Source organism: Dromiciops gliroides, chromosome 2, assembly GCF_019393635.1.
Source record: "Dromiciops gliroides isolate mDroGli1 chromosome 2, mDroGli1.pri, whole genome shotgun sequence".
NCBI classification, from domain to species: domain Eukaryota; kingdom Metazoa; phylum Chordata; class Mammalia; order Microbiotheria; family Microbiotheriidae; genus Dromiciops; species Dromiciops gliroides.
Window position 1 is genome coordinate 307,881,671 of NC_057862.1, and position 251,225 is coordinate 308,132,895.

General features: G+C 41.0%; 9 protein-coding genes and 2 long non-coding RNA genes across 29 annotated transcripts; 4 read left to right on the top strand and 7 right to left on the bottom strand.

The window, feature by feature from the left end:
• Positions 1-244: 244 nt before the first annotated feature.
• MATR3 (matrin 3) lies at positions 245-33,078 on the top strand. 14 transcript variants are annotated; one of them, XM_043984587.1, is made up of 16 exons: positions 245-446; positions 9,249-9,325; positions 13,639-14,724; positions 19,284-19,345; positions 19,941-19,982; positions 20,295-20,407; positions 20,635-20,687; positions 23,691-23,816; positions 24,780-24,905; positions 26,920-27,090; positions 27,648-27,779; positions 28,182-28,225; positions 28,312-28,690; positions 29,440-29,809; positions 30,303-30,424; positions 31,965-33,078. In XM_043984587.1, exons 3-16 carry the CDS (start codon positions 13,816-13,818, stop codon positions 32,013-32,015), a joined length of 2,700 nt encoding a protein of 899 aa, XP_043840522.1. In that variant the 5' UTR covers positions 245-446; positions 9,249-9,325; positions 13,639-13,815; the 3' UTR covers positions 32,016-33,078. The 14 variants fall into 14 exon arrangements, with proteins under 14 accessions (XP_043840522.1, XP_043840523.1, XP_043840520.1 ...); XM_043984588.1 differs by having other exon boundaries at positions 245-435; XM_043984595.1 differs by having other exon boundaries at positions 250-446; positions 14,556-14,724.
• A 4,687-nt stretch (positions 33,079-37,765) lies between these two features.
• Positions 37,766-45,643, top strand: LOC122740865. Its single transcript, XR_006354778.1, has 3 exons — positions 37,766-37,906; positions 44,222-44,387; positions 45,583-45,643. It is a non-coding gene; the product is annotated as an uncharacterized LOC122740865 (long non-coding RNA).
• On the bottom strand, positions 43,829-80,251 carry SLC23A1 (solute carrier family 23 member 1). 3 transcript variants are annotated; one of them, XM_043983669.1, is made up of 15 exons: positions 80,121-80,251; positions 76,666-76,779; positions 75,722-75,879; positions 74,915-75,003; positions 74,683-74,750; positions 74,236-74,417; positions 73,512-73,632; positions 73,064-73,220; positions 72,500-72,647; positions 71,499-71,604; positions 71,202-71,331; positions 70,311-70,454; positions 69,181-69,276; positions 62,327-62,579; positions 43,829-44,001 (listed from the first exon to the last, which is right to left on the bottom strand). In XM_043983669.1, the coding sequence occupies exons 1-14, from the start codon at positions 80,154-80,156 to the stop codon at positions 62,332-62,334; spliced, it is 1,797 nt and encodes a 598-aa protein (XP_043839604.1). In that variant the 5' UTR covers positions 80,157-80,251; the 3' UTR covers positions 43,829-44,001; positions 62,327-62,331. The 3 variants fall into 3 exon arrangements, with proteins under 3 accessions (XP_043839604.1, XP_043839603.1, XP_043839605.1); XM_043983668.1 differs by having other exon boundaries at positions 43,829-45,211; XM_043983670.1 differs by lacking the exon at positions 43,829-44,001 and adding an exon at positions 46,675-47,443.
• LOC122740866 lies at positions 45,647-49,374 on the top strand. Its single transcript, XR_006354779.1, has 2 exons — positions 45,647-45,769; positions 48,307-49,374. It is a non-coding gene; the product is annotated as an uncharacterized LOC122740866 (long non-coding RNA).
• A 4,549-nt stretch (positions 80,252-84,800) lies between the features above and the next one.
• Positions 84,801-90,339, bottom strand: MZB1 (marginal zone B and B1 cell specific protein). The gene is made up of 4 exons (XM_043988422.1): positions 90,118-90,339; positions 87,657-87,778; positions 86,881-86,985; positions 84,801-85,404 (listed from the first exon to the last, which is right to left on the bottom strand). The coding sequence occupies exons 1-4, from the start codon at positions 90,301-90,303 to the stop codon at positions 85,239-85,241; spliced, it is 579 nt and encodes a 192-aa protein (XP_043844357.1). The 5' UTR covers positions 90,304-90,339; the 3' UTR covers positions 84,801-85,238.
• Positions 90,340-92,338: 1,999 nt separating this feature from the next.
• Positions 92,339-96,706, bottom strand: PROB1 (proline rich basic protein 1). The gene has a single exon (XM_043981023.1). It carries the CDS (start codon positions 96,548-96,550, stop codon positions 93,425-93,427), a length of 3,126 nt encoding a protein of 1,041 aa, XP_043836958.1. The 5' UTR covers positions 96,551-96,706; the 3' UTR covers positions 92,339-93,424.
• Positions 96,707-99,032: 2,326 nt separating this feature from the next.
• On the bottom strand, positions 99,033-112,911 carry SPATA24 (spermatogenesis associated 24). The gene is made up of 6 exons (XM_043988508.1): positions 112,718-112,911; positions 107,423-107,488; positions 106,956-107,086; positions 106,761-106,831; positions 99,328-99,430; positions 99,033-99,172 (listed from the first exon to the last, which is right to left on the bottom strand). Exons 1-6 carry the CDS (start codon positions 112,832-112,834, stop codon positions 99,043-99,045), a joined length of 618 nt encoding a protein of 205 aa, XP_043844443.1. The 5' UTR covers positions 112,835-112,911; the 3' UTR covers positions 99,033-99,042.
• A 14,539-nt stretch (positions 112,912-127,450) lies between these two features.
• Positions 127,451-164,432, bottom strand: DNAJC18 (DnaJ heat shock protein family (Hsp40) member C18). Of its 3 annotated transcripts, none has more exons than XM_043983058.1 (8): positions 164,295-164,432; positions 163,091-163,277; positions 157,599-157,744; positions 149,313-149,498; positions 148,356-148,468; positions 141,760-141,869; positions 135,448-135,620; positions 127,451-130,884 (listed from the first exon to the last, which is right to left on the bottom strand). In XM_043983058.1, the coding sequence occupies exons 1-8, from the start codon at positions 164,332-164,334 to the stop codon at positions 130,760-130,762; spliced, it is 1,080 nt and encodes a 359-aa protein (XP_043838993.1). In that variant the 5' UTR covers positions 164,335-164,432; the 3' UTR covers positions 127,451-130,759. The 3 variants fall into 3 exon arrangements, with proteins under 3 accessions (XP_043838993.1, XP_043838995.1, XP_043838994.1); XM_043983060.1 differs by having other exon boundaries at positions 163,091-163,473; positions 164,295-164,422; XM_043983059.1 differs by lacking the exon at positions 127,451-130,884 and adding an exon at positions 134,682-134,703.
• An 11,223-nt stretch (positions 164,433-175,655) lies between these two features.
• On the bottom strand, positions 175,656-196,611 carry ECSCR (endothelial cell surface expressed chemotaxis and apoptosis regulator). 2 transcript variants are annotated; one of them, XM_043988268.1, is made up of 10 exons: positions 196,502-196,611; positions 189,035-189,082; positions 187,236-187,295; positions 186,793-186,936; positions 186,322-186,378; positions 180,787-180,897; positions 179,342-179,440; positions 178,195-178,231; positions 177,475-177,571; positions 175,656-176,003 (listed from the first exon to the last, which is right to left on the bottom strand). In XM_043988268.1, the coding sequence occupies exons 1-10, from the start codon at positions 196,557-196,559 to the stop codon at positions 175,995-175,997; spliced, it is 720 nt and encodes a 239-aa protein (XP_043844203.1). In that variant the 5' UTR covers positions 196,560-196,611; the 3' UTR covers positions 175,656-175,994. The 2 variants fall into 2 exon arrangements, with proteins under 2 accessions (XP_043844203.1, XP_043844204.1); XM_043988269.1 differs by lacking the exon at positions 189,035-189,082 and having other exon boundaries at positions 196,502-196,573.
• Positions 196,612-203,521: 6,910 nt separating this feature from the next.
• SMIM33 (small integral membrane protein 33) lies at positions 203,522-203,881 on the top strand. The gene has a single exon (XM_043980695.1). The coding sequence runs from the start codon at positions 203,522-203,524 to the stop codon at positions 203,879-203,881; it is 360 nt and encodes a 119-aa protein (XP_043836630.1).
• Positions 203,882-205,334: 1,453 nt separating this feature from the next.
• STING1 (stimulator of interferon response cGAMP interactor 1) lies at positions 205,335-214,381 on the bottom strand. The gene is made up of 9 exons (XM_043986652.1): positions 214,362-214,381; positions 213,794-213,825; positions 212,523-212,596; positions 211,658-211,884; positions 210,753-210,936; positions 210,318-210,426; positions 208,540-208,778; positions 208,205-208,391; positions 205,335-207,253 (listed from the first exon to the last, which is right to left on the bottom strand). The coding sequence occupies exons 4-9, from the start codon at positions 211,882-211,884 to the stop codon at positions 207,060-207,062; spliced, it is 1,140 nt and encodes a 379-aa protein (XP_043842587.1). The 5' UTR covers positions 212,523-212,596; positions 213,794-213,825; positions 214,362-214,381; the 3' UTR covers positions 205,335-207,059.
• Positions 214,382-251,225: the final 36,844 nt, after the last annotated feature.

Genomic DNA, 251,225 nt, shown 5'->3' on the forward strand with positions numbered 1-251,225 from the left:
TAGGCCGCAATTAGGCCTCTATTCCCCTCCCCCACCTCCACCGCCATTTTGGTGGGGGAGGGTCAGTGAGGGGGAAAGGCGGAGGTGAGCTGAGCGGAAGGAAGAACCGCGCACGCGCGTTCCTTGGCTAGGCGGAGGCGCGGCTCTGCTGAAAGCAGCTCCGGTGTACGAGCTCAGGCTTTAGAGTATAGGCTTGAAGAGGTAGGGAGGGAACTGGCGCGCGCTGGGGTGTAGAGGCGGAGGTGGGGCTAGATCGGGTACGCGCTTGGGGGCCGGTTCTCGCGAGAGTGGAATCGCTCTTTTGCTACTCCTGCTGTCCGCTCGTCGCCACACCGCCGTTGCTGCGGGGGATTGTGGGAGCCTTCGCGTCCCGCTCGAAGAGAGGTGTCGTCGTTCTTCCTCCTCCTCCCCTTCCCTGAGGTAGCAGTGAAACGGGTGAGGACCGGGTGAGTGGGTGCTCTGCGCCTCCCGTGACAGGGACCTGGAATGAGGGAGAATCGGGGCTAGGGGCGGGCGGGGGCGGAGGTGGGGGGGGGCGGCGCAGACTGCCGCGCGCTTTCCCTCCCTTCCTCCGCTCTGCGTATGTGAGCCGCCCGCTTGCCCGCCGCCATGTTGGGAACGCAGTGGCAGCGGGGCTAGTTTCTTCAGGCTGCTGAGGTGAGGGCGGGCCGGAATAGGGCCCGGGTACGAAGGATGGCTTTTTCAGCCTTCCCCTATGAGGTTCATCAGAAGGGGGAATGGCGGCTAGCCGAATCATCTCATTCCTTCTTTTCTTGGTTGTGGGCGGGTACGGGAAGCTAAACCCGTTACTTACACGCGGGGCGCCACGGAGGGGAGGGGCAGGTGGACTCACGGGGCCCCCGGGCTGTGTTTTGGCGGGTAGGAGGGGAGAGAATTGCGCATGATGTATGTATGTGTGTGTATATATATGTGTATATACATGTGTGTTTGCGCGCGCAAGCAAGCGAGTGTGAGAACACTGCTTCGATCAGTGCTGCTTCGTTTTTGGCTTCCCTTTCCCCAGCCTAATTAGCCCTCCGTGTCGGCAAAGGGTGTGTTTCCCCCTCTCCTTTTGCAAAAAAAAGAAAAGAAAAAATGGCAGCCAAAAAAGAAAAGATTTTCTAGTATCTGAGTGATTTAAGGCAGGCTTCTTCCCCACTCCTCCCTCCCGGCTCCCGCTCCCGCTCCGGCTCCCGCTCTCTCTCCCCTCCCCTCCCGGCTCTCGCTCTCGCTCCCTCTCCCGCTCCCCCTCCCCTCCCGGCTCCCGCTCCCCCTCCCCTCCCGGCTCCCGCTCCCCCTCCCCTCCCGGCTCCCGCTCCCCCTCCCCTCCCGGCTCCCGCTCCCCCTCCCCTCCCGGCTCCCGCTCCCCCTCCCCTCCCGGCTCTCGCTCCCCCTCCCCTCCCGGCTCCCGCTCCCGCTCCCCCTCCCCTCCCGGCTCCCGCTCCCCCTCCCTCCAGGTGGCTCTCACTCCCCTTTCTGCGGTTCACAGCGCCCCCTTTGACTGCTGGCCGCCTTCCTTCTCTGCATCTCACTAAATGGTTTTTGTGACCCTAATCTCTTGTGATTGAAATGGCCGCGAAGTGAAAAGCTGATTGGATTTTTATTGTCGCGTTGTGGAGGGAGCTCTTAATTTAACTCATAGAGCGATCTTGTTGGGTAATGAGTAAAAAAACATAAATCTTAACGTAGATGCTTTTAATCCAGATTAGTTATTAAAAGGATGATATGATAAGGCTTTTTGGTTTCCAGACAAAGGCTGGGCCTACGACCTGCTGATAGTGTGTGCTGCCAGTGTTAATGATGTGGGACATTTTCTTAGAGGCAATTTTTAATCTGGGTGGTAAGAAGACAATAAATATTTATTAAATGCCTACTGTGTTTGAGGCACTCTGCTGAGACACCTAGGAGATGGTTTTGTTGTATGGGTCTGAGGCAGATTGTTCCTATTGGACAAGTTAATTTCCAGTTTTACTTGGGATATTTAAAAATTATAATGAGATTAAGAAATATCTCGTGGTTTAAATTGATTAGGATAGTGTGAAACATCCCACAGCTCAGGTTACTGTTTTATGTTATATTAAAGGTTTTATTTTGGTATTTACAATATTCGGATGACTCTAGGTTTATGATAAACAAATTGCACATTTCAGGTGGCACATGTCCTGGTGAACATAGTCAAATTTTAGGTAGTTATTACTATTAAATACCTTTTACTTGGTATGTTGTGCTTCTTGCTAATGGCTATTAGTAATTTAGTCTGGGTATAAATTCAGGGGGGAGTAGACCTTGGAGTAGTGGGAAGAATGGAAATAGAAATGTCGAAAGAAAAGGCATGGTACAATTACCTTTATTCCCATTTTACAGATGAAGAAATTGAGATTAAGAAAATTAGCCAAGATGTAATCCACACAGAACTGAGTGAGAGCAGAGCCTTGAACCATGGTTTCCTGGGTTCCAGGTATAGGTGCTCTTTCACTGTACTAGCATACCTCTTATAATTACTACTGTGATGTTACAAAATCATGGGTTTGAATTTTTGTAATGCTTTTATTTATATATAGATGCCCATGGCTATAAAAATGTGATTCACAAAAGGATTACAGTTCTACCTTTAAATGTCTAGTGGTCAATGAAAATTTGTTAGACGTCTTCTAAATTTACATTACAAGACAGTGACTTTTCCATCTTTACTTATCCACCCATCAGCACTACTGACATTCCTAAAGATGTAATTACATTTGATTTCATAATTTTAATTTAAATAAAAAAGACCCCACTAATCAGAGTAACCAGTACAAGACCACCAGGTCTTCTGACTCTCCAGTGCTTTTTCTATACACTTACCTCAAAATAGTTATCTTAAGAAATGAAAGAATTTAAGGTAGATAATTCAGAAATTACCAGTGCATCCTTTAAAAATGGGAATATATCCAAAGTATTCATTAATATTATTTCTGCAATGTATAGGCAGACATCTTAGAAAATTTGAAAAGGTGTTTTCCATTTTGAATGTAGAATATTAAATTGATTACTGTCCCCAAATTGCTTTTTATGTTTCCAAATAAAGTATATCAATGTTTCAAAACAATTTTGCACTTTAATTGGACTGCAGTAGAATCTTAGTTAAGTGTGTGATTGGTTACCAATTATTATTGTTAACGTATTACCTGTTAAGTTATTGCTACATAGTGTATGATTACATCATATTAAATGCCTGAACTTGTGCCATTGAATTTTAAGAGTATGGTCCAAAAAAGCTTTGAGATCATTGTTAGATTTTCATCTTTTAATTAGATTGATTTTTCTAATTGTTGCCACCTTGGGATTCCACATTCAAAATACTCTTTATTGGGGCAGTTAGGTGGTGCAGTGGATTTTTCCCCCATAACTGGGGACAGATTAGAACCTACATTTAGAAATTTAACTTACACAGGTCAGGAGGACCTGAGTTCAAATCCGGCCTTGGACACTTAACACTCACTAGTTATGTGACCCTGGGCAAGTCACTTAAACCCCAATTGCCTCACCAAAAAAAAATTTAAATACTCTTTATTATAAAACCATAGCAATAGATAAAATCCATACTTGAACAAGCAAGGAATTGTGTGGGGGGGGGGCGGGGGGTGTCAGATGTTGTGGTTTCGTGATGATTAAGGGCTTCTAACTAGAGTGCTTAACATTGACTGGTAAAGATTTGCCCCAATGACTTTAATATTAATTCACATTTAATTAGAGGGACCACTTCAGTTGACCCCAAAAGTACAAACAAGTTTGAAATTCTTGGCTGAAAGCTTTCTTAAGCTAAGCTTTGTGGCTTATTGAGGAAGAGGAGATTTTGGTTAAAATTATTTAAGCATTTTATTCAAATTTTATTCTGGCTGCTGTGTACCATTTCTCACCTCATATTTCTTTGACTTGTCTACAGTCAAAATTTACACATTCACTCATTTAGATTGAACATATTCTAACAGGGACAGTGCAGATTACTTACATGCCTGACATAATATCATAACCTCACAATAGCTTACCTAGTGAACTAGGTAGTATAAAATCACCTACATACTTGTCTCCACATTACAAATTCCTGTATTACAGATGACTTGTCAGAAGGTGTCACACAAATAGTTTTGTCTGGAACTTGGGCCAAGGTCTTCTGACTTTAACATTTTACAGCAACTGACATGTGAAATTTGTATACCCATGGGGTCAAGGTAGTTGTAGAGCTCTTAGCAGTTGAACTGATTCTTTCAGAAGCTTTGGAATTCAGGAAAATTGATCAAATAAGTTGTGTTAAAATCAATGTTTTTGTTTAAAAATTGTCAAGATGATAGATTTCAGGGCCATATTATATATATCCTGACCAAAAGCTTAACCATATGAAACCCTAAGTCGTGAAAATTACTTCCAGAAAGGACACTTTGGTGAGAGAAGAAGGGATTTCTTTAGAGATGTCCAGCCTCTCCATATTGCATATGTAAAACTAAGGCTCCTGAGAGCCTGAGTGATAGAGCTTGGGGAAGGTGGAAGGAAGGATTGAGAAGTTCACCCCACTTCGTTGAACAAACAGGTGGGTTGAAGATGAAAAAATGGGGGAATATAATATAGTGCTAGTCACCTGTGAGCTATGGGAGACTTGAATGGTTGAAACAGTGGTATGGTTTGCCTTTCCCACGAGAAACTATCTTTCACAACCCTTTCACGGGGTCTTGAATATCCAATTTAAAATGTACTAGGTGCGATATTAAAAGTAGCTTTTCTGTGTTTTACTATCAAACAAATTAGATGTTAGATATTAGATATTATTATTAGATATTCCTAGGAGAGGAAGTGAGCTGCTCGTGCCTGGTTTTATGGGGGTAGATAATGAAGTCTTAAGAATGACTTAGATAATTTAAGGACAAGGGACAATTTATTTTTATTGTAATATATAAATTTAGACAGCTACGTTATTATTACTACTGTCCTCCCTATTCACAGTGACATTCCATCTCTTTGATTCTTATTCCTGGAATGCACCCCCTGAAGGATAACCCCCTCCCCCCTTTAGTATTCAAAGTTTAGCTTAAATGCTACAAGTGGCCTTTTCTCATTCTGCCCTCCCTTTCCTTTGTTCATTTTTATTTACTTTAATGGGTACTTGGTTTCTTCATTAAATATAAGCACCTTGAGGGTGCCTTGACTTTTTATTAAATCAGATCTGTTTAAATCAGTGCACAGTCTAGTGCTGGGCTATGTCTGTTGTAGCTGCTTGTTTGAATATTTTATTGCAACTTTTCTAGAAAATAATATTAGTTACTTTTAAAATAGTCTATAAAACTACCATCAATATCTGTGAATGTGACCTAAGGCAAAAAGAAGGAAAAGGGAGTGAGGAAATAGAAAAGGAAGAAATGGGTAGAGGTTCGAGTATAGGATCACTGGTCTTTGGATGATACCTAGTTTTTTACTATTCAGAAAAAATACAGAAAAAGGGAATTATTGTTGGAAAGGAAATAATCTGTTGGATATGAAGGATCATCTCCTAAGGTTGTTATAGTTTACTGGGTTGCTTGTTTAGTCAAGATGTGATTAACAGTTTGAGGATTATACTAATTTTGCAATATACTTGCATAAATATTTTTTCCTCTTTTGAGTGCATGCTGTGAGGAGGTGGTATTTGGAACTTGGCAATGATCACTTTTAAAAATTCAATTACTTAAGGATTACAAAAGAATTTTACCTGAGAGAGACTCTTATTTGTGGTCTTGTTTTTTGAATGTGCATATTTATTTAGCAAAATTAATCCTTTTGGCTTCCATGTCACCCTCTGAATATTTATTTTGAAGTTTTTTGATGTGATTTTAGGCATCATGTATTCTCTTTATTTTCTTCTCATTATATCATCTTTCCTTACAGCTTTTGGATTTTTTACCTTTTAAAAATCAAAAACATGCTTTTTTTCCTCATTCTGTTCAATTCTTTATTCTGCGTGCATTTTGTTGTTGTTGCAAGGAATCATTTCAAATAGCAAATCGGTCTATAATGTCTTTGAGAAAATTTTCTTCCTTTCAACTCCATTTTTTTAATCATTTAGAAATGTATTTAGATAATCCATTTGGAATTTATTTCATATATAGCATAAAGACCTAATCTCATTGTTTTCCCCATATTGCTTTCTATTTGCTTTGGAAAACCTTTAGTGGCATCCCTTTGCCTATAGATTAAATACAAAATCATTTGCCTGATATTTGAGTCTCTTCATAGTCTAGCCTACCACCTGCCTTTCTAGACTTTTTTCTTAGTACTCCTTGTCATGATCTGTATTCTAGCCAAACTGAATTAATTATTCCATCACAGGCTTCCATTCATTCACACAGACTAGTAACTGTTTCCCATGCCTTTGGAGTACTTTCCCTTTCCACCTCCCTTCCTGTTAGTATTCTCTCCCTTCTCAATTTTCTTAGTAGATTGCTTTATCTCTCTTTATCAGCTATACTAGCACAGTTCCTTGCACATGGTAGGCACTTTATTAAATATTTAATTATGCACGGAAGGATTATATATAATATGTGTGTACATATATCCATATATGTGTATATATGGATATAGTCCCACTTTTTATTTAAAGGTTTATTACCTCATTAGAAGAAGCTTTGTAAATGCTAAATTTTTGGTATTTGGTTGTGCTACCTGCTATGGAAAAAAACATAAAGGATTATGAGACAGATATAGTTCCTTAGAATTTGAGTCTGAACAAGAATAATTTTGTAGACCTAAGGCAACATAAACATTTTTATAAAGGGGAATGAGATCATTGTGTGTGCTCAAAGTTTGCAAGGAACATTTTGGGGTGATTAGGTTCGAGTCTTTAAAGATAAGAATTAGAGAATGAATATGGGGGGCAGCTAGGTGGTGCAGTGGCTAAAGTACTGGCCCTGGATTCAGGAAGACCTGAGTTCAAATGCGGCCTCAGATACTTGACACTTAGTAGCTGTGAGATCCTGGGCAAGTCCCTTAACCCTCATGGGGGGGGGGAGGATATGGGATATGAATATAGTTTAGGAAAAGGTTGGGGAGAACAGGAAGATGTTGGTTTTACAGATTAGATGGGCCTGATTAGAAGAGCTGATAAAACCTTAAAGGCCATACAAACAAAAATTTGATGTAAGAAAGGAAACATTTTTATATGCTTAAGAGATGTCTGAATTGAGTTTTAAATTCGGGTAAGTGTAATCAAGAGGCAGCTAGGTGGAGCAGGAGATAGTGCTATGCATGGAAAACTCATTTTCCCGAGTTTCAAATCTGGCCTCAGACCCTCACTAGATGTGTGTAACCCTGGACAAGTCACTTAACACCATTTGCCTCAGTTTCCTCATCTGTAAAATGAGCTGGAGAAGAAAGTGGCCAACCACTATCTTTGTCAAGAAAGCCCCAAATGGGGTCACATCAAGATAGCTAGCTTTATTTTAGGAGAAGAGCCTGGAGTTCAGAGACTGTCTTGCAAGGAAAGAAGTTAACCAAAATAGGTGTTTTTGTTTTTTGTTTTAATATAATTTAATTTTAATTTTAAAATTTTAATTTAATTTTCTGAATTCTTTCCCTTCCCATACCCTTTGAGAAGGCAAGAAAAACAAAAGCCATTACAAATATGCATAATCTTTTTTTTTTTTTTAAGTGAGGCAATTGGGGTTAAGTGACTTGCCCAGGGTCACACAGCTAGTAAGTGTTAAGTGTGTGAGGCCAGATTTGAACTCAGGTACTCCTGACTCCAGGGCCTGTGCTCTATCCACTGTTCCGCCTAGCTGCCCCCAATATGTATAATCTTGTAAAACAAATTCCTCTATTAGCCAAGTTGAAAGAAAAGGAAGAATGCTTCAGTTACAGAGTCCATCAGCTTTCTATATATGGATGGGGATAGCATGTTTCATCATGAATCCTTTGTTTGGAATTGTGAATGGTCATGTTGATCAGTTCCTAGTCTTTAAACAGCTGATTATTTTTACACTACTGTTATTGCACAAATGGCTTTGTTTCCTTTGCATCGTTTCATACAAGTCTTCTCAGGTTTTTCTGAACCATGTAGCATCCTGTCCCTATCTCCTACTCCTTTTCTCATGCCACACAAGAGATGTTTTTGAAGATATCAATGGGACTTTGTCTCATCTAGGACAGGAAGAGACTTCATAGTCTATCTAGTCTAACATCAAATTACTTTACAAATGAGGAAACTGAAATGCAGAGAGGAGGGTATAACTCGCTTGAAATGGCATTTTTGTTGTTCAGTTGTGTCTGACTCTTGGTGATCCCCATTTGAAGTTTTCTGGGCAAATCATTTAACAGATGAGTAGCTGAGGCAAACGGTTAAAAGTGACATGCCCAGGATCACACAACTAGTGTGTGTCCGAGGCTAGATTTGAACTCATGAAGATGAGTTCTTGATTCCAGGCTCAGTACTCTATCTACTGTGCCACATTAATTGTAGAGGTGTCAATAGGTGGTCAAAGGCAGGATTTGAAAGTAGATTCTCAGACTACTATGATAGTTCGTCTCTCTGTCCATCATGATGGACATATACATACATGGATAAAGGAAAAGGCAATGGTAATTTCCCCCAGTTTTTCAGCTTGGCAGGATAGAAAAAGGTAATACCATAGTAGGGAAAAGGCTCAGTTTTGGGCGAAAGGGGAGAGAATTTTTTTTTTTTTGATACAATATAGCGCGGTGTATTAGGAAGGACATTTTGGAGTCTAGAGGTCCTGTAGCTATTTAGCAATCAGAGTTCTGGTAATGTCTGGAGTTTTGAGTTGTGAGATTTTTTTTTTTTTTGAGTTGTGAATTTAAAAGTCACTTGCATAGAAATGACCCCAGATGCCTGGGGAGATGTTGTAAAGATAGAACGAACAAAAGACCTTTGTGGGGAGGGTATTCAGTGAGCTGTGGCACTTGAACATAAAGTAAGGTTTGGGGTGACTGCAAAGGAGTTTGATGGAAATTGGTCAGAAAAATGGAATCAGGAAATTGGAGTGTCATGGTAGGAAAGGGTAGTTGAGTATTTTGTTACAGGTCAGATGGAAAAAAAAATTTGTTATGGATTCTTTGCCATCATTCTTTCCCATTAATCTGATTCATTTGGTGCCTGATGTGAAAGTCATTAGCTTTATTAAATGGTTTTCTGAGGTCTGGACATTTTTTGTAAAAGAATAAAAGTTATTCCAAATTTGAACAGAAATACTTTCAACTGATTAACATGAAGCTTTTTATCTTCTCAGCAGCTGAATGCACTCTGCAACAGTCTTTATATATCACTGGCCTAAGGATCAAGAAGTGGGCTAGAAGTTGAATCCAGGTCTGTCAGATGGATGTGCAGAGCGATAGTCTTGCATATTTTTAAATTTTAGGTAGCTTTTCAGTCTGCCTGATGTTTTAAACTACAAATTTTGTTATTGTAAAATGCCATAAATGTATATGTATTGCTACTATACATAACTGTAAAATGTTCTAAACAAAGCTTTAGGACTTTATCCCCAAGGAATTTCCAATTTGAATTAATTTGGTCTTCATTTTTAAAAAAAATTTAATACCCCATTAAAATTCACTCAAAGGTATATGGCATTATTGGTTCCAATGTGGTTCAAACTGAGAGCTGAGTTGCATCCAAAAATTGGGAAAATTCAGGGAAAAAAGTCAAAATTGTAAACTATTTAGCAATAGAAAAACTACTTAAAAGCTGCATTACTAAAATTAAAATACGTACTATGAGTTTCTGATTTGAATATCTGATGGTTAATTAGAGGTTTGGGCCTTTGAATAAATTTTCCAAAAAATACAGAAAGATAATAGTTTAAATGAATTAGAACAATTTAACCCTTTAAATGAACTGAAAAATAGCCAGATATTGTAGATTTGAATTAGTAACCAGAGAGGGAAAGCAGTTGAGTACTCCATATATCAAGCCGCAACCTTTTCAAAGGATTTGTTAAATTGCTTGTTTCTAATTCTTGCAGTGGAAGACTACAGTTAATTTATTTAGGCATCCATAACTTGTAACATAGTAAGCACATTAATACTCTGCTAATCAGATTGGCATTCATGCCATCAGCTAGACTATATCTTCAAAATTTGTTTTGATCTGTTTAAAATCAACATCTCAGGGGTTTCAAGAACATTGATAATTTGAACTGCCTATAAATTTTTAATTCAATTAGAAAACAGTTCAGTATTAGAAAATAAAATTACTTTTGTTTAGTAACTATGGTTTAATCTATTTTCTTAGCATACATAATATGGTAAGGGGTAGATTTAAGTAATCAAGGAAGCCCTCCAAAATGCTCTAAGCAAGGTTTTCTAGAAATTGAAATTACCACTTTATGTTTAGAATATGCCAGTCATTTCCACACATCTGATATGGTAGCATGTAAATAAACATTAATAAAACTAACACTAGCCCTTAAAATAATGATTTATTTTGACTCTCCTTTTTTATTATTATGTCTAAGGAATCAAAGCTGGTTTAGATTCATTTTCAGTAATCCTTAATTTGAATGATTAATATATCTTTATGCTCTGTATGAAGAATTAAGGAGGTACTCCCCTGCATTTTCTTAGCAGATTCAACTACTAGGGAAAACTTGTAATATTCTCTATTAGATTTCTGTAAATGCAAATTTTTTAATGTGAAAAATTATACTTTCTGAAAATGTATGAGATTTCAGAAGTGTCTCCTTTTTAAAAGGATGTATATAAAGTACATAAATGTAATTGATAACCAGATTTAAATTTTTTTATGTATAAGGTAGCATTTTTATCAGTTCGGAAATAATGTATATCATAGCTATTTTTTTCTAGTAGAGAAAAAAGTTCATGAGAAAATTTGTATCATTAAAATATCGATTTCAGTTATTTCTCTTAAATGTCTTTTTCTCTAGCATTGTTACTCCAAATATGGGAATGGTTTTTAAATACTGTGTTGGCAGGACATTAGATATTTCATTTTGGCAGATATTGAAAAGCACAATTAAGTTGCCTTGAAAAATTGTAAAATTTTAATGAACAATATATATGTATATACATATATATGGTGATGGCTTTTAATAGAGCTGAAAAATTGATGTTTGTAGTATTAGTCAATTTGAAAATAGGAGTGTTTTAACAAAACACAAGTTGGTTAGATTTCTATTCGTTTTCACCATAATTTAATTTTTAAAATATCTTAATGTCCAGTCAAGAAAAAATTATTAAAAATGCTTTCATTAATGTACTTTTCAATAAAATGTATTATGTGACTGGATTACTTCAGTTATTTGATGTAACTTAGAAGTTTGGCTCAATTTTTGATAGAAGTTTGTCCTATGTATGGCAGGACTCATAGACTGGTATTGCACTTTGAATTGCTATCTTTTTGAATAGATTATAAATAATGTAAGGCTATATATAACCTTTATGGGAGCACAAGTTCTCATGGAACTTCAATATTGTTTCCGTGTCTTGTTCTTTTTCTCAGTTATTTCAGCATCCATTTTCTGTTTGTCATCTTTTGCTTCTCCAACACTTAACTTTCTTTTTGCAGATCCATAGCTCCTATGCAACTCTGTGCAGAAATATATTTTTTAAATGAATATTAGATAGCTGTTGGTTTTTATTTTTTAGAAAATGTGGCAGGCTCCTGTAAGTGGTCAAGCCGCATGATTTCCTTGAGGGGAAATGTAGTTATTTAACACAGTTGTTAAACTGAACTACCAATAAATTTAACGTTAGAATTAAAGCACATGGCTATAACTTAATATTGCTCTTAATATTTTGAAATTTTGATTATGAAAACCCCTTTTAATTGTGCTCTGTTACACATGTATAAATGAATGGTGTAAAGGTTCTGCCTGTGATTACACATACAAATTAGTTCAGCTACCATTCTGGCATTTTGAAAAAAAATCACACACAACTATCTGCATACTTTAAACAGACTAAGGAAATTATCTTACCCCTTTCATCTCAACGTCTACTGACGCTTTTTAAGCAATTGTCTCTTGTTTTAAACTTAATCCATATATCAAGTGGATCTCATCTAGCATTGGTTTCTTCAATGTCTTTTTCTCAAATTCATCTCTTTTGATGTGAGAACATTCTCTGTAACTCAAGCCACCTCTGATAGCCTTTCTGTGTCTCTTCTTTACCTTTGCTACATCTTTTTTTTTTATCTAGTCTTAAAATCTCTTCTTTCTATACCATTTTTTCTTCCTCTGCTACTGTATTCATACAGTATATATCTAGCTTTGATCTAACTTTGAAAGTAGCCAAAGTAGATTGTCCTGTAATAATAGATAGTAACTAGTTAACACTACTGCTTGATTTTTAACTGTAATGAAGTTTTTAATTTATAAAACTTTTGAGATATATATATATATATAGGTATGTGATTGATAAAGTGTTCATGTATCTACTTGAGCAGTAGTACCTTATGTAAGGAAGAAATGTCGACTTTGACATGGAATTTCAGGCTTTATTTTATATGTGTGTATATATATATAAAATTACTGTGATGTATAAAGCCATCAATATTTAGTTAAAAGTTATTTGTGATGTGTTTCTTTGAACTGTGAAATTGTTTTAAGTGAATCACACCAAAGCGCTTTACAAATTCTTGTGTTACTGAAATCGCTTCTGAGATGGAAGATGACATCACTTTAGGGAAAGAAATGACAACATCATCATTCATGTTTGAAGAAGAACTCTTGGGAAGAGATAGTATTCATAATTTAGTTTTTCCAGGAAAAATATTCTTTTGGAAGAAAATTATGGAATTTCTAAGTATTCAAGATCTCCTTTTCATTTCCTCTATTTTGAAGCTCCTAGAGGTGCTGTAATCCCCAAGCATCATATGAGCTTTGTTTAATACTAACTTGGGAAAAGTGCCCCTTCCTGGATCTCCTGTATACTTCCTGCACTGGGTTTTTTTCTTGGGAATCTCCCTTTCCTCCTTACTTTTATAAGACTAAGAACAGCCTAAGGTAGAATTGGCAGCAAGAAGGCACAAATAGCAATATGACTTAAATGTGGGGAGAAATCTTTAAAATAGGAAATAACTTATTTTTCTTGTTCATCTGTCTTCACCTCGGTAAATTAATTTTGCTGCATTAAACTCTCCTATTGTATTTGGTCTTAGCTCTTGTAATAGATACTTGTTAGCCAAGCTTCAATTACTTTTGGTTACTTGGTCTGGTCCTTTCCTGTAGTGTTAGAGGTTTCATTTTCAGAGCAGTATACAACAGATTCATCTTTGACTTTCTGACTTTTTTTTGGTAGTCTTTCTCCTGAAACTTAAGCATCATATAGGGTGCCTATTCTTCTAAAAGAAGAGACCCATCTTAGATTTTACTAAAATTTAGATAACATGCAGAGATCCAGCACTTCATTTAAATTCAGTATGAAATTCACTTTTAATAGTTAAAAGCTTAGTTTGACAGATGACTTTTTTTTTCCCAAAAAAAAAATAGGTTCTGGGTACATCTTGAATCTGTTTTAAGATATGTAATGAAAGCCTTGTAAGTTTGAGATCTTAAATGTTTTTCTTTTTTTTTTAAATCAACATGATGCATGTTTTTTTAAAAAAAAACTGCATCTGCTTAAAGGGATTTATTACTAAAATTGCTTATTTTTCTACAGAGTTGTCTGCTGGTTCTCAGCTTGAAGAAGAATCTACAGTCCTTATTGATCCTTTTTTCTTGGCGTTACCATTTTTGAAGCAAAGTTAACTAGCTTTCTAGTCTGACCTTTCTTTTTGGCCGTCTTTTAAAAACATTTTTTTTTTGATCCATAAGGTAGACAAGAGATAGTTCTACAATGTCCAAGTCATTCCAGCAGTCATCTCTCAGTAGGGACTCACAAGGTCATGGGCGTGACCTATCTGCAGGAATAGGCCTTCTTGCTGCTGCTACCCAGTCTTTAAGTATGCCAGCATCTCTTGGAAGGATGAACCAGGGTACTGCACGCCTTGCTAGTTTAATGAATCTTGGAATGAGTTCTTCATTGAATCAACAAGGATCTCATAGTGCACTGTCTTCTGCTAGTACTTCTTCCCATAATTTGCAATCTATATTTAACATTGGAAGTAGAGGTCCACTCCCTTTGTCTTCTCAACACCGTGGAGATGCGGACCAGGCCAGTAACATTTTGGCCAGTTTTGGTCTGTCTGCTAGAGACTTAGATGAACTGAGTCGTTATCCAGAGGACAAGATTACTCCTGAGAATTTGCCCCAGATCCTTCTACAACTTAAAAGGAGGAGAACTGAAGAAGGCCCTTCATTGAGTTATGGTAGAGATGGCAGATCTGCTACACGGGAGCCACCATACAGAGTACCTAGGGATGATTGGGAAGAAAAAAGGCACTTTAGAAGAGATAGTTTTGATGATCGTGGTCCTAGTCTCAACCCAGTGCTTGATTATGACCATGGAAGTCGTTCTCAAGAATCTGGTTATTATGACAGAATGGATTATGAAGATGACAGATTAAGAGATGGAGAAAGGTGTAGGGATGAATCTTTTTATGGTGAGCCCTCACATAACTATCATAAATTTGACAGTGAGTATGAGAGAATGGGTCGTGGTCCTGGTCCTTTACAAGAGAGATCTCTCTTTGAGAAAAAGAGAGGCGCTCCTCCAAGTAGCAATATTGAAGACTTCCATGGATTCTTACCGAAGGGTTATCCCCATCTGTGCTCTATATGTGATATGCCAGTTCATTCTAATAAGGTGAGTTAATGCAACAGATACTTCTAATTTCCTTTACATTGTAGTACCTATCTGTTTTTACCTATATCTTACTCTTTCGATAGTCTGATTACATTGAGTTGATCTAAAAAGTTTTATATACTTTTGAGAGCACTTGCTTTATTTGGAAGATAATTGTTATTGAGCATTTTAAACCAGGGCTTTACATTAATATATTCTGTTTGCCTAGATTACTTCTGGCCACTGAGCTGTCATCCACTGGGATATCTTGTTGGCATTTTGCATCTATATGTTCCTCTTAACCATACATTTAAGCAGGTTTTTTTTATCTGCTTTGTTGAGTTGTTTTGAATATTTTTTTGCAGTCTGTGTCCTGTGCTATTCAGGAAGCTTGATTTCAGCTCTCCACATCTGTCTTGATTGCTGAATTTACATAGTAAAGATGTGTTCTTGCACAGTTCTCTTTTTTTCCTTATCCGTGGCTAAGGGAAAGCGTTAATGTAGAGCCCTGGAGTTTGCTTCAGTATGTTTCATATTTTAGATTAGTTCATTCTTAACTTTTTAATTTCCTTTAACACAAACTCTCATACTATGGCTGAAATTTGTCATCATTTTTTTTCTCCTTTTCCACACTTTTCTTAAGCACTTCAAAATTCACCTTTTATTATCCCATGTTGCATCTATCCCTTTAGAAACTTGGAAATTTCAATCAGCTACTGCAGTATCCTGCTCTATGTTCCTAGTAAGCATATTCTTTACCTGGTTTAGTTGTAGATTTCTATTATATCCATTTTAAACAAACAAAAAAATCTAATTCTCCTCTGCTTAATTATCATTCACATCTGGCAAAATGGCAACTTATTCAAAATGCCTTTTTTGAACACATTGCCTTTCTCTTTTCAACTTTTTCAATTTTATCCATTCTCGCTATTTTCAAAATATAATACAATTGGATTTTAAGGGCACTCCTACCTTGATGTGCAATTTCTGACCATCAATTTTTCCTGGTCTGCTATAAGATCATTCCACTTTCAGGGAACGTGCTGCTGTTAAGAATTGAATTTAGAATAACATTTAAAAGTGTCATTTCCTATCCACATCTATTCCACTAAAACATTTAAAAGGAATATTAATTTTTAAATAATCAAAATTACCCAGTCAAATTATTTCTATTAAAAAACAAACTTAAAAAGCTACTTATCCTCACCCATATTTTCCCTTTCTGTTTGAATCTCTGAATTTTGGCTTACCCAGATATGGGGGGGGTGCTTTACAACTCTTAAAAGATTGAGATTTTGATCTGAAATATTTGAATTTACAGAGCACTTTGGAAATTTAAACTTTAAAATTAACCAGCTGATTGTGTTTATTCTAATGATATGAAGGTTTTTAAAAACTACTAACTAGGTAAAATACCCCAAAAGTCTTCACTAATCCTAGTATATCTCAAAATACCAAATTATTTTGTAGCAGTATTAAAATTTTTGTTGAGATGTTGTGGTTTACCCTTCAGAATGCTAATTCTAAAAGCTTAAATCAGCATTTTTCTATTCTACACTAAGTGCCCCCCCCTCCCCATTGTTAAATATTCCTTGTATATTCTTAATGAAACTTTTAAATTTAGGATCAATGATCCCAACTAGACCTTGAGTTTTATTGTGAGTTGATATAATGATGGAAAAGCTTCTTAGGTTTATTCCTATGGGTGAATGCTAAAGGTGAAAATCAATAAAAGATCTCTAAACCCTAAGGATAATTGCCAATTACACTTAGGGCCTGCTTCATCATTTTTTGTTAATACTGTTACTGAGGGCAATTGATAGAGACCTACAAATACATAAAGTTGCTTGTATTTGGAAGCTTCATTTTACCCTTGTGTTGCACATAAAGCAGTAAATGGAAATTTGCTGCTGGTACATAGAACAGGACAATGCAGTAAAGGAATATGTGAGGAAACTTAGATTAAAGAAGTGTATATTTTACATGTTGCATTTTACCCAAATAATTAGCACCTTTTAGTTCTTTAAGTACTTATCTTAAGTGAATCTAAATTAAGGATTACAAATTACAAGAAAAGGAATTCTTTTTTAAAATAAACAGTATACAAAGGGATATAGCTTTATCAGTCATTGCTAAAAATCACAAGTCATGTGTCCAGTCTGCTTTTGTAATGTCAAAATGTGTGAATTTGAAAAAAAAATCAAAAGTTAAATTGTTGACTTAGAATTTTCCCCCAAGTTTGTTGAAATTTTTATGTTTTCTTAAAAGCATTTATTCCCTTATGCTTCTAGTTTGTATTAACATGACTGTTGCATTGAGGCATGTTGTAACATATCTTTGTATCAAAATAAGTTTTTGGTAATATAGCTGAAGCATAAAGGGGATCATGCTTTAAAAGTTTAATCCTGCCCTTTTATATGCACTGCATATTCTGGAAATTTTGTCATAGCTTGGTGGTGGCATTGAATAATAGGCAGGATCAATCACAGTTTGAATGAATTAGAGGACAAATTTTGAGTAGAAAAGTTTTTTGTCACTATAAGGTTTCCTTTGTAATGTTTTAAAATGACTTTGTTCTTAGTTCCTTCAAGGAGAAGGTATTCCAGAACTTCAGTTTTGAATGTCATTTCCTTTCTTGACTGCATACTATTTTCTTTTTCTTAGCCATGGCAATACAATTTTCATATCCCTCTGATATTTTCTGGGTAACTTTTCCTACTTCAGTCTTAACCACCATTCATTTTCTTTTTCTTTTTATTTTCTCAGAATTCTTTTTAAGTCTTCCCATTTGTCTTTGGTATAGGTGAGCATTCAGACTTAATAGTCTTTTTATCCTAGGTCACATCTCAACCTTAAAACAGTATCCTTATATAAACTCCATTAATCGGACACACCAGGGTACCTTTATCTTTCCTCGGGATTAATTTTGACTTTTGATGAAGAATCAAAAAAAAGTTAAATCCAAAATTCAGTTAGAGATTCTTCCCAGTCCTCAGCATTTGGATAGAATCTAATATACTAACATATAGGGATAGTTTGTAGGATTCTCCTGAAACTTAGAACTAGATTTTGTAGATCATAGTTAAAGAAGATTGTGTTCTTGGGTTTAAAATTTGTCTAGGTCAGGAACAGTCATATTTCCACCAGATTAGAAGTTGGTACTTTTACTGGAAGTTTGTCCCTATGTTAGTTGTTGAGTGGGGAAGTTGAATAAAAAAAAAAAGTTGGCATTCTGTATGTTTGTTCCAGCTATGTAGGTTGTGTGAATAAAATGCCTGGTTGGTGAATCCTCCCCCTGATCTCGCTTACTCCTACTTAGTTCTCCTACTTAGCACTGCTTTAATTTACAGATAGTCATATTCTATAAGTAAATAAGACATAAAAATTTACTATTAAGATTTATGCCTGTTCTGCCAGTGGCAATATTTTTTATCATTAGTGGTCTGATGTCAGACAAACTCATAATAACCTGGGTGTTGTTCAAAGTTCCTTTGCATGCTGCTGAACTTGCTTTTAAAGAAGATACAACTTTGAGGTATACAAATGGATTATTTATAGTGACCATAGGGACTATAGTCCCTAGAAGGATTAATAAAATTCCATAGGCCCCATTTTTCAGTCCCTTTAACAAAACTTGGTCAGTTGAAGTTTTTAGATAAATGAAGAATTTAGTATAGATTACAGATTTAGAGTTGGAGAGGACATTAAGAGGTCATTTGGTCCAACTCTTATTTTATAGTTTAGTAAACTGAGTAAAATGCTCATGTTTTTACAGCTCCTGATTCAGAATTCATCGTTTTCCCTCTTGTGCCATATTGTTTTTTTCCCTTTTTGTTTCTATGGAAATATTTTCCAGGTTTTGAAAATGTTTGTGAAAAACTAGGATTTTAAGTTGTAAAGTTTAGTTTTCTATGTGTTCTTTTGAGGAAAACATGCTTTGTAATTAAAGGGGTAAATAGCCTTAACTACTTTTCAACTCCAAATGACAGTCCATTAGTATTTCATAGTAAGACAAGGATTTGATTTTGACCCCAAATGTGGGGAAAAGGGTTTGTTTGTATGTTGAACTAACAAAGAAATTAGGCAGAATGTAAAAAAAGTGGTAGACATATCCTTTTTAGCTTATCATAAAAAGGCAGTCTTTAACAGGTTTTCTAAAAATTCCCTCCATCTATGTTCCCTTGTATATAGGATTTTCTAAATATCTTATGTATCAAGGAAATTTTTTTTAGCCTTAAACTAGGCTAATTAAATTATAAAAAAAACATGGTGAATTCTTTTTCTGTCATCTACAATTAACTACTAGGAAGAGCAGTTTTTCCAGAGGCCACCTGTTTTGTTGACCAAGCTACAATTTTTTTCCTTCGTGAATATGCATAAGCTATTTGAGGGCAGGATCAAGCTCTAGGAAGAACTCAGGAAAGTTGTCAAGTTCATGTCATGGTAGGTCACATGCCAAAAGACAGTGGGTTTTATTGTGTGACCATTAATGTTAGACGTTTAATGCTCCAAATTTTGGTTCACTTGAAAATATATTTTAACTTTATTTTTGTTAATTCTACAAATTTACTTTGCTGCAGGAGTGGAATCAACACATCAATGGAGCAACACACAGTCGACGCTGCCAGCTTCTTCTTGAAATGTAGGAGTTTGAAATATCTCTTAAGCATCCTTATTTATGACAAGAACAGCAGTTAATCAAATTTTTGTCGTTTAAAGTACATTCTATTATAGCTATACAAAATTTTGTGTTGTTGATTACTGAAATAGATAACTACAGATGAGACAAGATTTACAATTTAGATGCTTGGTTGAGTCGTATTAAATAATGTTGAAATTTCTAGTATAGAAAAACTATTACTAAGCCATCTTCTTCCTGAGGGGAAATTTTATGGAAAAGGCTTCTTCTAAGTATTCTTTTAAATATGTGGAATAGATTCATGCCAAGTTTACAGTAAATCCTAACAGTGAAGAGCATGGGAAGGCCTCCTCCAAGGTTATACTATAGGGGAAATGTTTATTACTTTAAGTTTTCCCTAAATTAGAGTTCTTGGGTAGCATAGGCCAAGTTTGTTCCTTTAATCATTTTGGTAAGTTTGAAATTCTTTTAGTGTCTCTTCCCTAGTGGGATACATTTTATAGGTATCCTGTAACCACAATATATAATTTCTACTAATCTGAAGTAAAAGCAGAACCAGTGTTTTTACTTTGAAGGTAATTTTTTGTTCTTTTTTAAGCTATCCAGAATGGAATCCTGACAATGATTCTGGACATGGAATGTAAGTGCAAATCAGTACTTTAAAGTTTTCAACATAATAATATAATTACAAGTAGTTTAGGTCTATAGTTTATATATTTCATAAGACACTGAAAGGTCTACTAGAAATATTCAAGAATGGCTTCATTGCTAAATACTTGTCCATTTTTTTGTTTAGATCATTTGTTGATGTATTACTATACCATTCCCAGTTAGTATGGTTTAGATTTTCCTCTATTTGATTGGCCATATAGATATAGCATTCCTGATGACTATTAAAATCACTCCAGGATTATTTTGTCGTGTTTAATATTTGATGTGTTCACATTTCTAGGGGTGATCCATTCATGTTGCAGCAATCTACAAACCCAGCACCAGGAATTTTGGGGCCCCCTCCTCCCTCATTCCATCTTGGGGGACCACCTGTTGGACCAAGAGGAAATATGGGTATGTTTTCAAATCATTAGCTGAAAGAAACAGTAAGTAAAGTAATAGAATATCATTTCAATGAAAGGACAATTAAAATGCCACTTAAGACTGATACAATGATAAAATAAAAATTGACTACTATTTTAAAAATTATTTCTGGATCATCTTTCCCTTTTAGTCAAGGTGCATATGTTATGCTTTATGTGAACGTAATAACATTAAAAATCACTTTCCCCTTCTTACAGGTGCCGGAAATGGAAATATGCAAGGACCAAGACACATGCAGAAAGGCAGAATGGTCAGTATTAAATCTCAGACGTGGTACAATATGAAAACATGGATCTGGGATTATTTAAAATGTTCAAGCCAACTTAATCTCTTAAGTAATGAATCTTTCTTGTGCTTTTAAATCTCAGTTAATTGTATGGAAAAATACTTAGTGGGGCAGCTAGGTGGCACAGTGGATAGAGCACCAGCCCTGGAGTCAGGAGGACCTGAGTTCAAATCCAGCCTCAGACACTTGACACTTACTAGCTGTGTGACCCTGGGCAAGTCACTTAACCCCAATTGCCTCACTAAAAAAAAAAAAAGAAGAAGAAAAATACTTAGAAGCCAGAAGAGGTAGTAACTATGGTCTAGAGTGTTTGAATTTATAGTAATATATCTACTGTCTATCTAGCTATCTATTTTAGGTGCCCATTGTCCTCAGCTCCTAAAATCAAAACCTGAAGTTTGCTACAATAATTGAGAATTAAAGATAATATGATGGAAGGCAACTAGGTGGTACATTGGATAAAGCACTGGCCCTGGATTCAGAAGGACCTGAGTTCAAATGTGGCCTCAGATACTTGACACTTAGTAGCTGTGAGATCCTGGGCAAGTCACTTAACCCTCATTGCCCTACAAAAATATATATTAAAAAAAAGATACGATGGCTCAGTTCTTTGACTAATTAACATGTTCTCATGGGATAGCATTGACTGTCAAAACCAAGACATAAGACAAATTGCAAGAAAATGGGATTAAAGAGACAGAAACATTTTCTCAAGAGAAGGAAAGAGAAAAAAGAGAAGGGAGTGGACAGAAACAAATTTAAAGTAGGTGTTGAGTCTCAATGGTTGTATGAGAACAAATAGCCATAACAACATGGGGGGTGGAGGGGACAAAGCACCAGGACATATTGTGGAGACAATCTGTTTTACATACTTACTCTTCAATACTAATGATGGTGCCACTGGATTACATGTTACAATTATATTCATAGAGATTACCCTGAACCAGGGTAAAATAAAATATTCATTCCATAAAGTTAGAACTATGTCATTTTTTATTAAAGTTAATGTCGGGGGCAGCTAGGTGGCACAGTGGATAAAGCACTGGCCCTGGATTCAGGGGGACCTGAGTTCAAATTTGACCTCAGACACTTGCTACTTACTAGCTGTGTGACCCTGGGCAAGTCACTTAACCCTCATTGCCCCACCAAAAAATAAAAAATAAAATAAAAAAGTTATTGTCAAGGGGCAGCTAGGTGACACAGTGGATAAAGCACTGCCCCTGGATTCAGGAGGACCAGAGTTCAAATCTGGGCTCAGAGACTTGATACTTATTAGCTATGTGACCCTGGGCAAGTCACTTAACCCCAATTGCCTCACCAGAAAAAAAGTTAATGTCAAGATATTTAACAGCTGTAAAGTTAAAGCATATAAAAAGGTTGCTGAGATGTCATTAGAATGAAAAGACTGTTTTGGTTTGGGTTTTTTGGGGTGAGGCAATTGGGGTTAAGTGACTTGCCCAGAGTCACACAGCTAGTGTCAAGTGTCTGGGGTCGGATTTGAACTCAGGAAAAGACTGTTGAAATTTAATATGGTCAATAAAATGACTATGACCAGGTGGGATATTTAGATCGACATCAGTTAACCATGCTTCCCTTTAATATAGATAATACCAAGATCTGTCTCTGAGTTAATAGGAAATTTTTATAAAAACATAATCACAATTTAAGTTAATATAACTAAAGCAATTACTTCATCTGTCCCTAAGATGCTTTCAGTTTACATAATTTGAGCATTTTCACTTTAAAGGTATTAATAACAAATTTTGTCCTAGAAGTAGTAGTAGTGATGGTGCTTGCTAGAGTCCAAATATTTTTCTGGACTAAATTTTCTTTTTTCTTTTAAAAAAATCAATTTTTTTAAATGATAAAAGTATTTTATTTTCCAATTACATGTAAAGATAGTTTTCAACATTTGTTTTCAAGAGATTTTTAGTTCTAGATTTTTCTCCTTCCCTCCCCCCAAGACAGAAAGCAATCTGATATAGGTTATACATGTACAATCACATTAAACATATTTCTGCATTAGTTTGTTGTGAAAGAAGAATCAGAACAAAAGGGAAAATCCTCAAAGAAGTAAAAACAAAAGTAGAAACAGCATGGTTCATTCTGCATTCAGAATCTACAATTGTTCTTTCTGGACGCGGAGAACATTTACCATCATGAGTTCTTTGGAATTGTCTTGGATTATTGCTCTGCTGAAAAGAGCTAAGTCTATTACAGTTGATCATCACACAGTGTTGCTGTTACTGTGTATAATGTTCTCCTGGTTCTGCTCATTTCACTCAGCTTCGGTCCTCATAAGTCTTTCCAGGTTTTTCTGAAATCTGCCTGCTTGTCATTTCTTACAGCACAGTAGTATGCCATTACATTCATATTCTACAACTTGTTCAGCCATTCCCCAGTTGATGGGCATTCCCTCAATTTCTAATTCTTTGTTACCACAAAGAGAGCTGCTATAAATATTTTTATACATGTGGGTCCTTTTCCCCGTTTCTGTGATCTCTTTGGGATACAGATCTAGTAGTGGTATTACTGGGTTAAAGGATATGCACGGTCTCATAGCCCTTTGGGCATAGTTCCAAATTTATTTAAAATATTGTTGAATATACAAAAAATCATAGATTATGTTATACAGTGGCCAAGTAAAAACTTATATAGTATCATATCTTTAGCGAATGCCATTAATACTCACCATTACACTTGCATATACTTCTATTGTACTTGAGAGATAATTTTAGATACAGGGAGAAGGCACTGACCTAGACTGATAGATAACAAGTCCTTTCTTCATGGTTTACTGTACCTTTTCTAGGCACAATTTTGTAACTATCTTGGGCATAATGTTCTAGAATTATGTGAATTTTAAGTACATTAAAATATTGCATATTGGTTGTTATTTGAATTACTTGATTCTGGTATTGTGCTATGTACTTAAGTTGATCTGCACATTTTCTTTTTTATTAATAGGAAACTAGCAGGGTTGTTCACATCATGGATTTTCAGCGGGGGAAAAACTTGAGATACCAACTTTTGCAGCTGGTTGAACCATTTGGAGTAATTTCAAATCATCTGATCTTAAATAAAATCAATGAGGTAAGAGTGCAACCATTTTTTAACCTCTTAGCTATTTTGTATTACAAAGTACATTTACTCCCCTATTAAATTTGTAAGCCCCATTAGATTAAGGACTGTGTTCCTCAGATAGTAGTAAATAGATGCTTATTAGTGAATCTAAAAAGGATTCTAGATTTATATTCAGAAGAAAATGGTTTGAGTCCTAATAGCTTTGTGGGCATGGACAAGTCACATTCACTTCATACCTTATATTTCCCAACCCTAAAATGGAAACAAAACTATTTAAATGGCATATGTTTTTTGCAGGGCAGTTGTTAGGAAACCCCTTTCTATACACTACTAATGCTCTCATGTAAATAAACTGATTTAATTAAAAATTCTTAATTCTATTTTAGTCATTTAAATTCATGTATATTAAAAAATGGTTCATTATAATACTGCATTAGGATTTTTACAAATCATTACACCTAAGCAAGAATTGTCATTGTATTTCCACAAGAAGGTCATGAAAAACAGCTTTTTAATCATGTAAAGTGTCAGGGAAGCCTGGTTTCCCCTTTCAGTAGAGTTAGAGTTGTTTTCCCTTTTCATTGGGATCTTGTTTGAGAAGAAGCATAGTATCATTACAAAGGACCCTTGCATTTAGAGCTATACAAACTGTGCCTAAATCCTGACTGCAATTCTTGCCAGTTATATGGTATTGGGCAAATAATTTAATCTCTGAGCCTCAGTTTCCTACTAAAGTGAAGATAATATTTGCACTATCTTCACGGGAGCATTATAAGTGAGGTACTTTACAAATATGAAGTATGTTATTTCTATAATTAGAATTTAACTTCCTAAAATTACTACAGAAGTGTTGCTATACTGTTCAGGCATGCAATGTACTTAAACAATAACCTTTGAGCAATATTGGAAGATAAATTTTGCACATTTGTACATCTGGGATATTTAGAAATGATGTGTTCCCTTTAATTTCAGGCATTCATTGAAATGTCTACCACAGAAGATGCTCAGGCTGCAGTGGACTATTACACAACCACACCAGCACTAGTATTTGGCAAACCAGTAAGAGTTCATTTATCCCAGAAGTATAAAAGAATAAAGGTATGTTTTTCTTCTCAGAAGTTATTAGTTGAAGTTACTTCACAAAAATTAATGAGTAGAATGTATTATGCATACTTTACTTTAAAAAAAAAAAGGTGCCATTTGCCACAACATCATTTCTTCCCTCTGTAACTCCAAAACCTTAATTCTCTAATCTCTCTTCCTTTTACTTTTAGTCTTAGAAAAGGTGGCTCTTTTCACCAGCACCCCCTCCCTGATCTCCCTATCTATTGACTAATACGATGATGCTTACAAATAATGCTCATATTTTCTCTATAAAAAACCCTCACTTGATATTCTTGATACTATCATCTTATCCCTTTCCTTTTTACAGCCAAAGCTTTTTAGATTTGTTTTACTACCTTCACTTTCTTCCCCTTTTCCTCATTTCTCAATCCTTTACAGTCTAGCTTCTGATCTTTTCAGCAATTAAAAATCTTCTATTCAAAGTTTTTGATCAGCCTGGTCTTTTTGTGAGCCTCTTGTCTTTCTTGACAATATGCAGCATTTGACATTGATTGTTCTCTCCTCAATATTCTCCTTTCTAGGTTTTCTCTTCTGGTTCTCTTACTTTGACTTAATCCTTCGACTTCTTTCTGGGGTCATCATCCATTTTACAGGCCCTAATTGTGGATGTTTTTAGACCTCTGTTATGTTCTTTTAATGACCTCATCAGCCCCAACAGGTTCAGTTACCATTGTATAGTAGTTATCATTGCTCATAATAGTCTCCTACTTCTTAGTGACACTTTCTATACCTGTTTATTGGATATTTCACTTACTATGTCCAAAATGTTCCTTATCTTTACATTAGTCAGCTGCTTCCCCCCCCCCCCATGGTACCCCTCCCCCAAAATCCTTCTGAACTTCCTTATCTGGTTAGTAGCTAAGGTCTATAATTTGGGGGTTATCCTCAACTCTTGACACTTTTCCATGTTCAGTCATTTGCTTAATTTAGTCATTGCTGATTAGCTCTATAATCTCCACTATCCTTCCCCAACTCTCACTTCACACAGCCACCACTCTAGTTCAAGCCCTCATCACCTTTTGAGCCTAGATTTTTGGGAGTGGGGGGTGGGGCAATGAGGGTTAAGTGACTTGCTCAGACACAGCTAATAAGTGTCAAGTGTCTGAGGCCCAATTTGAACTTGGGTCCTCCTGAATTTAGGGCCATTGTGCCACCTAGCTGCCCCATGTTTGGAATTCTTATTGCCATAGCATTCTAATTGTTCTTACTGCCTGGAATTATTCCATTATCCAATCCATTCTTTGTATAGTTGTCAGAATGGTATTCTTAAAGGAAAAGCATGTATCTTGGCCATATATGTCACACTTCTCCTCCCCAGTAACCTTCAGTGGCTTCCTATTGAAATACCTATGTTTGACATTTAAAGCATTTTTTCTGAAGTGTTTTTTATAAATCCCCTTGAGGCAACTAGGTGTCCCAATAGATAAGAACACTGGACTTGGAGTCCAGAAGACCTGAACTCAAACACAAAACTCTACTAGTCTGTGTTACCCTGAGTGAGCCAAGCTACTAAGTTTTGTTTGCCAGTATCAACTGTAAAATGAATGTAATAAAGTGCTTACTTAGTATGGTGCATGGATCAGAGTAGATACTTAATGTTTATTTCTTTTCTTCAAATACTGTGTTCTAGCTACACTGGCTTATTTGCTGTTCTTTGTTTTGTATCTTTTCTTCATAAACTGTCATCCCTGGAATGTACTCCTCCCTTACTTCTAACACTTAGAATGCCTGTTAGAATCTCAAAGGTCATCCCTGGGGCATTTCCTGATCCCTCCCTCCCCTAACCACCTCCATCTTTGTTTATATTTTAAATAGCATTTATATATGTATGTTGTCTTCCCTGGTAGGACTGTGTTGTTAAGACCTCAGCAACCTAGCTTACTGTTTGGCATAAAAATTGTTTATTAAATGCTGCTGGATTGACTTAATTTGCAAAAAGTTAACCTTATGGGCAACATAGTTGACTTTTTTTCTTATTTCTTTAAAGAAACCTGAAGGTGGGAAACCGGATCAGAAATTTGAGCAAAAGCCTGAGCTTGGACGGGTGATCCATCTCAGCAACTTGCCCCATTCTGGCTATTCTGACAGTGCCGTCATCAAACTTGCTGAGCCCTATGGAAAGATAAAGAATTACATATTGATGAGGATGAAGAGCCAGGTATGATCCTTAATGATGAATGATATTTTAATTATTGAACTTTACTCAATCTTTAATCAAGAGACAGTGCAGTATTGGGGGGGAGGGTGACTTGAACTGGTTGTGAGGAGAAATCTGATTTTTGAGTCCTTGCTCTGATACTATGTAATTTTCCCAAAGGCAAATCTCCTCAACCGTAGTTTCTTTATTGGGGAATAAATAGTATTTGTGTAACATGCCTCAATGTTGTACTGAAAGAAATTTCTTGGAAGCTTTGAAGCACTATAGAAATGTTAATATAGAAAATGCCTTGTATGTTTAAAATACTTTTTTATATTTTCACATAACTCATCTTACAGAGGGAAAACCTATTGCACACAGTTTAAGGAAATTAACTAATGGCTAAGTTGAGACTGGGGACTAGGTACTCATGACTCCTAGACTGTCATTTAAAGCAAAAAAAATGTAAACATTTAAAGATGAAATTGTTTTACTTTAAAAGAATTAATTAAAAATAGATGCAAAAGGGTATTTTTGTGGAATTACTAGGCCTTCATTTCTTTTCAAAATTTCTTTAGGCTTTCATAGAAATGGAGACCCGAGAGGATGCTATGGCTATGGTTGAGCACTGTGCAAAGAAGGCACTTTGGTTCCAGGGTCGATATGTGAAGGTTGACTTATCTGAGAAATATAAAAAACTGGTATTGCGGGTATGTTTTGTTTGGTTTTTTTTTTTACTAATAAATTTTCTTCCCCAGCTTAGAATCCTAAAAATGTGGTCCCTACCTTTTTATTTATGAGCTTTCTTGTCTCCTTATTTCTCAAATCTCCTTTCCCCATTATCTTTACCCTTGAAATGAACATTGACCACTGAAATACTTGAATAGATTTGGATTTAAAAATAAAGAGACCTTACATTCTGAAATAATAACCAAAAGGGTTTAAATGACCTTGTTGGCATCAGTAGTACTAGGGACAGCAAATTTAAATGAAGTAGTATGAATTTGATTAATCCTTACAGATTTAAATAAATCACTTGAAATTCAGGTATTGAAAGAGATTACTAATCCTTGGTAATACATGAATTAATTGTATTAACATTTTTCAAATAGATTCCCAACAGAGGAATTGATCTGTTGAAGAAAGATAAATCTCGGTAAGTTCATTTAAAAATAGTATGTAGAATGTATTTTCGTGTGTTGAACATTTGACCAGAAAGTAATTAAGTATTTTTCATTGCAGAAAGAGATCTTACTCTCCAGATGGCAAAGACTCTCCAAGTGACAAAAAGTCTAAGACTGATGGCAGCCAGAAGAGTGATAGTGGAGCTGAAGGAAAAGAACAAGAAGAGAAACAAAGTGAAGATGCTGATAAAGATATAAAAGATGAACAGGCAGAGCAAGAACCTGGTTTACTTCTTGAATCTGAAGATGAGCTACTTGTAGATGAAGAAGAGGCAGCTGCACTGCTAGAAAGTGGCAGCTCAGTGGGAGATGAGACTGACCTTGCCAATTTAGGTGATGTGGCTGCTGATATTAAAAAAGAACCTTCAGAAAAAGCTTTGAAAAAAATGGAAATGAGTCTTGGTTCTTCAGCAGCAGCAAAGAAAAAACTCAAAAAGGTAAAAACATTAGAGAAAATTTCTCTGCCATTTTAATTTTCTATAGGATAATTAATTTTAAAACTTCACGGTAAAAATTTAGACAATTTGCCATGCCCACTATTTTTCAAATTATACTAAATACACTTTAGGAAACAATAGCATACCTATTCTAGTTTGCATTATCAAGAGTGGCATTCTTCAAATCAGTGGTAGTTTATAACTTATAATAAAAGGGTGTTGTTTCAAGTTGACTATTCCAAGCAACTGTTTTAGCTTACATTTAAGGCTAGTTAGGAAATCATCTACGTGGAGCACTTGAAGTATTCTTGGTAATTCAAATTATAATCCAGATCCATTTTTTTCCCCACCTAAGGTGTGTAACAATAATTGCACACTGATCTATAGTGTATGTATTTTGATAACTTACATTTAGTTCTAGTTTAGGTTGGGTGTGTTAATAATAGGTTTGAGAAATACAAAGCATTGGAAAGTCTGAGGGACTGAGTCAAACAAAATTTTACCCAATATTCTTAGTCCTAAGTACCATCTGTGTGTTACAGCTTATTTACTTGATTGTAACATACCATTTGAATTGAGCTTTTAGCTTAGATTTTTGAGTGGAAAAGGAAAGTTGTCCAACTTTTTTCCAGAGGACAAGGAAGGAAAGAAAAAGACGCTTTTCCCTTCCTTTTTTTAAGTAAAAGCAAATGGAAGGGATGCTGCAGGATAACTAACTGTTGCAGAGTAAACTTTGTCTCTCTTAACAGCGTCGCTTTCCAGGGAGTATGGAAGGTTTTGTCACTCTAGATGAGGTTGGTGATGAGGAAGATTCGGAACTTCAGAAACTTCGTAAATCGGGAATGGCAATTAAATCTGGTGACAAAAATGACGATAGTTTGGTTGAAATTAAGGTGGACAAGATGGAGGAACTTGATCAGGAGAATGATGGATCGTTGGAAAATGGAATTAAAAATGAAGACAGTACAGAGCCTGGAGGTGCCGAATCTGCCGAGAACCTTGAGGGAATGGATCCGAACCAAGAGACAAGTGAAAATACAGATGGGGAAAACGAAATTAAAAGGGAGGATATCCCAGATGAGTATAGAATTGGACCATATCAACCCAATGTTCCTGTTGGTGAGAATTGAATTTTCTTAATTGTTATTAATTAGCTCAGTAAAAGTAATTTTAAATAATGGATATAAGGAATGTTTTAGAGAAGAGGCTTATTTCTGTTGTTGTGGTCTACTTTTCCTTGTGATGTCTTAACATGTGCACACACTATTGTTATAAACTTGCTTTCCTTGATCAAGATGTTTCAAAACTTACTCTGTATCATACTGCTGTTTTAGTAGCATTAATCCTGTCTCCTTTTAGTTGAGATGTTAAAAGCTCTGTTGGACTTCATGCTATATATGTCTTTTTTTTAGACATCTTCTTGATGCTGTTTTACAGCTTACTGTTTACTTACCAATTTATTCATAAGAAATAATTGTAATGCATAAAAAAGAAATAATTCTAAGTGTGATTTTTGAATATTACATAATAAAATGGTGGGTTTTTTGTTTGTTTCAAATTTAATACTGTTTAATATCTGTTGATGAGATTCTTTGGTATTTTTTCTCTCTAGGCGTGGACTATGTGATACCCAAGACAGGATTTTATTGTAAACTCTGTTCTCTCTTCTACACAAATGAGGAAGTTGCAAAAAATACTCACTGCAGCAGCTTGCCTCATTATCAGAAATTGAAGGTAAAACAAATTGCTAGAGGTTAAGGAAAATTGGGAATGAGGGACTGGCAAACTTGAAATCCTAGTTATAGATACAAGCAGACTTTATTTGGGGTAGAATGATATTTAATATACAGATACTAAATCTCTAATAAGACCTTAGTTCTAAAACATGTACAATGAAAGGATTTTATTTTTATTATTTCACAAAAAAATCAAATTGTTACACTAGGAAAACAAATGAAGGCAAACCAAAGTGTGATACTGTTCCTTTTAACAAAATCAAAGAAGCATTATCTAAAGTCAAAATAGGTAAATAAAAGGTTTTGGAGTTGGGTTTTGTGTGTTTCATTTTTAAACAGTATTTTATATAGTCCAATTACATGTAAAGACAATTTTTAACATTCATTAAAAAAATTTTTTTGAGTTCCACATTTTTCCCCTCCCCCATCCCACAACTGGTAAGTAATTTTATATAGATTCTATATGTGCAGTCATGTAGAACATATTTCCATATCAGTGATATGAAAGAAGAAACAGACTAAAAGGAAAAAACCATGGGGAGAAAATACAAAGATGGTTCTTCTAAAATTGGAGTTGGTATTAAGGAAAACCTGATACATAAACTTTAAATTGTTAATTTCACTGGAAATTCAATTTTCTTTAAAATGGATAAATTCTTCTCACAACTTTACCAAAAGAGTTATATTAATATCTGTTGAATACTGCTATTTGCAAAGTTTTCCTCAGTGTTTGGCAGTTTAAACTAAAGTTAGGATTGAAAGTTTTTTGCTAAAATAAAGAATTTTAGAAACAAGCCCAAATTTCATCTTTGTTCCAATTTTGTGGAATCTCATTAACTACTTTATAAATTATTCTCGACTACCTTATATTAGAACGTCAGCCTAATGAGAATGAAAATTGATTTTCAGTATTGAGCTCAAAAAAGGGAATTTCATTGATTTATAAGTACACTGAAACATACCAGATATTAAGTTCACACTTAGCTTTTATTGTATAAGCTAGACTTCAAGGTAAGGTTTGGCATATATTTGAAACAATACTACTATATGTTGAATTTTTGTAGTGGAGGGAAAATTGACATTTTATATGATAAATTATTCTAAGTGTGTAGTCTCAGTTTTGTTACTATCTATATTAGCAAATGTTAGCTACCGAATTCAGCTGATGTATATGTATACATATATATATAATATATATATCCTGTGAAGTAATCAAGTATTTAGTTTATTGCTTAGTCCAGTGGATAAATTATTGGTCTAGAAATTTTAAAATAATTTTAATTTGCTTACCTCATCATTTTTTTTGTGCCTTGTTCTTCAGACTTATAAATTGAGGGTATGATCAATTGAAATGTATTAAATTTATACTTTCCACTTGTGGTCATTGTAATACTTGAATAAAACTGTCCTGGTCCATTTGCTCAATATTTATATGGTTACATTAAAAGTCCAAAAATTCATTATAGTATTTACAGTTTTTTTTAATCTTGCTAATTTAGATTATATGTTCTTGAATTGGTTTCCTTTTCTTCCCCCAGAAATTTCTGAATAAATTGGCAGAAGATCGCAGGCAAAAGAAAGAAGCTTAAGATGTGCAAGACGCTTAAGGGTTTCCAAGGAAAAGTGGTTCTTTGTTTTTTAACGTTAACCTTTTTTAAATGCAGTACAGATAGTTAGTAGAAGGAAATATTGTACTCTTTTGTTTTAGTGGAAAATAGTCTGTTCATGTGTTAAGTGTTACAATAAAAATGCATATACAGTTAAGTTAATGCAGAATAACTTTTGTTTTATAAGAATGGCAACAGACAGAAGTGCTTTGTAGAGATTGGCCCTTCAAGCCATTTAAGAACTTTTGCACCGTTATGAAAAAAATGGATGTGCGAAGAAAAGTAACCTTCAAAGAAATGAAATTTTATTAGTTTCCAGCTTCAAAGAATTGTCAACAAATTTTTTGATTCCATTCAATAAAGAACAAAAACCTTACATTGTATTTTTGTTAATTTTATCTGAAACATTCCACATTCTAATCTGAGCCTAGCAGATTTTTCATTTGGAGTGTGAAGCTATTTAGTTGTATTTCATTTCTGGAAACGTCCTTAAGTGTAAAGTTGGCAAATTAAAAATGCAGGTGCAGCTTCTTTTAATGTCATTGCTGTTACTTAGATGTTATAGAAAACTATTAAGTAATTGGCTTTAAATTTTGTAATTTGTTTTTTAAGTTCCTACTAGATTTTTTCTTTATTCATGTAGTCAATGTATTTTCAGTGAAATGTAAAACAAAACAAAAAAACAAGACAAAACAAAAAAAAATCCCGTTCTCTTTGACCAGTATTAATTTCTTGAGCTCTTATTGCTTGTTACTTGAATCCTGTAGCTGTCATACATTTCTGGTATAAGCAAAATTTGATTTTTGAAGTGTGTTAGATCATCTCTTCATATTCTTTAAATGTAATTTTACATAGCTGCATTTTAAACAGTTTGGTCATAATCCCAGAAGCACGCTTCTAATTAATGTACCTGCACTTGTGACCTTTGTGAACAGAAATTTGCATGTATAATCTGTGTTTACTTGTAATTTTCTGATTATATACTGCTTATATCTGTGGATTCAAGTTACCGAAGTGATTACCAATAAACAAACCTAGGCAACAACAATTGGTTATATATGTTTGAAATATTAACCAATGTATGTCGGTTGTGGCTTATTCATAGACTTTCTCTTCCTTTGCATGCTTTTAGTTGAATTACTACTCTTAAAACTGGGTGTGTCCGCTACTAAAATGTTCATTTCTTTGGTGCCTGTTGAATTTATGGTCCCAGTTTCATAGCTGGATCTGTTGTTTTTCCCTAATGTTAAAATTTTTTTTGAGCTTAAAAACCCAATGGTGAAAACATAATGAAAAGTTATTATTTGGATGTCATGCTTCAGTTCTTACAGTTGAAAATGTCATTATGCTAATAGCTAGAACATAATGAACCCTAAATAAGTGTTCATTACAATGTGGTTAAGGGAGTAGAGGGGACCATTGGATGAAAATTCTTTTACATATTTAATGATTGGGGGGAAATTTTTTGCCAATAAACCATTAATGTCCAAAATAGAGATGGCACCTTCAGTTATACAAACAGTTCCACCTTTGTTTTGGCTCTTGATCATGTCACTTTTCCATTAGACCTCAGTTTTTCTTTTCTGCAGAATGAAGCAATTTGCAGTTATCATGAACCTGTGTCTATGATTTATATAGGTTAGAAGGAATCTTGAGTCATAAGTTAAATTTTTTAAGTTTGTACTGGTAGTGGTTAGGGTAAAAAGATAAATGGCAATTTTCTTTTTATTATACCATAGAGGGCAATATGCTATAATTAAAATAGCTGATTTTGACTTCAGAAGAATTTGCTGTTTTTCCTGAATTGCCTCTTTATTGAAGCCATTGATTTCCTCAAGCCTTTTTTTTTTTTCCCTCCACCATTTCTAGTTGAGATAATTAGAAAACCTAAGATCAGATACATCATTTAGTAGGAAGAGTACAAGTAGATAGTTTGCCATTTAAATTATTTTGAAAGAGCAAGTAAACATTTTCCCTCATGGGAGAGTTGGATAGCCACACAAGATGGGAGGTTACTTAATGCTAGACAAATCACTAAATGTGGTAAAGTGACATCCAAATAGAAGAGGTCCTTCATATATATTGAATGAAGTGGAGAGGGTGGAATAGATGGAAATGAACTCTCTTGTGATTCTTATTTGAAAGCAAAATGGTAAACATGCACTAATGGTTGTCAAGTATTTTAAGTGGTTGCCATTTTTGTTTAGAATTTAATTTAGTTTAGAATTTAATGTTCATGCATTTGACTTTATTCAAATTGGTTTAAAAGGCTGTCAAGAAATCTAAACCTAGGCTAAGGATTGTTTGCTATTGCTTTGGATTTCTCATTTTGGAGATGAGCCTATGTTACAAGACCCTTCTAGAATCAGAACTCCCTTTTTTGCTTTGTGCAGTGAACAAGTCCAGCAGTGCTTTAATAAATTATTATTTCTACATAAATTACTAGCTCTTTTTAGATCGATTAGTGTTCCAGAGAACTATGTAATCATTTGAGGTTTCTCATTTGAATATAAAGCCCATTATTAGAAGTTATTAGTCCACTTAGTTTAAAGGCTTGCAGATGAATGATAATCTGGAAACTGACTGATTATGCTTTGTGACCCAGGTATGAATTATTATTTTCCTTTTCATTCCTGGTTTAGACTTGCTTAGGTAGGATTCTCAGCCTGTGGGTTTGGATAGAAGTCAACAACCCTGTGAATACTGAAATGATTAAATTGAGAATTTGAAAATAATGTAGCACCAAACTTGCTGCAATAGTTGTACAGAGATGACTTTTTAGGTTCTTTTTACAAATGGTGAACATAATTACCATTTCTGTCATGCATAATCGTATTAGGCAATGCTTTGAGACGTTTAGAAAGAAAAGACATTGATTAAAGGTCAAATTAAAAATCTAAAGAGTTTTTAAAATTTTAAGTATTTACTTGGTTGCCTGTTATTATTCAGGGTCCTGTTTTTGTTCCTCAGAATTAAAAGTTTTTCCACACAAAGAGCTTAGTGTAGTAGATATAGCTGACTTGCATTTATTAATTCAAGAGAATATTTGAGTCCTGTGCTCGATAAGTAGAATAATCAAGTATTCATGTTTTCTGTGTGGGTACTACAGAAAGAGAATAATTGTCCATTATTTTTCCATAAGTCATTTAAAATTTGTCCACTTTAATTACAGGCTAATCTGGCACTATCTGGCTATTTGTACTTGCTTTGGACTTAGATGTGTCTAGATTATCCTCTTCCCTTTATCTAGCTAGAGCTGAATCTGGCAAGCCTGCTATACTTTTTGGACTGCCTCAGGCTACAAAGAAAACCAACTGCTGCCATTTAAGGAACTACACAAGCTTGCTTATAACATTGATATGGTTTGGGAAGAGAAGGACCAATTTCATATAACTTCGATATTTAGTCCCATGGGACGATGCTGTTGGGTCACAGTGGGGTGGCATGAGTCAGAAATGGGCTTAGTTTTATAAGTTTGGTTATTATTTGACAACCAAATAGGAGCAGGACTCCTCAAGCCTTCCCCTGTCCCCCAATCTTTTTTTTTTTTTTTAATCCTTACCTAAATTCTTCAGCCCTGACTAAAACTTGCAACATACTGGCAACTGAACTGTTCTGTCCATGGGAAGTGTGAAACTGGCCCCTATTGTGACAGTGTTTTGAGATTTTAGTTTTTGCTGGTTCTTGGTCATGGCATTGCCAAAATACATTGTTTTTTTTTAGTGAGGCAATTGGGGTTAAGTGACTTGCCCAGGGTCACACAGCTAGTAAGTGTTAAGTGTCTGAGGCCAGATTTGAACTCAGGTCCTCCTGACTCCAGGGCCGGCGCTCTATCCACTGCGCCATCTAGCTGCACCCCAAAATACATTGTTAAAGAGATGGTCTTATGCAGTAGCATGCAAATGAAGTCACTGAAAAGACATCTCCAAATGCTACTACCATCCAGCCTTTCCCCTCCCCTCCCCCTCAGTTCCAGATTATATATGCGCCTTAGCCCTAGACCCCTAAAATTCCACAGGTTTCTTTCCCTGCTTAGCAATTAAGTGTAGATACAAGGGGGCAGCTAGGTGGCGCAGTGGATAAAGCGCTGGCCCCGGATTCAGGAGTACCTGAGTTCAAATCCGGACTCAGACACTTGACAGGTACTAGCAGTGTGACCTCGGCAAAGTCACTTACATCTCATTGCCCAGCCCCCCCTCCCCCCCAAAAAAGAGGATACCTGGATTGTTTCTTAACATTGCAAAGGGAGTGCACTTTAATGTTTCATGTTCTGAAGTCAGATCTCCCTGAATGCAGGATGTAGGAAGAAAACTCATTGAGCAAACATTTTATCAAGGACGTTTGTCAAGCGTTTACCTGAAGGTCGGGGGATACAAAGCCAAAAATTAAACCTTTGTCCAAATAGCTTGTTATTCCCCCTTTTGCAGATAGACAAAATCAGTTTATTGTAATAAAGAACCAACTGGGTCCCAAACTTTACAACTGTACAATGGACAAGGCAAAGGTTTTAAGCTACTTGGATGAAAGGAAACAAAGTAACATTTCAGTACTTAAAACTTCCCCTCCTTTAAGACTTGAATGTAGTTTGGGCTTTGAGAATTATTATGGCTAAGTGACTCATTAACACCAAGTTATTTCAGATACTTTATTTCATCTCCTGTCAAGTCTTGAGCAGAAACTAAGCTACTATTTCCGCCCAGCCCTCTCCCTCCCCTATGTTTGTCGGTTCCAGCTGTCCTCCCTTAGCTTTTTCATACCTGATCCTTTGCTACTTCCAAAACTGGGGCTGTCCCCCCGTTTCAGCTGTTCTCCGGTGACTCATTCGAGACTGATAGGATGGGGCCCCACCTCATTTCTCCTCCAGGCTCTTCCAGGTTGAAGAGGCCAAACTTTTTCCCTACATTATGGGGTCATACTTTACTCAAGATACTGGGTTTTCAGAGAACTATTAAAATCCCGCTGCTGTAGAAAATGGACTCAAGCTCTATCACTACGATAGGATGAGAAAAAGCCCTGTTTGGACTGGTCAGCTTCCGCCGAGGCAAAATGATTAGACAATAAAGGGGCGACCCGCACTGGAGTTTCCTTTGGGGGAGGGAGAACGGCCCTCCCATCTTCGGGGCTGAGAAAGGAATCCAGCGCACCTTCCCGCAGAGTTCTGCCAGTCCTTACCCGGTTGCATCCCATCTATCGTTTAGGCCTCGGATCAGGCTTTCTGGAAGCCTTTTAAAGCCCCTTCACTGTCTCTGTGTTTAAGTCCTACAACTGTCCAGGAGGGCTATGAGCGTCAGTGTGTATCTGAAACAGTACGGACACGCTGACCATTGTGTGCACCTGTCAGTCATCTATCACCTGTCAATCCTCCCCGAGCTACCTCCCTCTAAGAAGGTTGAGCTTTGTCTCCCAACCCAGTAGATGACCTCCGCCCAATCCTCTTCGGATCCTTAGTCTTCGCTTCTGTAGAATGGGCATGGGGGCTTTCTGACATATGGATCCTTATTGCCTTACCCTAAGCGAAGCCAGAAGTCCTGACTCCCCTGGTACTACCCGACCTAGGGGACTAGCGTTGAAGCAGTCCGTTGCAGGCAGATCTTGTAGCCGCCTTGCGGCCGAAGATTGGCGGGGGAGGGAGGAGCTAAGTAAGAGAAGGGTAGGCGCGCGCTTTAGGTCTAGTGGAAGCCGAGGGAGGGAGGAGAGAATGGGGGGCGGGGCCGACAGCGGAAGTGAGGTCACTTCCGGGCTGGGTGTTTGTTGGACTGGGGAAGGGAGGCGGCGGGTGAAGCGCACGTAGAGCGGGGGGAGCGGCGCTGCCTGTGGAGATCCGCTGAGGCCGACAGGACTCGCTGGCTGCCGTCCCCGCTGCCGTGCACTGGGTGAGGGGGGCCCCCTCCGGGCGGAACGGCGGGAGGAGGGGGCGGCGCAGCAGCTGAGAGGGGACTCCATGACGGCTGAGGGAGCCTGAGAGGCCTTGCGGGCTGCGGGAGCCTTGGTCCCTCCTGGTCTTAGCGGGTGTGAGGGGAGGAGGGCTCTGTCTTCTCCCCCATGAAATGGCGGTGACTTTTTTATTGTCATGATTATTATTTGGGTTCTCGCGGCTTTCCATCCGGGTCTTTGGTGGCGCGCGGGGGCTGCCGGGATACCAACCTTTCCCTCCGTCCGCTCCCCCCTCTCCGCACACACCTCTCTTCCCTACTCCCTCCGCCCCCCGCCGCGGCCCGGGCAACAAAGCTCATTGTTTGTTCCTGTCTGCGCCTGCGCGTCACCACGCGCAACGTTTTCCCCCCTTCCCCCTCCACCCTTGCCGCGCCTGCGCCAGTCTTTGCTAATCCGAAGAGGGGTGGGTTGTCTTGGTGGGAACCCCTCAAAGTATTCCAGGCGGGGAGGGGTGGGGAGCTGTTCGTAGCCCTTTGGAATCTTTACTGTTCTCTCTAAGTCCATTCTTGGTCCACCCACCTCCCCTCCAAGCTTTGGTTATTGTAGCACATGCTTGGGGCACATATGCAGGTGCTACACATATCAAAGGTACCCCTCGTTCCCCAAGCTGCTTCTGTGTTTCTCTATCCCTCACCTGGGTCAGGTTTTCGGGACACAGTGGACCGCAGCAACTATAGCCTGGGCATTTTCTAGAGCATTAAAGCATTCTGCTGGCTTCTAGTCCTTCACTGACTTTTGCAAATAACTAAGAATGCTCACCAAACCTCTGAGCTCTTTCTGTGAGAGAGGCGGACACAATAGCTTGTGGAAAAGGTTGGCTTTGTCAATAACTTTTCCAAGTTTATTTTTGTTAAGCCGGCCATTACAAAAAATCTTGTGGGTTTGTTTTTAGTGTAATTGCTGTTCTCCCTATTCTTGTCACCTTATGTGGAATTAAGGATTGTATTTATGAACAAGCATTTTTGTGGAGACTTTGAAATTCTTTCCCATCACTCTGAAAATTCCCGACTTAAATTTGAGTACACCTTAGAGTTAGGAGAAGACATATGATATTGTATAAGGAGGATGTGTTTCAAGTTAATATGACAGTGATTTTGGTTAAGCTCCATCACTTATTAGGTAGTCTCATGATAATCTTGCCCTATGCACATGCACAAAAAGTGATGGCTGAGGTGAATAATGTAGATCAAGAAAGATTATATTTCTATGGGGGGGCAGTAGTTGGAAGCATGCATAGAATGTGCAAAGCTAAACACTGAGAAGCTAATAAAACTTCATTGGACTAGGTGAAGAGTGTAAGTTACTGCAGAGTTCTTAGTCTAAGCCGACTGATTCAGACACAATGTAATTCTCTAGAACCAGACACTACATCTGATACAAAGTATCCACTCCTGAGTATTTCCTAGATACTGGAGAATTAAGGAAAATGGATCTAGCTCTTGTCCTCAAGGAACGAACTTAGGCTCTTCATTGAACTTTTCATATAAATAAATATATGCATCCCAGAATTGAAATTTGAATGCACTTGTTTACAATGTTTTGGAGTTCCTATACTACATCCTCACACACAAACGTTTGGATTTACACTTTCTTTCATCTCTTTAACTCATCCTTTTAAAAGTCTTCTCCATTACCATTACAGTCCAATAGGTCCAGTGCGTGATAATTGTGATTTGTTTATTAATTTGTTTATTAATTAATTTATTATTAGCATGATGTGTCCTTTGAGTTTTATCTACAGTTCCAGGGCATCTGTATATTTATGGTCCCCCTTATTAAACTGCTGGCTAAGATTAGGGGTACAAATTTGTTACTACAGAATGGAAGGTTTTTTGTAGACCCATAACTTCATGTTCATTAAAATAATGTTTTAAAGGTCTAAGATAATGGACCCCAAACATTCAAACACAGAACTAAGATCTTTTAATTTATAAAATGTTAGTTACTACTTCTATCATTGTTTTCAGACAGAATTATGTAACAATTTGCATGTTTTTACATTAATGCCAATAAATTTTATCCCAGGTGATTGCACTATGGCTCTTGTCTTGACAATGTCCTGACATGATGTTAATCTGATCTCATTTAGCAATATTACTTAGACTTTCAGCGGTCATTTGGGAACCTTTTTATTTCTTGCAGGAACTAGCAGAGGGGTTATTTAACTACTTTTTTGAGTCAGTACATCCTGTCAAAATTATAATTTTCCTGAAATAAACAAAGGAAAAAAGTCTCATTTTATTCTCTAACAATTGAAGATTTAAAAAATCATACCATTTAACACTTTGAGATTTCTTCTAAGAATCTTCCTGCAGATTTAAAAGTGGTCTTATTAAGATACTATGAAAAGATAACATCAATGTTTGAAAATAAGGTTTTTACTACTAAACATGGTATCATCTGCAAGTGACCCTAGATTTTAGTGTGGTTTTAATGTGTTTGTTTTTTCCTCTAACCTGGTAATATATATGAATTAAGTTTTGGAGGAAATTTTCTGCATGCAGAAGCCGCCCCTGGATAAAATTATAATGCAGACACACTATAAAGTTTTGATAATAGCTTTATATCTCCTTTATTCTGTTTTAGTTGTGTACTTATTCAGCACATACCCATTTTTGAATTAAACTAAAATTGTTGAGTTAGAAATAAAAATAAAAGTTCTCCCTAATTGAAATTGGAAGAAATTGTGTAATGGATAGGGCCTGAACTTGGAGTCAGGAAGAGACCTGCATTCATATCCTGTCTCTGATATCTACTACTTAAGCTGTGTGACCTTGGCAGTCTCAATTTCCCAATTTCCTCAACTATAAAATGAGAGGTTTGGAGTAAATGGCCTCTGGGGAGTTTTTGTTTTATTTTTGGTTAGAATTTGTTACTTCTAGCACCTATTTTCCTCCAATTCTAAAAGCTTTTAGTTTGTATTCAGTCTGGCCATTCAGAGCTGAGCTTAATTTAGGTAATTAGTCTCCTGTAACTCTCAGCAGCCCTACAATAGTACTAATATTATTAATTTAATTATCTAGTTGGGTAGGTCCATTAGTCACTCTTACTTTTGGAGTAGAAGATAAAATTATTGAGTCCCAGTTACTTCATTGTGTTTCTACCTCCCTTCCACAACAGGACAGACGTCAAGATCAGATGTTTGTAAAGTGCATTGGAGATGTCAGCTAATAATAGTAATGGTCAATTTCTGACAAAGCTGAGAAAGTGAAGCTAAAGATTGATGAGGTTCAAATGAAGTAACCTTGAAAGATACCTATGGTACCAGGAGGGTAAAGGATTTGATTGTAGGGGGAAGGAATAAAACATGTTCAATCTCACCATACATTAAGCCCTTTAAACAGATATATAACCTATTCTGGGAGTAGGGGACACTCACCCCTCTTGCTCCCACTTGTGACTAGAGACCCAAATCTAGTCAGCAATTGTTTCCTCTTGTGGGTAAGATGATGTAGTAGTAGTAGTCATCGTTATCATTGTCAATTCTTGTTAATTCTTGCTTGTTGCAGTTTTTAATTACTTGAACAGCCCTACTTGACTAAAAGTGATCCTGGTCAGCTACTTGTCTTTTATGGCCTTCAAAGCAGAGGTGGTTTGATGAGTGATAATGGGCAAAAAGCTGACCTAGCTCCTGTCTGACTGCATTGTTTAAAGCTTAAGACCTATTTCCTAATCCTTTCCTTGCTCAGCATCTTTTAGTAGTTGCCATCAAGAAAGGAGAGGAGTCCCTGATGTTTACTAGGCTCCAGAACTTGCCTAGGCAGGTTTCATCATTGTATTGGCACAACTTTTGCCCATAACACTTTTGAAAAGGCTTTAATTCAGGACTTTTGCTAGATCTGATTCTGTATGATACTCAAGTGGTTGCTAAAGCATATTTGAAATCAAATTAGTATTTCAGTACATATGGATATTTCTCGTGCATCATGTATTTAGTTTCTGGCAAGTTAAATTTGACTGGTACAAATCCAGTTCTTGGATAGCCTTGTTTTTAGTGCCCTAAGCTTTTGAATTTTGTGGTTGCATTCTTTAAAGAGATGTTATCTTTGTACTTTAATATGGAAGTTTTTGGAAAAGTGGGATTCGTTTCCTATGAAATTTTAAGTAGTAGAACAAAAAGGCACTGTTAAAGTTGTTAGAAGGTACCTTTGAATATAGCTTGGTTATAGAAGATATTTTGAATACCCATTTAGACTTAGCTCTGGCCAATTGTAAAGGCAGGACAGATCTGGTTGTTAGTGATATTTTTGAGTCAGGTCGAAAATGTAACTCAGTTACTTTCATGAACATATTGGGTATTTGACAAGACGTAGGCAATTCTCTTTGAATTTCTTTTCTAGAGGGTTTTATTAAACTCAACCTGCAAATACAGCAGTTGAAATTATCTTTGCTTCCTTTGACTTAAATTACAAATATAACAGCAAAATATTTCCACCATAAAAATTAATTTTCTGAATCCTTGTCTTATCTGCTTTCAGAGTGCCATGCTTCCCACCCCAGCTGATACTGAAATTTCTTTTTCTGTAGTTGTCATCTATTGTGGACTAAAGAATCCTGAACTTGGAAGGAAAAATTGAATAGATTTCTACTGCATGGTTTGGGTTTTATCATAGTGAAAGAGGCAAAACTTACTGCATCTTAGTGTATCAACAATACTTTACAGGTGTTCTATCACTATTCAACACTCTCTCCCACCCCAGCTGAAACTAACTAGGATTAAGGGGCTCTAAGGTGGTGGGGAAGGACCTGCATGGCTACTTTGTGAGTAGTAACCCACAAGAAGCCTAGGGGATAGTGATTGGGGAAAAGGTCATCATTTAAATCCCTGGCTGTGCCTCAATCCCAAAATAAAACTACATAAAACAAAAGATTGAAGTCATAAGGTAAACATTTGTTTATTATTAACTTTCAGGCTTATTTGGGAATGTTAATACTTAGGAATACAGACAAAACTCTAGACTGAATTTAAGGGTCCAGGTGTCACACATGCCAAATCAACTTCTATGAATTTTATCTAAGGTAGCCATGTTTCTGGTAGGAAATCTTAAGTTTTAGTATAGTGTAGCCTCAGGAAAGGCAGGGCTAAATAGTGCTAAATGATAGAGTGCTAAACTGCACTCTATCATTTTCCCCTTTGTCATGAATTCATTACAATTACTGTTTGGATCATTAATAAACTTCCTTTAAACATCTTATAAAATTTCTTAAAATGTTAAAATATAAAAATTTAAACTTGCATTTTCTGCCTGTATTATACCTAGCCTCTAACACTACCTCTGTGACACTTAACCTCTCTGATGACCAGTTCCCTTTTCTATAAAATGAAGGGGATAGAAGGCCTAGCCTCTGAGGACCCTTCCATCTGTAAGTCTATGAGCCTCCATCTATGTTAGATGATAGTATATATTAGCAGATTGTGATACATCCCAGCTTTACTAGAAATCAAACATCTGAAGGAAGGTGTTCATTTGCTAGAATCCTTAAATGGGAAGTATGTAAGTTCCCAGGTCCTGAGAAAGAGGGTGTTAGGAGAAGGGGAGTTGACAATAGGGGAGAGATTCTAGAATGGTACTTCATGGCATTCTTCAGAGAATATGTAGCACTACAAGTATACTACTGCTAGAACCTGAATTTAATGGGACTGAACACAAACTCAGTTTTATTTGGGGTTTAGAGTTTTTGTACTTTTTCCAATCGAGGGGAAAAAAGGTCTGGTTTATAAAATGGGAATCAACCTAAAAATAAAATTGGTTTTGTAGAAATTAATTGACCACTAGCTTTTCCAGAATGAGCCTAGTTCTGTAAAGCAAAGGGATGGATGGGTAAAATGAATAAATAAATGAATAAAAAATTCATAGAGCTCTGAGGGACCTTAGAGATTAAAGTAGTTTACTTCTTCTATTTCACACTTATTGCAGCTGAAACATAGAGAGTGGGCTTGTCCAGAGTCACAGAACGTGGTGTTAGTGCCAGTGCATGGACTAGAACCTAGGTCTCTGTATTCCCATTCCAGTGCAGTCTGTGTTGAGATCTCCTTTTAAAAAACAAACAACAACAAAGCTTTGAAGCAGCTTTTGACATTGTTGCTCATTATTTATCTGGATTATTTTAGGTAGATTTCAGTAATTTCTAGATATTTCTTGTCATTTAACAAAGCATTTTGAAGTGCTTTCTTGGCTTACATGACCTCAATAATTTGCATGGTAGTGTGTTTTCTTGACATTCTCAACTAACATTAAACTTCTTCTTGTAAGGTTACAAAAACAACTAACATACAACCATGAAAGATCCAAGTCGCAGCAGTACTAGCCCAAGCATCATCAATGAAGATGTGATTATTAATGGTCCATTCTCATGAAGATGATAATCCATTTGCTGAGATACATGTGGATGGAAAATGAAGAGGAATTCAACAGACAGGTTAGTAGTAGTATTTTGTGTAAAGATTTTTTCCCCAGTCCTCGTGCTCTTCTAGGCTTGGAGTAAATAGACTTATATTTTGCCTGGGGGAGTGTGTTCCTTACCTCATATTTTGCAACTAAGACAAATAAGACTCTGGGCTCCTTAGTACAGGGATTGCCGAGGTGAGGGAATTCTTTGTACCAGTGTAGGTCAGCTCCTTCTGTGCAACTTATAGTGTTTGAGCCTATCTAAAAGCATTAAGAGGCTTAATGACTTGCCCAGCATCACACCAGGCTCTATATTAGAGGAAAGACTTGAAACACAGGTCTTTCTGCAATGCAGGCTCTCATGACTGTACTTACTCTCTAAATTTGGACTCTCTCTTCGCCTAAGACACCAGTCTAATTATACCAGGATCACTGTATCATGGTTAAACATGTAGGTAGGAGCCTAAGCCAACTCCTCAAAAGCCTTATTTTCTTCAAGTTCAGATTTTAGTTATCATAGCTGTTTGTCTTTCCGAAAATGGTGAGTGTCTTGGTTTACTCAGACACATTTTTATCAGTTCATCATATGTCCTGACTCAAACATTGGCAGTGAACTTCAAGTTTAGTCAGCACAATGGTATGTCAGATTATGCCTTTTCAAATTGCATTTGACTGCCACTTCTTCAGCATTATCATAAAAAACAATGTAAACTTGGTAGTGTTCCTCTTAGGGCTTGATCTTCTTCAAGTGAGTACTCTTAAGTAATGATATTGTCAACCTGTAGCCAATATGGCTTCCTCATACCAGATGAACACATTCAAAAGTAATGCCCTCTGCTTTGTCTTGTTGCTTCTCTGTCAAACACAAACAGTGGAGGAAAAGAAAAATATTCTGTTAATATTAGTAACTCTATGGTAACCTATTACTAACTCTAAAGTAACCTTAGCATATGCTTCATTATTTTTTTTGTTGTTGTTGGGGCAGTGGGGGGTTAAGTGACTCGCCCAGGGTCACATAGCTAGTAAGTGTCAAGTGTCTGAGGTTGAATGTGAACTCAGTAGGATTTGAACTGAATTCAAGGCAGGTGCTTTATCCACTGCACCACCTAGCTGCCCCAGATGCTTCAATTTTAAAAGTGAATCCTCATTAGAACAGAGGCAAAGGGGGAATATTGTTATTTGTTTTTTAATGTTTTAAATTGAAATTTCATTTAGACACTGCCCAGATTGAAGAGGAGTTGTGGGTAAGAAGAATTCATTGAAAGCTGTTTCCAAGAAATGCTGGAAAGAAAGAAGAAGAAACATGAATGGTTCATTCCAGCTCTGAGACCTCCCACAAACTATGGACCAAATTCCGGACCAGTTTAATGACCCTTGTCATCAGTGACAGTTTCTTCTCTGGAGGATCTTGTGGTAAAATATATATAATTATTTTCATCTTTTAAAAAACTAGTTTCCGCTTTGCTATTTGTGGGGAAAGCTTGTCTATACTCTTAAAGAAAGTGTACTGAACAGGTAGATCTCAGAAAACCCAGGTTCAAATCCTTGCCGGTGTACCACTTACTAGTTGTATGCCCTTACACCAGCATCTTATCTTTCTAAGCCTCTTTATTCATCCTGTACTATAAGGGCATTGGACTAGATGATCTCTAAAGTTTCCCCAGCTCTAAAATCCTCTATCCTACTAATTCATTTTTCTGTCAGAAGTAGTTCTGTTGGCTAAAATTGTTGTGATGCTCCTCCAAAGCTTGGGATTCTGTGATGGGGTTACACTGATATGAATTGCTTCAGCCCCAATATGGAATAACGTTCAGAGTATCCTTGGTTTTAGTCTCATATTGAGCATTTATTTATTCCTGGTCTTAATCACTTAATCTCCATTCCTCAATTCCTTTTCTAGGATATTTAAAGAATTGCTTTATTTATATTACTTTAAAAGAGGGGCCATGATGATTATTAGTTGGTTGAGAAACAGGTTTATGTAAATTTGAGAAATTAAATTCTGGTTCTAAATATTTGCACAGCCATTGAGTCATTTTAGTAGCAATGATCTTTTATAACCTCTAAAGCTTTGATACAAATACTTTACTCATCACTTATGATCTTATATTTGAATAAATTACACAAATGGTGTGTTTTTAAATTTTCCTTCCTTTTTCATTGTTGACAGCTATTGATATACAGGACTCATATTTGCAATAAGGAAAAAAAAAAACCCAGAATTCTGATATAAGCTAAATATGAGCATTTAGCATGGGGCCCATCATCTTTATTTGATAAAATTCGTTTCAGATTAAAATAACCTAATAAGGCTAAAATCAAACTAGGAACCTAGTGAGGACTGATGCCAGCATTTTCTATCCTATTTACAACCCCTAGCCACTCAGGAATTCACTCCCAGTTTCGGAAACGATCATTTGCAGCTGTTGCTTGGTCACTGAGCTTGGTACTATTCAGAAGGGCTACTAGAGAACACTGAAATTTACAGTGTGTGTCCTTTGTTATAATAAACACAGAGCTATTGCTGGAACAAGTACTTTTATTCTGAGTATCTGCCTTTTTAGAACTACATTATTAATTCAGTCAATAAGTAAGTATTTATGTAAGGAAGTGCCTAGGTATAAAGAATACAAACTTTGGATGTCCTACTCCTTATGACTACAGTACAGTGCCTGGATTGTTTGACTTGAATGCCTATGGGTATTGCTGAAAATATGAATGATGTTTTTCTCTGTAGTTGCCAAAAAGACATATACATTTCAGACCTAATATGACATGGGTGGGGTTTTTTGGTGTTTTTTGTATTATTTACTTGGGCAGGGGGATACATCCTGACCAAGGAAGTACTTATTATGTGCAAATATGTGGCTCTTGACACAGGATCATCATCATGCCTGTAATAATGTTCAGCTTCTAGCTGGTGACCTAAAAGCAGGTTGCATATAGCAGGCCCAGGTATCCCAGCCCTGGAGTGCATCCTCTTCATCGGTTGCCAAATCAAGAGGTGGAAGAAGAATTTGTGAATTCAGAAGCATCCCTTTTCTCCCTTATGCTTTGTCCTCTGCACTTTGCAGGCCTGAGGAAAGCCTAAAAAATAATAGAATTTTAGAGCTATAAAAGGACCTTCGAGATCATCTAGCCCAACTAACCACCATTTTAGAGAAACTAAGGCATAATTTTTAAAAGGAATCACTTGCCCAAGGGTCACACAACTAGTCCAGCGATCTAGAACTAGAGAAGGACTAAGAACCTAGGTCCTCTTGGCTCCCAGTATGAGTGTCTGTGCCTTACAACATTGCCTGCAGATTTTCGAAAGCTTTTGTTTTCCACATACTAAAAGAAAAGACAGGATTAATATTTTGATATTTTTCCTCATCCCTAATGCTAACAAGTAGTAGAATGACTAATTTTGAATTTTACATCTTTCAGCTTCCTAAAGGTAGTCAGTGACAGGGAGAGCAAAGAGAAACTAGGTTCTAGGTCATCTTGCAGACTTGATCACTCATAATTACTTACTTGACTGGCCAACTAAGTGTTACAGTAAAAGTATTTCCATATCAGGAAATTTTTGTTCTTAATATATAAAGAACCCTGTTACAATACCTGTAACTTTCAGTGGCCTAAGTTTTTTGGTGTTCAAAGAAAAGCAGGTATCATGATTAGATCACCAGAACCCTTTGAGCAAAGCCATGCCATCAGTTAATACAGAATGTGTATTCCTGGTTAAAATAAAACTTCCCTGACTTCAAGCTTCCATAACTTTAATGTCGGAAAGATATTACATTTGGTTCTCAGTTTCACTAGAGATGTGGGGTTAATGACTGAAGGAATTGAACCTTGAGTTGTTGCTTTGTCTTGACCATAACACTACTTTTGCATGTGGGGAAATAATGAATACTAATGAGCTTTTAGGAGCAGTCTCTTAGTAAACTTGCTTTCTTACTTTCCAGGTCAAGAGTAATCTGAATCAAATGCAAAGGAGTTTGTTCCTGGGGTGAAGTACTAAATATTTGAGTAGACGGGGCCCTCTTTGGTGGATGTAGCACAATTTCCACACTGTGAAGGCAGTATTAGAAGACTTAATTGTAAAAGCTTCTCCCTTCTTGTCACTGTGTTACACTTATGCATTGCCCAAAGTTTTGTTAGTCTTGCATGCTTAATAAAAGTGCCTGAGACTGTTATTAAGTAAAAAGCTGTCAAACGTTTACTGAAAATAATTGGACCCTTGGCTTGATGTGAAGGACAGTGAGGAAAGAAGCACCAGTCAAGTTGTGACAAATCAGACAACCTCTGAAAGAGATTTAGAAATTTGACTAAATGATTTGTTTTAATTGAGGACTAAACTGGTCACTTGGTTGTTAACCAACACCTGTTAATGCCCTAACTTAAAAAAAAAGTCACATTTTGGAAGTAAAGTTCTAATTGTTACACAAAATTACTTCGTTCAGACTTCAGTATTGTTACTTATCGTATTTGTCCCCGTGGAGAGGAACTTGTATTTCAAGATTAGACGTGGTAATGAAAGAGCTCCACACAAGCAGCTGGTCTCGAGTGGCTCCTGAAGTTACAAAGTAACAAACAGATGAAAACTACCCCCTGATTTTTACATTATGTTATCATGTTAGAAATGTTGAAACCCACTCCTACTACTTATACATCCAAGGAGGAGTGTAATTTAAAAATTACGTCATCTTCCAAGTTCCCCAGTACTTCATAGCTGTGTCTATGTAAATTCTAGCATATAACACTTAGTCAAATTGAACCAAGGAAGTCTTAGCATTCTGATTTGAGTGGTGCTTTTCTCCCTTGCTTTGTTAATCATCACTACACAGTAGTCTATCAGCACAACAAACTTTTCTTTTAACAAAGCTAGAACAGTTTTGGCTTCTTAAACTTCCATATTTGGGTAGGTTAAGCTGCCATACGTGTTCAGTGTGAATAGTGTTTAAGTTGAAAATATTGTAAAAAAATTATATTTTTTCAAAAATATTTAAAAAAATAAATAATAGTAGAACTGAGCTAATGGTTGTGTTTATTGGATGCAAGAATTCTCCCCTATGGAGAAAACCACTTTCATTTATTTATTTATTTATTTTAGTGAGGCAATTGGAGTTAAGTGACTTGTCCAGGGTCACCACAGCTAGTAAGTGTTAAGTGTCTGAGGCTGGATTTGAATTCAGGTATTCCTCCCCTGACTCAGGGCCAGTGCTCTATCCACTGTGCCACCTAGCTGCCCCGAAAACCACTTTTTATCTGTGGGCTCAGTAACCTTGCCAGCAGGGTTCTCACATGGTAAAGGAACAAATAGGTAGGCTTTGTTGGATTTCAAATTGTTGTGGTACATGCATACAGATTACCGAACTAGATATGCCTCTCTTTTGAAATAAACATGTAAAGCAAACTGCAAGGCCCATCACTACTCTTTTGTCATCCTAGGGGTCCTTATGCTATAACTGGATGCAGCACCCTGTATTTCTGGCCTCAAAATAAAATGAAGAGCTTTCCCTATTTCTTCCCTAATTTCGGGCCCTTCTAACTTCCTCCCTTTGCTCACATGTGTCTGTGGACTGCTGGGAGTCTTTCCCCCATTCCATTTTCTTATGTAACGTGTTGGTAGCTGATATAGTTGGGCTCACTACCTTTCACCTGGATCCCCAAAGGATACTCGGTAAGATCTTTGGTTGGACTATCTATCAGTATCCTACTTGCTTCCTTCTTCCACACAATGGTGTCCCTCTGTTCATGCTCTTTATAAAGTAATACCCTGTATATTTGTTTTACCCTGTTTAGATTCTCTTGAGTCCAACATTGCTAATAAATCCATTACTTGCCCACTGTCCCCTAGGACAAAATCGGATTTTTCCAGCATTCACAAGAAGGAAATGATCTAGAGGCTTATTTAGCATTTCTTCAAGAGGAGAAACCTTGTGAGGGTTTGGTCAAGAGTAGGATCTGCCCCCAAATTTCCCATGTTATCAGGATCCCAAACCCCTGATCAGTGGTATCAGGGATAAGCTCCTCAAATACTTTGTTCCTTGGTAGCCAGGTTTAATATGTGGATTTTTTTTTTTTTTTGGTGAGGCAATTGGGGTTAAGCTGACTTGCCCAGGGTCACACAGCTAGTGTTAAATGTCTGAGGCTGATTCGAACTCAGGTATTCCTGAATCCAGGCCGGTGCTCTATCCATTGCGCCCATCTAGCTGTCCCTAATATGTGGATTTTTTATTGTTTTGTTTTTTGTTTTTTTTGTGAGGCAATTGGGGTTAAGTGACTTGCCCAGTGTCACACAGCTAGTAAGTGTTAAGTGTCTGAGGCTGGATTTGAACTCAGGTCCTCCTAAATCCAGGGCCAATGCTCTAATCCACTGAGCCACCTAGCTGCCCCCTAATATGTGGATTTTTAAAAAGAAGTCTCAGATTATGGAACAGGGAAGTTATGTTTGACTCATTCTTCAGCAGCAGTATGACTGTGTCTCTATTTTATATATATATATATATACTATATATATATATATATATGTAAAATTTGGGGGGGAGTGAGGCAATTGGGGTTAAGTGACTTGCCCAGGGTCACACAGCTAATAAGTGTCAAGTGTCTGAGGCTGGATTTGAATTTTGGTCCCTCTGAATCCAGGGCCCCATTCTCTATCCACTGCGCCACCTAGCTGCCCCTCTATTGTATTGTAACAGTTTAGCATTCTAACTGGCCCCAGCCATCTGCTGTGGATCTTTTACTTACAAAGAGATCTTTCCTCAAGGAAGTTTCAGATACAAGTGGATTCATTATCTATCATGAGCCATAGTGACCACATATCAGTGAAATAGATAGAACACTATTTTAAGAGACCATGTAGGAAATAAAAGAAGAGATTTATACCAGAACTCTTGACTATATAATGCCTTAATATGTCATCCAGGGGTGTTGAAACAAAAAGATTAAAAATTACTTAATACTCAGCTGAAACCAAACTCCAACTTGGAAAGCGCCAGTATGGTTGTCATGGAAAGATTGCTAGGCTTGGAATCAGGCATGGTCTAGTTGTGAATCTTGCCTTTGACTGTACTAACAATATGATATCAAATGGGCAAGTCCTTAAACCGCAAATGAACTTTTTTTCTTCATCCAGAATATGAAGATAATCATCTCATAGGGCTCTTATAATTGATGATTGAAAAGAATTATATAAAACACTTGCAAACCTTAAAATAGTATATAGATATAAGCTGCTATTGTTATTATACAAGTTGGAATTGTAGAAATTATATCCAGTCCCAAGAATACATTACCGAGGGAAGAACTCCATATATTGAAATAAAAGCAAAATGGATATATCACTTGAATACAAAAGGACCCAGCATTAAAAAAAATTAGGTCTGGTGCTGTTCACGGCCATGGCTAGAAAAATTCTTGATAAGGGATGAGGAAGATTATAAAAGAAGATGATTCTGATCACACAAAGTTTTTACATGAATTAAATAAATGAAAAAGGAAAAGGAAAAGTAGAAAAAACATTTGTATCAAATATCACCAATAAAAGTTTGCTGTCAGAAATATAGAGAATCGGCAAAAATATAAAACACGAGAATTAGTACAAACAACACTAGGATATATCCCCAATGGATAAGTGGTTAAAGAATGTGAACAATTTTCAAAAGAATAATTGCAACTACAATTGACCACATGAAAACATATTCCAGAAGATGTGCTAGGTGAAATATACACTAGGGAGGTAGAGCCACCCAGGCTGAACTCTCCTAATATTCTTCTCCAAACAATTTTAATGCATCAAATCAAAATTTTGGAGTGGCAGAGCCAACAAAAGGTCAAATTGAAACATTTTTTCAACTTAAGAAACCAGAGAAGTCTGTATCACTGAGGTGGAGGCTTTTCTGCAGCTGCTGCAGCAGTAGTGAGTAGCAGCAGCTTCAGAAGCATTTCAGGCCAGATGTGGTACTGGGGCAGGGGGTCAGACAGCTGGCCAGAAAGATAACAAGACCCACCACTGGCACTGAGTACAGCAGATGCTGATTGGCAACTATTGCCCATTCACATTTCTGGGTCGAAGTTCCAAGGCCAGAGAGGAGCATTGGTGGTTACAGAGTAACGGGTCCTGGTCATAATACCAAAGAGGAGCAATAGCACTTGAAGTTTTAGGGAACAAGAACCCTTCTTGGATAAAGACCAGGGTGCAGACTAGGAAGCAGTGGCCATACTCTCCCAGGATCACACCATCTTAGAAGTGCTAAAAAATTTGCAGACCCCTAGAACTAGCTCTGGAAAACAGTAGCATAATAAAGCCTGAAACTTCAGATAATGCCTCCCTGTCCCTGGGTGGGCAGACCCCAAATTTATGGTTAAGAAATAGGGCTGGGAAAATAAGTAACAAACAAAAAAAGAATTTTAACTATTAAAAGCTACCATGGTGGCAGGGAAGACTAAGACATAAACTCAGAAGATGACACAGTGCGAAAAGGAGCTGCCCAAAAAAGCCTCAAGAAAAGTGGGAATTGGACCCCACCCCAACAACAATTCCTGAAGAATTAAAGAATATAAAAATGTTTAGGGGGGGCAACTAGGTGGCGCAGTGGATTAAAAGCACCGACCCTGGAGTCAGGAGTACCTGAGTTCAAAATCCGGCCTCAGACACTTGACACTTACTAGCTGTGTGACCCCTGGGAAAGTCACTTAACCCCCCTTGCCCCACCAAAAAAAAAAAAAAAAGTGTTAGAGGGAAATTGTGAAAAGAAATGAGTGATTCAAGAAAATTATGAAAAAAGAATTAACAAGCCTATATTACAAACAAAAAGAAATTGAACAAGCCATTAATGAACTCCCTAAGAAAAAATCTCCAGGGCCAGATGAGTTTACAAGTGACTTCTACCAAACATTTAAAGAACAATTAATTCCAATATTATACAAATTATTTGGGACAATAGGTGAAGGAGTTCTACAAATTCCTTTATTGACACAATATGGTAGCGATACCAAAACCAGGGCAGAGCCAAACAAAGAAAATTATAGACCAATTTCCTAATGAATATTGATGTCAAAAATCTTAAATAAGATATTAGGAAGGAGATTACAGAAAGTGATCACCGGGATAATTCACTATGACCAGGTGGGATTTATACAGGAACTGCAGGGCTGGTTCAACATTAGGAAAACTATCAACATAATCAACCACATCAAAAAGAAAACTAACCAAAATCATATGATTATCTCAATAGATGCCAGGGAAACAGCTTTTGACAAAACAGCACCCATTCCTAATAAACACTAGAGACCATAGGAATAGATGGAGCTTTCCTAAAATAATAAGCAGTATCTACCTAAAACCATCAGCAAGCTTATTATCTATTAGGATCAGGTTAAAACAGGGGTGTCCGTTATCACCTCTGTTATTTAAATATTGTACTAGAAATATTAGCTTTAGCAATAAGAGAAAAAGGAATCTAAAGGAATTGGAAACAGGTAAGGAGGAAACAAAACTATCACTCTTTTCAGATGATGGCATAATCTTAGAGAATCTAGAGAAATCGACCTAAAAAATTACTTGAACGATTAACAACTTTAGCAAAGTTGCAGGATAGAAAATAAATCCACATAAATCATCAGATTTCTATACATGACCCAACAAAGTCCAGCATCAAGAGATAGAGAAATTCCATTTAAATTAAACAGTAGAGGACTCAGCTAGGTGGAGCAAAGGATACATCACTGGCCCTGGAGTCAGGAGGACCTGAGTTCAAATCCAGCTTCAGACACTTGACACTTATTAGCTGTGTGACCCTGGGCAAGTCACTTAACCCAATTGCCTCACCAAAATAAAAACAAAACAATAAAGTAACAGTAGACAATATAAGAACTTGGGAGTTCTACTTGCCAAGACCAAAACCCAGGAACTCTATAAACACAATTACAAAATACTTTTCACACAAATCAAATCAAATCTAAATAATTGGAAAAAATATCAGTTGCTCATGGATAGGCAGAAATAATATAAAAATGACATTCTACCAAAATAATTTAATTATTCAGTGTCATACCAATCCAGACTACCTAAAAATTATTTTTTTATGAGCTAGAAAAAAAAAAGTTCATCTGGAAAAAAAGGTCAAGAATATCAAGGGAAATAATGAAAAAAAAAAATGCACAGGAAAGTGGGCTAGCTGTACCAAATCTGAAGCTTTACTATAAAGCAGCAGTCATCAAAATTATTTGGTACTGGCTAAGAAATAGAGTGGTGGATCAATGGAATAGGTTAGATACAGGAGACACAGTAGTAAATGACTTTATAATGTACTGTTTGATAAACCCAAAGACTCCAGCTTCTGGGATAGGAACTCAGTATTTGACAAAAACTGCTGGGAAAACTGGAAGATAGTGTGGCAGAAACTACACATAGACCAACATTTTACACCTTATACTAAAATAAGGTCAAAATGGGTACATGATTTAGATATAAAAGGTGATGCCATAGGTAAATTAGGAGAGGAAGGAATAGTTTACCTCTCAGATTATGGAAAGGAGAACAGTTTATGACCAAACAAGAGATAGAGAAATAATATGAAATGCAAAATGAGTGATTTTGATTACATTAAATTTAAAGTTTTGTACAAACAGAAGCAATGCATCCAAAATTAGAAGGGAGGCAGGAAACTGGGAAACAAATTTTATAGCCAGTACTTCTGATAAAGGTCTCATTTCTAAAATATATCGGAAACTAAATTGAATTTATAAGAATCCAAGTCATTCCCCAATTGAGAAATAGTCAAAGGCTATGACCAGTTTTCAGATGAAGAAATCAAAGCTATCTATTGCTGTATGAAAAAATACTCTAAATCACTATTGATTAGAGAGATGCAAATTAAAGCAACTTTGAGGTACCACCTGACATCTATCAGATTAGCTAATAGGACAAAAAAAGGAAAATAATAAATGTTGGAAAAGCTGTGGAAAAAATTGTGAACTGATCCAACCATTCTGGAGAGTAATTAGGAACTATGCCCAAAGGGCTATAAAGCTGTGCATACCCTTTGAACTCAGTCAATATCACTATTAGGTCTTTTTCCCAAAGAGATCTTAAACAAGGGAAAAGGACCCACATGTAACTAAAATATTTATAGCTTGCTCTTTTTGTGTGGCAAGGAATTGGAAATGAGGGGATGCTCATTAATTGGGGAATGGGCTGAAACGAGTTGTGGTATATGAATGTAATGGAATACTATTGTGCTGTAAGAAATGAGCAGATGGATTTCAGAGAAACCTGGAAGGACTTGCATGAACTGATGCTGAGTGAGATGAGCAGAACCAGGAGGACATTGTACATGGTACTCAACAACATTGTGTGTTCATCAACTATGATAGACCTGACATTTCTCAGCAATACAATGGTCAGATAGTTCCAAAGAAGTCATGATGGAAAATGCTCTCCAAATCCAGATGCAGATTGAACCATACTATTTCTATTTTTTTTTTTGTTTTTGTTTTTGAGGTTTTTTCCTTTTTGCTCTGATTCTTCTTTCACAGCATAACTAATGCAGAAATATGTTTAAGTGATGTGTTACATATAACCTATATCAGATTGCTTGCTGTCTTGGGGAGGGGGGAGGGAATGGAAGAGAGGGAGAAAAATTTGAAACTAGAAATATTTATAAAAACCAAATGTTGAAAACTATCTCTACATGTAACTGGAAAATAATACAAATACTTTTATGGGGAAAAAAAAGAATTAACAACTGGTAAAAGAGGCAACAAAAATACTAAAGAAAATATCACCTTAAAACCCAGAATTGTCCCAATGGTTAAAGAGATACAGAAATTCACTGAAGAAAAAAAAAAACCCTTATAAATTAGAAACAGCCAAATGGAAAAAGAGGTAAAACTCACTGAAAAAATTCCTTAAATGTTAGAATTGGGGCAAATGGACAAAAGACTTCAAGAAACAACAAAGTCGGGCAGCTAGGTGGATCATTGGATAAAGCACCAATCCTGGATTCAGGAGTACCTGAGTTCAGATCTCACCTCAGACACTTGACATTTACTAGATGTGTGACCCTGGGGCAAGTCACTTAACCCTCATTACCCCATTAAAAAAATAGTACATATAGCAACTCTTGTTGGAGGCTAAGAACTGAGAATCAAGGGAATGTCCATCAAATTGAGGAATGATGGAAAAAGCTGTGCTATGTGATTATAGTGGAATGGTCTTGTGCTACAGGAAATGACAACAGGATGATCCCCGAAAAACCTGGAAAGACTAATGAACATCAATGTATAGTGAAGTGAGCAGAGCTGGGAGGACATTGTGCATAGTGAACAGCAGTATTGTTCAATGAGCAATTGTGGGTGACTTAACTACTCTCAGCAATGCAATGATCCAGACAATCCCAAGGAACTAATGAGGAAGCTTACTATACACCCCTATAGAAAGAACTGATATAAAGAACACTTGTGAATTGTACATATATAACCTGGTTGCAATCTTGTGGAGGGGGGAGGGAGGAAGAAAAATTTGAACTCTAAATCTTATGAAAATGAGATGTTGAAAAGTACCCTTACATGTAACTGGAAAATAAAATAAATAAAGAGCAAAAAAAAAAATAGTACATAAAAGCATTCTAATTTTTTTTTTAAAGAGTCATTTAAGAAAAAACAAAGTCAAAAAGCTAAATAAAGTAGAAGAAAATTAAATATTTCATCAGAAAAACAACTGACCTGGAAAATAGATTGAGGAGAGATAATTTAAGATTAGGCTACTCGAAAGCCATTATCAAAGAAAGACTTCATATTTAAAGAAATTGTAGGGGGCAGCTCAGTGGCACAGTGAATAAAGCACAGGCCCTGGAGTCGGGAGGACCTGAGTTCAAATCTGGCCTCAGACACTTGACACTAGCTGTGTGACCTTGGGCAAATCACTTAACCCTCATTGCCCAAACAAAACAAAACAAAAGAAATTGTAAAGGAAAACTGCCCCAATATCTTAGATCCAGAGAGTAAAATAGAAATTGAAAAAATTCACTGATCACCTTCTGAAAGAGATCCCATCATGAAAACCCCTAGGAATATTGTAGCCAAATTTCAGAGCTCCTAGTTCAGAGCTTCAAGCAGCCAGAAAGAAACAATTAAAATATTGTGGATCCACAGTGAGGATCACACAAGATTTAGTGGCTTCCATGTTCAAGAAATCTAGGGCTTGGAAGATATTCCACAAAGCAAAGAAGCTAGGATTACAATCAAGAATAACCTACCCAGCAAAACTGAATATAATCATGCAGGAGGAGAAATGAATATTTAATGAAATAGAGGGCTTTCAAGCATTTCTTCTTCTTTTTTTTTTTTTCAGGGCAATGGGGGTTAAGTGACTTGCCCAGGGTCCACACAGCTAGTAAGTGTCAAGGGTCTGAGACCGGATTTGAACTCAGGTACTTCCTGAATCCAGGGCCAGTGCTTTATCCACTGTGCCATCTAGCCGCACCCCCCCCCACCCAAGCATTTCTGATGAAATGATGAGAACTAAATAGAAAATCTGACATTTAGTGCAGAAGACTCAAGAGAAGCATAAAAAGGTAAACATGAAAGAATAATCATAAAGAACTAAGTAAAGTTAAACTGTTTACATTCAGATGTGGGAAGATAACACATGTAACTCCTAAGAATGTTGTAATTATTAAGGTAGTTAAAAGGAGTTTAAATAGAAGGCATGGGTATGAGTCATATTGAAATGATCTCCAAAAAAAAAGAGGATGACAAAGAGGGATGCACTGGAGAAGGGAAGGTTGAAGTAGAATGTAAGGTGTGTAAATAAGAGCTTTTACAATGGGTGAGGAAAATTGTGGAGGGTGGCAGGCAATGCTTGAACCTCACTCTCACTGGAATTGGTTCAAAGAGGGAAGAGTATATACACTTGGTTATGTATAGAAATGAAACAACTGTGAATATGAATGGAATTAGCTCATTCATAAAATGGAAGCAAATAGCAGAATGGATTAGAAACCAGAATCCGAAAATGTTTACAGAGACACACTTAAAACAGAAAGACCCAGAGTTAAGGGGCTGGAGCAGAATCCATTATGCCTTCAGCTAAAGTAAAAAAGACAGGGGAAAGCAATCGTGATCTCAGACAAAGCAAAACCAAAACAGACCTATTTTTTAAAAACCCTTTTGCAAATAGCCGATCACATTTAATTTTATTTTTAATAACAATAAACATTTTTATTTAAAGTTTTGAGGTCCAAATTCTATCCCTCCTTCCCTTTCTCTCCTCCCATCTCCATGAGTCAGATATAGGTTATACATGTGCATACATTACCATATTAGTCATTTTGCCTAAGAAAACTTGAATAAAAGAAAAAAATGAAAGTGAAAAATAGCCTGTTTCAGTCTGTGTTCAGTCAATATCAGTTCTTTCTTTGGCAGTAGAGAATATGCCTTGTATCATTAGTCCTTTGGGATTGAAAACAGACCTAATTAAAAGGGAAACTACATTATGCTAAAAGATACCATAGACAATGAAGTAATATCAACATTTTTTTGTTTTTGTTTGTTTGTTTAGTGAGGCAGTTGGGGTTAAGTGACTTGCCCAGGGTCACACAGCTAGTAAGTGTTAGTGTCTGAGACCGGATTTGAACTCAGATACTCCTAACTGCAGGGCCGGTGCTCTATCCACTGCTCCATCTAGCTGCCCATATCAACATTTTTTATGGCAAGTTTGTCTGATGAAGGCTTCATTTCTCAAATATGTATCAAGTATAAAAACTGAGTCAAATGTCTAAAAATAAAAGTCATTCCCCAATTGGTTTTGTTTTTAAATTTTTTTGTGTGGGGCAGTGGGGGTTAAGTGACTTGCCCAGGGTCACACAGCCAGAAGGTGTCAAGTGTCTGAGGCCGGATTCGAACTCAGGTACTCCTGACTCCAGGACCAGTGCTCTATCCACTGCTCCATCTAGCTGCGCCACCCCCCCCCCCCTTCCCCCATTGGTAAATGGTCAAGACAAGGTGTAAACCACGCAGTTTTCAGAAGAAGAAATCAGTTATTTTAGTCATATAAAAATGCTTTAAATACCTACTGGTTAGAGAAACTCTAACTCTGAGGTACCATCTCACACCTATCAGAAATAACAAATACTGGAGGGGATGAGGGAAAAACAGGTACACTAATGAACTACTGGTGGAGTAGTGAACTGGTCAAAACATTCTGGAGAACCATCAGGAGCTATGACCAAAAGGCTATAAAACTGTGCCTACCCTTTGACCCAGCAATACCACTACTAGGTCTGTATCCCAAAGACGGCATAAAAAAGGGGAAAGGAGGGGCAGCTAGGTGGTGCAGTGGATAGAGCACTGGCCCTGGAGTCAGCAGTACCTGAGTTCAAATCCGGCCTCAGACACTAAACACTTACTAGCTGTGTGACCCTGGGCAAGTCACTTAACCCCAATTGCCTCACTGAAAAAAAGGGGGTGTGGAGAAAGGACCTATTTGTATAAAAATACTTATAGCAGATTTTTTTTTTGTGTGGTGGCAAAAAATTAGAAATTGAAAAGATGCTCATCAATTAGGGAATGACTGAACAAGTTGTGACTTATAATTGTGATGGAATGCTATTTTGCTCTAAGAAATAACAAGGAGGAGGGGGTTTCAGAAAAACATGGCAAAACCTATTTGAACTGATGCAAAGTAAAGTGAGATGAACCTAGGAGATTACTGTGCACAGTAACATCAATCTTGTAACAATGATTGACTGGGAAAGACTTGGCTACTCTGATCAAGACAATTCCAAAGGACTCATAATGAAAAAAATGCTACCCACCTCAAGAGAACTGATGAACTCTGAGTGCAAATTGAAATATAATTGTCTCTATTTTTCTTACTTTAAAAAATATGGCTCATATAGAAATATGTTTTGCATGATTTCACATGTATAGTTGATATACTATTGCTTGCCTTCTCATTGAGTTGGAGGAGAGGATGGAAACAATTTGGAACTCAAAATTAAAAAGAAAAAGTTAAAAATAATAAATTAAAATGTTAAAAAATATATGCACTAAGAAATGTGCTAATTTTTAAAAGTACTGGGGGCAGCTAGGTGGCTCAGTGGATAGAGCACTGGCCCTGGATTCAGGAGGACCTGAGTTCAAATCAGGTCTGAGACACTTGACACTTACTAGCTGTGTGACCCTGGGCAAGTCACTTAACCTGAATTGCTTCACACCCCCCCCCAAAAAAAGAGTACTGAAGTTTTATCTTACATTATGCAAATTAGAAAGCATGACAAAAAATAGCAACAGCCAGTGTGGAAGGGTCCACTCATGCATTGTTGATGGAGCTGTCAAGTCCAATCCCCACTTCAATAGCAATTTGTAGTTATGCAAGAAAAATAATTTGATTGTCCATACTCTGACCCAGAAATCCACTATTGAGCACATTACCTCTAGAAAGTAAAATACAGAAACGAAGTTTTGATATATACCAAAATATTCATAGCAGCAGCCTTTGTGATAGCAAAGCAGTGGAAACAAAGTCATTTCCCCTCAGTTGGAGAATGATTGAAAAACTGATGGCATAAGGATGTAAGGGCAGGATGAGTAGGCAGTAAGAAATGACAAATAGGAAGAATTCAGGGAAACATAGTTAAGATTTGTATGAAGTGCTACAGAATCAAGACAAACACGATACACAATAACCACAGCTATGTAAATGAACAGTCACTAAAAGCAAGTTGAACTCTGAGTAATGAAACATGGAAAAGAGAGTGTGAAACCTTCCTCTCTATCAGTCTAGGTTCAGTCTAGAATCCTGTTAAAATGATTAATGTAAAAATAAAAGACATATAAAGTAATATAAAAAATTTTTTTTTGTGGGGCAATAAGGGTTAAGTAACTTGCCCAAGGTCACACAGCTAGTAAGTGTCAAGTGTCTGAGGTCGGATTTGAACTCAGGACCTCCTGAATCCAGGGCCAGTGCTTTATCCACTGTGCCACTTAGCTGCCCAATATAAATTTTTTAAAAATGTAAATGTGCCCTCGAAGTTTTTTTTTAACTCTTTTGTTGGCAGAACTTCGTCCCTGAGGTGCTACTATCTTAACTGCCTTCTCAGCCATGCTTCACTTCACTTCCTATTTCACCTTCATCTTCTCAACCTCAATGGTCTTCACATTCCTACCCTTTCCTCTCTTCCAGTTCTGGAACCATGATCTAATAAATTCTATCATTGTTCTGGAAGAGGTCTGTCTGGAAGAGAGTCTACTCCCCTATGGTCTCACCATCCCAATAACTTTGAGACCAAAATGTCAAGCCCTGGGCCACCATTGCCCTATATTTTGTTCTCCCCCTATTAGGACATAAACTTCTTTAAGCAGGGGGTTGGCTTTGGTTTTGTGTTTGTGTCACAAGCACATGGTAAACATTTCAATGCTCTTTTCATCCATTTGTTAACACCCAACTCAATGCATTTTTTTTTAAAGTTGATTGGGGGGGGGGGGCAAGGCAATGAGGGTTAAGTGACTTGCCCAGGATCACACAGCTAGTAAGTTTCAAGTGTCTGAGGTCGGATTTGAACTCAGGTCCTCCTGAATCCAGGGTCGGTGCTTTATCCACTGTGCCACCTAGCTGCCCCACAATTCACTGCATTTTGAATGATGAGCTCCCATTGTTGCTTACTATGACCACATGATCTCAAGACAACAGGGACTTTTAATTATACATTTAGCACTATGAAAAGATGGCAGCCAATGTTAGACTATTCCCCGCCCCTCAATGTTGTATCTGACCTGAAAGTACACAAATTTAAAATATCCACACATTTCCTTTCAGTGAAAATCATTCTCCCTAATACATCCCCCTACTTCCTCTCCCAGGCTGTTACAGGCAAGTAAGTCACTTAGATGAGATTTCAGCATTCCCTTAAATACAGATGTTTGGATCTTGAGGTTATTCTAGTGGAGCTTCAGAATGTATACATGCATCCCTACCTTTCTCAGACCTTGGTGCTTAGAGATGGGATGTCTCTGTTTTCTGGAGTGTCCTCTGGAGTGGGAGGCTGTTCTCGTGGCTTTGTGGAAAAGCCCTTGAAGACGGGACAGATGGGGATGTACTTCAAGAAGGCCATCTTTTGGATTGTGTTCATGCCAATAGGAAAGTCATAACTCTTCAGGCTTGCAGAGGTCTCACTGTTGGCATGGGCTCCAGCTTTCCATTGTACCAGTCCCCTTTCCTCCGGGCTCCCTGGAAAAGGACAATATCCCATCTTTTACTTGGGTACCACACTGTGTATTAGATTAGCCAGGACATATCTACTCCTACGTTTTAGGTAAGAGTAGCCCTGCCAGGGGTGAACCAAGGATACCCATGATCACCTCTGTTATTCAATATTGTACTAGAAATGCTAGCTATAGCAATAAGATAAGAAAAAAGAAATAGAAGGAATTGGAATAGGCAATGAGGAAATAAAACTATCACTCTTTGCAGATGATATGATGGTATTCTTAGAGAAAATACCTAGAAAATCAACTAAAACACTAGTGGAAATAATTAACAACTGGATACAAAATAAACCTATGCAAATCATCAACATTTCTATATATAAACTATAAACTCCAGCAGCAAAAGACAGAAAGAGAATTCCATTAAAATAACTGTAGACAATAGAAAATATGTAGGACTCTACCTGTCAAGACAAACCAGGAACTATATGAATACAATTATAAAACACTTTTCATGTGAAAAAGTCAGATCTAAAAAACTGGAAAATATTAATTGCTCATGGGTAGCCTGAGCCAATAGAATAAAATGACAATTCTACCTAAATTCATCTATTCAGTGCCATACCAAATTACCAACAAATCATTTTTTAGGCTAAAAAATAAAAATAAAACTCATCTGGAAAAACAAAAGGTCAAGGATATTAAGGGAATCAATGAAAAAATGTGAGGGAAGATGGTCTAGCCATGTCAGATCTTAAACTAATATAAAGCAGTAATTATCAAAATAATTTGGTACTAAGAAACAGAGAAGCTTAGGGACACAATACATTATACTAAATGACCATAGTAATATAGTATATGATAAACCAAAAGATCCAAGCTTTTGGAACAAAAAACTCATTATTTGAAAAAATAGTATGGCAGAAACAAACTATAAGACAGCATCTCACATTGTCTACCAAGATAAGGTCAAAATGAATATGTGATTTACACATAAAGGGTAATACTAAAAACAAATTAGGAGATCATGGAATAGTTTATCTGTCAGATCTATGGGTAAAGGAAGAATTTAGGACCAAACAATATATAAAGACCATTACAAAGTATAAAATAGATCATTTTGATTATATGAAATTGAAGAGTTTTTGCACTTACAAAATCCATGCAACTGAAATTAAAAAGAAAGCAGAAAACCAGGGGGGAAATTTTGCAACAAGTGTCTCTGATAAAGGCCTAGTTTCTCAAATATATAGAGAACTGAGTCAGATTTATAAGAATATAAGTCATTCCCTAATTGATAAATGGTCAAAAGGTATAAGCAGGGGGGCAGCTAGGTGGCCCAGGAGATAAAGCATTAGCACTGGATTCAGGAGGACCTGAGTTCAAATTTGGCCTCAGACACTTAACATGTACTAGCTGTGTGACTTTGGGCAAGTCACTTAACCCTCATCATCCCAAAAAACAAAACAAAACAAAGAAAAAAGAATTTTGAAAACTCCAAAAGAATAGCCCTGCCAGAAGCAATTTCCTCAGCAAGAAAGTAGTAGATTTGAAATAGACACTTTCTAATTGTTTAACCTGATTCATCTGAGTAACAAGGAACAGAAAAAAGTTAATAAATCTTTTAAAAAGAATGTTTTTATTTTATTTTTCTCAGTTACATGTAAAAACAGTTTTTAACGTTCATTTTGGGGGGGGGGGCAGGGCAGTGGGGTTAAGTGACTTGGCCAGGGTCACACAGTAAGTGTCAAGTTTCTGAGGCCATATTTGAACTCAGGTCCTCCTGAATCCAAGGGCTGGTGCTCTATCCACTGTGCCACCTAGCCGCCCCCTTAACATTCATTTTGGTTTTGTTTGTTTGTTTGTTTTGTTTTGGTTTTTTCGGGGCAATGGGGGTTAAGTGACTTGCCCAGGGTCATACAGCTAGTAAGTGTCAAGTGTCTGAGGCCGAATTTGAACTCAGGAACTCCTGAATCCAGGGCCGGTGCTTTATCCACTGCGCCACCTAGCTGCCCCTTTAACATTCATTTTAAAAAATAATTTTTGAGTTTTAAATTCCCTCCCTCCCTTCCCTTTCCTCTCCTTAAGAAGGCAAGCACTTGTTATAGATTATATATATAAATATATATATAGTCATGCAAAATATCAATGTTGATGATGTTGAAACATTCTTTATCATCATCACCCACAAATGTTCATTTAGCATCTACTTCATAACAATGTACTGGGGGATATCTGGAAAGATAAATTATACAGAATCCCTAGCTTTCAAGAAGTTTGAAGTCTAGATGAAAAGAATTATATATCTAAAAAGATGAATAAAAATACACAGTAGAATTTGCCAAGTAATAGAAAGTAACTTTCATTGAAGGTCAGAGGAAGGAAAGACATTTCATAAAGGAGGTAAATCCTTTTTTTGTGGGGGAGGCAATCTGGGTTAAGTGATTTGCCCAGGGTCATACAGCTAGTAAATGTCTAAGGCAAGATTTGAACTCAGGTCCTCCTGATTCCAGGGCTAGTGCTCTATCCACTGTACACCCAGCTGCTCCAAGGATGTGAATCTTTTTAAAAAATTTATAAACATTTTTATTTACATTTTTGAGTTCCACATTCTATCTCTTCTTCGCTCCCTTCCTTCCCCCACCCCTGAGGTAGTAAGCAATCAGATAAAGGTTATACATGTGCAATTATGTAAAACATTACCATATTAGTCATTTTGTATAAGAAAACTTGGATAAAAGAAAAAATGAAAGTGAAAAATGCATGTTTCAGTCTGTGTTCAAGCAATATAGGTTCTTTCTTTGGAGGTTGATAGTATGCCTCATCATTAGTCCTTTGGGATTGTCTTAGATCATTGTATTGCTGAGAATAGTTGTCATTCACAGTTCTTTATCAAACAATATTGCTGTCACGGTATACAATATTCTCCTGGTTCTTCTCACTTCACTATACATCAGTTCATACAAGTCTTTCCAGGACTTTCTGAAATTATCCTACTTGTCATTTCTTATAGCACAATAATATTCCATCACAATGACATGCCACAGTTTGTTTAGCCATTCCCCAGCTGATGGGCATTCCTTTGATTTCTAATTCTTTGCTACCACAAAAAGAGCTGCTATAAATATTTTTGTACAAATAAGTCTTTTTCTCTTTTTTTTGGATGTCTTTGGGATATAAACCTAGCAGAGTTACTGCTGGATCAAAGGGTATACAGTTTTATAGCCCTTTGAGAATAGTTCCAGAATGTTTGGATCAGTTCACAACTCTACCAACAGTGGATTAGTGCCCCAGTTTTCCCATATCCTCTCCAAAATCCAATATTTTCCTTTTTGGTTGTATTTGCCACTCTGAAGGGGGAAGCTAGGTGGTGCAGTGGATAAAGCACCAGTCCTAGATTCAGGAGGACCTGAGTTCAAATCTGGCCTCAGGACACTTGACACTTACTAGCTATGTGATCCTGGCAAGTCACTTAACCCTCATTGCCCTGGGGGGGAAATAATTATATTTGTCACTTTGATAGGTGTGAGGTTATGTCTCAGTTTTTAAATTTGCATTTCACTGATCAATAGTGATTTAGAGCATTTTTTTCATATGACTATAGACAGCTTTGATTTCTTTGTCTGAAAACTGCCTGTTCATATCCTTTAAGGATGTGGCTTTTGAAAGAAGAGTGGGATGGGTACCAAGAGAGGAGGAACAGCAGACTAGGTAGGAGGAAGCTGCCTCTACTATGGTGAATTTGTGAGGATTCAGATTCCTCTGCAATCTGTGTCTTCCCTGCCCAAGCTGTCCACCATATTCCTGCATCCAGTCTCTTACTTCTGCCATCCCTGCACGTAATATCCTCCCTGTTCCTCTCTACCTCAACATCTCACATATCCTTCAAAGCCTGCTTCTTGTATGAAGTCTTTCCTGACAACTTCAGCCCATCCTCACTGATGCCTTTCCTTTCACTCAATTCCTTTGGCACTTACTATGTAATAATAATTTTATATTGCACCTTAGACAATACAGAGTACTAGGGCTTTCTTCCTCCACCCTCCCTAAGGTTAACTTGTAACTGCTTGTATAAACCCATATATGTGCTCATTGTCTCCCATGTTAGAACACAAGCTTTTGTCTTCGAACCTCTAGCAGCCAGCACAGTGCCTGGCTCACAATAGGCATTGAATAAACATTACTTGCTGATCGATTGCTTTCCTTGCCTTGTGAAATAGATAGAAAATTTAGGTATTATTATCCCCATGCTACAGATAAAGAGACTGAGCAAAGAGCGGGGAAATGAGTCTTGCTTGTAGTCATATAGTTCATAAGTGTCAGAACTGGGATTCAAATTCAGGGGACCAAGTGTTTTTTCACTATATACCTTGGGGTCGGCCATTCTCTGTCTTCTACTGTTTCAAGTATATCTTGACTTTGGCACCGGACTGTAAAATCCTTTAAAACAGGGATTATCTTTTCCTTTCTATCACACACAGCACCCAGCACAAGGCCAAAACACAACGCATGCTGAATCGAGATTTGTTGACTTGATTGCATCAGTATGAAACAACTGGCCTATAGATAGGCAGATACAAATTCAAAAGGGAATGGTAGAATTCAGGGCGAGGAATTTCAGTGTGAGGTAAGTGTCGACTGATGTGAAGGAACAGGGGCACCTGAAGGCACATTTTATTGGATGACATGACAATTATTGGCCATTCTGTTTGAATAGCTGACTAAAGATTCTGATGCAGATTGGGTATTTCACCCTGCTCCCTTTTTCTCATCTTCCTTGGTGTCTCATAAATCCTGCTGCAGCCAAGACTCAGCTACTGCTTACTTCCTGCTCTACCCCAGGGACATTATACAGACAGAGGCTGTTGCGCTCTCTCTCTCTCTCTCTCTCTCTCTCTCTCTCTCTCTCTCTCTCTCTCTCTCTCTCGTTCTCCTCTCTCCTCATTCTCTCTACCCCTCCCTCCCTCCTCTCCCTCCCTCCAATTTTGTCTCCTCTGGTCTCTATGGCTGATTGGGTACCATGGCAACAAGCCTGCCGGAGCAACAGATAATTATACAGAACAGGTTCATCCCACCAGATCCTTCCATATCTGGCAGTATTGAAAGGAGCCTGCTGTGAATCCTGCCATTCACTGATGATAATCACACAATCAGTGGCAAGCCCAGCAGCAGTGGCAGCCTGAGTAAGGACCCGAGCAGCGTTACAGAGAAATCCAACAAAATCATTTGATCTGAACCTGTAGTATCTAGCCTACATTCCCACAAATCTTCCAAAGAAGCCATGCAGACTCTGGGCCTAATTGGAGGCTTCTGTTGGTTGTCAATAAGGGTGGACTCCCGGGTTGTATTTTTCCCTTCCCTTTACCACACCCTGTCTGCTCCTGGCAGTTCTTTGGAGCACTCAACAGCATGAATGTGGTTCTGTCATTCAAGGTTCAGCTGAAGGACTATTTCCTCCAGGAAGCCTTCCCTGACCACTCCAGCCTCCCCCCAAGAGGCAGTGTGATACAGTGGAAAGATCAGGGCACTAAAATTTATAGGACCTGACTTTGAATTCCAGTTTCTTCAATTATAAAGTGTGTTGGGGGATGGGGGAGGATTGGACTAGATCTTTCTAGATCTGTGCTCTCCTATAGAGGAGATTAGATGGCACAATGTCCGGGTGCTGGATGTGGACTCAGGAAGACCTAGTTTTAAATTCTGCCTCAGATACATACTAGCTACATGGACCTAGGCAAGTCATTTAACCTCTGTTTTTAACTTCAGTTTTCTCATCTGTAAAGTAGAAATAATATGAGAGCATCCACATCAAAGAGTTGTGGTTAAAGCACTTTGCAAACCTTAAAGTGCTATATATAAGCTATTATTATGATATATAATTTAATATCTAATTATTATTTTTTATTATTGTTATATCATTTATGTATACTTTGGATTACCTTTTTTTTTTTTTTTGGTGAGGCAATTGGGGTTAAGTGACTTGCCCAGGGTCACACAGCTAGTAAGTATCAAGTGTCTGAGGGCTGTTGCTTTATCCACTGCACCATCTAGCTGCCCCATGTATAGTTTGAAAGCATCTAAGTATTTTATTCTATCTCATCTCTTAGTTTCCTATTGTTCCACATGTGAATTTTATCTCCTTAACCATGCTTTAAGCTTTCCCAAAACTAGGGCCATCACGCTTTCTCTTCTTAGGTGTCTCTCCAACTACCCTCCAAGAAACTGGGCATGAATATGCTTCTTTTGTGTGTGTGTGTGTGTGTGTGGCAATTGGAGTTGTGACTTGCCCAGGGTCACACAGCTAGTAAGTGTTAAGTGTCTGAGGCGGAATTTGAACTCAGGTCCTCCTGACTCCAGGGCCGGTGCTGTATCCACTGCGCCACCTAGCTGCCCCATGAATATGCTTTTAATAACTGTTTGTAGAATCATGGAAGAGGCTTTCAAGAACCATCTCATTCAGTCTCTTCTCTTACAGAGGAAGGTATAGAAAGGTGTTGCATGAGAAACCTTGGGAATACACTCTAAAAATAAGAGAATCCAACTCCAAGATTCCAGGACTTCTATCCTTCCCTCCTCCATCCCCCTCCTTCATTATCCCTTGGGGGCCAATGGGTGAGTCATACCTGGGACAGTGTTATCCAAGATAAAGGCCAGACAGCCACCTACAAACATCTCCGTAGTTAGCAGCACAGTCAAGATCTGGTCCACTTCAGGAATACCTACAGAAGGGGACACAGAATTTAAATTCTGTGCACTTTGATATACTGGGACTCTTAAGGTCAGCTTAGCCAGCCCACCCTCCAAGGCTGTGATTACCCCTAACCCAGCTGTCCAGGGAAGGACTCTTCTTTTTCCCTTTTAAAAAGTTCCAAGTGGATATCAAGCACTGACTCTGGATTCAGGAGCTGAGTTCAAATCCGGCCTCAGACACTTGACACTTACTAGCTGTGTGACCCTGAGCAAGTCACTTAACCCTCATTGCCCCACAAAAAAAGAAAGTTCCAGCCTCCCAACAATTGCCAACTACACCCTATCCTTTTGTTGTTATTCAGTTGTTTCAGTTGTGTCCAACTCTCTGTGATCCCATTTGGGGTTTTCTTGGCAAGGATACTAGAGTAGTTTGCCATTTCCTTCTTTTACTCATTTTGCAGATGAGGAAACTGAGGCAAAGTTAAGTGACTTGCCCAGGGTCACACAGCTAGTAAGTATCTGAGGCCATATTTGAACTCAGAAAGATGAGGCCCAGCACTCTATCCACTTGGACACCTAGCTGCCCACCCTTCCATTAGTAAGACAATATACTCAAGCAGTACTTGGGTTTCATAGAATCCTAGTATTTAGAGGAAGAAAGGACAGTAGTGATTACCTACACCTTTGATTTACAAATGAGGAAATCAAGGCCCAGAGAAGGTGACTACTTTGCCCAAAGTCACATAAGAAAGCACACTGTCTGCAGCTGAATCCAGGTCCTGTGATCCAAAGTCCACCACTTTTTCTACCACAACACCCAGTACTCCCTTTCTCCTCTCTTTGCACCTTGGGAGGGTCAGGGAGTGGAGGAACGGAGAGGAATAACTATCTGGTCCAAGATTTTCATAGCCTGAGAGTTCAATACTTTGTTAGGCCCTGTTTCCCTGACCTCACCTCATTCCTCATCCCTAGGTACACCTGACAGACATATAAAGAAATAGATGGTGAACAGACTAAGACAGACAGAGACGGGGGAGGAGGTAAGGAGTTGAAAATGAGGCACCTGTGTTGATGGCACTGGGGTTGGAATCCAGGTAGTTAGGCAGTGTCAGGCCAAAGAACATGGAAAATCCCAGGACAAAGAGGTTTCGGGAAGAATTCATATCAATAAACTGAAGATTGGACAGGCCCACTGCTGTGATCATCCCTGAGAAGAAACAACTATTCAGTCAAAGAGACACAAATCTGGGTGGAGATAGGGAAGGAGTGCCTCAGAGCCCAGAAGTTTCCTTCCAGGGATAGGAGTGCTCACCCCCTTTCTGCCTGCTCTCCTATACTCTTCCCTCTGAATCCCAATTTCCCCCCTCCAATTACTTAGTCACAACTCAAAAAAGACACTCTTTAAGAAGTCTCCAGTTGACTGTGACCATTCTTAGACTAAACCAGTAATTATCGACTTGTTGGGCCACCCCCTCCCCACCCCTTCACCTTCTCATGAACTTGGAGAATTATTATATTTGGCATATCCTGGTCTCTTCTTTTAGACTGGGAGTTCCCTAAGGGCAGGGACTCGACCTATTCTCTCTCACTACTCAAAGGGCAACAGACAGGGTCCTGCCTTTTCTTATCCTAGACTCTAACCTTACCCCTGCCACTCCCTTCCCCAAATTCTAACCATTTACATGTTCTAAATTAGGAGGTGCTACTTTTTGTGTGTGGAGGCAATCAGGGTTAAGTGATTTGCCCAGCGTTACACAGATAGTAAGTGTTTTAAGTTCATATTTGAACTCAGGTCCTCCTGACTCCTGGGCCGGTGCTATATCCACAGTGCCACCTTGGGGCCTCAAGAGGTACTGCTTTCAAGTTAAAGAGAAAGCATTAGGAGATAGAGAGGGGTGGGCATCAGTGAGGAAGGAAAGAACAGATATAAAATAATCTCTACTTTAGGACTCACCAAAAAGAGTGCAGAACATGCCACCCAGGATAGGGTCAGGGAGGGAAGCAAAGAGAGCTGTGAACTTGCCAATGGTTCCCAGAATCAGCATGATACCTGCCCCATACTGGACCACCCTTCGGCTCCCCACCTATGGAAGAGAGGATCGGGTGGAATCAGCCACAAACTGAGAGAGCCAGGACCGAGCAACGCCTGGAAGGGGATGGTTTTGGGGACAAGAGCCCGAAACTGGGTTGGGAGAGAGAAGTAAAATGGGAAATGAAAGAACACAGAAGAACCGGTCTTGGCTCTTGGTACCTTGGTGATGCCCAGGACACCGATGTTGGGGCTAGAGGAAGTGGAGCCATTACCAGTCCCTAGCAGCCCAGCAATGATGCAGCAGATGCCCTCAGTAAAGATTCCCCTAGAAAATGTACCAAGGGAGAAATGAGCAATATAATAATTTCTTAATTCATGCAGTATTTTATTTATTCTTTTGCTTGCACTATAGTCCTCTCCCAATGTTTCCTCATGGCGGGGAGGTGACCTTGGCCTATGCTGCTGAAACCCAAGACATGGCAGGATCCTACCGAGCTCTGGGTACAGGTCTGGTGTTAGTCTGTCTGCCCGTCCTCCTGTCCTCTGAAGACCAGCCTAGCTAAGTAATTCTGGAGAGGCTTGACACCAGACTGACCACAAGGATGGGGATCTTTTTGGCAATAGTAAATGAAGATTCTCTGCTAAGGCCATTCTGGGACCGGGTGCCCTTCTGATCTATACCAGTGGATCCCGCATTGTTCCAAGCAAAGATCCTTCAAGTATTTGTACTTTTTTTGTGAGGGGGGTGTATGAGGCAATTTGGGGTTAAGTGACTTTCCCAGGGTCATACAGCTAGTAAGTGTCAAGTGTCTCAGGTCGGATTTGAACTTAGGTCCTCCTGATTCCAGGGCCAGTGCTCTATCCACTGTGCCACCTAGCTGCCCCAATATTTGTACTTTTTAAAGTGCTTTTTATGTCAATCCTACGGGATTCATCCTGCAACACTATGAGGAAGGGCATGGCAAGACAGGTATTTCCCCTTTGATAGATAAGGAAACAGACTCTGAAAGGCGAAGTTAATCAAATGAGGTTTCTGGTGAGTGAGGGGCCAAACTGGAACCAGAACTCAGGCCTCCGAGGCCAGGTCATTTTCTGCTACCATACTGTCATGAGCCCCATTCCATACCAATCAAAGCTTAACTCTTTGAGGTGGGGGAGGAGGGCAGAGCCTGACCGAGAGTAGATTGGTCACCTACTTGGCACACATGATGAAATCATACCTGTTGATGGCATGAACAGGGGGTGGAGGGGCCCCAGCCAGTCGGGCACAAGCATAGTAATCGCCAATAGACTCGATGATGCCTGCCAATGTGGCACTGAACATGCCCAAAACAGCAGCTGCAGTCACAGTGGGGAGGCCCCATTGACCTGTGAGGGACCAGTTGTGGGGGATGGACACATGAAGAAAAACTCAACAACTGCCCCTGTCCCAAGGGACACCCATCTTGGAAATCCCAAGGTTATCCCAGCATCAGAAAGGATGGATTTGGCTGAAAAATGTGCATTTTCTAAACCCTTCTGTAGCCCTCACCCTGCCCCAAGATGCTCCCTTCTCCCCATGCCTTAGAACCCTTTCTACTCTGCTCTTAGCCAACATTCAAGGGCTTCCTAGGCCCCCCAGATATGGGATCAGAGAGAATATTCCAACACTTTCACAGCCACCAACTGGTTTCTTAGGCCTTGAGCCTGATTTCTTTTTTTCCAAGGCCCCGCCTGGCTTCTGACATGGAGGAAGGACCCAAAACCAGGTCTGCTGGCTCGGTCCTGCTACACGGTTTACTCACAGGGGTAGGGTAGGCGGAGCCAGGGTGAAATGGACATGATCTCCCCTCGGGCATCTGTCCGAGCCCGGAAGCCGTAGGTATCCGGGTCAACGGGAAACACGTTAGTCAGTGTCAGGATGTAGCAGAGGAGCCAAACAGTCATGATGGCTAGGACGATCTTTCGGAGGAGAGGACAAGAGGGCCACAGGAGTGAGCAGACCCCGGAGGAAGGGGCAAGGGGAGGCCTTGCCCCTCAGCTCCCGAGTCTAGAGTCTCTCCTTCCACCTTCCTGAGGCGGAGGCCTGAGCACTTCAGCCCTTGAAGGAATTCCCTCTGAGCCTCCAAACTTCCTGGAAAGGACTCTCCCAACCCCAGGGAGGGATTCTCCTCACCCTTCTTTCGGCCAGTCCCAGGCCCCCTTCTAGCCCAGGGCCCCATGCCACCCCTTGCCCAGCTCTGGCATCCTCACAGGAAACATTTTGAAGATCTGGATCCGGAAGAGAGTGAAGCCTTTGCCCCATTTGTAGCCAGGCAGGCGGAAGGTGACATTTCGGAGATATTGGGAGAAGAGGATGATCAGAAGAATGCAGCTGGAGGCAGAGGGCCACGTAGACCATAGGATTATAGACTGCTAAAGTACCTTAGAGATCAACCAGTCCAGCTTCCTCATTTTCCAAATGAGGAAATGGAGACACAGAGAGATGACTTGTCTAAGGTAACACAAGTGGTAAGTGGCACCAGTGGGATTCGAACGCAGTACCTCCCACTCCGAATCCAATGGCCCAGGATGGAGAGAGGCTGGGGGAGGAGGGAGGGGCAGTTCTGAGGTAGGGGCAGAGAAGTGCATCATGGTTCAGTGAAAAGAACCCCACAGTGGAAGTCAAGAGAGGCTCTGACGCTGCCTCTTCTGGTAACTAGCCTTGTCCCCTTAGTCACATGACTTCTCCAATGGGCCTCTGTTTACCTATGAAGTGATGGGGTGGGACTACATAACTCCTAAGACTCTTCCTGGCTTGAACATTATATGAGTCTCTGAGTCTACTCTGAGAAGAGAGAGTGGTAGAGGTTTCTTGGTTTTTTTGCGGGGTGTGGGGCAAGAGGAAGTGACTGAGGCTCAGGGAGATAGGGAGGAGAAAGACTTGGGAGGGGGGATGTTAGAAAGGAAAGAAGGCATTGGGGTCCAGGACACTCACAAGGTTGATATGCCCCAGTGTGATCCAGCCCGATCTCCAGCAGCTTGGAAGACGGAGAGACCAATGAGGGAGACAGTGGGGGTGACTGTGAGGGGCCCGATGTAGCTGAGCAAGGCTCCTGGCAGCCCCAGAAGCCCAATCATCACCTCTATTGTGCTGGACACCATGATTGCCCCCTGGATCTGTGGGCAGGATTGGGTTGTGGCAGAAAATTGTTGGATCAACTCAAGGGGAAGAGTTGGAAGTTTTCTTCTGCTCCTCCTTGCCTTCCCTGGCCAGACCTTGCTGAGATATTAGCTGTCCCTCCCCTCACCCCCACCTCTGCTTTTCCTACTTCTGATTCCTAAGAAATTTCCCTGAAACTGGGCTTCATTTTCATTGTTCTAATCAGTTCCCCTTTGTGCCTTGAGTGTGACACACATTTACCCCTCACCCTATGACACTCACCTCTCTCATTCGTGGGTACCAAATATGTGATGTGTTCAGGGGTAAACTCCAGTTACCATAGATCTCCTCTGAGGAACAGAAACAGAGAAAGGGAAACAGAGGGAGAGGAAATTCTGACAAAGGCTTGACTCGTGTCCCCTCTGCTAGAATGGAGCGGCTTGCAAGCAGTCGCCCTTGCCCCTCTCCTTCCCCTCTCCCTCCCCAGCCCCTCTCACTCCTCGGTGGTCCCCACCTTCTGGGGGACATTTCCATTTGTCCAAGGACAGGATAGCTTTGGCTGGGACCAAGAAGGCAAAGGCACTTGCTTGAAACAGGGGTAGCCTGTGAGGGAGAAACAGATAGAAAGAGACCAGAGACACAGGCAGACAGAGACAGATGCAAGCAGAGAGAGAGGAGGGGAAGGTGGAGGAGACAGACAGACAGAGACAGAGACACAGGTAGACAGAGACACAGATGTGAGCAGAGAGAGAGGAAGGGAAGGTGGAGGAGACAGACAGACAGACAGACAGAGAGACAAAGACAGACAGAGATAGAAACAGAGAGACACAGGGAGGAAGAGAGAGAAACATTCAGGTAAAAGAGAGATTGAGAGTCAGAAGGGGAGAGACAAATAGAGCAGAAGAGAGAGACTGAGTATATGTCAATATGGGACCTTCCTGGTGTCTGGGCCCTCAGCATGAGGAGGGACTGGGGACAGACATATATATAATGGGAAGAATTTGCCAACTAGAAGGGCAGCTTAATGGATGTCCAAAGGAGGCCATAGCATCTTCTTCCTAGAATCTCTCAGAACAGAGAACCCTGGGTAGAATACTCAGTTGGAAAGTAAACTCCTTGGGAGCTTGTACTTGTATTCCCAGTGCCTACCACAGGGTCTGGCACACAGTAGACACCTAATAAATGTGTGTTGATCGATCGATTGACCCTCACCCCTACACCCTCTTCCCCCTGATTAGTATCCCTTGTCCTACTTGGGCCAATCCTTGGAGTGAGCGTGTGTGGGGGTGGGGGGGGACTGGAAGCTGGGGGAGACTCTCACCGGATGCCCAGAGTAGTCTGGATGAGGGTGGTGATGCCCACACAGGTGAAGATGGTGCCAATCAGCTGACTGACCATGTACTGATCCCTGCCCACACACAGAGCATCAGCAAGGAGAAAGGGAACAGCAATGGTGCCACTGAAACAGGTCAGGTAGTGCTGGGGGGAGAGTAGAGACCATGAAGCCAGCCCATCCACTCCACTCCCCAACCTCCTCAGAGCAAGCCTCAGGGCAGCCATGGTGTAGGGGCAAAAAGCACCACTGTATATGGACTCAGAGCACCTCAGGTCTGAATCCCAACTCTGCTACTTATTCCCTGTGTGACCTTGGGCAAGTCACTTAACCTCGGTGGGTCTCAGTTTCCTCATCTGTAAAATGAGAGAATTGAACTATATTCAAGGGTCCTTCTAGCTCTAAATTCTATGGCCCTTGTTTTTGCAAACCAGGGAGGGTCTGGATACCATTCTGCCCATAGTACAGATGAAGAAACAGTACAACAGAGGATTTATAAGATTTATAGGAGGTAATCTTCACCTGAGGTGGCAGAGAGCAGAATAGTTACTGGATCAAAATACCCATACTAACAGAGACTATTCTCAGGCTCTTTATTTACCATTATTGCCTGTAGATATGGGCAGAGATTGAGGACCCCAAGTGCTCACCTATGTATCGGTACTCCCCACACTTACATACAAAACATTCATTTAGTGGAGTAGTAAGTGTTCCTGCAGAGTACTAATACACCTTCTGCCCCTGTAACCTCTCCTTGAGAACCAATAACCCCATCTTTAATTTTCTACTTCCTGAGGTCTCTTTTAGCTCAAAAACGATGATCCTGTGACCTTTAGTAGTGCCTTACACACAGTAGGTGCTTAATAAATTTCCTTCAAATCATATTACACCCTTGGAATTGGTAGCGGAGACAAGAGAGCTAGAGGGGTTACCTGGAATCCCAGGAGAGTGCACAGGTACCAGGGGGGCACATCCTCGATTGTGTAGAGCATGTCTATCTTGGGGTCCTCTGGGGGTGCCCTGGAGTGGGTGGGGCCCTCAGTCTCCTGTTGGCAAGTGGGGGTGGGGAGTGAGATTTCCACTAGGGCTGGGTGGGGTTGGATTGGGGACGTAGGGTGAGCCAGGCAAAGTCTATCACTTCCTCCCTCCCAAAGCCCAGTGGTCTCTCTCATCCATGAACTTGTGCTCCCAACCAGCTTTCCAACTCAATCTTCACCACCACACCCTGGTCCCTCTTTCTCTGGGATGTTCCCTCCCATCATTCCTGGAATTTTGCCAGTAATCTTGTCCTTTGTCGACCTGTGATCAGTCTCCTATCAGTTTCTTGCTGATGCATCAGATTGTCCTGCTCTCTGGAGACGGTTAGCTCCTTACCACAGCCAAATCCCCCCATGCCCCAAGCAGCCAGGCCTAGTAGGGCCACTAGACTATCTCCCAGCCCTCCACTAGGGATCCAAATTGGGAAGCAAGTTTGCAGGTCTCTCACCTTGCTCCCTCTCCCAGATCCTCTCTGTGGGTGTGGGAATAGTACTGATAGGGTCTTGGGGGTGGGATGAGGGGGGGTGAGGGGTAACATATCTCCATTCCACCAAAGAGGGGATTTCAGCTTCTAAACTAGGGGCAAGACAGAGGAAGGGAGGAGCTTGGCATGGAGGAGTTGGAACAAGAGACAGTATCACAGGGTCAGAGATTTAGAGTTCAAAAGGTCCTTTGAGGTCATCAAATCCAACCCCTCCATTTTACCACTGAGGAAACTGAGGCCGGGAGAAATCAAGTGATTTCCCCACAGTCATAGTAATTGTCCAATTCGAATCCAGGTCTTTCTGGCTCTCAGCACAGTACTACACCACCTCTCATTCCTAAGTTCTGCTCCCTTCTCCAGATAACTCCTGTGACCTTGGACAAGGGTATTCACTTAACTGGGACTCAATTTCTCTTTATGTAAACTGAAAGAACAATCCATGCCCTATATCTCAAAAGAGCCTTGTACTCATTAAAAGGGATGCAGAATGGGGCAGCTAGGTGGCGCAGTGGATAAAGCACCGGCCCTGGATTCAGGAGTACCTGAGTTCAAATCTGGCCTCAGACACTTGACACTTACTAGCTGTGTGACCCTGGGCAAGTCACTTAACCCCCATTGCCCCACAAAAAAAAAAAAGGGATGCAGAAACACATTAGGAAGTTTAAAATACAATTATAATGATCATGAGAGAGGAGTAAGGTCTTTGGATTCTCTCCTTGTGCCTACATTTGCCCCAGAAACCTAGGAAGCAGAGAGTGGAAATAAGGATGACTGGGGGTCTTTTCCCTGAGCTCTAGTCCCTCTTCACCAGCTGCTGGCTGGACATTGCAAATTGGACTTCCCGTAGATATTTCAAATTCAGGATGTCCAACACTGAATTCATCTTTCCCCTCAAACCTACATGTCTGAAAACATTTCTCCTTTTCCATTGAGGACTTCAGTGTCCTCTCAGTCACCCAGCTTTCTTCCCTCAGCCTTATCTTCAGCTCCTCATCCTCATTCGTCCCACGGGGCCTATCAGCTGCCAAGGTTTGTCATTTCTGCCTCTGTGGCATCTTTCCCATCTGCTCCCTTCTCTGTACTCACATAGAGACCAGCCCAGCCTGGTCCTTCTTGACATCTTTCCTGTACTATTCAAATGTCTCTTAACTGGTCTTACCGAACCACTCCACTCTCCTCACAGTTGCCAAAGTGATTTTTCTAAAGCACAAGCCTGACCACATTACCCAGTAAGCTCCACTGTCTCCTTGATACCTCAGAAACAAATAAACAAACAAACAACAAGCTTCTGTCTAGAAATTAATACCATTCTTGGTCCCATCCCACCTTTCCACTTTTATTATATATTCCTGCACTGATACTATCATCTTGTCAAACTGGTCTTTTTACTGTTCCTAATCTATCTCCCACCTCCAATATCTTTGCACTGGTTGTCCCCCATACCTGGAAAGCCCTTTCCTCTCTCCTCCGGCTTTCTCCCTGGTTTCTTTCAAGTTTCAGCTCCTATACTTTCCACCTGAGGTCTTTCCTAATTTCCCCAAATGCTAGTAGTGCCCTCCAAAAATCACCTTGTTTTTATTTCATCTCTCTCTCTGTCTCTCTCTGTCTTTGTATCTCTGTCTCTGTCTCTCTTTCTCTGTTTCTGTGTCTCTTTGTCTCTGTCTCTCTCTGTCTCTGTTTCTCTCTCTGTGTGTCTCTGTATCTGTCTGTCTCTGTCTCTTTCTGTCTTTGTCTCTCTGTTTCTGTCTCTCTGTGTCTGTCTCTCTGTCTCTGTTTCTCTCTGTGTCTCTGTTTCTCTGTTTCTGTCTGTCTCTCTGTCTCTGTTTCTCTGTCTCTGTCTCTTTGTCTCTGTCTCTGTCTGTCTCTCTGTCTCTGTTTCTCTGTCTCTGTCTCTTTGTCTCTGTCTCTCTCTGTCTCTGTTTCTGTCTCTGTCTCTCTCTCTTTGTCTCTGTTTCTCTGTTTCTGTCTCTGTCTGTCTCTCTGTTTCTCTCTCTGTCTCTGTCTCTCTCTGTATCTCCCCTAACTAGACTATAAGTTCCTCCAGGGCATGGGCTACTTCACCCCAGGACCTGGAACAGTGTCTGGAACTCAGTAGGCACAGCAGAACCTAAATACTTATTGATTGTTCAGCTGGGTCCACTAGGGGTTTGTTCTCTGCCCAGAAAGAGCAGTCCCCAGGCATTCCATTTCTTCCTCCAAAGTTCAGGAAACAATGACAAGGCCAAGTTATCTAAATCTCCAAATGCCTAAGGTTGCCCAGGCAGCCCACAGAGAAAAGGCCTGTGTCCAGGGCCCTATCAACACCCTGTGTCAACCTGGTCGGGGCAGGAGAGGAGAGCGCAGCCAAGTTCAGTGAGAGGAGGCCAAAGGGGAAGCGGAGGCAGAGCCTTTGCTGAGGATAGGGTGCAGCCTCTGGATTCAGGACTCACTCTCCCAGTGTAGCCCTGCACTCCCGCTGTACCTGAGACTCTTCCATTGGTTTTAAGGAATCTTCATGTAGGAGCAGATTTAAGGTGGGGGGTAGGAGGTGGTTAGGATCTGCTGCAGCCCTCCCCCCATCTCCCCTTTTCTCCCATTTCCCTCTCAGTGTCTACCTTCCCAAGAGGCCTTTCTAACCCTCCCCCAGCAATACCGGGGCTTCTTCATAAGTGGCAGGGACACCCCTCTTTCCCCTGCCCCCCACACCCCTTGCCTCCCCTGAAAATTGATGTCCTTCCCAGCCTCCCAAGTGCAGTCAGTACTGTGTCCTCCCTAGCTAGGGAGGAGAAAGTAGGTGAGGAGACAATAACAATTATTCCCTTCTCCTGTACTACCCCTCCCCCCACCCCAGTCCCCCTATCCTGTCTCTCTCTGGCCCCCTGGTACCTGGCCTTGAGCTGTGTGGTCCACCTGGGTCCCCATCCTTTGGATGCAGGGCTGGGAGGTGCCTGGGGACAGGAAAGAGAAAGCATAGGAACACCTGTATAGCTAGGAGGACTTTAGTCCAAACATCAGAGACATTGTTCAGGAGTAAATCTGTAACTAGAGCCCCAAGTCCAGAGATTGCGAAAGTGGAGCCCAGGGGGAGGTAACGTATTAACTCCCCTGCTGGGTGTACCCTGGCAAAGGTCATGTCCCTTGGTCCCACCTGCCCAGGTCAAAGCTCCAGGTCCCGTTAGGCAGGAAGAGGGGGCAGGGTGGGAACCTCTGGACTCATTCATTCAGTCACCAAACATTTATGGAATACTTTCTGTGTGAAAGATGCCGACGGAGACAGGAAGGTAAATAAATAAACCTGTTCCCTGTCCCTGAAGGAACTCAGGATAGTCTCTTAACCACATAAGGCCTTGGCAAGCTGTGCTACGCAGAAAGGGGGACCCGGGGAGAGGAAACTTGGAAGGGGAGGATGGGATTCCTAGCCCCCCAAGAATTGTTTCTCCTCTGTTTTCTTTTTTTATTCTGAATAGAATTTTATTTTCCAAAATATATGCAAAAACAAAATTTTAACATCGATTTTAAAAAAAACCTTTGTGTTCCAACTTCTTTTCCCCCCTCCATTCCCACTCCCCACCCACAAGAACTCAAACAATTCAAAATAAGTTATACATGAGTAGTCATGGAAGAATTCCCATATCAGCTAGTTGTGAGAGAAAACAATAAAAAAAACCCCAAACTTCAGATTAAGGAATTGTCAAAGAGGAAATGAAAAAAAAAATTTTATGTGCCTTAGGAGAGACAGTGATGGACAGACAACTTGATCACAGGTCAGTAGACCTGGGTTCTAGTAAAATTAGTGTTAAGAGCACTTGTCAGGAGAACTTTTGACTCAAGCTTTGTCTTGGCCACTTATCCGTGTGACCTTGGGTCAGTCACTTCCCTTTCTTTAGGCCTCAGTTTCCTCATTTGTAAAATGAGGGGGTTGAACAAAATAGTATTTCAGGTCCTTTCTGGGGCTAACATTAGCTAGATATGGCACTTTAAATCATATATCACTTTAAGTTTTGCTAAAAGTTTCTCACAGGTAGGATCTCATTTAATACTCACAATGTACCTGGTGGATGAGAACTATTAGTATCCCCATTCTGCAGATGAAGAAAGTGAGGCAAAGATTGGTTAAGTGATTTGCCCCAGGGTCATATAACTAGGAAGTGTCTGAGGCTGGATTTGAATCCCGGTCTTCCTAGCTTTTGTAATGAGCATAGGCTGCTCTTCATAAACTTAGAGGATTTAGACATGGAGTGGGATTCAGAGATCCAGTCTTGTCTGGCAGTGTGACCTTAAGCCATTCACTGTATGAGATTCCTGATTTAGCAAGGGGAGATTCTAAGCTCCTCCCTGCCCCCTCCACAGGGCTCTTGGGGAAGGTCAGATGAGATAAATAACCAACAGTGATGATGGTTCTTCTTGTCCATAGAGGTCAGGGGGACTCACTTCCCCTTTCTTCCCTTTCCAGCTTTTCCCCAAGGGAAACCTAGAGGTCACTGAGTGAACAAGAGGGACCAGCGCTTCTTCAGCTCCAAATATGCCTTGTCCTGGGTTGGGGGTCGGGGAAGGAGAGGGTGTCAGATATTTTGTCTCCCATGAAGCCAGGGGCCATGAAAGCAGAAGGAGACAGAAAAGGCAAGTTGGCAGGGGCTGGGTTAGGGTAGATGGAGATTGATGAAGCTCTTTGGGGGAAAGGTTTAGGGAATCCCAAGCACAAGAAATTAGATAGTTGGGGTCACCTAGATCTACCTCTCTAATTCTCTTCTTGACAATCTAGCCCACTGAGGCAGGGGGACAGGAAGGAAACGACCATGGGAATGTTTCCTCCATGCTGATTCCCCAGTTTAGGGAGGCATGACCCTGCAACCTCCCCTCCCCTTCCCCTGCTCAACTGAACCCCCAAAGCCCAGAGGAATGACCCAAGTCTGTTTCGCCACCCCCAGGGCCAGGGCCTCCATAAAGGGGTCAGAGGGAAGGCAGCTCCCCAGTCAAGTAGCAGCTTCATTCATCTGTCTGCTGGCTGATCCCCCTGTCAAAGCTGGCTCCCTCCACCAGATTTGCTTCAGCTGCCCCAAAGCAGTCGGACCAGTTCTCCAAGCGTGTAGGACTGTAGAGATGTATGTTTGTATATGCCACATTATACTTCCCCTTCCACCCCCACCTCCCCATCCTGCCCCCACCCTTTACTAACCTCCACTGCCTCCTCATAGACCAGATCTCTCTCTCTCTCTCTCTCATGACCTCATTGTGATCTTTAACAGCTTCTTGACCCCCAGAATGCTTCTCACATTTTTCTAAGTTTTGATTGCTGACTTTTGATTAGGCTTGTGGGGGGTAGGGGGGAAGGAGGGGGAGGTAAATATTCTCTTTTGGGGTGTCAACCAGGAAAGGAAGGGCCCAGGGCAGGCTCAGGAACAGGATGTGTCTGTGTGTCTGTGTCTGTGCACACACGCGCACAATCCATAATCATGAGTGTGAGTGCTAGCCAGAGGGAATTTAAGCAGGTACTAGGAAAGCCCCCAGCTGACTCACCTCTGTGACTGGGAGGGATAGTAGCTAGGGTGATGGAATCGGCTTGACTAGCAGTTCTGGTATCTGCCCCTAGGAGGAGGCTCACCCAAGAAAGTGCACCTTAAAACTTGAAAAGTTCCCTCGACTCTAGCCCTGTCACTAGCAAAGTTATCAGCTCTACTTCCTACCTCTGTGACCTTGGCCAAGTCATTTTACCTCTGTGGGCTTTAGTTTCCTCAACTGTAAAATGAGAGGGTCAGACTAAGATCGATCATCTCTAGTGTTTCTTCCTGCTCTAAATCATATGACATGGTGACTGCACAGCCCTAGTGATGTGCTTACCCCATGCACAGTTAGCCGCTCATGGTTAGATGACCTTTACACTCCTGCCCTCCACTTCCCTAAACCCCTGGGTTAGGAGCAATTCCCCCATAAGCTGGAGCTGTGGGTGGTCTTCTCAGGTATATATGGGCCAGATTCTGTGTGATCTCTTCTCCTTCCCTAACCCCCTTCCCTGCTATCTCCCTTCCTTAACTGGCTGAAGGATCAAATATAGATGAAGCCCCTAACCTGCTCCTGGAAAAAGTCTCACTGACACCCTCAGGGGCCAGTAGAATAAATGTCCGGGAAGTGCATCTTGGTGTGACAACTATCCTAAGCACCCTTTCCTCAAGGAGAGAAACAGCAACGGCTGTAACCCCTGGGCACAGGTTGGCTGGTTTGTGGCAGAAATCTCTGCCTACCTGCCCCAGTCTAGGAGTTCCCTTTGGGCTGCTCAGGGTTAGGAAGGTGTGGGTGACAACTAGCCCAAGACTTCGCCATCCCCAAGGGGCATCATGTCTGCCCCCTAGGTAAGGGAGGCTTGGGGTGGGGAGAGTCTATGGAGAAGTTCTGAGGCTGGTTATGTGGTCTGACAGATCTCAGTGATGAGTGGGAGAGTGTTTCAAGATCATGGAATACCAGGGGTAATTCGGAATGAATCTGTCCCAGACCAATGCTCCTCTTTCAGCCCCCTCCCCCCACCACACACACACACACACACACACACACACACACACACACACAGAGAGGAAACCACCAATGTTACCCTCCCCAGCTGGAATGTCCTCCCATCCCCACTCTGCCTGTTCAAATCCCACCTGTTTTTCAAGGGCCACCTTCTCCAGGGAAGCTTTTCTTTAACTGTTCACACTTTTAATTCTGGTCCCACTCACAATGGCTCCATGACAGAATTCTGTTTTACAAGATCAGCTTCTTTCTTTGGCATAGGGGGAAAGACCCTGGGAATCAGAGCCACAGAGACTGGGTAGCCTTAATTTCTTTTCCACGGCGAAGGGAACTCCAGCCGTCTATATGAGAAGCCCAAAGGATCATTGAAGGGCAACGCTGAGATGCCGAGAACGTGGCATTTGGCACAAGCCCTCCCCTGGCACATCCCAACTCCTGTGCCCAGGCATCTGAGCCATAATCTTTCCACCCCATCCCAGTGTACTCTCCAGGGAAAGATCAGGTTGGCGCAGATTTTGAAAACTGGCCAGTTCTAGGTTCTGTGGAATCCATTCATATCTCTTGCCCACTTCTGAAAAGCATTGGGTAGGAGGGTACTCTAAATCTCAGCATCAATAAGGAAATGTGGATGAAAGTTTGAGTCCTTCTGTTTTTGTTTTGTTTTTTTGGTGAGGCAATTGGGGTTAAGTGACTTGCCCAGGGTCACACAGCTAGTAAGTGTCAAGTGTCTGAGGCCAAATTTGAACTCAGGTACTCCTGATTCCAGGGCCGGCGCTCTATTCACTGTGCCACCTAGCTGCCCTTGAGTCCTCCTGAGTGCTTTTTTTTTTTTTAATTTCTTTTTTTTTTTTCTGGGCAATGGGGGTTAAGTGACTTGCCCAGGGTCACACAGCTAATAAGTGTTAAGTGTCTGAGGCCAGATTTGAACTCAGGTCCTCCTGAATCCAGGGCCAGTGCTCTATCCACTGCACCACCTAACTGCCTCTTTCTGAGTACTTTTACAATTCTTGGACAATCATGGAAGAAAATGGAAAGAGGACATTCTATTTTATTGACCCCTGGTGGGCCAGATGATAATAGCACAGTATAGCTCCAAGACCCCAAAACATCCTCCCCCGCCTGCCCCTCCCCCATTAGGGACTGGAGTCAGGATACTTTTAAGGAGAGAAGAGAAGGAGGAAGAAGGGGATGAAGAAGGGGGAAGGGGAGGGAAGGAGGACAAGGGGGAGAGATATGATCTCTCATTCACAGATCAGGAAAGAAGTCTAAGATACAGTTCTGACTTCTCTGATCCTCCAACAGGGACTCAGGAGAGATTGCTCCCTGACCCCTCACTTTGTAGGGCCTTCATTCCAGGCAGAGCCAAGGATGGAGTTGGCTCCCAGAAACGAGGCTTCTGTGGATTTTGCAAATTGAAGGTATTCCCAGGGGTCAGCTGGACCAGAAGCCTATCTGGCACATCCTAGGTCCACAAAGACCTCTCTCCTGAATGAGGAAAGGCTAAAGTTCCTTCTGGAGGAAGCCCCCCTGGCCAGGTGCTTCCTCTTCGGGACAGGTCCCTCGGCACAACAGCCGCTCCAAGGCCCCTCGGCCCCCTTGCCTGTATTCTCTATACAGCTGATCTTCGCCAAGCTCTCCCAGGTAGTTGTGGCACATCTTGAAGAGCCTGCAAGGTAGGGGGAGCAGGGACGGTGGGTGGAAGGGCCCTACACCATAACCCTTCCTCCACGTCCTTCCCATCTGCTAGGTCCCAAATAACTCCCTTGGCCTTTTGTCCTCGTTCTGCAGGGGAGCAAACAAAAGGGATCGTGTGGCACAGGGAGGGCTCTGAACTGAAGGGAAAGATGTCTGGGTCCTAGCTCTGGCTTTTCCAAAGGCGGCGTGTAACCAGTGCTGCCCTTCCCTTGGCCTCAACTTCTCCATCTGTAAGTTTCTGTGAGATTCCTCCTAGCTCTGACAATTTGAGGAATCTGCTTCTGTGAGGGAGGAATACTTAAGCTTCCATAGAAAAAGCCCTCTGGTGTGCTTGAGTCCTTCCTCATTTACCCCGACCTCCCACCCCTTGCTTCTCCTACCACCTATTGGAACTTCCCTCAGAGAAGGCTGCATGATCCTGACTAAGTTACTTAGCCACTCAGTGTTCTAGGCAATTCTCTAAGACTATGAGTTACAAGGAAGATGCTAATCTATATTGTTTTTCTCTCTCTCTTTTTTTTTTTTTTGGTGAGGCAATTGGGGTTAAGTGACTTGCCCAGGGTCACACAGCTAGTAAGTGTCAATGTTCTGAGGTTGGATTTGAACTCAGGTACTCCTGACTCCAGGGCCGGTGCTCTATCCACTGCGCCACCTAGCTGCCTCAAACCTATTGTTACAGACCATTTCCTCATCTGAGAGTTCTCTATGTTGATGAAATCACAGGTCCAAGCTCCTCTCCCTCTAGAACTGGTCGTCTCATTCCTGCTCAGTCTCTCCAGAGTGGGGTTCAAATTCCTTTGCCTGGCATTCAAGGCCCTGCACAATCTAGTGCCACCCTCTTTTCTTATCTCATTCCCCTCCACAAAGTCAGCCTGGACCATTCTTCATTGCCCAACAGAACCTGTGTTCTCAGGTCTGGAACGTCCTCTTTGCCTGATGAATCTATTCCATCCTATCCTTTAAATCAGGGCTTCTTAAACTTTTCCCACTCTTGACCCCTTTTTGCCTGAGAAATTTTTATGTGACCCCAGGGTATACAGGTACCTAAAACAGGCATACATAACCTTTTACTGTTGCCAAATTTTTCACAACCCCCACATTCAGTTACACAACCCCATTTGGGGTTGCGACCCACATTTAAGAAGCTAGGCTTTGAAGCACAATCCAAATTCCAACCTCTCCAGGAATCTTTCCCCTAGTGCTCTTCCTTTTCAGATGTCCCATAGTACTTTGTTTTGTGCCTTCCTAGCAAACTAGTTGTGGAATATTCTGGAATCTAGCTACCTGGCTTGGTGTCTTTTTCCTCTCATTGAGCTCGGGGATCCTGACTTATCTAAGCTTTCGAACTCCCTAGAACCCACATTATAAATGCTTGAAAAACAGTTTGTCTTGTTTAGTAAATAGACCTATTTGCTGCTTTTCCCTGCCCCCTAATTGGGGTCATTACCTGCCTGGCCATGGGCCTCCAGTCATCATCACACTGATGCCCACCGAGTTTTCCAGCCCCGGGCCAACAAAGCGTTTCACCTTGTTTACTTCGTGCACCCCGTAACTGGTGTCAGAGGTTATCATGAGGAGGGAGAGAACAAGTGTTAGAAGGGGGTAGGATGAGGAGTGCTGTAAGAAGGGGGTGCATCCTGGGGGTCCATATCCCCCAAACAGCTTGTTAACTCCCCTGGAGCTGCTTTTTTTCTTGTGTTTCAGTATGGCAGTGCTCAAGACTAGCCACATCCGTTTAGGGGATTGAGTTAATACCACAAGTACCTCTGCATAAGGGAAGTCAGGTTATAGACTACAGAGCTGGCAGAAGTCAGTGTGTGTGTGTGTGTGTGTGTGTGTGTGTGTGTGTGTGTGTGTGTTGGTGGGCATCATTAAGAAGGGAGATCTGACAATCCTTTTTTTTTTTTTTGCAGGGCAATGAGGGTTAAGTGACTTGCCCAGGGTCACACAGCTAGTGTCATGTGTCTGATGTTGGATTTGAACTCAGGTCCTCCTGAATCCAGGGCCGGTTCTCTATCCACTGCACCACCTAGCTGCCCCTTGACAATCCATTTTTAGGAACTCTACCCCCCCACCCCCCCCCACCCCTACTCCTACCATCCTAGCATCTCACCCTCATTCCCTTGCGGCAATGTCTTCCCTTTCTTCCCCCTTCTGGAAAGGTTCGAGGATTCCAAGAGGGATAGGGAAAGTATGACTTTGGATGGCTCAAGGGTAACTCACTTCTTCCAGCTCTGAGAACAAGCTTTCTCCAGGACATCGGTGTACTCAGACTCACTCAGAGAAGCCCCCTTGGCCCTATGACTCTGCTGCTTGGTCTCCACTTCGCTAAGATGCTTCCACATCTGAAACAGGGGAGACAATTACTAACTTTGGAGTCAGCATCTGAAAGCTGGGAAAGGGAGGAGGAAGGACTCGGAACCCAGAGAGCGGTGAAGGCAATTAGTGTTTACAAGAGAAGGTTCCTAGTTCCCCCAACAGCTGGCCCCTTGGGACGGTTTTGGGCTAAGTATAGCTCTGGGGTGGGGTGGGGTGGGGCCGATCTATGTCTCAGAAAGCACCTGTAAAGGATGTGTTCCTGGCCTCGCCTACCCCTTGGTCCCCAGCTTTTAGGCCCTGGAGTGGTATTGGCAGTAAACAGGTGTATGATATGATTATGGATTTGAGTCAGATTAAACTCTGAGGATGGGGTCTGGAAGGTACCCAGCCCTGCCCCAGTATAGTTTAGACGTTTATTGCTTGTCAAATTCTCACTGTCTCCTTTAAGTTTTATTGCCAATTAACAGTATTTTTACTTCTGCTCAGTCTCCCCACTTGTCAGCTACATATTAGTTTTGTCTGCAATCCATCATGTGTCAGAACCCCCCAGTCAGTGGGTCAGGGAGTTAGCCCACCAATTCAATACTCGGGACTCAAGAAGAAAGGACGGGGCTTGGCACAGGATGCAGCAATTGAGTTGAGACCAGATGTTAAGTGACATGTCTCTTTTTCTCAGAGCAGAATCGCCTTGACCCTAGGGTCCCAACAATGTGTTATTCTTTTATTCTTTATTCTATTTCTTTGACTTCCCAACATAGCTGAAGATAAATTTTAACCCTGTCATCCTTAACAATGCTGAAGCACCTGAGTGACTCTTCCTGTTATTCAGGTTGAATATCTTTAGAGACAGGGGCCGGGAGAGGGGAGTCAGTGGGAACTGTGAGATCTGAAACATCTGACTGTCACTCCCCTGTTTCCTCTTCCTTTGGTTTGACCTTGTTCCCCCTCCCCTTTTTCCCCTTGCTCCTGGAACACGTATGCATGTCTCCATACATTGATCATGAGCTGAATACACACCCTGGGTGAGACAGGATTGGATGTTAGATTGTGAGCTCGACCTAGTGTGCGTGGGGACTTCCCCTCTGACCAACATTCCTATATAAGGTAAAGGCATGTATTAGCTGGCGAGGTTCAGGTATTGAACTTGTCCATTCCTATGGGAATGTAATAAATCTGTTTCTGCTTGACTTGGTGGTCTCCTCGAGTTATTTGGGTAAACTGAGGCAGTTTGCTCCATACACAGGGAAGAAGGGAACAGAGAGGGAGTCTGGCCCCTGGCCAGAAGGGCAGTGGGGGAGAAGTGATTAGGGAAGAGGAGGATGGACTCCCTCTCTCCCCAGGAGCTGCTCAGTTGAAGATGCAGAGACCCTAGTTTTGGTTGCAGGGGTTTTCCCCAAGGGCCGAGATTCTGACTGGTAGGATATGGGAGGGAGGGTGAGAGGCACTAGGCTTTAACTCAGTCACCAAATGCTGGGGGTGACCTAGGCTCTAGGGGATCATTCCTCACTTTCCCCAAGGCCATCTGCCCTGTGCTCTGAAACACCGGCTAATTTGCATGGGGCATTCTAAACCCCGGAGGGATCGTAACAGGAAAAGGCCCAGATGCGGGAGGAGGAAAATGCCAGGTGCTGGTAGGGCCCCCAAGGCAAGGGACAAGCTCTTAGTGACACGTATCACACATATAAGCACGTGGCCCTTCCCCCTCCCCCTAGGCCTGTACAGCTCAAAAAAAAAAATCTAAGAATTGCCCTCATCCAAAAACAAAACACCACCTCCCAAAAGCCAAAAATCTCAAAAGAGAAAACCCATCTGAACTATCTCAGCCACCCTCCTCCTTTAGAGTTTACTTGAGACTCTAAAACCCTTTTGCATTTATGTTACATGCATCTACTCCTAGGTCCGGAAGAAGAATAAACTGAGGCATGTAACTATGTTTTTTCTTTTTTTGTTTGTTTTGTTTTGTTTTTGTTTTTAGTGAGGCAATTGGGGTTAAGTGACTTGCCTAGGGTTACACAGCTAGTAAGTGTTAAGTGTCTGAGGCCAGATTTGAACTCAAGTTACTCCTGACTCCAGGGCCAGTGCTCTATCCACTGCGCTACCTAGCTGCCCCAGCACGTAACTATGAGACTATGGGGAGGGAACAATTCAAACAACTTAAGCCAACAGGGTACCAGGACACATGACAGCATCTTGGCCTATGGAAGGGGACATATCTAACCTTGTGCCTTTCTGGAGCCCTATTCTCCAGGGCATACCCTGAAATGTGTACCCACATAGCTGTGCTCCCCAAACTTTGGTCTTTAGTGTGGGATTCAGGGGAACCTCTGGGTGAGGGTCTGGAGATGGGGCTGGGAGGCCTTCTTACCTGGTAAGAAATGATCTGGCAGGCATCACAGCGAAGATGTTGGGGCATATGGGTTGAGTATTTCTCTTCTTCATCAAAATGAGGGGATGTGGCTGAGAGTGGAATGGTTTCTTGGGGGATCCCCTCTCCAAGGCTCCCTGGGGGCCCCCAGCCAGTCAGTGACAGCAACAACAGCAGAAGCCTCATTGCCTCTCAGTGGTGGGTCAGGGCTCTGTAGAGACTGGGTTGTGGGCACATTTGGGGGGAGGAAACCAGGTGGAAATAAGAGCCAGCTTAAACCAATGGGGGCATGCCACCTGTTTGTATCAGTACACCCTGCATCCTATCAGTTGACTCAATCCCTCCCACTCCTCCCTCAGATTGTGGTGGGCCTTGAAAGCCAATTTTTCTTTCTTTCTTCCTTTTTTTTTTTTTGTGGGACCATGAGGGTTAAGTGACTTGCCCAGGGTCACACAGCTAGGAAGTGTCAAGTGTCTGAGGTCAGATTTGAACTCAGGTCCTCCCGAATCCAGGGCCAGTGCTTTATCCACTGTGCCACCTAGGTGCCCCTTGAAAGTCAATTTTCCACTCTTTTTCCTTAAAGGTCCTCCAACCCCATCCCCTCAATATGAGGCCCATGTAATTTATCTCCATTTTGTGGAGGAAGAAAACTGAGAGGGATAAGGCCTCAGCCAAGTTTCCAAGGTCATGTAAAGGTTGAATGGCTCTTTGAACTTAGAGGTCCCAGTTTCAGACCACTCCATGGGTAGGAGTGAGTGGAGATGTCTCTTCCTTCTTTCCTCCTTCAGAATCTGCCTTTTGTATAAGATTATATCCCTGGGGAGCACCCTCTCTTTAGTAGCCAGGATGACAACCTCAGGGGCACAGGAGTTGATGAAATGTACCAAAAAAAAAAGATGACTGAATGCAATATTTTGGTTTACTGATCACAGTTCCATTGGTGGACACTTTATTTCAAACACATGAAACAGATGCAAAGATTGCCTGATCTAGGAACCTCTGATATCTAATTTGGGTTGTCCTTGCCTAGGAACTCTCCCCAAGGGGCTTCTCTCCCTGGGCAGGGGCCCTAAGGAGTCAGGGGGAAAGTATCAGGCTTAATTTTGCAACAAAAAAAGCAGCAGCCAGCTGTTTCAGGGGAGGGGAACTCCCCTGTCTAAAGACATCTCTTACCAGGAAAAGCAGTAGGTATACAAGCCACATATGTCGCATTAACACCCCCAAAACACACACATACACACACACACACACACACACACTATGCTCCTCTTTGCCCTGTCCACAGCCTGCCCCAACCCATGGCCAGTCCTGGCCCTTTGTTCACATATATGCTCCAGACTAAACTTCTACATCCCTTTTTGATGTTCCTGGGGCTCACGTGGTTGCAATTCTCATTGGAGTGGCACAGATCTGGAGTCGAGAGAGGGAGGGGATACTTTTTAAAATGCCCAGAAACCTGTCCCTTCATCCTACTCCCCAGTCACAACCCCCAGCTGGTCTCTAAAGGTTTCTAGCACAGCCTCGGAGCCCCTCTGGGAAGGACCTGTAGAAGAGGTCATCTCATCTTTCCCATCTCCTTGCAACACTTAATGGGTACAACCTTGGGAGGCCTTTCGGCAATGATGCTCATTCACTTCTGCCTAATAACTCTCACTTTTGGAGGCCTGAACTAAGATCCTGGAATCGCAGGCCTGGCTCTGCAGAACTTGCTTAATAACTTTGGGCAAGTCACTTGCCCTCATTAGAACTCCAGTTTCCTCATCTAAACGGAGAGTGCTGGACTAAATGATCACTGAGGTATGCCAATCACTGTTTTACTCTCACAAAAGTTCAGCCATTTCTAAAGAAGAAAAGGTTCCAAGTTAGGGTGTTAGGTTCTTTTGTGTTTTGTTTTTGTGGTGGAGGAAAGTAACATTGGAGAGGGAGTCAGCTGCTGATATCTTGGCTGTACCCCTCCTCTTCATCCTCGACACCACGGACCCCCTCATTATCCTTCTCCCACCCCCAGTTCCTCTCTCTTAATTTGTAGGGATGGGGCAGCTAAGTGGTTAGAATACTGGCCCTGAAGTTGGGAGGACCTGAGTTCAAATGTGACCTCAGACACTTACTAGCTGTGTGACCTTGGGCAAGTCACTTAACCCCAAATTGTCTGAAAACATTTGGGGCATCTCCAGTCATCTTGATGTATATGTTGCTACTGGACCCAGATGGCTCTGGAGGAGAGAGTGAGGTTGGTGACCTTGCACAGCCCTCCCTCACTTCAATCCAATTCAGTGCAAGCCATGACATCACCCTGATTGTCATGGTCCTCTTGGAGAATGAATGACAAACAACAACAATTTGTATGGATTATTTCAATCTTGGTACCAGTGCTATGATAAGTGCTTAATTAATGCTTGTTGATTGATTGATCTGTTGAGTATTTTCCAACAGCCCCCTGTCATGGAGGGGCTATATTAGATACAGACCCCAGGCTCTCCTAAACATCCTCCCCTGCCCTGAAACAAGATTCAGAGCCCTCTGTCACTAACCAGTACTCCACACACTCTTCTGGAAGACACAGCCAGATCCATCTTCTTATGAACTTAATGTCTCCCATTTCTTTCCTAGACCTTCAAAATGGGCACAAATCTTGCCCCCAACCCCCCACATACACACTACTTCCCTTACTCTCTGACTCCAGGGAGGGACCTGTATCTTGAGTTCAGGGCTCAGGATAACTCCCAAACCCACTCTCACAGCTGGAATCACCCACACCTCTTGATGGGTCACACCTCCCCCCTCCTTTTTTGGGTTGTCACTGGTGACAGGGAACATGTCAGACAAACAATCATATATAACTGATGTCAGTGCCTCCACTTGCCTAAGACCATGGGTTGATGCACAGGAAAAGAACTGGATAGATTGGGAGGAAAGGATGACAGTTTCTCCCTGAGTTCCCCCTTCCATCCCCAGCAGTGCCCTGGGGAATGGGGTTGGAGGCAGAGTCAGGATCATATCCTGTGGGAGCTAGGGTCTGAGGAGCCTTGGGCAGGGGAGTGTGTGGGGAAGAAGTAGTAGTTGTGGTAGATGTGGATGTGGGAAATTGAAATAAAAAAAGGCAAAGAAAGAAGAGCAAGTCACAGGGGTGGGTTGGGGGTAGGATTGGGATCTAGAGTGGGTATGTACCAGAAAGGTGCCAGGGTTAAAGGAACTGGGGGGAAGGTTAGGGCTAGGTTGGGTTCAAAGGCTCTGCTGGAATAACAGCCCCTTTAGGTGGGGCCTATGGAGGCAATGGGGTGTGGGCAGGGCCTGGGGGTCTTCACACTCAAAATGGCAAGCCTTTGGTAGCAGTAGAAGGCCCAGAATTGGGAGGCCCAGAGTAGAGAAGTAGAGGAAGACTCGGTAATGGGCTAGGGGAATTTCCTGTGGGCAGGTAATAGAGACCATCCACAGTGCCACCCTCAGGAGCCCAGGGGAGTTTGGTTCCTGGGGCCAGCAGGTCAGGGGGACCAAGGGGCAAGGGTCCAGGGGAAGGAGGTAGTGAGAGCCCAGGGTAGGACCCATATGGAGAAGGATAGAGGCTGTGCCCTAGTGGCAAGGAAGGGTAGAACCGAAGGGGTGCCCCTGCTGGGGAGGGGGGAACAAGAACTTCTAGGTACTGACCACTCTCTGGGTCAAAGAGCAACTTTAACCTAGGAGATTTGGGAGCCTCCACATAATAGTAGCGACCACTCTCTGGATCTACCAGAACCTTTCCTGATGGGGTAGTTCCAGAGCCCCGAGGGCCCCTACCCTGGCCCCGGGAGGGGCTATCAAGGACCTGGGCCATAGGAGGTGCTGAAGCTGCCCTGGGCTGGGACAGGGAAGCAGGTTTGGCTGTAATCTGGTTCCCAGGAGGATGGGTCCCAGCAAGGCCTGGTTGGGGTTTGGCTCTGGGCTCTGGGCTCTGGGCCTGCAGAGCCAGGGAACTGGCCTGGTCAGAGTGTGAGGACCCCAGGTGGAGGGAGCCCCTGAGGTTTGGATGTGGGGACCCTGTCAAGGAGCTAGGCGTCTGCCCAGTCCCTGGCCACTGATGTGGGCAGTGCCTCTCCACCTCTGGCCTTTCTCTTGGTTCTTTGGAGATGGGGGGAGGCCCCAGGGTAACCCCTGGGGAATTGGCCTGGACCTCTCCTTCAGGAAGGAGGCGTTGGGCCTGAGGACTGTACCCTGGGGAAGCACGGCTGATCTCTGTGCTGGACTCAGGCTGGGCCCTGGCCCCTGGCTTCCTGGACAAAGCCAGGGCTCCCGGGAGGCGAATCTCGCTTCGAGCAAAGGGCTTGGCCGTATTATTCTCTGCTTTCCTCCGAGGAGTCGGATCTCCTCCTTCGTAGCCCTTTGGCTGGGGCTGAGGGTGGGGAGGTTGGTGGCCCTGTGGGGCCCCGCAGGAGCTAAGGGGAGCAGGGTCACTTACTCCCACTCCCCCAGGGGCCGGCGGCTCCGGGACTTCGTAGGGATGGGTCACTACGGGCAGGAAGTCCTTCTGGAAAGTCGAGGTGTAGTGAACAGTGGCAAGGGGCTCTGGAGCTCCGGGCGGAGTCTCACTCTCCTCGCTGGGGCCCTCGGGAGCGAAAAGGGGCTCAGGCAGTGCCAGGCTGGAACTGGCGGCAGCTGGGAAGCTCAGAGAGTAGGTGTTCTTCACCAGCTTCCGGACGTCCCGAGGTCGCGGAATTGTCACTCGTGATCTGCTGGAGGAAGTGGGGGCGTCTCTGGGCTCCCAAGTATCAGGGACTGTAGTCTCCCCCGTGGGTGAAATGTGCTGTCCCTGCACAGTTAGCTCCGGAGTGGACTGCGTAGATGTAGTCTCCGGGAGTGCTTCGGTCGGAGTGTCCTGCATAGACGAAATCAGCGACTCCTGAACAGCGGGATCCCAAGTTTCCTGGGGAGACAGACTGGGAGTTTCCTGGGCCACCCGATCCTCTGGCGTCCTCCTCGGAGACAGGGATTTCGGCTGCTGGCTCCATTCATTGCGGGGCCGATCCTCTGGCGTCCTCCTCGGGGACAAGGATTTCGGCTGCTGGCTCCATTCATTGCGGGGCCGAGACTCAGAAGCTTCCTGGGACTTCTCTCCCGACAGCAAGAAGATGCTGGAGCTCACGGGACCGAGTGGTTCCGTCCCGGGGGCTGGTTTGTCCCGACGAATAGCTCGCTCTCGAAGACTGGGCCAGGGCCTCGGCACTCTAATAGAAACTACCCCGTCCGGGGCCCGCGAACCCGCAGACTTGCCAGGGGGTAGGGGTGCCTCTTTCGCCGGCTCTCTTGGGGGAAGCCTGGCCTGAGAGGTCCCTTTGGGCTTGAGTTCCTTTGAGTCTCTTCGAGGGCTTCGTACAGTCCGTCTAGTTGGGGCCTCGCTCTCCCGAGCCTCTGGCCAAGCTCGGGGCCAATCCGCCGGCTTCTGGGTATCGCAGGCCGGCCGGAGCTGCGAACCTGGCGGGGTCTGGATGGGCCGAGCTCCGCCCCCTGGGCTTAGCTGCTCTGGGCGCAGGGGCTGCTCGGCCTGCAGCTTCCTGGCCAGTGCTGTCTGCACGAGGTTGGAGGCGGCCTGCAGGCGGGTCAGAGACTCGTCCAGCGAGCCTGTCCGCAGGAACAGCTTGCGCCTGGGGACCCCATTGGCCCCAGCTGAATCCAGCTCCGGAGGGCTCGGCTTAAGCCTCAGCTCTATCTGCCGCTTGGGGACAGTTCTCTGCTTAGTCGAGGATGCCTGGTCTTCAAGTGCCACCTCCACGCATTCGAACTGGCTTCTCCGGGACGTGTCAGGGAGTTCTGGTAGCCTGGAGGCAGAAGATTCCGCCTCCTGACGCAGGTCCAGGTAAGTGGCCCAGCGGTCAGCTTGGTTGCTGCAGTCGGAGACAGCTGGGGATGGGCTGGAGGAGGCCTGCGCGCTGGGGCTATGCACGTCGAGGTAAGGGCCCTGAGGGCGGGATAGATTCTGCAGACTGAGCTCGGTGAGCTGCTGCACCTCGCTGTCCGCCTCGTCCGAGTCGCTGGGGGACTGCACGGGAGTCCCACCTAGGGGCCCGGTTGTGAAGATCACTTCCATCTCCCCCGACGGCAGGGTGCGGAGCTGGAAAGGGCTCGGGCGCTGTCCCGGCCTCTTGGGGAAACCGGATCCAGGCTCCTGGCGGCTATTCTGGGCGCTGATGGACAAGCGAAGCTGCGAGCCCCCGCTCGCGGCTGGGCCCGCCCCTCGGCCAGGGACCCTGGCGTTCTGGCCCGCAAACTTTGCCGGTTGCCCCCGCCCAGGAACTCCGCTGCCCCCGTCATCGTCCGCCCCGTCCAGGACGGGGCGCGGCCCCTGGGGCTCCGGCGAGCCTGGCGCGGTGTGGTAAGAACCGGAGGAGCCCGAGGAGTCCTGGCGCAGCGCAAGGGCCGAGGGGAAGCCGCCCGCGGCCGGCGGGACTAGGATGGAGAGCATGGTGCGGGCGGGCTGCGGAGGGGGCCCGGGCTCGGGACGCGCACAAGTACGCCGCCGCCTCCGCCGCCTCCGCCGCCGCCGGCCGCTCTGTCCCCTGCCCGCACTCCCCGCCCCGGGGTCCCGGCGCGGCCGGGTCACAACGCCTTAAAGAGGCCGCATCTGAACCCGAGCCAGCGGCAGCCGCGGCCGGCTACGGCCAGTAGCGCCTTCCTCCACCCTCCCCTCCCCTCCCGGCCCACTCCTCCCTGCTTTGGCCGGCCTGGAGGGGCCGAGACCAGACCCGGGATAATGATGCGGCCTGGGGGGCGAACTGTGCCAGGAGCCCCAGCGGGAGGCTAAGACAGGGGGCCACCCCCAAGGAACCAAGGTCAGAAAGCCAAGGGGTCCCTGCAGTTGTTTCTTGGGCACACCTGGCGGGCACAGGGCACTTCCAATTCTCAATTCTGAGTTTCGGGCTTGGACTTTTGTGTGTCTGGCATCTCTACCCCAGTGGTTACCAACAGCACAGTCCGTTTTATTAGATTAAGTAGCCGAGGGTCCTTAATTTCTCCAAAACCGAGCGGGGAGTGAGACCTCTCCTTTTCATGTTGCCGTTGGTGAAATGGCTTTTATGGAAGGGTAGGCTTCCACAATCACTCAGGCCCAAGTGCCCAAAGCTGGGCTGGATTCCCGGGCCGGGTTGGAATAGGGCTGGAGGGAGGGGAGTAGGGGGCGGGGGAGTGGGGTCAAGAAGAAAGAGAAGAAAAAGTTTAGCCTCTTCGCATAGAACTCCGGGCTGGAGGCATCGGGGAAGGGGAGCTAGAGGGCATTTCGGGTTGGTTTGGTACCCGGGAACATGAATCGGACGTTGTATAGTCCCATATTTCTTCCACACAGCCTCTTCGTTATCCGAAGAAGCTCCCAAACTTCTGAGTGTGTTATTTGGAAGGGACCTTGGAGGTCAATTAGTGCGACCCTTTTATAGATGAGGACTCTTAGGAAACCCCTCAGACATATGACCCAAGTTTAAAACCAGCACATTCTTGGAAGTAAAATTGATGTGAAATTGTCGTTGTCCCCCACCCCACCCCCACAGTGAATAAAGGCTTGCCCTTTCTTCTTCCTAATGCTACCTGCTCTTTTGTCCTAAAACTCTGAAAAGTCCTCTCAGCAGGCCCTTTTATGGTCACTACTAGGATGATACTGAGTGTTGGGGCTCTGATTACTCTCACCAGCTCCCGTCTAGAAGCTGGGGAAGCTTTAGACTTTGACAAAGATTGTGCAGGCATGAGGATTAAGGCTGGAGCATTCAGAACCAGAAGTCTGGAATCCACTACACAAGTTGGAATCTGCATTTATCAGAGTAACATACGTCGTTACTTTCCGGGTTGGCTTAATTGAAAAGCAGGGGCTCTAACGATTTTAAACTTTTTTCTCTTGACATAAATTTACCATTTCCAATGCACCTTAAGCACCTGGAAAAGGACAGATTCACAGATAGATATCAGAAAGATGTCTATCACAGATAAAAGTTGGTGGAAATTACATGCCTTCAATTTATTTTTATTTTTTGATTCATCCCAGGCTTGACCTAAGGGTCAGGAAAATTTTGCAACTAATGGTATTACTTTGAGGAAGGCAATTCTCCCCTTCTGTTTTCTCATATGTAAAATAAACACAATGCTTAATCTTCTAAAGGGATGAGGATCATGTGATAATGTTTGCACAAATACTTTGAAAATATATTAAAACATATAAAAGAGATGATTAATGGAAGAAGTTAATTTTGAAATCCAGATAAAGATCCATTTCAGGGTTTGGAGGTCTTGCATTGGGAAGTTCCCAATTAGTGCTTCCCCATCCCCCATCACCTTCCAGCCTAGAAGCTTCCCCAGCTCTGGAAGCTAAATTAAGCAAGTTAACTTAACCCTGAGGAGGGGGAGGGGGTGTTACCAGGGTAACTAGGAGTGTTTATGTAGGGAGGAGCCAAACAAGGGTGGGGCAGCCATTGGACGAGAGAATTCCCCCTCCCACCTCCCTCCCACTCCCTCCCCTCCCCACCCCTCACCCCGAATCCAAGGAACTCAACACTTCTGCTTAGGCTACAATTCAGCCCCGAACTGTCCCACCAACCATGGGAAAGAAAGTAGAGTGGGAGAGTGTTTAATCTGAGTATCCCCTCCCTGGCCAGTTGCGTTTGAGCTCTGAGTGCTGGGTCCAGTGTGGCAGGTGCAGGGGCTGATGCCAGAATCAGGTCATGTCCTATGCTTCATCCCCTAGCCCACGCATGCTCCCTAGGCCTGGTCAGGCAGAAGGGCCTGCCATTCATGTATTACCCCCTTCCCAAGAGGAACCAGGGCCAGGGGAGGAGGCTAAGGTGGGGTTCCTAGCAGGGGCTGATTGAGCTCAAGTGAAGTGGGCAAATCCAGTAAGAGGGGAAGGTGGAGGGATATAAGAGGACTAGGAGAGGGCCCTTAAATCAGGACACAGAAAAGAGGTAAGTGGAAGCAGATTTATTTGTCTCCAAGTCCCTTGAAACCCCTGGTGGAGAGCAGCCCACCTGCCTTCTTTTGCTTCCTGTCCAGCACTTGGGCCATGTAATTCTCTTGCTGCTTTTGAATCCGGAAGTCCGATATCTGATGCCTGCAACAGAGACCCATGAGATAGGCCTGAGACAGCTGTTGGGGCAGGAACCCATCAAGGAGTTTGGAGAGTCAGTGCCACACTCCTTCAACACCCAGCTTCCTTGCTTCTAAACATCCAAACTCTTTACCTGAAGGAGGATCCAAACTCTTTACCTGAAGATCTGTTTCTGGTGGCTGATGACATTCTGCAGTTCCTTAATTTCATTTTCTTTCCCATTAAGAATATCTTCTTGCTTTATAATGTGAGACTCAATTTCTGAAGTGAAGGAGAGAGGTTGTCAAACACTTAGACTAGGGGAGAAGGGGAGGACCCTTGCCCTGGGAGCAGAGGAGTGAATGTTTGAAATATCAGAATTAGGGTAATTTCTTTGGAATTAAGGACTACCCTCAACCAGGGTCTTCTTTCAAAATGCAGACACTCCTCCAACTCCCTGTGAATGAGTTTTCCTAGAGGTAACTCAGCTTCAAAGAGTGGGTCTAACTGAATAAGAGACAACCCCTCTCCAGGATAACCCCTTTACAATCAAAAAGCTCTGCTATGCTGCTTGCACAGTAAGTCAAGTCATTGGTTTAACAAGGAATGATAATCAGGAGATTCCAAGGAAAACTATAGACCTCTAGGTGCCATGAAGGCCTAATTAGGGTCAGGAAACATAGGGCCTTACTAGGGGAGCATGTACAAAGAAAAGCCTGGGACCATGGCAGGCAGCAGCCTGGACCCTTTATGGGGCCTTCTGGTACCTGCAAAGAGGAGCTAGTAGATCATGGAATTTATTTATCTATTCATTCATTCATTTATTTATCTATTGATTGGTTGATTGATTTTGGTGAGGCAAAAGTGACTTGCCCAGGGTCACACAGCCAGTAAGTGTTAAGTGTCTGAGGCCAGATTTGAACGCAGGTCCTCCTGACTCCAGGGCTGGTGCTTTATCCACTGTGCCACCTAGCTGCCCCTAGATCATAGAATTTAAAGATGGGAGGGGGCCTTAAATAAACCAGCTCACTCAGAAATTGGATCATATAGAGGAGGAAACAGAAGCTCCTTGAAGGGAAGTAATTTGCCCAAAGTCACAAAAATAGTTATTGGGATTGAGATTTGAACTCAGGCCTTCTGAATCATAAAATTCTACCTTTGTGATGTTTCCTTAAAAAATTTTTTTTTTGGTATTATTTTGAAGCCAAAATGTTGGCAAGTTGGGGGGCTTGCCTAGGAGCTTGGGTTAAACAGAATTACAAAATCTCAGAGCTGTAGGGGATGTCAGAGGCCCTTTTGTCCATACTTGAAAAACATAACACAGGGGACAGGAAGGTGATGCAGTGGATAAAGTGCTGGCCCTGGATTCAGGAGGACCTGAGTTCAAATCTAACTTCAGACACTTGACACTTACTAGCTGTGTGACCCTGGGCAAGTCACTTAACCCTCATTGCCCCACATAAAAAAAACAAAGAACATAACATCCCTGGACCTCCAGGCCTCCCCTGGAACCCACTTTCTCCAGGCAGCCCATTCCACTTTTGGAAAGATCTAATTGTTAGAAAGGTTTCCCTTCCCCTACAAAGAAAGGTTTCCCCTCTATTGAGTTTAAATCCCTCTCCATACCCCCTTCCACCCACTGCTTCTAGTTTTGTTTTCTGAGGCCAACCATAGGTTCTCATCCTATTCAGTCTCTATATGACAGCAGCCAAAATATTTGAAGACAGTGATTCCTTCCCTCTCATAAAGGCTTCTTTCCTCCAGGTTTAACATCTGGAATCTTCATATTGCTTTATCTCCAGGGCCCTCATTATCCTCACTGTCTTTGCCTCTGGAATCACTCCAACTTGTTGGATGGAACTCTAGATTTGGACTGATCAGGGCAGAATACAGTCAGACTCTCACCTTTGTAATTCTGGACCTTATATGCAAATTAATTAGGCCTGATATCACAACCCCTCTTTTAGTGACAGGGTCAAACTGTTGACTCATAACATACTTCCTGAGCCTGAAGTCTCCTAGCCCTCACCACAGGAACATTTTTATTGGCATTCTTATCTAACTGTGCCTCTTCTACCCTATTCTTATAAAATCAAGTCTTTTAAACTCAAGTAAAATATTTTTTACATTTATCCCTATTAGATTTCAAACTCAATTTATATTAAGCCCATTATTATACATGGTTTGATGAGTTCTTTTCTGAATCATGACTGTCATCCAGCATGCTCACTGTCCCTCATCGTAGCTTTGTGTCATCTGCTGATCCGATCAATGTGCCGTCTACACCTTCATCCAAGTCACTGATTCAAAAAATGTTAACTACCACAGTCTCCAAGACAAATAAGATTCCTTAGTCACTTCAAGAGACTTCCAACATCAGCCCACTAATGTTGCCTCTATGGAGTCTGGTGAATCAGCCAACTAGCCCATGGTTCTCCTCCTTGTTAACAAGCAAAGCACATGATGATGAGGAGGTTGAATAGAAAGACATTTCCTAAATGCAGGTAAACTCCCAGTCTGGCATAGCTACTGTGTGCTGTGAGGCACTGCTTTGGGAAGTAGTCACGTGACTGCATCTGTTCCAGTCAGTCAATAAGCATTTCTGAAGCTCCTTCTCCTATGTGCCAGCAGGCACTGTGCCAATAAACAGTCAGTGACGTGCTAAATGACTATTGGTTTTTTTTGTTGTTGTTGTTGTTTTTTGGGCAGGGCAATGAGGGTTAAGTGACTTGCCCAGGGTCACACAGCTAGTGTCAAGTGTCTGAAGCCGGATTTGAACTCAAGTCCTCCTGAATCCAGGGCCGGTGTTCTATCCACTGTGCCACCTAGCTGCCCCAAAGAATGAAAGCCTAATGAATATAATCTCTCTCTCTCTCTCTCTCTCTCTCTCTCTCTCTCTCTCTCTCTCTCTCTCTCTCTTTTTGGCGAGGCTATGAGGGTTAATTGACTTGCCCAAAGTCACACAGCTAGTAAGTGTTAAGTGTCTGAGGCCATATTTGAACTCAGATCCTCCTGAATCCAGGGCTGGTGCTTTATCCACACTGTGCCACCTAGTTGCTCTTGGGAATAGTACTTTGAAATAGGGTACGGCCAGATTACAGAGGACTTTAAATGGTTTATATTTTATTCTAGAGACAAGTCACTGAAAGTTTATGAACAGAGCAGCAATACAGTAATCCAAGGCAATTTCAAAAGATTCATGATGGAAAATGCTTTCCACATCCAGAGAAAGAACTGATGGAGTCTGAATGCAGATCAGAGCAGACTATTTTCACTTTGTTTTTTTCTTTTCTTATTTTTTCTTTTATGTTTCTTCTTTCATAACATGACTAATGTGGAAATATGATTAACTTGATTGAACATGCATAACTTGCTTGCCGTCTTGGGGAGAGGGGAGGGCAAGGGAGGGAGAAAAATTTGGAACTCAAAATCTTATTTAAAAAAATGAATGTTGAAAACTATCTTTACATGTAGTTGGAAAAATTGCTATTTACATAAAAACTCTATGCGTAGAGACTTTAGGAAAATTATTTTGACAGCTGTTGTGTGAAAGATTAGAAAAAAGATAGAAAAGCAGATATAAGAAATGACAAACAGGATGATATCAGAAAGGCCTGGAAAGACTTGTATGAACTGATGTATAATGAAGTAAGTAGAACCAGGAGAATGTTGTGCACAGTGACAGCAATATTGCCCAGTGAAGAACTGTGAACAATACAATACAATGATCCAAGACAATCCCAAAAGACTAATGATGAAACATACTATCCACCTCCAAAGAAAGAACTAATACTGATGCAACACAGACTGAAGCATGCTATTTTTCATTTTCTTTCATTTCTTTCTTTTATTCAGGTTTTCTTGGACAAGATGACTAATATGGTAATGTTTACATAGTTGCATATGTATAACCCTTACCTGATTACTTACCACCTCTGGGAGGGGAGAGGGAAAGGAGGGAAGGAGGGAAGGGGGGGATAAAATTTGGAACTCAAACCTATAAATAAAAATGTTTATTATTTTAAAAAAAGATTGGAAAGCAGGGGGACTGATTGTGAGGTTATTTTAGTAGTCTTGGTGAAAGTTGGTAAAGGTCTATGCTAGGTTCTTGGTGGAGCTAAGTCAGTGGAGAGAAGGGAATGAATGAAAGAGATGTTGTGGAGAGTTGATAGGATTCAACAACTGAATCTAGGAGGTTCATGAAGATAAAGGAAGAGGCAAGACTGACTCTGAGGTGATGAACCTGGATGACTGGGAGGATTACAGCACCCTTGAAAGAAATACACAAGTTTGGAAGAGGGGTGGGTTTTTTAAAGAGAAATAATAAGGTATTATTAAATAATTGGCATTGATATTGCACTTTAGAGTATACAGAGTTGTTATAAACATGATCTCATTTAGGTCTCTCAGCAACTCTGTGAGGTAGGGGCTATTATTATCCTTACTTTATAGGTAAATAACTAGTTCAGGTTGACACAGCTAGTATGTAACAGACACAGGATTTGAACCCAGGTCTTGCTATCTCACATTTTTGTCTATTATAAAGTTGGAAGGGAATTCAGAGGTCACCCATTCCAATCCATATTTGATTCCTAAATGACATCTACAGCAGGGCTTCCCAGCATAGGGCATAGATGCCTCCCACCCTTGTGGAATAGAAGAAAGCCTGTTAAGGTTGAGGGAATGGGGAAATTTTATTAAAGAACTATATTATTCAAATGGAATATTCCAGAAACCCCAAACTTGTTCATTCCATCAAGTTCATTCCAATCAATGAAGTTACAAAATTTTTGGTGTACCCATTGGAGAATTAATCTTCTATTTTAATTTCTTATGTACATATGCCTGGTCAACTCTAGAGTTTATTTCCTTTCATATTGAATAGAGGGGCACAGGAAAACAGAGGATCAAGAAAGGTTGGGAAGCACTGAGCACAGCATACCCCCAGCAACTGGGTTTCCAGCATTCACGTGAAGATCTCTTACAACTGCTTAAGTCATCCCATTCTTTTGGAGAGCTCTAATTGCTCAAGTTTTTTCTTACATGCAGATGAAATCTGCCTCTGCAACTTACACCAATGGTGTTTAGTTCTGTCTCTGGGGCCAAAAGAATTTCTTTTTTTTTGGTGAGGCAATTGGGGTTAAGTGACTTACCCAGGGTCACACAGCTAGTAAGTGTCAAGTGTCTGAGGCCAAATTTGAACTCAGGTCCTCCTGAATCCAGGGCCAGTGCTGTATCCACTGCGCCACCTAGCTGCCCCAAGAATTTCTTTACTTATTGACAGCCCTTCAAGGCAGCTATCACACCCCATCCCCCTAAGTCTTCTTTTCTCAAGACTAACTATATCTAGTTCTTTCAACTATTTGTCCTGTGTTCTAGTCATAGGAAAGCAGCATGCCAGAAGGGATACAGCACTGGACAAAGAGTTGGGAAGACATAGGCTCCAAGCCTGGAGGCAATTAGGTCTCAGTGGAGAGAAAGTCCTTGATAAGGCCTGGAGACAAATAGACCAGAGTTCAAATCCTGCCTCAGACACTAGGTTTTGTGATCCTGGACAAGTCACTTAACCTTTTTTGCTTTAATTCACTGAAGAAGGAAATGGCAAACGACTATAGTATCTTTGCCAAGAAAACCCCATGTACGGTATCGGCATGTTAATGTCCATAGGGTCACAATGAGCTGTACACAACTGACCGAACAACAGGCTCCAATCCCGTTTTCGTAGCTGTTTGACCCTCAAACTCTCTGAGCTCCAATATTCTCATTTGTAAAGTGGAGTAAATAATAGCTCCTACTTTACTGAGTTGTGCCTAGATATGAGATCATCAAAAAGTGCTTCAGAAATATTAAAGCATCAAATAAATGTCAGACGTTGTTTTATGGTTTTCAAATCCCCACATGACCCTGGTCTCTCTCACTCTCCTCTGGATGCTGTCCAGGTCAGTAGCCTTCCTCAGACCATTATCTGCAAACAAGGATGCCCCTACACTCTCTCCTATCTTGAAGGGCTCCCTCCTGTTCTGTGTGGACCTCACCTTGTACAGGGAGCCTGACTTTGATCTGGACTCTTGTGCAAAATATTCTTCATGGTAGTGGCCAACAAGAAGTGTCAGCTTTATGCTTCACTTGATATTAATACTCGGCGGGGTGGGGGTGGGGGGTCAAGGAACCAAGTTATCACTCTTGTTACAACATCTTTCAAGGAATCTCGTGAGATTTTGACTTAGGCATGGGAGTGGAAATCCTTTTAAGGTGGCATTTTGCTCTAATGAGTCAAATATTTGTTTATACCCCCAAAAGAATAATCACAGTGGGATCTTGTATTCATTCCCTGGACCTTTCAGTTAATTGTATGATGCTAAAGACATGGGTTGTTGTAGGATGTCATTTCTTTCTCACACCTTCACTAAGGATGCCCTCGGGGCAGCTAGATGGCACAGTGGATAGAGCACCGGCCCTGGATCCAGGAGGACCTGAGTTCAAATCCGGCCTCAGACACTTAACAATTACTAGCTGTGTGACCCTAGGCAAGTCACTTAACCCCAATTGCCACACACACACATACACACAGAGGATGCCCTCAATGCAGGTGTAGATTATTCTCATCAAGACCTAGTAGAGTTAATAAAGTAGCCTCCATGATTCAGTTTGTTGATAGATAACAATATTCTGGGCACTATTTCTGTTCTTAATGGAACCTAAGGTCAAATCAGCTTTTTAAAATAATATTTTGTTTCCCCCGAATTACCTTTAAAAACAATTTTTAACATTCATTGTGGGTTTTTTTTTAAAGTTTTGAGTTCTAAATTCTATCCCTCCCTGAGACAGTAAACAATCTGATATAGGTTATACATGTGAAATCATGTAAAACATTTACATATTAGTCATTTTGTGGAAGAAAACTCAAAACTCAAACTAAAAAAAAAGAGAGAAAGTGAAAACTAGTATGCTTCCATCTACATTCAGACTATCAGTTCTTTTTCTGGAGGTGGATATCATTTTTTATCATGAGTCCTTTGGGATTATCTCAGATCATTGTATTATGGAGAACAGGTAAATCATTCACAGTTGTTCATCATACAGTACTGCTGTTACTGTGTGCGATCCTGTTAGCTTTTTCTAACAACTTAATTCTCAATCTAAATACCACTTAATCACATATACTTTTCTTTATATATACATAGATATACATACATATATATATATTTTTAATGTGGGGCAGTGAGGGTTAAGTGATTTGCCACAGCTAGTGTCAAGTGTCTGGGGTAGGATTTGAACTCAGGTCCTCTTGAATCCAGGGCTGGTGCTTTATCTATTGCGCCACCTAGCTGCCCCCAATATATATATTTCTATAGCACCAGCCCTGGATTCAGGAGGACCTGAGTTCAAATCCGGATTCAGATACTTGACACTTACTAGCTGTGTGACCCTGGGCAAATCACTTAACCCTCATAGCCCCGCAAAAAACAAACAAACAATCTACTTGCCTTATCTTTTCTGGTCTCTAGTTTTTCTTCAGTCCCCTTGTTCACTCCCCATGACCCAACTGAGATTGGGTTTATCCTCATCTTTAGGGAAAAGGGTTGGGACTTCCCCTTACCAGCCCTCTTACCATTGCACTTGGTGATAAGCTTGTCCTTCTTGGTGGACTCTGTCAGAACTTTGTTCTTGACACTGGATAGCCTAAATTGGAAACGACAAGATGTCTGGGTGACTGGGGGAGGGCAGCTCATCTCTGGATACTCCCCTCTACTCCATGCTTCTCTTTCCCACAGAACCCACTAATGCCTTTTTTTTTTAAACTTACGCCTTTTCAAAAGCCTGCTTTTCTCTCTCCAGTTGCTTGGACAGCACCTCCACCTCTCCAAGAGCAAATTGCAGTTTCTCTGTCTCTTTAGCCAACAGGCCCTTGGTCTGGGCATGGGCTGCCTTCTCCTCCTATAATCAGATTTCTCCATTAGCATACCCCCCATGCCAGATGAGATTCCCCTGTTTTTAGCATCACACAATTAACTGAAAGGTCCAGGGAATAAATACAAGATCTCACTGTGCTTATTCTTTGGGGACATAAACAACTAACTCGGGTTGCCTGGAGCCCTGGAGAGACCAGAGCATCACCTGCCTGGGGGAGGACTCTGGCTGCCCTACCCCCATGGGGATATGGGCAAAAGATCTCAAAGATCCCAATCCTCTTTTATTCCCACTACTCCTCTATTCTAGTGTTCCTTTGCCATGGGGGGGAGGGTCCCTGCCCACAGGGAAGGACCCTTTTACCTCCAACTTCTTTACTACAGCTTCGTATTCTTCTTTACTCACAAATTTCTCTTCCTGGATGGCCATCTGCAATGCAACCACAGGGTTGGTAGATAATTAAAAGGGGGACCTGGGGACCAAAAATGCCTGGAGGCCAGGGAGTTTGGGAAGAAGAGAAAAAGGAATAAAGGAATGTGGGGTGAGCAAGTTGTGAATGGTTTGGGAATGATAACAGTAGTCCCATACACACACACACACACACACACACACACACACACACACACATATATATACATATACATATATGCTACTTTACAATTGATCCCCCCATCCTTTTTTTTTTTTTTTGGTAAGGCAATTGGGGTTAAGTGACTTGCCTAGGTCACACAGCTAGTAAGTATTAAGTGTCTGAGGCCGGATTTGAACTCAGGTCCTCCTGAATCCAGGGCTGGTGCTCTATTCACTGCTCCACCTAGCTGCTCCCCCATCTTTTTTAGGTCATAGCATGGATTGGTTGAAAAGCTTGGCATTGCAATGGCAGAACATTATAAAGTTGGAGACCATAGTTTTTAGTTTGTAGAAGTATATATTTGATATGTACTTATGTATGTAAGTATATATGTGTATATGGTTGCATATATCTGTATGCAGACAGATAGACCAGGGCTTCTTAAACTTTTTCCATTTATGACCCAACTCATTTTTTGTTTTGTTTTGTTTTTGCAGGGGAAATGAGGGTTAAATGACTTGCCCAGGGTCACACAACTAGTAAGTGTCAAGTGTCTGAGGTCGGATTTGAACTCGGGTCCTCCTGAATCCAGGGCCGGTGCTTTGTCCACTGCGCCACCTATCTGTCCCCACCCAAGTCATTTTTATGTGACCCCGGGTATATAGGTATATGAGTCTTTTAAAGCTGCCAAATTTTTCATGACCATCATGACCCCATATGGGGTCAAGACTCACAGTTTAAGAAGCTTTGCAATAGACAGTGTAGTAATATCTTCTGCCCCAATAGAATGTTTAAATTCCATAAAGGTAGAGGCTATTTCTTTTTTCCCCTTTGTATCTTAGCACCCACCAGGCACTTAAAAATGCTTGTTGACTGGATGAAAACTGTTTTTCCATATGTCTTTATAGCAAGCATTGTGTTGGGGAAAGAACACTGGATACAGAATTCTAAGGACCTTCATGGGTTTGCATGCCGGCTCTGCTATTTATTAACCTATGGGACTCTGGGTAAGTTGCTTCACTTTTGCTGAGCCCACAATTTCCATGATTTCCAAGGTCACTTTCCTCTCTAAATTTTTTCTCATGTGATCCTCAGAATCCCTTCAATGCAGTAGGCATGGTATGACTATTATACAATTACAACATTGAAAAGACAACTTGGAAAGACTTAAGAACTTTGTTCAATGAAATGACCAACCACAATTCCAGAGGACTGATAATAAAGCTTGCTACTCATCTCTTGAAAGGTGACAGACTCAGAGTCCAGAATGAGATATATAGTTTTAGACATAGCCAATATGAGAATTTGTTTTTCTTGATTATGCATTTATTACATAAGTTTTGATTTTATTTTCTTTTTCCCCTGGGGGGCATTGTGAGAGGGAGGTGAAACTAATGCTTGTTAATTCAAAAATAAAATAAGTTACTTTTTTTTTTTGTTACTTTCTTTTAAAAAAGAAAATGGGTATTGGACAGATTATGTTGTCCTTCATTCTCAAAGAGGACCATGACATTGGGAGGTGATGTCCTGACTTGCAGTGAAGTTGATTTAAATGAGGCAGGGCTGTGCAAAGTCACCAGCTTCAAACTCTGTCCTCCAGAGCCATCTGGTCCAGTGGCAAGGTTCATATTAGGATGACTGGAGATGGCCCCAGATATTTAAGGCAATTGGGGTTAAGTGACTTGCCCAAGTGTCTGAGGTGAGATTTGGACTCAGGTCCTCCTGACTCCAGGGCTAGTGCTTTAACTATTGTACTACCTAGCTGCCTTGGCCAGATCATAACAGATGGGCAGCCTACCAAGTTAGTCCATCTTGAATAAACCCTGCTGATAGACAATAAAATAGACAATAAGAGGAAGGGTGCAAGATGGAATGCATTAGGAAAATTATTCAGCATTTTCAATGATCTTCAGCAGCTCCCTGAAACAAAAGTCTAACTTTTCAATAGCAATATTCTTACATTCAAACATGCAACTGTCAGACAACTTTCCTATGCTGGGCAGGTGCTAATTTGCATTGGTGGAGGAAATTTCCTCATGGGGAGTTCCCTATACTAATGAGATAATAGGTCCCATCCCATCCCATCTCATCTTTCTGGTGATGCTAAAATGCTCCAAACCATTGAACACCAATGATTCTTTTTTCCTTTTTTTTTTTTTTTAAGTGAGGCAATTGGGGTTAAGTGAGCCCAGGGTCACACAGTTAGTAAGTGTTAAGTGTCTGAGGCCGGATTTGAACTCAGGTCCTCCTGAATCCAGGGCCGGTGCTCTATCCACTGTGCCTCCTTGTTGCCCACAAGTAGAAGTTTGAAGGTACCTACATACTAGATAGGACATGTGGATTTTTTAGTCAGGGATTAGACCTAGATAAGTTTTATAGTCCCTTCCAAGTCTACAGTATTATGATGCTGCTTACATTCACCATTATCCTTTGGGTCACCTAAGCTTTTTATTCTTAAGAATCATTGGTGTGGGGGCAGCTAGGTGGCACAGTGGATAAAGCACCAGCCCTGGATTCAGGAAGACCTGAATTCAAATCCGGCCTCAGACACTTGACACTTACTAGCTGTGTGACCCTGGGCAAGTAACTTAACCCCCATTGCCCTGCAAAAAAAAAAAAAAAAAAAGAATCATTGGTGTTTGGGGGCAGCTAGGTGGCGAAGTGGATAGAGCACCGGCCCTGGATTCAGGAGTACCTGAGTTCAAATCCAGCCTCAGACACTTAACACTTACTAGCTGTGTGGCCCTGGGCAAGTCACTTAACCCCCATTGCCCCGCAAAAAAAAAAAAAAAAAAGAATAAACTTTCCTTCCTGTAACTGTAACCTCACTCCCTCCCCTTTGCACCTAGTTCTGACAGCTGTGTCCAAGGTGAATAAAACTAAATCCCCTCCTATGTGATAGCATTTCAAATATTCAGACTCACTCCATCGTGCTAACGATGACTTTCAGGGACATATGTGGGATAAATGTCTGCATGGCAGAGTAGATAAGCTGACTTTAAAGCCAGAAAGACTCCTAGGTTCAGGTCACATGTCTGACACACATACTGGCTGTGTCTTTCTAAGCAAATCACTTAATTTTCCAGTGCTCTAGAGACTGAGAGCCACCTAGGCTTATGTTTCCCAAGGGTCTCTAGATCTCTTTCCATCACCCCTATTATCTCTCTTGAGTCACATCAACTAACTGCTTTTTTGGACATCTCAAACTGGATATTCTGAAGACATCTCAAACTCAACATATCCAAAACAGAGTTCATTCTCACTATTGCCAAAACTTCTTTTCTCCCCAACTTCTCTATTACTACTGAGGGCTCCACCATTCTTCCAGTCCTATAGGCCTACAGGGTCATTCTTTTTTTTTTTTTTTAGTGAGGCAATTGGGGTTAAGTGACTTGCCCAGGGTCACACAGCTAGTAAGTGTTAAGTGTCTGAGGCCGGATTTTAACTCAGGTACTCCTGACTCCAGGGCCGGTGCTCTATCCACTGCGCCACCTAGCTGCCCCAACAGGGTCATTCTTAAATCCTCACCTGCACTTGTCCAACATACCCAGTTCATTGCCAAATACTGTAGCTTAGACTATCACACAACACCTCTCATGGAAGTCCCCTTCTCTCCACTCATATTCCTTTCATCCGTGTTCTTTGTCAACATCTTAGCCTTTTAACTGTTTTCTCTGCCTCCTCTCCCTACTCCAATCCATCCTTCACTCAATTCATAAGGTGGTTTAAAAAAATAATAATATAGGTCTGACCATGTCATTCTCCCCCTTCTCAATAAACTCCAATTGCTCCTTATTGCCTTAGATTAAATATAAAGTCCTGTTTTGGCATTCAAAGCTTTCCATCCTGTTTACTTACTCCTCTCCAGGATAATTCTATGATCTAGGCACTGGCTGTGCCTCATGCCTGGAGCGCTTTGCCCCTCTTCACCTTTCTGGCCTCTCTTTAAGTTTCCTTGGTTTCCTGTAAGACTCACTTCAAATCTCCCCTTCTGCAAGAGGCCTTTTTGGGCTTCCAGCTATTGAGGCATTTAACTGAGACTACCTTCCAACTACCCTGTCTGTGTACACACACACACACACACACACACACACACACACACACACACACACACACACACACACAATGCATGTGTATTATATGCATACACACGTTACATATATACATTCATAGGTATACATGATTATATACCTTAATATATACATACACACACATATATACATATACATCTTGTATGTGTGTATTGTCTCTCCCATTAAAATGGGAGCTCCTTGAGGGCAGGGACTGTGTTTGCCTTTCTTTGTATCCCCAGAACTTAATGGCACAGTGCCTGGCACACAGAGCAAGTGCTTAATAAATGCTGGTTGATTGACACCCAAAATACAAGAAATTGCTGACAAGACTTTCATAGAACGGGTTTCCTCACTGGGGAACTGAAATGAAGTCCCTCGTCAAGGCCCTATTCCTATATAGATGAGTGGGATAAAACGTATCGTCAAGGACAGGAATGGCCAAGTGGGTGACAGACAGTTTCAGGCCTGCAGTGTAACCCACTGGTGTAGGAGGCGCATAGCATGTTGGGTAGATCGTCTGGGCAAGGTCTAAGAGGCCCCTAATGAGCATCTCAGGATAAGGTAGGGGATTGGGGAGGAGTGACTGGAGCTCTGCACCCGTGCAGGGTGCCCAAGATGATGAGATCCAGACTGTACTGTAAATATGGGGTTCACGGGGGTGGAGGATGACGAGCCTGGACTGGAGACAGGGGCACAGAGAGCTTGGGGAAGGGGCTGTTCGGGACGACAGTGGGGCACACAGGGGCGCTGGGTGGGTCCCTTTTGCCGCTGTGCCGGAGAGACTGGTCCATTCCAGGGAAAGATTCTCAGGCAGTTGCCTTGACAACGAGAGGTTCGGCCATTGGCCACACTTCTGCCAACACAAGAGAATGGGGCATTCGGCTCCGCCTCCAGTCCCGCCCCCACGCCTTACTTAGTCAGGTCCCACTCCGCTCCCGGTCTTTACGTCAGACCCCGCCCCATCCATTGTGACGTTAGGCGTCGGCCGCGCTCCCTGCCCACCAGGCTCCGCACCGTGCTTTTTAGCCGGTGGATCACTTGCTTCTGAGACCCAATTACGTCCCGAAGTTGTTCGAAGGCGAAAGATGCTGTATTCTCGTCCCCCAGAAAATTATTCGAAGTCTCCGCCATCTTTCGCCCCTATCTCCTGTTCGTTAGAAATGGCCGCCTCTTGATTCCCGGTCCTCCCCGACCTAGGCCAATGAAAGAACTGTACCACCTAATGCCTAGAATCATAGCATCCGGGGCGGGTCCTCTGCCCTAACAACAGGACGGAGGACCACGGGCTCTGAAAGAAGTCTCGCGAGAGAACTTTAAAGGCAGTGAATATGACAGAGCCACGTTTGTGAATGACGGGCAGAACCCTGTTGTCCTCACCCCGCTGTGATAAGCTGTGTTATTTTGACCCTGTTGTTTTCTCAAAGTACATCTGTCTTCCTTTCAGTCTCCAGGGCTTTTTTCCTTTTTGGTTGCCCCAAGAAGCCCCACAAAAAGCCCTCTACAATCCTAGGAGGTTCCCAGTGTAGTAATGGCAAGGGGCTGCAGGACTGAGAATTGAACCTGGGCTCGACTCCACTATAACATAAGGGGGAGTAACTGCTGAGAAATCCTCCCTGAACGGGATGAGGGAAGCAGAAGATTTAGGAAAGAAGTCCAGAAGTCTCTGTAAACTAATCTTTGAGAGTTCTAACCCAATTTGTATATATTGTTGCCACCGAGAGAGACTCTTAAAATGTTTAGAATTACCAAAAGGAGAAACAGAAACTATTATCCTATCTTGACACAGAGCCACAAATAGCCTAGAGGCACAAGGCTTTGTCCCAGGGCACAAATTATCCGAGAGCCTTTGCCCTCTATGCTGCTCAATCTCCTCATCTTCCTCAGCCTTTACCACATCCAGAGTCCCTTTTCCTGTGGCGGCCTGCCGTTCCAATCAATGGCATGAAGGGCTGAATTCTTTGGGGGACAGGCTGCAGCCCTTTTCAAGCAGAACTCTTCTCTGACTGCCACTGTCTACCTTATCAGTCCAAAGGAATTGGCCTTAAGCATATTTTCTAATTCTGCTCTCTCCCCCCACCCCTTACTCCCCAAAGCTAAGGGTGCACCCTGACCTGCACTAATATGGGATTTTCTTGACTGATTTGAAGATAGTCATAACAGAACCAGAGGAGAGTAGTGGATTATAGTGGACTGAGGTAAAAATACAGATTAAAATCACCTGAACTTTTCAGCCTGTAAAAGTTAAAGTGAAAAGGACATAAATAAAATCTAAAAAGATGAAGCTCCATCTTGCCTTAGTTTTAACTGACATGACCCATTATTCATTGTTTTTAAATACCAGGATGAAAAAACAGTTAAGTTTAGGATACATAAACTAATACACAAAACTAAGTCCTTCAGACAGCAGGTAGTAAATTTGTCTACTAAATATAATCTGAACTGACTCTAGCATTCAAGTCCTTTTGCACAACCCTGCTCCATATTACCTGTTTGGCCTTATCTCATACTACTCTACAAGGTTTACATGACAGGTAACTGTTGGCCTACTTTCTATGCCCTGTTGTCTTTTTTCCCCGAATTGCCTTGCCTTTGCCTATGTTTAGACACTGCCATTTCTGTCTGTTGGAGTCCCTTGCCTTAATGTCTATCTCAAGTACTGCAAGCTCTTCCATGAGGCCTTTCTAATAAAGTAGAGCATCAGGTTGTCCCCCTGGGAAATAAATATACCTTGAGAACTCTGTTGGCAACAGGGTCTTGGGTCAAATGACTGTTGTCTGATCCTTCGTGGTAATGTATGCCTATTAGTGCTTAAATGTTTCCAGCCTTTAATTGGTCTGATTGTTTCATGTGCATACTTGCTTTCCCAGGGTGAAAGTGACTGTTCCTTCCCAAAGGGATCCCTTCACTTTGCCAGGTTATCCTTTGCTCTTATGTTATTTTCCCATGTATCACACAATTTATAAGCATTTCCTTATCCATATTACACTGTAAAAATTTTTAGAGCAGGACTTACATTCTATCTTTGCAACTTCAGTTTAGTACACTGCTTTGTACACAAGGTACTACTTGTTTCCTCTTTATTCTATGAAATGGTATGGACAAGAAAAATGGGGCCTCTATTGGCAAAAAGGTCCTGAGTCAAACAGACAATTTCAAATAGACAATTTGTTGCTGTAAGTCAATACCTATTTGTCTATTAGCACTTAATTCAAAACAGGATTAGAACTGTCCCAGCCACTTATGACTCCTAAAAGTAGCAGAAATCCCACTGTTCAAAAGGTATGGGGCCTCTGTTGGCAAAAGGATCCTGGTTGTTGCCTGACCTCGTATGTCAATACCTATTTGCCTATTGACACTTAATATCTCCTGACTTGTATTGGTCTCTGTTTTGTGAATATTCTTGTCTCCCCCCAAAAATCATGATCTTGAAGGTAGGGGCAGTGTTTTCTATTTTAATTCATATCTCCTTCCTGCAGTGGCTAGGTATGAGACTGGACAAATAGAAGGGTTTAAAAAAATGTCTATTGATTGAGCTGGACAAATTCCTAGAAACAAGCATGTAATCTTGCCGTGCTTGTGGTAGTTCACTTGTCATTCCTGATCAAGATGCATACAATACACAGTACACCTTCCAGGGCCATGACCATGATCTAGTGTGTCTTTTTTGTGTACTGCTATACTGCTTTTACTCAGGTTTTACTCTTTCTGATGCCTCATTGTGATCTGGAAGTGATCCTTGGTTCCTGAAAGTTATGTCAGTAGAATCAAAGTTTCGGCAGGTTCTATCACGTTAGAAAGGTTCAGAAGGTTGATCCAACAATAGAAAACATCTGTTCTCCAAGGAACAGTATTGCTAAGTACAGAGAAGCCAGAATACTAACTACACTAGGTGAAGAAGTTTTTGGCCACAGTGACTTTTCAAAGCAAATAAAAAGAGAAAACTGCCTTCAGACCTTCCCCTTCTATAGTGACAGTGGAGTGTTAAAAATCACACAGTTCTTAATATGATAAAAGACCATCTAACAAACATTGATTTAATGGCTAAAACAATCAAATGTGAGATTTTTATCTAAGGCCAACATGCTGATACCCTACTAGCAAAACTAACCTGTTCCAAATTGACATTCCCAACACCAATGAAACAGAAAGAAATGAAGATGCAGTCAAATGGAAGGATTGCTTGCAGGTTTCTCCTGGGAGACAACACAGGTGAAGGAGTTGGCATGGTTGGTTCATCATGCACTCAAAATGATACCCACAAGTATCATTTCACTTGGTCCTGACACTTGTTTTTCCTTCAAGTGGTTATGATGAATTTAGCAAATAGACAACTACCAAGGAGAAATTATAGCCCATGTGTCACCATTTGTTGCAGGGAATGAAATTTTTAAAATCCTACAAATGATCTGACATGTAGATCTAGTGATGATACTCAAGGGCCCCGGAGGTTCATCTCCCCAATCTCTTTTTTACAGATGAAGAAACTGAGGCTCCAGGAAGTTAAGTGACTTGCTTAAGGTGATACATTTCACCCAGGTCCTCTGAGTCCAGGGTCAGTTCTCTTTTATTTGTACCACACTGCTTCTCCTAAATTAACACATATATCTTTATTCTTGGTGACTTCAATGTGAAGGTAGGAATGGAAGCAAGATCAATGAAAAATGACATCAGAAAACATGACTTGGAATCAAGAGTAACAAAGCCAAAAGCTTATTTACTTATTTGTGGTAGGGGTTAGTGCCACACCACAGTGTATAGACATCATGATTGCTTTCTTTGAGAAGAATGTCAGAAGGTATTGGATGATGATGTTACTAAATAAGACTACAAGAAACAAAAAAGTATATCCATACACAGGAAATAATTCCTGATTAACATAGGAATCATTACAGAATCAGATCAGACCTATGGGTCTAGAGCTACAAGAGATACCCCAAGAAGCCATTTAGTCCAAATCCCTAATTTTAGGGGTACTTAAGTGACTTGGTCTCATACATACACAGGTGGCATAAGCATCACAGCTGGGATTGGAACCCAGTTTCCCTGAATCCAGAGTCAGAACTTTACTGTACCTCACTATATCCTAAATATCTGCTTGGTGAGAACAAAGATCAAAAATCAATACATTAGCAGAAAGGATAAAGATAAGAAGACACTATGAACAGTTACAGTAACAACAACCCAAACTGTTTAAGCATGTTTTGTTGTTTTTTTCGGGGCAATGAGGGTTAAAGTGACTTGCCCAGGGTCACACAGCTAGTAAGTGTCAAGTGTCTGAAGCCGGATTTGAACTCAGGTCCTCCTGAATCCAGGGCCAGTGCTTTATCCATTGTGCCACCTAGCTGCCCCTAAGCATGTTTTTTTTTTTTAAAGTGAGGCAGTTGGGGTTAAGTGACTTGCCCAGGGTCACACAGCTAGTAAGTGTTAAGAGTCTGAGGCTGGATTTGAACTCAGGTACTCCTGACTCCAGGGCCGGTGCTCTATCCACTGTGCCACCTAGCTGCCCCTGTTTTTTTAATTGATAAATAATCAAAGGATATGAACAGGCAGTTTTCAGACAAAGACATCAAAGATATCTATAATCATATGAAAAAATGCTCTAGATCACTATTGATCAGAGCAATGAAAATTAAAACAACTCTGAGGTATCACCTCACACTTGTCAGAGTACAAATATAACAAAAATGGAAAATATTGGATGTTGGAGGGAATGTGGGAAAGCTGGGACACTAACCCACTGTTGCTGGAGTTGTGAACAGATTCAACCATTCTGGAGAGCAATTTGGAACTATGTCCAAAGGGCTATAGAACTGTGCATACTTTTTTTTTGGTGAGGCAATTGGGGTTAAATGACTTGCCCAGGGTCACACAGCTAGGAAGTGTCAAGTGTCTGAGGCCACATTCGAACTCAGGTCCTCCTGAATCTTTTTTGAGCTCTTCCAAGAAGGCTTTTTGGTACTGGGACCAATTCATCTTCCCTCTTGAGGCTTCACATGTAGGCAATTTGAGAGTATTGTCCTCATCTGAGTTTGTGTTTGGCTCTTCCCTGTGGACACAGAAGCTCTCAATGGTGAGAGCTCTTTTTTGTTTCTTACTCATATTACAGATTATTATTTTTTTAAAAGTTGAAGTCCACTCCTTAGGCAGCAGGGTTACTGTTTCAAGCTTCTTGTGCTGGGAGATAGGGGCTGTGTCACTGGCTTTCTACTCTGAGGCCTCTACGGCTTGTGGATTTCTCACCATCCTGGGCTTGTTCCCCATGCTTGCTCCCGGCGCATGCTGGGATGGCCAGGCCTGGTTGCACCCATCCTGTGGGTGGCTCCCTAGCTGGCAGCCTGCCCTCTCATCTCATGCTAGTGGATCTCACCACTGGCCCACTGTGCCACCAGCCCACTGAGCCAAAATCAAGGGGCCTCAGTTGCTCCGCTGTGGCCTATCGCTTCCCGCTGACTTGCCCCAACCCCCTCCACACTGCGCTTCACTGAGGTGCACTACGCTACCCCCCTGCCCGAGTGAGACCAACCTTTCCTGAAGTCTTTTAAATTATCTCAGTCTTTTTGTAGGTTCTGTAGTTTCAGAATCTGTTTAGAGGCTTGATTTAATGTTCTTTTTGAGGGAACCGAAGGAGAGCTCAAGCAGCTTGCTGGCTTCTCTCCACCATCTTGCCTCTGCCCCCCACAAAGGACTATTGATGGAACATACCATCCACCTCCAAAGAAAGAACTGATATTGATGGCACAGGCTGAAGCATGCTATTTTTTACTTTCTTTCATTTTTCTTTTAATCAAGTTTTCTTGTACAAAATGACAAATGTGGTAATGTTTTACATAATTGTACATGTACAACCCATATCTGATTGTTTGCTGCCTTAGGGAGGCAGAGGGAGGGGTAGAGGGATAAAAATTGGAACCTGAAACCATAAATTAAAATGTTTATTACAAAACAAAAAGAATTTGGAACTCAAATCTTTAAATAAAAATGTTTATTAAAATAACAAAAATAAAATCATGTATTTTATATTTTTGATTATTTTAATGTATGGGAATACACATTATTATAATTATTGGATCATAATCCCTCTACATTTGAAAATTCCCATGTATTGAAAGTTCACTGTATTCCAATGGACAACCTTTGACCTTCCATTCTTTTAAAAAAAATAATAAATATTTTTATTTAAGGTTTTGAGTTCCAAATTTTATCCCTCTTCCCCTCCCTCCTCCCTGAGGTGGTAAGCAATCAGATATAAATTATATACGTGCAATCATAAGCAAGGTATTAACATCAAGAAATGGGAAAATGACAGAAGTGACACCATCGCCATTTCAGAGAGAAGTTTAACTAACATAAATGAGTGTGGACAAGAGGGGGCTGAAGAAGGTCCAGAACCAGGGAAGAAGCAAACAGTCTGCTCTTGCTCATTGGAGAGATGCGGTAGGCAAAGACAGAGAGATACTAGGTTAGAGTATAAACTGGATTTGCCAAACATCACAAGCAATATCAAGACACCAAAGTGCAGCAGAGGGAAAACATAAGTCTGCAAAGAGCTTAACCCACATGACACCAGAAGCACATAGAGATGAAGCTGGAAGGAAAACAACTAACTATGAAATACTTCCCTGTGGGTCTGTTCTAACCAGGGATGTGAAGGGAAGCATCCCATTCAAATACTGAAATGCACATGTGAAGTGGCTCATTCTAATTTCAGGGCATTCAGTTCTTGATGGAGATTTTCCATAATCTAAGGTATTTTTGTTGTTATTCTTTCCTTCATCGGCTATTCCATCCTGTACCTCTTGCTTCAGTTCTTCCAGGTACTCTTATAGTCTCTGTCACCAGGACATTTTTCTCCAAGGCTTTCCCTTGTTGAGAATTTGTTGTGGGGTCCATATATATTCCAAGGGTTTTGACGCCCCCCCCAGCATCTCTCACACCAAGGTATTTTCTCCCATGATATAAATAGATATAGATATAGATATAGATAGATAGATATAGATAAATAGGTATTTTCTTTGACCATTTCATCTGCCTCAGTGTTCTAGCTGGAAAGTGGGTCAAGCTCTGAAATGAAAGACATGAGCATCAAGGAACTCTGGGGATGCTAGGTTGCTGGGTTCTTCCTGGGGGTGGGGGGAAATCTCTTGCCTGAGGGCTCCCCCCACACACACCATTAAGCTTTGCCTGGGATCTCTCCTCCTAACTCAACTCCAGACTGGGCTCTTTCTAGGATTTCTCTTTTACCAGGTCCTTCTTCCTTCCTCTGGGCTTGGGCTGAGGGCTCCTGCAGCCACAGGTCTGCCTCAGATAATTCTTGTCAAGGCCCTTTCTCCTGAAACTGGATCAGCCTGATCCCTCCGGCCCCACCCCCTCCCACCCAGGGCTGTTCTATTCTTTGCTTTCCTGGCTCTCCTACCCTACCATATCTATCAGCTACCAGATTCCAGGGTCTTCTATGGATCTCTGGAACAGTGGTCTACAGGTGATTCTTATTTCTCTTTTATACTGGTCTATTTCTAAATCCCACTGAGATTTTTTTTTTGGGGGGGGGAAGGTGGAATCTGGGCTTCTTTATATCCTAACACACCACTGAAATGGCAACGGTATTTAAGATGAAGTCAGGAACAACATCAATAAGAAAACCAACCAAAATCATATGATTATCTCAATAGATGGAGAGAAAGCTTTTGACAAAATACAACACCCATTCCTAATAAAAACACTGGAGAGTTTAGGAATAGGGGGAGCTTTCCTTAAAATAATACACAGTATCTACCTAAAGCCATCAGCAAGTATTATATGCAATGGAGATAAGTTAGAGGCATTCCCAGTAAGATCAAGGGTGAAAAAGGGATGTCCATTATCACCCCTATTATTTAATATTGTACTAGAAATGTTAGTTTTAGCAATCAGAGAAGAGAAAGGAATTAAAGGAATTAGAATAGGCAAGGAGGAAACAAAACTATCACTCTTTGCAGATGATATGATGGTATACTTAAGGAATCCTAGAGAATCAACTCAAAAATTACTTGAAACAGGGGCAGCTAGGTGGCATAGTGGATAGAGCACCGGCCCTGGAGTCAGGAGGACCTGAGTTCAAATCTGGCCTCAGACACTTAACACTTACTAGCTGTGTGACCCTGGGCAGGTCACTTAACCCCAATTGCCTCACTAAAAAAAAAAAATACTTGAAACAATTAACAACTTTAGCAAAGTAGCAGGATATAAAATAAATCCACATAAATCATCAGCATTTCTATACATGACCAACAAAGTCCAGCAGCAAGAGATAGAAAGAGAAATTCCATTTAAAGTAACAGTAGATAATATAAAATACTTGGGAGTCTACTTGCCAAGACAAACCCAAGAACTCTATGAACACAACTACCAAACACTCTTCACACAAATCAAATCAGATCTAAATAATTGGAAAGATATCAATTGCTCATGGATAAGCAGAGCTAATATAGTAAAAATGACAATACTGCCTAAATTAATTTACTTATTCAGTGCCATACCAATCAGACTACCTAAAAATTATTTTATAGAACTAGAAAAAATAATAACAAAATTCATCTGGAAAAACAAAAAATCAAGAATATCCAGGGAAATAATGAAAAAAAATTCACAGGGAGGTGGGTTAGCGGTACCAAACCTGGAGCTTTACTATAAAGCGGCAGTCATCAAAACTATCTGGTACTGGCTAAAAAATAGAGTGGTAGATCAATGGAATAGGCTAGGCTCAGGAAATGCAGCAGTAAATGACACTAGTAATGTAGTGTTTGATAAACCCAAAGACTCCAGCTTCTGGGAAAGGAACTCAGTATTTGACAAAAACTGCTGGGAAAACTGGAGGATAGTATGGCAGAAATTAGGCATAGACCAACATCTTACACCTTATACTAAAATAAGGTCAAAGTGGATACACGATTTAGACATAAGAGGTGATACCATAGATAAATTAGGAGAGAAAGGAATAGTCTACCTTTCAGATCTTTGGAAAGGAAAACAGTTTTTGACCAAACAAGAGATAGAGTATATTACAAAATGCAAAATGGACGATTTTGATTACATTAAATTAAAACATTTTTGTACAAACAGAAGCAATGCATCCAAAATTAGAAGGGAGGCAGAAAGCTGGGAAACAATTTTTGAGGCCAGTACTTCTGATAAAGGCCTCATCTCTAAAATATATAGGGAACTAAATCAAATTTATAAGAACCCAAGTCATTCCCCAATTGAGAAATGGTCAAAGGATATGAACAGGCAGTTTTCTGATGAAGAAACCAAAGCTATCTATTCCCATATGAAAAAATGCTCTAAATCTCTAATGATTAGAGAGATGCAAATAAAAACAACTCTGAGGTACCACCTGACACCTATCAGATTGGCTAAAATGACAAAAAAGGAAAATAATAAATGTTGCAGAAGCTGTGGGAAAATTGGAACACTAATCCATTGTTGGTGGAGCTGTGAACTGATCCAACCATTCTGGAGAGCAATTTGGAATTATGCCCAAAGGGCTGTAAAGCTGTGCATACCCTTTGACCCAGAAATACCACTTTTGGGTCTTTTCCCCAAAGAAATGATGGAAAGGGGAAAGGGACCCACATGTACAAAAATATTTATAGCTGCTCTTTACGTGGTGGCAAGGAATTGGAAGTTGAGGGGGTGCCCATCAACTGGGGAATGGCTGGACAAGTTGTGGTATATGAATCCAATGGAATACTATTGTGCTATAAGAAATGATGAGCAGGAGGAGTTCAGAGAAACCTGGAGGGTCTTGCATGGGCTGATGATTAGTGAGATGAGCAGAACTAGAAGAACATTGTACACAGTAACATCAACATTGAGTGTTGATCTACTGTGATGGACTATATTCTTCTCACCAATGCAGTGGCACAGAAGAGTTCCAGGGAACTCATGATGGAAGAGGATCTCCAAATCCAGGAAAAAAAAAAAAAAGAACTGTGGAGTATAGATGCTGAATGAACCATACTATTTCTTTTGGTTTTGATGCTGTTGTTTTTTTCTATTTTGAGGTTTTTCATCATTGCTCTGCTTTTTTCTCTTACAATATGACTAATGCAGAAATAGGATTAATGTTATTATGTGTATATATATATATAACCTATATCAGATTACCTGCTGTCTAGGGGAGGGGGAGGGAGGGGAAGGAGGGAGAAAAATCTGAAATTGTAAAGCTTGTATAAACAAAAGTTGAGAACTATCTTTACATGTAACGGGAAAAAAATAAAATACTTTATTAATTAAAAACAAAAACAAAAAACCAAAGATGAAGTCAGGAATAATTGCAGCTGTACCTGACCAGAGATATACTAAAGAAATCTGAGTCAGAGGCTACATAATTTTAAAGGTACTCAAGAATAAAAATTCAAAATGTGTCAAAAGGTGAACTTCTCCCCATCCTTAAAATGTGAATAATGTCTGTAGCATTTACCATACAGGACAATTATGAGGCTCAAATGAAATATTGGATTAAAACATTCTTCAAAACTTAAAAGGGCAATGTAAATGTTAGTTTTAATTTAAAAAGTGAGAAGACACTGCCAAGACAACTTCCTGCCTCTTCTCTTATTGGTATAAATTATTTACAAAAATGGTGTTGGGCAAAAAAAACAATCAAATTTATCCTTTATGAAAACACAAAAATGGAACTAGCAGGCTTTCTAAAAGGTAATTTTCTGCCACAAAACCCATCTTTCACAGTCATAGCTTAAATAGAGATTCTAAGATCTCACTGTGGCTTTTGTTGATTCGGTAGGAAAATGCTACCTTCAAAGCTCTCCTCGAACAAAATGTGTCTTCCACACATTAAAATCATGTAAGAGTTTATTGGCAGATACAACCTCAGAGAGTACTTTGTTCAGTGATACACTGAGTACGCATGTATTATCACCACCTAAGGTAAAAAAGAGTTTACACTCACTTGGGGTGTTTGCCTATGTCACAGAAGAGAGCTAGTTATGCATAAGTAACACTATGGGGTCTCTTCACCAAGAAACAGTCATTTGTAAGAGTCAAAGCTTTTATTTGAAAGCTCTTAGTGTATTAATAGGTTAGCCTAGCCATCCATGCTGGAAAAAACCCAATGTGGATAAAACATGCGTGTTGGTCAGATTTGACAAGCAGTGCATGGACAGTCCATTAAGTTAGTCCGTGTGTATGTGCATATGACAGAAGCTGTGTAGATGGATCCCAAGATGGACTCAGAAATGAAGATGAACTTGGACCACATTTAAATGATCCACCAGCATTTTTCTACTTGCTGTCTTGAAATAAACCATCTTTTAAAAAACCCAAAAAGCAAACCCCATCTTTTTTTTTTTGGGGGGGGTGAGGCAACTGGGGTTAAGTGACTTGCCCAGGGTCACACAGCTAGTAAGTGTCAAGTGTCTGAGGCTGGATTTGAACTCAGGTCCTCCTGAATCTAGGACAAGTGCTCTATCCACTGCGCCACCTAGCTGCCCCCAAACCCCATCTTTTTTAACAATAGTATTCGGCCAGTGAGTGCAACCATATGGCTGTGGCTCATGTAACACCATGATCTCAGAAGAATCAAAATTATGGGAACGGTTGGTTTAAGTAAGCTGCAGCTTATTACCCATGATGATTTGCACAGTTATGATAAAGGGCATTACCAAGGATGTATATGACCAAAATAAGAGTTTGGAACTGTCATATATAAAAAGGGATCCCATGTACAAATTCATTATCTGAAATGTCTTTTTTTGTTTGTTTGTTTTTTTGGTGAGGCAATTGGGGTTAAGTGACTTGCCCAGGATCACACAGCTAGTAAATGTTAAGTGTCTGAGGCCGGATTTGAACTCAGGTCCTCCTGAATCCAGGGCCAGTGCTTTATCCACTATGCCACTTAGCTGCCCCTGAAATATGTCTTTTTAAAAATTAGTTGTCATTTATTTTTAAAGGCAGCATTATCTGAAATATTAAAATGAATCTTTAGTGAGTTGAGTAGATCCTTCAAAGAGTATCTAAAGATGTAGACAAGAATTATATACGATAAAGAAAAATACAAGGGTTATGATCTGCACTTAGGAGAGAACATCCCATACCAATGAAGATCCCAAACCCATCACAACACCAGATTGTACCCTCTGGGCAATCATTCAACCAAACTAACTTTCTGCTTTCTATTTACTTACCTGGGCCCAAAACTTAGACAGCACTGTTCCCCGGCAGCCTGTGTGACCGGGGGGGAGTGGTGAGCAAGGAAGAATCCTATTCCTGTATCCCCTACACGCCAGTGTGGTCATACAGTATATACCTAGTCTGATGGGAGGGAAGAGGGTATCTCACAGACACTCAAATTCATGCATCACAACACATATCTTTACCAGCCAATCACAGGTCTAGGAAACATAACATCACAAAGCAAGGATATGATGTAATAATAATCCCCAAGGTTGGCTGTGTGTCTGTATAGGGGTGTATTACCTTTAGAGGCAGCTACGGTCTAAGAAGAAAGAGTACCAGATTTGTAGTCAGATCTGAGTTTGAATCTTGGCTCTGCTACTAGTTAATGTTATGACCTCAGACAAATCATATCACCTTATGAGGTGCCCTATTTCCTCATTTATAAAATGAGGATAAAGATATCTGTAATGCCTGCTTTAAGGGTTGTTATGATCATATGTCAACAAGTCAACAAAGATTTATTAAGTGTCTACTATGTGTCAAGCACTATATTCATAATTAATGTAAAGCACTTTGCAAACATGTCAGTTAGAGTAATAGCTGTATCCTCACTAGTTACTGATTGAATTTCTATACATGTTCTTGAGATGAAAGAAAATCAATTCATAAATAGTCATGGGGCCTGATTTACTGATGTTTCCATTCCACCAGCCTCCTACCAAGAAAAAAAATTCAATATATGCCATAGAGTGACCTCCTATCTTCTAATACCCTTTACACAGCTGTAGCTCTGTATGGAGCCTGATCACACTATGTACGATATTTTTAGAACAAGACTTTCCTCAATATTGGCCCATTGGGAATGAATCCAAATTCTCTGAATGAGGGAGCTGGGATGACATTGATTTACTGATGTTAAATATAGTTTTGATCTGCAGATAGGGTGCAAATGAGTAATGAGCTACAACAGCTGATGGTTGATAGAAAAACTCAAAACGGAATAGGCGATTCTGCCAATACTGATATTGTTACAAGCACAAAAAACCCTACATCAACCGATAAGGGATAACTGGAATGAAAGTCAGCAAACTCTTTAGTTCTGAGTGCTACCAAGTGGTGCCTATAAATACCATAGGCAAGAGAGAAGAAAAAAGGGAGCAGGGAGAGAAAAAAAGATGAAGTGGGGAGCCATTATTTATATGAAAGCCTTTTTTATTTTTATTTTTTTTATCAAAATGTACTCTGCCCTTAAGAACTGAGTTTGATCCTGATGCAACCAATCAAGAGGGAAGTGATTAGGTTTTTCAAAACTTTTACCCTACAACAATATATACCACAAGTACATATGACTACAGTCATCCCATGACATTCATGGATTTCACATTCGAGGTTTTAGTTGTTTGGGGGTTGGTCATTGATAATCTTGGATCATTGCATTGCTGAGAGTAGTTAAGTCATTCACAATTGCTCAATGAACAATACTGCTGCTGTCACTATGCACAGTGTCCTCCCAGCTCTGCCACTGATAATCAAATGGGAATTTTTTGAGATTTATGCATACTGCGGAAAATCAAAGGCAACATGTACATGTAAAGAAAACTGAAAAAAAATACTAATAAATGCATACTTTATACATTACTCTATCATTTATGGCCATAAGTATATGTATATATAAGTATCAATTTATTATTATCATTAAATTTCATTAAAAGTTTCAGTGCGCTAAAGAACTATGGGCTATACATTCTCTTTGGGAATGCCTCATTTTTTCTCTACCAGCCAGACTCAGTCACATGATTTTCTCCCACAGTGATCCTTCTATCTTGCACTTTTGGTAGAAGGAAATTGTGAAGCAGTTGCAGCTACACTGTGGCTGTGAAGACTCTTTATAGTATGCAAGATAACTAATCTCTGTCCAGTACAAACTGAAACTTATTTATGGGTGCAGTGTGTTGTTTTACTTGTTTTGTGTGTTAAATAAATATGACTAGAATTATTAAAAAATAAAGGAGCCAAAGTTATTCACAGTTTTCTACATCTACAGGGGTTCTGAACCCCTAACCCCCACGAATGCTGAGGGACAACTGTATATGTGAAGAAAGCAATGGGAACAACATTAAAAAGGCAGTCAAACTGGCTAACTATGACCACTCAGACATTCAAAAGATCACAGTGATCATCTCAAAACAGGAGTCTTAAGTGAATGTGGCATTCATAGGCAGATGTGAGCTCTGGGTCAGTTGCTTTTCCATTTATATATTTTTAATTATGGGGGGGGGGTCAGTAAAAGGGAAAATGATTATGGTGTGAAAACAAAAGGCCAACAATACAAAACTTTTTTTTATATGTATTTTTTTTTTGGTGAGGCAATTGGGGTTAAGTGACTTGTCCAGGGTCACACAGCTAGTACGTGTCTAGTGTCTGAGGCCATATTTGAACTCAGGTCCTCCTGACTCTATCCTCTGCACCACCTAGCTGCCCCTCAATACAAAACTTTTAAAGGAAGGTTAAAACTTTTTTAAAATCAGCTTTGAGCTGATGTGGTCCTTGTGAACTTCAACTTCAACCAGGTAATGATGTTGAGAGCATTCATAACTTTAATTCCAAACATTTTACAGAGGCACATCCAAATGGCACAATCAATTTTTAAAGAACGGGCAGACTGTTACTAGTAGTCAACATTTCTTTGCTAGAGTAAATACAATGCAGGCTTAGAAATCTTAAACCAATGGTAACACTACTCTCAGAAAATAAATGCTTGGTTGCTAAGCTGGCATCTTAAATGAACAGTGAGTCTAAAGTAAATTCAAAATAAACTCTAGTTCCCATAAAGTATTACAGCATGCATAGACAAACAACTTTGATGTTTAGCCAAAGTTTAATGGAAGAGAGTGTTTCTGTGTTAAGTGTACATTCCCATAATAGTCACTAAGGAAGTGAGAGTTTCTTTTGTTTCATGACCATTAAAATACAGTTTATCTCGGCTATTAAGTGCTTTCCACATACCTGTGTGGCTTAGAATTCAGTGTAGTTCCTAGCAGTTCAAGCAACAAAAGCCTTATTCATTGACATTCCTTGCCTGGTCCTTTCTTTGAGGAAGCACTGCTCATGTAGGTGATCATGAGGAAAGTCAGTAGCTTTGGCTTGATGGGTAGGCTGGAACTTTTCAGCAAGCAGATGGCTGATCCTGAGGTGACTTTTCTTTTCCAAAGATGTGAATTCCTCTGGAGGCAAGAAAGATTTTCCTTTCCTCCCCCCCATTACTCAGCATGGAACATAAAGAGAAAGAGGTGTATATAATCCATTCATAAAATAATTTAGCACAATAGTCCCCACCTTCGCCAAGCACCATTTCAACCTGCCCACACAAGTCTCAAACCTACAGTAATTTACATGGAAAGAGTGCACAGAAATGTCTGTCCTGCCTTTACAGCAGGAAGCAGCATGGTCCTCACCTGCAATATTAATACTGTTAGGGCCTACTCCAAAGGTTGTGGCAAACACTGTCATGCAGATAGTTTAACTAAAACAAACAGGAAAATTTTCACGTAACAATATACTGGGGATTACAAGTAGCATATTAAAACAGAAACTAACTGTTCCTTTGGGAAAAATCAAATGCAGTTGTGTTGCTCTCAAGAAATATAACACTCTCATCAGTGCTATAAACATATATGCTCTCTGGCATGTAAATGTCATTAAACACTGCCTTTATTCAACAGTTTCACAAATAACTAATCTCTGACTATCAAATAAATGTCTATATTATTCATAACCATTCAGAGCAGGGCCTTTCATGTTAATTTGATTTCTAGGAGAAATCAAAAAAAAAGAGAGCTCTAATTTCAAGATATACAGGAAACTCAACTTTCCCCAGGCCTCCCTGAATATGTACAAATTTTATAGTGCAGATCTTTCTGAAAGAATTGCCAAGGGCTTTCGAAGAACACCTCAAAGCACCAAGTGGGATCCTGAGGCTATGCCCTCAAAGTAAACAGTAAACTACTTGACTCTTTAGAGTATATCTCAGCAGTAAAAAGAGGTTATTCCCACCTTCTTGTGGGCATTCTCCAGTTCATCAGAGACCAAAGTTCTATGATCCAGACCTATCCTTTGCTGAATTCAGGACCCATACACCTAGATTCCTAGAACATAGAAAAAGGGAACTTTAGCTTTGGAAGAGCCAGCCATGGGCCTCTCTTTTTTTCTATTTCTAAAAACAGGTAATCATCAAATGGGAATCTCAGTCCTAGCCCTAAGAAGGAAGGATTCTAGCTGTCTTACTGAGCATCTTAACAGGAAGATAAGGAACCAAATGACTATGTGCAATGAGGTGCCCTTTCCCCATCAGAGAAGTGTTTTCTAGAAGAGAGCTGATTCTGTGCAATCTCTTCTTTGGTTTACAAGGTTCTTGTCGATGAAAGGCAACCTGAGAAATGACACTGAAGGGGGAGCCATTACAAATGGCAGAGAGAACTTATGGAGACAAAGATTTCAAGGGAAGACTCTTCCACCCTTTTGACCCAGTCTGCATCACCTCAGCTTACATCGTTTTCTCTCTCTCTCTGTTGTCAAACATGGCTCTGCTAACTCTCATGCCCCTAAACGAGGTTGAGAAATTCAACTTGAATTTTGTCATATAAAGTGAAAAACCTAAGAGGGAACTTTCACCATGTACTTTTCTGTAAGGAAATATACAGGAGCACATAGGATCATAGACTGAGAGTTAGAAAAGACCTCTGAGGTCATTTAATCCAACCCCTTCATTTTAGAGATGAAGTACCTGAGTTCCAGAGATGTCCTATTGTTCTTTTTTTGTTTGTTTGTTTTTGCAGGGCAATGAGGGTTAAGTGACTTGCCCAGGGTCACACAGCTAGTAAGTGTCAAGTGTCTGAGGCCAAATTTGAACTCAGGTACTCCTGAATCCAGGGCTGGTGCTTTATCCACTGCGCCACCTAGCTGCCCCTGTCCTATTGTTCTTTAGGAGCAACACAAGTCAACTCTTAATTAATGAGGAGCCAATCTGTGAATTGTAATTGTCCAGGACCTAAAGTATTTCCATCTTTGGTCTCTGGCCTATTGCTGAGTTTTTGGCAATGTCACAGTACACTGAAACCTAAACCAAAGGAGAGTAGAATAAAATTCAAATCAGGTGAAAACTCAAATCAGGTAGTGTTGCTAATGTCAGCAACTCTAATAAAAGAATGGGGGTGTGATAACTATTAGCTACAAGGAAAGTTTAGAATTATCTGTGTTATTATTAACAACAATAATAATAGTAGGACACTAATCTAGTGTTTTACAAAGTGCTTTACATATCTCATTTTATTTCCTTTAAGCATGTCCTTCTCATGGCCATGGAATAATGAGGAATTCCCTTTAAACATGTTCTGCCTAGTGATTTGGGGGTGAAATGACATTGCTAAGTGATGGAAAGGTACTATTTGCTGTATGGGCTATAACTAAAGCTATAAAGCTTGTGTGTCGCACAGGACTAAATGGTGGCTGTTTATTTCGGGATGATACACTTATCTACCTATAAGAGAGAATGTTTTGTTTGGTTCTACTTTTGGAACAAAGTCCCCAGAGGGTATTCAGGAATGATGTGGAACTAGTGTCAGATCAAATACTTAAACCCATGAAATCAGTTTAGTTAAACTGTCACTGGCTTTTGGAGTCAGACCACACAAAGGATTATAAGAAGATTGGTTACTGTCTCCATGGCTCAACTGTTTTTAGTTCTGTCCACTTGAGTTTTAGCAAGCCATAAAAAATGGACTTGACTTTCTAATTTTCTTTTCTTTATAAAGTGGAATTACTAACATAAATAGGAACAACTAAGAAAAACTCATGTCCTTGTGTAATAATCCATCTATGATTCTGTCAACCACCTTTATGGAGGCCAATAAGATTGGACAGTTTTTCACAGTTTTCAAGTTTCAGTGATTCTGCTTTTTGTTTCAAGCGTTCATCTCGGTACAGTCTGGCCAAGTTTGTCAAGTCTGACTCTGAAAAGTGAAAGAGAGAATCAGTTAGAAAGCAGACAGTCAAGGCCTTGGAATTCATTTCAGTTTTCACTGAATTAAGACCAATTTGTATTTTAATGAACTGTTTCTTTCCTTAAGTTCTGCTTGTGGTTTTGGATTTTGGGTCAGAAGAGCAATGGGCTCAGTTCTCATTAATCTAACATTTGGCACCTGACTTAAGGAACTTACATGTGTGCAGCAAGTGAATATATTTAAAACTATGTCCTCTGATGTTACTCAGATAACAGTCTGGAAGAGAACAACAGTTCACCATCCCTGTCCTGCTGTCTGATACCAAGACAGCTGCTTCATTCCTTCCCCTATTTTTTTTTTTTTTTTGGATCTTAGCTTACACATACTAATTGATGCAGAGCCACTACTCAAGGATACAAGAAGGCCCAGGGGCTGCCAGAGACATTTTTCACTTCTTTCTACTTGTAGAGCACAAAACTCATAAACCAAAAAGTGAAACAATTCGCATACTGTGACCTTTGGTTGCCTGGTTAAATGAGTCTGGTTTTTGTTAGTAACTAGATTAAAATCTTACCTGCTTTCTATAACTTGGTGTTTGGGTTATATCCAATTTTCATAATTTCTTACTATTTCTGAGACATGTTTTTAAGATAGAATTTCTGAAGAGAATCTCTGAGAAAGGGGTCAAATGCAATACTAGAACAGCCTGTTTGCTCATGCCAGATAGACAGATTTTGAAATAAAGCTGCTACAATATGTTTAAAGGACCACCCTGTGAAAATCCTATCTTAATAATTTTGAAATAAATCTAGTCCCTTTCAATCTTCCTGCTGAAAGACTGGTTTCTTTCTATGAATAAAAAAAGCACCAGTTTAATCAACCTGTTGGAAACAGGAATTAATAAATTAATACATAGGGGCTAAACAGTTATAGGGAGCATTGAACATTGACTTTTTTTAGGGGGGGGCAATGAGGTTTAAGTGACTTGCCTAGGGTCAGACAGCTAGTAAGTGTCAAGTGTTTGAGGCTGGATTTGAACTCAGGTTCTCCTGAATCCAAGGCTTTAACCACTGCACCACCTAGCTGCCCCCGAGCATTGACTTTTAAACAAGTTTTCATAAACACAGAATGCTGTGTAGCACTTCTGCTCACACAATAGCTCTATTGACACTCAGGGAGGCCCTGGACAACCCAAAGCACTGATTACGTGTAGTTCTTGAGGGTGACAGGTAGAAGACAAGTAGACAATGCATGGAAAGTTTCCTTCCGTGACAGCTGGCTCAGATTGTATGGTCCAGAAGGCCTTCGATGAGTCAAACTCAGTTAGTTGCTTGACATGCAATTATGTCTCCCAGGTTCAAAAACAATGTGCTCCAGAGGACCATTCTGGTTGGTTGGCACGAGTAGCCATCAGACTAAGCTTATCTTGCACAATAACTCTTGCAGGTGAAAGAGCTTCAAAAACAATCATTTGGCTGTATGAACTGAAATACCTTTGTTAAGGTTCTCTCCACAGTCAAATGTTGTTGACTCCATTCTTTTGATATCTTCAGTAGTGTTTCACAAAGTACATTCAGAAAGCTTTTGTTGAACCCACCTAACCCTTTGGGTTCCTTTGGGTTGGAGATATGTTTGATGCTAGTTTTGGACAATTAGAAGGAACACAAAGTTACCTGAATTGAAGCAGGCTCTTTTGTTTCTTTTTAATCTCTCTTCAATTTCCTTGAGTTTCCTATTTACCTGGCTTGACTTGATTTACTGTTCTGGAGTAGATCAATGGCCTGCTCCTAACAATATAGTTTCATATGGAGGTCAAATTCACAATGCTACTGCTCCATTACAATACTTAAAGAGAAACTTCTCCCCAAGCTCTTCTTAGCCCATCAGTAAGCAAAAGGCTGATAAAATGAATGTGTTAAATTTAATATTTTAAGCAACTCCTTTCAAAATAATGGAAAAGAGGCAGTCTAAGATACTAGCTAGGATACTAGCTGGGATCAAAATCTTCTTCCAAATTTTCCCTTTATGTTCACTCTGCCCTGACACAAACATTTGGGTAACCAATAGATGGGATATTTGATAGATTTTAAGGCAAATTGACTTGGACTCTGGTTATCTGACAAGAGAAGTCAGTCATTGCCTTAACTCCCAAGAATGCTCTGCTTTCAGTTTTCAGATCTGGGGGCTGACCAATCTGGAGAACCTTGGCCACTCTCAGCTGTCATGGTGACACATCTGATGAGGTTAAGTTGTCAGAGAACCCAGATCCCAGAACACAGTGAAAATCAAATCTGTATACTCAATTAGGAAACAAATGCAGAGGACTATGGCTCTACAGTCTAGGGTTCCAGGTTTTCAGCTCTGTTTAGGAGAAAAAGTGAACAAAGCCATGTTTCCTGCACAATCATCCAGTTCTGTTGATGTTTTACCTTTTTTTTTTTTTAAAGTATTCATTTAGGTACAGATATTAAAAAAATAAAGATAATAAAATTCAACAAGGGGCTAAACAGCTGTAGTTAGTTACTAAGAAGTCCAAAGATGAGCCATACTTAAGTTAAATATTTTAAGGAATAGTAGAGAAAATGACCAAAAGGTTACAAAAGACAATAGCTAACTTTGCCAAAAAGTTTCCACAGAACATTTTGCCAATAGCAAACTTCGTTCTGAAGTTGCTTTATTTCTGTAACCTCTATGGTGCTAAATTTAACCACCTCAGCTGTACTTGGTGCTGGAGCAGCAGAACAGTTGCTGATCATCTAGTTTTGCATTTCCTGCAGTGGCCCTAGGCAGCAACTATTCCGAAATACTGGAAATATATTTTTAAAGGTGTGTGGGCGAACTAGACTTCACTGTAACTCAGGCAAACACCTATCTCCTGGATTTTGTCTGCTGTTGGTGAGGGGCAGACCTATCACATGTGCCCTCATCAGGCTGAAGACCAAGGTTTAGCAGGGTGGCATTACAATGATTTCTTTTATCTATTGACAAGAACATTAAATGATTTCTTTCTTTTTTTTTTTTTTTAGCAATGGGAATAAAAGGAAGGGTTAAGGACAGAAACAGAGTGTTGTTCTGTTTCTGCACAAGGAATACAATGAATTTGAGAGGCAGGGTGATTGAATGGAAAATACACTGGGTTCAAGTGGGGTCAAGGCCCAGGTTTAAGCATTGGCCTGTCAATGAATGGCTCTGTGAACATAGAGGCAAATTCATTTTCCCTTTCCAAGTCTAAGGATAATAATAATACCTGCACTTTCTACATTGCAGCGATGTTGTGGGAAAAGTACTTTGTAAACTTTAAAGTTAATATCATAACATAATTATCCCAAGATGCAAACAAAGAGTTAAATACACTGATGACATGTTAATTGCCATTTTGTTTAAATGAATCAATATCCTTTGCCCCTCGGGCTAAAGGGACCTATATCCTCTTCTTCTAAATTCCTTTCCTTCCTTTTAAACTAGCAAATTCAGTTTTAAGAATTGAGGATATGACTTCTGCCTGTGGTTTAACACTACTGCCTTAACCCCTCAATATCTGATCTACCACTATGCTGATTTGTTTTATTGGCTATCTTTGGTTGTGATAAGGGAGAATACTATTGGGAACTGGCTACAATATAAAAAACAAAAAATAATAAATAAAACATTTTTTAAATTTATAAAACTCAAGTTTCTTAAGAAATGAGTGCTAAGGGGAGCAGCTAGGTGGCGCAGTGGATAAAGCACCGGCCCTGGATTCAGGAGGACCTGAGTTCAAATATGACCTCAGATACTTGACACTTACTAGCTATGTGACCTTGGGTGAGTCACTTAACCCTCACTGCCCTGCAAAAAAAAAAAAAAAAAGAAAGAAAGAAATGAGTGCTAAGAATGAACCAAAGAATCATATAAACTTAGAACTAGGTAAGACAGAGTTTAACTGATTTAATCCTTAAGTTTATAAAAGGGCAAATTTTTTTTTTTTTTGCAGGTAATGGGGGTTAAGTGACTTTCCCAGGTTCACACAGCTAGTAAGTGTCAAGTGTCTGAGGCCGGATTTGAACTCAGGTACTCCTGAATCCAGGGCCGGTGCTTTAACCACTGTGCCATCTAACTGCCCCCCCCCCTTTGGTTTCCATTTATTTATTTATTTTGCAGGGCAATGAGGGTTAAGTGACTTGCCCGGGGTCACACAGCTAGTAAGTGTCAAGTGTCTGAGGCTGGATTTGAACTCAGATCCTCCTGAATCCATGGCCAGTGCTTTATTCACTATGCCACCTAGCTGCCCCCCCCTTTTTTAAATCTTAAAGGTAAGACAAGGAAAAGAAAAGGTAGGGGAAGTGGCATCTGTGAGGCATCCATGATTATACCTGCTGTTATTACTTTGGTCAAATCTATCTGAGCTGTAAGTCAAGTGTCTTATTGTCTCCCTTGTTCAAACAGCAGAAAAGGGGCAAAGAGGGATGCAAAAAGATTAAAAAGAAAGCCTATTGTTTCAAGCTGGAGTACACTATACCCCACACTGTGTTTGTAGAGATGGTAACAAAACAAAGTTCCACGTGCCCACCCCTACCCCCTACCCCATCTTACTTTGTTGTTTTTCCTTCCAACAACTTGACTGAATATAATCTATATAATCCTTTTCTACAGTCTTCTCCAAATCACGTAGTGATGGCCCTTTATAGTTTTTTTCAAAGTGTTTATCAACGAAATAAGGCACCTGCAGATTCTCTGTTTCTCTGGAAATGGTGTGCCCCATGGACCTGGGAGAAAAGCAGAGAGATATGACCAGAAGTTAGCAATATCATTAATAATATTTGCTGTGTATGAGCCTTTAGGAACCTTTAAAGGATACACACACAGAAGTCTGTCTCCTTACCCAAGTTCCCACAATAATTTACTTCAGTGACACTTAACATTTTATTGACAGAACAGTTACTGCCTACATCATGACCAACTTTAATATATAACATGCATGCCACTATAGTATTTGTTTTCTTCCAATTTCCTGAAGCAAATTGGGACCATACTGACCACCAAAATAGAAGCAGAACTGTTAGAAAACATATATACTGTTATTTGTTAGTATCTTCTCTAAAACTAGATCCTCTTTTTTGTTTTTTCTTATAAAGTATTTTATTTTTTTTCCCGTTACATGTAAAGATAGTTCTCAACATTTGCTTATACAAGCTTTCCAATTTCAGATTTTTCTCCCTCCCTCCCCTCCCTCCCCCCTCCCCTAGACAGCAGGTAATCTGATATAGGTTATATATATATATACACATAATAACATTAATCCTATTTCTGCATTAGTCATGTTATAAGAGAAAAAAATCAGAGCAATGATGAAAAACCTCAAAATAGAAAAAAACAACAGCATCAAAACCAAAAGAAATAGTATGGTTCATTCAGCATCTATACTCTGCAGTTCTTTTTTTTTTTTTTCTTGGATTTGGAGATCCTCTTCCATCATGAGTTCCCTGGAACTCTTCTGTGCCACTGCATTGGTGAGAAGAATATAGTCCATCACAGTAGGTCAACACTCAATGTTGATGTTACTGTGTACAATGTTCTTCTGGTTCTGCTCATCTCACTCATCATCAGCCCACGCAAGACCCTCCAGGTTTCTCTGAACTCCTCCTGCTCATCATTTCTTACAGCACAATAGTATTCCATTGTATTCATATACCACAACTTGTCCAGCCATTCCCCAATTGATGGGCACCCCCTCAACTTCCAATTCCTTGCCACCACAAAAAGAGCAGCTATAAATATTTTTGTACATGTGGGTCCCTTTCCCCTTTCCATGATTTCTTTGGGAAAAAGACCCAAAAGTGGTATTTCTGGGTCAAAGGGTATGCACAGCTTTACAGCCCTTTGGGCATAATTCCAAATTGCTCTCCAGAATGGTTGGATCAGTTCACAGCTCCACCAACAATGGATTAGTGTTCCAATTTTCCCACAGCTTCTGCAACATTTATTATTTTCCTTTTTTGTCATTTTAGCCAATCTGATAGGTGTCAGGTGGTACCTCAGAGTTGTTTTTATTTGCATCTCTCTAATCATTAGAGATTTAGAGCATTTTTTCATATGGGAATAGATAGCTTTGGTTTCTTCATCAGAAAACTGCCTGTTCATATCCTTTGACCATTTCTCAATTGGGGAATGACTTGGGTTCTTATAAATTTGATTTAGTTCCCTATATATTTTAGAGATGAGGCCTTTATCAGAAGTACTGGCCTCAAAAATTGTTTCCCAGCTTTCTGCCTCCCTTCTAATTTTGGATGCATTGCTTCTGTTTGTACAAAAATGTTTTAATTTAATGTAATCAAAATCATCCATTTTGCATTTTGTAATATACTCTATCTCTTGTTTGGTCAAAAACTGTTTTCCTTTCCAAAGATCTGAAAGGTAGACTATTCCTTTCTCTCCTAATTTACCTATGATATCACCTCTTATGTCTAAATCATGTATCCATTTTGACCTTATTTTAGTATAAGGTGTAAGATGTTGGTCTATGCCTAATTTCTGCCATACTATCTTCCAGTTTTCCCAGCAGTTTTTGTCAAATATTGAGTTCCTATCCCAGAAGCTGGAGTCTTTGGGTTTATCAAACACTACATTACTAGTGTCATTTACTACTGCATTTCCTGAGCCTAGCCTATTCCATTGAAACTAGATCCTCTTTAAGGTTTATTTTGATAAGAGTAAAATATCATTTAGATAAAATATTTTAATTACAACTAATCAGAGAGGGGCAGCTAGGTGGCGCAGTGGATAAAGCACTGGCTTTGAATTCAGGAGGACCTGAGTTCAAATCCAGCCTCAGACACTTAACACTTAACTAGCTGTGTGACCCTGGGCAAGTCACTTAACCCCCATTGCCCTTAAAAACAAAACAAAACAAAAAACAACTAATCAGAGAGGTAGGGCCGATCTAGCACCAATATCAAAAAAACAGCATGTGAAAGCTCAGCTACCACAGAAGACATGAGTTCACAGTTCATCAAGGCTACTCTCGTATAACTTCCTAAGGATCCAAACTCTACATCTGATGCTTAGAAAGTTGAGCTCCTCAAGACCAAAACCCCAAAACAACCCTGAGGAAGTACAGAAATCGAAGCCTCCAAATTTAGAAGCACCAGCCAAAGTTAATATGAATAGCTTGGAGGCTGCTGAAGTGAAGGAAGCTGAATTTCAAGGTATAGTAATGTGACAAGTTTGAAAGTTCCAAAATGATTTTGTTCACTGGGACTTTGCTTGCAGTTTATCTTTTTTTTTTGGGGGGGGGGAGGCGGGGCAATGAGGGTTAAGTGACTTGCCCAGGGTCACACAGCTAGTAAGTGTCAAGTGTCTGAGGCTGGATTTGAACTCAGGTCCTCCTGAATTCAGGGCTGCCGCTGTATCCATTGTGCCACCTAGCTGCCCCTAGTTTATCTTCTAAGTTCTAGCCTAAAGGAAATGTGTAACAAAATGGCAGCAGGACTGTAGACTGGTCTCCCTAGCTGCTGTTTAAGGTCCTTTTTCTTGGGCAATCTCTCCCAGCATAGCCACTGAAGCCATGGCTGCTCTTCCTCCTCACCCAAATAAAATGTGCACAGAGCATGTATGTCTGTGTGAATGTACCACTCTCCTAGAGAGAAGGAAGGCAGCCCGATAAAGGAAAAAGGATTAGATGATAGGGAAGAAGAGGACTTGAAATCAGAGGACTAGTCTGGGCTCTGCCACTGAGTAAGCTTGAACGATGAACTATATACTTCATAGGATCATAGATTTAGGGCTGGAGGGACCTCAGAACCCATCTAGTACAACTCCCTCATTTTACAGATGAGAAAACTGAGGCTTAGAGAAGTTAAGTGACTTGCTCAAGGTCACACATGTTAAGTAATAGAGGCAAGATCTGAATTACTCAATCCCTGGAAGGATGAGGGATTGACTCAAGAATGAAATTCTCAAAACACAAAGTTTCGCCTAAAGAGACTAATATGGATACACAGGGAACCCACCAACTAAATGCAAATTAAAAAATAAATGGAGAGAAGATGGAAACAAGGCCAGAGAAGAAAGCATAATTTATGATATAAATTATCCTTTAAAAACCATCATGAGAAATAAAACTCCAAAAGAGCGGAGGTTGACAAGGGAAGCTAAGGACAACAAAAACGGGGTTCAAAGAAAGGAAAGAAGAAGAAAAATAAAAAAGAAAGAAAGGCCTTTGCGTGGTATATAGGAGAAAATTAGCTGCTTTTTTCCTGTCTGCTTCCTTTTCCTTGGTCAAGAGGAGTGACCTCCACAACAGAAACAACAGAACCAAAATAAATAACAGGGAGTAGATACCCAAGATAAGTAAGGAGATAGTAATGAAGCACCTGGCTGCCCTTGAGGAATTCAAGTCAAATGACCCAGATGAACTATATCCTTGAGCACTGAAAGACCTGGCGATGTGACTGTTGAGACACTGTCAGTGACAGCCAAAAGGTCATGGAAAAGAGGTACTACAAGATCAAAGAAAAGAAAATGTTGACCCAATTTTCAAAAAAAAGGGAAGAGTACAGAGTCTGCAGACTACAGGCTAGTGAACTTGACTTCAATTCCCAAGACATTCTAGAAGGGACTGTTAAAGAGATGCCTGGTCTAGAAAGGGAAATAATGATTAAAAAGAGCCACAACAGTTTCATCAAGAACAGGTCATGACAGACTAACCTCAATTCCATTTCTGCCAATACTAACCTAGGCAATGAGGTGAAGGATGTGGATAGTTTACCTAGGGTTTTAGCAAAGCTTCTCATAAAGCATCTCATACTCTTTTTACAGAGAAGACAAAATGATATGAATAGAAAACAAGAATAAAATTAGATGGATTCAGAATTGGATGGATGCCCAGGCTAAAAAAGTAGTTATTAAACATCAACGTCAGGGAGGCAGACCTCTAATCTAATACCTCAGGGATTTGTGATTGACAGTGTCCTATTTAACATTTATCACTGACTTAGATAAAAGCATAGATAGCATGCTCATTAAATTTACAGGTAACACATAACCCAGCTATGTGGTAACTATACCAGCAGGGTAGCTGCTACAGCTGGTACAGCTGGATGACAAATTCAGGATCTAAAACAAGAGTTTACCTTTTTTTGTAATGGACCCTTTTGGCAGTCTTATAAAACCTACTGACCTCTTGTCAGAACGTTTTTAAATGTTCAAAATGCATAGTTACAAATAAAAGCTACTAAACTGAAATAGTTATCAAAAAAATTTTTTTTTTTTAGCAAGGCAATTGGGGTTAAGTGACTTGCCCAAGGTCACACAGCTAGTAAGTGTTAAGTGTCTGAGGCCGGATTTAAACCCAGGTACTCCTGACTCCAGGGCCGGTGCTCTATCCACTGCGCCACCTAGTTGCCCCAAAATATTTTTTAAAATGTTGTTGTTTGTCCTTCATTCTCGAAGAGGACCACAGGAGTGATGTCATGACTTGCAGTGAATTGGATTTAAGTGAGGGAGAGATATGCAAGGTCACCAACCTCACTCTCTCCTCCAGAGCCATCTGGGTCTGGTGGCAAGATATACATCAGGACAACTGAAAATGGCCCTGGATGTTTAAGGCAATTGGGGTTAAGTGACTTGCCCAGGGTCACACAGCTAGTAAGTGTCTAAGGACCTAACCAGTACTCTATCCACTGCGCCACCTGGCTGTTCCATTTTTAAAAAAACTAAGTTTATGGACACTAGGTTAAGAACACTTGCTCTAAAGGGATCTTTACAGGCCAGAGCATTGGGCAGAATCTAATCTGAAGAAATTCAATATTGATAAATTTAAGGTCTTCTGCTCAGTATAAAAAAATTGACTTTACAAGCATAAGGTGGGGGAAGACACAGGTAGATAATTGTTCTGGAAAAAAAATCTGGGAATTTTACAGTATTATGTCCAAAAAATCCAATGCCCTCTTGGACTGCATAGCTCCAGAAATAAGGAGGTGATAGCCAATCCCACTGTGCTCTGCCCTCTTCAGACCTCATCTGTCAGCTCTGAGCAACACAGTCTAAGAAGGACATTGAGAAGCTTGGAGTATTGAGCCCATGTCAAATGAGAACTGCCTAGAGGAGGAGGCTCAGAGAGCATATAATAGGTGTCTGCAAGTATTTGGAGGACTGCCATGTGGAAGAAACTGTCATTTCTTTCTGTCTGGCCCCAGAAAGCAGAACCATGAGCAATGGGTCAGATTCACAAAGATGTACATTTAGGCTACTAGATATCAGGAAAAACTTCCTAAACATTAGAGCTGTGCTGAAGGAGAAACGGGGTACCTCCACAGGTAGCGGGTCTAACCTCTTGGAGGTCTTCAGGCAGATGCTACATGACCATTTGATAAAGTGTGTTACAGTGGGGATTCCCTGCATGTCTGGGTTAGACTAGACAGCCACCTTAGTGGGCCTTTCTACCCCTCACATTCTGTGATTCTGAGAACCCAGTTCCTCAAACTCTTTTATTCCTGTATCACACTGCTGCCTTCCTGCCTTCAGATCTCTAGGCCTTGGTTTCTTTAACTTTAAAATGGGAAGAATGGACAAGCTGATCTCTCTCACATCCTCAAGTTGCTGAGCAATTTGAGAGTTCCTTCAGAGAACAGTCACTGCCATTCTTTGGTTTGCCCAGAGGGTGTCACTGTAGAACAAAATACTCCCCTTAAAAATGTATTACTTCTATACATTAGGCCTCCAGTAGAGGATTCACTGCAATGCCATCACTATCAAGCTTCCCCTTTAAATACCAGGTTTTGTTTTCTGAAATTATTCTGAAAATATTGAAATTAAATGAGTAACTTATTGACAAAACCTTTCAGTCTTTTCCTACCCACATCCCCAAAGCCTATTTTTAAAAGAAACTGAAAATATTTGACTTACGATTTATAGAATAGACTGTATGGAGGATTTGTGGCCATCAGCTGAGTAATCACTGATATAATCACAATCACGAGAACTGGAAGCAACTGAAGAAATGCAGAATACATATTCTAAAAGAGACAGATATTTGGAGTAGCTATTAGCTTTGCAAAAATAAAAAAATACTTAATTAGAAAAATAAGGCTAGGGATTGGATTGGACCTGTGATATCTTGGTATAGGGAACTCCTCCTAGATGAGGAAACTCCCATCACCAATGCAGATTGGCATCCTGTACTCTTGAGAGTGGCCTAGAGCACTGAGAGATTAAGTGACTTGCCCAGAGTCACACAGCAAGGATGTGTGTCAGAGGTATGATTTGATCATAAGTCTTCCTATCTCTAAAGTTAACACTCTTATCCATTATGCCAAGCTGCCCCTCATTAGAACAAAAAGAATTGGTATGCTTATGTTTAAAAAATAACTTGCAATATATTCATTTGCAAAATATTTTGGTCAAATCCATCTTCTATATCTCTTTAAACCTTAATTTCATGCACCAATCATAAGCAGATATAATTATATAAACTGAATATATACTGAACAAATACTGATGGAAGATAACCTCTGTTCAGCTTGCTACTATATTACAATGTTAGAGTGGGAAGAGTCTTTGGAGATTATCTGATGCAAACTATTTTGTAATTAAGAAACTGAAGGTCAAAGAGGGGTAAATGACTTGCCCAGTAGACTACTCAACCTCCAATCGCTGTTTTACAATCTTAGCTTTCTACAAAAGACACTTAATTTTCTCTTTAACAAATGCTTATACATTTCATAAAAAATTAATATTATCTCATTTGATCCTCACAACAATCCTGAGAGGTAGCTGTAAATATCATCCTCATTTTTTAGATGAGGAAACTGAGGCAAAGGCTAATTGCCTTGCCCAGCGTCACACAGTTAGTAAGTGGCTGAGGCTGGGTCTGAACTAGGGTCTTTCTGCCTCCAGGTTCAGCACTTTATCCATTGAGTCACCAAGCTGCCTCAATGACTACAATAATAAAAAGGGAAATGACTGAAAAACATAAGGACTCTGATCAATGCAATGACTAATCATGACTCCAAAAAACCAAGTAATGAACTAAAGTACAGAAAGTGACAAACATTTTCAGAAATTGTCAATATGTGAATTGGTTTTGCCAGCTTGTTACGAAGGAGGGCTTTTATCGCAAGGGAGGAAGAGGTAATGGGTAAAGTAGACCAACTGAATGACTGAGATGTATAAAAAGGAAGAAAAGAAAGAAAAAAGCATTAATGAAACATTTAAAAAATACGCAAAAAGAGAAAAGAAGGAAGTTCGGAAAGAGTCAAAGACAAGGTGGGCAGGGTTGGTACTACTCTGTTAAATTTAATATGGGCTTTTAAAAAAAGCTGAACATAACAGAAGTTAATGTTTTATTATATAAATATCTTTTCCTGTTCTTCATATTTGGAAATAGTCCTATTTGTTAAGTTCATAATAAAAAAATATGTCCAAGTCCACTAGCTCTGAAGTAAGAGAAATGAATACAAATCTTGCTTCTAGAAATAACTATTTGACCTTGGGAAAGTCACAACCTCCCTGGGCATTCTTATCTGTAAAATGAAGGGATTGGATGAGATGGCTCTAGAGTTCCTTCCAGATTGAGACCTACGATCCCTTGTGTTGCCTGGTTTGGGTGAAATGTTTTCTCCCCCTATCTTTCTTATTCTGTTTTTTACAGGGAGGTATCACAGCACAGGAAGACATGGATTCAAATCCTGCATCTAACATCTACCTAATGGTTGTGTGAATCATGGACAGGTAATTTAACCTCTCAAGTGTTCAAGGCAATTCTCTAAGACTACAAGTTGCAGAAAAGGTGATGACCTGCACAAGAAAAAGTGTCTCCTCTTTCAAAATTCCCTGTATTAATGAAATTGCAGGTTTAGTTCCTATTCCTATACTGTTACAAGAGAGGTTTAATTAGGCAGGGGAGAAGGAGGAATATATTTGGAAATGAAGTTGATGTGAAAAATAAAAAGTAGCAATAAGCAATTTTTAAAAAGGAATCTAAACTTACCCTATAAATAACAATGACTGCGTTTTAATTTTAAAAAGAGGTACAGCTCACTTTTATTGGAATCTGGTATTTATAGAAAAGACCACACAAAGAGGTCAGAGGAGATATAAGGCAGGCAGGGATGGGGAGGGTCACATGTTAGTCTAGTCAGCTAAATTGTGATTCTCGAGCCTATCATTCAATTCAATCTGCATTTATTATGGTTCTATGACTATAAATGCTTTAAAGTCACAAAAACTGAGTTATTATTTTTTGTGTGTGTGAATTTAGAGCCAAGGAAAGGGGGAGAGGCCTAGAATCCCAAGTCTTCTAAATTCCTAACCCAAAAAGTCTAATACAAATGAATTCTACAGTATGGTTCACAAATCAAAGTGTGGTACACTTGACAGAAATGAAATTCTGTAAAAGCATTAGAGCAGAAATGGTGATAAGGTCTCTAGAACCTGGGCAGGGCCCTTGTAGCATTCTGCTCGCCAAGAGATTCATGGAGGGCTATGACACATTCAACAAAGGTCCTAGATCTCTTCCTTTAAAACCAGTTAAGGGAATGCTTTGCAGACCCTTCTCCAGAAAACCCAAAAGAGTGAATCTGAAGGTCATGGAAGATTCTTTACAAGGCAGTGAATCTGAGATCATTTTAGATGTGTATTGGTCAGTGACACAGATGTTTCAATTAAATTTCAATAAACACTTATTAAGCACTTATAAAAAGCAAGACACTATGCTAGGGGCTGAAGATACAAAGAAAAAACAAAATGGTTTCTGCCCTAAAGAAGCTGATATTTAACTTGGGGAATGCAACCTGTACACTGCTAAGCAAATAAAAGGTAATTTAAGAAGGGAGAGAGCATGAAAAACTGGAGAAATTAGGAAAGGTTTACAGAGAGACAAATACCCGAGCTGAGCCTTGAAGGCAAGGATTCTAAGAGGTGGGAAGGAAGATGAATTGCACTTGAGGGACAAGGGACAGCCTTGCAAAGACACAGAGTCAGGAGAAGGAATACTGAATTCCATTAACAGATGGAAGGTAACAGCTGACTGAAATGTAACAAATGGCAGGGACATGAGCAGGCATGAAGGAAAATAATAAGAAACGTCTATAAAGGTAAGTGGAAGGCAGGTTGTGTAGGGTGTTAAATCTCAGGATAGAAATGAGAAATGGCTAAACAAATCATGATGCAGGAATATAATGGCACATTACTGTGCTTTCTGAAATGATGAATATGAAGAATTCTGAGAAGCAGGGAAAGACTTATGAAGGCCAATGCAGAGTGAAGCAGAACCAGAAGAACAATATACACAAATGACTATGAGAACGTAAATGGAAAGTATGGTACGAAGAGATTGAATGCTAAGTAATTATAATGACTGGGTTTGTGTCCAAAGAAAAGGAGAAAGTTTCCCTTCCTCCCTTCACTGCAGAGTTATGAGACCACAGGTAGAGAATGTTATATATACACATACAGAGAATATTATATAGACAGAAAGGATATATTGGTTGGTTTCACTGAGTTTTTTTCCCCCCTTTCATTCTTTAATCATTGTTATACGGGATGACTTAATGGGGAAGGGAAAGATGAGGGATGGCTCTGAAAATTAAGATAAATCTTTATTTTTAAGTGTCATACTAAGGAGTTTGTACTTTATCCACTCAAGGGGTTTGAGGAAGGTAGTGTCAAGGTCAGATTATTTTGGCAGCTGTATAGAAGATGGACTGAAGAAGGAAGCGACTGGAAGCAGGGCTATTATAATAGTCTAGGCTACAGTTATTGAGGGCCTCATCTAGGGATCTAGACATGTGAGGAGGAAAGGGAGCAACAGATTCAAGAAATTAATGGAGGTAGAATAAAGAGAATAAAGCAACCGATTGGATGGGAGTCAGGACAGGTGAGGGAAAGGGAAGGAAGATTCAAAGATATCCCGGAAGTTGTAAAACTAGGTGACTAGAAGTGGATAGATTTTCCAAAAAGCAGGTGAGTTTGGAAGAGGTGCAGATTTAGGGAGGGGGAAGACAATCAGTTTTGGTTTATATATGCTGATTTTGAGGTGACGTTGAGATATCAAGTGGAGATATCCAGCAGGAAGCTGACACTGTAAGAAGGACTGGATTTCTGCAAAGATGATTAAGGACTAGATACAAAGATCTGCAAGTAATTTGCAAAAAGATAACTGAATTTATATGAGTAAATGAGTTGACCAAGGAAGAGAAAGTAAAGAGAGAAGAAAGAGGGCCAAGGACAGAACCTTGGGAATACTCACACAGATAGATGATGACTCAGAAAGGGAGACTGAGGAAGAGTTGAGCAGATAGAAAGACAACCAGAAGAAAACAGTGTCACAAAGGGTCAGAAAAGAGAGACTATACAAGAGCTGGGATAAGTCAACACTACTGAAACCTGCGAAAAAATGAGGACAGAAAATAAAGGGTTATCAAATGGTTTAGAACCCTGGAGGGGCCAATTTTGCCTGAGTACTGGAGTCGGAAATGAGAGTGGGAGGTACTGAGAAGTAACTGGGAAGTAAATAAGAAGAAACAGGGAAGACAGACAAGTTTTTCTAAGACTTTGGCTGTGAAAGAGAAAAGGGAACTAGAACAAGAACTTGAGGAGTAGCAGGGGCAAGTGAAGCTTTTTTAAAGATGAGCAAGACTTTGGCCTGTTTGTAGATACGGGGAAGGTGCTGGCAGATAAGGAAAACTGGAAGGTACCTGAGAGACAGAGATGATCAAAGGGGTAAGTCCCCAGAGGAGACAAACAGGGGTAGGATAAAGGACTCAAGCAGAGGGACTGAGAAGGGTCATCTCTTCATCAACGATTGGAGAAAAGTGGAAAAGAATGGGGAAATGATGAAAAAGGGTCTGAGGTGTGCAAAAGAACTTATGACAGACGCCTTGATTGTCTCAGGTGTCAGGTTGTCTACAGGGCGGGGTGGGGGCAAGAGGCATTTTGTTGTGTGACTTTCACCCAGGGCAAACCATAGCAGAAGAGAAGTAGGGAAGGCTCATGGGGGGATTTCCCAGGGCTGGGGTCTGGTGGGGCACAAGGGGCCAAAAGTCAAGGAATTCAAGGGTAGAAAACAATGTACATACGAACTGGTCAAGTAGAGAATCAAGATAATGAAAGGAAGCCAGAGTAGGGGGAATAGATTGGGAGAAGAGGGAGGACTAGAGGGACAGAAGTTTACACTGAAGACAAAAAATAAGTTTAGTGATACAGAGGCATAAATACAAAAAGGAATGTATAGTCAGGTGGGAATTTTAGAGTTCAGGATCAAGGAGATAGTCAAGTTGGCAAGCATTTATTAAGCCCTTACTATGTGCCAGGCACTGTGCTAAGTACTGGAAATACAAATACAAGCAGAAAGAAAGACAAAAAGAAGCTGAAAGTATGTATGGGGGTGTTCCCCAGGTAGGGGATACTACAGAAAGTCTGGAAAACCAAGAGTGAAACCTAGAGAGGAATGAGGACACAGTGGCCTGGGTGTTTTGATGGTGAGATTAAGGCATGACCATCTCAGTAGCTAAGACAGAATACAGATATAGGTCATGGGAGCTGAGACTGATGGGGTGGGAAGACAGGATGTTGAGGAGACTTCAACAAGTATAGGAAGTCCTTGAGTAAGAGGAAGGGGCTGGGCTAGTGGGGAAGACTGTAAACCTCTGAATTTTTTGAGAAAATCAGCAGAATATCCTCTAGGCAGTGGAGTTACAGTAAAAAGAAACTGGAATGAGTGATATAGATGGAAAGGGTAAATCTCAAAAGAGAAGATAATGGTGAATAACGGTGACAGAGGGGAGATCTGGAAGTGGTGGTGTGGAGGAAAGATTATACTGATTCCTTCTCCTGGCCCAGTGTGATGGATGGCACGAAAGAAGAAGCACCTCCTAGCAGAGTGAAAGGCCAGGGTTGCAGCATCTTTCAAAGGGGGCAAGGTTTCCAAGAGCACAAGAACAAAACCATGAAAGGAAGAGATCTGGGACGAAGTGGGTTTTGTTAATAATAGATTAAGAATTCCAGAGGGCACAATGCAAGGGGAAGGAAAAAGAGGAGAGAGAGTAGGCAGGTGTAGGAGTGAGCTGGATGGTAATAACAGAGCACAGGAAGAGGCCTTTCACTTAGGAAAATATCAGCTTTGAAGAACAGAAATCAGTGGCATAGAAGGTAGGTTTTTGTTAGCCACAGGACAAGAAAAGTTCAAAATGACTGGGGCCTCTGCCCTTCAGGTGGACAGATTTCCTGTCTTCCCAAGTACGTATAGTAGAACATTTTAAAACCTTCCTATAGGGCAGCTGGGTGGCGCAGTGGATAGAGCACTGGCCCTGGAATCAGAAGTACCTGAGTTCAAATCCAGCCTCAGACACTTAACACTTACTAGCTGTGTGACCCTGGGCAAGTCACTTAACCCCAACTGCCTCACTAAAAAAACAAAACAAAACAAAAAAACCTTCTTATGGACCATAAATGCTGACTCATCATAATAATTTATAGGTAGTGACCCTCCTTTCTCCAGTCACCTGAGGCTTTTCTTCTTCTTCTTCCTTCTGGGTCTGCACCCTTTCATTTCTCTGTCGTCGACGGTAAAAGTGTGTGTCATCTGTTGTCACATTTGAAAACATGTGAATATTTCCTGGTAAAACAAACAAACAAACAATTTAGCCCAGAGAGCAAAGCAAACATTGCTCCCCGCCTTGTCTGTGATTCTTCATGTGGCCAGTCTGAATGTAACTGCAGTCCTCTAATTATTCTTCTCAATAGTCATCCAAGAAAGGCTCAATAAGTATTCTTCCATATCTTACATGCTGGAGAAACCAGGATCCTGAGGTGAAGAGTAATCAAAGAGACACAGCCATAAACCGAACCTTCTTTGCTCCCTTGCCTTTGAACTGGGCCCAAATTAAATTTTTTTTTTTTTACAACCTATAAAAACTATACTGAAGGAAACAGTACAGGTTATGGATACTCCCTCAGGCTATGAATGAAGAACCACTGATTGTGGCTCTATCATTAATGACTGGCTGTGTGCAATCTTGTTTTATAACAAGCCACTCTCCTCCTCAACATTTAGTATCTAGGTATTACAGTACACATTCCAATGCTCCAGGACAGCTTTTGTAACCTCTAACCCTCCAGAGAGAGGCAGCATGGCATAGTAGAGATGGCCTTTGATCAAGAAAGATCTGGTCAGAAGCCCCACTTCTGACATAGTGACACTTGACATAGTGTGTGACACTGGACAAATCACTTAACCTTGCACTGTTCTAGGCAAATAGGTTACAAAGAAGGTGCTGATCCATATTGGCAGAGGGTTTTCCTCATTTGGAAATTCACTTTAACCAATGAAATGACAGGTCTACTCCCTATTCCTAACTTTCCATTAGTACAATCCTATCAGCATACCAACCCATCCTCTAGTCAGGTTCTTGAAGATTGACCAAAAGCATACTTATCTATATTATATCAGGAATACTAACCTGTAGGAAAATGTCCTCCAAAGAAGACATTGAAGACCTCCTCTGGAGTAATGTCAGCTTCAAAATCTGGGTAATAAGTATAGGGTCTGGGCTGGGGGGCGGCAAAAGTTGCTTGTTCGTCTCCATATTCATCATAGCGTAATCTTTTGTCAGGATTGCTGAGAACAGCAAAGGCATTCCCTATTGCTATAGCAAAATGAGGAAAAAAACCATGTCAAAGCTTACAGTTAGCCAGCCTTTCTTCCACTGAATTTAAGTATATAAACAGCAACTAGGAGAATAAGGTCACTTCCTATAGGGCAACTTCACACTGATTTAAGGCTACACCAAAAAGGAAAGTTTGGGTAAGAATAATTTGTGACTGCATAGACCAACATCTTACACCTTATATTAAAATAAGGTCAAAATGGGTACGTGATTTAGACATAAAAGGTACGTAAATTAGGATCTTTGGAAAGGAGAACAGTTTATGACCAAACAAGAGATAGAGAATATTATGAAATGCAAAATGGATGATTTTGATTACATTAAATTAAAAAGGTTTTGGGGGGCAGCTAGGTGGCACAGTGGATAAAGCACCAGCCCTGGATTCAGTAGTACCTGAGTTCAAATCCAGCCTCAGACATTTGACACTTACTAGCTGTGTGATCCTGGGCAAGTCACTTAACCCCCCCCCCCCCATTACCCCACTAAACAAAATAAAAGAAAAAAAATTAGAAAGGTTTTGTACAAACAGAAGCAATGCATCCAAAATTAGAAGGGAGGCTGAAAGCTAGGAAACAATTTTTATGGCCAGTACTTCTGATAAAGGCCTCATTTCTAAAATATATTGGGAACTAAATCAAATTTATAAGAATCCAAGTCATTCCCCAATTGAGAAGTGATCAAAGGATATGAACAGGCAGTTTTCTGATGAAGAAATCAAAGCTATCTTTTGCCATTTGAAAAAAATGCTCTAAATCAGTACTGATTAGAGAAATGTAAATTAAAACAACTCTGAGATACCACCTGACACGTATCAGATTGGCTAATATGACAAAAAAGGAAAATAATAAATGTTAGAGAAGCTGTGGAAAAATTAGAACACTAATGCATTGTTGGTGGAGCTGTGAACTGATCCAACCATTCTGGAGAGCAATTTGGAATTATGCCCAAAGGGCTGTAAAAATGTGCATACCCTCTGACCCAGCAACACCACTTTTGGGTCTTTTTCCCAAAGAGATCATAAAAAAGGGAAAAGTACCCACATGTACAAAAATATTTATAGCTGCTCTTTTTGTGGTGGCAAGGAATTGGAAATTGAGGGGTTGCCCATCAATTAGGGAATGGCTGAACAAGTTGTGGTATACGAATGTAATGGAATTCTATTGTGCTGTAAGAAACAATGAGCAGGAGGAGTTCAGAGAAAACTGGAAGGATTTGCATGAACTGATGATAAGTGAGATGAGCAGAACAAGAAGAACATTGTACACAGTATCATCAACATTATGTGTTGATTAACTGTGATAGACTAGATTCTTCTCACCAATACAACAGTACAAGAAAATTCCAAAGGACTCATGATGGAAAAGGCTCTCCAAATCCAGAAAAAAAACAACAAACTGTGCAATATGGATGCCGATTGAACCATACTATTTCTTTTGTTTTTGGTGCTGTTGTTTTTCTTTTTTGAGGTATTTCCTTTTTGTTCTGATTCTTCTCTTATAACATGACTAATGCAGAAAAAAGAATAATTTGTGATTTATAAGTGTTGCAAAAATGGAACTGATGGAGTCTGAATGGAGATTGAAGCAGACTATTTTCATTTAAAAATTTTTGTTCATAGTTTTTTCCTTTTGTTCTGTTTCTTCTTATACAACATGACTAATGTGGAAATATGTTTCACAGGATTGCACATATATTACCTATATCAAATTGCTTACCATCTTAGGGAGGGAGGGACAAAAATTGGAACTCTTAAAAAAAGAATATTAAAGACTGCCTTTACATGTAATTGGGAAAAATAAAATACTATTTAAAAGGAAAAAAAAGGTGTTCCAAATATAAGTAATAGGATCACAGTTTAATTTATAGAAATAACCAAATAAAACAATTACCAAAAAAGCTTTTTAAAACTCTTGCTCAAAAGTCAAGCCCTTACAAGCTTTCAGTTTAGTTTAGAAATTAGTGAGATACTTATTGAATCTTTTTTTAAGACCAGGTCTCCTTACTTCAACTAGGTTCAGAAATTCAGAAGCCACTGAAAGGCCCAATGCCAAATTCCACTACCTGCTCCATCTTCCCAGTGCGTCAGGCATAATGGTGGCTTCCCCTAAGGCCCCTGTCCCTGGGGGCTCACCACACACGTGCCAGGTTTAGCAGACTTAGTCAGGACACAGTTCCCTGCAGTTCAGAATTCCTGAGTTTGAGATCCACCAGTTTCAGCCTCCCTTGTAGCAAGGATTACAGGCAGTTGAGACTATGCCCAGCCATTTGTTAACTTTCAAAGGCCAAGATCTGAATGGCGATGTGAGAGACTGAATAGAAGGTAAACCAAAGAACTAAAAAAAAAGTCTTTTCTGAAAACACTTTTCTGCATCATCTGTATAACTGCAATGGGTACATATGGATCTGACTCCATTTCAATCAATATTCAATCAACCTGAAACATATCTCCACAGGATCAATTAATACTACAAAATACCTTAGAGAAAGGACTAGTTTCCATATAGATTTTTTCACTATATTATAAAATGTTTATAAATAGCAAGATAACGTGACACTTAGAGATATTTATTTCACTTCAACAAACAAGCATTTATATCACTACACATATCACTGAAGTTCTGACTAAAACAGCATCTTCCTGGCTTGGAGTTCTACTAAGTGTTTGAAGGAAGGCTTAGCTACTTAAACATTCCAGTTATATGAACCTCTTGATAAAATGATAACTATATATAACTAATGTATTGGGCCCCCCCTTTTTTGGGCGGGGCAATGAGGGTTAAGTGACTTGCCCAGGGTCACACAGCTAGTAAGTGTCAAGTGTCTGGGGTCGGATTTGAACTTAGGTCCTCCTGAATCCAGGGCCGGTGTTCTATCCACTACGCCACCTAGCTGCCCCTGGGCCCCCCTTTTTTTAAAGACTGGCTCTCCCTCTCTCATCCAGGCTGGCAGTGAAGGGGCTCTGATCCCACTACTGATGGGCATGGGAGTTCTGACTCACTCTATTTCTGACCTGGGCTGGTTTGCCTGTCCTTTGGCAGTTCTCACCTGGAACCTTCCCCATCTCTCTGCCCTATCCCACCCCCAGCAGTTACCAGGGGCTCACTATACTAATGCCAAACAGTTCTCACATACAATCTGCATAGCCTAGTGCAGATCACAACTTTCCCAGTTCCCACCATGCCAGGCCAGGAGCATATGGAATGAATACTTGTTTAACTTTTCAGAGAAGTTGTGGAAGAGAATTAAATGCACCTAAGATGGCACATCAGATGTAACAATAAACAAATTCAACAAATATTTATTAAGCACTTCCTCTCTGACCTTGGGTAAATTGCTTAACTTCCTTGAGCCTCACTTTCCTCATCTGTAAAATGAGAGGGTTGGACTAGATTTGTTCTAAGGTCCCTTCCCATTCTAAATCTATGATCCTATGGTTGACCCACTAAGTGTAAGACATTGGGGGACACAAAGATGAGAACCAATAAAGTCCCCTGCTTCTCAAGGATATTAGAGTCTATTGGGAAATGGCTTGTAGTGACAAGAGCAAAGGAAGAGAGATCAAACAAAGTTCCCTAGGAATAAGTGAGAAGGGAGAGAAGAACACTTGTAGGTGGAGGTAAGAGGGAAAGTTTCACAGAGGAAAGAGGCACCTTCCTTGAGCTTGAAGAAAGATAAGGATTTCAGCAGGTGGAAATGAGGAAGGTCAGCATTGTAGGCAGAGTAGATGGCCTATGAAAATTCACAATGGCAGGGACGACAGAAGTTTAAGAAACAGCTCATAATCCAGTTTGGCTGGAATAAAGAAAAGTGACATAAATGAAGACTGGGAAGGCAGATGAGACCCAGATAGTAGAGGGCATTAAAGGTCAAGCTAAGGAGTTTGTATTTTACCCTAGAGGCAACAGGGAGCCACTGAAGGTTTCTGAACAGGGAAGATTATTTTATCAGTTATGTGAAGGATATATTAGAAAGGTGTGAGAGTGGAAGAAGACCAGGCTATTACAAAATTATATAGGCAAGAGGTAAGATAGACCTGTACTACAGAAGTGAATCAAGTGTAAAGAACAGATATAAAAAATACTGAGAATCAGTGTGGTATCATGGGAAGGACACTGTTTAAAACCTACCTCTAACACTTAATGAATGTCTGACTATGGGTAAATCAGTTAACCTCTTGGACTATTTCCTCATCTGTAAAGTGGGGATAATAATAACTGTAGTACCTGCCCCACATAGTTGTAAGGATCAAATAAATATAAATAAAACATTGAAAACATTAAAACATCGTATAAATCTCAGCTAGTATATTGTGAAAATAGAACTGACAAGATGTGGTAAATGACAAAGTGGGAGGTGAGAGGGGGGAAGAATCAAATATGACAGAGGTTACAAACCTGGAGGAGTAGAAAGTCAGTGGTATCATCAATCTGATGAGCATTTATTAAGCACCTACTAGGTGCAAAGCCTTGTGTTAGATCCAAGGGAGATAAAGACAAAATGTTGAACACTCCCTCCTCTCGAGGAACTTACATTCTATTGGAGGGATATGATATGTAAACAAATAAGTACATGCATGGTAATTTCAAAAGGAAGGAGAAAGCATTAACAACCAAGGAAAGTCTTATTGTAGGACAGCAGTTTTCATCTTTTTTGGTCTCAGTACTCCATTACATTCTTTTTTTTTTTTTTAAGTGAGGCAATTGGGGTTAAGTGACTTGCCCAGGGTCACACAGCTAGTAAGTGTTAAGTGTCTGAGGCCGGATTTGAACTCAGGTCCTCCTGACTCCAGGGCCGGTGCTCTATCCACTGTGCCACCTAGCTGCCCTTCTCCTTTACATTCTTAAAGATTACAGAGGATGCCCTAAAGCTCTTTTGTTTATGTGGGTCGTATCTATTGATATTTATATTAGAAATTAAAACAGCTTTGTATCATTAGGGAAATGGTTTTGACTTTGTGGATCCCCCTGACAGGGTCTTGGAGACCCTCAAGGGTCACTAGACCACACTTTGAGAACCAGTGATGTAGGGAATGACACACGAGTTGATACATGAAGGAAGTTCCAGAGCTGCTAAGGGATGGAGGTGAGGGAGTCCATCCCAGGCACAGGGAACAGTCTGAGCAGAGGCAGAGGGAGGGAAGAGAATGAGTATGTTAGTTTGGCTGGAACATAAGAGTGGATTATAAAGCTATAAAGACCAGACTATGAAGGGCTTTCAGCACTGATCTGAGGAGGCTCTGAGAGTCCTGGAACAGTTGTGACACGGTCCAACTTAGGCTTTAGGAAGATCATTTTGGTTGCTGTGGAGAATGTACTGGAAAGGGAAGAGAGTGGAAGCAGGAAGACAATTTAGAAAGCTGTTTTAAGAGTTGAAGAGAATCTGGGGGGCAGCTAGGTGAAGCAGTGGATAAAGCACCGGCCCTGGATTCAGGAGGGCCTGAGTTCAAATCCAGCTTCAGCCACTTGACACTTACTAGCTGTGTGACCCTGAGCAAGTCACTTAACCCCCACTGCCCCCCCCCCCAAAAAAAGAGTTGAAGAGAGGTGATGACTGTATAAATGGAGAAAAAGGAACTAATCTGCGACATGCCATGGAGGGAGAATATGACTGGATATGAGGAGAGAGGGAGAGGGAAAAGTAAAAAGAAATAGGGAAGTTTGATGGAGGGTTAGATTTAGGGGAGAAAACTGTGAACTGAGTTTTGGACATACTGAGTTTCCAATATTGATGGGATACGCAGGTGAAGATGCCCAAAATAGAGCTGGATATATGGGACTGGAGCTCAGGGGTTGGAGAGATGGATTTGAGAGTGATCGGCACACCCAAAAGAGTGGATAAGATCCCCAGAGAGAAAAGAAAAGGACAGAGCCCAAGAAAATCATCACCTAAGGGAGTGGGAAGAGGAGGAAGAACTTGTGAAAGAGACTCTTCAAGAGCAGTCAGAAGGGAAAGAGAACCAGGAGAAAACAGTGTCACGGAAGCCAAGAAAGGGGAAAGAAAGCGTTCAGAAGGAAAGAATGGGGGTCAATAGTAAAAAAATGCTGCAGAAAGTTCAAAGATAATGAAAACTGAGAAAGGTCAATAGATTTAGTATTTGAGAGATCCTTGAACCCTAGGTTAAGATCCTCTGATTCCTAGTGCAAGTATTTCATTTGACAGATGAAGAGACTAAAGTTCAGAGTGGAGTAGTGAATTCCTTGACCTAGAGAACACTGATATTAAGTGACAAAATTTAAGATTTGGATACTTAGATTAACAGCTTATATTATGGTTGAAAGTTGAGAGTTTTTATCTAAAGCTCATTTAAAAAAATTATGCTTTGGAATTGCCCAAAATTTCTTTATTTCTGAAATTATAATGGAAATAAATTAGAAATAAAGTTTTTTACATGTAACCTTTCAGGAATATATTCAATATATAGAACATCAAGATGAACCAGAACTAGATTCCTGGGATGATGAAGAAATTTGCATTGGGCTAAAAAAAACCAATTCACGTTGTTGTTTGTCCTTCATTCTTGATGAGGACCATGACATCAGGAGGTGATGTCATGACTTGCAGTGAACTGGATTTAAATGAGGGAGGGCTGTGCAAGGTCACCAATCTCACTCTCTCCTCCAGAGCCATCTGCATCTGGTGGCAAGATACACATCAGGAACACTGGAAATGGCCCTGGTTGTTTAAGGCAACTGGGGTTAAGTGACTTGCCAGGGTCACACAGCTAGTGAGTATCTGAGATGAGGTTTGAACTCAGGTCATCCCAACTTCAATTCATAACACAAGATGACTACAAAATTGAAAATAAAGTCAACACTAAGAAGCAACAAAATTCAGGTCAAATACAAGGGTCAGTGTAACAGACTATCAAAGTTAAAGATCACACCCTTTCTGTTTATTAACAATCGAGTAACTGTTTGGGGGGATTGTGTTTTGGGTTTTTTTAAATAGTGTTTTGTTTTTTTCCTGATTATATGTTGACAATTTTTAGCATTCATTTTTTTTTTGGTTTTTTTGGTTTTTTTGGTTTTTTTTGCAGGGCAATGAGGGTTAAGTGACTTGCCCAGGGTCACACAGCTAGTAAGTGTCAAGTGTCTGAGGCTGGATTTGAACTCAGGTACTCCTGACTCCAGGGCCGGTGCTTTACCACTGTGCTAGCTAGCTGCCCCTTTAGCATTCATTTTTACAAGATTTTGAGTTCCAAATTTTTCTCCATCTCTCCTCCCCTCCCCTCTTCCTAAAATGGTAGGCAATTTGATTATGTGCAATTATGTAAAACATATTTCTGTATTAATCACAGCTGTGAAAGAAGAAACAGATCAAAAGGGGGAAAACACAAAAATAAAGTGCAAAAAAGTATGCTTCAATCTGCACTCAGAGTCCATCAGTTCTTTATCTGGATGTGGACAACATTTTCCTTCATGAGTCCTTTGTACTTTTCTTGGATCACTGTATTGCTGAGAAGAGCTAAGTCATTCATAGTTAATCATCACACAATGTTACTGATATTGTGTACAAAGTTTTCCTAGTTCTGCTTATTTCAGTTTGTTGTCAAAACAAAATGTATCAATAATTTAAAACATATATGTATGTATCTGTGTGTATATATGTATGTGTGTATATATATATACATATATATATATATGAAAAATGAAGTTAAAAACAACCCATGGCTCTGAATTATTGACAATAAAAAAATGGAGTTGTGAGGTAAAAAGGAGGAAGGAAAATAAGAAGCAATCTACTTGTCTACAAGCAATAGGTTTCAAAGAAAGCTCAGTATTCTTCTGTTTTTATAATTTACTAAGAATCTCTCTGCACATGTAATTCTATATGAGATTCTGCATATAAAACAATTAAAAGATACGAGTTTATAATACTCATCAGAGAGAAACCAATGTTTATTTAAAAGTATCATGGTATAAGAAGGTGGGTATTTAAATAAACCCACTATTTAAAAGAATTGTATACTATCGTCCCCGATGAAATAAAACAATTAGACTTCTGACTGAACAAAATACTATGACAAAACTTGAAGAAGTCTACCAAAGGAGAATTCAAACATGATTTTAACTGCTATACCTTTAAAAGCTTCTGTGGCTCCAGGTGCACAGTTCTTATCTGGGTGAAACTTCAGGGCCAGTTTTCGATAAGCTTTCTTTAGATCCTCATCACTGGCATCTCTGTCCACTCCCAGAATTTCATAATAACTTCTGCATTTCTTTATCCTAAAAAATAATATATCGAAAGTAGATATACTTTTCAAGATGCTTTTATATAGTTTATTTTGTCTTCTTTGTAGCACAGGTGGCATATCATCTCCATTTTACAGAGGTAGAGTCGATTCATAAAATGTTAGAGATGGAAGGAAACTTCTGAGGTCTTCACCTGGATTATAGAAGCTAACAATTCCGCCCCTGCAATCTGACCACCCAGAAAAATAAAGGGAGCTTTTCACTTGTGGGGAGGAATGAGATTGTGAAAGCTCACTCCATCCATCAACATTCTAAATGGAACTTCAGAGCTACATAACTCTACCTGCTTCTCTCCTAGTAAATGTCTATAACATATACTTTTGGACATGATCAGTGGGTGAATTTGTTTTGCTTCATTACGCATTTTTTTTTTTTTTTTGGTGAGGCAATGAGGCAATGACACAGCTAGTGTCAAGTGTCTGAGGCCGGATTTGAACTCAGGTCCTCCTGAATTCAGGGTCGGTGCTTTATCCACTGCGCACTTGGCTGCCCAGACTATGCATATTTGTTACAAAGATTCTCTTTTTCCTTTTTTTCACAATGGAGGGGAGGAGGGAGAGAAAATAAAATAAATGCTTGTTAGTTGAAAACAAAAACATAGAGCAAAAATAAAACATCTAAACTTATTCTCTCTTCCCCATTCCCTATGGCCAACTTGCTCCTAACAGCTCACTTTCCAACTCCCATAAGGTTAAGAGATCATATATTTTGAGTTGAAAGGGTGCTGCTTAGTGACCATCTAGTCCAATTCTCTCATTTTAAAGATGAAGAAACTTAATACCAGAGAGGTTAAGCAACTTACCCAAAGTGGCAGAATCAGGACTCACATGTAGGTCCTCTCACTACAAACCCTTATCATCATCATTCTATCACAAACTGTGTTCTGTTGCTGTATCCCCCCCCCCCAACCTCCCAAGTAAGTTTTCACCCTTCTTACATTAGCCCTACACCTCCCATTTAGGCCCATCTTCCCCCACCTAACCCTTTAACATTGCCCTCTGAAGTTCCTTAAACTCTCCTTCATCCTAGACCTCTTCCTCTGACAGCCACTCCACTCACTTGTTTCGGCTGAAAACGGAAATTCCCTGGAAGACTCTACATCTGACATCACCCTCTCTAATTCTAGTCACCTCTCTTCCCCTTCTTCACTCACGAGGTCTGGAAGTAAAGACTTACTCCTTTCTCTCCCACCATCACTCAACATTTTCTCTAAAGGGATACCAGATCAGACCACTCTCTCCCCAACCTAGTGGCAGCCACCCACCAACCTCCAAGTCACTTTGGCACCTTTTCCTATCACTTTGGTACTTGGCTCAGTCTTCTCTATTCTTTCCCTTGACTTGATTCTCAGAAACTTCAATATCCACAATGACGACTCCTCTAACAATCTGCCCTTGTAGTTTCTTAAATTCTTCAGTCTCTATGACTTCTACCTCCATTTTACCTTAGTCAACCATAGGTGTCCACACCCCAAACACATTCTATGAACATTTATGGTCATACCCTGGGCCTTAGCCTTATCATTACTCAAAACTATTGCCTCGGAATTATGAATTCTTAGAAATTCCTCTATTATTATGATCATCTGTCCTTCAGTCTCTCCTCATTCCTCCCATCTCTGTCTTCATCACAACTTATGGTTCCTTGGTTATTTTTCCTACTTTCCCTTCATTCTGACCTTTTTTTCATTATTTTTCTTTAGATTCTAAACCTTTTGCTTCTTTAAATGAAATTTGTTATTATCTTTAGTAGACTAATAATGAAATACATGTGTAGATTCATTTAAGCATCATTTTAAAAATCATACTTGTCCAGCATAACTATGGGCACTAATTATTCTTTCAATTATGTCATTTTTTAAATTAAGGAGCAACTTGTAATAGTATCTATGCCACATTTGAATGTCCCTTAGTAACTAACAACCCATATATTTTATGCATTTGGTAATTATTTTAAATGGAGTCCCCCTTTATATTATTTCCTCTTAGATGCTGATACTGTTTTATAGAAATGCCATCAATATTTTTGGGTTTATTTTGTATACTGGTTCGCTATTGAATCTATTACTGTTTCAATTAGGTTCTTTGCTAATTCTCTAGGATTTTCTAAGTAAACTATCATGTTATCAGCAAAAAGGAAAAATTATTTCCTCTTTGTTGCTGTATATGCTTTTAATTCCTTTCTCCCACCTCACTGCCATAACTAGCATTTCTGGAACTATGTTAAATAACAGCAGAAAAAAAAAAAAAAGCTCATCTTTCTTTACTCCTAGATTTACCCACTGCAAATAAAGCTAGCTTTTTATCATCAAAATATAGCCTTTCATGCTGGGCTTTGTCGGATTTTTATCTCAAATGAGCGTTATATTTTGTCAGCCTTTTTCTACATAATTTAATATAATCACATGGTTTTGAATGTTTTTGTTTTTAAAATAATCATTTTCCTTATCACCAAACCATCCTTACATTCCCTGTATAAATTCAACTTGATCATAGTGAATGTTTGTATATAATGCTTAAGGCTTTTTTCCAGGATTTAATTTAAAATTTTTAGAATTAATATTTTCTAATGATATTGATCTACAGTTCTCTTTCTTTGCTTTATCCTTTCCTGGTTTAGGTGTTAAATTCTCAATAATCAACACTGTTCTGGACTTATTTTTCTCCCTATCAAGTCTCAACTACTTTATGGTCAGTTATTTTAATAATGTCCTCACCTCCACTCTTGAATCCCTTGCCACCTTGACAGTTCTACTACTTCAACCTTGCTATAAACCTCAATACTAGATAACACCCAAATCTGTCTCTTCTGGTCTTCCTGTGGTATAAGTATGAAGCACAATGGATCTGAAATCAGAGGAAATGAGTTCAAATCCCAACTTTGTGACTGTAGTTAAATCATTTACTCTCTCTGGGCTTTGGTTTATCTGTAAAAGGAAATAATTCAACTAGATCAGGGGTTCTTAATCTTTTTTTATATCATGGACCCTTTTGTCAGCCTGGTGGAGCCTATGGGCCTGTCATAAAATAATGTTTTAAATGCATAAAATAAAATACAGAGTGGTGCAGTGGATAGAGCACCGGCCCTGGAATCAGGAGTACCTGAGTTCAAATCCGGCCTCAGACACTTAACACTTACTAGCTGTGTGACCCTGGGCAAGTCATTTAACACCAATTGCCTCACTAAAAAAATAAAATAAAATAAAAAAATAAAATAAAATACAGAGGAACCCTATTACATTGAAATATAGTTACCAAAATATATTTTTTTAAATCCCCAAACCAAGTTCACAGACTGCAGGTTAAGAAGCTCTGGACCAGATGGATGATCTCTAAGGTTTTTTCTAGTTCTAAACCCTTTGGTCATATGAAATTGTAAAATTGTATTAGGTCCACTACAGATTTATACTTTTTATCTCTCAGCTTACTGCTAAAAGGCTATCTTCTTACTTACATCTTGATTTATCATCTCCTTCCCCACAATATCTATCATAAAATTCAAGGTCTTCAAAATCTGACAATTTACCTTTCCAGTCTTACTTCACATTAGTGCCCTTCCCATATTCCAAGTTCTAGACAAAACGGACTACTCTTCTTCCTAATCTTATCCAGATCTATGCCTTTGCTCAAGTCTTATCCTATGCCTAGGATGGACACTCTTCTCTATTAAAAATGATTTGTCCTAAGTTTTTTGTAGCACTTTCCCCAGTCCTCTCCTTTTTATTTTTCTAAATATTTTTTCCTTGTGTCAGTTGTGTATCTTTTCAGCCTTTAGATTGTGCATTCCCTGAGGGTACAGCCTGTGTTAGGTTTATCCTTGTATCCCTAGTATCTGGCATGGTGCTTCACATGTAAAGGAGGTTTTAAAGATGTCTAAATGAATGCATCTAATCCAAAGGGGTAATTTTACAACTGAGGAACCAGAGGCCCAAAGAGCTAAAGTGATTCCAAAGGACTCACGATAGAAAATGCTCTCCATATCCAGAGAAAGAACTGATGGACTCTGAATGCAGATCAAAGCAGACTATTTTCACTTTATTTTCTTTTGTGGTTTTTCCTTTTGGTCTGTTTCTTCTTTCATAACATAACCAACATGGAAATATGTTTTATATGATTGTACATATATAACTTATATCAATATTGTTTTAGGAAAAGGGGAAGGGAAGGAGGGAGAAAAACTAGTTTTTGTATTTTTTGTTTGTTTGGTTTTTTTGCAGGGCAATGAGAGTTAAGTGACTTGCCCAGAGTCACATAGCTAGTAAGTGTCAAGTGTCTGAGGCTGGATTTGAACTCAGGTCCTCCTGAATTCAGGGCTGGTGCTCCACTGTGCCACCTAGCTGCCCCCGGGAGAAAAACTTGGAACTCAAAATTTTGTAAAAATGAATGTTAAAAATTGTCCATGGGGGGAAGCTAGGTGGCACAGTGGACAGAGCACCAGCCCTGGAGTCAGGAGTACCTGAGTTCAAATCCGGCCTCAGATACTTAAACACTTACTAGCTGTGTGACTCTGGGCAAGTCACTTAACCCCAATTGCCTCACTTAAAAAAAAAATTGTCCATGGGGCAGCTAGGTGGCGCAGTATATAAAGGACCAACCCTGGATTCAGGAATACCTGAGTTCAAATCCAGCTTCAGACACTCGACATTTACTAGCTGTGTGACCCTGGGCAAGTCACTTAACTCCAGTTGCCTCGCAAAAAAAATAATAATAATAATAATATTTAATTTTAAAAAATTGTCCATACATATAATTGGGAAAAATAAAATACTATTTTTAAAAAGAGCTAAAGTGATATGTCTAAGATCATATAGCTAAATAGTGGTAGGGCCAAGGATTAGAATTCAAGTCTCCTTCCTGACATCCAGTTCAATGTTCCTTCACATGACCTGCCCAAGATTACACAAGATAGCTGAGATCAGAACCTTGATTTTTAAATTTGATGTGTTTGTTCTATTCTTCTATATTTCTTTTTTTCTTATGATATTTAAGTATACAGTATATATGAAGCAACTCAGGAGAAGGCAGTGGGTCTAGAATGGCTTTGGAATTAAAAGGACCTTCCTCTGATACTCACTACTTGTGAGACCCTGAGCAATACATGTAACCTTACCTGCATCTCAGTTTCCTCATCTATAAAATGAAGGGGTTGGACAGATAACCTCCAAGGTCCCTTCCAGTTCTACAACTATGGTCCTATCACTCCAATCTACTGTACCATGCTCAAGGTTCACTTCACCATTGTTTATTCATCTGTAGGTTACATGCTTTATTAATGTAAAGAAGAAAGTGTGAATTCCCTAGGATTATATAATAGGATTACCTCTGTACCCCAAGTAACTGTTCTTCTGTATAGGTCATGCTAGCCTCTCCAGGCTGAGCCTGACTTCTCTCATTCTCAAACTTCTTTTCCTTCTTAGAATTCAGACAGTTATGGCATCCACAGAAGTCAGTACTGTCAGTAGTTTCGTCAGCTGGATATTTATTTCTTCTAAATGCATCAATGTATGCTGCAAAGCAACGGCACCTCCGTTAGGCCAAGTACTGTCCCTGAAAATCAGCCTCTCCTATCTGACTCAGGAGCTCTTTCTGGGAGAAGACAGGAATCATGGCCGCATCATTCATGAGCAGGTGAGTGTGGGGGCCATGCTATGGACTTTATATAGTCTTTTCAATGTCCAGACCAAAGCTGAATAAACACCTTCCCTAGGAAAATAACAGAAAACAGGGGAGGAAATTAAAAAGGGCTTACACATGCTAGAAACACACAGGGTACTGAGTTTATCAATTACTTTTACAACAGTCAGTCAGCAAACGATCTAGATGCAGAACCAGAAGGAATCTCGGCCTTTGGTTGCAGCCAGCTCTCTGATTTTAGGAAATGTGAATGCCTGCATTTCCACAGGCAGACGATTTCATGCTTCCTTTTGTTGCTTTCCAGTTATCTGTGTTCAAAGCTGACACTGCTAAGAAGCCAATCTATGAAGGACTACCCGCCTCCTACAACACACACACTCTCATCTACCTAAGGTTTAAGGCTAAGAAGCAAGTTGACCCCAGGCTCTGGTATGCCACAGTCCAGCCACATGCCCTTGTACAGCTGGAGTGGAAGCTGAACCTTCAGCAAACACCGAATGAACCTGCACCTCAAGGTGTGCGCACTGGGGGCACGTTAATGTCAGGGGCCATTTCGGAACAGGACTACGCATGCGCGCGGAGGCGACGGAGGTGGGGGGCGGGGGCAGTGGGGGGGCCCTCCCCAAAGGGAGGGGGAGGGGCAGAGAAGTCCCCTCCCCGGTCCTACCTCCAGGTAGGGCCGGGCGTCGGAAGCTGGCCCTAGGAAAGAACCAGCGAGATATGGTAGCTTCCTGTCCCGCATCGGGCCTGGACCTGCTTCTGGGGCGACCCGTCAACGCCGGCGCTCCCCCGGGAAGCCCAAGCCCCTTGCTTCCGCGCTGACCCCCGATCTCTGATCTCCCCCAGACCTAGGAAGTTCTCTTACAGGCTCTAGCCCCTTGCCCTTATACCTTCGGTCCAGTGCTCCCTGCTCCCCAAAGTCGCCGCCATGTAGGCTCCTCTCAGCAAGCACCGCTAGGCCGCAGTGGCACGCGGAGGAGGATGCAGGTTGGGGGGAGGGGAAATGAGGAACGTGGGGGGGAAAGGGGGCGGCGAAGGGGGAGACGGAAGTGGGGAGAAAAAGAAGAGGAAATTGGACCGCGCGGGGATCGCCGGGAACGGTAGTGCCGATCTTCCCTGATGCATGAGCAGCGTGGTTGCACTGGACTACAGTTCCCGGCGCGCCCTGCGCGTGGGTTTAGCCTACTACGTCATTACAAAGATTAAAGGACAGGGGAATGAGGTGTTAGGGGTGAAGCAGGGGCAGCTGAAAGATGTAACAAGGAAGGGGTGGGCAGAGATCACAAAAGGAAATTTTTTTTTAACCGATTGCCTCCGTGACGCATTTTGTGTGTAACACTAAACCATAGTAACGTCATCCTGATGTCTGATATTTCTATAAAACTTTACATATATTATCTTATTTGAGTCTCCAGGTAGTCCTATAGGTTGATATTATAGGTATCATTATCCCCTTTTTACGGATGAGGAACCTCAAGCACAGAGAGGTTAGCTAGTAAGTGTCGAAAGAGGAATTAAAACCCAGGTGTTTCTGTTTGCAGGTCTACCACTACACCACCTGCTTCCACAGAGCTATACTAATGCTAATGAGGTTTGAACTAAAATGACCACATGCCCAGTTATGCCAGATACAATTCCAGGGAGCTGGGAGGGAAGAACCCTCACGACCCCAAAAGTATGAGGAGCACTAGGGAAGCTGCTCACACATCCCAGTTTCTCACACTTAGAAACAACCTTTTACAAAAAGTTCTAAAGTCTAGAACCCCAAGAAAACCTGTTGACTATTCAAGGGAATAGAAGAGACCCAGGATTGATTTCATTTATCCAGAGAAACTGCAGATAGATCCTGTCCCCATAGCCTCCTTTGCAGACATTCTGGCTCAAAGTCTAGTTAGTGTCATTGTTTACTTGCACAGACCTGAAAAATACTCCCTCCTCACCTCCACCTTGCTGAAGCTCTAGCTTCCTTCAAAACTGAGCTGAAGTGACATCTCTAACAATACTGCAACTTACTATTTGAGTGACCTTGGACAATTCACTTAACGCTTTGGAACCGCAATTTTCTCTTGTGTAAAATGAAGGGGCCCGACTAAATAACCACTAAGGTGTCTTCTAACTTGAAGCCTCTGATTCTGATCTCTTTCCCAATTACTAGGGCCCTCTACTCCCTTTGAAACTACCCTGTACCTACTTTGTAAATGTAACCCAGAAAAAAAAAAATCTGCAACCCAGGGTTCAAAGCTGGTGTATTTGCATAAGACTCTCCTCATTGGTAGACATATGATTACCTGACACTCCAGGACTGCCCAAGAAGGGAGAATTGACAGCAGCTTGGAAGAAGAAAGATTTTTCTTTATTTTAGTTTGGAGAGAAAGCACAAACAGTTCCAGGCTTTCTTCATGGAGAAACTCCATAGAAAGAAAAACTTTGGGGAAAAGGCCAACATGGGTCTCAACATGTCCCAAAATTTCTAGCTTGCTACACAAGTAACTTTGGAAAATTTCTCTCTGGGTGAGATTGAGGACTCTGTTAAGCTGAGATACCTCACTCCCAGTAGGAGAACTCATTCACTCTGTATATTATCTGATATATTCAAATCAGTACCACTTCTCTGATTTCTGTTTGCTATCTGCTTGGATAAATGAGTATTCTCTATTCACTAGTCCAAAGTCTTTCTGTAACTAGCATTTGAGTAGAAGGAATCAAGATCTATCTTGGTGCACTCCTTCCCTTGTTAAAGGATAGTGGTCAAGAAAGCATTTGGAACCTAAAAATAATTTCCCTTAGACTGGTAATATTTAGGTTGGCAGATGGATCTAATTTTAGTTTTTATCTCCTCTCTGAGCAGAGTAGAGCAATTCAACCTTGTGTGTTCCCAATCTCTTGCTTCCCTCCAAGCAGGAATCAAAGTCTCCTTTGGGTAGCATATGAAACTTGAAAGATACCTATTCATGCATTCTTGTTTATTTAGACAAACCCATGTAGACATACACATAACCTACACAGGCAACGTATGCATTATCCACATATATTTTATGTTTACTTTTCTATGCACATGTTTTCCCCAGTATAAGCTCCTTAAGACAGAGATTATTTCACTTTTGTCTTTATATTCCTAGCATAGTACCTGACACAATAATTACTTAACAAATGCCTGTTGAACGAATGAGTAGCTCATATCTTTTCCTTCTGAGTAGGGACCCTGCACTAAGAGATTAGTGGAAAAGAAATGAGGCAATGCTTTCTGAAAGTCCTTAGCCAGTTTTCCCTCAGCTAATGTAGAACCAGTTTTTGCCAAAGCCCACTTCCTCGCTATGATTATATCTCTTCATTGGGCATTATTGAGGTCATACATACCCCATCCCCCTCCAAGCCAGTCAAAGAAACTGATGGTATTAATGGAATTGGCAGTCAGGGAAGATGGGATTTAATATGGGCTATTCAGTGTGCTATAAAGCAAATAACTTCAACAACAGTTTGTTGATAAAATTTTAAAAGTTTTTTTAAATTTAAAAATGTATAGGATTTGATATATGTAAATAAAACAATAAAAAATAATGGCCATGTAGACAAGGTCTTATCTTCTACCCTTATATTCTTTTTAGTTCCTCCTGGCCAATAGGTCTTACTATATCAGTGTTACAACCTGGTGGCCCCTCCAGGAAATATAAGGCCTTGGAATAAAATGGAGCTGTCATACTAGAATGTGCATTTCCAGTGATGGGCCATTATCTTTTTTTTTTTTTGTGGGGCAATGAGGGTTAAGTGACTTGCCCAGGGTCACACAGCTAGTAAGTGTCAAGTGTCTGAAGCCAGGTTTGAACTCAGGTCCTCCTGAATCCAGGGCCAGTGCTTTATCCACTGTGCCACCTAGCTGCCCCGATGGGGCCATTATCTTAATAGTCCCAGGTAGTGTCTTCTAAGTTCCAGGAAGCCCCCAGTTCAAAACAAGTAACTTCCACCTTGTGCCAGACAGCCTTTGACATCATCCAAGTAGTGTCATCCCAGTACCAGGTAACTCCCTGCATGGCCCAAGCAATACCCACTTCAACATAGGCTCGTGTAATGTAGCCTTCTTAGAGCCCCAGCTAAAGTCACTGGGTAGTTTGCTTTGGCAGCAAGAGCCCAGGGTAGGTAGGACAGGGCACAAATCAGAATAAAAGGAGAGAGAATTCCCACTCTTTCTCCTACTTTCTTTGGGCATCTCCCATGATTCTATAAATATCACAGTTTGGGGAACAGGGAAAAGAATTAAGTTAAAAAGTGTTTTTCTCACAAATATCTGACCTCAGTTTTCTCATCTGTAAAAATGAGACTGTTGGATAAGAAAACCCTTAGAATTCATTCCAGTGCTGAGCCTATATTTTATTTCCTGTCTCTATGTAGATGCTGAGGGACAAGGAGGGAAGAGAAGAGACTATATATTCTGAATTATGATCTACACCCATGGTGTCAAATACCATCATTTCACAGATTAGAAAACTGAGATCCAAGGAGATTATAGGGCATTAACTCTTTTTAACCTTTCATTCCTCTCTCCTAATCTGCTGAATTTGATACTGTTGATCACACTCTTCTTCTGAATATTCTCCTATCTGGGTTTTTGTGACATTTCTTTCTTCTGGTTCATCTTCTGCAAGTCTGACCTCTCCTCAGTCTCATCATCCACATTGTACCTTTTATCTGAGGGTACTCCCAAGGTCCAATCCTGGGCCCTCCTCCCTTTTCCCTCTGTATTCTCTCCCACCTTCCATTCTCCTTCCTTCTTTCCTTCCTTCCTTCTTTCCTTCCTTCCTTCCTTCCTTCCTTCCTTCCTTCCTTCCTTCCTTCCTTCCTTCCTTCCTTCCTTCCTTCCTTTCTTCCTTCCTACTCTCTCTCTTTCTCTCTCTCCTCATCAGCTTCCAAAACTTTAATCTTTATGCAGACAACTCCTACATCATCTATATATCCAGCCTCAGTGTCTCCCCTGAACTTCAGTTTTGTATAGCTGATTGCCTATTGGACCTTTCAAACTGCATGTCCCAGAAACATCTTAAACTCAACATGTCTAAAACCAAATTCATTAACCTTATCCCAAATCCTTCCCAATTCCAAACCTCCAATTATTTTTCTCTAAGGTATCACCTGTCTTCCAGTGTCTTGGTTTTCTAATCTGTAAAAGGGAAATAATAATAGGACCTACCTCCCAGTGTTGTTGTGAGCATCAAATGAGCTAATAATTGTAAAGTGCTCAGCACAGTGCCTGGCACATAGTAAGTGCTATATAAATGTTAGCTATTATTATTATATTATCCTACCCTTGATATTGAACATAAGCTGCCCATTATCAATTAAAAATCACCTAGCAGATAGTACACAGTGCAACTGACCCTATGCGTAAGCCCTGATAGGTTGTTATTTAGGCTGGGTATGCTCTTTCTCCTGGGCCTACAGCTTACATTGTTCAGTGAGAGAGCTGAGAGGAAGTCCTCTTATAAATATCCACCATCCTGTTGTCTAGACATCAAGGAAGAGATGTGGTTGCAGGGAAACTGAATGGACTCTCAACTCAAATTTTTGTCAAAGATGGATCTATTACCAATACGTTGCATCTAAGCAAGATTCAGTATAGAAAAGTCTATCTTAGACCCCATCCAAGGGGTACTTTTTATCAGCCAGTGCCACCTATTATATGGAGGGCCTATGACATGGACTGAAAGGCTGAAAGTAAAGAGCTCATAGAGTAAAAATTTCCTTCATTTCAAGAGATAATACTTTCTCTTCTTGTGACCAACAGCACGTATTTCCAGATTAGCTGGGTAGTATGTAGCAGTAGAACAGAAATCAAATGGCCTACTAGAATATAACAGAATTAAAATCAGCTAGCATTTATTCAGCACTTACTAGACACAAGACACTGCAGTAGGGGTTGGGGATAAAGGGATTAAAAATAACACCACCATTGGAATGGAGCAGCTCTAAAGTGTGACTTGATCATCCCAACATGAGGGTTTCACAATCTCAGGCTCATGCAGCTGGTGTAAATTTGAGGTGCTGTGTTCCACAACTTCAATATGTAGCTTATTTTTGTTTCTTTTTCTTTTAACAAACCACCACTAGTCTGTTTTTAAAGTTTTTTTTCCATCTAAAAAGTATAACTTTACTAAATTCCATTTCCTGGTTTGCAAAAGAAACTTTATTTAAAAAACAACAACAAAAACAAAAGCCCAAACACTTAACTAAGCACATGATATGAGCAAATCATTTTGAAAATCTTCCTCTTAGTAGGAGCTCTTTGTTTTTAACTCTTGGTATTAATTTAATAAGAATTTAATAAGACCATAATTGAATGTTGTTTTGAGTTCTTGTGTCCTCGATGGCTTTTTGGAATGAAGCTTGTGTTTCCATCCTGTTCCCAAGGACCACAATAATTTCTAAAAGGAAACGATATTGAAGATTTCTGCAGTAGGATTATAGCTCTTTTTTTTTTTAAAGTTTATGGTTGAGGGTTGACCCGGTTTATGCTGATTACCAAATTACTACGTTTCAGATTGAGACTGTTGTAGTATGCAAAAGCCAGCTTCTTGGGCATAGGCGCACCCTGGACAGCTGCCGATTAGAGAAAAAAACTGCTAAATTCCAAACTGGATGAGAGACTTTGTTGCTACATATCTACTAAATTGACCACTTTGATTCTTGTGTGTTTCTCTTAAATCAATGGGGGAGATTTGTAAAAGGTGTATCTTATTTTCCATCTGCCATGGCCTTTTTTCTGTTGAGAAATATCAAATCTGTATTAACAGTGCATGCCTTTGCTTTGTCAATGTGGTGCCAAATCCCTGTTTGCCATTGTTTTTACTGTAGTAACGTTAACCCTAAAAACAAACAAACAAACCCCAACAATAACATCACTCCCTACTGTCAAGGATCATACATTCTACTGAAGGATATGATATGTAGAGAAGTAAGTATAATACCAGCAAACTTGTGAAGAGTATTAGCAACTGGGGAGGGGGAGGAGATTTTAGGGAAGCTTCACAGAAGAGTTGCCACTTAAACTGAAACTTGAAGGAAGCAAAGAATTCTAAGAGTCAGAGATGCAGAGGGAGTGAATTCCTGAGATGGGAAGATGGGGGTAGGCAGGGGACTTGTGCTAATGTATGGAGGCAAGAAATTAAAACAAAACAAAACAAAAAGCTGAGTACAGAAAAGAATCCATAGTCCATTTTGGCTGGAAAGTAGAGTATGGCTAGTGGGGTAAGAAGAAATGTCTGGGGGGCAGCTATGTGGCACAGTAGATAAAGCACTGGCCCTGGATTCAGGAGGACCTGAGTTCAAATATGACCTCAGATACTTGACACTAGCTGTGTGACCCTGAGCAAGTCACTTAACCCTCATTGCCCCACAAAACAAACAATCAAACAAACAAAAAGCAAAACACAACAACAACAAAGAAGAAATGTCTGAAAAGGGTAGCTTGGAATTAGATTGTGGAGGGTCTTGAACACAAAGCTAAGGAGCTTGTCTTTTATCATAAGGAGTCACTAAAGATTGTTGAGCAGGGGAGTAAATGATGTTTTGGAAGAGTATTTTTGCCAATTTCCACAGGGGAAGAGTATTGAAATAGGGGGACTGATTAGGAAGCTATGAAAATAGTCCAGGCTAAGAGTTAATAGGTAACTGAACTAGGAAGGTAGGCAATGTAAGCAGAGAGAAAGGGACAGATAAAATAAATGTTGTGGAGGTAGAATTGTTTTGTTTTATTTTTTTGCGGGGCAATGGGGGTTAAGTGACTTGCCCAGGGTCACACAGCTAGTAAGCATCAAGTGTCTGAGGTCAGATTTGAACTCAGGTACTCCTGAATCGAGGGCCAGTGCTTTATCCACTGCGCCATCTAGCTGCCCCCTGTGGAGGTAGAATTGAAAGGACTTTGCAACAGATAGGATATGGTCTCAGACACTTAATAGCTATGTGATGCTGGGCAAGGCTCTGAACTATTTACCTCAATTTCCTCATCTGTAAAATGAGATGGAGAAGGAAATAGCAAACCATTTATCTTTGCCGAGAAAATACCCAATGGGGACACAAAGGGTCAGATTCAACTGAAAAAAAAAAAGATTGAACAACAAGATATGGAAGGTGAGAGTGAGATAAGAATTAAGGACAATTCAGGTTGCAAACCTGAGTGATTTGAAGTATGTTGGTACCCTCATCAGAAATGGAAGAATTTGGAGGAGGAACAGGTTGGGAGTGAAGGATCTATTCTGTTCTGTTCTGAATATACTGAGTTTGAGATGCCTACAGGATATCCAGGATGACATGTCCTGCAGACAGTTAATGACATGAGACTGGATGGTGTTCAGGAAAGACATTAAAGCTGAATTTCTAGACTGGGACATTATCTGCATCGATATAATAATCAGATCCACTGGAGCTGATGAAATGAGAGCAAGAGAGTGTAGAGAGAGAAGAGGACCCAGAACAGAGCCCTGGAGGACCCCTGTGCTTAGGAGGGGAGAGATAGGTGATGATCCATTAAAGGAGACTGAGAAAGAGCAGACAAGTAGGAGGAAAACAGAGCAAAGTCAAGAAAACTAAGGGAGCACAAAAACTCTCTGGCTGTGGGGAAGAGGGAAGAAATCCACACCAGAAGCTTCTGAGAGTTTATAGAGAAAGGCTAGATAGAGAAAAAGCCACCGTTGTTAACTGTGCAGAAAGCAATTGACCACAGTAATTAGCTATAGTAAGACCATAGCGGTGTCTTTTAGTGACAATAAAGTAGCTGGTACTTCTGGATCAGGAGTGTGTCATGGGACCCCCTCCCACATACACATACCTTTGGCAGAGTGGTGAAGCCTATGGGCTCCTCAGAATAATGCTTTTTAAATGCATAAAATAAAATGCATAGGGTTATAAAGAAAACTAAATCTCTGGGCAAGTCACTTAAACCTCATTGTCCCCCCCCCCAAAAGAAAAAGAAAACTAAATCTACTGAAACACGATTATGTATATATATATATATATATATATATATATATATATATATATATATATATATATATATATACACATATATATGAGGGGCAATGAGGGTCACACAGCTAGTAAGTGTCAAGTGTCTGAGGCCGAATTTGAACTCAGGTCCTCCTGAATCCAGGGCTGATGCGTTATCCACTGCACCACCTAGCTGCCCTGCTCAAAATATTTTCAAAAACACATTCACAGACCCTAGGTTAAGAACCCCATATTCTATAGCCTTGCCACGTCACCAGTATATTTTTATCCCAATAATAAGCTATTTTGAAATGTAGCAACAAAACCTTACCATACTGTACTTACACCACATTAATCTAAATTCTAAAAATAAAAATACTCCATTTCTTCTATTTCTCTAACACTTTTAAAACTACTTCCCAGGTATTTCAATATCCATTATTTTGCTTTATTTCTAAAGCATCTGTGACATAGGCAGGGACAGGGATCATTCTTCTCCCTTTATACAGGGTTTCAAAGATTTATCCAAAACACAACTAGTTCGTGGTAAAGCTGGGGGAAATTTCAGTTTAAGTCTAGGATGCTTTCTACCCAACCTTTTTCACCTATTCTACATCCAGGTCTCTGACCTCCAGGGACAGAAGTCAGTGTGAAAGTAAGAGATGTAAAGTACTGGAAAAGGCACTTTACTAAGTCAGGAAACCTGGGCTCCAGGCCCAGTGTTGTCACTATCTAGCTGTATAGCATTAGGCCAGGTACTTTTTCCTCTCTGGAACTCAGTTTCTATATCTGTAAAACTGAACAAGTTAGGACTAGATAATCACCAATGTCCCTTCTAGCACTTACTCCATGAAAATACTCACCTAAAATTCACAATCTAAGGAAAAGGGAAAAAGACTTTTTGTTAGTCTTTGTTTCTTTATTAGCCCTTTAAAGGTAGTCTTTGGGGGGGGGGGCGGGCAGGGCAATGAGGGTTAAGTGACTTGCCCAGGGTCACACAGCTAGTAAGTGGCAAGTGTCTTTGGCTGGATTTGACAAATGATGATGAAGGGAGGGATATGATTCCAGGTGGAGGGAACAGTATAAAGAAAGGTAAAAAGGAAGGAAATTATGTAGCATATTGAAAGAAATGATATTTTCTCCTGTATTAATAGCCAATTATTGAATTAAGACTAAGGTTTTCCCCCTTCCTTTCCTCATTTAGAAATCAGCCCCTAGGGGACAGCTAGGTGGCACAGTGGATAGAGCACCGGCCCTGGAGTCAGGAGTACCTGAGTTCAAATCCGGCCTCAGACACTTAACACTTAACTAGCTGTGTGACCCTGAGCAAGTCACTTAACCCCAATTGCCTCACTAAAAAAAAAAAAAGAAAGAAATCAGCCCCTGTGGTTTATTCAGGCAGCCTTTGAAGTGCAGGGCTCATAATGAGATGATATCTTGGGCAAAACTGGAAAACTCACATATGATCAAAAAGTAAAGAAGTTTTAGTTTAGGTGGATTGATGTATTACAGCCCATTGTGTTTTACTCAGGCAGGTCTGGGTTAAAGTGGATTCCCCTTTTTATCTTGATTACCCTAGACAAGGTGTTATGAGTATAGATAAGTCTCTGTGACCAAGACTGAGTGATCAGAGTCACATTCCTGAGCCCTATTAGCATAAAACCACCTCTCCTTATGATATTAATTCTTCTCATTAATTGTTAAGCAATCAGAGTTGATTGCCACCCTCAGGAACATCCACTCTTCCAAGGGCATATAAGCATTGAGTGGGTTCCATGAAGGGTCTTTGGCATTCAAGAGTAGCACTGAACCCTTTTATTAAGTATATGCTAACGGGATTAATAAAATGATTAGTTACCCGGAAATAATGTTTCTCAAACTTTTTATATGTCATAATATTCAAGAATCAAAAAGTGGTCCAGTCTTGTTTTAATATGAGTTACATGGGAGATGTCTAGAAAGGAAAGTTGGGGCTATATTGTGGAGCCCTTGAGTATATGCTTTGAATGCTACTCACCTCATACTATGTAATCATAAATATTAAATAAATTATATATATATATACACACACACACAATATAGACACATGTATATGTACGTACATACATATATGTTTTGAGTGTGTGCTTGTATGTATATACAGAGAACTATTCCATTGATTCCTCAAATGCCCAGGCAGGGTCCCTGGAATAAAGTTTCCAATTCCAGTCCAGTACTATTAAATTTCCATGACCCCTTAGTAGCTGGATCCAGGGGAAAAATATTTGTTAACTGATAGGAACCTTACTGACCTATGGCTACCCCATAAAGTGAATCTGTTGTCTCTCTATGCAGTGATTGGCAGCCATAATGTGATTATTTTCTCTCCCTCTTATGTTTCTTGATCTTTTTCCAACTGGGACCTAGGGCCTAATAGGAAGTATGCAACTGGGTTTTAAAAAATCTACTATAGAGGCAGCTAGATGGCGCAGTGGTAAAGCATCGGCCCTGCATTCAGGAGTACCTGAGTTCAAATCCGGCCTCAGACACTTGACACTAGCTGTGTGACCCTGGGCAAGTCACTTAACCCTCATTGCCCTGCAAAAAAAAAAAAAAATCTACTATAGATCCAGTGAAAGCTCTCTTAATTAACACAATACTTTGCTCTGGTTAGCTCCTTTCATTAAGGTAAACCATTATTATATTAATAATAATCTAAACAAAAAATAATGGCACTGCCTCCTTTTTTTTTTTTAAGTGAAGCAATTGGGGTTAAGTGACTTGCCCAGGATCACACAGCTAGTAAGTGTTAAGTGTCTGAGGTCAGATTTGAACTCAGGTACTCCTGACCCCAGGGCCGGTGCTCTATCCACTGCGCCACCTAGCTGCCCCTTACTGCCTCCTTTCTAAAGGGCAATGCCATTATTTTTTGTTTAGATTATTATTAATATAATAATGGTTTACCTTAATGAATGCAAAGTACATAATTTGCATTATTATAATTAGCCTGCCAATGTTACTTTGCCTTCAAAATAAAGGGGGTGGGTCAGTTGCCTCATTCCAGTTTTACAGAACAATAAATTGAAACATAGCTAGAAGGGCCTGGTCTTGTTCTTTTAGCCCTAGAGGTGTTTGTTGATTGATCTCTCAGAGCGTCCTCAGTTCATGTTGGCCCAGTGGTTCATGCCTTGCCTTGGGAAGGAGGCCCTGACCCACCTGGGACTCTCTGATCTCACATTCTCTAAATTAGCTGTGTTTGCAAGTACAGGTTCTGAAAGAAATCATGCTGCAGACCACAAATAATTTTAATTATATTAAAAATGAAAAGGACAAATATCCCCCACTCCCAACAGAAGACCTATTTGCCCCTGTCCTGCAGATGTCTCTTCTCTATGATGCCACGGAGGTGGGAGAAATAGATTGTGTTTCCAGAGTTATTATTTATGTTCAAAATTGGGAGATAATGCTTTCAAATCTAAGCCAAGGCTTGTATCTTCTGAGCTTCAAGTGTGAATTTGAAATCAAACAATTTGTATGGAATGTATCATGCCTTGGCCTCCCTCCCATATCATTCCAATAATCCACCATCACAGTCATAGAATAGCTCCATCTTCGGTCCTTGTCACTCAAGATCGACTTTATAGAACCTGCAAAACAATGATACTCGGGTCAAGGAAAGTTTGTACGGGGAATAAGTGGGAACTTCATAAGAAATAATACCCATGTTTTTCAAAATGTCTCTTCCTTGCATAATGCTTAGCAACTAGAAAGAGCCCTATTGTAGCTACAGGAGGGGCCTGCCCACCCAGCAACAGCAGTGGATGGATGGGATGACTTAGGGGAAGAGAAAGAGAATGCTGAAAAAGTAAACCTATAAAACTGTGCATACCCTTTGACCCAGCAATATCACTACTAGGTCTATATTGCAAAGAGATCATTAAAAAGTGAAAAGGTAGGGGCAGCTAGTTGGTGCAGTGGATAGAGCACCAGCCTGGAGTCAGGAGAACCTGAATTCAAATCCGGCCTCAGATACTTAACACTTACTAGCTGTGTAACCCTGGGCAAATCACTTAACCCCAATTGCCTCACTTAAAAAAAAAAAAAAAGAAAAGGACCCACATGTACAAACATATTTATACCTGCTCTTTTATTTTTATTTCTTTTTATTTTGGGGGCAGGGCAATGAGAGTTAAGTGACTTGCCCAGGGTCACACAGCTAGTAAGTGTCAAATGTCTGAGGTCGGATTTGAACGCAGGTCTTCCTGAATCCAGGGCCAGTGCTTTATCCACTACACCACCTAGCTGCCCCATAGCTGTTTTTTTTGTGGTGGCAAAGAATTGGAAATTGAGGGGATGCCCATCAATTGGGGAATGGCTGAACAAGTTCTGGTATATGAATGTTATGGAATACTGTTGTGCTGTAAGAAATGATGAGCAGACAGATTTATTTTTTTCTTTTCTTTTTTTTGGGGGGGCAGGGCAATGAGGGTTAAGTGATATGCCCAGGGTCACACAGCTAGTAAGTGTCAAGTGTCTGAGGTCAGATTTGAATTCAGGTCCTCCTGAATCTAAGGCCACTGCTTTATCCACTGTGCCACCTAGCTGCCTCCAGGCAGGCAGATTTCATAAAAACCTGGAAAGACTTACATGAACTGATGGTGAATGAAGTGAACAGAACCAAGAGAACATTGTACATAGTAACAGCAACATTCTGTGATGATCAGTTATGATAGACTTAGCTCTTCTCAGACAGTTCCAAAAGACTCATGATGGGAAATGCTCTCTACATCCAGAAAAAGAACTATGGAGTCTGAATACAGATCAAAGCATATTATGTTCACTTTTGTTGTTTTTTTTTGTTTCTTTTTTCTTGTGATATTCCCTTTTGTTCTGATTCTTTTCTCACAACATAACTAATGTGGAAATATGTCTAACATGATTGTAATGTATAACCTAGATCAGATTCCTTGCTGGCTTCAAGAGCGGGGAGGGAAGGGAGGGAGGGAGAAAAATTTGGAACTCAAAATCTTACAAAAATGAATGTTGAAAAGGATCTTTACATGTAATTGGAAAAATAAAATAAAATACTATATTTAAAAGAAAAAGAAAAAGCCAAACCTTCTCTTCTGTTAAGCTGCGCTTGTTATTATTTGAATTAATATTCTTCATGTAGATGAGGGTGATGCTGTTGTCCTTCTCCCTAATGGCTGTGGAGCTGCCAGGGAACAGGAAGAAGCAGAAAAGTCTCCATTATGAAGAGGCAACAATAGGAAAAACCCATGGGGGAGGGGATATTAGGACCATGGAGGTGGCACCATTAAATCTTGGACTCTTTGACTGAGTAGATGGAATATTGCTTGTCCAGAATCCAAGTCCCTATGTCAATTCATGAAAAGGCTACAGTAGATCTGCCCTGAGACAGGAAAGTTAGGGGCCACACATCCTCCCCCAGGACCTCACCACCTCCCTGCTTCTGCTAATGCCCCAGTTCTGGTCAATACCAACAGTTCTGTGTCTTTGATCCAAAGTTAGTTGATAACCTGAAAGCTTAGGGTGGGGACCCGTCATAATTAGTTAATTAGTGCAGGTCATGCCTGGGCTTTGCTCTAAGAGCTTAGGGAGAGACTAGTATTTCCTCCACACCCACATCCACACCCACCTCCTGAAGCTCTTCCTGGTGGTACCCCACTGTTGTCAATCCCAGGGGTTCACTCACTTCCCTCCTATGTGTCCCACCCTTACCCTTCCCTGTCAGACAGTCCCCTGAGCATTCCTGGAAAAATATTTCTTCTCATGGCTCATGTGGGAGTAATTTGACATCCCTCCTGATGTTCATACCTTTCCGACATTCCAGAACTATCTGGCTTTTGTGGATCTGTAAGGAGATAAAGGTATCAGTCTCAGGGGACACAAGCCCAACCCAGGCCCACCAGACCTAATTTAGTGACTTTATTGGGACTTCCTTCTTGTTTATGTACAGCTTCCCTCTAAATCAGGGTTCTTACACTTTGTGTGTGTGTGTGTCCAAGACCCCTTTAGCAGTCTGGTAAAGCTATATACTCCTGAAAATAATGTTTTTAAAAGCATAAAATAAAATACTTAGGGTTACTAAGGAAATCAGTTATACTGAAATACAATGATCAAAATATTTAAAAAGAAAGAAACAAAAAATCAAGTTTATGGACCCTGGGTTAAGAACTCCTGCTTAAAGTTCTATCATTTCAATAAGCCCATCCAATATCAGACCCCTAGCTGAAAACTTGAAGAACATGGAACATATTCCTTACCAAACTTATGGATAGGCAAATGATTTATGAATAAACAAAAGATAGAGAGCAAAGTGAAGTATAAACTGGATAATTTTGATTGCATTAAATTAAAAAGTTCTTGTACAAATAAAGCAAATATATCAAAGAACATTATTTTTGTTTGTTTTTGCAGGGCAATGGGGGTTAAGTGACTTGCCCAGGGTCACACAGCTAGTAAGTGTCAAGTGTCTAAGGCCGGATTTGAACTCAGGTACTCCTGAATTCAGGGCCGGTGCTTTATCCACTGAGCCACCTAGCCGCCCAAATAAAGCAAATATAACTAAGATCAGAAAGAAAGCAGAAAATTGAGGGAAAATTTTATAGACAGTTTCTCAAATAAAGGTATCATATTTCAAATATATAAAGAACTTTGTAAAATCTATAAGAATATGAGTCATTCCCCAATTGGTAAATGGTAAAAAAATATGAATAGGCAGTTTTCCAGTGAAGAAATCAAAACAATTTATAATCATATGAAAAAACCACCCTAAATCATTTGGTGAGTATCATAATTTCCCTCAAATTTCTATGCAGCCTCCTTCTACTAAGTGGGGAAGTAACACAATGGAGCCCTTGTCCAAAGTCTCCCTTTGACTCTAAAGCATCATTAACCCCGTGCTAAGGGTCCAACTCCTAAGCATCAAGCAGAGGGACCAAGATATTCCAAGAGTTCATACCTTCTGACTCTTTATTTTTCTGACACTTGAACCTCAGGCTGACCACACTGACCAGGATAATCACTACAACCACCAGAATGACAATGAAGGTGATAACACCTGAAAAAGAAAGGGGGAGAAGAGAACCATCAGGCACTCTGCCAAGTGCTACATAGTCAGTCTCCTGGACCAATGAATCCCTAGAGTTCCTGATCTCTAGGCAGTATCCCTCAGACTACCATTCTCCATTCTTATGTATGTGTGTATGTGTATATAATATATATACACATACATGTGTGCATGTATACATGTATGTACACAATCTAGATGTGTCTCCATCACGTACCTTTGAGTACATATATACATACATGTACACATGTGTACAGAACAAGAAAAAAATGGAGGAAGAGAGAAACAGGAGAAGAAAGAGAGATAGGGAGAGAAAGGGAGAGAGAGAAAAAAGAGAGAGCAAGAGCAGTAAAGTAAAATTCAGGGTATGGTCAAGGAGCCCACTTCCCTCCTGAAAAACAAACAAAAAACTTGTAAGCCTTTCCAGGAATTCAGCTAAAACCTTAGGTGGCTAAAGTTTCTTATCATGTAATATTATTCATGTAAATATCATGTGATATTACCATGTAATAATTATTAATCATTAGAGCTGAAAGAGACTTTAGGTGGCCATCTAGTTCAACCACTTCATTTTTAAAAATCTTGTTAATACCAAAAATGTTTCTAATACATTGTTTTGATACAAAAGACATTTCCCTATGAATGCCTGTAAACCCAGCTCTTTTGAGACCAGAAAATGTATTGCTTTTGGTTTTTTTGTCATTCTGAACTTGAAAAATAATAACAAACCTGAAAATTTTTTTGTCCAAAGAACAATAAAGACTATTGTATATGAAACCTCAAATCTTATTATGTACAGCTTGATTTTTTTAAGTACATATGAAATTCTGCCAATTAGTTCCAAAAACTGTCCCGATTGTATGTTTCCCTCTGAACTTCCTTCTGTGTTCTCTTCTGTGAATTCTTTAGAAAGCTTCATTGAGGAAAAAAGTCTTCCTTTCTCAATTTTTTTTTTGTATCTATATCACTACCCTCCATCCTCTCCCCCTACCTCGACATTAAAAAACGATCAAAATTCTCCTTTGAAACAAGTATGCTTGAATAAAATACTCACATATTCTAGTCCATTACCTGTCAAGAGGTGGAAAGCGTGGCCTGTCCTCCAGGATTGTGCCAACCACCTTATTTAGTGGATAAGAAAACTGAAGCCTAGCACGGTGCCTCGATTTCTCCCAAGATCATACAGGAGGTAAGTGGCAGAGCCACTATTCAAACTCAGCTCCTTTGACTCCAGATCCCATTAAGGATATTATTTGAACCCAGGCCCCAAACTAAGATTGTCCTTGTCTTAGGATCTTCCTTCTCTACCCTTTTTCTCCTTCTCCTTTCTGACTTACCAAATGCTGCCACGGTAAGCACTGTCTCAGATGTTGGGGTGGGGAAGACAGGTTTTTCAGTTGTTCTCAGGTCCATTGTGGTTGATTTGGAGCTAATGTCTGAGGTTGTAACTAGGATAGAGTGAGAAAGGCAGTCAGTGAAAGAGATTGGCATATTCCTCCCAGAGGACGATTCTGGTCAAAAAGAGGGGCAAAAAGGGGGCAGCTAGGTGGCACAGTGGATAGAGCACCGGCCCTGGAGTCAGGAGTACCTGAGTTCAAATCCAGCCTCAGACACTTAACACTTACTAGCTGTGTGACCCTGGGCAAGTCACTTACCCCCAATTGCCTCACTTTAAAAAAAAAAAAAAAAAAGAGGGGCAAAAGGAACTCATGAACAACAGAATATCTCCCACTCCCTTCCCTCCCCCACGCAGAGTATCCTCAGATAAATCTCTTGTTTGAATCAAGATCAGATTCTCCATGATAATATGACATGGGGGTCATGACTGGTGGTTTTACAGAACCTGTTTCGTATTGAATCCACATTTCTTGTGGCATCTGCTCTGCAATCAGGATGCCTAACATTTCCCTCTCTCCTCTTCCTCTTTTTTTTGGGGGGGAGGCAGTGAGGGTTAAGTGACTTGCCCAGGGTCACACAGCTAGGAAGTGTCAAGTGTCTGAGGTCAGATTTGGACTCAGGTCCTCCTGAATCCAGAGTTGGTGCTTTATCTACTGTGCCACCTAGCTGCCCCTCCCCTTCCTCTTTTACAAGGCCCCCAAGACAGAGTCTGAGTGCCATAATGACAAGGACTTACAGGCATACCCCACCCCACCAACATTCCTGAGTGCAGCTAACCAGGTTAAAATGTAATCGAGAAATATTTAATAAAAATGCAATAGAACAGAAATGTTAACATGTGGTTTTCCATATGAAACCTCAGGGATTGGGTTCAGTGCCCCTGATTCTATGTGAATTTGACTCATGCCTGAGAGCACTGTGGGGTTAAGTGATTTGCCTTGGGCCTTGTAGCCAGGATATGTCAGAGGTGGGACTTGAACCTGGGTCTTCCTGGCTCTGAGATAAGCTCTCTAAACATTATGCCATGATGCCCTTTCTTGAGGCTTGAGGAGGGAAGGAAAAAAGAAAGTGGAATGATTTATCCACAGGTATAAATTTAATAGGTAAAGTTGTTTTTAAAAATGGTTGAGAGAGGAATAAGATGGCTTCAGGTCTTACTAAATAAGTGGAATTGTTTCTTGCCTCATTCCCTTCTAATTCCCTCTTCCTCACAAACTTATGATGTCGAGACACTGTACCGTGGGAAGTTACCACCAACGTCTTAAGAGTAGTGGTGTCAGGGGCAGCTAGGTGGCGCAGTGGATAGAGCTCTGACCCTGGAGTCAGGAGTACCTGAGTTCAAATCCGGCCTCAGACACTTAACACTTACTAGCTGTGTGACCCTGGGCAAGTCACTTAACCCCAATTGCCTCACTTAAAAGAAAAAAAAAAGAGTAGTGGTGTCAGACTCTAATAGAAACAAGGGGCATGTAAGGATCCCTGTAGGTAGGTGCATATTAACTTAGAAAACCATGTATTACTACTATCTATGTTCTATTATATTTTTATTTATCTTGTTAAATATGACCTAACTACGTTTTCATCTGGTTGGCTCTATTAGGGAATGTTGCAGCCTGCATGCCATGACCGGTTGGATACCTTGGGGTTTTTTGTTTTTTTGGTGAGGCAATTGGGGTTAAGTGACTTGTCCAGGGTCACACAGCTAGTAAGTGTCAAGGGTCTGAGGCTGGATTTGAACTCAGGTCCTCCTGACTCCAGGGTCGGTGCTCTACCCATTGTGCCACCTAGCTGCCACTGATACCTTGGTCTTAAAGTTAGGGCAGCCCTCACCCTCATTACTCAGCAGCTGGGGAAGACAAAGGAAATACTCCTATCTGCCTGCGACTGGAGATCTGTTCTTACTCTTTTAGTTTGGAACTCAGAGTTCATTTTCCCTTAGAAACATTGTTACTTATGGTGGTTAGGTTCTATATAACTCTGGGTCCTTGAGCTATACTGGGAATTCATGGGTGGGCTAGCCTGGGAACAAAAAACAGACATAGAGAATAAATTTAGAATACATTGTTACAGGGGGTGGTTAAGGTTTATAGAACTCTTGGCCCTTGAGCTACATTGAGAATTCAAAGACAGGCTGGCCCCAGAACAGAGAACAGACATAGACAAGAAGCTTTCTAATAGAAACATCAGTAGGTTGGAGACTTCTGTGCATGTTTCTTTTTCATCCTCCACAATGCCATGGGGCAGCATTATTATTGTGGAAGAAGCATTAGATTTGGAGTCAGAAAATTTAAGTCTTAATTCCCTCTCTGAAACTTACTATCCGTGTGACACTGAGCAGACCACTCCAGCACTCTAGACTTTAAAATTTCCTCATCTGTAAGATGGTGGTAGGGGTACAAGGAGGGTGAAATTAGATCAGGGAGTTTTAACCTGGGGCCTGTGAACCTGGTTTAAAAAAATTTCAACAACTGTATTTCAATAGAAATGCTCCCTGTTATATGTATTTGAAAACATTGTTCTGAGAAGGGCCCAAATGTTTCCCCAGGCTACCAAAGGGATCTACTACACATAAAAAGTTAAGAACAGAACTCTCGAACTCATGACATGATTGCTCCAAAAAACATCCAAATAACGCCATAGGAAAATGCCTAGAGCAGTAAAACTCACAGAAGAATGTGCTCAAATCATCTAACCAAGAACAGCTTGGAAGGTCAGAAGGAGGGAGCTGCTGTGCTAATACAAGAGTCGTGCCCAACCCCACAGTTATCCTGACACAGATCCAGTCCCAGGAAGGCCTCACCAGAGAAGGAGACCCCCAGAGCCTCTGAATCAGCTAAAGCACCAGTGTCATCTAGAACTAAGCTCACAGTCTGGTGAGAGGGCTGAGCCCTGGGCAGGGGGGAGGCTACAGGGGTCTATGCTGGTGCTGAGGCAGAACTTGGATTTTTCACCCCTGCTGAGAACCAGGAGGTAGGCTTGAATAGAATGGCCCAGGTCAGGGAGGCTCGTCGGAGCTAACAACCACAACACACAAAGCTGGTGATTAGCAAGTTGGTCTGGGGTCATGTAAGGACCAGGGAACAGGCCAGGAGAGTGAAGAACCTGATCCTCCTTAAATCATACCCTGGGACTTCTGAAGCTTGGGATACTGCAGCATGGAAACAGTGCCCCACTTTAAGGGGCTAAAAGTCAAGTAAAAGAAAGGCAAGATGAGCAGACAGAGAAAGGTGAGGACCATAGAAAGTTTCTTCAGTAACAAGGAAGACCAAGGGGCACCCTCAGAGGAAGATGTCAACATCAGGGCCCCTATATCTAAAGCTTCCAAGAAAAATATGAATTGGTCTCAGGCCATAGAGGTGCTCAAAAAGGACTTTGAAGATAAAGTTAGAGAAAAAGTTAAGAACACCTGTATTAGATGATCTATAAGGTTCTTCTAAGCTTTTAATCCTATGATCCACAAAATGTAGATGGGTAGCTTGGTGGTACAGTGGATAGCATGCTGGACCTGAAGTCAGGAAGACTCATCTTCCTGAGCTCAAATCTGGCCTCAGACACTTAGTAGCTGTGTGACCCTGGGCAAGTCACTTCACCCTGTTTGCCTCAGTTTCCTTATTTGTAAAATGAGCTGGAGAAGGAAATGGCAAACCACTCCGGTATCTTTGCCAAGAAAACCCCAAAAGGGATCCCAAAGAGTTGGACATGACTGAAATGACTCAACAACAACAGAGTATACAAGGTGCTTACTTTATAAATAGTAGGCACCAACTGGCAGCTAGGTGGATTAGTGGATAGAGTGCAAGGCCTGGAATCAAGAAGACTCATCTTAGATCAACTGTGGTACTTAACTCTTCTCAGCAATACAACGATCCAAGACCATGACAAAAGACTTACGGTGTAAAATGCTTTCCACATTCAGAAAAAGAACTATGGCGTCTGAATGCAGACTGAAGCATACTATTTTCACTTTTGTTGTTGCTTTTTTGTTATTGTTATTGTTTATTCTTTCCTTCATCTTTTCCCTTTTGTTTGATTAATGTGGAAATATGTTTAATATGATAGTAATGTATAACCTATATCAAATTGCTTGCTGGCCTTGGGAGGGGGGAGGGAAGGGAGGGTGGGAGAAAAATTTGGAACCAAAAAATCTATTTATATATAATTAAGAAAAAAATTTTAAAATAAATTAGTTAAATAAGACTCATCTTTGTGGGTTCAAGCCTGGCCTCAGACACTTATTGGCTGTGTGACACTGGTCAAGTCACTTAACGTTATTTGTCTCAGTTTCCTTATTTGTAAAATGAGTTGGAGAAGGGGCAGCTAGGTGGTGCAGTGGATAGAGCATTGGCCCTGGAGTCAGGAGTACCTGAGTTCAAGTCTGGCCTCAGACACTTAACACTTACTAGCTGTGTGACCCTGGGCAAGTCACTTAACCCCAATTGCCTCACTTAAAAAAAAAAAAAGATTAGGGGGCAGCTAGATGGAGCAGTGGTTAAAGCACCGGCCCTGGATTCAGGAGTACCTGAGTTCAAATCCGGCCTCAGACACTTGACACTTATTAGCTGTGTGACCCTGGGCAAGTCACTTAACCCCCATTGCAAAAAAAAAAAAAATGAGCTGGAGAAGGAAACAACAAACAACTCCAGTCTCTCTGCAAAGAAAACCCCAAATGGAGTCATGAAGAGTTGCACACAACTGAACAAGGCACCGGTTAATTATTGTTGGTTGATTTTCCTATCATTCATTATGCAACATTAAGTGTCAAACTGGGACAATTATCATCATAATGCAGGTTTCAAATTGCCTCAGTTCTTTACTCTGCATGTTTTCACCTCCTTTAAACTGCTACTCCAAACACCCATTGTGACACAGAGGGACCCAGGGTTTCCTGTAGGGGAGGACAAGCTGTGGTAGTGTCTACCAATTTAGAGAGGCTTAGAACGTCAGCTCCTTAAGGGCAGGACCAGGTTTTGGCCTTACTTTGTATCCTCAGTGCTCAGGACTGTTCTTGGCACATAGGAGGCACTTAATGACTATTGTTCTGGATGATGATGAAGTGTGGGCCCAGTGATGACTTGGGAGACTTCTTAGTTAAGTGAGGAGAGTTAGGCCAGGTTGGCCACAACATGACAGATTTTTTAAATGCAAAATTCTCAAAGAGCCTCTACAAAGGTATAGAAGGGCTATAAACTGTGTCCTTGGAGGGGACGTGCATGTCAGTGAAATTACAGGTCTCTTGGAGTATTAATGGGTATAGATGCTGGGTCTAAATAGTCACATTTGGACCAGTGGCATAACTGAATTCAGTCCAACAAAAATTTATCTCAGTTCTTCCTCTTTTCTCTCCACTTCCTCTTGCTCTGGAGTCCTTCTCCATCTAGGAAATGTGGTAGAAGGGAGGGTGGGGCCAAAGGGAGTTCCTTATATGCCATTGTCTCTTGTGATGACTATCTCATTATCAGGAGTTAGGGACTCACCTGCAGAAGTGGGCATCTGGGATCTGTCCCTGATTTTATAACTCAGGGCACTTGTACCTGTAGCATGAGGGAGAAGGAAGCCCAGTTATGATACAAGAGACAGCCAATATGGGAAGCACAGAGCCACAAGTCCAATGCACTATTCCTATCCTGGGTAGGATCCCACTCTTCAGAGCTGGGGCTGAGCCTTCCCCAATTTTTCTTTCCTTTCTATTATTCCATTTCCCCAGTTCCAGTCCCCTTCCCCTCCATCCCTTACAAATACTCCCAAGTCCCTGCTCCTTTCCCTTCAATATGACCAGCATTTTGTCTCTTCCCCACTCTGGCAGTTCCTCCTCCCCAACCCAGAACCACTTTCAGTGTCCCATATTCTAGGGCAACAGTGCCCAGGGTCAGGGCAGGGGGTTGGATCAAAATCCTAAATCTGAATCATTTAGTACCAATCAACCCCCACTTTGAGCCTGTGGTTACCTTGCCCTGAGGTGGCTCTTTGTGTCTGGGTCTTCGTGGTAGGGCCAAAGGGAGAAGACTGAAGAAGACTACGAAAAGTGGATGATCTTGGACTTGACGATTCGCCCCTCGTTGTGGTGACCAGTGTGGACATCCTCAAAGATTCTGTGAATACCAAGGCAGCATTTTGGGGAAATCTGAGAACCACAGGTAGATATCCCAGAAATGACCAAAGTTACTGCCCAGAAGCCTTTTAAGCTCTCCAGGATTAGTGGTTAGAAGTATGTGTGGGATGGGTCTTTATTTACCCCCATTAACTAATTCCTACCCCTCCCCAATGCTTAAGCCCCTTCTCCTCCTCCCCCTCAACTTTTCCCCATGCTGTCATACACCTTCTTTGACCAGCGAGGATAAGTTACTTGGCTCAGGCCCAAGCTCAGGCCCAGGCTAGATCTTATGTTTACCTGGGATGTCTGTGGTGGACTGAGGTGATGAGTGAGCTGTAAAGGTGGAAGGCTCATTACCTGGAATGATACATGTCAAATTAGTTTCAGGAAAAGGTAAGAATATGGTTGTCCTGGGGCAATCCTCCTACCCTGAGGGGCTTTAGAACCCTTGGTATTCTCTCACTTGAAAGCCTTAAAGAAAGCGGAACCAAGGTCCTGCTCTGCCTATAGTGTTGCCCCAAATCCTCTTCTTCACCTGTAAATTCAACCTGTGCTTTGGGAACCTGTCTCAATGCTAGCTACAACGCTGATGATTCATGAAACAGATAATCAAAGGCTGATATCAATCTTATTATGTCTCTCTGGGGTTTTTCCTCAGTAACTTCTCTTAGCCCTATCTCTTCACCTGTAAAATGGGTATAATGATATAAGCTACCTTAAAAGTCTGTTGTGAGGATCAAATGAGATAACTGTATGTGAGATTCTTTACAAATCATCAAGTTCTATCTAAATTATTATATTATTATTATTATTATTATTATTATTATTATTATTATTCTAAGTTTCAAAGAGCTTTCATTTCATCAGTTTGGGTACTTCCCTCACCTCTGTAAATCAAAACCTTCTTTGTAGATGAACTTCAGAGTTGCTTTGGCTGAAAAAGGAATTGCCCTGTTGTCAGCCTGGCTGCTACCCCCTTTTTTTTGTTTTTGTTTTTTTGGCAGGACAATGAGAGTTAAGTGACTTGCCCAGGGTCACACAGCTAGTAAGTATCAAGTGTCTGAGGCCAGATTTGAACTCAGGTCCTTCTGAATCCAGGGCATTTGCATTATCCACCATGCCACCTAGATGCCCCCTACCTTTTAAAAATTTAGCTGGGGGGGTAGTCATCATCTAAAAGATAGTCCAATGAAATAATATTTGTAAAGTGCTTAGCCCAGTGCCTGGCACATAGCAGCACTTTCAGCCGTCTTTTGTATATTGTTTTTCCTCAATAAATTGTAAGCTTCTTGAGGGCAGAAACTGTCTTTTTTTCCATATTTGTATCCTTAGCATTTAGCACAGTCCTTGGCACATAACAAGTGCTTAATAAATATTGACTGACTGACTAGGGTATGTATGTATGCACGCATGTGTGCATATGTGTATACACATGTAAATACATATTGACTACCTATTATACTATATATTGCATTTGTATTATACTACATATAATATATATACATGGTGAGCTAAAAGTCACGACATTCTAATAACTTTTTGAAAATTTTTTTTCTTTATTTTTTGCCATTTACAAGATTTGATTTTTTTTACATGTAATGTAAATTCATTTCCTATATATAATGCATATGATACTTTGGTATTATCAATTAAAAACAAAAAATATTTGGCCAACCCTATATATAAACACGCTAGCTATTATTGTTATTGTTATTATTATATATCATAGGGCCTAACCAAAATCCTATCTACCATCTTGGTAGGCCCTGACAGAAGCTGTTCATCAGCAAAGTCTTTGAGAACCCAGATTCATCTTTATTCCACAATGAGGTAGGACATCAGTGGATGTATTCAACTGATATTGAAATGAAATCCCTCTGCCCTTAGTCCTACCTCTTCTCTCCCTTAGTGTCCTCCTAAGCCAGTTTGAATTGGCCAAGTGTGAACCCCCCCCCACCTAGTTAGGATTGGTTTCTCTTGCTGCCCCTTTAGGGCTTCTGCAGTCCACTCATACCACCTCCAACCCTGGGGATCCTGTAATAACTCTTACGAGCTCCCTGCCAGTCTCTCTAATCCCTGGAGTGTTTTTGCCTTACCCTGCTGAAATCCAGGGCTCTGGACTCGTGTGCTTTGGGAGGAGCCACCTATAAGAATAAGCAAAGGATGATAAACCCCCCCAGTACCAGTGCCTGTTGGGTCCTGCCACAAGGAACTCAACCAATTTAGCCCTCTGAGCCCCCTGGCCAAAGGTAAAAAAGTAGACAAAACCCTACATGTGGAATTGGAAGATGTGAATTTGAATCCTGACTGAAAACTAATTCATTGTGGAATCACAGTTAATTCATTCACCGTTTCTCTAGGCCTTAGTGTCCCTATATGTAGCATAGAGAAAATCACCCTTATTCAGCCCCATAGAAAAGTGCTATGAGGATGAATGACAAATCTAGAAAGAATTGGGTGTAGAGTGCTTTGGGGTCCTCTCAGTCCATAGTCACCTCTCAGTCACAGTCTACCTCCCAATTGGGAGAGGCTGCTGATATGGTAAATTCAAGGTCTCCAAAACAGAGAAACCAGCTTAGCATAAGTGCTTCCATTTAGAAAACTGTTCTTGAAACCAGGGAATATGTCCTCCATTTTCTCTCCTGTGTTTTTGGTTGACTTTTCCTTGGTAATCATAAGATATTTCACTTTTCTATGCTCCGGAAAGTGTCACCCACTTAAGCTAACTTAATCTATGTGACCTTTAGGTGACCCTTAAGTATCTGTCCCTGATAGTCCTTCCCATCATTTAACAACCACAAGATGTCTCAGTTTTGGTGCTCAGGAAAGTCTGCACTCCAACAAGCATCCAGATGCCGATTTTTTGTCTACCTCCCTTCCTCCCCCACTCTCCCATTCCACTCCATTTCCCCCATGTTATAAGTTCTTCTTTTGATTTATTTGTAAAAATATTTACAGACCACAGAAATGTTTGGGCAATTTTGCAGACCATCTTTCAACGAGTCAGTTGATTTAATTAAAAAAAAAAAACTTTGAACAATCTGACCTACCAAATTATTATGAAACGTTACCAAATGAGATAATTAGCATAATGCTTGGCACATAATAGATAATAAATGCTTTTTTCCTCTCTACCTAACCAGACAGTGATCTTTATTTCTCACCTGGAAGGACTCTCTCTTCTCCTACAGGGAAGAGAAGCCCTGGAAAGGGTAAAGAATGTGGAAATTCCCCAACCTGGAGAGGATGCTGATCACCCAGATCCCTGAGAAACATTTCATGAATACCCTGTGTGTGTGTGTGTGTGTGTGTGTGTGTGTGTGTTACACAGGCAGACATACTGGGTTGTATTTGCCTCTGCACAAAAAGAACATTTCCTCATTTTACACAATGAAATCATCCTTGAAACATGCGAATAAGTTGAAAGGAAAACAACCTGGGGAAGTGGAACCACCCAGTTGGGGTTCCCTTCCTAAAGCCCAGACTGGGGCTGATGTCTGTTCTCTGGCCCAGGACTCCTGCTCCTTGGGCTACTCAGAGTTAAAGGAAGTTCCTGAGGGGCCACGTTTGGGGAACAGCGGCTGCCCAGCCCTGAGTGGGTGAGATCAGGGAGAAGGATCTGGGACTGAATGCCAGCATGCAGCTTGCCTGCTGTGTTTATTTTCTTTAAAGTGTTACCATCTTCCACTGGGCTTCCACTTGGCTTGCTGCATTGTTCCCAGCCTAGGTTCATCCAAACAATGAGGCTAGGTTTCCCAAGTCATCACCCCTCATTGCCAGAACTGTAGCCCCTTCCCTGGAGGGGAGTTGTATTAGGACAGGGGACAGAACTTCCTATCAGGAGGCAGTAAGTGGCATGACCTCAGAAGGACCCTACCAGCCCAAGGAGCTCCTTGATTCTAAGAATACACAATCAATCACTCAAACACAGATTCAACACATAATCAATGAGAATCATACCATGTACAAGGCACATTGGAGATCCTCTCCAACCTGGTTCCCACTGACTTTTCCTACCCTCTTGCTACTTTCACACACTCTACAATTAAAATGAAATGGAGGCAGTTAGGTGGCGCAGTGGATAAAGCACCAGCCCTGGAGTCAGGAGTACCTGAGTTCAAATCTGGCCTCAGACACTTGACACTTACTAGCTGTGACCATGGGCAAGTCACTTAACCCTCATTGCTCCACAAAAAAGCAAAAACAAACAAACAAACAATTAAACTGAAATGCCCATTATTTCCCAACCTTATCTCGTTCTGTTCCTTTGCTCATGCTGTCTTCCATATCTGGAACTGACTCCCCCCTTCCCTATCTCCACCTGTTGAAATCCCTCCCTTCCTTCAAGGCCCAGCTCAGGTGTCGCTTCCTCTGTTATCTTTCCCAGTGCCTCCAGCTGAAAGTAAACTTGACCATCCAATTTCTCACAGCACTCTTTCTGGATCTTTCTTTGCACTTAAATTTGGCCTTATGCTTATTTGTGTACATATCTTATTCTTCTCTTCATTGGACTATAAACTCCTTGAGGAAAGGGAACGCTTGTGCTGCTCTATTCCCAGTATCTACCACATGTATTCTTTAAGAGGGAAGTTCTTAACTAGGGGTCTCTGGATAAGTTTCAATTGATCTGTGAATTTGGATGAAGAAAATTTTAGTTTTCCTTTCATTAGCTGAAATTTGGCATTTCTGACTTAACTATTCTCAACAATACAATGATCCAAGACAATCCTAAAGGACGATGAAGCATACTATCCACCTCCAGAGAAAGAACTGATATTGATGGAACACAGATCGAAGCATGCTATTTTTCACTTTCTTTCATTTTTTTCTTTTATTCAAATTTTCTTATACAAAATGAGTAATATGGGGGGCAGCTAGGTGGTACAGTGGATAAAGCACCAGCCCTGGATTCAGGAGGACCTGAGTTCAAATATGGCCTCAGACACTTGATACTTACTAGCTGTAACCTTGGGCAAGTCACTTAACACTTATTGCCCCACAAAAAAAATGACTAATATGGTAATGTTTTAAATAATTGCACATGCATAACCTATATCTGATTGCTTACCACTTCAGGGAGGGGGGAGAGGAGGGAGGGAAGGAGGGATAAAAATTGGAACCCAATACTATAAATAAAAATGTTTATTACTTAAAAAAATTTGGCATTTCCTTAAATTAGGAAATTTTAAAAAATTATTCTTTGAAGTGGTCAATATGTGCTTCACCAGACTGCCAAAGGAGTCCGTGACATAGAAAAGTTAAGATCCTTTGCTCTCAAAAGTCATACTAAATTCAAAGCTGGAAGAGACTTTAGAATTCATGTAGTCCAGCATTCCCATTTTACATGACCGATCATTTAAGATGCATTTATTAAGTTGTTACTACATGCCAGGAACTATGATAGGAACTGGGGATAAAAATAGAAAAAATAAAACAATCCTTACTCTCAAAGACCTTACCTTTTAACATGGAAGACAACAAATACATATATAAGCAAACACAGCATAAACATAAAGAGAATCAATGCAAACACAAGGTAGTTAAATACAGGATAGTTAGAAGGGAAGGTACCAGCAGTAGTGAAATCACGAAAAACTTCATGTAGAAGATGATGTCTGAGCGAAGTCTTGAAGAAGAGAAGGATTTTATGAGACTGGTGAGGAGGAAGGACATTCCAGACATGGGGTACAGCCAAAGATATGGGGGTGGGGAATAGATAGCTGAATCACAGAGTGCAGGAGGAGAATGATGTTCAATGAGGCTGGAAAGATAAACTGAGACCAGGTTATGAAGGACTTCTTAACAGAATTTATCTTTTTTTTTTCTAGAAGTAATCGGGAGCCACTGGAGTTTATTAAATAGAAGTGGGAAATAGTCAGAGCTACACTTAATATGTATATATGTGTATAGATTGGAGTGGGAGACATTTGAGGCAGAGAAACCAATGAAGAGGCTGTTGTAATAATCTAGGCAAGAGGTGATTGTGGGGTGTGTGTTTGTGTTTGTGTGTGTAGAAGTAGTCAGATGTGTCAAACTGAGATATTTTAAGAGGTAGAAACAACAAGATTTGGCAACTGATTGGCTTTGTGAGGTGAGGTGAGTGAGGAGTCAAGGATAATGAAGATATGAACCTGGGAGATTAGAACAATGTTGGTATCTTGCAGAGAAATAGGAAAATCTGGGAGGGGAGTAGATTTATAGGAAAGATTATGAGTTGTTTTGGATATGTTGAGTTTGAGATGTTTCTGGAACATTCAGCTTGAAATATCTAATCTGTGATTTGTGATCTGGGCTCAAAGTTCAGGGGAAAGACTGGGACTAGATATATAAATCTGGGAGTTCTCTGCATAGAGATGATAACTAAACCTATGGGAGTTGATGAGATGAGGTGGTCAAGAGAGAAAGAGGGTGCATGGCAAAGAACTAGAAATCGAGGGCATGCCCACCAATCGGGGAATGGCTCAACAAGTTGTGGTATATAAATGTAATGGAATACTATTGTGCTGTAAGAAATGATGAGCAGGCAGATTTCAGAGAAACCTGGAAAGACTTAAGTGGACTGATGCTGAGTGAAGCAGCAGAACCAGGAGAACATTGTACACAGTAACAGAAACATTGTGTGATGATCAGCTGTGATGGACTTAGCTCTTCTCAGCAATGCAATGATCCAACATAATTCCAAAGGACTCATGATGGAAAATGCTCTTCACATCCAGAAAAAGAACTGTGGAATCTGAATGCTGATTGAACCACACCATTTCTACTTTTTTGGTTTTTTTCTTTTCTGAGATTTTCCCCTTTTGTTCTGATTCTTCTTTCACATTTCACAACTAATGTGGAAATGTTTAATATGATTGCACATATATAACCTATATCAGATTGCTTTCTGTCTTGGGGAGGGGGGAGGAAAGGGATGGAGGGAGAAAAATTTGGAACTCAAAATCTTATAAAAACAAATGTTGAAAACTATCTTTACATGTAACTGGAAAAAATAAAATACTATTAAGATTGGATAAAATATTTTAAAAGAAAGAAAGAAAGAGAGTGCAGAGAAGGAAGAGAAGTGGGCCCAGGACAAAGTTTGGGGAAGGTAGAAAAACTGAGATCAGTTAAGTGACCTGCTCAAGGTCATACAGGTAGTAAATAATAAATATGGTGTCTGTATTCAGGTTCTTTGCATCTAAAGACAACACTCGGGCAGCTAGGTGGTGCAGTGGATAGAGCACTGGCCCTAGAGTCAGGAGTACCTGAGTTCAAATCCTGCCTCAGACACTTAACACTTACTAGCTGTGTGACCCTGGGCAAGTCACTTAACCCCAATTGCCTCACCCCCCCCCAAAAAAAAAAGATTAAAGGAACAAAGTATACCTCCCCCTACCTTTTTCCTATGGGTAGTTAGGGTCTTGGGAAGATTACTTCCAAAGCCATGATGATCTAGCCCTTATGCACCTTATTACAACCACTTTTTTTCCTGTGGCTGTCAATGGGTTCTGTCTATGATGGATGCAAGAGAATGGAGTCCAGCTCTGAACATTAGGGTGCCACTAGATAAATATACCCTTGGCTAATCATCAACCACTCTGCCATTATTCCCCTTGCCCAGAGCCAGGAAAGGAGGGATGATGGTGTTAGACTGGAAGAATTCTAATATTTCCCTGAATCCTGATAACACGCTAGCAGAAGCTGACTTTTTAATGTCATTGCACAAATCTATAAATATTATATACTTGTCCCAGATAGAACTCCTGCTTATTCCCAGGCCCATCCCCAACAGAAGTTCAAGGACAGGGGCAGCTAGGTGGTGCAGTGGATAGAGCAACGGCCCTGGATTCAGGAGGACCTGAGTTCAAATCCGGCCTCAGACACTTGACACTTACTAGCTGTGTGACCCTGGGCAAATCACTTAACCCCAATTGCCTCACAAAAGAAGAAGAAGAAGAAGTTCAAGGACAGAGCAACAAGAGTCAGCTGATGTAGCAAACCACCTAACCACTTCTGTTATCTCCAACTTCCCCCTTTAGCAGCTCTCTAGTCTTCCCAAAGCCTCCCAGATGCCTGCCACCCAGGGCTGGAAATGAGGATGCCACCCTGAATCTAGTGAAGCCTAGCGAATAAGGCACAGTTTGTGGCCCTACGTCATATGGTGGAGAGCAATGTGACTCTCCCATTGTACCCCTAGCCCCTAGAGCTTGTAGAGAAGAATCTGGCCTCTCCCGTCTTCCACTGGGCCCGTCTACCTGGAGACCAAGCCACTGGACATAATATTTGATAGTGGAAAGAACAAACGGGGCAGATTCTCCCAGGAATATGGGCCCAGTTGCCTGGAAGAGGGTTTCTCTAGAATGCTTCCCCTTTAAGCACCGACTGCCCAGCCCCTCGATTTAATGTGGGAGTGGGGCGGAGGAGGGATTAAAGGGCAATTCCTGGACTTGTGAGTCACAGTCTCAAGGACCTCTCTCAGTTCCCAGCAATGGCTCCCTAATTAGGAAGCCACTAATGCCCTAACTAGCTGTTCACAAGAAGCAGGGGAAAACAGAGTGGTTTTATTCTTGTCTCTGTGATATTGACTCTTCTTTATCATTAAACCGGGGCTCTCTAGAGGTCATCACATCCATCCTCCTTCCTCCATAAAGACCGCCGCTCCTCTAGCCCAAGATCAGAAAAATGAATTCTCTTCTTGAAGAACTCCAGGGAAGCTGACTTGGTGGCCTTGTTTCACGGTCTCCCTTAGTGTCTGATTCAAAGGGTTAGTCACCAAGGTCTTCCTCCTAACCCTAGACCCTCCTGCTGTGCTTCCTGGAAGCATGAAACCTCCCATCAAAATTGATTAGTTCTCAGATCAAAGAAAAAACATGGTACCTTGAACTTTGGGAGACAAAGAGGATTTGGTGTTGAAGAGATTCATAATAGGTTCTGCATTTAGGACAAAGGAAAGGTGTAGCCTCATCTACCAACCAAACATCCTAGGAGCTTCCCAGTCACCAGGGGCTGTGATGTCCTGATGTTAAACACTTGGGTCCTTATTCCCCAGGACCATTATTACTAAGGCTATAAATATCACCTCAACCTCCTCTCAGTAATCAATTTAGAGTTATGATTTGTGGGAGAGGGGGAGGGCAAGGGAAAGGCCATTCCCCCTTCCCACCCTCCCTCTCACCTCAGGAATGGAGTTATTTAGCTTTGGAGCAAACTCTAGAAAGTGTATACTGCTGACCACATGCCTTTGGGCAGGGAAAAACAATCTTTTTCACTGTTTGGAAGTCCAGACATGGGGCTTACTGACCAGGGGCTCAGGTTTCTTCAGCTTTCTCTCTCCTGGGTAGGGTCATCAGGACAGGGTTTCCCGCCTCTGCATATGACCTTGGGAATGTGCCCTACATGTCCACAGTTATCACCCAATAGTGATCGGATTCCTGGGCTTCTCCTTTGGAGGAAAAATGTGAGATTTTTTTTTTTCTTGGATGAATGAAATGGGTGTGATTCTCTAGGATATATGAGGACCACCCTCCCGAGACTCTCGGATTATCAATGCTGAGAGGAAGAAAAAAAAAAGCATTCCTTACCTTGGAACAGAATGTAACTTAGGATCCCCAAACATAGCTGAGCTCTGATTGTGCTCATATCCACTGGTCCTGCGGCTGTTCAGCTCAAGGGAAGCTCTGTCCATAATGAGGAGAGAGGGAGTGCTGGGGTGGGGCTGGGATTGGGGGTAGCTGGCTCTCTGGGAGCTTCCTGTCAAAGAATAGAAGGAAACAGATTGGATCCAAGGGGGGGTGGGGGGAATGGAAGGGGGTGGGTTCCATTAGCCTTTGCTAATCCAGCCTGTAGCTAGAAGGATGCAAGGCATTGTTGGTCAAAAACTGAGCCCCCAGAGATGGGGTAGAGGGAGACATTTTCATGAAGACTAGTAACCCAAATACCCACTCTATTCTCTCTTGTGTGTCAAATTCTCCACCATTTTGCCTTTGACATCTAATCCAGACGGGAAATTCTTCTTGCTATCTATACCCAAACCCTCCCATGACTTTTTCAATCTAGGTCTTCTTGTTCTGGGGCTCTGTTCTTTCACAAATTCATTGCCTCCACTCCAAAGCCCCAACTTTCTGCAGGGATAGAATTATCACGACCCCTTTCCCCTTGTCTTAGAAATTACAACATAGGGGCAGCTGGGTGGTGCAGTGGATAGAGCACTGGCCCTGGAATCAGGAGTATCTGGGTTCAAATCCAACCTCAGACACTTAACACTTACTAGCTGTGTGATCCTGGGCAAGTCACTTAACTCCAATTGCCTCACTTTAAAAAAAAAGAAAGAAAGAAAGAAATTGCAACATAGATAAGAAGAATTATTGGAGGGGAAAACCTATTGCATCAAGGTTCTCTGAAAAAAGTCTGTTGTCCAAGATGTATAGGGAATTGATTCAAATATATAAGAACAAGAACCATTCCCCAATAGAAAAGTGGTCAAAGGATATGAACAGGAAGTTGTTAAAAGATGAAGTCCAACCTATCAATAGCCATATGAAAAAATGTTCCAAATCACTAATAATAAAGATAATATAAATTAAAACAGTCCTGAGATTCTATCTCATACTTATGAGACTGGTGAAGATGAAAAACAAAAACCAGAAAATAACAACTATTGGAAGGGCTGGCAGGAAAACAGATACACTAATGCAGTGTTGGTGGAGCTGTGAATTGGTCGGTCCCCCATTCTGGAAAGCAATTTGGTCATGGTTGGCATAGATAGACATGATCTGAGACCTGGCTCACCCCTGTAGAGAAGGGGAGAGCCAATGACTATGCCTGTACCCTAGCTGAAGGAGAAGGGCAGGTGGGCCCCAGGAGCAGTAGTAAGGACAGGTATTCTTTCCTCCAGTCTCTGAGAGGGGTACTAGACTAGAATCATTTCCTCTAAATATCTCTGGTCCAGGACTACAAGTCTAGGTTGAGAAGGAAAGTTGCTTCCCTGGTCACTTTTTTTTTTTTTTGGCGGGGCAATGGGGGTTAAGTGACTTGCCTAGGGTCACACAGCTAGTAAGTGTCAAGTGTCTGAGGGTGGATTTGAACTCAGGTACTTCTGAATCCAGGGCCGGTGCTTTATCCACTGTGCCACCTAGCTGCCCCCCTGGTCACTCTTAAAAGGGAGGGTATCCCTTAGTTTATACTTGCAAGTTTGGCTCCTTTCCTATTATACACGTTACACAAAAGCAAGCCTATTTATTCAAACAAACATCAAACAGAAATAGGAGAAGGTATACAAATTAGAGTATACCATAGAATATACAAGAGTGAATGAACTCTCTAGCTGGGAACAGAATGAGATTTTAACTCAAACATTTACTTTGAAGAAGCCCATTCTAGCATTCTAGTTTGAGCAAATCTAGGGACACGATGGGGCTAGTTTCCTATACTTGCTAACTCTGTAGAGTGTCCTCAGTCCATCTGTCTATCCTGAAGAACTTGGGGCATTCATTATGTAAGCCTTTTAACACAGGATTTCAGTGCCATGTGGAGCTCAGCAGTCTATCCACCAGTCTAGAATCCTGTCTTTGGCATATCCAGCAATAAAATGCCCCAGGCTTTTTAGAAATTAGATTACACAGAGAAACTCAAAAGACTTGTATGAACTGAGAGTGTGAATGAGAACCAGGAGAGCAATATGTGTGATAACAACAATATCAAAAAATAGGGGGCAGCTAGGTGGTACGGTGAATAAAGCACCAGCCCTGGATTCAGGAGGATCTGAGTTCAAATCTGGCTTCAGACACTTGACACTTACTAGCTGTGTGACCTTGGGCAAGTCACTTAACCCTCATTGCCCAGCCCCGCCCCCAAAAAATATATCAAAAAGAAAAACAACTTTGGAAAAAACTTTGGAACTCCAATAAATTCAGTGACCAACTATAATTCCAAAAAACCAATGATGAAGTATGCCACTTCCTGACAGAGAGGTTCTAGAACAGGTCATGCATTTATGGATATGGCCAATATGTGGATTTGTTTTGTCTGATTATGTTACAAGGTTGGTCTGTTGGTTTTTTCCCTTTTCTTCAAGGCTAGAAGGATTTAAGGAGTGAGAGGGAAAATAATAATTTTTTTAAAAAGAGATGAAAAAGGGCTATCTTGGTGGAGCCAAGATGGCAGAGGACAGGCAGTGACTCCTTGGAGCTCTCCCCCAAATCCCTCCAAATCCCTTCAAATAACACCATAAGAAAAAGGGCTATTGAAGTATTCTTAAAATTCGCAAAAAAAGGGAGGGAGAATAACCATTTATATAGTGCCTATAATGTGCCAAATGTGCTAAGTGCTTTTTACAAACATTATCTCACTTGATACTCACAATAACCTGGCAAAGTAGATGCTATTATCATCTTAATTTTACAGTTGAGGAAACTGAGGTAAACAGAGGTTGAGTGGCCCTGCTAAAGAGATATTTACTGGTTGGGAGTGCCAGAGTTTCTTTCCTTAATCCTTATTTTCCAAGATCCATCTCATGCATGGAGGGTTAGGAGGGGATAGAAGAGTTGTTCATTCTTGTGTTTAGCCTAGGAGCCTAATGGGATATTCCCCTTCCTTGCCCTTGGGGTTTCTGAAAGAAGAGACCTCTTCTGTCAAAGCTGTGGAAGACACCATTTAAACCAGAGGGAGGGGATGTGAGATGTTTTGAGCCTAGCCAGGGGAAAATGGCAGGATGAGACCATAGCAAAGCTTTTTTCAGACAAGAAAGATTAATCTCCAGATTAAATTTTTGCTTCTTTCTAAAAGAAGAGGTGGTTCCCAATAATGAAATGCACAGTAATCCTCAACAAGAGAAGTAGAGACAAAAATAACAGCATAGAATTAGAGGGAGTAAGAGACCCTGCCCCCTGTAAGGACTTCTTCCCTAAAAGAGTACACCTCTCAGGTAAAAGAAGCTGTTTTTTATCCTCATTGGTTAGATTGGGACTTCATTCTCTTCCCAAGACTTCATGACCTTTAAGGTGTCTCATAATTTTGATTAGTAGGGAGTGAGGCATAGCCATTGGAAAGGGGAAGAAATTAGAGTTTTGCTCTGATACAGTAAAAGTTCCTTAATGGAAGGGACTATCTAATTATTGTATTTGTGATCCCGATGTCTAGCACAGTGCTTGGAATATTTTTTCCCCTTGGACCAGACCAGTGATTTCATTGTAATAGGGAACATCAGATGGAGAAACTCCTTCTACAAATGTATCTGACCTGAAACTTAAGTCTTAGAGCTTCCCGGGCCAATGAGAAGTTAAATGACTTGCTTAGGGTCACAAAACCACTATGTATCAGAGGCAGAACAGATCTTCCTGACTCTGAGGCCAATCTATTGAATCTATCTCCCTATTCAGCCTCTCAGAATAGAAATCCATTGTATACTGTAGTTAATACATTTTTTGTTGATTGTTTGGGTCAGTGCCCTGGGTTTAAACAGTAGGATGCTCTTGATGATCCGTGGCCAGGGAGAACCTGCCTGTTGGCCTTTTCCTAGTAATAGCCAGAGCTCCTGGAACCTACTCAGTGGCAGAATGAAGAATGGTTGTGAAAAGGAGATGCGGAGAGGGGCTGGGCCTGTTCCTGTTAATGCCTCCTTCTAATTGGTGCTTGGAAGAGGAGGTAGCCAAAAAAAAAATTCTAAGGAAGAGGAGGTAGCATTGTGACTTCAGAGCTGGCTCAGCCAATCAATTCCCACTTTTCTGAGAACCTTTCAGTTAGCTCAGCCCAGGCCAGTGTGGGTGCTGTGGAGCTGGTCTCTGTGTCACCGGAAAGATGCCGCAGAGTTTTCCAGGTGTCAGAGTCAAGGGACAGCTTGGCGGGGCTGTGTTTCCTGAGGGCAGAGTTCTTTAGAGAGACAAACAGTCTTCATCTCAGAGCTGGACTTTCCCACGGTGTTTTCCAGCTCTCCAGGCCTAGTGTTCTGACGTGGAGGTGGAAAGGGAAATGGGGGGATGGGGAGAGGAGTCCCTTTGGAGTCAAAACTCTTCCGGAAAAACAACCCTCCTCAGAGACAAGCAAAGCCTTTATGGGCATTTTGTGACTTGAAAAAATCGACACACATAGAAGCCCCTCTGTCAAAATGCATAAAAACATATAGAAGCACACATGTTTATTATCTTACTCAAAATAGAAGGATTTGGGGGGCAGCTAGGTGGCGCAGTGGATAAAGCACCTGCCCTGGATTCAGGAGGACCTGAGTTCAAATCCAGCCTCAGACACTTGACACTTGCTAGCTGTGTGACCCTAGGCAAGTCACTTAATCCCCATTGCCCCGTAAAAAAAAAAAAAAAATAGAAGGATTTTTTTTTCTCCCCAGGAAAGTGAAAAGTGTCAGAAATACACAAGTCTCCTTCCCTTGGTATAAAGTATCCATTGGGGAATGGATGACTTTAAGGGCTGCCCATGTATTCAGCATTTGTGGTTAGAGTACTGTAGGGAGAGCACTGAGATAGAAATACAGAAAATGGAGAGCAAAAAGAAAGACACTTAACACTTACTAGCTGTGTAACCTTAGGCAAGTCACTTAACCCCAACTGCCTCATGAAAAAAAGAAAGAAAGAAAGAAAGAAAGAAAGAAAGACTTTTGGAATAACATGTATCTAACACTTACTGTGTGCCAAGCACTTTACAAATATTATTTCCTTTGACCCTCACAACAACCCTCGCAGGTAGGTGCTATTATCCCTATTTTACAGATGAGGAAACTGAGGCAAACAGAGGTTAAGTGACTTTTCCAAATTCACATAGCTAGTTAGTGTCTTAGGCCATATTTGAAACACAGGTCTTCCTGACTCCAGGGTCGGTGCTCTAACCACTGACTCACCCAGCTGCCACTTGGCAAGAGAGAGATGAGAGAGACAGACAGAGAAACAGAAAGAGACAGAGAGACAAAGAGAGATGGAAACAAAGAGGGAGACTGAAATGAGAGACAAATACAAGGACGTACAGAAACAGAGATAAAAAGGGTGAGTAACCAAGACAGGAAGAAAAAGAGGAAGAAAGGGGGCCTGGAAAGGATAGAGAAGGAAATGGAGGGACAGGAAGGGAGGGACAGAAAGAAAGGTAAATGAACTTCAGACTGAAGAGGGAGAAAGAGACCAACGCAGGATGAGTAAGAACTAGAAGCAAACGAACACATCTCAGGGTGTCACAGTTCTGTGACAAGGAACTGGCGGAAGTGAAAGCGCGGGAGGATGAGGGTGTGTTTCATGTGAAGAGGGTGTGTGAGAGTAAGAGTGTGTGTGTGTGTTTATCAGACGTGGCAGCTTTAGGGTTAGGGGAGCCAGCCCTTTGAGAGAACAACTCCCTTCTGCCACACTTTTGGTCTCACAGGAGCCTCCCAACCTTGAAAATGTACCTTGAGCTTTCTCCTGTTCCCACTTCTAGACCAGGATAATCAGGTACCCTCCTACCCTCCTACCCTCCCCCTGCCCCCTCTCTGGCACGGGGCCTCTTCCCTTTCTGTTATTCCGAATTCTATGGCAAGATACCAGAGGAAGCTTCAGACTCTGGGGGTGGGAAGAGGGAGCCCTCAGGCTGCTTCCTAGCCTTCCCACATAGCACCTAGAGGAGACTAGAGCCTTGGACTCCTGGGAACTGCTCTTCCTTTCTTTCCTTTATAGAACAAGGACAGTTGGGGTTTTTTTCTGCTTCTTCCCCCCCCCCCCAACGTGTTGCCAGTTAGCATAGCAATAGTGGGAGGAAAACAGCCTGATGGACAAAAATAAGTTCCCTGCCCCCTTCTCCTGAGGTTTTAGGAAATAGCTGCCCATTGCATTGGGTGAGGGAAAGTTAATACACAAGGAGGATCCAGAAGTAGATATTTTATGACTCTGAAGTATGAAGGGTTGTATAGGTGTGTTTTTTTGGGGGGGGGGGCAGGACAATGAGGGTCAAGTGACTTGCCCAGGGTCACACAGCTAATAAGTGCCAAGTGTCTGAGGCTGAATTTGAACTCAGGTCCTCCTGAATCCAGGGCCAGTATTTTATCCACTGTGCCACCTAGCTGCCCCTAAAGGGTTGTATAGTTAAAAAAAGATCCTGGGAGGGGGCAGCTAGATGGCACAGTGGATAAAGCACCGGCCCTGGATTCAGGAGGATCTGAGTTCAAATTCAGCCTCAGACACTTGGCACTTATTAGCTGTGTGACCCTGGACAAGTCACTTAACCCTCATTGTCCTGCCCCCCCCCCAAAAAGATCCTGGGACATGGACACAGGACACCTAGGTTGGAATCTCAGCTCTGATACTTAACTGTGGACGTGAGGAGGACAGTGGGCAGGCAGGAAGGCAGAGAGCAGATTTTAGTGAGTTGATACTCATTTGCCAGGTGATGACAAAGTTTTTCTCTCTTCCCTCTCTGCCTGTCTGTTTCCCTCTATGCAACCTTCCCTCTCCCTAGTGTCACCTTGTTCTTCACCTTGCTCCCTTCCTCTCTGTCCTTGGTGGAGGTCTTGATTTTATCGGCGTCTTTGCCCCTTCTTTTTCTTCTTTCATCTCCTTTTTCTGCCCTTTCCTTTCCATTTCTGACTCCCTCTCCCTTCCCAGGTTGTCTTCTTGCCTCTGCCTTCTTCACCAGAGATGAACAGCTCCATTGTGCAACATCCCCCAAGTTGTCTGGGCACTGTGGGAGGACATCCGAGTGGGCCAAAGGGTGACGGGCTGCCTCTGCTTGCTGTCATTGTAACCCTTTTCGTCTTATTGGCTATCTGCATCATCATGATTGTCCAGTTTGGTCCTGAGTTTCGAAAGGTCCAGGTTACTCTCCCTCAGGAGCCCCCACCCCTGAAGCAAGAAGGTGGCATCCATCTCATCTACTGGCAAGCACTGGGCTCCCAACTTGGAATTGGGCCCCAAGAGAGCTCCAGGGAATCCCAGCCTTGGCCTGCTGCTGCCAGCCTCTGTACCCATTCCAGCAACATGGAGCTTACATATCTATGAGGAGCAGATCTGGAAGTTTCCCCTTACCAACAAAGAAAGAGTAAATAGTTGGACAAAGATTTAAGAGGAAAGGGAAGTCTGCACTTCAAGGCCAAAGGAGAATGGACAAGATGGATTTCTTGCCTGAGCTGATGATTTTCAGGGGTTTCCTTCTTAGGACAAAATAATAAATGTGGAGTTCCGGGTCCCCCTGGAAACATACTGCAGTCTGTGTCCTTCTAACACTTCCATCCCTATTCCTCTTTCCACTACTCCCTAGACCTAGAACCCCATTCCTCTCCCCCATCCAGTGATCTCCAGGGCTTTGAACTTTCTGCCTTAGTTTACTTTTCTCTAATCTCCCTTCCCCCAGTTTCCCTCCTCTTCTAGCCTCCTCTGCCCCTACATTATGGTAGAGTAAGGTTCATCTAGAAAAATGACCCCTTGCAGGACCCTTTTTCATTTTCTAAGACCCACTTAAGTCCTACTTTTCCCAGACCCTACTAGGGAACCCAGGTATGTTGTCTCCTTACTTGCCCTCACTCAAACCCACCCCAACCTAGACCTCAACCCCAACTACAGCTGACATTGGCAGCTGGTGCTAACCTTGAACCATGAATGGAAGGAAAATATCCATTCCCTACTCTTCTTCATCCTCATAGAGTCAATACTTCCTTTTCAGCTTCACTTTTAGAGTGGTAACCAACACAGACCTCCTAGATAGCTCTAAACCCTTAAAAATCCCCAGACACCAAGAAGCTCCAGAGCTAGCCCTAAGAAGCCAGGGTGGACCACTAGCCTTTCCTTTCGAGCAAAGGGGAGATTAGAATTTGTTATCTCTCTATGTCTTGTTGGGTATGGCTTATGGGACAACCGCATACAAACATATATGCCCTTTCCCAGGAGTCTAGCAGTGCCAGACTTTGACCCTCTCCCTTAGAACATATGAACGCATTCCATAAAAGCAGACCCCCCCAAGAAAAGAAAAAGAAAACCCCTATTACAGGTGGGAGTGGACAGCAGGGATGATCAGCAGCAGGTGAATTGGATAAGATGCTGAGGGGGCAACAGAAAAAGACAAGGAGACATTTGTTTTATTTAATAACATTTTTTTCTCAAATTACAGGTAAAGATAGGGATTTTTTTTTGTTTTGTATTTGGTGAGGCAATTGGGGTTAAGTGACTTGCCCAGAGTCACACAGCTAGTAAGTGTTAAGTTTCTGAGGCCAGATTTGAACTCAGGTCCTCCTGAATCCAGGGCTGGTGCTCTATCCACTGCACCACCTAGCTGCTTTGTAAAGATAGTTTTTGACATTCATTTTTGAGTTACATTTTTTTTCTCCCTCCCTTTCTTCCCTCCCCCCTCCCGAAGACAGCAAGCGATCTGATATAGGTTATCAGAAAAATCATGTTAAACATATTTCCATATTAGTCGTGTTGTAAAAGAAAAATCAGAACAAAAGGGAAAAACCATGAGAAAGAAAAAACAAAACAAAACAAAAAAGTGAAAAATAGCATGCCACTATCAGCATTCAGACTCCATAGTTCTCTTTCTCTGGAAGTGGAGAGCACTTTCCATCATAAGTCTTTTGGAATTGAGACCCTATTTTTGAAAGGCCTCTTCTTTCTGTTCCCTCCAAATTCTCTCTCAAAGCCCACTCTGTGGAGTTGTCAATAAACACTGAGTGATTACTCTGTGCTAGGTGCTGTAGGAAATGTATCCCTGACCTCAAGGCTCTTACAGTCTGAAGCAGTTGGAGGTGGCCTCATGGAGGTCCTGAGAACTGGATATTTCCAAAAGAAAGAACAGTGTGAACAAAGGCATGTAGGCAGGACTGAGCCTGGTATTCAAAGGGGCAACAGCAAGTAGTAGTGTTATAGAAAGATTAGACTGGCAACAGCATATAACATGGATGGGAAGGGTGAGGAATGGACCAATCTAGAGCTGCCCCCCCCCTCCGTCAAACTTTCTCCTCTGATACCCTGAACCCCCAACCTGGAAAGCATTCATTATGATGCAGGGAATCTGCCACAAGCCAGACTAAAGTGAAGAGGATAGCTTCTTGCATTTGTCTACTGACAATACTGAGTTTTCTGGGTTCTTCATGCACTGTCCCTCAAGGCAGGAAGGAAGAAAAGAAAAAATTAAGTAGGATGATTTGCAAATTGCTTCTAATGGCGATAGAATCCCGGAGGTGGTGGGATGCTTCTTGTCACCTCACTATGGAATAGTGGAGAGATCACTAGACTGGGAGGCAGCTGGCCTGGGTTCTAGATCTGGGTCAGATGTTTATTAGTTGTGTGACCCTGGTTGAATCATTCTACTTTTGAGTGTCCGGTGCAGGGTAAGGGACTCAAAGTTGATTGTCAAATATAAGTCCAACTATAAAAAAAAGACAGCAAGAGGACACTTCTGCCGGCACAGTCCTTTGGGAGAATCTACTAGAACACAGCTGTAGGATCCTTTTGAAAAGAGGGGACTGTTCTCCTACTCATGGTACATCATCCTGCATCTTGTAAGTACTCAGTCCCTAGGACACATATTGCTGAGTCAAAAAAGAGAGAGGGATGTCTGCCTGACAAACTCTCTAGTACAGGGCTTCTTAACCTACGGATTTGATTATTAAAATGTTTTGAAGACAATATTTCACTATAATTGGTTTCCTTTATAATCCTATGTGTTTTATCTTACACACTCTGAGAAGGGGTTCATAGGCTTCGCCAAGCTGCCAAAGGAGTTCGGGGCACAGCAAAGGAAAAGAAGCAAGGCACCTATGTGATGCAGTGGATAAAGCACCAGGACCTGAGTTCAAATCCAGCCTCAGACACTTGACACTTACTAACTGTGTGATCTTGGGCAAGTCACTTAACCCTCAATGCCCTGAAAAAAAAAAAAAAGAAAGAAAAGAAAAGGGAAAGACACTCAGGTCTAGCAGTCCCAGGTCCCAGAGTCAGGGATGGGGAGGATGAACTGTAACAGGGTAGTGGGGCCATTTCTGTCCCAAACTGTTCTCAGTGTAAGTAAGGTCAGATGGGTCAGTAGCATTGCCAGGCATCTGACAGTCAAAGATGCCTGGCCCAGAGCTCATGGGCTGGCCAGAAGACCAGAGCCAGGGTTTCTTGGGTTTGCAGGTAAAGGGGTCCCTTTGGTCCTTTCCCTCACTCCAAGTTATAAAGGGGGAGAGGTGGAGGTAGTTGTTTAGAAACCATCAGTACGGAGGGAGAGGGGTTGCTCCATTCCACTTATGAGGAGCTGTGGCTCCTGGGACAAGGTGGAGGATGTGGCCACGGCCCTCTCGGGCCTCATAACAAATTCTTCTTGCCGCTCCTGCCGAAGGTGACGAAGAATCTCTTTAGACAGAGAGAAGTTGCTTAGAGATTTATCCTCAGGCTCTGGAGAATGAGATCAAATGATTGATCAATAAACCAGCATTTGGGGACAGCTAGGTGGCGCAGTGGATAGAGCACTGGCCCTAGATTCAGGAGGACCTGAGCTCAAATCTGGCCTGGGACACTTGACACTTACTAGCTGTGTGACCCTGGGCAAGTCACTTAACCCTCACTGCCCCACCCAAAAAAAAAAAAAAGAATTCCAATTCTGATGCTTATTAGCTCGGTGACCACGGGTGAGTCATTCAAATTATCCCAGCCTCTTTCCTGATCAGTTGTTATTGTTGAGGTGATATCATGACTTGCAGGGAATTGGATTGAAGTGAGGGAGGGCTGTGCAAGGTCACCAGCCTCACTCTCCTCCTGAACCAACTGGGTCAAGGGGCAAGATATACATTAGGATGACTTCAGCTGGTCCCGGATGTTTAAGGCAATTGGGGTTAAGTGACTTGTCCAAGGTTACACAGCTATTAAGTATCTGAGGTGAGATTTGAACTCTGGTCCTCCCAACTTCAACTATGTGCCAGGCACTGGGCCAAGTGGTTTACAAATATTATCCCATTTGATTCTCACAGTAATTCTGGGAAGTAGGTTCGATTATTATCCCCATTTTACAGATTGGGAAACTGAAGCAAACAGTTTAAGCACCCAGGGTCATATAGCTAAGTGTCTGAGGCAGGATTTGAATTCAGGTCTTCCTAACTTCAGACCCAGCGCTCTTCACTATTGCTAATTCATTTTTAGAGCACTTCAAAAAACTTTCCCTCCAACAACCCTGTGAGAGAAGTAGTGCAAGTACTGTTATCTCTTTAATTATCTCTAGTTTACAGATGAAATGGTCACAAAGCTAATATCATAGCCTCTTGCTTCTTTGTTTAGAGGCTTAGCTATGTTTCTTGTTCCTCCATAAAAGTCCTCCCTAGCCTGGGACCCACACTGACCCTGCCCTCTCACCTTGGTACACGATGAGGCGACAGTAGTCACGGGCCTCAGGGGCATCCTCAAGGATGGCTTCCAGAGTCCGGCAGAAAAGTTTGGCTTGCTCCAGGCGGTCTTCTCGGCTAAAGCCAGCCCGCCCATCCTGGGACATGGCAAACAGGGTCTGCAGTGGGGTGGCAAACTCCAGGACACAGACTTCTGCCTGGTAAGAGTAGAGGGGTAAGAGCAGCGTTGTCTCGCTTTATATGATGAACACTCCACACCAGTCAGGTTCCTGCCTCCATCCCTGTCCACAGTTCCTATCATTTCCCTGCTCTACCCCTCTCTCCTCACCAAGCATTGTGACTCACCTGCTGCCCATCTTCCTGGATTTTATAGATGCTGTTGGTATAGATCCTGCCCTTAATGCCTGCCCGGTCAGCTTTGTGCTGGGGTAGTTCTTGCAGGAAGCTAATGTTGGGGTCAGTCTGACTCAGGTCATCAGGGACCCGGCAATCCAGAGGGATGAGGACATGGAGCCGATGGCCCTCGGGACTCCTCAGCACATCCTTGTTGAACTGATTATGAGTTTGGATTCGGGCCTGGAGTCCTGGGTGGGAACCCACAGCAAAGTCATTCAAGGAAGGAGACAACCACAGAGAAAGAAAGGTGGAGGGAAGGTCATCTCATCTATTTCCTTGATGTCTATTATACCCCCAGAAAGTTAGTGGGTTATCGTAGGATCATGGATCAAGTCAGAGTTATGATGGATCCTGGAGGTCATCTAGTCCAACTGCCCCATCTTAGAGTTGAGGGGCCAAGAGGGATAAAGTAACCCGACCAATCCAGATTCTCTGACTTCCCTGGGCCTCCCTGCCTCCCTTTGTTTCTTCTCTTAACCAGGAGAGAGTCTGTCCTGTGTTACTTTTCCTGCAGAGAGGGAAGATCACTGGCAGGAGATTTTTCAACAACTGTGCCCTCTAGCCTGACCTCTTCATTGGACCCATCCAGCTGCAGGTGTGTGTATATATACTCTTTTTAAAAATTTTCTTTCTTTCTTTTCTTTTTTTTTTTTAGTGAGGCAATTGGGGTTAAGTGACTTGCCCAGGGTCACTCAGCTAGTAAGTGTTAAGTGTCTGAGGCCAGATTTGAACTCAAGTACTCCTGACTCCAGGGCCAGTGCTCTATCCACTGCGCCACCTAGCTGCCCCTATATATACTCTTGAATGGAGAGAGATGCAATTTCACTCACTCACACATGTCACTAGTCCAAGCCCCTTCCCACAAAAAGCAGAAAAAGAAAATCTACTCTCCTTCCAGCCTTGAAAAAAAAAAAAAGAGGGAGTCAAGGAGAGAATAGCAGGCCCCAAGGACTATTCTTCTCTCTTCCCATTCTTACTTCCCTTTCCCCCCATATTCCTGCATCAGCAGATATTCCATCCATAGGGCAGTAAGAGCCAAGCACAGCTCCTCAGAGGGGATGACTGTGGCCCATACTACATGCTTGTAATGCAGTCAGGGCCCCAGTTCAGGGCTGATCCTTTGTCCCTGGACCTCACTCTCCCACGGTAGTATTGATGGATGGATAGTTAGCATCTGAGACTCTAGGCAGATTCCCTCCAGCCATCTCTAGGGCTTAACTAGGAGGCAGCAGAGAACAGTTGAACTTAGTCTAGGAATTTGGAGACAACCTCTCTCCCCCTTATCCTCACCCTTGCCTTTGAATGAATCTTGGCTCCATCACTGACTCACTTGGACTTTGGACGATTCACTTTCCCATTATAGGTCCATCTCTTCATCTATAACATGGGGATAATATTGCCTGCCCTGTCTACCACTCAGGGGTTTTGTGAGTAATAAATGAGATGACATATGTGAAAGTTTCCATTTGGAAACTATAAAACACTTTGGGGGGCAGCTAGGTGGCACAGTGGCTAAAGCACTGGTCCTGGATTCAGAAGGACCTGAGTTCAAATCCGACCTCAGACACTTAACATTTACTAGCTGTGTGACCCTGGGCAAGTCACTTAACCCTCACTGCCCCACCAAAAAATCCCCAACACTTTGGATAGCTAAAGAGTTCTTATTATTGACTGCTGGGTCTTCGAGATGAAAGTGGGGAACGAATGAGATAGGAAGGGCCGCTCACCAGGCAGGATCAGCTTCAAGTACCCGATATAGTATGACCAAGCCAGTCCATGGGCTACATTGAGTTGTTTCTTTTCACAGACTTCAGAGATCTCAGCTGGAGTCAGGCTCTGGAGGGGAAGGCAGACACCCTCATGAGTGCTGGGAAGAGGAATGCATCCCAGGAGAGTCACCCAGCCCTGAGCTGAGCTCACTCATCTTCTGGTACTCAGCCTACCATGCAAGTGGCATCTCTAGCTGTGTAACTGAGGGCCCCCAAACACATTCCCATTTCATTGTTTAAAACCATAGTTCCAAAAAAACCCCACCATAGTTCCAGCAATAGCCTCTCCTGTGCTCCCCCGAGTACACGTGCACCCACTCCCCCACTCCTGATTTGGTGCCAAGTACCCTTCTTTCTCCCCGTCTCCAAATCTACCTGTCCAGTCTTTTATACCTGGAGTCCTAGAATGAGACTTAGTGCTTGAGAGAGGCCCAGCAAGGCAAAAGTCCAGGTGAGCAATGGCTTTGGCTCATTAGAGAGGGTAACACAGAAATATCCTGAGAGTAGCAGCAAAGAGCCCTGCTGGAGTGGGGAACCTGAACAGGCTCGTATTGCCTGCCAGTAACTACCCTGGTACCTAGAGGATCGTAAGGAGAGAAAAGAAAGTGAAAATGGTACATACCCAGGGGCCTGACCAATGCTCATAGCCTAGGCTAGAACTAACAGAACCTACCCCGGGTCTTCTGACCTTTGGAAGCAGAGGTGAAAGGTCATGAGGGAAAAGGAGAACAAATGGAAGGAGAGATGCTGCTTAGGAGGGATCTGAAGGTAAAGGGTGAAGGTGGTAGATAAGAGGGAGGTAAGGAAGATCTTAATAATAGATAGTATTTACATAGAATTAATTGCTTTTTGCAATATCCCTGGGAGGTAGGTGCTATTATTATCTTCATTTTACAGATGAGGAAATTAAGCTTGATAGAAGTTAAGTGACTTGTCCAAGGTCTTACAGCTAGTAAGTATCTAAGGCAGGGTTGGAACTTGGGTCTTTCTGACTCCAAGTTGTTCAGTTGTATCTGATGCTTTGTGACCCCATTTGGGGTTTTCTTGGCAAAGATACTAGAACAGTTTGCCATTTCCTTCTCCAGCCCATTTGACAGATGAGGAAATCAAGGTAAACAGAGCTAAGTGACTTGCTCAGTCACACCACTAGACACTGTCTGAGGCCAGATTTGAACTCAGGAAAATGAGTTTTTCTGACACCAGGCCTGGCATTCTATCCACTGAGTCATTTAGCTTCCCCCCACCCCCCCCCACCCCCACCAAGCCCAGTGCTCTAGCCATTCTTCCTACTCCCTTACCTGGATTGGATATGAGAGAGTTCCTCAGCCAGGTAGCAGGCCCCCTTCAACAGCAGCCCCACCTGCATAGTGGTGAAGTAGAACATCAGCCACTGGAGGGTGTGCACAGCTGGTTCCCTGAGGATACATACAGTGCCCAGACAGAGGCCCAACAGGACACAGGCCGCCTTCTGAGCCCCTCGGCCCCGGGGCTGGGGGATGGAGGGGTGGAGACTGGGCCTCGGCATCTGTGGACACAAAGGGACTGCTCCTAGCTTTCTTGCCCTCTATGAAAAAGGCCCCACCTTGGGGAAAAGGAGCAGACAGGAAGGAGAGCTCATCTCTGCTCACAATGACCCCTCCTGGCGGGTCCTTTCCCCGTCCCTTCAAGGAGCCCTCCCCTGCATGTTCCCTTCTCCAGGGGAAATACTCTTTCTGCACCTCCTCTTAAGCCTGAATCACATGTACTGCCCCAGGATGAGTGGTGCTCCCCAGTGCCCAGTGGAGATGGAAGATGAAAAAAAGGAGAAATGAGAAAGACCATTGACATGTATGTACATGTATACCTAAAGAGATATAGGTAGATATACACACAAGTGATACTGATACTCTCCTCTCCAACCCCTTAGTTAGCCAGATAAAAAATCTACCCCTAAAAAAACCCCAAAACAAAGCAAAACAAAACAAAAAAACTAACTTTTAAAAATCTACCCCTTTCCCTTTCACGAACATCCCTGCCCAGCCCCATCTGTATTCCTTCCCGCTCCATGAAGCAGAGCCTTGAAAACCATTCATTGGACTTCAGTAGGGGGATGAAAATTTAGTCTTACAGAGAGTTACAGTCTAGGGAGCATGGGATTGTGGGGAGGGGTCCATGAGCACTGACCTTCCTGTTTCTGTGGCTCTAAGACTTCCGGAATTCCTAGGCTGCTCCACCGCCCTGCTGCTCTTCTCAGAATCCTGGCAGAGAAAACTCAGAAACTTCCTCAAACACTAGGTAAGCATTTAGTCATAATTAAGGACACTCTTACTGGAAGAGAACTAAAAAGAAGTTTTTTAATCCACCCACCACACATAACAGACTGGTATAACGAGCAATTCAAGTATTTTTTTTTAGACCCGTGATCATCGGCATAGAGACCTGGGGCTTCAGTCTCAAGTTTAAGAAGGAGGGAGTCCCAGCAGGATTTTGCCAACACCAGTCTTGATTCTCCTGAGCTGAAACTATTCTTCTCCTCTGAATTTTCTTACAGCATATCTGATCTTCCCAGGCTAAATCTGATGGCCTTTGCTCAGTTTTGATTCTCCTTGATTTCTCTGCAGCTCTTGATACTGCTGAGCATCCTATCCTAAATCGTCTTACCTCTCTTGGAAGAGAACAAACATTGATCACATGCCAGGTACTATGCCAAACACTTTACAAATATTATCTCATTTGATTCTCACAATAACTTTGGAAGGTAGGGGCTATTCTTAGCTGAGACAGTCAGAGGTTAAGTAACTTACCCAGGATCACTCAGCTAGGAAGTGTCTGAGGTTAGATTTGAATTCAGGTCTTCCTGACTTTGGGACCAATACTCTATCCACTGCTCCACCCAGCTGCCTCTTGGCTTCCTCAGCACTGCATTTTCTTGCTTCTTTGTCTTCCTATACCTTACTTACCCCTAAATCTGAGTTTGTCCTCCAAGGCTCAGCTGGAAACCTCCCCCTTGTTTCTCTACCCACTTTCTTGAAACTTGGTGATCTCACTGGCTCCCTTGTGTTCAATTATTACCCTTATGTAAATGACTCCCAAATCTGGATGTTCAGTTTTAATCTCTCCCCTGAGGGGGCAGCTAAATGGTATAGTGGATAAAGCACCAGCCCTGAATTCAGGAGGACCTGAGTTCCAATCTGGTCTCAGACACTTGACACTTACTAGCTGTGTGACCCTGGGCAAGTCACTTAACCCTCATTGCCCCACAAAAATAAATAAACCAACAAACGAACAAATAAAATTTTAAAAATAAATGAATGAATGAAAAAAATAAACAAATAAATGAATGAATAAAATAAATAGACAGACAGACAGATAGATAGATAAATGGACAAGTGAATGAATAAATGAATAAATAAATCTCTCCCCTGAATTCCATCTCCACATTTTCAACTACCTACCCACTGGACATCTTCCGGATTCTCATCAGCATCTGGAAGTCAACATTTCCAAAACAGAACCCCTTGTTCCTTCTAAACCTGCCATACCTCCAAACTTTTAGATTTCTATCAAGGGCACCCCCATGCTCTCAGTCACCTAGTTTGTAACCTCAGAGTCAACCTTGCCTTTTATTTCTCATTCACCCTATCCAGTCAATTTCCAAGTCATGTCAACTCCACTTCCATTAACAATAATAGTTGTTATTATCATGACAATCGATATTTATGTATCACTTTAAAGCTCATTTGAGCCACAATCTCTAAGACATCTGTTCCCTCACCTACACTGACACAGCTGCGTGCCCTGGTTCAGGCCAGACTATTGAGACAGCTTTCTTATTGGTCTTCCCCTTTCCAATCTCTCCTCTAAGCAATTCATCCTCCACACAGCAGCCAAAGTAATTCTCCCTAAATCACAAAGCTGACTATATTCTCCCACTGCTCCAAATTCTTCAGTGACTCTTTTTAGGATAAATACAAAATATTCAGTCTGGCACTGAGAGCCCTCCATAGCCTTTCTCCAACATACCTTTCCACGTTACTACTCCATGTTATTCCCTTTTATACACTAGTTCTAGACAAACTGTCTTAAATAAGGGGCAAAAAAAGGGAACTGAAAATGCAAACGTTAATCCCCCGCTGAGGTGACTCAGCCTCCAGCTCTTGCATAGCACAGCAGGAATCTAGCCCTAAGGTCATTAGCACTGAGATAGCAGGTTTCCAAGTCAACCTACTAGAATCATAGGCTCATTGGGGAGCTTAGAGGTCATTTAGTCCAAATCATTTATATTACATCCAGGAGAGGGCGGCCAACAGTGTCAAATGGTCAAGAAGGATGAGGGCTGAGAAAAGTCCATCAAAATGGTCAATTCAGAGATCACTGGTACCTTAGAACAGTTTGAGTTGAGGGATGAGGGCAAAGTATTGAGAAATGAGAAGAAAGGAAATGGAAGTACCATGGGCAAATGGCTGGGAATTGCTCTGAATTTGGCTGAAGGAGGGAGGAGAGAAACAGGATGATAGTTTGAGGGGATGGAAGGATCTTGTAAAGGTTTTTTTGAGGATGGGATATACTTTAGACTTAGATTCAGGGGACAGCTAGGTGGTTCAGTGGATAGAGCACCAGCCCTGGAGTCAGGAGTACCTGAGTTCAAATCCGGCCTCAGACACTTAACACTTACTAGCTGTGTGACCCTGGGCAAGTCACTTAACCCCAATTGCCTCACCAAAAAACAAAAACAAACAAAAAAGGGGCAGGGGCAGCTAGGTGGTGCAGTGGATAAAGCACCAGCCCTGGAGTCAGGAGTACCTGAGTTCAAATCTGGCCTCAGACACTTAACACTTACTAGCTGTGTGACCCTGGGCAAGTCACTTAACCCCAATTGCCTCACTAAAAAAAATTAAATAAAAATTTAAAAAGACTTAGATTCAGGTGAGGAAACTGAGGTCTATAAAGGTTTAAATAACTTGCCCAAAGTTACACAGAAAAGCCCATCACTTTTTCATTATGCCATACTACCAGCACTTCCCTCAACTCAACACCCTATCTTCCCATGCATCAGTCCTTTGGGTCTGGAATGCACTTCCTCATTAATTCCACCTCTCAAAATTGTCTTCATTCTTAAGCTCAGCTCAGCTACCACAGCCTTTGGGAAACCTTTCATATTCCTTCCAATCATTAATGTTGCCTCCCTTCTCAAATTATCTCATGTTTACTTATTTATGTCCATTAATTATTCCCCTGCCTAATACAGAAGCTCCTTGACCGCAGGGACTACTGAACAGAGCCAGAAGAAGACCAGTGACAACCATGTTGATACGGCCCACTACAAATATGTCATCAGATCTCAGCTGGGCCCTCACTGCAAAAAGGCAAGCCCTTTACTCTCCCCAAATTGATTCTCTATCCCATCCCCACAGCAGCTGTTTCAAGCCTCTTCTCTCCTCCAGTCTCCCACACCACTCTCTCTCTCCTCCTATGCTGAAGAATGTTGTCTCCTGATCAGGTGTCCTGAGCTCCCTCTTCTCCCCATCCAGAGATTCATCACCACCCATGGACATCATCACTCATTTTCTTTACTCCAGTCTCTGATGAAGAAGTAGCCCTTCTCTTCCATAAAGGCTGGTCCCTTCCACATGTATCCTGGTCCCATTCCCTTAGTTCTTCTCTGGCTGACTACCCTTATGATCATCTCATCACTAATCATCCATCTCTCCCCATCTACAAGTGTTCGTCAGGCTGCCTACAAACTAGTCCAAGTATTCCCCATCCTCAAAAAAAAACCCACCGATGGGCGGAGCCAAGATGGTGTAGAGGAATCAGCAAGCTGCCTGAGCTCTCCTTCTGCTCCCTCAAAAAGAACATTAAATCAAGCCTCTGGACGGATTCTGAAACTACAGAACCTGCAAAGAGACAGAGAGACAGAGAGACACAGTCTTCCAACCAGAGATAATTTAGAAGACTTCAGGAAAGGTCGGTCTGACTCAGGCAAAAGGGAGGCACAGCACAGGGCAGCAGCCCAGCGCTGAGGGGGTCAGGGCAAGTCAGCAGGAAGCTGCGGGCCACAGCCAAACAACTGAGGCCCCTGGATCCTGGCTCAAAAATCTGGTGGCCCAGCAGGACAGTGGAAAAACCTACCTGCACCAGCTGAGAGGGCAAGTTGCCAGCTGGAGGGCCATGAACAGCATAGGCACGACTAGGCCCGCTGATCCTAGCACACTCAGACAGAAAGTGCAGGGCGGGGGAACTACACACATCATAAAGGCCTCAGTGTGTAAAAAACCGGTCACACAGCACCTATACCCCTGTACAAGAAGCCCAAAACAGGGACCCTGGTGCCCCCAGAGCAGACCTCAACTTAAAAAATAAATAAATAAGCTGCAATAATGAGTAAGAAGCAAAAAAGAGAGCTTCTGTATCAACAGGGAAGAGGCAAACACAAACTCAGATGAGGACAATACCCTCAAATTGCCTACATGTGAAGCCTCAAGAGGGAAGGTGAATTGGACTCAAGAACAAAAAGCGTTCCTGGAAGAGCTCAAAAAGGATTTAAAAAATCAATTGAGAGAGGTAGAAGAAAAAATGGGAAGAGAAATAAAAGCAAAACAAGAAAACTATGAAAAAAGAATCAGTAGCTTGGAAAAGGAAGCACAAAGATTGACTGCAGAAAACAATTCCTTAAAAAATTCATCTGGCCAAATGGAAAAAAAGGTGATTCATTTCACTGAAGAAAACAATGCCTTAAAAAATTCATCTGGCCAAATGGAAAAAAAAGGTGCATAATCTCACTGAAGAAAACAATGCCTTAAAAATTAGAATTGGACAGTTGGAAGATAAGGAATCCATGAGACACCAGGAATCAGTCAAGCAGAATCAAAAGAATGAAAAAATAGAAGAAAATGTGAAATACCTCATTGGAAAGACAACTGATCTGGAAAACAGATCCAGGAGAGACAATTTGAGAATCATTGGACTGCCTGAAAGCCATGATCAGAAAAATAATCTAGACACCATATTCCAGGAAATTATTAAGGAGAACTGCCCTGATATTATAGAATCAGAGGATAAAATCATCATTGCAAGAATCCACCGATCACCTCCTGAAAGAGACCCCAAAAGGAAAACCCCAAGGAATATTGTAGCCAAATTCCAGAACTATCAGGTGGAGAAAATACTCCAAGCAGCCAGAAAGAAGCAATTTAAATATCATGGAACCACAGTTAGGATTGCTCAGGACATGGCAGCTTCAACATTAAAGGACCGCAAGGCTTGGAATATGATATTCTGGAAGGCAAAGGACCTTGGATTGCAGCCAAGAATCTGTTACCCAGCAAAAATGTGCATTCTCTTTCAGGGGAAAAGATGGACATTCAATGACATTGGGGACTTTCAATGTTTCCTGATGAAAAGATCAGAACTGAATAGAAAATTCGATCTTAACATACAAGATTCATGAGAAGTTTAAAAAGGTAAATGGAGGGGGAAAAAAAGTTACTCAGTTAGGTTAAACTGCTTACATCCCTACACAGGAAGATAATACTCATAACTCTTAAGAATTGTAAATGTATTTGGGCAGAGAGAAGGACTTTACACAGAGGGTATAAATATAAATTGTCTTTGATGTGATAATACAAAGAAAATTAAGGGGTTAAAAAGGGAGTCTATGGGGAGGAGAGGAAAGGGGAGGTGGAATGGGGTGAATTACATCATATGAAGAGGTGAAAAAAACCTATTACAATAGAAGGAAAGAAAGGATGGGTGAACATTGTTTCAACCCTACTCTCATTAGGTTTGATTCAAAGAGGGAATAACATATACATTCATTGGGATAAAGAAACTTAGCTCATTCTTTATGGAAGTAAAAGGGGAAGGGAAAGGGGGAAGACTGATAGAAGAGAGGACAAAAGCAAGGGAGAAAAGGGTAAAGAAAAGGGAGGGGGGTGATAAAAAGGGAGGGCAGATTGAGGGAGGCAGGGGTAAGAAGCAAAACATTGGTGAGGAAGAACAGGGTGAAAGAAGGAGGGGAAAAGTACAAAGGGGTAAATAGGATGGAGGGGAATAGACAGTAATAATAACTGAATGTGAATGGGATGAACTCTGCTATAAAACAGAAGTGAATTGCCAAGTGGATTAAAAAACAGAATCCTATAATATACTGTTTACAAGAAACACATCTGGTTTTTTTGTTTTTTGTTTTTTTAAAGTGAGGCAATTGGGGTTAAGTGACTTTCCCAGGGTCACACAGCTAGTAAGTATCAAGTGTCTGAGGCCGGATTTGAACTCAGGTACTCCTGACTCCAGGGCCAGTGCTCTATCCACTGTGCCACCTAGCTGCCCCAAGAAACACATCTGAAGCAGAGAGATACACACAGAGTAAAGGTAAAAGGCTGGAGCAGAATATATTATACTTCAGCTAAAGTAAAAAAAGCAGGGGTAGCAATCCTTATCTCAGACAAAGCACAGGCAAAAATAGATCTCATTAAAAGAGATAAGGAAGGAAACTACATCTTGCTAAAAGGTACTATAGATAATGAAGTAATATCAATATTAAATATGTATGCGCCAAGTGGTATAGCATCCAAATTCTTAGAGGAGAAGTTAAATGAGTTACAAGAGGAATTAGACAGTAATACTATACTAGTGGGGGATCTGAATCTCCCCCTCTCAGAATTAGATAAATCTAGCCAAAAAATAAATAAGAGAGAAGTGAAAGAGGTGAATAGATTACTAGAAAAGTTAGACATGATATATGTCTAGAGAAAATTGAATGGGGATAGAAAGGAATATACCTTTTTTTCAGCAGTACATGGCACATTTTCAAAAATTGACCATGTATTAGGGCACAAAAACATCATAGTCAAATGTAGAAAGGCAGAAATAGTAAATGCATCCTTCTCAGATCATGATGCAATAAAAATTACATGTAAGAAAGAGCCATGGAAAAGTAGAATGAAAATCAATTGGAAACTAAACAATTTCATACTAAAGAATGAATGGGTCAAACAACAAATCATAGAAACAATCAATAACTATATCCAAGATAATGACAATAATGAGACAACATACCAAAATCTATGGGATGCAGCCAAAGCAGTGCTTAGGGGAAAATTTATAGCTCTAAATGCTTACATGAATAAAAAAGAGAAAGAGGAGATTAATGAATTGGGCATGCAACTTAAAAAGCTAGAAAAAGAACAAATTAGAAATCCCCAATTAGATACTAAACTAGAGATCCAGAAAATTAAAGGAGAAATTAATAAGATTGAAAGCAAGAAAACTATAGAATTAATCAATAAAACTAAGAGCTGGTTTTATGAAAAAACCAATAAAATAGATAAAATATTGGTAAATTTGATTAAAAAAAAGAAAGAAGAAAACCAAATTACCAGTATCAAAAATGAAAAGGGTGATGTTACCACCAATGAAGTGGAAATTAAATCAATAATTAGGAATTATTTTGCCCAACTGTATGCCAATAAATTTGACAATCTAAATGAAATGGATGAATATTTACAAAAATACAAACTGCCCAGGTTAATTGAAGAGGAAATAAAATCTTTAAATAAACTTATATTAGAAAAAGAAATTGAACAAGCCATTAATGAACTCCCTAAGAAAAAATCCCCAGGGCCAGATGGGTTTACAGGTGAATTTTACCAAACATTTAAAGAACAATTAATTCCAATATTATACAAATTATTTGGAAAAATAGCTGAAGAAGGAGTTCTACCAAATTCATTTTATGATACAAATATGGTGGTGATACCAAAACCAGGCAAAGCAAAAACAGAGAAAGAAAATTATAGACCAATTTCCCTAATGAATATTGATGCTAAAATCTTAAATAAGATATTAACAAGGAGATTACAGCAAGTGATCACCAGGATAATACACTATGACCTGGTGGGATTTATACCAGGAATGCAGGGCTGGTTCAACGTTAGGAAAACTATTAACATAATCAACCACACCAATAAGAAAACTAACAAAAATCATATGATTATCTCAATAGATGCAGAAAAAGCTTTTGACAAAATACAGCATCCATTCCTAATAAAAATACTAGAGAGTTTAGGAATAGGTGGAGCTTTCCTTAAAATAATAAACAGTATCTACCTAAAACCATCAGCAAGCATTAAATGCAATGGAAATAAATTAGAGACCTTCCCAATAAGATCAGGCGTGAAACAGGGATGTCCATTATCACCCCTATTATTTAATATTGTACTAGAAATGTTAGCTTTAGCAATCAGAGAAGAAAAAGGAATTAAAGGAATTAGAATAGGCAAGGAGGAAACAAATCTATCACTCTTTGCCAATGATATGATGGTGTACTTAAGGAATCCTAGAGAATCAACTCAAAAATTACTTGAAACAATTAACAACTTTAGCAAAGTAGCAGGATATAAAATAAATCCACATAAATCATCAGCATTTCTATACATGACCAACAAAGTCCAGCAGCAAGAGATAGAAAGAGAAATTCCATTTAAGGTAACGGTAGATAATATAAAATACTTGGGAGTCTATTTGCCAAGACAAACCCAGGAACTCTATGAACACAACTACCAAACACTCTTCACACAAATCAAATTGAGATCTAAATAACTGGAAAGATATCAATTGCTCATGGATAGGCAGAGCTAATATAGTAAAAATGACAATACTACCTAAATTAATTTATTTATTCAGTGCCATACCAATCAGACTATCTAAAAATTATTTTATAGAGCTAGAAAAATTAATAACGAAATTCATCTGGAAAAACAAAAAATCAAGAATATCAAGGGAAATAATGAAAAAAAAATGCATAGGAAGGTGGGTTAGCAGTACCAAACCTGGAGCTTTACTATAAAGCGGCAGTCATCAAAACTATCTGGTACTGGCTAAGAAATAGAGTGGAGGATCAATGGAATAGACTAGGCACAGGAAACACAGTAGTAAATGACACTAGTAATGTAGTGTTTGATAAACCCAAAGACTCCAGCTTCTGGGATAGGAACTCAGTATTTGACAAAAACTGCTGGGAAAACTGGAAGATAATATGGCAGAAATTAGGCATAGACCAACATCTTATACCTTATACTAAAATAAGGTCAAAGTGGATACATGATTTAGACATGAGAGGTGATACCATAGATAAATTAGGAGAGAAAGGAATAGTCTACCTTTCAGATCTTTGGAAAGGAAAACAGTTTATGACCAAACAGGAGATAGAGAATATTATAAAATGCAAAATGGATGATTTTGATTACATTAAATTAAAAAGCTTTTGTACAAACAGAAGCAATGCATCCAAAATTAGAAGGGAGGCAGAAAGCTGGGAAACAATTTTTATGGCCAGTACTTCTGATAAAGGCCTCATCTCTAAAATATATAGGGAACTAAATCAAATTTCTAAGAATCCAAGTCATTCCCCAATTGAGAAATGGTCAAAGGATATGAATAAGCAGTTTTCTGATGAAGAAATCAAAGCTAACTATTCCCATATGAAAAAATGCTCTAAATCTCTAATGATTAGAGAGATGCAAATAAAAACAACTCTGAGGTACCACCTGACACCTATTAGATTGGCCAAAATGACAAAAAAGGAAAATAATAAATGTTGGAGAAGCTGTGGAAAAATTGGAACACTGATGCATTGTTGGTGGAGCTGTAAACCGATTCAGCCATTCTGGAGAGCAATTTGGAATTATGCCCAGTGGGCTGTGAAGCTGTGCATACCCTTTGACCCAGCAATACCACTTTTGTGTCTTTTTCCCAAAGAGATCATGGAAAGAGGAGAAGGACCTACATGTACAAAGATATTTATAGCTGCTCTTTATGTTGTGGCAAGGAATTGGAAGTTGAGGGGATGCCCATCAATTGGGTAATGGCTGGACAAGTTGTGGTATATGAATGTAATGGAATACTATTGTGCTGTAAGAAATGATGAGCAGGAGGAGTTCAGAGAAACCTGGGGGGTCTTGCATGGACTGATGATGAGTGAGATGAGCAGAACCAGAAGAACATTGTACACAGTATCATCAACATTGTGTGTTAACCTACTGTGATGGACTATTCTTACCAATTCAATGGTACAGAAGGGTTCCAGGGAACTCATGATGGAGGAGGATCTCCAAATCCAGGGGAAAAAAACTGTGGAGTATAGATGCTGAATGAACCATACTATTTCTTTTGTTTTTGGTGCTATTGTATTTCTATTTTGAGGTTTTTCTTCATTGCTCTGATTTTTCTCTTATAACATGACTAATGCAGAAATAGGTTTAATGTTTTATATATATATATATATATATATATATATATATATATATATATAAAACCTATATCAGATTACCTGCTGTCTATGGGAGGTGGGAAGGAGGGAGAAAAATTTGAAATTGGAAAGCTTGTATAAACAAAAGCTGAGAACTATCTTTACATGTAATGGGGAAAAATAAATAAAATACTTTATTATTTAAAACAACAACAACAACAACAACAACAAAAACCCCCCAAACCCTTTACTAGATCCTTCCATCCCCTCAAACTATCATCCTTTCTCTCCTCCCTTTTTCAGCCAAATTCAGAGCAATTCCCAGCCGTTTGCCCTTAGTACTTCCACTTCCTTTCCTCTCATTTCTCAATCCTTTGCCTTCATCCATCCCTCAACTAAAACTGCTCTTTCTAAGGTACCAGTGATCTCTGAATTGCCCATTTTGATGGATTTTTCTTAGCCCTCATCCTCCTGGATATTCTCTCCTCTCTGGTTTTCCCTGACACTTTTCTCTCCTGTGTATTAGGTGGAAAATATACCTAATATACATCTAAAATCTGCTTTGTTCTCATTATTTTTGCTGTTTTATTCTCCATGTGAAAGGCAATGTGGTAGAGTGCATAAAGACCTGCCTTGGAGCCAGAAGGAAAAAAGATATGAGTTCGAGTCTTGCCTTTGACACATGCTGGCTGTGTGACCCTAAGCAAGTCTTCTTTTTTTGAAAATAGTATGCTTCTGGCGGAATATCTTTTTGACAAGCACACCCTTGGAGACAGTGACAACGAGAGCTAAGCCACACACCTGGCTTCCCCCACACCTGGGAACTGTGGGCACCACTCCTCCTGTCTTTCAGTGCATGCATATTTTGTTTATCTGACCTTTTCATAATCTGTACCAAAAAACTACCACCATTTACATCCCAATAAAGTGACTTGGTACTGATGAAAAAAAAAAGACAATAGTATGTTTCAATTTGCATTCAGATTCCATAGTTCTTTTTCTGAATGTGGAGAGCATTTTCCACCATAAGTCTTTTGTCATTATTTTGGATTATTGTATTGATGAGAAGAGTTAAGTCTATCACAGTTGATCATCACACAATGTTGTTAATAGAGTATTCTCTTGGTTCTGCTCATTTCACTCAGCATCATGATATTCATGTAAGTCTTTCCAGGTTTTTCTGAAATCCATCTTCTTATCATTTCTTACAGCACAATAGTATTCCATTACATTAATATGTCGTAACTTGTTTAGCCATTCCCCAATTGATGGGCATCCCTAAGCAAGTCTTTTTTGACCTCTCAATCTAGGCAACTTTCTAAGATCACAAGTTGCAGAGAAAGTACTTACCCATATTGTTAGAAAGGCGTTTGTTCGTCTAGGAGTCAGTTACAACAATTAAATCAATGGTCTAAGCCCTTTTTCTATGTTTTATATTCAAACCTTAGTTCAACTCAATGCACAAAGGTATTTCCTGGGTTAGAAACAAGAAAGATCCTATTGGACCTCTTTTTGCTGAAGAAAAATAAGTCTCTGGTTTTCTCAAATAACGAAGGACTTTGACTATTCTCATTGATTCTGTCTTTCAAGAGATGGGACTTTATCCCCCATATGCTAACTCACAGATGTCCTTATTTCAGGTAGGCAGCTGAAGTATATAATTTTGTCCCCTCTTCCTCAGTTTTCCAGGACTGTGCACCCCAAGATGAGTGCAAAAAATACCTTAGAAACTCCTCTCCTCTCCCTAAGTCTTGTTTCACTAAAGTCTACCTGCCTGCCTACCATCCATGACATAGAGCCCTGGATTTTCAAATTGGTTAAATAAAACCACATTGCTCATTACTGCTTCAGAATTCTTCCTGAATCTATCAGTTGTATAACTGTAAGAAATAAACTTTGAGTTATAGGCCTACTAACCAGAGTGTGGTCTTATTTGTACCATAACATTGGCTCTCCTACCTGTCTAACCAGTTCTCCTCAGCCTACTCTGCAACTCATTGTCATACCTCTTAACTGTGGGTATACCCCAAGGTTCAGTTCTGGGCCCTCTTCTTTTCTCTCTCTAAACTGTCTTACTTGGTGGCCTAATAAGTCTCTAAGAGTTTAATTATCATCTGTATGCAAATGACTCCCATATATACATCTCTAGCCCTAATCTCCTAAACTCTAATCCTCATAATCATCAACTGCCTATTAGATCTTTTTTTTTGGGGGGGGGGCAACGAGGGTTAAGTGACTTGCCCAGGGTCACACAGCTAGTAAGTGTCAAGTGTCTGAGGCCGGATTTGAACTCAGGTACTCCTGAATCCAGGGTCGGTGCTTTATCGACTGCACCACCTAGCTGCCCCCTTCCTATTAGATCTTTCCCACTGAATGTCATAATATCATTGACCATGAGCTGGAAGGGGCCTTAAAGGCCATCCGGTCTAACTCCCTCATTTTATAGATAAAGGGATCTCATTGGCATTTCAAACTCATTATGTATAAAACAGAATTCATTATGTTCTCCCCTCAACCACCTCCCCAAAATAACCTCACTGATTTTAGAAACTTCTCTATTTCTGTCATTCTTTGAGTCATCCAGGTTCAAAACTGCAGGGTACCCTCAATTTATTGATTCTCATTTACCACATATATCTAATCAGTTTCCAAATCTTACCATTTCAACTTCAATGATATCTCTAATATTTTCCCCCTTCTCTGCACTCACACAGTTCAGGCTCTAATCACATAGTTCCTTCCTTCCTTCTTTCCTTCCTTCCTATTAATCTTTCTTTTCCCTTATTTTTATTCTGAATTGTTCTGCTAGGCTCCAGGGAATCAATAGGTAATTTATAGTATCTGCAGTAAGGCAAATTTAGGCTCAATGTAAGGACAAATTGCCCAAGGTCACACAGCTAGTAAGTGTCAAATGTCTGAGGCCGGATTTGAACTCAGGTTCTTCTGAATCCAGAGCCAGTGCTCTATCCACTGTGCCACCTAGCTGCCCCCAACTGTGCTTTCTAATGGGAGGCATTCAAGAAAAAGCTAGATAAGCCACTTGTCAGGTATGCTAAAGAGGAGATACTTATTTAGGTATAGGTTCCAGAGATCTATTCCAGCTCTGAGATTCTGTCATTTCTTTGGACAGGCTTTATCTTCAGGAAGTTTTAAAGCAGAGGCTCCCAAAATGTGATCCGTAGACTCCTGGGGATCCCTGAGACCCTTTTAGGGAGTCCTCAAGGCCAAAACTATTTTCACAATATTACTAAGCTGTTATTTGCCTATAAAAATATTCCTCCTTTTTTTCCAACTACCTATCTGTGTGAGGCCAGATTTTCTTCGTATACTTCAATGAAAACAATATAGTTAGTACAAAAGAATGAATGTAGATATAAGAATCCAAACATTAAAGAGATTTGCAAAAATTTTTTTTGGGAAAACACTGTTATTTTTCAATAAGAAAATATGTTATTTATATAAACATCTATGGGGTTGTTGTTTTTTTAAAGAATTATTAAATATTTAAAATTTTATTCTGTTTTCATTTCTAATATGGTAAGCCTTGATACCTATAACCTTCATAAATAATGTCTTTGGGGTCCTCAATAATTTTTAAGAGTAAAAAAGTATCCTGAGACCAAATTTTTGAAGAACCACCCTTTTAAAGTCTAGTTAGTATGCAATAGATGGACTCGGTGTCTCAAGGGCATTGTTCAATGATCTGTGTGCAAAGCCAAGAAGTCAGAATGAGATTTGCATTTGGCGACATCTAGTGGCCATGGAGCTAACTGAAGGCAATATTCAATTTAATGACTGAGCGCTCTACTGTGTGAGACAAAAATGAACAATCTCAAGAAACTTACAATCTAATAGGGTCCTAGGACATGTACACATATAAATATAATGCAAGGTGGTAGAATGTGATAAGGGCAAATAAAGGGTCTTGATAAAAAATCCAATAAGAAATATGGAGGAGGGACCGTTAAGGAAGGTTTGATAGAGAAGGTAAAACCTGAATTTTGACTAGAAGAAAGATTAGAATTTTAACTGGGGGAGGTAATACATTCTAATCATGAAGGGACCTATAGAAATCATAACAGGCTGACAGAGGCTAGGGAACAACTGTTTCCTGAATCACCATCCCCCTATCTCTGCTCCCTCACCCTAAAACACATGCCAGGATTTCTTCAAGCAGGGTCAGCTTGCCTCTACAATTTTTCTTTTCCTTGGACAGCTGTGGGATTCTAGCCCAGGAAGCACTTTCCTCCCTATAATAATCCTAGTCTCAAATCTCTTCCATCTCTCCTGGATACTAAAGCCTGTCCCCATGGCAACAAGCACAGTTCTCTCTCAGCCCTCCCACGGGGGCCAGGCTAAAGCAGAATGGTAAAATAACACCCCATCTTCCCTTTCCATTGCTTTCCTTTTCACAGAATGTAGGACACTGCAACCATGTTTATTAATAAGTGACCTATACAAAGGAACTAGTCTAGCTCTGCTGTTAACCAACAGTGTGACCTTAGACAAGTCATCACATTTCTGGGCCTTACCTTCCTCAATTGTGAAATGAAGGGGGTAAACTAGGTGATCTCTAAAGTCTTTTCAGATTTGAAGCTCAAGGTTTATAAAATTACACAGGGGATAGACAACAAGGGCAAAAACTGAACCTTCAATTGGACAAACATTTATTTATGGGTGATGTGAAGGATGAACTTGAAACACGAGGTCCTTAACTTCAAAAACCTCCAAGCCTAGGAGAGACAGGCTTGCACACAAATAACTATAATACAAAGCAAAGTGAGAAAATGCTTAATGCAGGAGAGGGCTGTGAAAAATCACAGGAAGAAAGGGTAAAAGCCTTTGCTTGTACAGCTGAACTTTATCATTGACAAAGCCTATTTACATATATTAGCTTATTTGATGTGTAAAGCAGCCTGTAAATTATACAGGGTCAGGATTTCCCTTTCATGATGAGGAAGACTGAAACCCAGAGAAGTGAAGGGGCTTCCCCAGGCAGCAAGGTCACAACCTCTGTTGTCAGGGTGTCCTGGGATCTCTGATGCAAACACACCTGAGAGAATGGACCAGAACGTGGAAAAGGAGAAACCTGAGGCAATCTGGGTCCAGAAGTGGGCAGAGAGGCAGCGGGGCTCAACCCCTCCCATTGTATAAATAAGCCAAATGAGAGCTAGGCAGGTGAAATTACTTGGCCAAGATCACACTGATAAGTGGCAATGATGGAATTGGAGCCCAGGGCCTTTGCTTCCAAATGCAGTACTCTCTCTCATGAGGAATTTGCTCACTTCTGTCCCATTGCACTGGGAGCGTGGTGTGGTACAAGAGAACTGTACTTGTAGTCAGGAAAGCTGGGGTTTGAATCTAGGCTCTGATGCTTACTGGTTATATAACTCTGGGTATGTCTTTGAGCCTGTTTCTCATCAGTAAAATGGGATAATACTTATGTCACAGGGCTTTTGTGAAGAAAGCCCATAAAGTAGAATGCAAATAGTCTAAATTGTATTTAGACCATTTACATTCTAAATAAAGAGAAATATAAGCTCCTCCAGCACAATGTAAGTTCTAGAAAACAGGGACTATTCAGTGATTTTCTTTGTTCTTCTCCTGCCTGGCAGAGAGTAGGTGTTTAATAAATGCTAATTGAATTAAGTATTGTAGAAAACGTGAGCTATTATTCTTAAGGATGTAGTTGTTACTGATCTTATGACAGAGCAGCATTTTGACCCAGTACTTTGGTGTATTCTGTGCCCAAGAGCTCAGATTTACAGCCCAGCCCAGCACATAAAACTCTCCCAGGCACAGGGAAGCCATCCAGGACAAACCACCCAATTAACCACACTCCCTAGACTTGTACTACTCTGCCACAAAGACGTTTCATGCATCTTTCTTGTTCTCCCTCCTTTTCACACAGTCAGCCCTCCAGCTCCAGGATGCAGGACAGTTTAAGAATATCAATCCAGAGGCCTGGGCTTTTTCTTTCTATGTGTTCCCTGGGATGGGGGTTGGGGAGAGAAATTGATGCTCTTGTTGGGTTGTTGGTGGCATTTTCAGCCTTCCTGTTACCACATCCTGTATCCCAGACTGGTAACACAAGGTAACACAAGTGTCAGAGTCAGGTATCATATCTAGATCATCTGCCTTGAAGTCAGGCCCTCGTTTTACTTCCACCTTGAACATAGAAACTACTTGATAAATATTGATTGAATGACAGATGGTAGGTGGTTTTAGGTGGGTCATCTGCTAAACTCCTCAAAAAAGAAACTTGGCCCAGAAACTTTCCGGGAGGGGCAGGGTATGGCTGCCTATGACATTTGGGATAAGCATCAAGCCTTCTGTTCCTTTTGGAAGATTTTGGTCCTGGAGCCTGGAATGAGTCATCTGCCTGGATCTGGATTTCTCTGTGCTGCCCAGAAAACTCGGGACACTACTTATTTGCCCTTCTTAGGGCAGCTGAAATACAATGGCTGAGGCTGTGACAGGAGTGCCACATCATGGTGTCCTAACAGCATGATAATGGCGGTCCGACGGACACAGCAGGGACCTGGGGACCTTGCTCTAGATGGGAGAAGTTATGGCATAGAGACAGCCTGGGGTACTTTCTGGGAATCCTGACATGCCTGGATGAAAATCCTCCCAGCCCAAGCAGCACTAAGCTTGTACCTCTGTTTCTGGTGCTGGGGTAGTGGGTGGGTCAAGAGAGAAAATGGAGAATTTTCCTGCCTTCTAATAAGGTCATTCACCTCCCCTCCCCCTAGGGAGAGGTGCAAGGGTTTTGTTTTGTTTTGTTTGTGTGTGTGTGAGGCAACTGGGGTTAAGTGACTTGCCCAGGGTCACACAGCTAGTAAGTGTCAAGTATCTGAGGCCAGATTGGAACTCAGGTCCTCCTGACTCCAGGCCCGGTGCTCTATCCACTGCACCACCTAGCTGCCCTGAGGTGCAAGTTTTTAATGTCCCTAACAGATACCCAGGAGGGCCTGATTGCAGCCTCCGGGGCCATGCCTCCTGGCACAGACCAGAGCTCTTTATCTCTGCAGAGGCAGCTGGGCTGCTCAGACACAACCACCCCACCTGGCTTCTCAGCTCCCGCCTCTATCTCTCCACCATCCCTAACTCTCACAGTGACCACTCCCAGCATACCCCTCGCCAGTGACCTCATCCCGGCTCAGGGTGCGCATGGCAGGTGCCTGCACTAGATGGAGCTGCACAAAGCTCGGCTGCTGAGAGAGCCCGAGCCTGGTCTGAGTGCGCAGGCGCTAGGGCAGGTTGGGGATATAAACATCCTTTGGGGAGCTAGGCCTGCCTGACAAGCTGATCCCCCTTTTCCTTCAATGGGCCAGTGCTGCACAATGAGGCTGCACAATAAGTGCCCTTCCTATACGGGGACTAGCTGCACCAGGGACATCTCTTTCCCCTTAAATATTAATGCTGACAGTTGTGTCTTGCATTTGTATCTGTTTGACTTTTTTCCCAAAGTACTAGCTGGCACAACGGATAGGGCACCTGGCCTGGAGTCAGGAAGATGAGTTTTCCTGAGTTCAAATCTGGCCTCAGACACTTACTAGCTGTGTGATCCTGGGCAAGTCAATTAACCCTGTTTGCCTCAGTTTCTTCATCTGTCAAATGAGCTGGAGAAGGAAGTGGCAAACCACTCCAGTATCTGCCAAGAAACCCCCAAACGTGGCCACAAAGAGTCAGACACAACTGAAAACCACTGAACAATAACAACAAACTTTCAGAATTCATTCCTTCTTCTTACTTACATGCCAGCTCTGACAAGAAAGGGGCAGGAACGATTTTTCCCAACTGATGGAGGAGGAAATTGAGGCTCAAGAGGGGAAGTCTGAGGTCATCTCCAACTTCATAATGCTAGTTGGTCCACATAGCAATCTTCCAATTCAGAATGCCAGGAAGATGACTAAGGTCCTGACTGGAGAGCTGTTGAGTATAATCCAAGTATATTGGAGTGGCATATAATCCAAGCTATTAAACCAGTATGGAAAAACAAAGGGTAGCATTTACATAGTCATGATAAATGTGAAAAAGTTACACATCTCCCAGTGCTGAGTTTTCAAGTGTCAAAAGGAAAGGAATATGTTCCTTCCTCTCCTAAGACTTCCAGGATAGTGCCAACTGGAAACTAAATGCCATGTTATTATAATGGTCAAACTTGTCCTTAAAAGGAGGTGAGAAAACCCCACCCTCCATCTTTGCAGAGTTAGGGAACTATGGGCATGGAATATTGCATTTGCTGTCAAGCATTGTTATATGTTGGTTTTGCTGAGCTGGTTTTTTTTTCTCCTCTTTTTAATCTTTGTTATAAGAAACTGGGTGTGTGGGGAATATATTTGTAAACAAAGGTGATGTAAAATATATTAATAATAATAAGATAAATGAAGGAAGAGGGAAACAAACATGAGAGGATGACAAGGAAAATAAAAAACCAGAAGAGATGATGATGAGTGAAGACAATTACTAGAGGTCCCCTAGGTATTATCACATGGACTCATGTTGTTAGGCAGCAACCCTGTTGAGTTATTCCTCTATGAAGATGTCACTGCTGACCCAATACCCAGAGGGAACTCCCGATGAGGTGGCTTTCTAGGAGTACAGAGTAGTTACACTGAGTTTTCTGGTTTCCCAGTAATCAAAGGCAGGCTTAGGAGACACTGGGCTGAGGTTAAAGATGCTTGTCTCTTGATATTATTACTATTATTTTATTATTATTATTTTGCGAGAAGCTCAGTGACTTGTATGAGGATTTAACCAGCCTTTCCTTGCATCATGTTTTAAACATCTGGGCTAACTAGCTCAGACCTAGCAAAAATTCTTTGCATCCTATTAGAGAGAGCAACATACCGTTTATACCTAAGCTCTCATACTCTGAGGCATTTCCCAGGCCTGTTAGGTTAGTACCTTACAGACTAAAAGCCCAAACTTGTTAGCAAGGCAGAAGTAAATAGCTTCTATCCTGAAATATCTTTTTTTTTTTTTTTAATGAGGCAATTGGAGTTAAGTGACTTGCCCAGGGTCACACCGCTAGTAAGTGTTAAGTGTCTAAGGCCAGATTTGAACTCAGGTACTCCTGACTCCAGGGCCGGTGCTCTATCCACTGCGCCATCTAGCTGCCCCCTGAAATATCTTAATCAGCCAACAAACTCTATTAGGTCTAAGGCCCTTTCTGCCAGTGGGTAGTGGTGGGCAGCCATAGTAAAGGTGGGGTAGAAAGTTGTTTCTTGGCATTTACCCCCATTCAACTCAACAAAACATTTGTTTATGGAGCACCTACCATGGTCAAGGTCCTGAACTAGGTGGTGTAAAGGATACAAAGAACTAGATACTGTCCAACACATGGTCTCTGCCTTTGACAATATCAGTCTAGAAGGAAAGATCGGCATGTACCCAAATAACTAATAAAAGTATGAAAAAGCCTCTGAAGTTCAGAGCACTAGGAAAAGCCCTGGGAAGAAAGGCATAAATCCTTTTTTGGTATTGACCTTTGTCATTTGACAAGCATATCAACTCACATGATCCTCACAACACATGAATTCAACATTGTGGGAATACAGAGATGAAGGAGGACCCTGGGGAGTGTGAGAAAATAATGGGATTTGGCAGATTCTCAAAGGCCCACCTGGAGATTAATCTAAACTGATTGAATTAAGTGAGAGTGATGGACATTGCTGATTAGCCTACTTCAAGTTAATTAGATTGTAACCACACCTGGCCAGCCCTTAAGGAGGTATTGTTCTCAGAAGTTAAGGACTTTGAACTCAACTCAAGACCACCTTCAAGTCCAGTGAACCAATGGATTTGGATGATGCTAACCAATCAGCTTGAAGCACTGTGTAAGGACTGCCTCTGCTCCAGATCTATAAAAAGCTTCCACACTCAGTTTGAGAGGAGTTCATGGTTGAAGCAGGAGGACTTGAGGAAGAACCAGACCAGGCTGGAACCCTAGGCTAGATAGGCCTTTTTTTTTTTAACTCCACATGTTCTCTTTTTTCTAATACCTAGTATGCTTTAATAAATGCTTAATGCTCAAAGACTGGTGCTAAAGCTTCTAATTTAAGACAACCACACATTAGATTTTTTAGACATCACAGTTATATTTTAAACATCACAGGAGCTTGGTTTAATAGGGGATGGGATGGGAGATGGACTTAATATACTATCTAAAGACAATAAGAGGAAGTCCTACTTTGCCCGAGGAACACATTAGCTTTTTTTTTAGTGTTACTGTATGATAGTAACAGCAGTGATAATAATGTGTTGTTACATGTATTAGATTGTTCAGGTAGTTGAATGGCAAGGGTGAAACCAGCTACCTTTTTTCATCTTTCTGATGTTGTGTTTGGTCTGTCCCTTTTCTCCTTAGTCTTTGTCTTGGTCAGCCTTCTGGGGGCCCACAAATAATTAACTGGACCTAAAATTCCCTTATGAGTTTCAAACTGTCCTGCATAATCACTTATAAGAGATGGGTGGATAGGTGCTCTTGGGGCTGGAATGGGCAAACCACCAGTGACAGATAGGCTCTTAGGCACCTGGGCACTGGTACTTAACCCACAAGAAGAACCACTCCCCAGTGGACAAGTGATCAAAGCATATGAAAAAAAGGTTTTCCAAAGAAGAAATGCAAATTATTGTATGAAAGGATTCTCTAACTCATAAGATAAATGAAAATTAGAGGAATGCTGAAGTTTTACCTCACACCCACTAGACTAGCAGAGATGGCAAAAAATGGTAAGTAGTGGAAAAGATGAAGAAGGCAGGAACAGTGATGAAGTTTTGGAAAACACAATTTGGAATTCCACTAGAAAAAAACACTAAAATGTACATACCCTCTGATGCAGTGATACAACTGCAAGGCATATACTCTAAGGAGCTCAAAGACATAAAAATATTTGCACTGGTACCTTTTGCAAAGAACTGGAAGGAAACCCAGTACCCATCAATTGGGGAATGGCTGAGCAAAATGTGGTAAATAATGTAATATAACATTATCCTGCCATAAGAAATGGTGGACAATTAATGAAAGAATTCATGAAGAACTCAGAGAAAGTTAGAAAGACTTGTATGAACTAATACAAAACAAAGTAAGCAGAAACATTTTAGATGATGGCCACAATAGTGTAAAAGGAACAATAAAAGACTTCAGATCAACACAGGAAGTAATTATGGTTTCAGAAGACTGATGGTGGAATATGCCTCCCACCTCTCACCAGAGAGGTGGTAAAGTAGCTAAAAGTGAAGAATGAGACATTCATTTTCAGACATGGCCAATGTGCTGATTACTCAGTCATTTCAGTTGTGACTGAAGCTTCCTGGCCCCATTTGGGGTTTTCTTGGCAAAGATACTGGAATGGTTTGCCATTTCCTTCTCTAGCTCATTTTGTAGATGAGGAAACTGAGGCAAACAGGGCTAAGTGACTTGTCCAGGCTCACACAGCTAGGAAGGGTCTGAGGCCAGACTTGAACTCAGGAAGATGAGTCTTCCTGACTACATGCCCAGCACTCCCATCCACTATGCCACCTAGCTGCCCCCATTTTCCTTAATTTAACCAACTTAGTTATTATTATTACCAGGGATGGTTGGACTGGTATATTAGAGGAGGGGTTATTAGGAAGTGACAGAAATGCAAAATATAAATAAGTGAAAGAATGAATTTTGAAAATGTAGATTATAAAGAGAGAATTATGCAGATAGAGAGAGGAAGACCTGGAGAAGGCTGGCTTCTTATGCTAGTGGCTCATCTGTTGATCCTAGTTACTATACTTGAGACAACAAAAGTACTTAGAAAATCAGAGAATTATAAATAGCTGGGGCAGCTAGGTGGCACAGTGGATAGAGCACCGGCCCTGGATTTCAGGAGGACATGAGTTCAAATCCGACCTCAGACACTTAACACTTACTAGCTGTGTGACTTTGGGCAAGTCACTTAATCCCAACTGCCTCACCAAAAAAAAAAAAAAAAGAATTCTAAATAGTCCCCCGTTAATTAAAATGAATGTGAATATGAAATGGTTACCAGATTTGAATTTGGGAAGAAGATAGATTCCAACTCTGCTACTGAAGGGTGTGGTGACAGACATCATCCTAGGATTCTAAAGATGTTCAAAGTGGAACCACTATGCTGTAAGAAACAGGAGTTGGTCAGGAGATACAGGGCAAACCTTATCTTTGTGTGCTATGGGGAAACCATAATCTAAAATAAGCTATGAGATAAGTGGCCAAAGGACATGAATAAGGATTTTTCTAAGAAGAAAATACAAATTATCAACAACCATGTAAAAATGTTCACAATCTGAACGACTGTGATAGACTTAGCTCTTCTCAGCAATACAATGATCCAAGACAATTCCAAAAGGCTCATGATGGAAAATGCTCTCCACATTCAGAAAAAGAACTATAGAGTCCAAATGCAGATTAAGGCATACTTTATTGATTGTTTTTTTGTTTCTTCTTTCTTGTGGTTTTCCCCTTTTGTTCTGATTCGTCTTTCACAAAATGATTAATGTGGAAATATGTTTAACATGATTGTACAGTATAACCTATATCAGATTGCTTGCTGTCTTGGGGAGGTGGGGAGGAAAGTGAAGGAGGGAGGAAAATTTGGAATTCAAAATCTTATAAAAATGAATGTTGAAAGCTATCTTTACATGTAATTGGAAAAATAAAATACTATTAAGAAAGAAGATCATTTTTTATGTCTTTTATTTCTTCTGTAATGGTACTTCAGAGGATTTTTAAAAAATGTATACTGGTCATGTAGTAACAAGTGAAAAAATAAAAGACTTATTTTTATCAAAAAATGTTTGCAATCACTAAGAGAAATAAATACAAGCATAATACTTGTTATTGTTATTGTTTAGTAATTTCAATCATGTCTGACCTTATCTGGGATTTTCTTGATAAAAATGCTAGAATGGGGGCAGCTAGGTGGTGCAGTGGATAGAGCACTGGCCCTGGATTCAGGAGGACCTGAGTTCAAATCCAGCTTCACACACTTGACATGTACTAGCTGTGTGACCTTGGGCAAATCACTTAACCCCAATTACCTCACCATAAAAGAAAAAAATGCTGGAATGGTTTGTCATTTCCTTCTCTAGTTCATTTGACAAACGAGGAAATTGAGGAAAACAGGACAAAGTGACTTGTCCAGGGTCACACAGTTGGTAAGTATCTAAAGCCACATATCCTGATTCCAGGCCTTGTACTTTATCCACTATGCCACCTAGCTACTCAGCATAAAACTGATTAGATATCAAATTGGGAAAGATGGAAAGTCAAAGTTGGAGGGGCTGTGGGCAGAGAGGTATATTAATTCACTATCATTTTGGAAAACACTTTGGGATTCTTAGAGAAAAATTACTAAGCTACTCATGCCATTTGATCCAATGACTAAATAATAATGATCTCATCACTGGATTTATATACCCCAAGAAAGTCAATGGCAGAAAGAAAACCTCCCAAAATACCAAAATATTCATAGCGACAGAATTTTGTAATAGTGCAAAGCTGCAAACAAATTGGGCTCCTAAGCCTGGGGAAGAACTGAAAAAATTGTGGTACCAGGCTATATTATAAAATTGTTGTATAAACTGATGCAAACTGAAGAAAGTAGAAACAGAAAAACAATATAAATAACGATTAAAACAGTACAAACGAAGGTAACATGAAAAGGCAACAAAACTCCAGTCAAGTACAATAGACAATGCCGGTTCTAAATAAGATAAAAAACATATCCTTTCTGTTAACAAACAGTAAAACTACCAAAAGGGGGGTGGGGTGGGGTAGGAAGAAAAGTTACATGTAATATCATTCACACTTAATATGTCAGGTACTTTTACTTAACTTTTTTATGGAAAGGTACTATGGAAGGAGGTGTGTGTGTATGACTTTTTATTGGTAAATGATTAATAAAAAAATAAACTAGTAAAAATGGTCAATAAAGAACTCATTGAGTTTAGGCAATAAGAATATCTTATATTTACATAATACTTTAAGGTTTGTGAATCAATTTACATTTATGATTTTACATGACACTTACAACAATACTGTGGGGTAGGCATTATTACCCTCCCCTTTTTAACAGATGAGGAAACGGCCTCAAAGAAGTTAACTGACTTTCCAGGATCATACAGTTAGTATCAGAGGCAGGAGCTTCCTCACTTCAAGTCCAGTGCTTTGTCTACTGGAATAGCAAGAAACATCTTTCCACTTCTGCTAAATGACAAACAAGTATTTGGGTTCAGAGCTTAGATACTACAAGGAAAGGGAAACATTTATTAAGTATCTACTATGTGTCAAGCACCCTGCTAAGCACAGTATGTAAGGTAAGCACTTTCTAAACATTACCTTATTTGATCCTTAAACAACCCTGTGAGGTAAGTGCTATTATTATCTCCTTAAGAGATGAAGAAAAGGGGCAGCTAGATGGCGCAGTGGTTAAAGCAGTGGCCCTGGATTCAGGAGTACCTGAGTTCAAATCTAACCTCAGACACTTAACACTTACTAACTGTGTGACCCTGGGCAAGTCACTTAACCCCCATTGCCTCACTAAAAAAAAAAAAAGAGATGAAGAAAAGGAGGCTGAAAGATGTTAAAGATCTTGCCCAGGTAAGTATCTGAAGCCATATTGAACTCAGGATTTTCTTATTCCAGGACCAAAGTTCTTCCCAATGTACTGCCTGACTACCTTGCCTCTAGGACCATAGTCATGTGACAAGCACAGGGACAGGCTAAGAAGCCTGCCAGGAGTTGGCAGCAAGGCCTGGTATTGGGTTCTAACTCACTGACTATGAACCCTCTGTGTCTAAGGCTCTCCATGGTGGCTCTTTCCCATTTTAAAGCTCCTTTGTGAGAGCTCCCTTCACCAACACAGATCACAACCCCTCAACCTTTCTTTGATAAATGGTTTTAAGAATTGTTTTATAGCAATACAATCATCCAAGACAGTTCAGAAGGACTTATGATGAAAAATGCTATCCACCTCTAGAGAAAGAACTGACAGAGTCTGATTGCAGACTGAAGTATACTTTTTTTTTTTTAGTAAGGCAATTGGGGTTAAGTGACTTGCCCAGGGTCACACAGCTAGTAAGTATTAAGTGTCTGAGGCCGGATTTGAACTCAGGTACTCCTGAATACAGGGCCAGTGCTCTATCCACTGTGCCATCTAGCTGCCCTGAAGTATACTTTTAAAAAACTTTCTTTATTGTTCTTTTTTTTTTCCTTTTGCAACATGGATAAAACGGAAATGTTTTGCATGACTTGCACATGTAGAAGTGATATCAAATTGGTTGCCTTCTCAATGAGGGGAGAGAGAAAGGAGGGAAGGAGGGAATTTGAAACTCAATTGTAAAAAACGATTATTAAAAAATTTTTGTTTACATATAATTGAGAAAAATAAAATGAAAATGAAATGTAGAAAAATTAAATAAAAATTGTAGTTTAAAAAAAGCATTTGGTGGTCTCTTAGCACTTAGCTACACTACAAATGTAGTCTTTTATAAAATTTTATTTAATTAATTTTGTTTTTCAATTTAACAAAGCATTTATTTTCCCTCTCTCAAGGGCATTTTTTGTTAAAAGGGAAAATAAAATCACTTAATAAATATGCATAGTGAAACAAATGTCCACATTATCCATGCCCAAAAATGTTTCTTGAAACCATTGCTTTTGTGATTTCTTAGGGTACAACAGTATATATTCATATAGTTTAACTTGTTCAGCCATATTCTGATTAATGGGGAAGGTTATAGTCTTGCCACTGGGCTTATACTTGGCAAGCTTACCAGCTTAGCATGTCCTGGAAGAATTAGAGATGGTTGGTGACAGAACCTTTGAGAATCCTGGGTCACTTCCATGAATGATGGAGCAGTAGAGTGGGGCTTTATTGGACATCGCTATATATTATGCCCTAAAAGATAGTGATGGTTTGGATCAGAGGAGAAGCAAGAATTTGGGAGACTATGTCCTTTCCCTGGTAAAAGTCTCAGGATAGGGGCAGCTAGGTGGAGCAGTGGATAGAGCCCCGGCCCTGGAGTCAGGAGTACCTGGGTTCAAATCCGGCCTCAGACACTTAACACTTACTAGCTGTGTGACCCTGGGCAAGTCACTTAACCCCAATTGCCTCACTAAAAAAAAACAAAAACAAAAAGTCCCAGGATGCCAAGAAATAAGGAATCTAAAGAACCCAGAGGATCCAGAGAAGAAATGGTAAAAGTTTTCTAGTATAAAAGAAACTGAGGTCTAGAGAACCATCATCTTTCTAAGATCACCCAGTTAAAAAGTGTCTTCCCTCCAGACCCATCACACTCACTGGTGGAGTCATTAACAAGGGAGAGGTCGACTAGCCAACTGCTCCCCATTCTAGTATAAAAAATATCTATATTTTAGGGGCAGCTGGGTGGTGCAGTGGATAAAGCACCAGCCCTAGATTCAGGAGGACCTGAGTTCAAATCTGACCTCAGATACTTGACACTTACTAGCTGTGTGACCTTGGGCAAGTCATTTAACCCTCACTGCCCTGCAAAAAAAAATCTATATTTTGCAACATATTGGGTTGTAACAATAGCCCAATATGTATAGTACTTGAAAGTCTGCAAAGTGCTTTACATACATATATATATGTGTATATATATATATATTTTTTTTTTTTTTTAGGGCAATGAGGGTTAAGTGACTTGCCCAGGGTCACACAGTTAGAAGTGTCAAGTGTCTGAGGCTGTATTTGAACTCAGGTCCTTCTGAATCCAATCTTTATCCACTGTGCCACCTAGCTGCCCCGCTTTACATATATTTGAGTCTCACAACAACACAGGTAGATGCTATTATTATAACCCCTACTTTATAGATGATGAAACTGAGACTCAGGGATGTCAGGAGACTTGCCCGGGGTCACACAGATACTAAGGGTGGGAGGCAGGATCTCAGTTCAGGTCTTCCTGACCCCAAAGCTGGCACTCTCTCTAAGTTGCTACTCAGCTACCTCTGTGAAATGTTCAAAGAACAAATGAATAGCCTAGGAGTTTGTCTCTTGAATTGAGGGACTCTATTAGATCAAATCCTTGAATGTTCCCCATCCTCACTTTCTGACCAAACCCAGGCACCTTTAGGTGACTTACAGAGTGGTTTAGTACAAATTAAATTACCTGGGAGCCATCCTCATGGTTCTTTACCTCTAGAGAAAAGAATCAGAAGGTCCATTTCCCTTAAGGAACTTGGGCCAGATTCCCAAACTTAACTGTCAACTTAACTCTCCTGAGAAGTCTGGAAAAGGGCACTGACACTGAGTCATGGAAAGGAAGGAAAGGGAAGACAGGAACCTTTGAGGGCAGAAGGAACAGAGGAAGAAACCTTAGGACTCATTCCCTTTAGATCATTTTCCTCAGGATTTATCTCATAAACTGAAGCTTCCATGGAACTGGTGGTTTTGACTTTGGACCTCTCTCTGGTCAAGGGACTGGGACTTTTGGTATTTACATTTGTGCCTCTTGTTGTGGTGTCTAGGCGCACTAAAGGAAAACCAGCACCTGATCAGGGAGAGGGAGTCATGGGAGGTGGGAGAAGTTGGAGTGATTCCCCCAAATGAGAAAGAGGTAAAATGGCAGGGAGGGGAGGGAAGAGGAGAGCTGCCAGACCAAAGGAGAAGTAAAAAAGGAAATTGAGAAGAGATTGGAGTGACTTAGGACAGGATGACTAGGGTTGTGAGGAAAGGATGTGGTCACGTCAGGAAGAGGTTGATGGAGAAGTAGCATAGAGGGGTAGGACAGGCAGAGTGTTAGTTGTCTCTGCCTTGACCCAGGGGAGATCTGCCTAGTTTCAAAAGGAATCCTAAGGGGATTAATACGTGATGATCTCCCTTTCCCTGTTTCTCCAACCCCCAAGCCAAGCACAGAAATCTCTTTCTCTAGGCATTTTTGTTATGGGGAAAGCACATGGGAAAGGGGTTTGGGATAGGGGTTGGGATCCTTAGGAATTCCTCTTTAAGGAATTACACCCTCTTGCACACAAATCCAGTAGAATAAATAATGGTTTATTTAGGTGCTAGGGAAAGGAAACCAAGAGAGAAATCCTTGGACTTCTCATGGGGAGAAGGCATGGCACAGAGGCGTGGCTCTGAGATACCTATCTCCTCGAGCAGGAGACAGGCAGGTACTTTTATAGAGGACTGATGGGGGTGATCATCTGACTGTGAAAGGTTCCCTTATTGAGGGAGGACCATCCCCCACTGGTGGTGGCTGGGGGATTTGGGTGAGGGGTGGCTATGGATCTCTCAAGCCATCTCTCTCTTTCTCCTGCCACAACAGCAGCAGCCACACCTAATATTATCTCCCCAGGGGTGGGGGAGCCTGGAATGAAGGGTGGTGGTCCTGGGGCTAGCTCAGTCCAGATCCAGTGCCGCTTATCTCTTTAAGTGTGTCTGTCTTTTGGTTTAGTTTTTCAAGGAGAAGGTTCTTTGATGTACCCCAGAAAACTTCTGGTGTGCTAGGCCCATAACATTTTTTTTTGGGCGGGCCAATGGGGGTTAAGTGACTTGCCTAGGGTCACACAGCTAGTAAGTGTCAAGTGTCTGAGGCCGGATTTGAACTCAGGTACTCCTGAATCCAGGGCCAGTGCTTTATCCACTGAGCCACCTAGTCGCCCCAAGCCCATAACATTTTTTTTTTTAAGTAAGGCAATTGGGGTTAAGTGACTTGCCCAGGGTCACACAGCTAGTAAGTGTTAAGTGTCTGAGGCCGGATTTGAACTCAGGTACTCCTGACTCCAGGGCTGGTGCTCTATCCACTGCGCCACCTAGCTGCCCCCCAGCCCATAACATTTTGAATATAATAAAAATCTGTGTTAGAGGCAGCTAGGTGTCACAATTAGAGTTCTGAGCCTGGAATCAGGAAGTTCAAATACAACCTCAGACACTTACTTAGCTGTGTGATTCTGGGGCAAGTCACTTGACCTGTTTGCCTTGGTTTCCTCATCTGTAAAATGGGGATAATGACATCTACCTTGTAGGGCTGTTGTCAGGATCAAATGAGCTATTTGTAAAGTGTTTGGCACAGTGCCCAGCACATTGGTGCTATACAAATGCTTATTTCTTTCTCCTTTCCTTTCCTTCTCAGTTAGATTTGTTTTAGAATGAGGGGGGAATGAAGTAGAGGACCTTTTGTGTGGTCTCTGCCAAGAATAGGATTATTTAATGATTTTAATAATATTTTAAGTCCCTGTGACTTTAGGCAAGTTTAATAAACCTTTCTGGCCCTCCTTTTCTCAAATTCTGCTTTAGACATTTAACCAGCTGTGTGGCCCCAGGCAAGTCACTTAACTAATTCGGTTTCTTCATCTATTCTGTAAAATGGGACTAATAGCACCTACCTCACAGGGTTGTTGTGAAGATAAAATGACCTCATACACATAAAGTGCTTTGCAAACCTTAAAGTGATATACAAATGCTAGATATTATTGTTATTATTTGTAAAACGAGAGGTTTGGACTAAATGATGTCTAAGGTCTCTTCTACCTCTCAAATTCAAAGATGGTTATGACTACAACAACTACAATACCATCCAAATGAGGGTGCTAAATGCTCCTTTGCTACATTTAAACCTATTAGATTAGGGAGGAGGGAAGCTCTAAGGACCAAATGAGGCAATAAATGTGAAGACAAAGTATATCTTAAGCTCTACCCATATGCAAGGAATCATTACTAAGTAACAAGGGAAGAACTATACAGCTTTCAGGAGCTGAGAAGTGTCGGGGTCCATTCCAGTTTGGGGGCAAAACAGGTGAGTGAATGTCCCTCAGCTAAATCATTTCTTCTCTGTGCCTCTCAGGAAGTCAGTCTCTCCACCAGGTGAAGGGGTTATTAGGCCATAGATAAGAGACCAAGGGATGAAGATAAGATAGACACCAGGTAGTCATTTCTCTGAGGAACAATCACCACTCTAGTTCTGGAACAGAGGGATGAGCAGGGAAGAGCACTCAGGTCAAGGAGACCATAACGGTGGTCAAACCACCTAGTGTGAGCACCCTTCCCCGACACCACCCCAACATTTCCGTTGTTTCCCTTTCCTGCCCTGCCCTGATAGATGGCAGGTCATGTACAGAACATTGCATAAAGACCTAGAGGAGAAAGCTCAGGGTGAACCCTCAAAATGGCTTTCCATTTCCAATGAAGACAGAAGAAAAAGCAATAGGAAGGATTGAGACTTGGCTAAGCTCTGAATTGACTATCAGCCTTGTTAAATAGTCTATAGAAGGGGCAGCTAAGTGGTGCAGTGGATAGAGCACCGGCCCTGGAGGACCTGAGTTCAAATTTGACCTCAGATAGTTGACACTACAGCTGTGTAACCTTGGGAAAGTCACTTAACCCTCATTGCCCAACCAAAAAACAACAACAAAAAAAGTTTATGGAAAAGTTATGAAACAGGGTCACACAGGTAGTAAGTGTCAAGTGTCTGAGGCCAGATTTGAACTCAGATTCTCCTGAATCCAGGGCTGGTGCTTTAGCCACTGCACCACCTAGCCGCCCCTGATGCATCTTTATTTTTACAGAAGAGATAACTGAGGTACAGAGGGGCTAGGTCTATTGCCCATGGTTCCCAATTAAGATCTGAATGAGGATTCTTGAATCTAAGTCAAGACTATATTGTTTCTAAAATAATAAAAATCTCGTATTTTATGCTAACTGTGGTACTTACAGATTGCACTTATTCTCTGAGCTATTCTAATGTAACTTGATCCTTAATTCGTTTAATTAAAGTTTGCTTTTCCCCTTAAACAAGATTGACTTCAACCCAAAATGCCATTTTCTTATTGGAAATTAAAGGCAAATCAGAATTAGAATGATCTGAATGTTATTTGCTTGTAACACATGACTGGCTTTAAGTTTATTTTCCTTCCCCAACAATAGTGAAGGGAACAGAGATGTTCTTTATGGCAGGACTTTTTAAACTTTTTTCACTCTGTATCCCTTTGTTCCTGAGGAATTGTTTATTGACCCCGGGGTATACGTGCATATAAAATAGGTATACATAACCATTTACTGTAGCCAAATTTTTTGCAACCCCCATATGCAGTTATTTAACCCCATAGGGGGTTGAGACCTACAGTTTAAGAAGCTTTGCTTTATGGTATATTAATAAATCTCTGAGGTTACTGGGAGAGACAAAGTTCTCTATCCTAATCCTCCCATTAAAAAAAAAAAGTAGCCCCTTTAAAAGTGCAGCCACAGAAGTTTAAAGCCACACAACACCCTGGCAGTTGTGGGGGTGACGGTTGAAACTACAGGTGTCAATTTACCAGTCATCTGCAGGATGCCACTGCCCTTCCATGACGACGGAGGATTTGATCTCCTTGTATGCTTAATCACAACTTCTGTTCCCATCCTCTCTGTGCCCTCCAGTTAAATTCAGTAAGTATTCATTAATCACTAACTATGTACTGGCACTGTGCTAGATACTGGAATTAAAAAAACAAAAAAACAAACAAAAAACGGGGCAGCTAGGTGGCACAGTAGATAGAGCACCGGCCCTGGAGTTAGGAGGACCTGAGTTCAAATCCAGCCTCAGACACTTGACACTTACTAGCTGTGTGACCCTTGACAAGTCACTTAACCCCAATTGCCTCACCTCCAAAATCAACCAAAAACCAACCAACCCCTACCCTCAACAAACATTTGAGGAAACATGTAAATAAATACAAAATATATGCAAAGTAAATATAAAACAGTATAGGAGGTAGAGCAGTAACAAGTGTGGGGAACCGTAAAGGCCTCATAAAAGTGGTGGATCTTTACTACTGAAGGAGATTCTAAGAGGCAGAAGGAAAAGCAGAGCCTTCCAGGCATAGGGCAGTCTGTGAACAGCACAAAGATAGGAGATGGAATGTTCCATATGGAGAGCACAAAGTAAAGTGGTTTGGCTGGAACCTGGTGAGGAAATTGAGGGACTGGGTTCCTCAAAGTGAGGAACAGCAGATTGACCAATGAAGATCCATTCAAGAAAATATAAAATTACATAATTACAAATTATAATCATCAGTAGCCTCCATGATAGGAAACAAATTGTTTCTTTAAGGTCATCTAACTTATAATGATCAAAACCCAGGGATTTGGTGGGCAACTTTTATACACACCTTTTCTCTTTCAGATATTTTTATGCTATCACTTCCTTTCAGAGTTAGGTCCCACCTGGGAGCTTTGTACCATTGATCAAATTTGTTTTCCAAATCTGAAATCCTGAAAATTGTTGTCATGTTTTTCATGCAGAGCTTGAGTTTATGACATTTATGAATCTATCCCAAAGTTATATAGATTTACCATGCTGTCATATCCTATGTTGGGGACAGGTAGGTGCCACAGTGGATAGAGTACCAGGTCTTGGAGTCAGGAACACTCATTTTCCTGAGTTTGAATCAGGTCTCAGACACTAGTTGTATAACCCTGGGCAAATCATTTACCCCTATTTGTCCCTGTTTCCTTAGATTAGATGAGCTGGAGAAGAGAATGGTAAACTACTCCAGTATCTTTGACAATAAAACCCCAAATGGAGTCACAAAGAGTCAGACACAAATGAAAAATGACTGAACAACTACAACATGTTACCCATAAAAATCTTGCTGCAGCAATGAATTTTACTTTTTAATTTAATTTAATTTTTTTTTTAGTGAGGCAATGGGGGTTAAGTGACTTGCCCAGGGTCACACAGCTAGTCAGTGTCAAGTGTCTGAGGCTGGATTTGAACTCAGGTCCTCCTGACTCCAGGGCTGCTGCTCTATCCACTTTGACACCTAGCTGCCCCTCCTATTTTTTTTAAATAAAAGTATTTTATTATTTTCTAGTTACATGTAAGGATAGTTTTCAACATTTGTTTTCATAGGATTTTTACTTCCAAATTTTTCTCCCACTCTCCCTTCCCTCTCTCCTCCCCAAGGCAGAAAGCAATTTGACATAGGTTATATATGTACAATCACATTAAACATATTTCTGCAATAGTCATATTGTGAAAGAAGAGTCAGAGCACAAGGGAAAAACCTCAAAAAAGAAGGGGAAAAAACAGCCCAAAAGTAGAAGCAGTATGGTTCAATCTACATTCATAATCCACACTTCTTTTTTCTGGATGTTGAGAACATTTTTTTTATCACGAGTTCTTTGAAACTGTTTTGGATCATTGCACTGCTGAGAAGAGCCAAGTCTATCACCATTCTTCATCACACAATGTTGCTGTTACTGTGTACAATGTTCTCCTTGTTCTGTTCCTCTCAATCAGCATCAGTTCATGTTAAGTCCTTCCAGGTTTCTCTGAACTCCTCCTGCTCATCGTTTCTTACAACACAATAGTATTCCATTACATTCATATACCACAACTTGTTCAGCCATTCCCAATTGATGGGCATTCCCTCGATTTCTAATTCTTTGCCACCACAAAGAGAGCAACTATAAATATTTTCATACGTGTGGGTCCTTTTCCCTCCTCTATGATCTCTTTGGGATACAGACCTAGCAGTGGTACCACTGGGTCAAAAGGTATCAACAGTCCCATAGCCCTTTGGGCATAGTTCCAAATTGCCCTCCAGAGTGGCTAGATCAGTTTACAGCTCCACCAACAATGCATTAGTGTTCCAATTTTTCCACAGCTTCTCCAACATTTATTATGTTCCTTTTTTGTCATATTAGGCAATCTGATGGGTGTGAGGTGGCACCTCAGAGTTGTTTTAATTTGCATTTCTCTAATCAATAGTGATTTAGAGCATTTTTCATATGGCAATAGATAGCTTTGATTTCTTCATCAGAAAACTGCTTGTTCATATCCTTTGACCATTTCTCCATTGGAGAATGACTTACATTCTTACAAATTCAATTTCCTTCCCTATATATTTCAGAAATGAGGCCTTTATCATAAGCACTAGCTGTAAAAATTATTTCCCAGCTTTCTGTCTCCCTTCTAATTTTGGCTGCATCGCTTCTGTTTGTACAAAACCTTTTTAATTTAATGTAATCAAAGTCATCCATCTTTGCAGCAATGCATTTTAAAAAGAAACAGGTGAAATATTATTTAGGGACATTGCAACAGGATGCCAAGCCTCATTAACAATGACTGAAGGGGCGGCTAGGTGGTGCAGTGGATAGAGCACCGGCCCTGGAGTCAGGAGTACCTGAGTTCAAATCCGGCTTCAGACACTTAACACTTACTAGCTGTGTGACCCTGGGCAAGTCACTTAACCCCTATTGCCTCACTAAAAAAAAAAAAAAAAAGCAAAAATGACGACTGAAACTTACTGACACCTTTAATGGGTGACAGGTAGTTTAGCCTAGTTTAGTTCCTAATGCCAAATCCTCTGAATCAGCATTAATAAGCATTTTGGGGGAGTAGATGGAAAAGAAAAATCCTCAGATCCAATATAAGGAGCAAAGAACTGTGTTCTTTTTGGAGACAAATACTTAAGAGCCCAGTAATGATGACAACCTGGCTCTTGAACTTTTCTGGGCATAAGTACTTACAATAATGTGCAAATTACTTGGGACAAGCAACAATTTTTATATGGTTTCATTTTGTGACCTCAATGGTCATGTTCACATGCTTTTATCTGAACTAGGCTGATTCAGATGTCTGACCTTAGACCAGATGAGTTGGTTTCCCCACCTTTGCTTAGTTTTCTTTTGGTTAAGTGCTGGATTTTGTGCCTTATAAGTTTCATCACTCTAAAGTGTTGTTTTTAATTCTGTGGTTTCTAAGAAGGGATATTCCTCAAAGGTCACTTACAGAAGTTGTAGTTCTTAAAGCGCACACTCAAATACAGTGACTTATGGATGGATGTCAAACATTCCAGTCCACAAATGAAATAGAATCAGTTGAACTCAAGACAACAGTAAAGTGCTCAGAGACAAAAAGCAATGCCCCAAACTGACAAAATTGTACCGCAAAACAGCCTAACTGATACTTAGAGCATAAGCAAAGCCCTTCACAGGCACCTGGCAGGATTGTTATTGATTCCTTAAAAGTGTAGCATAGGCTTCTTTAAAAGTTGGAAGAGTATCGACCTAGGAGTAATACCACTACTAGGTTGGTATCCTAAAAGAGAAAATAAAAAAAAGGTAAATTCGAAATTGAGGAGATGCCCATCAATTGGGGAATGGCTGAATAAACTGTGGGATGAGATTATGATGGAACACTATTGTGCTATAAGAAATGATGAGCAGGATGCTATCAGAAAAACCTAGAAAGATTTACATAAGCTGATACAAAATGAAATGTACTGTATATAAAATAACACCAATACTGTAAGATGATCTGCTGTGAATAACTTAGTAATTTTCAGAAATACGATCCAAGACAACTCTGAAGGACTTAAGAAAAATGCAATCCATCTACAGAGAAAGAATTGATGGTATCTGAATACAGATTGAAGCATAATTTTTTGTTAGTTTCTTTTTCTAAAGTTTTTTTGGTCAGTTTTTTCCATAACCTGACTAATTTGGAAATGTTTTGCATGACTATACATGTATAACTTATATTGAATTGCTTGAATTATTAGGAGGAGGTGGGGAAGTGAAGAGAATTTGGAACACAAAGTTTTAAAAATCAATGTTAAAAATTGTTTTTAGAGGCAGCTAGGTGGAGTAGTAGATAGAGCACCGGCCTTGGATTCAGGAGGACCTGAGTTCAAATCTGGCCTCAGACACTTGACACTTAACTAGCTGTGTGACCCTGGCACAAGTTACTTAACCCTCATTGCCCTGCCCCCCCCCAATTGTTTTTATATGTAATTTGGGGAAAAATAAAATTCTAAATAAATTTTTTAAAAAAGTTGGAAGAGCAAAGAGATGGTCATTCTTACTGAAGAAATTCACTTTTTCATTCAAAGTTATATTAAAACTTGTCAGAAGAAGTTTAGGGGAACCTGTAAAAGCCAAGCATCTTCATCTAACTCTAAAATATTAATCTCTAAAGAGGTTTTGGTTTTTTTTAACTTGCAGTGAGCCCAGAAGCCTTGTCCCCATTGAGAGAAAAATGAATAAATTCTGATAAATATATTGCTATATTGTGAAGTAGAATTCCTCTGGAATTGCAGAAATTCCCAAATAGAGATGGAATACTGCAATACAACCTTGCACTATATCATGAAGGGCTAAGAAATTTATCCAGAAGATGGAAATAAACATGCTTCCATGGCCTAGGAATTTACTTGATTGGTACCCCTTGAAAACCTATGTGTTATAATGAAGGCTAGATTTAGAAAACAATCAACGAAAAAAAAGAAAGAAAACTGTCAAAAGTATGCATATTTTCTAATGTGGCTTCACATTGAATGAATGTGTCAAAATCTTATGGACTCAATGTCCAATCATGTAAAACAAAGAGCTGCTGTAAATAGATGACATACTGAGTATTAGAAGTTCTTTAAAAGATGCAAAAAGTTGTAAGGTTTATTGTATACATCAAAAAATTTATTTTACCCAAAGGACTATTGATGAAACATACTATCCACCTCCAAAGAAAGAACTGATATTGATGGAACACCGAGTGAAACATGCTATTTTTCACTTTCTTTCATTTTTTTAATTCAAGATTTCTTATACAAAATTACTAATATGGTGATGTTTTACATAATCATACATGTATGACCTATATCTGATTGCTTACTGCTTCAGAGAGGGGGGAGGGGAAGGGAGGGAAGGAAGTATAAAAATTGGAACTCAAAACTATAGATAAAAATGTTTATTACTTTAAAAAATTTATTCTACTTAGTCCCAGTTAATTTGTATACCACTGTATCAGAAACTGAGCCCCAAGTCATTTACACTGACCCATAATTCTCTCCACAAAGTGATTTTTGAAGTGAAAGTTGTGTTTCATGAAGTGGTTCCTTGAAACATATTTGATTCAAGTCAGTTCAATTCAACCAGCATCTATTAAACACCTTCTATGTGTATAAGACACTGGAAATACAAATGGTAGTCCATGACCTCAAGGAACATGTGTTCTTCTGAGGGGAGGCACAACGTGTACATGGACAAATAAACACATTATCATATATACCTCTGTAACATGTGTGTACACATACATATGTATATAGGTATGTGGCTACACACAAAATAAATACAAAGTAATTTCTGAGGGGGTGTTAAAAACAATTGGAACAGTCCTATAGGAGTGAGGACCTAAGTTGCACCTCACAATGAGTATTTTAATTATGAATCATGTAGATTCGCAGTGAGAGAGTAGTATATAGTAGAATAATCATGGACCTAATTCTAGTCTCAGTTCTACCATTATATGACCTTAGGCAACTCATTTAACTTCAGTTCACTTAACTGGGGGATGATTTACTTAAAAAGGAGAAAGATAACATCTTTCCTTACCTCCAGAGGTGTTATAAGGGTCAAAAAGGGATGTGAAAATACCTTTGAAACTGTTAAGTGTTATAGATTCAAAACTGACAAAAAAAATTAATGTTAAAGAATACTGATTTTTTGAGCAATTCTTGAAGCTCCCAGGCTTCTAAGAATTTTCAAAGGAATTATACACAAAAAAAAATCAATTACTTGGGGTTGTAACATTTTCCCCAGGGACAGCTAGGCAGTGCAGTAAATAAGGCACTGGCCCAGGATTCAGGAGGACCTGAGTTCAAATCCGACCTCAGACACTTGATACTTATTAGCTCTGTGACCCCGGGCAAGTTACTTAACTCTCATTGCCCCACCCCCTCCCCCCAAAATTCCCGTAAAATGTTGTTCAGTTGTGTCTCACTGACTTTGTGAGTCTTTGTGACCCCATTTTTGGGTTTCCTTGGCAAAGATATTGGAGTGGTTTCCCATTTCCTTCTCTAGCTCATTTTACAGGTGAGAAAATGGAGGGTTACATGACTTGCTCAGGGTCACACAGCTAGGAAGTGTCCGGGGCTGGATTTGAACTCATGAAGATGAGTCTTTCTGATACCAAGCCCATTACAGTGCTCTATCCACTGTGCTACCTAGCTGCCCTCCTATGAAGTGTAGTGATGATAAAATATTGGATACTAACTTCAGTTATTCAGAGCAAGCTCCAAATCTGACTATCTGTCAAGATAGACTGAAAGTACTAGAACTTAAAAACTAGTGAGATTCCTTTGTTAAACCATCATTTTCATTACTTTCTATGAAAAAAGTTGATGCCAGAATTTGAGTTTACTTACTATGTCAGTCCAGCATTCTAAGTAAATACAAGATTGACCTTGTACACAGTGTCATTTGAAACAAGTACAAAATTGTTTATTTTGTCATTCTCATGTCCTAAGACTACATTGAATAATAGCGAAAGTTGTGTCTCCAACTGGCTATGTGACCTAAGGCAAATCACTTCTTGTTAGAACTCAGTTTTCTCACCTGTAAAATGAGTGAGTAGACCCTTCCAAGATCTTTTCCAGTTCTATAGTTCTGTTATGAATGATGATAGTTTGAAAGTTAACTCCTTATCCATTTTATTTTTATAGTTATCAGCACTGTATTATGACAGCCTACATGTAAATTACTATATATTTTTTTGCTTGACCCCCCTTTTGTGACTTGTACTTTTCACAACAGGCATCATCTACTTACAAATATTTCCTTGGATTCTGGTTGACTTTCAGTTGCCAGTGATGGTGAAAGTACCTTTGTCAACTG

Excerpts from the sequence above, each read along its gene's own strand:
- DNAJC18 (XM_043983058.1), bottom strand. The coding sequence starts at position 164,334 with ATGGCGGCGACTTTGGGGAGCAGGGAGCACTGGACCGAAG. Across the intron at positions 163,278-164,294 it reads CAGGGAGCACTGGACCGAAG|CATACATTGATGCATTTAGA; the intron begins GTATAAGGGCAA and ends GTTGCTTTGCAG. Across the intron at positions 135,621-141,759 it reads TACAGTCTATTCTATAAATC|GTCCATGGGGCACACCATTT; the intron begins GTAAGTCAAATA and ends CTTTTCTCCCAG.
- SMIM33 (XM_043980695.1), top strand. The coding sequence starts at position 203,522 with ATGAACAGCTCCATTGTGCAACATCCCCCAAGTTGTCTGGGCACTGTG.
- SPATA24 (XM_043988508.1), bottom strand. The coding sequence starts at position 112,834 with ATGGCGGAGACTTCGAATAATTTTCTGGGGGACGAGAATACAGCATCT. Across the intron at positions 107,489-112,717 it reads TCCACCGGCTAAAAAGCACG|ATGGCCATCCAGGAAGAGAA; the intron begins GTGCGGAGCCTG and ends GTTGCATTGCAG. Across the intron at positions 107,087-107,422 it reads CTGTAGTAAAGAAGTTGGAG|GAGGAGAAGGCAGCCCATGC; the intron begins GTAAAAGGGTCC and ends ATCTGATTATAG.
- STING1 (XM_043986652.1), bottom strand. The coding sequence starts at position 211,884 with ATGCCGAGGCCCAGTCTCCACCCCTCCATCCCCCAGCCCCGGGGCCGA. Across the intron at positions 208,392-208,539 it reads TCCAGGAAGATGGGCAGCAG|GCAGAAGTCTGTGTCCTGGA; the intron begins GTGAGTCACAAT and ends TACTCTTACCAG. Across the intron at positions 207,254-208,204 it reads TCGCCTCATCGTGTACCAAG|AGCCTGAGGATAAATCTCTA; the intron begins GTGAGAGGGCAG and ends CTCATTCTCCAG.
- MZB1 (XM_043988422.1), bottom strand. The coding sequence starts at position 90,303 with ATGAGGCTTCTGCTGTTGTTGCTGTCACTGACTGGCTGGGGGCCCCCA. Across the intron at positions 87,779-90,117 it reads GCCAGATCATTTCTTACCAG|ATGTGGAAGCATCTTAGCGA; the intron begins GTAAGAAGGCCT and ends CCCCTGTTTCAG. Across the intron at positions 86,986-87,656 it reads TGTTCTCAGAGCTGGAAGAA|TTACGGGGTGCACGAAGTAA; the intron begins GTGAGTTACCCT and ends CTCTGACACCAG.
- MATR3 (XM_043984587.1), top strand. The coding sequence starts at position 13,816 with ATGTCCAAGTCATTCCAGCAGTCATCTCTCAGTAGGGACTCACAAGGT. Across the intron at positions 19,983-20,294 it reads AATGATTCTGGACATGGAAT|GGGTGATCCATTCATGTTGC; the intron begins GTAAGTGCAAAT and ends TCACATTTCTAG. Across the intron at positions 28,226-28,311 it reads TTGAAGAAAGATAAATCTCG|AAAGAGATCTTACTCTCCAG; the intron begins GTAAGTTCATTT and ends TTTTCATTGCAG.
- PROB1 (XM_043981023.1), bottom strand. The coding sequence starts at position 96,550 with ATGCTCTCCATCCTAGTCCCGCCGGCCGCGGGCGGCTTCCCCTCGGCC.
- SLC23A1 (XM_043983669.1), bottom strand. The coding sequence starts at position 80,156 with ATGGGGACCCAGGTGGACCACACAGCTCAAGGCCAG. Across the intron at positions 74,751-74,914 it reads ATGGAAATGTCCCCCAGAAG|AGGAGATCTATGGTAACTGG; the intron begins GTGGGGACCACC and ends TCTGTTCCTCAG. Across the intron at positions 71,332-71,498 it reads GTGTCCTGGGCATCACCAAG|GTGGGGAGCCGAAGGGTGGT; the intron begins GTACCAAGAGCC and ends TCTCTTCCATAG.
- ECSCR (XM_043988268.1), bottom strand. The coding sequence starts at position 196,559 with ATGAGCACAATCAGAGCTCAGCTATGTTTGGGGATCCTAAGTTACATT. Across the intron at positions 187,296-189,034 it reads GAGCCCTGGATTTCAGCAGG|GTAATGAGCCTTCCACCTTT; the intron begins GTAAGGCAAAAA and ends GTATCATTCCAG. Across the intron at positions 180,898-186,321 it reads CCAGATGCCCACTTCTGCAG|TTACAACCTCAGACATTAGC; the intron begins GTGAGTCCCTAA and ends ACTCTATCCTAG.